This window comes from Lonchura striata, chromosome 14 (assembly GCF_046129695.1).
Source record: "Lonchura striata isolate bLonStr1 chromosome 14, bLonStr1.mat, whole genome shotgun sequence".
Lineage (NCBI taxonomy): Eukaryota > Metazoa > Chordata > Aves > Passeriformes > Estrildidae > Lonchura > Lonchura striata.
The window spans coordinates 16071699-16285101 of NC_134616.1; the positions used below are offsets into that span (position 1 = coordinate 16071699).

Consider the following 213403-nt stretch of genomic DNA (forward strand, 5'->3'; position numbering starts at 1 on the left):
TGCCTTAAGTTTTAGTTTTCATGTTTTCCAGACTCTGTACTGCATTAGGATATAACTCTGAACTTCATATAAAGTGTTAGCACGTTCTCCTCACAGTTCAGTCAGACAAAACAGTCCTTTTCCAGCCCCAAAACTGAGGACACCGCTGCAGCTTCAGGCCCAGAAAGTGCAAAAACAGGGAATGGAGGAGAGCAATCTGGGAGGATGGGACTGCATCACCTGGAGCTCTAATTGGACAGTTAACCCCAAAATGGAAATGGACCAAAACTTATAAAAGTGTGAAAACTCCTGACTTGGGTCCATCTTGGGTGGAGCCTCAGCCGGGCTCTTGCACTGCCCAAGGTGAATCCTGTGAAGGCCTTTTAATAAATCCCTGCTTTATTCCTTTAACCTTGTCCAGCCTCTGTTCCAGGAGCCTCTCAGGGCATCAGTTTCAGTGTGTGCAGTCCTGCAGGTGTGACTGGGGGGGAATTCAAACACCAACAAGGTGGTTTTGGAGATGAGGAGAGGTTCAGGTGAGGCTGTGGTGGAAGGGGAGATGGAGAGGAGGAGCCAAACGCTGGTTACAGAATGGGTCTCTTCTCTGCTTAAGAGTGCTTGGGTCTGGCTTCATGGTGGCAGCTCTAATTTACATCTGCTTTAAAGCTGTTTAAAAAAAATAATACAACCACCCCTCATTTAATTTTAAAGCCACCCATGTGCCCTGTGATTCTGGATTCTGTTGCTTCTCTGGGGAGGGCTGTGCAGGCTCTGTCCCTTGTTATGGGCTCTCTTTTGCCTGCCACATGAGGAACAGCCTGTCTCTTCTGTGCTAGCATCCCTCCAAAGACTTCACAGGCAAGCCTCTTCCCTTTGAATCTTCTTTCCTCATGCAGGATCCACCCAGCCAAAAACAATAAAACATAAAACTGGAAAGAGAAAACAAACAAAAAACAAGGACTGTTTGTGATTTCTGTCTTTTGCTGCCAGTTGGCTGCATGACTTGAAAAGACTAAAGTACTCTTTTTTTCCAATCCACTCCTTCCAACCCATTCCAATGTGTGAGTCTTTAAGTTGCAGCAGAAATGTCTGGGAATAACTCGCATCCCAAAGTGACAGCCTGAGAAATGAGGAGCTGGTCTCCTCTTCAGGCACCAGATGGAGGAACTGTCCTGCTCAACCTTTGGTTTTTTGGGAACAAAAGCTTCTGTGGTCTCTGCAGGGACCCATGACAGCACAGCTCCCACATGAATTTCTTCTACAGGGTTTAAATGGAGGCAGGTGGTGCTGAGGCCCCAAAAGTGCCTGGGAAAGGAGGTTCTTTCTGAAAACCTCCATGGTGGTGGGAACAAGAGGCTGAGTAAAGAGACAGCTAGAGCAGAGCGGGGCAGTGTGTGGAGCATCAGCACTGTGCTTGGGCTGGGTAACTGGGGTGTAATTGGAGGTACCCACTGAGCTCTGTGACTGCATGGGTGTGGGGAAGTGGTGGTTGGGCTGGGGAACTGTGGGGTGTATTTGGCAGTGGGCATTTAGGATGTGTAATTGTAGGGCCTGTTTGGCTGTATCCAGTGATGCTGTGCAGCTCTGGGGGTGTTTTTGGCAGAGCACATTTAGGATGTGTAATTGTGGGGTGTATTTGGCTGTATTCATTCAGGATGTGTAATTGTGGGGTGTATTTGGCTGTATTCATTCAGGATGTGTAATTGTGGGGTGTATTTGGCTGTATTCATTCAGGATGTGTAATTGTGGGGTGTATTTGGCTGTATTCATTCAGGATGTGTAATTGTGGGGTGTATTTGGCTGTATTCATTCAGGATGCATAGCTGATGGGGTATATTTGGTAGGGTACATTTAGGTTGTGTAACTGTGGGCTGTATTTGGCAATGTACATTTAGGGTGTGAAGTTGTAGGGCATGTTTGGCTGTATCCAGTGGTGCTGTGCAGCTGTGGGGTGTATTTGACAGTGCACATTTAGGCTGTGTCACTCTGAGGTGTATTTGGCAGTATTCCATCAGGATATGTAACTGTGGGGTATATTTGGCTGTATCCAGTGATGTGTTGCTCTGGGATGTATTTGGCAGTGTACATTTAGGCTGTGTGAGTGTGGGGTGTATTTGACTCTATAGTATCAGCTTGTTTAATTTTGGGGTGTACTTGGCTGTATTTCATCAGGAAGTGTCATCATGGAGTGTATTTGGCAGTTCCCATTTAGGCTGTGTCATTCTGGGGTGTGTTTGGCAGTGCCCATTTAGGCTGTGTCACTCTGGGGTGTATTTGGCTGTATCCAGTGGTGCTGTGTCACTCTGGGGTGTATTTGGCAGTGCCCATTTAAGCTGTGTCACTCTGGGGTGTATTTGGCTGTATCCAGTAGTGCTGTGCCACCATGGGGTGTATTTGGCAGTGTCCATTTAGGCTGTGTCACTCTGGGGTGTATTTGGCTGTATCCAGTAGTGCTGTGTCACTCTGGGGTGTATTTGGCAGTGTCCATTTAGGCTGTGCCACTCTGGGGTGTATTTGGCAGTGCCCATTTAGGCTGTGCCACTCTGGGGTGTATTTGGCAGTGTCCATTTAGGCTGTGCCACCGTGGGGTGTATTTGGCAGTGTCCATTTAGGCTGTGCCACTGTGGGGTGTATTTGGCAGTGCCCATTTAGGCTGTGCCACCGTGGGGTGTATTTGGCAGTGCCCATTTAGGCTGTGCCACCGTGGGGTGTATTTGGCAGTGCCCATTTAGGCTGTGTCACTCTGGGGTGTATTTGGCAGTGTCCATTTAGGCTGTGCCACCGTGGGGTGTATTTGGCAGTGCCCATTTAGGCTGTGCCACCGCGGGGTGTATTTGGCAGTGCCCATTTAGGCTGTGTCACTCTGGGGTGTATTTGGCAGTGCCCATTTAGGCTGTCACCATGGGGTGTATTTGGCAGTGCCCATTTAGGCTGTCACCATGGGGTGTTGGGCACAGGCAGTGCCACCAGCGTCTCCACCACAGCCAGGGCAGAGCCAGCAGCAGCACTGGCAGCACCTCACACGATTAATGAAGGGCAAAATGGCCAGGATGCATGAAAGGGAGATAAGAAAGGGTGAGAAGCCGCTCTGTGAGCACTGGGGCCGGTGAAGATGGTGAGGATGAGGTGCTGAGCAGGGGGTGATCCCTGGCAGGGGCTGTGGCCTGTGCAGGCCCCAGCAGGTTCTCCTGACAGGAGTGGGACCTGTGATGGCTCCACAGCGCAGGAATGGGACCTCTGGAGGCTCCACACAGGAGCAGGGAGATTTTCCTGGTAGGAATCGCACCCTGTGGAGCTGATTCCTGGCAAAAACTGTAACCAGTGGAGGCCCCAGACTGGAGCAGGTTCTCCTGACAGGAACCGGGGCCTGTGAAGGCCCCACGGGAGCCTGGGATGAGTGTGGGAAGGAAGGACAACCATCATGTCCCAGCCATACCTCTCCCAGTTCCCAATCCTTCTGCACCCCTTGGCGTGAGGTAGATCCCTCAGAAGATGGGGAAGTTGAGCCATGGTGGGTGGGGGTAAGACATTGTGTTAGTTTTATCTTTGTTTCTCATTATCCAGATCAGTTGGCAGTAAATCAAATGGACAGGGATTGGAAAGGGATAGCTGTATTTTTATAGCAGCCCATCAGATCTTCCCTCTTATTTCCCCCTTGCCTTGGTGGGGCAGCACAGTGAGTGGACATCTGGCAGCCCAAACACTCATTTCTGCTTCCCTAAGCACAGCTGGTGCCAAAAGTGCTTGGCACAACCCCTGTGGCAGGGCTCTTGGAAAGCCAGATGACTGCTGTCCGTGAAAAAGGGGGATGCTGTTTGTTTCTGCTGGCTGTGCTCTGCTTCTGTGGTGCCTCTGCCATCTGGGGGGGTCTCACGGGTTATCCCTTATTGAGGCAGACATGGTGGCAAGGTAGAAACAGACTTAACTGACTGAATGCAAGGGTCATGAGATGCCCAGGGCAGTAGCTGCTGCATGAATAACCGCAGTTTTAAAAGAAATAGCAAATTTAAATGTTTTTAGTAGATACGGGGCCTATTCACATCGCTAGTGTGGCTCTCCTGCTGCTTGAGAGAAAGTGGAGAGTTTCTCTATGGTCAAATCCATGTCTTGGGGCCTCACTATTTCTCTCTTCTTCCTCCTGAGAAGTAGGATTGGAAATTGAGGGAATTTAACCCTGTTGAGTGCCTGGCTTGTAGTTCAGCTTTCTAGACAGCAAACCCAGGACCAGCAGATCCATCCCCAGGAAGCTGTAATACTGAGACAGGGCAGATGTATTCCAGTGAAAGGGAAGCTTTAGGAGCTGAGCAGTTCAGCTGTATTCCCACAGCTGCTTCAGAGTGGTTTCCATTGCTGCTCCGGATGAGGGAACTGTATTTTTAATCCTGTCCACTGGAACTCACTTGAGGGGAACGTGTTTTTTGTAGTGTTGAGTGGTGGCCAAGCAGCTTTCATTGAACAGACCAGTGCCAGGAGGGATTCCTGTGCTGGTGCCATCACTACTGTATGAAAAACCTGGCTTGGATAGTCCATGAGTTTTCTGATGTTGTAGTATTTTAGAGTTGTATTGCTTCCAGGAAAAGGCTCATCCTGACTTTTCTTTGAATGGCTGCCTGGAGAGACTGAGCATGGTGCCAGTTCCTGGCAGATGGGGATGGAGGAGATGACAGTGACATGTGCAGGGGCACTCATTGGAATTTCCTCTCTCCTCTCTGCCATGAACTCTGATGAATTTCAAGTCTCTGCAACATGCTAAACGAAGATGTAATTCATGGGATTCTGAGCATGCTTTGTGGTAGCTTTAGTAGTGCAGGAAGTTTATTTGTGGTCATTAAACGTTCAGTCATTTAAAGCAGATTTAAGTAGCTTTAAAATTTATATAGCTTGGAAGCAAAATTTCAGCATCCCTGGAACCAGTGGGGAAAACCACCACCGCCACTGGGATAAGGTTTGACTTGTGATGCTGTAAGAAATGTGTCTTCTAAAAGTTTTCTGCTCTAATTGCATTCCTTTGTTCTTTTCCCTTAAAGTCTTGTGAAGAAAGCAATCTGAGGACCATGCATCCGTGACTCCTGGAACCAGCCTGTGAGCCAGGGCGATGGAAGTGCTAGAGGGCCTCCAGCGTACTGCTTCCATGAGCATTCCCAATGGATGTGCCAACAGGATTTTCCAAGGAAACATGGAGGGAGGGAGCACTGATGCCTTGGAGGCCTGTGGTGCTGAGCACTGCGCCTCTGGCGACGCAGTCTCCAGCGAGCAGGAGGAAACACACAGGTATAAAAAGACAACCAAGGGCAGCCGGATCTGGAATTTTGTCAGACGAAGGAAAGGACTCTCTACAAATAAAGACAGGCCCCAGTCCATGATTCTGCTGGGAGTTACCTCTGAGGTCTCAGAATTAAAAAAGCCATCCTTCATGGACAGGGTACGCTCATCAAAAAAGGGAAGATCCTCCAGGACACCCAAGAACGTGGATTTGAGAGGTTCCAGAGTGCAGGACGTGTGTGACCCTGAGGAGGACCTTCATGGCAGCGGGCAGAGAGCTGTCTACAGGGTTAGGAAGCTGGGCGATGGCCGGAGGCCCTCCCGCCACTCCTACGCGGGGTACATAGAGGATTTGGACTCTTCTTTTGAGGATATAGAGCTGAACATCAGCATTCCTGAACTTGATGCCACTGAAAGTAAATGTCTCAGGGATATCAGTGGCAGATTACACAGTGAGGATAATGATGGTAACTGCCACAGAATACCGGCCAGGAAGAGCGAGTCTTTGAATTTTGAACACATTAAGAGTCCTGCAATTACAGAAGGGGACAATCAAAAGAGGTGTGCTGTGCTCCCACAGGACAGCAGGAGAGGAAGGAGCTCTGATGTCTGGAGCTATCTGAAAGGAATTTCATTAGCTAGCAAAGATAATTCAAAGCTCCCAGATCAAAGGGCTGAAACCAATTGCCAGAACTTAGAAAATACAACTGATCATTCCGCTTCTTACTTTGACTTTGATACGAGATGTGAGGAAAATCTCAGCCAGCGAAAAAGATCAAATGGTGCTGCCAAAACCACTCACTTTGGGGGCGTAGTGAGGTTCTTAACCAGCGTGGCCGAGGCGGCTCGGCGGCTGCGAGGCTCCTCGAGGGCGTTCTCCCCCGATGAGAAGAGGCCTCAGCGCAGTTTCCGGGGCCGCAGGCAGGATGTTGCCTCCCCCAAAGAGGACTTGGTTATCGAGAATGAGAATGCAAAGGCTTTCTGCACGGTGGGAGCTTGTCTGCAGTCCCCGGATTCAGGCACGTGGGAGAACCTGAGCTTTGAGAGTTTGGCGGGGAAGGAGCCCGCGCAGCACTGCAAAACCGCAGACGGGCTGAAAGGCGTTGGTTCCTCTGGCCTGGACAGTGGCAATGACAGGTTTAATGAAACCTCACCTTCTCCCTTTGGGCCAGAACCATCCATGTCCCAGCTGGCAGAGCTTGCAGATGGCTCTTTCACTGAGCTGAACAGCAAAGACCCTTCTGAGGATCTGGCTGAACTTCCACAGACAACTTTGGCTGAACCAATTGAGGTCTTGGGCACTACTCCAGAGAAGACCCAGGTCATGGCCAGGGACCTGCCACTCTCTCATGATCTTCCTGTGAATAGTCTGGATACTGTGGACCTGGGCTGTTCTCCAGCTGACAGCAGGGACTTTTCTGCAGAAACTGAATTGCAGACTCACGTTCCACAGGCGTCACCAACTAAATTTGATTCTGGGGATGTGGCTTGTGCCCCAGTTGTTGCTAAAGACATGGATCCCTCTCCAGCAGTTGCTCAGGAGCTTTCAGAGACAGAACTGGATAATAGGGACTTGAGAAATCCTGAGCTGCCTTTGCAAAACTTGTCTGCAAGTGAGCTGGAGTTTCAAGACACTGGCAGTACCGTGGAGAGGGTCGTGGGCAGGGACCTGGCACCTTCTCCTGATCTTCCTGTCAGTAATCTGGATGCTGCAGGCCTGGGCTGCTCTCCAGCTGCTGATGGTGCCTTTCCTGCAGTGACTGAGGCTCGGGCCCATCTTCCACAGACATCACTGACTAAACTTGATACTGAGGACATGGCTTGTGCCCCAGTGATTGCTAAAGACATGGATCCATCTCCAGCTGCGGCTTGGGAAATTTCAAGGACAGAACTGGATAATCAGGACTTGAGAAACCCTGAGCTGCCTTTGCAGGACTTGTCAGGAGGCGAGCTGGGGATTCAGGACTTGGGCAGTACTCCAGAGATATCACAGGTTGTGGACAGGGATGTGCCACCTTCTCCTGATCTTCCTGTGCATAAGCTGGGTTCTGTGGACTTGGACCATTCCCCAGCTGCCAGTGGTGACTTCTCTGCAGCACCTGAGGCTCTGATCCACCTTCCCCAGGCAGCTCTGACTGGAGAGATCCAAGATACTGTCAGTACTCTGGAGAAGAGTCAGGTCACGGGCAGGGACCTGCCACCTTCTCATGACATTCCTGGGAACCTTCTGGATGCTGCAGACATGGGCTGTTCCGCAGTTGCCGACGTGGACTTTTCTGTAGTGACTTTTTTGAAGTGTTCCACAGTGAAAAGACAGGGTTTGGAACAGCCTGGTGGCCGCGTTAAAAAGCGGGGAAGCACTTCATTTGTAGAAGAAAACTCTGTGGAGGTCATGGACAGAGTGGAAGAGTTTGACTGCAGTACGGAGTGCAGGCCCTTCCAGGTGCACGTCTCGAGGATTGTCTCTTCCGGACGCCTCAAAAATGGAAAGGTAGGAGCAGCTTTGTAAGGTTTTCAATAAGACCACACTGTTGTACATCTCAAAAAGCTGGTTTGCACTTGAAAGCATTTTTTAACATCCCTCATTGTGATTTGCAGCTAAGAAAGTCGTTCTGTTAATAGTGGCAGCAGACACAGCTCTTAGATGAGTTCGAGTCTGAGCTCTTAAACCTCCAGAGATGCTTCTCCTAAGATCCTACATGTGTATCAGTGTCTCTTGAAGAGGGTGTAGCAGTTTATGTATTCCTTGACACTAGCTTAAGTTTTGTTTTCTTCTCTGCATTTAGGTTCATTTGAAGTAGAAGCTCCTAAGAAGAGGGATTTTAGCAAACTGAGAGTTAAGTGTGCTGTGGACAAACAGAATTCATCAATTGCACGTTGACCTCTGTGTTTTCTTACCTTAAAGAGTTGGAGTGATGGGGTTGGGTGATGAATGATGCTAGTGGCTCCAGTAGTCATGGCAGGATGTTCCTGTCCGGTACAAGCAAGTCCTTCAAAGCCCTTAAAATCCTCAAAACATGTAAGTGGACATTGCATTTTTGGCTAGGTTCTGGGTGTCAGAAATCTGTCTTGTCCAGCTTATTGCTACAAAACCTCAGAAGTCCTGTGGAGCCAGTGTGAAGCCCAACTTTAGGGTTCTTTTGGGTATCTGCTGGTTAGCTGAGGATGGAATGAGGATTTTTTACTTTTTTTCAAGGTACCAGGTAGAAAAATTACGTTGATTTGTGAAGAAAATTTGTATTTTCCTTTTGGGTTTGGAGAGAAAAGAGATACTCCAGAGGTGGTGACACTATTGCCTGTTGGAAAAGGGGTTGCAGTAACTTCTGAGGCAAGAGGGGAAGTGTTTGAAAATTGGCAGCAGATTAGAAATGCTGGAGGAAAAAATCTGAACTTCTGACTCGCAGCTAAAAAAGGCAGTAGTATTGTTAGATATTCCTGGTTTTGTTTTTCTGCTCCATTTCTGTGTAATACAAAGAGTTACAGAAGCTCTCTGTGTAATCGCAGGCGCTCCAGGGCAGTGAGCAGTGGTTGGTCACTTCTTGGGGTTTCTGGAAGAAACATTTTTAGGAGGAGCTTGAGAGGGCTGTGGTTTCATATCCCTTCACATGGACTGAGCTGAAAATATTCTGGGCAGGAGCAAGATGAGAGAGACACGGAAGGATGGAGTGGAGCAGAGGGAAATACCAGCCAGGGACATCCCAGAGCAGCCACATCCCTGCTGGGAGGGCAGGGGCTGCCTGTCTGATCCCAGTGCTCTCGGGCACAATCCTAGTGCTCTCCCAGCTCAGCTGTGTGAACAGGAGATGCCCTAAGTCCCAGCTCAGCTGTTGCAGCTTACTAACATGACCAAGAAACTTAAATATGGTGCTTGAGATAACCGGACAGGAAACCTCCCCCGAGTTCCCGTGGAGCGTGGCGATAGCACACGACCTCCGGGCTGCCGTGGCTTCCTCTGGCTGGGAGGGCTGGCTGGCTCCTCCTGGGCAGGAGCTGAGCAGGGGCCAGGGAAAGCACACAGCCCACCTGGGCTCTGGACACCTCCTGCACCCCAGGAACTGCTGCTGCAGGTCTGGCAGTGCACAGAGATCTGGTGGTGGCACCAAACCCAGAGCAAGGGCAGGCTGAAGGAGGGATCTCCTGGACAGGAACAGCCCTGGTGGGTGATGAATGAGAGGTGGGGGTGCTCTCTGCCCTGGAGAGTCTGCCAGCAGCTCCAGTAACAAATGACCTGAGATACCCCAGGGATTTGCTCGCCTATCTCCCATCAGGGAGCGGCACTCGGAAACACTTTACTAAAAATAAACATGGAAGAGGAGTAACTTCAGCCTGAGCGTGACAGTAGCAGCAAACTCCAGCCTCTTATTGTTTTAGGGCTCAGTCCATGTCTTTGCTGGCACCTGTTTCTCAGGACAGTTGCTGGCCCTGCTGCCTCCACTCCAGGCTGCTCTGATTAACTGTATGATTTGTATTTCAAGGGAAGTGCTCAACCACAGGCAGGAGAAGGTGATGCCAGGACAAGGTGGCTTGGCCAGGCCAGCTGCTCTGAGCAAGTTCCCAACAGTTTTACAGTGTGTGAGCAGAGTAGGGCAGAAAACATTTCCCAAACAACTTAAACATTGTCCCAAGAAAAGCATAAAAGTGCCTGTGGGGAGATGGTGTGAGAAACTGAGGCTGGTGTAGCACAAGGGGTGCTGGAGTGGGATTTAGGAGATCATCTGTACATTGTACACAGTAAGTAAATCTGTTTAGTTGTATCTGCAATTAATGCCCCTGGTTTTTTGCTTTCCTGGTCTTGTCTTTTAAAATTCTAATAATGTTTTGGGCAGGAGCTGAGTGATGGTATGGGCAAATAGTTTGTTAGGATTTGATCCTGGTGCTTTAAAGGAAATGGCATTGAAGCAGTATTTAATAAAAGCAGATGCAGAAAAGTAGAAAAGCACATCCCTGATAGTCGCTTTCAGACCCCATCCCAAATTCTCATGTGTTCTGGGAACTTGTGAAACAGTGGGGATAAAATGTTCTGAAGAATTGGAAGAACGGTAAAGGTCAAAACAGTCACTGGGAAATGCATTGCTCCATTCACACTGCTCAGCTCTGGAACCACAGTGCCATCCTTATTCTGAGACATGAGAAGTGGAGTAAAAGATGACATGAAGGTTTCACTAGTTTTTGGACAGAGTTTCCATATTCCATGACTCCACTGTAATGAATTATCTCCTCCAACCTCTAAAAACACCACTGCATCCCAACAGGGAAACTGCTGCTGCAGGAAGTCAGGCATAGCCCCAGGAGTTATCCTTGAGCCTTTCCAGTAGCTTGAGATAGTGTTTAGATGGAAAACAGCTTGATACTATGTATTTTGCAATTCCAGCCTTCCATCAGGGTTTCAAACTGGCTGGTGTGTCCACGGACAGGGTTTATGGATGATTTGATACCTGCTTTGCAGTGACATCAGGAAACGTTGCAAAACAGGCATCTGAATTCACATTTCAGGTATCAGTTTGGAGTTTTTAGGACCCAGAAACAAGTGCCAGGTTTATTTCTGGCAGAGAGATCTGCCATGGGGTGAGGTCCCTGCTTGTCCCAGGGCTCTGACCAGGAGCATCGCGGAGCCTCTGGGCTAGTGTCACCCTCGCAGTGGCAGAGCAGAGTGCTTTCACCGCAGTCTTCCTGTGCCCTCTGCTGGCTTGCTTGGGAAATAAGAGGTTGTTTTGATGGACCAGAAAGCCTTATCTATTCCTCGGGGTTCAGAATTTTATCTCCAAAGGGTTTGCAGGCTGCAGCTTGCTTCTGGCTGTTCTGCCCATAGACCCCAGTTGGGTTTGTGAGGCCGTTCTCTGGGGGAATTAGGATTGCCAGAAGTGTGCAAATGAGATTTTTACAGGCTTGTCAGCCTTGGCAAAAGCTGTGTGTCCCACAGGATGAGGTGCCAGGCTGATGGGATGCTGTGTTTAGTTTCAGGGCTCTGTAAGAGGCCGTGTGCTCCAACTCCAGCATCACTCCAGATGTTTTTACCCGGAGCAGGTGTTGAGGTTGTTCCTCCGAGTCCTGGACTCTGATCCAAACTGTCCCAGTGGCACAAAGTGGCAGGCGTGCTGCTGTTTGGAGTGGCCCACATGGATAGGGTGCTCTCAGGGTTTTTGGGGTTCCTGTGCCATAGGTGCTCCGTGTGGGAAGGCAGGAGCCTCTCCCTGCGGTGGGTCCGACTGGAAGCGCAGGATTGCTGATTTGCCTGGGTGTGCGCATGCCAGGGGATGGGTTTGCAGATCTGCTGCCTGATAGCTGGGGCAGAGCTCAGATCCTCCCACAGCTTTGGGGTTTGGCTTTAGTGCCGCTCCAAGTGCCTTTGCACAAGAGGAAGATCCAGCAAAGTTCCCTTTTTTATCTGTGTCTGTGGAGAAATTGCAGGTGATGCCCGTAGTGACTTTTAGCTTGAGATTGGTTTATTGTGGGAGCAGCTGCAGAGATGGGATTGCTGAGTGGATTTATCCCTTCTCTCCCAGTGCTCAATGACACTGACCAGGAAATAATATCTGGGAGAGTTGATCTTCAGAGCTTTCTTCATCTTCTGGTTATTCAGCTCTTGGGTTGTGTCTCAGCCTGCTGTAACAAAAGACTTTATAGCCCTTCCAAATTAAGAAATAGTACTTCACTTTCTAAATCCTACTGTTGCCAAAAGAATGCTGTATTCCTTTCTGCAGCGAGGTGCCATTTACTTGCAGAATGAAGATTTTGGATATTTTTGGCTTTTAATATGGTTGTGTCTGACAATCATTTTATTTTTAGAGGAGACAAAACCTCTAAAGTCTATCTGCAAGCTGTTCAGATTCTTGTATTCATAATAACCAGGAGGTGCTTGCAAAATCTTGAATTAAAGCCTATATTTAGTGCTATCTATAGTGGGCTAAGGCTTTTTGGGAAATGTATTTTTAATGTCATCGGGGAAAGGCAGGTTGAGTTTGCAAAGCTGATAGGCTTTGCATGTATATAGAACCAGCCATGGAACACATGGATATTTCAGAATTCCATGTTTTTTTAAACTCATGGTATGGCTTTCCTTTATCCCAATTCCCAGCTTCAAAATTTTAAACAGGGGATGGGAAGAGGTGCATCTGGGCACTGCTGGCCTTATGCTGAAGGGACTCTCTGTTGCAAATTCCCTGGATGGCAGGTTTTCTTTGGCTTTTACCTCCTCCTAGCTGTTTTCCAGCCAAGAGAAATGTGCTGGCTCACTGGATATGATGCTGGTGCTGGGAGATAGAGCCTTAATTCATCCACAGCTTTCTTTTGTGGTAATTACAGCCTGTCTGCTTTGTTCAGCATCTGTAAATGAAAATAACAGCCCATCAGTGGAAATGAGCTGCTGGAGTCCTGAGGATGGATCCACCAAACCATCCCAGGCACCCAGTTATTAGCAGGCTCCTGGAAGTGTGAGAGATGTGTCTCTGATTGAGCCTAGAAACCTCTTAGAGAGGAACACCTCCTGCTTGCTTCCTTTGACCTTTGTCAAATGATTCTTCTTCTGATTTCTTGACTCTAAGATTATGCTCAAGACTTACATGGTGTCACATGTCACAAAGAATAAAATGAAAAGTAGGAGTTTGAATTGTGATGCTTTTAAAAAGAACATTCCATTCTGCAAAATGTCACTCTACAATTGTCATTTTTCAGGAACTTTTACTCCTGGAATATTGTAATAAAAGTTGGAGTGAGGAAAACACCAACATTTTTCTCCACTTAGCTGCAAATGCCAATTCTTTGGATTAGTGTTACCAAGAATTAAGGTATAACTGAGGTATTTGACCATTTTGTGGGTGCTTCAATCAATTGCAACTGTTTTATTCAAGTAGGTATTTTGTAGTCTATAGATGCAAGGACATGGTTAGCTGCTGTTGTCATCAGTGAGCTGCCAACCCGTTGGGCTGCTCTTTGCTGTCCCTTGGAAGCAGCCAGCCCTTGCTGGTATGGGCTCCTCAGCACCAGCTAATTCTGGGTTTGGGAATGGGAGAGTAGCCTCACCCCCTGTCTTGGTTTGAAAAGACAGGAATCTGTGAAGGAAGGCAAGAGCGTCCTGTGAAATGGAAAAGGTAAACACCCTCCCTCCAAATTATCACAATTTCAAAATTAAAAGGCACTCAGGCAAAGATATGGGAACGGGAACAACAGTTCTTTACTTGGAAAAAAACCTAAATTAAAAAAAATGTAACTGGTACAAACAAAACTAGTGATAGAGTCAGAAACCTGACACCCTGAGGAGTCAGGGTGTTGGGAATAGTCCAGTTAAATGGTGGCTGCTCCTCCTGGAGTGGCAGATGAAATGCTGCTGAAGCAGTGATCTGTAGCAGGGTGGAGTTTTCTCTAAAGGTCTGGTGATGGAGTAGATGGACCTGGTCTTCCTCTGGGGATCCAGCAGAGAAGAAGCTGCTTCTCTGGGAATCCAGTGAAGTGGCTGCCAGTGTCCCAAAGAATGCTGGTTTTATGCAGGTAGGGCTGCTTGGCTCCTCCCTCTTGGTGGAGCATCTCACCATGGGCTGATGGAACTCTACCGGTCATGCAGGGAGTCATTAATGGCCCATTAACAGAAGGTATCTCCCCGAGGGAGACATTGTTCATGGAAGAGATAAGAAAACTGCCCAACCTCCAACAGATGGCAATAGAACACATGCTTATCTTACAAGCCAGGACACCCCCAAAATGCAAAGCAGCAAGCAGGTCTCTGTCAGGGTCACTCCCAGAAGTTCCTGGGACACTCAGTGCCACTGGAAGCGTTGGGCTCAAAGCTGTACAAGGTCTGAGCCCCCTGCAATGGGGGCACTGGGGGCTGCACACCAGGGCCACCAGGTCCTGGCCTCGCAGTCAGAAACGCGCGGGGTGCCGATTGCAGCGAGCTGTGCTGCCACAATTCTGTGTGGTATTGCTGAGATTTGAGCGCTGTTGGTAAAACTCTTCTGTGCCCCTTCTCTTGGCAGCCAACGTCTCGCCCTCCGCAGCCGTGCCCGCAGGCAGAGCCCTTCAAGGCGCTGGTGGAGCGCTGCCGCTCCGAGCCCCTCTCGCAGAGCACCCCCATGGGGCTGGACCAGCTGGGGGGGCGCATGCAGCACCTGCTCCGCAGACGTGGTGAGTGCCTCTTCTCTCTTGGCTATTTGGGTGTCACCATGCTGCAGAGCCATGGCGAGTGCCTCTCTTCTCTCTTGGCTATTTGGGTGTCACCATGCTGCAGAGCCATGGCGAGTGCCTCTTCTCTCTTTGCTGTTTGGGTGTCACCATGCTGCAGAGCCATGGCGAGTGCCTCTTCTCTCTTGGCTATTTGGGTGTCACCCATGCTGCAGAGCCATGGTGAGTGCCTCTCTTCTCTCTTTGCTTTTCTGGGTGTCACCCATGCTGCAGAGCCATGGTGAGTGCCTCTCTTCTCTCTTTGCTTTTTTGGGTGTCACTCATGCTGCAGAGCCATGGCGAGTGCCTCTTCTCTCTTGGCTATTTCGGTGTCACTCATGCTGCAGAGCCATGGTGAGTGACTCTTCTCTCTTGGCTATTTCGGTGTCACTCATGCTGCAGAGCCATGGCAAGTGCCTCTTCTCTCTTGGCTATTTGGGTGTCACCATGCTGCAGAGCCATGGTGAGTGCCTCTCTTCTCTCTTTGCTTTTTTGGGTGTCACTCATGCTGCAGAGCCATGGTGAGTGCCTCTCTTCTCTCTTGGCTATTTGGGTGTCACCATGCTGCAGAGCCATGGCGAGTGCCTCTTCTCTCTTTGCTTTTTTGGGTGTCACATGTTTGACTCAATTCAGAAGGCTGAATGATTTCTTTATTATAACTATGCTAAAATACATTAATATACTATATAAAAAGGAAGATAGTAAAACTACATACTACTTTCTCTGACTCTAACACAATTTGTGACCCTCTTGCGAGAATCCAGCCCCAGGTGGATTGGATTGGCCATCAGGCTCAAACAATCCTCACCAGATCCAATCAAGCACTCCAGGTAAACAATTCTCTGAACACATTCCACATAGGAAAAACAAGGAGCAGAAATAGAAATTGTTTTCTCTTTCATTTCTCTCTGTGCACCTCTATGAAAAATCCTGAGAGTGAGAGAATGTGCTTGCCACAATGGTGAGTGCCTCTTCTCTCCCAGCTTTGCTATTTAGGTGTCACCCATGCTGCAGAGCTGTGGTGAGTGCCTCTTCTCTCCCAGCTTTGCTTTTCTGCGTGTCACCCATGCTGCAGAGCTAGCCAAGGGCAGCAGGGTGGAAAAGTCAGGAATGTGTTTTGCATCCATGCTGGTTACATCCCTGACACCAGGTGAGGGAGCTCCTAGAGCCACATGCTGAGGAGTTTCTTGCTGGCTAATAGGATCTTCTTGTGTACAATGTGTTTATGAAATAAGGCTGTTTTCTCTCTCTAATGTCTCTGCACACAGTCCCCATAATCTGGGTATGAGAGGATGAACAGGGGTTGGCACGTGATGTGTAAAAGTTGTTCAGCAGCTGCTGTGTGAGTTTGTATTTGGTGGTTTTGTCTTGAATTCTTGTTCTCTAAGAATCCTGTGTGGTGAGTACTCACCGAGTACTCACCATTTGGAGGTGGTGAGTGATGATGGATACTGAGATCACAACTCAAGTCTGATGTTTGGAAACACAAGAAGTGAGGGTTTTTTTTCCTCTTGTGCTTGGGTACTTTTCATGATGAAGGAGGGAGTCTCATGAGCCAAAGACTGGGGTGACCTCTCTGCATTTGTTCTGCTCACAGTGACACCAGAGAGAGCACCGTGGAATGTATTTGCTGGCAGGGTCTCGTGCTGGCTGATGGCTGAATAGATGATATCATTTTCTGTACCTCCTAATTAAAAAGATTGATAATGAGAGAAAGGAAATGATTTCCTGAAGGGCCACTGCTGGCATGAAGGATCCTGTGATTTAGTGATGGGCGAGCACAGAAGCGCTGCCAGGTTGTGCTGGCATCGCTCGGGAGCGCTCCAGGGATCCGGGTGGCTGATGGATGGTGGCAGCACATCAGGGTTCAGAAGAGCTGGGGAGGACAAGGCCAATTAGCTGCCTGTGCTGTTAATTGATGGCTCTGCTGTGGGGGTGCAGTGGTTCCCAGCACAGGGGGGGTCACACAGCCCCTCAGAGTGAGCATTCTCTGTTTGCACGCCGCTCCCAGCGCTGCTCCATCCATCGCCTCCTCCTGCTGGAACCAGCACCGTGCTGCAGCCTGGCTCTCCAAGAGTCTCCAAAGTGAAACGTGGGCTGCTAAAAATAGCAGCAGGCTGCCTGCATCAGCATTGAGGAAATAGGTCTCAGTGCAATCTCTCTCCCAACAACACTGGAAGAAAACCAGGATGGCTGCCCAGCCAGCCTGCAGCAGCATCCCAGCCCTGCTTGGCTTGGGGGTCTCCACTCTCCCAAAGCCTGGAACCACATATTCTGGTCCCAAACCTCTCAGGACTGACACAGTCTGAAACCTCTGCCTGCTGAGAGGTATGTCAGGAGATAGAAATTGAGAGTTGTGCATTTTTTAGGGAAGAACTCCAGAACGTGGCTGTTTTCTGTAGGTCTTTGCTCCATGACTGGAATGAGGAGCCTCCAGGTGCTGGGATCACCTGTGGGGATACACGTACCACATATGTGCACTGCCTGGATTACATGTACCTGTGCTTGCAGCTGCTCTGGGGGCACCAGTGGTGCTCAGCTCTGTTTCATTTCCTCCAGCCCAGGGGAGGGGAAGAGCCTGATGGAAGAAGGGATTAAAATCCAAGCTTGCCAAATGTGGGAGGGAAAGCATTATGTATGGTCTCATACATAATGGCAGCTTCACCCCAAAAAGAGAGAAATAGGATGTGGAGCTGAAAATTTTGGTTGATTGGAAAAGTAGAACTCATTTGCCTCTTTTTCACAAGCTGCTTTGTGCCTGGGTAGTGCCATCTGTATGCCAGATTGGGGTCTGGTGTGAGTGGTAAAGCAAGAGCAGAACTGCATCCATGAGGGCTTGGTCTGAAATGCTGGGGGTGAGAACCGGCCCGGTTTCCTTACAAAAAACCAGCTTTTATGGCCTTACCCATTTCTGTTTTGTGTGTAGATTGGAGGGGCTGTTTCTTTTGCAAGGCCTGGCATCCTGTGGGCCATGGTGAGCGTTGCAGCTGGGATTGCTGCAGGTGCTGCTGCTGGAGCAGTTGGGACCCAGGGCGCTGCTGCCCTGTGCACACTGGTGCAGGTGGATGAGGGGCTCCTGCTCCTGGCAGAGCATCCTCACACCCAGTTGGGCTGACCCCACCTCAGGATGTGGCTCCCAGCTCTGCCTTTTTGTAGTATCCAAGCTGCACTATTTCTCATGTATCCCAAGAGCACTGAATAAAGCACCTAAATATACTCTGTGCTCTCTTTTTCTGAAGGAGAGGTTGAATGAGTCTCTTGCAAACAATTTTGTTTCTTTCATTTAAAAGAACAGCCTCCGCCCCCAGCCTGAGCTAAAGCACAGCATTTATCTTTTGTCATTCCTTTTTATTTTTTTGTTCCCGTGGATTTTCTCCTGGCAGCTGAGAACGAGCAGGCTTCAAAGACCCTGAAGGTGCGCGGGAACTGCAGGAACGGTGGCCGTCGATGGAACCTCTTCAAGCCTGGAGCTGAGAAGCTGCAGATCGGTCGGGTAAGGAGCTGTGTGCAACTGTGTGCCTCTGCCTGCTTCAGGGCTGGGATTTGCCTGCATTGGGCTTTGTGTTTATAACAATATGCTCGACTAGCAGCTTCCTCAATCCCTGGGTTCTTCAGCCACAGATGGGGATTTTTTTTGGTTTGGTATTATTTTGTTGCAATAAAAGCTCAGGTGCACTGTCTTTTCCCCAAATCAGTATCCCTTCAGTGTACAGCAGAGGCTGTTGGACTGTCCCTGGGCCTCCTGTGCCTGTGGCTCAGTGCTCCTTGCAGGTGGAGGGAACTGTGACGTTTCACATCGCCTTCAGATCTGCTCCGTGCTTTTGATGGGTTTATTTTTTCTCCTTCCTTTTTTAGCCCTGTGTCCTTTGGGTTTGGTGCTGCTCCCAGCACCATCTCGGTGGCAAATTCATGTCGATGCTTCTTTCCCAAAGTGTTTTGCAAATATAGGCACAATCCACTTGGTTCTTTTTTTGTGAATGATGCTTCTAGTGAGGGAAATAAAAAACAGTTGGGGGCCTGGGAAAAATTCAGAAAAGATGGCAAAAATGTTATAATTTGTCTGATCTGTTTCCTTACTTGGGTGAGGGGTTGGTTTTTTTGCTGTGCTCTGTGTTTCAAGTCTGGAAGCCTTGGTTATTTCATGGTCTCGTTTTAGATTTCTAGTGCTCATGGGTCTGGTTTCACTGTACCCAACAGATCCGGGTTGTCCCAAAGCCGACAGATTTCCCAGCCTGCACTGTGATGGTATGGCAGAAGAGGTTCAGCCCTTGTTGTTCCTCTAGGGCACAGGAACAAAGGATGGTCTGGGAGGCAGGAATTTCCCTGCTGGAGTGGAGAGGGGAACTGACCTTCCTCTTGTGTCTCTGTGGCTCTTTCCCACCCCACTGCTGTCCTTTCTTACCAGACCTTTATTGTATTCCCTTCCCCTTTGATATTTGATGAGCTGCCTTCCTGAAATGTGATTTCCAGGAGGTCCCTGGCCTCTGTGTGTGCTTTTCCATCACAGTAAGTTGGCAGTGAGTGATGCTGACTTCTCCACCCTCCTTGTGTTGGGTGTTGCTTTCAAGGGAACACGTGCAGGGATGGACTGCTGCATTTTTGGTCACTTGTGACATTCTGGAATTCCGTCTTGCATCACTTCTGTTTTCTTTGCTGAGTTTTTGTGGGCTGAGGTACAAAGGAGAGATAGATAAGGAGTTCAGCTCTTCTTTTTCTCTTCCTTCCCTTTGGGTCCTACCTCACTGCTGAGACATGAACTGCTCCTTTCAACTCAGGAGAGCTGTTCTGGCTTCAGACAAGCTGAACATCTAAAGCTTTGAACAAAGTTTTCCTGGAAGATGAAATGATCCATATCCAATAAAGCTGTTTGTCCTTGGGGCCAGGATAAAGGCAGGTGACTGCAGAGCAGTGAAATACCCTGTTGTGCAGTGTGCAAGCCCTGCCTTGGAATGTCTCAGGTGTGTTATCCATGAGCTGTGTCCATGTTCAGGGTCTGGTACTGACCAGTGCAGGGATGTATTTGGGCCCTAATTAGTCACTTTATTACACCTTAGTTAATAATTTTATTAATCCTTTAAGAGGAGCCTTTCATAGCTGTCTTGGTGGCCCTCCTGGAAGCCAAGGTGCTGTTTTGACACAAAATTGCTCCTGAATTATCTGTGCCATGAGCATCCTGATAAAGCCAGGCCTGTTTCAGATTGCAAACAGAGCCCAGATTGCATCAGAGCCCCTTAGAGAAGCTGTGGAAAACTGAAACCTCAGCAAACCAAGCACCCTGCTGAAGTTTGGGAAAGGTTAGCTAAGAAACTGCTTCTCCTGTGCTGATAGCTGGGAAGGATGTGGAGCTGGAAAGGGAAGCGAGCTGCTCAGAAATCTGTGGGTGCTGTTTGGCTCAGACATGGCCATGCCAAAGACCTGTGGCCACCCTGAGGCAGAAAATTTGTTTTGGGGAGGTCTGTTCAGCTTGTTTTTAAGTCATGGTAAGCAGGCAGCTCTGAAACCTTTGGTTTATAAATCAGAGGTGCTGTGCAAGTGCTGCAGGAGCAGGATTCAGAAATGTGGCTCACAACAGCAGTGCTGGAAAATTCAGCTGTCACCTCTGCCCCAAGCTCAGTGAAGATCTACAGGGCTGCACATCACCTCTTGGCCAGAAAGTTTCTGCTCTGGCAAGATGTGTACATTTGGGGTGACATTTGTGGGCCTGGGTGTCTCTGGCCAGGTGCTTTCATTGACAGCTGTCACCAGTGAGGTGGCAGAGCAGTGCAGAAAGCAGGGATTTGTCCTTCCAAGAAAGAGTGCCTGAAATCTGGGCTCAAGCTGGAGAAGGTTTTTATGGAGTAGATAAGGTTATTGTTCCACTTTGGAGGTGTGAATAAGAAACTGAAGCACTGAAGTGCATGTGGAGCCATACAATATTTTTTTAATTTCTCTCCTAATTTAAGAAGTAAGTAAAAATGAATAAGGTCAGACTTCTAAAAATTTTCAGACTTCTAAAAATTTTCAATCTTTAATTTTTTTTCCAGTGTACACTCTTCAGCCTGGAGAAAACTCTGTGTTACAGCAGTTTATGTGCAGATCATTTTGGTTTAGCACTGAGGTCACTTAAAGCCTTTGCTTTTATGGGAGCAGTTTGGCACAATCAGAACCAACTTGCAGGAGGCCTCAAGGTGCCCTGAGCTGCTTTGCTGTGCAGAGATCACAGAGTGCCCTGAAAGGCAGAGTGCCCTGACAGGACCCTCAGCATCTCTCCTGCCTCTGATTTCCCCTCAGGCAGGTCCTGCCAGCTGGGATGTGCCCGATCCTTGGAGCAAGGGGAGCAGTGAGTTCCCTTCTGCAGCCCCACAGCGGTGCTGGGAGGTGTTTGGTGGTCTGGATGTCAGAAGCAGAGGGTGACAGTCCCATCCTGACCCAAATCACTGGCCTCTGCTGCCCCTCGTGAGGAAACTTTAGCTTCTTGTGAGCTGCCCAGTCAAAATCATCTCAGCTTTTTCCAGAGAGATGCTCTGGGGATGTGCTCCAGGAGGAATCACAGAACCCCTAGATTGGAAGAGACTTTTAAGATCATTGAGTCCAACCCATGCCCTAACACCACCTCAACTAAACCATGGCACTGAGTGCCACATCCAATCTTATTTTAAAAGGAGGGAGATTCAGTCCTTCCTTCCTGAAGCCTCCTCTCAATGTGTGTTAATTCTCTTTATCTTACCTGAGAGTTTTCATTTCCAGCCTTTAAAGATGACTGCAGCCATTCCTGTCCTCTGCTCCTTCCTTCCCTTCCTGCCCTGTGTACAAGGCACTAAAGCCCAAATTTATATGCTGGAGGATGCCACTGTTAATTAGCCAGACTGGAAACTTTGCATGAGAGGAGCTCCTTTGACATCCCCTATACTAATAATAGGCAGGCCTGCTGTGCAGAGGTGTTGAATATTCACAGAACCCACCCCCCCAGCCTGTCCTTTCTCCTCTGGAAGTCAGGAGCTCTTTCCAGAGCCTGGTGGGGGGTTGCCAGAGCGATGATGGTGGATGTGCCAGTCTGCAGCTCCCCAGAGCTAAATCCCCACTGGCTGTGTTTATGAGGAATAGGAAATTCAGACAACGTGCAGCCTGCAGGAGAGCAGAGTGAAGGGGAAGTTGATTTGGGTGAGAATGCTGCTTGGTATTCAGGGCCAGCTCTCCTGCCTGCTATTTTTATCCTCTCACATAGTGCTGAGTGGGCAGTTTGGGCAGAGGGGGATTTTTTTCCCTTTGCCAAGTGTCCTGCCCTGTGTTCCTGTGTACTTGGGCAGGAAGGGGGTTGTGCAGGGGCTCCTGGGCTGCAGCATCCTGGGATGTGAGTGGGATGTGATCACAGCCAGGTTTTGGAGCCCCTGAGTCCCTGGGAACAGGCTGGGAGAAAAGCACAGTCCTGAGGTTTTTCTGGTGCTAATTAGTTTAAATATCAGTGTGGTGCTGCAAGAGGTTTATGTACACGTATGAAGGGCTGCCAGGAAAACAAATCCTAACTGAATCTCTCTTCCCTCATCTTAAACATGGAGTATTTATGCTGGCAGGGTATGTTGGAGCCATATATTTTGGGGAGGGCTGCTCTATATCTTGATAAACCTATTCTATTGCTCTACTTAGCAGTGCTGTGAAGTCTTTATGGAGTTTTTTTAAATTTTATTTTAATATATTTAGCAATTTATAAATGTTTTGTGCAAGTTCTGAAAAACCCTGTGTGCTGTTGTTCAAATAATTCAAAACTGGCTTGCTCATTTGAGGGGGAAGTAGGGATTGAGCTTCAGACTATGGCAGTGCTGTGATCCAGCCCCATCTGTCTGTGTGAGGAGTGCCCAGGCAGGGTCCCTGCACTCCTGGCTGCAGCACTGCAGCCTTTTCAGCACCTGATGTGGCTGTGGGAGCTGGCAGAGCAGGCAGAGCTGAGTGTGAACTGCAGGTCAGCCCTGAGCCCGTTTGCATCCCTCTCGCATGAGCGGCCCTGCTCTGGGCTCCCTCCCCAGGGACTGGCATGAGGAGCAGTGTAAAGCACACATTAGGAAGGCAGGAACTAGAAATGAGTGGTATTTCCAACCTTACCATGCTCTGGGTATTCAGAAAAACATTCAGCAGTGCCATGGTTTTGTGTAGAGCAGACTGGGGGGGCGTTGGTGGCTTGGGTGTTGCTCCATCAGTGCCATGAGCCAGGTGTTTCCCAGCACTCCTGGGGACAAACAGGGCTCCAGGGACTCTGAATCTTGCAGGAAGGAGAGGTTTGAAATGACAAATGGTCACCTTTGAGTTGTGGGTTTATGTGCTGGGGAGCACAGGAGAGATTTGGAGTTTCAGACTCCTCAGCCCTTCAGCAGTTATGTATAAGTCCATATTAAGAAGAATCTCAGCTTCCAGTTGGTGATGGTTTTTATAGTGCCATTGAACCTCGGGGTGTCTCTGTGCAGCTGCAGGTGGTAGGTACTGCATCCTACATGGCATTCAATGTGTGCAGGGGTGACTGTACATAATCACTTCTGTACTTCAAATGGAGCTCTCAGCCTAACTTTAAATAGCTCTTTGGAATGGCTCCTTTTTCCTATTGCTCAGTAGTTCCACCTTGATTGCTCTGCTTCAACTCATTACTCAGCTCTGTCACTGTGTTTCACTCTGGGATATGGTTTATACAAAAGAAGCTTTAATGTAAACTCAATTTGTGTTGCATTGCTAAAACCTTAATGACATTTTGCTTGGCAGCAGCATAGACTCTGTGGTTTGCCCTTCCCCAGTGCACTGTGTTCCCAGTAAACTAAAGGCCGTGGTAGGTGTAGCATGAAAAATCCCTGAGTAAATATTGGAACAAATGCTTTTGTAGTGCTTCCTAAGCCCTGGCTGTGCTCGTGATTCAGGGCCACTGTGGTGTCACCAGTGTTTAGCTGAAAAGGAGCTAAATTTGGGAAGTTCAGGCAAAAGCACAGGTCAGAGCTCCAAAATGTCTTCTGCAGCTGCTGAGATTCGATTCTGAGATGCATCAGGTTTGAGATGCATCCCAGAAGTGCTGCTGGAGCCACAAGGTGGGTGGATGCACCCAGAAGGTCACCAGAGGATGGTGGGGAGTGTTTGTGTGTGGTTCTCCAGACTCTGAGGTGGGCTCTGGGTGCTTCACTGCATCACCAGCCTGACATGGCCCAGGGCAATTCCCATGGGATCCTGGAGAGGCAGGAGCACTGTCCTGCTCCTGTAAGGAGCTCTGTGGTCCCACAGTGTCCAGAGCACTGGTTTGGTTCTGTTGATGACCTGGGAGGAACATCTGTGACGGTTCCCCTTTGCTGCTCAAATTAATGATCCTCCTGCAGTTTGCAGGGGGTGTGTTCATAAACCCCAAATTCAGAGCACCTGCCCACGCTGCTGAGGGTGGGGGCACCTGAAAATTTGGGCTCACAGGGAAACTGCAGCTGCTCGGACTTTAGCTCTGCCCTTGGCATTCAAGAAGCTGAAGTGGATTTGGTAACAAGCTGTCCCTAGTACTAGTAAAGGTAGGAATAAAGGGTCTAATTTTGTCCCTGGTTTTGTCCTGCAGAATTTTGGAGGTTTTCACATGTGAAGTGAACTGGGATATTGACCCAACACTGTGCTTGTACTTGGAGTTTGAGATGAGCAGGATAAGAGGCTGCAGAGGGGACTTGGGTATTCTGTCAGTGCAGTCACATGGCCTGCAGTGAGCTCCTCGATGGAGCAGGGGAAGCTTCATCTCAGAATGGACTGCACAGAATATAGAGAATAATTCCCCTAATAAATCTCTTTCAGTTTCTAATATCTAGAGAAATATATTATCTTGTTGTCCAAAAACCTTGAGAGATCAGTCTTTTCTGGACAAGAATAGATATTTCATGGTGGCTCTGCTGTGATAGGTTCAGGGATTGCACTGGCAAGGAGATGGAATAACAACTGGCTGCAGTGCTGGTGTTCCCAGTGTGAAATCCCATTTGCCACCCAGGACCAAGACAGGCTGTGCAGCAGCACATGCAGGGAGCATCCTCTGGGGAGTGGAAGGGTGCAGGGATTGCACCACTGTTAATCAGCAGCAGCAGAGACACAGCACAGAGGTTGTGGCCAGTGGGGACCACTTTTGGAGGGCCTTTGGCCACTGGCCTTGGAGCACTCTTGCTCTCAGCAGTGGGGTGAACCTCTGAGTGTGGAGAGCTGCTTGGGCACAGCTTCCATCCCAGGTGAAGCTGTTTTTCCTGCAAATCTCTGAGCTCAGCCAGTGCTCTCTTTGGCACTCCTTGTGCTGGTGTCCCCTGCGGGGCTGTCCCCAGGGATGCTGTGTGTCATCTGGGAAGCAGAACAATTGCTGCAAGCCAGCAAGGGGCTGCTGCAAGCTGCAGCTGGAGTGGGATGCCCAGGAAGCAGCTCCAAGAGGGTTGAGTCCCTGTGGGATGACTCCCTTTCCACTCCTCCTCGTGCTCCAGTGCTCTGTATGGTGGGTGCTCCTTAGCTCTGCCTCTTGACACGTTTCCAGATGTTGAGGTGGGTTTAACCTTGCCTGGAGAAACAAACATGTCCCACCTCAGTCAGAAAGGGATTTGGCTGTCTTTTAGAGGGGACTCGCTGTGCTGTGGGGTACTTGGTGTGCCTGAGGTGCTCAGGTGTGGCAGTGGCTGTGTCAGATCAGTGGCAGCCTGCTGCTGGGAGGGGACTGAGCTGAACAGGGAGCAGCACAGTGCAAGCAGGGCCAGGCCTGCCTTGCTGCAGGTGTCTTCCAGCCACCTGAGCAGGCTGCAGCCAGGAGAAATCCTGCAGCAAGCAGGAAAACAGAGACAAAGGCAAATGAAGTGTTTGGAGCCTTCTGGTGGCAGTGATGCCATGGGGTGCCCTGTGAGCTCTGGACTGGTGATGCCTTGTGAGGGCTGACTTGGAGCCTGGAGGGAGTTTATTAAAGTAGGGATTTATTCACAGGCTTCAATAGATCTATTTTGGGCAGCACAAGAGCCCAGCCAGGGCTACACCCCAGGTGAACACAAAATGGTCCCAAAATGCACAACCGCTCACGGGGTCTCTCACTTTTATAAGTTTTGGTCTATTAATATATGGAAGTTAATTGTCTGATTACAGCTCTAGCTCATGAAGATTTCACTTTCTTGTTTTGTGAAAAATATAAAAGCCAAAACTTGAAGCATCAGTGGCACTGGCAGTGCTGGCAGCAGCTGTGCTGGGGCATTGCCTTTGCCTTGGGAGCAGGGAGCTGTGTGTGCCACTGCTGGGTCCAGCACCTCTGGAGGTTCCCTAGGACAGGCACTGGGAGGCCTCCACCCCACAGTGACCCCATGGAACCATTGAGACACCAAAGCAGAGCTCTGTGAACATTTGTTTGGCATTTTGTTGCCATCAGAGCTGCTGCACTGTGTGCTGTCAGGTGTTTGCCTGGTGCTTGCTCTGTGATTCCCTGCTGGAACACAGCATGGCACAATGCTGTGCTTCCAGTGCAGGCTAAGAAAGATGTTTCTGGACTCTCCTCCCATCCCTGGCAGCCCAGGGATTTGTACAGTGAGAAATTCCTGCCTAGAAATGAGGAAGGAGAGCTCACAGCCTCTGTCCCTGCCCTTCACTGTGGCTGGGTGTGGAAACCCAGGGCACTGGGAATATTTCTCTGTCTTTTCTGGGGTGTCCTGACTCCCAGGAAAGCACTGACATTGACCCTCATTCATGGAGAAAACTTCCAAAACCTCAAGGTAAACTAGAAACCACAAAATTGTGAAATAGATTGCAGAGATTGTAGAAAGTAGTGGAGTATGTTACATGGGCGAGGAACTTAGATTTTAGGATTTTTAGTATGTTATAGATGGGTTCAAGATAGAGGATATAGGGTGTTGTTTCAAGTTCATTTTACTTGCTTCTACTTCCATCTTCTTCTTGGGTTTAGGTGGTATCTTGTAATTGGGTAGAAAAATCCACATTGCGGGTCTTTAGGGGTCAGTTATTGGGTTAGAAAGGAAAATAATTGAGGTGTCACTTCTTAATTGGGTAGCTTAGTTTCTGATTAGGCTTAAAAGGCCTTGTAACAAGAGATTGTTGGCCATTTTTGTGCTGTTTTCCTGCATGCAGAGTCTGGTGCAGACAGCGTGCTGAAGTTTTGATAAGATAACCATAAACAGAAATTGAAGACCAAAAAAGTCCAATGCATCTCTAGTTTCTGACACAGAACTGCTCCAGGAGGATCTCCCCTGCCAGGAGAGCCCCCACGGAGTTGCCCAACCTGGGTCTCCTGAACTCACAGCTGGGTTTTGTGGGGTTTGAGCTGCTTGTGTGGCCTCCCCTCATTAACCTTGAACTCCACCCAGCCATTGCTCTGTGACTGCCCTGGAGCCTGGGAGTGTGGGAAGTGATGTTGGATGAGGGATGAGGGGAGGACAGAGAAGGGAGATGTCCCAAGTGGACCTGAGCAATAATCCTGCCCAAATGTGGAGTTCCTGCTTGGGCAGCACCATCCTGGGAGTGAAGGAGGGACCTGGTACTTCCAAAACATCCTGTGCTAAAACAAAAATGGCCAATCCCCCTAGCTCAGTTGGCTGTGCAGACTAGGACAGTGTTCATCCCACCTTTACAGTGCTTTGCAGTGACAAAGTTCTTGCAGAAATGGATTTTGTCCCTCTTTGCCAGGAATTGAGACTTGGACAGGAAGAACCAGCAGAACCCTTCTGTACGCAGGATTTATTTCCATCCATTCTTTATTTAAGCCATCTCTTTATTTTCTAAGATATCTCACATTTTATTTTTAATACTGGACAAATACCAAATATTCCTCAAGAGAGATCTGTGATTGCAGCTCAGCTCTGACAGTTGAGAATAGTCCAACGACGTACTTGCCTCATCTGAAATGCTGCTATTTTGAGCTGTGCTTTTGTTTTTAGCCATCAGTGATAAGTTTGCATTTCCTGCAGATGATATTTTGGGTTGACGTGAATTGTTAAGGCCCCACTGTATAAAATGGTTTTCTTCCTGTGTGACTTTAAGCTTGTCTTTTCTGGTTTGATACCCTCATCCAAAGCAGAAGCAGAATTAAATCCCCACATCCCAGCTGGTCATCACTAAATAATTTGTATTACATCTTGCTGAAGCATTTTATAAGTGATGCTGCAGAAAGGCTTGTTTCCTGTTTTTTTTTTGTTTGTTTGTTTGTGGTTTTTTGTTTTGTTTTTTTTTGTGTTTTTTTTTTTGTTTTCTTTTCCTTTATTTTGGACTTAAGATAAAAGCAAACTGAACTTTGCAGGCACTTATTTGGAATCAGACATTTTCCAGCTATTATTTTGCAAACTATTAGAGCGGCAGATCATGAGGTGGGAACCCAGTTATGCAAACAAAGCCACGTCACTCTTGGCCAAAAATAGCTTCAGTACATGTGCAGTAAGGTGGAAACGAAGGCCTTTGGTGTACACAGAGCAAACAGGGAGGGAGGCAAGAGGGGAAGCTGCAGCTTTTTGTTTAGAGCCTCTCATGTTTAGAGCAGAGTGTATTTTCCAGAGACAGAGTGTTGCTGCTTGTAATTTCAGTGGGATAGGAGTTACTCCCTTCCTTACAGATGAAGGGGACTGAGGGTTTGAGGCATGGCACTCTGGTCCCAGGGGTGTTGGTCATTTTTACACCCAGGTCCCATGCAGAGCATGAAGAAATGCTGAAGGAAGGTTAAAAATGTTCCCTTTCCTTCCTCTGCACAGCATGGGGAAAACCTGGTCCTTGCTGTGTTCCCCTGGGGTTCTGGAGAGCTCTGGGGGCTGGCTTCACATCTCATGCAGAGATGCTGCCTGGGCTTAAGTCTTCATCTCCTTTCATTTCAGCCTCATCCAGCACTGCAGTGCCCTAAATAATTTCGAGATCACCCCAGTGGCTGTTTGCTGTGCACTCAGGGATTTGCTGCCTGGGAGTTTTCTGGGTGTTTGCAGCAGGGCTGGGGTCTGGCTTCCTTTACAGTGCTGCAAGTTCCTCTCCACCAGCCTTAAAATAATCTTGTGTCTTCCTTCTGTACCATCAGCATCCTGATGGTACAGAAGGAAGCTCCCTTTGCAGTGATGTGGTTAATTGCAGTTTGTTATCGAGCTGTTAGGAGATGGTTTTGGGCCAAGAGAGGAGATAAAACAGGAACTTGGCTATGGAAAATGCAGCTGTAGGTGTGCAGATGTAGTTTCCATTGGATTAAAGCCTCCTTTTTATGGAGACTTGCAATTTCTTATCTCCCAATACTTTTCTGGGATGAGGCAGAAGGGGGCTATAAAGTTGAGCAGAGGCTTGATGCCTCCTGTAATGGGCAGACTGATTCCCAGGCTCATTCCCTATTCTTCACAGACAGTTTTTGTCTCAGAAATGGTATTCAAATTATCTCTGTATTCATCCAGAACTGCAAGTGCCTATCAGAGCATCTCAATGGCTTCAGCTGGGATTCTCTATTCCTGCTCCTTCTCTTTCCAAAGGTGCATCCAAAGTTTTAGTCCTGCCAGAATTCCCAAACATGGGTTTTTATTGCTCAGGTCCTCCCTTCCAAGTTTTGTTACAGGTTTCAAGGTTTGCCTGGAGTGTTTTCCGTGCAGGACTCCCGTTCATGTTGCTGCTTAGGTTGTGCCAGTGGAATGTTGCTGAATTCCAAAATAGCTGCACATCAGCATGCACAGCTACACAGAGAGGGGAGATTAGTGCTGATTTATTGGCCTGTCAATTAAAGAGGAGCACGAGGATTCTCACTGCATGGCTGAGGTGAAGTGTTGTGGTGGCAGCAAAAGATCAGCGTTCTTAAACCTAACTGCTGGTTCCTACACATTTCTGTTTAATTAAAGTGTTCCTACATCCTGCACTCCTCAACATTAATTCAGGGATGTATTTTGAACCAGTGCCAGGGGAATACATTGTTATGGCATCCTCTTTCCACATCTATTAGCAGGAAGGGGATAATTGAGGAAATCTCACACAGATTTAATTGGGGACTGAGGGCAGGAGCGGGGAGGGGGAGAAGCACAAGGCAGAAGTAGGTCAGAAGTTGGGTAACTCTGCCTTGGCACGGAGCACTGAGCAGAGCTGCTGCTGATGGGGGTGACCAGGCAATGCTGGGGTGCCACAGGAGCTGCCCCCCATATGGCTTTGTAGTGTCCTGCAGCTGTGGGCACCTCTGCCAGGGTCCCAGGGACGCTGATCCCTCGGGGAGTGGGGTGGGATGGGGAAGGAATGGGGGCTGGGGCAGGATTTTGCAGTTTTAAACGCTGATCTGGAAGGGGAACATTCTGCTCCAGTTTGCAGCTGCCTGTGCTGACGTGGGGAGCAGGGTCCTGGCAGGGCTGAGCCCAGGGGAGCAGGGTCCTGTCAGGGATGAGCCCAGGGGAGCAGGGTCCTGTCAGGGTTGAGCCCAGGGGAGCAGGGTCCTGTCAGGGCTGAGCCCAGGGGAGCAGGGTCCTGTCAGGGATGAGCCCAGGGGAGCAGGGTCCTGTCAGGGCTGAGCCCAGGGGAGCAGGGTCCTGTCAGGGATGAGCCCAGGGAAGCAGGGTCCTGTCAGGGATGAGCCCAGGGAAGCAGGGTCCTGTCCGGGATGAGCTCTGGGGAGCAGGGTCCTGGCAGGACCTTGAGGGGATGTGGAAGTTTGGAGTGGGAAGTGGCAGGAAAGCAGCAGAGAGGGAAACAGCACAGCGTTGGTGACTGGCAGACTCTTTAGCAGCTCATTTTTGGTGTTTGCCAGCCCACCCTGCAGCATGCTGGGTGTGGGCAGGGCTGGGTTAGAGCCCCACAAACAGCAGAGAGTCACAGCAAATGGGGCTGTTTTGTAATCCAATTTTGCTGACTCAATGTGTGACACAGGAAAACTCCCAGCTTGTGCTGCACTTGGGCAATCCCATCCCTGGCAGGGGCAGCACAGCACGGCCTCCACTCATCCCAGTTTCTCACACAGAGTGGCTGGGTACAGGATGTTTCATCTGGTTTGTATCTTTGGGGCTGTGCTGCTCAAGGCTCTCCCATGTCCCTTGGGATTTTTGGGTGACTTGAGGGGAGCCCAGCACTGCTGGGAGGTGAACTCTGGCCCTGCTGGCTGGGATCACCGTGCCCAGGGATGCTCCAGGTGCTGCAGGATGCTCTGGGAGCAGAGGATGGCCAGGAGCAGAGCTGGCCTCGGGAAGAGGCAAGAGAAGGGGATTTTATTAGTCTGTCCCTGTGTGCAGGGAGGGCTCAGAGCACCCAGCAATGGCACCAGAGGAATGGGCAGGGAGTGATCCCAGCGAGTTCCACCTGGGCACGAGGAGGAAATTCTTCCCTGTGCAGGAGAGAGAACCCTGATTGCCCAGAGCATTTCCCTCCCTGGGGATATTCCAGAGCAATCCTGTGCTCTGGGGTGGGCCCAGAGCCCTCTGGGGTCTCTTCCAGCCTGATCCAGGCTGAGATCCCATGGACCCAGGGGCACTTTGCCATTGCCCCCATAACTGGAGCTGGGCTAATTCTATGCCTGGTGCCTTGTGCAGGCCTGGCCCTGTGGTTTTGCTCCAGGCTGGAAGTGGAGCAGCTCATGGAGAGGTGTCCATGCTGTGTGTTGGGCTGGCAAAGCTTGTGGCACCACTTGGGGCCGGGTCTTTTGTTTTAAGCTTGAGCAAACTGCAAGAAACAGCATTTGCCCTCAAGAGTCCACACTGCAAACACAAACACTTTCTAACAGACAAAACATGAGAGAAAAAAAAAAGTTTTGATTACAAATCTTGCTGTTGAATATTTTTACTGGCTTTCCTGAAAGCCTCTTCCATCAGCATTGCCAAGCTGAAGCATCAATAAATACAGTTCTGGCTTAGAAATTGGTATAATTTGGAAATGCAAACACACAGAAAAAGGTGGGGCTATTTACCTGTTTTTGAGCCTGGAAGGGAGGCTTTTCTCAAACTTTTATATCCAGTCACACAGAGCAGAAATATTTTCAGTTTATATTAAGGTTAATAAAATAAAGAAAAATTATTCTCATAATAGCAGCAGGTCAGAGGCTGTTTCTCAAAGGGGCAAAACCCTTGTGCCACTCAGGGCTGTGGCTGCCATGCTTCCCTGCCAAGGTTTTGGGTTTATTCCCCCATTCCTGCTTTCTAGGATTCTCCCCCACTGCAGGATGCTGCTGGGATGGGTAACCTGTGCATTTTCTCTGGCATGAGTTTTTCTCTCCAGCTACCAGTTGTAAAACCCACTGGGGCTGCAGATGCGCCAGCTTGTGCAGGAACAGAATGTACAAAATATCCACTCCTCAAGGACTTGGCTTTGTGTACTCCAGTGGCTGATGGCAGAGCGTGGAAAAGGTCTTGTTTTCTCCGGAAATCTTTATTCTTAATGTGCAGTCGAGACAGAGAAGCAGAAAAGTGTGTTCCTCTAAACCTAAGTTAAGAAGCTTGTTCAATTTTTAAACAGTTACATAAAGCCATCAAAGTCTGACAGGAGAGAGATGCAAGTTGGTGCAAAAGAAAATGGGAAAAAGAAGCTGAAATGGAGTGTTAAACTAATTCCCCCAGGCTTATACCTAAAACAGCCTTAACTCATCGATGAACCTGCTCCTGTGCTTTCATTTTTTTTTCCTTCCTTTCTCATTTTTTTCTTTGTCTTGCCAGCTGTGGTCTTCATGTTGCTGAACCGTGGCTAAGTGTGAATGTTTCTTGGGCCGACACTGCTGCTTTTACCAGCCAGCTCTGGGTCCAGATGAGCATTTCTGTGCTGCTCTTGGGGACACAAACCTGTGGACAGGAGTGGTGGGAATGGGGCCTGGCTGAAGCACAGGAAAGGATGCTGGGCTCCTGAGTGGTTTTGCTGCTTTAAGTGAAATTCCCTGGTTTTTCTGCTCAGCAGCCAGGTCTGGGTGAGATTCCCTGGTTTTGCTGCAGCCAGGTGTGGGTGAGATTCCCTGGTTTTGCTGCTGCTCAGTAAACATTTGGGATACTCAGCAGCACAGATTCTCAAACCATGGTGGGGAACAAGTGCTGCTTTGGCCCATGGTTTAAAGCCAGCTGAGCCTTCCCAAAAAGATCTGTCAGTTCCTGATGGAGGCTTTGTCTCAGTGAAAGGGGGATTTGCAGGGTTAGCATACTGAGCTTGATGCAGGGATCACTCTGAGCACTGCTGGGGAGGAGTTTGGGGCCCATTCATGGGGGTCACATTCCCCCTTCCCAAGGGAAGGAGGGATGGTCTGCAGGGACAACGCTGCAATCACACTGTGTGAGTCCCTCAATCAAATCTGCCTGGGAGAGAGCACAAGAAACAGCAAGCACACAAAGTTTGGGTGCTGTTCCTGCCCTCACTAGGTTGGAGGCAGCTGGAGCTGAATCTCTTCGGCTCTGTGCTGTCTGTGGACCTGCACTGGGCATTCCCAGGAGCTCTGGGCACAGCAGCCTCCCCTGGCACTGGGGGAGATGCTGGAGGAGCTCAGCTCATACCTTGGCTGGGCTGTCACAGGATGGGAAGAAGAATTTCTTTGGAGTTCAGAGTCAGGAATTCACCTGCTGCCTGTGAGGGTCCTGAAGCACAACCATGGGCATCAGACCCAGGTCTGACCTCACACTGTGTTTTCCATTGATTTGACTTGAGCAGTGAGGTTCCTCTCTGACTCAGAGGATGGAAGGGCTCTTTGGATGCCATTTCCTCATCTTTAGAGTTTACTGAGCTTCGGTTCTGTTGTTGGTTCTGATGGTGTTTGTCACTGCCTTTACCAGAGCAGGAGTGGACTCTGAGCACCTCCCCAGCACCCCTTGCCCATTTTCTCCCAGATACTTCCAGAGAATCCCAGTATGGTTTGGGCTGGAAGGGACCTTAAAGACTCCACTGTCCCAGGCTGCACCAAACTTTGTCCAGGCTGACCTTGTACACTTCAGGTATCCAGGGGCAGCCACAGCTGCTCTGGGAGCTCTGTCCCAGCCCCTCACCACCTTCACAGGGAACAATTTCTTCACTTGTCATTAGACAGCAGATATTCATGAAGGGCTCTAGGATCACACCTCTCTGGCTAATGCATCGAGACGTTGCAGGTCTTTGAGTAATATTAATCTATTTATATCTACTACCCTGATCCTAGAAATCCATTATAGCTGGACCTGTCTAGACATGATCAAGGACATACTTTCAAGTGCCATTATTTTTCGATAGCATTAATATTCAAGCAGGTTTTTGTCTTAAGCAGTGCATTCTGAAAGCTGCAGTCATTGAGGAAATTCATGGAGAATAAAAAGCAGTCCTGTGACAGAAAGAATGTCACCTCCCAGAAGTATCCACAGAGGGTAGCTGGCACGGCTGCTCTCACAGAGCTTTTCACCCCAGTGACTCTGAGCCATCATTCCTGTGAGGCTCAAGAGGCAAATGAAACTCAGAAAAGCCTGATGATTTCCTGCAGGTCATGGAGGAAATGAATTGGAGGAAATGAATTACCTGCTCTCCCCTCCTGGCCTCTCTGGAGGTTATGAACCTTTTTATTCAGGCTTTGGCATTTCTGAGGTCACATTCAATCTGGAGAACCTGGCTTTGGTTAACCCCAGCCCCTCACCTCCCTCACAGCTGCTGAGAAGGAGCTGCTCAGCTGGAAATAGCTCCCACAGTGTAATTGTGCCACTGAATCTTCAGGGAGTCCCACTTCAGGGGTGCTGGGGCTGGAGCTCTGCTCTGCTGCTCTTGGGAGAGGGGAGCACTGGTGGGAGCCCAGAATCTCTGAGGGAATCTTCTTTACATGAAGAAGCTTCTGTCAGGAGTGGATGCATCTCCTTTCTCATGCACAACAAAGCTGTGGTCTCTGAGATGGATTCCTAGAGAAAGCAGCTGGGAGAAAAAATGCTCAAAATTCAGGGTTTGCATAAGTCTGCCCTTTAAAGAATGAGCAGGCTTGGAGATTTCCAGGTGCTCTCTGTAAATTGCAGTGTTTCCTTCCTGTGTTTGAGCTGTGCCTGCACCTCCTCTGAGCTCTCCTCAAGCTGCAGGACATCAGTGTTTACTGTAGGGTCCCTGACTCTGTGGCTCCAGCCTCAAGGTCTGACTGGGAAAAAAAAAAAAATCTGTTTTCAGCACATTCAGAGCACGAAAACTTCTGTGTTTTCTGTGCTTGTGAAGAGCCACCCCTGTGCCTGCATGGCAGCATCCCAAAGGCACTGCTTGGGGTGGCAGGACTGTGCTGAAGGTCTCAGTGATGAAAACAAGCTGTAAACAATTTTTTTTTCTTTTGCCTTCTCCTCACAGGTTGGGAAAACTTTCTCTCATGCCCAGGTTGCTGTATTGTGTTAGAGCTGCCACCTTGCATTGCTGAGGTGGCTGTAGTTCAGGGGTAAATAAAGTGCTTTTCACAGTTCTGGGGGCTTCTTTGGCATGTCAGTATGGAAACACAAGGAATTGTCATTAGGAAAACTCAAAATATTTCTGCTCACACAGCTTCAGGTAAAGGACTAATAACGAAAATGGGTCACAAGGGAGGCAGTTTTGGTATAATTAAATCCACTGGTGTTTGCTAACATATAAATCAGAAATATCTTATTTTAGGTGGGTGCAGTCACTGCTCAGTCAAAAATCATGGAATCCTGCTGGGTCTGCCACACAGCCTCTCCTGCTTTTAAACACCACAGGTGTTCCTCATGCTGCTCCTGGAATCTCCATTTGTCTCCTTCTTTCTGTTTTCTTGCTGTTAAGAGGAAAAGGAGAAATGTGGGGGAAGAAATTTTGTGGCCCCAGTAATTGTTGAAGCATCAGCAATCATAAAGAAGAAGAGTATAAATGAAATATATTTCCTTCCTTTCCTACTGGGGCTCAGCTTATCCACTTTGTCACCTGAACTTCCAAGTATCCATCAGTTAAGAGGATGGAGATTTGCATAATTAGTGGTTTTGAGATACCTTCTGAGATGCAGGAGAAGAACTCTTAGGTGTCTCAGCTCTTACCTAATGAGGTGCTGACAAAGAGGTATCCATGGAGACATCCATTATGAGACACTGTTCTGAAATTGGTTCTTTCCAATGCCTGTTAAAATGCCAAAGGGTTTTCTTCAGCATAATTTATACCATTTCTTTGCTCTTTGTAAACAAAACCAGTTATGCCTGAATATGATGAGAACCATTAATTTTTAAAATGAGGTTGGCAAGCTGTAATTAAGAAACAGGGATAGGAGTGGATTTGGGAGGAAGGTGCTGAGTTTTTCAAGGTATCCTCCAATGTATTGATTATGGAGACCTGCAAAGGGCCAGGCCAGAAGTCTGTAGCCCTTTTGGTGAGGAGAGGTGCTGAGCATCCCCTGAAGCTCCGTGGAGGTGTGGGTGAGAAATTCCAGCCCTCCAAATGGGTCCATCCACAGTGGTCCTGGAGATGATTTCCTGTGAGGAGAGCACCAGCCATGCTCCAGGGCTCCATGGCCTCTTCCTGAAGGGCTGGAGTGCTGTGGCTTCAGCCCCTGGGGCCTCCAGCCTGGTGGGAGTGAGGGAATTGTTCAGTGGGGAAATAATCCCCTATTTCTGCAGCCTTGGCAAAGTGGGGAGCCAGGTTGTGGGAATCCAGGGCTTCCCTCTGGCTGCCCTGGGACCCTGGCAGGGGTCAGGAACCCCCCTGGACAGAGCCCCCAGAGACACTGGCTGTGATCTCTGTCCATGGAAAAGAGTTTTCAGTCTTACAAGATCAATTACAAGCTCTGAGTGTTTGATATCAGTAATAATTAAGTGTGGCACAGGTGAAAAAGTAAAATTTTAGGATTCTAGATGAGGGGTCCAAAGGGGACAAGATGGAGGAAATTGGGTGTGCCTTGTCCTTTTTCTCCTTCTTCATGCCCTCCATGTTTCACTGTGGTGTTGGCATTTTTCTGTTGGTTCAGGCTGGGGACACACTGTCCAACGTAGGTGACAGATATTGGCACGTTCTTGTAAATCCAGCCCAGGGAGTTTCTGGTATTTAATGTTTGTCACATCCCACTGAGGGCAGAGCCCCACACGCTGCCCTGCAGGACAGAGCTGGGCAGGGCAGCAGAACATGTGAGAGATAAACAGAATAAACAACCTGGAAACCAGCACAGACCAATGATGGCTTCTGCTTTGGCAGCGGGGCTGACAGACAGAGACTTTCTACAATCTCAGAATCATCAATACCTCAGATTCCAACACCAGGTGACCACAGCAGTGTTGCAGTGCTGGATTTTCTTGAATTTCTTCTCTTTACTCCCCTGTCTGTCATTCCTCCCCTCACAGCACTCTGCACTTCCACAGCTCCTTCCAGGCCTGGAAAAGATGCTTGAGGAAATCTGTGTGCTTGGCTTTCCTGCTGCAAGCCTGGAGTTCCAGTCTTCCTCTGTCAGACATCACTCCAGGCTTTGCCAGTGTGGGCTTTGGGATCCTGACTCTGTACAGGATTTCTGTAGATCTCTTATCTGTTGTTACAGCAATATGCTGTTTAAGCAAAAAAACCAACCAAACAAACAAACAAAAAAAAAAAATCAGTCTAACTCTACCTTTTCTCCTTGTCTTTCTTGTTTTCTTGAAGGGTGAAAATAGGAGTTTACCAAATCCTGCATGTCTGGCTTGGTTATTTATAGCTTGAAGCTGTTGGGATTTATTTTTGAGTCCAGCTAATGGGTTATTCTTTATTTGAGCTGTGGAAAGGATTGGAAAAATCTACAAAATATTAGAAAACAGACTGAAGTGCTGATTAAGGCATGTGCACACTCCTTCTATGATCCCTGATTCTGTGTCCACATGAATACCTGGAGTTGTGTGTTCATTAAAGGATAAATCTCACTTCCTAAAGGGAAATCTGGTCCATGGTTTAGGCAGCATTAAGTGCTGTGTGCAGCTCACACTGTGCTGCTTGCTTATGTAAGGAAACTCATTGTCAGCACACTCTGGGAAGGCTTGCAGTGGAATTTGGGGGCTGGAACTGTGCTCCTGGCAGCTCAGGCAGGGCAGGGCAGCCCCATCACCTCTGCACAGCTGCTGCAGATCCACCAAATGCAGCGTGATCAGTGGGTGAGATGGTCCTGCAGGAGTCTAGAGAAGGTGGGATGAGTTGTTCAGCGTGGAGTTGCAGCATCTCAGTATTTGCACAGCAGGAAAATGGGCTCCTCCTGGACACCTGGATAGGGGTGTTCTTCACCCAGGGGTTCAGGGCACTCCTAGATAGATAACTGAGCTGAGAATGAGGAGATAACAGATTGACAGATTGTTTCAAAGAGAGGTCACAGCCTAAAACTTTATCCTTCTCTGTCACCTCAGCCTTCCCTCTCTCCTGAAGTAGAGTTTTGCTGGGCAGCTCTCAAGCCCTGGAAATTTGCCAAGCTCCAAGAGCTGATGCCTCAGGTGAATAATTTCAGGCTGTGGTTGATGAACTGTGCTCCCTGTGCTGCCTTGGAGGGATCTCTAAACAATAACCAGAGAAGCGAGTCTAAATAATGGGCAGCTTAAATTCATCTTGGAGTGATTTGTTGCCCTGTGCTTCTCTCCGTGGAAATGTTTTAGGGGCTCTACAAGCTAATTTGGCTGGATAGCATGAGGTGAGGCACCTGGAATTGAGCTGCCTGCTCAGGCATGGCCATTGTGGACAGTCCAGGAGCTGGAAAGATCTGGAGAAAATTAAACAAACAGCTGCACGCCTCTGGCAACAGGAGCTTTGGGGAGAGTGGCACCAGGATCAGGGAAGAGACAACTCCAGCACCTTTTCTGCATAAAGGGACTGCAAGGGCTGTTCAGAGAGTGTCTGCCAGTGAAATTAGTACCCAAAGACCAAAATATTTATTTATTTTGGTGATCATATCAAAGGAGTGGGAAGCAGGGCCAGGGGCAAAAGACACTTGGCTGATGAGGAAAACCAGAAAAGATCTGAGCATCTTGGGGCATTTGAAAGAGCTGGGCTTCTATTTTCTGGCAGTCCCCTTTCAGCACAGACAGGAGGCATCTCTTCCTGTTATCTGAGCTATCGGAATATTCAAGTTGCTGTGCATAACACAGGCTTAAGTGGAAAAACAAAACTGCAAAACCAGCCACTTCTGCCAGTAGATTTCAGCCTGACATCGGTCTCAGGCTGACACTTTGGATACTGAGCTGCACGGAGAGGGAGGAGGGCTGCTGGAGCCAGTTTTGTGCTGAGCAGGAATTCTGGAAGCTTGGAGGAACTGCAGCATCCCAGATCTTTAAATGCAGTCTGACAAAATTCTCAGTGGGGAGCTCCCCCTACGCCAAAGCAGAGCCTCTGTCACCTCTGCTGTGCTCCTTCCCTCTCCGTCCCTGCGGATGCTGTGGCTGCGAGGGCTTTGATGTGCAGATCCAGTGATGCATGTTTCAGTCCCTAATCACAGCCAGGATGGGTTTGGAATAGGGGGAATATTCAGGGGGAATATTCAGGACTCCGGGTTGTACTGCTGCGGCAAAGACAGGAGTGGGGAGGGAGAGGGGGACACTGGAGTGGGTGGGAGAGTTTGGGTGAGGGGGAGCAGCAAAATGTCACTGGAGACCCCTCTGGGGTGGTCCCTTGCTGCTCCTGCAGCTCTGCAGTTCTCTGGTTGCAGGAATACTCTGCAGAGTTGAGAATAAGGACATTTCATGGTGGTTTCCCTATTCCCTGCATCACTGCCAGACTGAAGCATTCACGAGTCCTGAGTCAGCCCTCACCACCTACCTCCAAATTATAACACTGAGGGGGAAAATTGCATCTTTGTTTTGAGTGGGAATAAAAGGAATATGTTAGTTTGGGGTTGTTTCTCCACAGTGGCCTTTGGGCTGGAGTTCTTGTGTTGGGTTGGGCTCGTGTGTCTCAGTCCTGTGCTTCCCTGCCTCGGGTTTTGTTCACATCAAGTTCATGCAGACTGGTGGCACTTGAGAGAAAGGAATTAAAATTCAGCACTTGGTAAATACAGGAGTTTTATGGGATCCATGACTTGAGCCAGGCTTCAAAACCTGTCATACCCTGGGACCCCCAGGCAGAACTGGGTGCTGGCAGAACTCTGCTGGGAACACCCTGTGCTGGTAAGAGACTCAAATAACCAGACTGAGATTTTGATTGCGAGGCAGAGAATTGCTGAAGATCTGTGGGTTTGCTAGAGGCCCTTGATATCTTTCATGGATTAGTCAGACAAAAGTTTCAGGACTAGATGTACCATGAGGCAGGGTGCTGTGCTCATCACAGGAGTGATCCTCTGCCTGCCCTCAGCTCCAGTCTGCAGCCACTATAATTTTTTGACCCCAAGGAGTGTGGCAGAAGTGCTGGTTTGGCACTGGGCTGTGGAGCACCTTGGAGGGGTAAGAGAGCTCCCTGTTTTCTTGCAAATCAGTCCATAAAGACAGCAGAGATCAGAATTTTTGACCCTTAGTGCTGCTTGTTATCTGAGCTGACAGTTTCCCCAGGACTGGCAGGGCAGGGGCTGAGCAGACTCTTGTTGCCCACATCCCAGAGTTTGTGGCTTTGCTCCCCCAGCTCCAGTGGCACGGGAAAAGGGATTTTCCTTCACTGCTCAGTGCCCTTCTGCACCTCCAGCTGATGGCTCATCTGTCTCTCACCAGCTCGGCGGCACTGAGTGGGGTTTATGTCCCACTTGTGGCTAATGTTAATTTAGAACCTCTTTTCTCTCTCTGGCAGCTTCTGATTTGGAAATGAAGTTAATAGCATTTCAGGTAATTTAAAGACTCTGTATGTGAGTGTATGCCTGGTGGGAATGTGCAGCAGGTAGTTTCCCACATAAAGAAGGTGAAAGGCCTTTATGAAGGCTGGAAATTTCCTCTGCTTTCAAAACAAGCTTCTCATCCAAAAATAGCAGCGAGCTGATAGCTTGGCTTCTCCTTATTTATTAGCAGCAGATGCTGCTGATAGATGCAGAGAGTTGTCTGGAGGAGTGATGGGCACCAGGGCACTGAGGTACCTCGCTGATTGCTGATCCAAATCAGACACTCATCACAGGATCAGAGCCACGCATCTCTTGTGGGATTCCCAGGCCTGCTCCCATTGCAGGGAGAATGCAGCAGTGACAAGCTGTCATTGCTCTCAGCTGTCCAAATCAGCAAGGGAAAAATCCACCCAGAAAGCTCCTTTCTTGTGTAACAGTGATTAGCTCCTAGACCTGTGCTGGCAGATGTTCCCTATCTGCATGGGAGGGTTATGCAGAAATTGGGCCAGGGGGTGGATTTTGAGTTTTGGGGCCCATCTGGGAAAATCCACATCCTTCCACTGCAGGATTGTGCAGTTTGCAGGAATACAAAAATGAGTGAAACCAGGCTTGTGTTCCTGAACAAAGGTGCCTTTCCCCAAATGCCAGCACTGCCTGTGTAGCCTCTGCTCTTACTGAGGTCAGGGCATCATCCCAGTGCTGGTTTGCTGTTACTCTCCATAAATAAACACTGGAAGCTGCTGCTGTGCTTCCTGGGGTTTTTTTGGGGTGGTGATGTCCACATTCTGCTGTGGAGTGTTGCCTTCCTTGGCTGCTTTTGGGGGCATGAAGGACACAGCGCTGAGAAATTCAGAATGTGCTATGGAGTGAGTCCATCTTGCTCACAATGTAGAACTTCCTCTGCTGGCTCCCTGTACATGGATATAGGACAGAACAGGGCCATGGATATGGGATGTGGCCATGGGTATAGGATGGAGCAGGGCCATGAATATGGGATATGGCTGTGGGTATAGGATGGAGTGGGGCCATGGATATAAGATAGAGCTGGGCTCTGCAGACAAGGGGACAGATCCTGCCTGGACACCAAGCCAAGAATACTCCTCCCATCTAATGGGATCCCCAAATCTTCCTTGTACCCCTGTTGGATGCCCTTTGGTTATTGACTGGTTTTGTCATTGTTAACGTCATCCCTTTCCACAAACAGCAATTCCTCACACTCTTTCATGTGGTTCCTGGAAAACTTCTTTGTGTTTAGTGGTGCTTCATTTTCCATTTCCTCTAGCTCCCTGTTTTTCAGCTGATAAAACAAAGCACCCTCCTAAATTCCTGTAATTACAGTCATCCAAGCAGGCACATTCAAGGTGGGCTTAATAAGGCCACAATGGGTCTAGCCTTTCATGGAATCATTCAGGTTAGAAAAACCCTCCAGGTTCATTGAGTCCAACTTTTGTTTCTGTGAAAGAGGGAAATAAAGTCCTTTAGTTGTTCAGTACACTGTATGACTATTTCTGTGCAATTTGCAAAGCATTAAAGCCAGGCCTGGTGGTGGCCCAAAAAGGCAGAATGCAGTCATGAAAATTGAACCAAATTATGCAATTATGCAGTTGCCTACTGTTATCCAGCTCCTTGAAAATGAAACATTCAGGAGGAAATTTAACTGGTGGTTTTTGATGCTCTAACCTAGTTGTAGCAGGGCTTTTTGCAAGGCAGGAGTTAACTCACTTCATTTCCATTTGTTGTGGAGTTGGGTTTTTCCCTGTCCTGGCCAAGGTGCACCGAGAGTGACCACTGAACCATCAGGTGATTTGTAGAATAAAAATTAAAGAAATGGGTGTACAGAAAGGGTAGCAGTCATTTCATCCCAGGGATCCCATGTTCAGGATGGTGTGGTGGGACCAGAAATGAGGAAAATGGGATGGCAGGAACCAAACACACCTGGTAGCCCAGAGATGACACTGGAGCTCAGGGTCCCATTGCAGCTGTGTGGGCTGCTGGGCTTTGGGTCAAACCCACCTTTGTCTCTTTGGGTAGCAGAAAATCTGCAAATGCACCTTCAGTTCCCTGACCCCTCTGGGGATTTACAGTGAGGGGAACACATAGTTTCACCCCATTGCTCCCCACCTGGGCCTGCAGTATGGTCAGGAGCACGATGAGGTGAGTTAGGGAGAACCACTTGAGCTGGTCAGAGGTTCTTCCTTCCTTATCTGATTTGGAGAAGGCCCAAACCCAGCAGTGGATCAGCCTTGGCTGGTGTGCACCACTGCTGTCCCCTCCGCCAGTGCGTGTCACAGGTTGAAGCCAACACCAGACAGGCTGGAGGAATAAAACCTGCAGCTGCACAGACAGGCTGTTTCATCACCTTTGTTCTCTTTTTAGCCACCTAACTATTCCTGGAAGAGCTAATATTAGCTCCCCCATCTATTTCTTAGAGGCTGGGAAAACAAGAATCCGATTGCATGTCCTGGTTTCCAGGTGAACTGCTGGCTGCTCAGTGCAGTGGGCTCTGAAAACCCTCACAAGCTCTTGCATCACCAGCTCTTGGTGTGGGGAGCCATTGAAATCTGTGTTGTGGAAGTGGCAGCATGAGAAGGATTAAAATTGTTGAGCAATGCATTTAATCCTAGCAACTTACTGTTAGGGAGGCCAACAGTACCCAGCTGGGTACAGAGTCATGGAACACTCTTGCTTCATTCTGCTGCACTCAAGCAGGTCCTGAGATGCTTTTAGTCAAGGCTTGGTGCTAAAAGTCAGAGTTTTGGCAGGGTATTTATGCAGGATTTGCCAGCTTTTCTTGTTGTGTGACTCCTGTGCCGTTGTGTTGTGATGCTAAAGGGCAGAACAGAGACAGGGAAGCGAGAGTGGCAGTGGGTTGCAGGGGTTGGGGTTTGTTCTCTGGGTGACATCCATGCTCTGATTCCAGGGAAGGGATGATCCTGCTCACTGTCCCTCCAGGCTCTGAGTGGGACCTGGCAGGTGTGTGAGCTCCTGCTGCATGTGCACGTCACAGTTAAAAAAAGCATTTTGTCAGCCAGACCCAGGTCAGGATGAGCTCTGCTGTTCTCCCAGAGCTGTTGTGTCACTGGGCAGAGAGGGGAGCGAGCAGTACTTTGCCTCTGCATCCCTCTGGCCCTTGGGGAGGTGGGAGCAATGCTGTGTGGAAGGGGGATGTGTTGTCCCGGGGTTGAGGGAAGGAAAGCTAATGTGAGATTTCCCTTCCCCGCAGCGATGGGCTGCGACTGGGGCTGCCCTGGCTGTAGAGGGACTGCTGGCACTGGAGCAGCAGCACAGCCTGGCCGTGTCTCTGCACCTGGGCTGGCCATGGGCTCCATCAGGATGTGCCTGTGCTGGCAGCAGTGCTGGGATGCTCAGGGAATACCAGGGAACCCCCACATGCATGCAGAGAGCACCAAACCCAAGGCAGGTGTGGGCTAGAGCCGTCCTTGCTGCCTGAAGAGAGGCTGGGCTTCTCCCATGTCGGAATCTGAGCTATTGATGATTCTGAGATTGTAGAAAGTCTCTGTCTGTCAGCCCCGCTGCCAAAGCAGAAGCCATAATTGGTCTGTGCTGGTTTCCAGGTTGTTTATTCTGTTTATCTCTCACATGTTCTGCTGCCCTGCCCAGCTCTGTCCTGCAGGGCAGCGTGTGGGGCTCTGCCCTCAGTGGGATGTGACAAACATTAAATACCAGAAACTCCCTGGGCTGCATTTACAAGAACGTGCCAATATCTGTCACCTACGTTGGACAGTGTGTCCCCAACCTGAACCAACAGAAAAATGCCAACACCACAGTGAGACATGGAGGGCATGGAGAAGGAGAAAAAGGACAAGGCACACCCCATTTCCTCCATCTTGTCCCCTTTGGACCCCTCATCTAGAATCCTAAAATTTTACTTTTGCACATGTGTCACACTTAATTATTACTGATATCAAACACTCAGAGCTTGTAATTGATCCTGTAAGATTGAAAACTCTTTTCCATGGACAGAGATCACAGACAGTGTCTCTGGGGGCTCTGTCCAGGGGGTTCCTGACCCCTGCCAGGGTCCCAGACCTTCCAGCCAGAAGGAAGCTCTGGATTCCCACACTCCCAGGGGTGTGTGTGCTCAGGGGAAGATGCTTCTCCTCAGGAGTGAATCATGAGTGGCAGTCAGGAGCAGAGCTTTTAATTAAACAGCTCCCTGATAGCTGGCACCTTGAAAAACACCGTGTGTGGCACCCCTTGGTGACCAGTTGGCATCAGAGCCACCTGAGGCACTGGGATCCATTCTCAAGGACTGTGTAAAACCAGCTAAATAATTAAAACTAATAATAATAATGAAAAAAAACCTCTGACAATTCCAATGTTTAAAAATTCAACATTTTGATGAAATATTAAATGCTAATTATTTCCTTGCACTTGTGCTGGCACCGCTTCTCTTGATGTTGGCAATTTAGCATCACATAGCAGTAATTGAAGTGTATTGTCAGCTTTTGTGTTACATTTACCACCCAGGCCCCAAACCCAACACTCCTAAAGCCTCTGTTTGATTTTAAGTGTTGAATACTTTGAAGTCTGCTTTAGTGGATTGGTCATACTGCTGTGAATACCAAAGCCAGCTGGCTAAATGGCTGGTGAAAAATGCCCCATGAGGAGCTGCCAGTCTGATTACACCAGTGAGCACAGAGAGATGGGCTCAATCAATACACCAGACACTAAATGAAATGCAAAATGAGAGGGCAAAAGGATATTCGGAAAGCATTTTATGGCTTTCATGTTTTATGTGTCATTTTAATTTCTACTCAGTGTGGTTGGATTAATTATTTGATATTAAAAAAAAAAGGTGTTGAACTTGGCTCAGGGTGGGCAGATGAAAGACGTGACTGGCAGGAGAAAATGCTGCATAAATTCCTTTGTTTACTTGCTTTCCTTTCTGTGTGAGCATATGTCAGTGCCTTGTTTTTTTGGAATGTGGAGGGGCACAGGGTGTGGATAGAATCAGTAGAATCATAAAATTACACAACTGCTGAGTTTGAAAAGACCTTTAAGGTCATCCAGTCCAACCTGTTGTTTGAAGGCTCCAGTGATTTGAAACTGGAGAAACGCTTGCATGTGGAGATATTTGTCCTGCTGTTTCACTGTCTCAAAGACATTCAGGCAGCCTTCATGGACAAAGAGCTTTTTTTCCCTCCCACTATATCAGTTTATGAATCTTCACACTGTTCTGGCGTGCAGTTCCAGCTGGGATTTCCAAAGCAGGCAGGAGATGCACATGAATGCACATCTGGGAATAAGAGCAAGAGCCTTGATGAAGGAGAAGGATTTGTTGCCTTGTTCAAGGCATCTCTCAGCTCTGAAAGAGCAGCTCCAGAAGACATCAGAGTGGGAGAGGCAGTGAGAGCCCAGGGATGCTTTGGGATTCCCAAAGCTCAGCTCACAGTTTGGATTGTGGGACATGTTTTCAGCCTGGAAGTGGAACATTGAAGGCTGGCAGTAAATGCTGAGCTCTTGGGGAGAGAGAGCAGAGGGTCTGGGTAAGGATTCCCAGGCAGCTCTTCCCACTGTGCCCAACACAACAGGAGCAGCAGCTCCCAGCTGGCGTCAGGGGGCTGGGCAGGGGGAATGGGGTGTGCTGCTCACCACATTGCTGAGGAAAAACGCTTCTAAAAGGGTAAAGAAGCAGTGGTTTGTCCTGGGAAACCTCCGTGGGGTGGCACAGGTGGGACAGATGGCAGCCTGGCCGTGATGGGGAGTGCCAGTGCCTCCTGTGCAGCTGCCCCAGTGCCAGTGTGTGTGCCCAGATGGGACTGGGAGTGCTCTGAGGGCACATCTGCGTGTCCAGGAGCACTGGATTCAGCTCCCTGAGGAGGGGTTTGCCCTCAGGAGGGGAGGGTGGGCTCCTGCCAGCGCTGGGGTTATGGTGGCAGTGCCAGGGTGAGGAGTGGCCTGGCTGGACTTTGCTGTTCATGGGGGTTGGGCTCTCAGCTTCTGCTGGGGCTGCTTATCCAGTACCTGCTTTGGAGTCTGGGGGGTGATTAAATTAGCATCTCCAGCCAACTCTAAATTCACTGGTAACTTTTAAAAGCACAGACAATTAGCAGACTCAGTGGGAGAAGCAATTTAATGTGCTGCCAGCCTGTGTTTCAGTGGACTGTATGAATATAGCAGAAGTGCTTTCCCAGCAAGCTTCACATACCCTGAGTTTGCAGGGTTCAGTAATCCTCCTGAACTGCAGAAAGCACTAACCTCCTTCAGGGAACAAATAATAAAAAAAAAAGGTAATTTTATCAAGGATACATGGCCCTGTTTTTCCTGCCAGTGTGCTCAGAGCAGCTCCAGTCACAGAGCTGATCCTCAGGGAGCTTTGCAGGTTCCTTGGTGGTCAGAGCCACGAGCCTCTGGGACTGGCACTGCCAGGCATTTGGGAGTCCTGCTGGAGGTATTCCCTAGGGAATGTCCCTGCTGGCACCATTGCCCATCCTGGACTGCTAAACCAAGAGCCACTGGGTGAGCAATGCAACATCTTAGGGGGTTTGTAGTAAATCCAAATGTAAAACTCCTGCTGGAGGCAGTGCCACCATGGTGTCCAACAAGACATCCGCCCATTTTCTCCTCTTTATTCATCATTAGCACTGCAAGGACAGGCCTTTTGCTGGATGGTTTCCTTAAAGGCTGTTTGGACATTTTCCATTGTGGGTTTTGGTCAGAAAGCCAGATTTGCAACAAATTTTTGTTTTTGTTCTGCTATCTGGAAGTTTCTCCCTACTTTTTGAGGGTGAAAGCTGAAATAGAAAAATCAGAAAGTTTTAAGGCACTGAACTGTAATCAAGTCTCCGCACTTTGCTTTCAGATGAAAAATTTTCTTCAGAAAGCTCATTAAAAAAAATAAACAAAATAAACCCTCCACAACCAAAGGCAGCTTTAATATACGTGAGTTTTTTGTGCAAAAGCCATAATTTAGTGATCAGCTCTGTGCTGGCTGGGGCACAATGGATGTTTGAGTGCTCTTTACTTTGGGGTTTAACCTATTGTAGGGTTTTCTGTAGGCTGCCATTCATGGCAGCCCTCAACAGCCAGTTCTGTTTCAGTGAAAGAGAAAGGAGATATTGTAATTCCTGCGAATTAGTGGAAAATTACTGGAGTGCAAAATCTCTTACAGGATCGAACATTAAAATTATTACAAAGAAGTGAATGCTTGAAGAGCACTAAAGCTCAGCCCCTCTGCCTGGGCAGGTTTGTGTGGGCTCAGAGTTAATGGGGGCAGAGAACTCCTGGGGTGTCCCAGGGCTTGGCCCCATCAGGGGTGGGGGAGCAGAGCTGTTCATGGTGTTAAAAATAACACTGAAATACAGGAAAAGTGAAGGGAGGGGGAGAACAGAAAAGGGAAAAACTCATTTTGGGGGTAGAGCTCATAATGAGCCATTTTACCTCTCCATGCTTTTTTTTTTTTTTTTTTTTTTTTTTTTTTTTTTTTGGTGGCCATCAAGTCCAAAATATTCTGGGAAGTTTGTGTATCACCAGGAAACAGAGGCTGAGCATCAAGGAAGGAATGAAAGAATGTGGCTGTGATTGGAACAACAACTGTCAGGCCACAAGGGTTGAGCCTAAATATCAAATCCAAGCTTGCTGTGCTGAATGTGAGGTGCACAGGGCCAGCTGGAAGTTCTGTTTGAGTTTTCTGTGCCTTTATGACAAAAATGCCTGTGTATTAGTGAGGGATTAGAGTCATTTAGAGGTGCAGAGGAAGCCACTCCCTCCTTCCTCTCCATGAATTGCATGGGATTGATGCCTTGTGAAGGCTGACCTGGAACAGAGGCTTGACAGAGTTAAAGAATAAAGCAGGGATTTATTCAAAGGATCTCCTCAATGGATCCACCTTGGGCAGCACCAGAACCCAGCCAAGGCTACACCCAAGATGAACCAAAATCCCTGACAGCTCACAGGGGCCCTCACTGGGATCAGTTCTGCTCCATTTGCCCATTGGAGTTCATTGTCCAGTTACAGCTTTAGGTTATGAAGTCACATCCTTGTTTTTCTCTGTTCATTCCATGTTCTTTGTGCTCTTGGGCCTGAGGAGCATTTGTCCTTGGTGCTCAGCTGGAGAAGGAATTGTTTTGTCTCCCTGCTCTGTGAAGAGAGCTCACCATCCCGTAATACAAAGCCCACACACTACAGCAGCTCAGAATCTGAAAAATAGAAAAGCCAAAACTTGAGGCATCAGGGTCAGTGTGTTCTTAATGCAGGAGACTCCATCAAATTCCCCTTCTGGCAGAGCTGACACCTGGGCATTCCTATCAATTGGAGGGAGCAGCATCAAGGATTCCTGAACCCAAAGTTGTGCTCAGCCAGACACCGAGTGGGATATTAATATAAATAACTGAGGTTATTAATAGAACCCAGCAGCCAACATATGGCTGTGTAGTGGAAGCAGAGTAAAGCATAAGCCACACATTCCTTTTTAAGAACATGCATTCACACCTTTCCCTTCACACAGGATATTTTTGGGATGACTCCACAGTTAGTCTGCTCTCCCCAACAGGCTATTTTTATCTCCTCACAACACGGCTTAGTTAAGAAAAATGGTGTTTTAGCAACAATTCTGTACATTTCAAACCCACTCCCTTCCAAAATAAACCCACCCCAGCAGATGCAGGTGGGAAATGGCAGTGGAGTGCTTGGATCAGCACCAGGCAGGGGAATTTTCTGGCTGCATTTCCAGCCTCGGGCACAGCTCGAGCCGTGTTGTGCTTTTCATGGATTTCAAATGCCATTCTAGGGCCCGTCTGGCAGAGTGCAAGCAGGCAGGGGCCACGCTCCCATCATTTATCTCAGCACCTCTTTGATTCTGGCTTGGTTTTTTCACAGCTGAGACTTGGAGGAATCTCAGGGATTGTCTTTAGCCACGTGAGCTGCTTGTGTTTCCAGCAGCTTTAGCTTTGGGGGAAAATCTCAACACCTGATCTTGCAGCCTTACCTGGCTTACGGAAAAAATGTTGATTTCTTTGTTGAGGGACTGTATGTCCATCTGTATTCTGTGCAAATGGAGGGTAAACCACAAAATCTATTCCTGTAGGTGGGAGGCAGGGAAATTTCCAATGGCTGCCTGTATCACTTATTTCTCATGCCATATTCTTAACGTGGTTTAAATTGGCAGTTTAGAGGAATTGCAGGCTCGGAGGCGTTAGGACACTCATCCTGCCTGCCAGCATCCCTTTCTAAGAACCTGGGAAGATTAGTGCAGCGTAGATTTTTCCCATGTTGAAGTTTCTAAGGATGAAAAGCTCCATGTGGAATATATCTGTGCAACTTCAGTGGCAAATATTGCTAAGCACATTATATATAGATAGAAAAGTGCCTTCTTTAGGGACTGCCACAGACTGCTCCTGAGATAGTTAAGCAGACAAGTAAATAGTAAAATATGGGTATATTTAGCACTCCAGAAGGAGATGGATGGCATTCAGACTTCACATCACACGAGCTCTTAAAGTCTTTACCTCTGTGTAATCCCTTGTAGTCAGCACTGATGTGGTGGCACATTTGGGACCTAATTACAAGCTCCACTGCCAATCCAAGTACCAAATGGTGAGGGACAGTTTTGGAAGGCAAAAACCAGAGGCATCCTGACTCATGGATCATGAGTAGCAGGGAAGGAGAGGCAGGAAAAGGCCGACACAGTTTAATGGGATTTGGATTAAATGTGGTTTAATGGGATTTAGGTGTAATTGTGGGTTTGAATGCCTGCCTGCCTCTCTGGTTTGTGCAGGCACTGCTTGGGTGGATGTATCCTGGTTTCCATCCACTTCAAAAATCACACTGGAGTGCCTGTGGTCAAACTGGGGATCTGACTTCACAGAGGCCCCTGCCAGGCTTGTCACAGCACATCCCCCTGGGGTGGTGGGAGGGCAGTGCCTGAAATGGTGGCCAGAGAGCCAGAGGGGTTGTGGAAAGCTCTGGTAACCTTTCCCACGTGAGTTCAGAACAGATTTTCCCTCTGGATGTTTTTTTCCCTTCTTGATGTATTTTCCTTCTGGATTTTTTTTCCTGTTTGTGTCAAGCTTGAGGCCTTCCCACTTCAAACTCCCCCTCTTTTCCCCAGGCTCTTGAAAAGACTCAGGTGTAGTTCTGTCTGCCATGCCAGCCCGGAAAAACTGCAGAGAATATTTGCAAGGGTTATCTTGGAATCAAACCCACCACCTCACTTGGATAGCATCCATCTCCTCTTTCTTCCCTTCTTCCTGGCCTTTCATAAGAACGTTTCTGCTCTTGTTGAGGATATTCATTCACATTCATACCCACACACAAATTCTGCGGTGATGTAATGGTTCATTATTGACAGAGAGCCTTGGGATTTTTAGCTAAAATACATGAAATGGTAGAGCTGTATTGCAGTTAGTGGAAAGGAGCTGAGTTGAGCTGGTTTTCATCTTGTTGTCTTCCTTCCAAGGATGTGTCCCACTAAAAACAGCACTCATCATTGCAAATGAAGGTCATGGACCCTGCTAGCTGTCCTTGGAGGAAGGCTTATGTGGAAACAAGTTCCAGCTCTCCCATAACTGGAGTAGCCGCATCACCAAATTTGGGAACCTCAGGTGTGGTACACAACTTGGTGTTTCTTTAAAATCCTTCAGAAGCAGTTTGTTGGGAAGCTTTTCCTCCCGTGTCAAACTGAGTTACTCCTTGCTTTGTCTCACTGATACTTTTATGCCTCGTGCTTTCCTACAAGCTCGGAGGTGTTGTAAGGAATGAGCAGAGCTGGCAGCCTGGCTGCTGTGGGGTGACACGGTGACAGCAACTCCGAGCAGCTCTTGTGCGTTCCTGGCAGCGGGGTGTGAACAAGGAGCAGTGTCCTGAAGTGGGGACATTGCAGGGAATCCAAACAGGCAGGGGAGTGACCCTGGCCAAGGCTGTGATCCCTTTTCTGGGCTGGCTCCCTGGGCTCTGGGGGACAGCTCCATTTGTTCTCACAAATTGCAGGGTCATGTTCCATCCCTTTCGTTTCCAAGCCTCCAGCCACTAGAGGGAGAGAATGCCACATATTTATGGCTTCGTTTGCGAGTGGGGATGTGTTTAATGAAGGAATTCAGCAAGGCTTGCCAGGCAGTCCCAAAGCTGGTTTAACCCTTTCATTCATGACAAGGACACCAGCGAGGAGTTGTGGGCTGAGGGGAGGGAGCAGGGCTGGGAGCTGGAAAAAGGCAATGTCAGAAATTGAGTTTTATACGCTTCTGAAAGGGAGACAGGATTGAAACTTGCCTTTGCAGATTGAGCCCTGGAAGGCTGAGGAGGGGACTGTGGGATTTGGAGGGGTCTGGAAAAGAAAATAAGCTAGGAGTGAGCAGCACATCCAGTGGTTTGGAGAGCCACAGCCCTCGGCCTGCAGTGTTATTTATCAGGGGAATTCACATCCCTCTGCACGTGGGGAGAGGGGAAGAGAAAATCTCTTTGCTTTGCTTTTGATTCCAGAGGTTGACTCAAGGCAAGGCTCTTTCAGAAGGGAAGCCTCACAATGTTTTAGGAGCCTGAAGAGATCATTTCATTGTGAAATGTTCCTGGCTCTAAAAGTGAATAGTTCCAGTTAATAGAGAGGCTCAGCAAAGAGGTTTCCTTAGGCTGATGGAGCATCCATGCAGATGATGCCCCAGCTCTGGAAGTTCTCCTGGTGAGGCTGGGTCTGGTCGCAGCTGCTCCTCTCCCCTCCCGTTTGTCTTGCCCAGATGTGCCCTGGCTGGCACAGCTGAGGGCAGACACAGGGAAGCAGGGAGGGAAATGTGCAGGAGAAACCTTGAGACTGACCTGACCCAGGCACACTGGAAAAATGGGCATGTATGGACTAAATGTACATCATCCTGGTCAAAACACTCCTCATTGTCCTGGGTGTCCATCACTGCGCAGCCCACACTTGGAGAGCTGAGGTTGGGCTGCTCCAGGAGCCTTGCCTGCTCTGCTGAGTGCTCCTCCTTGCACCTCTGGGGCTCCCAACATGTCCTGGAAACTCAGACTGACTGAGGCCATGAGAACAGGGCTGGGAGCTGAGCTGCTTCAGCTCAGCATCCAGGGCCAGGGGTCACAGCTTGCATTAAATAACAGAGCAAGAGGAGCGCTGAGTGAATGTGAAAGGCTCCTCCATGGCTCCATGCATTCCAATGAACTGTGGCCATAAATACCAGCTGCTCGTTAAGCCCTCACCTGCCTGGTGGAGATGAGAGGTCCTGGGGGACCAAGCTCCTTGCCTTGTGCTTTGCTGGTGGAGAGCCAAGCTGTAAAGTTGGTTTTGAGGCAGGAATCCCATGGGCTCGAGTGGAAGCCATGCTGTGCCTGGATCAGGCTGTGCCTGTTCACTGCTGTGCTTTCCATGGCAGGAAAACCAGTTCTGTCCAGGGCTTTGTGTGTGTCTGTGGGTGTAGGACCAGGCTGGGCTGCTCCTCCAAAGGCACTCAGCTCCAGTGAGATCCCCACGGGCTTTGGGAGGGGGAGAGGGGACAGGCAGGAGCTCAGGTGTGAGTCTGCTGTTGGTTTGGGACAGGCAGGACCTCAGATGTGAGTCTGGCTGTTGGTTTGGGACAGGCAGGAGTTTGGATTGTGAGTCTGGCTGTTGGTTTTGGAAGAGGGCTGGGCTCTGAGAACCCCCAGGCCATGCTGAGGGCCCTGGAGGCTCCATCCTGGGCTCCTGCATGGAATGTGCCTCCAGGCACCAGGGAGGAGCACAGCCTCAGGGTTTATGGACTTGCCAGTCCCTTGTGACCACAAAATGCATGACCCAGGGCAGCATTTATTGTTTCCCTGTCAATCTTCTCATGAACAGCAATGCTAAGCTCTAGTTTTCTTTTTTTTTAAAAAAGTCTTTTTTGGCTGCAGATCTCTTAGTAGACAAATGAAATGAATTTATATATGAGCATTGTGCTGCTCGTAAAGCCCTTTCAGTTTCCAATTTAGTTTTTATTCCTTTTTTTAATCTCCATAGGATTTTCCCTAAATAAGCAGAACTAGGGCAGTACTAGTGACAGATGGATGTAAAGAAGACTTGGATGCTGGAGAGACTTTACTGGGCTTGGGAATCTGAACTGGGGTGCTTTCTTCATCACCCAAAGAGTTTAATTTGTCTGCAGATTATTAATTTTCACCTCTAAAGCAGAGGGCATGGCAACAGAGAGTGTTCCTTGGCAACAGACTCCTTAGGTTCATTAAAGCAGAGGTGGGAGGTTTGCAGAAGGAAAAAGTTGAGAGTTATTAGCAAATCAAATGGGTTGAGGCATGAGGAGTCTTGTCAGTCAGGCGGGGGTGACAGGAGAAGGAATAGTAAACAACATGCAAACCATCTTGAAGGAGATGTTTTGGAAGGAGGCCGATCCAGGATTTGCCTGTTTTCCTGCCTTCCCAAGGCTGAGGAGGGCTGGGAGGAACCTCTGTGTGTCTGGCAGACTGTGGGCAGTGAACTGAAGAGGTTACTTAATAAAAAAAATTGCTTTTTACAAACAGGATTCCAAACTGTGGTTTCCCACTAGGGCTTTCGTAGAAGTTCCAGTTTATTTTGATCCTCTCCAAAACTGAAGCTGGCATTTTGTTGGTAAAATCCCACAAAAAGCCATTTGAGGGGAGTCTGTGGGAGAGTGGCCATGCCCAATCCATGCCCAGTCCATGCCCTCCCTCCTTCCCCATGGAGCAGGCTGTGTGCCACACACCTCTGCCTGGAGCCAGATGGGGGCTGTTTGCACTGTGTCTGCTAAATATAAATACTGCAATTAATTAATAATGCCCAATGCACATAATTAAATTAGCAATAACTCGAGTTTGTACCAACATACAGAGTGTGCATACAACTGCTCCAGACTGGAGAAGGGATTTGGAGCAGGGGGAGACAGGTTTGGGCTGCCCTGTCTGTCCCTGCCAGTGGCCACTGGGTCCCCTTGGGAGGTCAGGGGAAGCCTCTGGTTCTCAGGTAATGATCTCTCTCCCTTGCTGTGGTGAACAGCCAGATCCCAATCACATCCATCAGAGCAAAGCATTGCAGGCACTTGTTCCAGTCCTATGGTTCTATGATTCTATAATTTATGACTGAAACTATCTTTGTGTCAGAGTTAGTTCAGGAGGACACTCGTATCTGGGCTTCTGAATATGTCATCTCCTATTAAAGAACAAACAAACTCCCTTGTAATGTACCATAAATAATAATAATACTTTGCAAGAGCCCGAAGCGCTGTGTTATTGCTGTGCTAATCAGGGAGGCACTGGGCCATTAGGAGAATATTCCATGGGGTTTGGGCTTTTTTTCCTGCAGGAAGGTACGTGTTTCATAGCTGTATAGCGTGGCTGATTGGTTTATAAAGCCAGGCTGAATAATTCCTAGTAGAGGTTAGACAAATTCCCCTCCTTTCTCATTAATTAACCTGTAGGATTTGGTGCCTGTTCTTTGCAGTTCAATAGAGACAATGACTGCAGGAAAATATATTTGTGCTCTCTGATATGGAATAAAGAACATCTGCCTTCTGCAGCAGTGAAATACCAGCGTGTGGCAGGGCTCTCCAAAGGGCACTGCCAACCTCTCCTGCCTCAGTGAGGAAATTCCAGGCTGAAATTTCAGTGGGGAGGTGCTGCCTGGGGGATGTTGTCCAATGCAGCATCGTAGCTTGGGAGGGAAGGCAGTGGGTGAAAAGCAAAAGAAAGGAAATCCCCTCATGGAAACAGCAGCAGGGTGGAGGAAAAAGCATTTTGGCAAAAGTTCCCACATCCAGAGAGTGGTTTAAAGCAAAACTCTTCCAGTGGGATTAAGGAAGGGAGGCCTTGAAGAGCTAAAGGAGATTTCAGTGGTGATGTGGTAACACAGTAGCAGGAAGAAAAGAGGAGAGGCAGGTGAAATCCTGCAGTGCTGCTCTCATAGGCTGCAGGAAAAGGAACCTTCATGTTTGGGATCCCAGGGCTGTGTTCTGGGTGTCTCAAACCAGGGCTCTGCTCCCAAAAGCTGCCCTGCAGTGCTGTAACTAATGGTGGCAGAGCAGGGTGGCTTGTGGGAGGACTGCACTGGAGATTGGATTGCAGTGGGAATGTTGGTAAAGTCTCCTGTGTGTCATTTCCATGCCTCCAGATGTGTTGGATGAGGCACAAGGATGGAGGTTATTTTTGCTGTTTCACTGTGGTGTGATACTGAGTGTGCTCCTGCTCATACTCAGTTGCTTGGCTTTTGAGTGGCTCTCCAGCTGCAGAGAATTAGGAGAAAATAAGTTCCACGTGGAAAAGTGGCAATTATCTGATAATTCAGGCAGTTGCTGCTACTGCAGAGGTATTCACTGCCCCTTCCTTCCCTGCCTTCACTTCTCTGCTCCCCTGGGAGGTTCTTGCCCATTATTTGTGTCATTGGCAGTCACAGGGAGACTCCAGACTGGGCTGGGCTGTCTGGGGGTGGAGCACCCCAGCTGATTTTGGTTCTTATTCTGGAGAGATAGAGAGACATTTCTGGAGGCTGTGACAGGTCAGATATGACCAAACCACAGCTCTGATGAGACTGACTGGGACATTGTGTTATTGATGAGCAACCCTGCAGTTCTTCCTGGGGATTTCCTCTGGAGTGATCCCCCAGACAAACCACCTGAGCAAAGCCTCATCTCTCCCTCCCACACACGTGGTAGAAATCCCATTTTCTTGCAGGCTAAATCCCAGGGCAGGAGCCTGCAGGGCAAACTCTGTGCCCAAGCAGCACACACTGAAAGCTGCCTCTGTTTCCCTGTGGGCAGTGTGGGTTTTCCTACCAGAGCGGTGCCCTGGGGCACAATCCCACAGAGCTCTGTGACTCACGCCCAGCTCGGGGGTGTGCCTGGCAATATTTCATGTCTGGGGTGTGCTGCCTGGGCACAGAGCCCACTGTGCCCTCAGCTGTGCTGGGCTGCAGCATCCCCTGGCACACCTGGCACAGGAGCCAGCACGTGGTGCCCCTCCCTGGAAGATGCTTTGTTCCAGTGGGGGGAAGTGGAGAATCAGAGAGTCACTGAATATCCTGAGCTGGAAGGAGCCCACAGGGATCACCCCAGCCCAGCTCCTGGCCCTGCACAGGACCCAGAAGAAGCTCACAGGTGGCTTTTCCCGGCTCCCCCTGCTCTGGCAGGGACACTGGGCTTGGTCCCCTGCCCGCTGGCTGCCTGCAGAGCACTTTGCATTGACAATGAGGCAGCAGAGGTGCATTTTCTTGGCAGGGGAATGAGGCTGGGTTCTCTCTGAGGTTCCCTGTGCCAGAGAGAACGGCTGCCCCAGTGCTCTGGGCAGGATGGGATTTGTGTGCAGCCTGCTGCCCTTTCAGAGGTTTGGCTGATCTTGGGGCATTCTTGCCTTTCAGCACCTTCGCAGGGAGCAAGAGCTAACCTGGCAACTCTTGGTTTGCTTCTCAGATCAGCTTAGTGTAAACAAGGCGTAGGGAGTGAAACAGTGGAATATGAGCCTTATTGACAGGCCTGGTCAACAGCTGGCAGGAGGAGAGAAACTGGGATCATTCTGCTCGTGTGCAGCAGTCCTGCACTGGAATTGTCCTCCTCCTCCACATCCACATTCCCGGTTAGAGCAACAGGGTGGGACGTGCCAGACAAACCCCTTTCCCTTTGCACTGCCAGGGTGTAACTTTGACCAAAGTGAGTGCAGTTACTGGGATGATGCAGTGCATGGTTTAAAGCTGATTTTGTGCTTCAGAGGATCATTGTTGTATGTGGTGACGACAGGGCAGATCTCATTTAGTGTTTCCTGGTGGAAAGAATATTTACCCTTCAGTCAGAGATCATTGCTCTGTCTTCAGTCCAAGTTTCTGAGGGAAGCAATGTCCATTCAGGATGTCTGTCTGTCTGTCAGTTCTGCTATCCCAGCTCTCCCAGCCCCTGCAGCTTTTGAGTCACTTGGTGAGGCTGTGCTGGTTCTGTCTGACATCCTGAGCAGGTGAGGTACCTGTGAGATCCGAGTTCCAGGGCGGCACAAAGCCGTGGCCATCACCTGCTGCAGGAGATGGGGCTCTCCCCAGAGAGCCCCTGACTGACAGCACATGCCAGAGTGGCTGTCAGAGGTGGGATTTTCCAACCAGAGCCCTCCTGTGGATGGAAATAACTTACCTGGTGTTTCTGTCACTGGAAACTTAGGCAGAATTCCAAAGTTTGGACAGCTATAAGCATTTGCCTCCTGACTCCTTCTCTTGTCAGCCATCTCTGGGAATAATGATGGCTGTCAGTGCCTGTGCAAAAGGTGATGGGATGTGGCTTGATGGAACTGGAGCAGGCTGTGTGGGGCCCCAGCAGTGCAGAGATGCTGGGCATCATCCCTTCAGTCCTGCCTGCACTTCTGGTCTGTCCCATTCCAATAATAAGTGAAGACACCTAAGCTCTGATCCTGCTGAGTGGCACAGGACCAGCAGAAAGTGGCAGTCACGAGGAGCTGCGTGTTGTTCCCTGACTCAAAATCTCCAGCTGCAGGAAAATGTTGACTCTTCCAGAGGCCAGGAGCAGGAGATCCAAATGCCCTTCTGCCCTTGAGGCGTGGAGAAGAAACCTATGCAAACACAACCCTAAATCCTCTGCAGCTGTAACTGAGGAGATTGGAGATCCTCCGCAGCATATCCTGTGCGTGGATCCAGCATGTCCAGTGTCCCCAGTGTCCTGCCTGTGCCCAGAGCACGCTGCCAGCTGTTCCCCACGCTGTCTCCACCATTCCTACCTGCCCTCTCATTGTCCCTGAAACCAACTGCAGACTCAGCTGCCAAAGAGGGGATTTTGGGAATATTGCTGGGGCATTTTCCTGTACTCAGGGGTGTGTCAGTCCTTCTCCGGGCTGCCCCTTCCTGTGGGCACCGAGCCCCGGGATGGCGGCAGGGGCTGCGCCGCCGGCGCCGTGAGCGGCCTTGGCCAGGTCCTGGCTGCCAGCGCCGTGTCCGTGCCCACCATGGGGAGATCCATGTCGACGTGCGTGTCCCGGCTGGAGGATCCGCGAGGATGCGGCCCCGTTCCCAGTTGGCTCTACACATCCCATATGCTGCCGCCGCCTCTTCTAACCAGCGCCAGACACCGCGAGCTCCTCTCCCTCGACGTGGTGGGTGGCCGGATCGATGAGCAACGCTTAGCGAGCGCGTTTGCTTTCCTAACCGTGCAGCTGTGGCCAGAAAGTGGGGAAAATCCGGGGCAGCAGGCAGGGGATGAAGAGCCGGAGTGGGGAGCAGGGCACGGACGCTGGGCGAGGATCACCCCGGGCAGGTGCAGCGCTGGGCCGGGCCGGGAGCTTTGCTTTCAGTGGGAAGGGGACTCATCCTTCACGTGGAGAGCAGAATGAGAACCTGCTGCCCTTTGAACGTCAGCAAAATCCCCAGCCCTTGCTGAGCGTGGAGCATGTGCTGGCTCTGCAGAGCCGGCGTCCTGCAGCGCTGGGGGCGAGGGTGACCGGCCACCGGCAGGAGGGCACGGGCGGGGACCCTCCCCAAGTTCGCATCGCTCCCCCCTCCCTCCCCTCGCTTCCACTCCCCTCCCCTCCTGCAGAGTTTCAAAGCACGGAAGGGGAAAAAAAAAAAAAAAAAGAAAGAAAAAGGACATCCCCCTCCCCTCAAATCCCTCGGTCCGTGACTGAAATAAATAAGCACAATCCCAGGTAGCGAGGAGGCTGCTAATAACGTGCTCCTGACAGGCACGGGATTGCCGGGCTGAGGGATGGCTGACTGAAAGCTCCAGGCTAGGGTGGGGGTGGGGGGGCTTCTTTTTTTTTCCTGCCAGCTCTCGCCAGGCAGTAGGGATTTTTTTTTTTCTTCCCCTCTCTGATAATAAGGACATCATCAGAAGCAAGATGCAGTGGCTAAGGGATGGAACAGGAATGGTGAGTTCAGGTAGCTATGTCTTTCTCTTTTCCTCTTATTGCAGTACTTTGACAGGGAAATGAACCTCCGTCCTATCTCCTGACTCCTCCTTTACTCCCTGTCCTTGAAACCATTGATCACTCTGTAGCCATTTTATAGACTCTGCGTTCCCCAACTGCTGAGCAAAAGAAGAAATTAAAAGAGAGGCAGGAGGGTGGGCATGCCTCGGGGCGTGGGAGGGGGTTCCGTAGGGCGAGCCGGTGGGTTCGGCGGGGAGAAGCGGAGGATTTGCCCGCTTCCCCGGCGTGTGGGGTGTGCGGTGGGAGAGCACCGGAGGAGAGGAGTGCCGGCACAGGGCCGGCTCTGCCCGGGGCAGCCGGGACTGTCAGCCGTGCCCCTCCGCCGGATGCTGAGCGGCGGTGCGGGGGGAGCCCGGTGTGCCGAGCCCGGGCGCGGCCGCGGCGGCCGGGCACACGCCGGCTGCTCCGGCTCGGCCAGGGCAGCTGCCGCCGCCCTGCTCCTGCCTCGGAGGGCTGCGGCTGCCGGGGGAAGCGGGGCAGTTCCCCCAGCCCAGCAGGGCCCCTCCGCTTCATTCAGGAACTTGCCCGGGAAGCGATGCGGTTGTCGGGAGACCCTCCTCCCGCCCCGTGCTTCGCTCTGGCGTTCCCCGCACGGCTGGTGTTGGCTTTGCCCTTCGCTGCCTTCCCCGTGCTGCGGGAGGCTCGGGCATCGCTGCGGGCTGGTCCCGGCTCCGGAACCGCTCGGGCTCAGGCCGAGCTGGCGTCACCCGGCTCAGCCCCCGCGTTCCGGCGCCGGCGGCACCGGCAGATGCCGCCGGCAGCGGGGAGCCTTCGGGAGGGATGGCTGCCCGTTCTCCCTCCTGCTGCCCTGCATCCCCTCTGCTCCCCGCTCCGCACGCAGGCGGGCCCGGGGGCTTTGTGGCTTTGTGGCTTTGTGCTCCCGAACGGCTCGGGCGCCGCTGGCAGCGCCGTGCGGGGCGCCGGCAGCAGCCTGCAGTGAACACGATTGTTCAGGGTCCTGTTCAAGGCTTCTCTGCCGCCCAGCAGCACCTCGGGGCTCTGCTGCCGCGGAGGGATGGCATTCCTTCCTCCTTCCTCCATCCTCCTTGCCCCGCACTTTGCCCCTATCCTTGTCGGGGATAAAAAGTGGTGCCGGCTGAGGCTCCTGCCTCCCTTTCCCTCCTCTCCCAGGTGGCTGCTGAGCCCCGCTGGGGAGGGGCTGGGCATGCTGCAGGACCAAGTGCTTTTCTAATTGACACAGCACAGGACTTGACACTTCCTTGTCCTCTCATCTTCACAGATTCCTTCCTTGCTGCCGGCTGTGTTATTCTGTTCTCATTAGTCCAATCTTTGCTTTGTTTTTGAGAGAAATTACAGTGGTTACTGTAGGCTGCAAGAGAAGATATTTTTTTTTTTTTTGGGAAAGTAAAACTCCATTAGTTGATTTTGAAGCGAGAATTTCCCAATATTGCTCCTTCTAACAAGGGAAAAGTAAAAGACAGAGCTGTAGTTCCTGTATTTCATACAGCACTTCAACAGCCTCAGCAGTGTTTGGAGATACTCTGCGTATCTCCAGATAGCTGAAAAGAAAAAATTATTTCAAAGCAGCAAAGTGAAACTGAACCAAATAAGATAAATCCAGCAGAGATGTTTGGTGGTGAGGAGTCTGTTTCCCTGGGGATGGGTGGCCCGAGGGTTCAGGGGCTCCTGCCCGTGGAGCACAGGGATACTGGGAGCACCTAAAGCCAAGGTCCTGCCAGCACTTCGTCCCTACAAGTTCTGCTCCTTTAGCAAGACAAGATGTGTTGGTCCAGATGTCCTGGCCCAGTGCCAGTGTGGATAGCAATATTCCCTCCACTGCAGATTTTCCTCGCTGTCCTCACTCGTAAGTTATTTGAAATTTTAGTACTTCAGATATTGATCATTTGGTGGACTGTGCTAAACAAGTGAGTTATTCCACACCAGGAGTAGCTGCATTTCAGTAATTCAGTGGGAATATCATCAGCTCAGTCTGCTGGCTAAAATGTACTGTGGAACTATCAAGCATCTCTGCTCCTTAGTGAAAGTTGGCTGCTCTGTTCACCCAGCCTCCCATGCCATGCACAACCTCAGCCTTTCATCCTGAGCATCACTGGACCCATTTCCATGGGCACTGCGTCTCTGTTACGATTTTTCAGCTGTCTTTTTTTTTGCTCCAGTATTATTTTCTCCCTGCTGCTAAAGACCAGCAATACACATTTATTCTGGCAGCATCCCTGGACTTTGTTCTGCTGAGGCACATTGGTCAAAACCTGGATTTTAGCCTGGTTTCTCCTGAATTCTGCACAGCACTGATTTATTCAAAATGCTGTTTTCTGTTGTTCTCAGCTTGGGTTCAAGACTCAGATCTGCTCCCTTTCAGAGTTACTCATCTTTAAGAAGCATGTCACTATTGCTTAACAAGTGCTAGTACCTTTTGTTCTTGTGGCAGGTGGCTTTTTTTTTTCAAATCAGCCCCTAAACCCAAGCTATTATTCCATAATATTAAGCTGTCGGAGCTTCTTTTTTCCCTCCTTTGCATGTGCTGCTTCCCATTTTTTAAACAATTAATCTTTTGCCGATTATGCTGGCATCCCACAGGGGTGTTTTCCATGCTTCACTGGTACCACGTTGCTCAACTCTCTAGTATCTGTTCCTAACCTAGAAAAATTAAACTAATTGTCATTGGTAGTGATGAGAATCAATCTGCACATCTGAGCAGTGTGTGAGTGCAATGATTATTTGGTTTGGCATTCTTCAGAGGGTATTGATCCAGCATGGTAATCAAATGAGTTGGATTAAATCAGGACAAAATACAGCCTCTTCTTGAATAGTTTTTATCTGACAAGGACAGTGTTTCTTCCCAAATCTTTGTATTGCAAGTAACACAAGTGTGAATCTTCCGTGGTATTTCCTCACAAAGGCTCTCCTTTTGGGTTTAATGTTGTGCCTGTGACAGTCCAGGTGAGTGCAGCCATCACCTCTAATAAGTGCAGTCCCAGCTTTTTTCTTTTACAGCCACAAATAGTGATATTTTTACACTGCCTGTTGTTGAAGTACTTAAAATCAGACTTCGTCAATATTTTCCATTTTCTTGTAAGCAAAAAGTAAACTCTTGTAAATCATCACAACCTAAAGTATGGTGAAAATGAATTCAGTGAATCAAAGGACCAAGTGCTGCAAGTGGTGGAGATGCCTCTGAGTGGGGCAGGTCAGCAGCAGCATTTTTCCTCACTTATTCTTTTCCACTTGTCAGTCTGAAAATCACAGGGTATTTGGAAATACAAAGTACTCTTGGCACTCCATAATCCTAAAAGTCTCAATGTGAAGATTGGAAAAGAGAAGTAGAAAAAAATGCAGTTTGGGTTTGACTTTTGGTTTTGAAAGTTTGGATAGGCACAAGCAGCTGGTGGAGAGCAGCCAGGCCAGGGCAGGATGGAAAGAGAAGCTTGTGGTATTTAAGGAAAAATGGGACTGAAGAGGCCCCGAGGAGTTTTCCTGCAGAGATCAAAGGGAGCAGGGAGGGCTGGCTGCTGCTGGAGCAGTCCCAGACAGGCTCCTGAGTGCTGTGGGTGTCCTGCAGAGGATGCTGCCCGCTCTCCATGCCCTGTGGCCTCAGCAGGGAGGGATTTCCACAGCAGAGTGGGAAGTTTGGGAGTTTGTTCCCCCCTGTCACTGGAGGTCGGTGCTTGGCTTGCCTGAGCTCTGCGTGCAGTGGAGAATTCCGTGGGTGCTGCAGGGCTGTGGAGCCCCCAAAGCCCCAAGTCCATCCCACCAAATTCATTTCTTTGTGGGATCTTTCTTACGTAGTTGCTGTTCAATTTTCCATTTCTCTCCCATTTTGGGGCTGCTTTAACCTTTCAGTTACAGCCTCCTGCTGGTGCTGCTATGCCAAATGTCCAGGTTAAGAAGGAGCTGATGCTGTGGGAAATAAAAATGTTTGATAAATCCATGCTCCGTGCTGATGATTGTCCTTGTGTCAGTGCCAGGAGGGGCTGGGAGGAATCCTGGCTCCATTTCCATGGAGTTCCCACCTGCTGGATAAGGGACACACCGATAACTCCTCTGTCTCTGACATCCATCAGGGGTGTCTGGAAAGCCCTGGGAGGGTGCCATAGGCATAGGAAGCAGGATTTCGTGGAGCTCTGAGCAGGCTGTGCTTGCTGGGAAGCCGCACACCCCATGTGGTCACCATGTCCATCTGTCCCTCCTGCTCAGCAGCTCTGCAGCCTTTGCAAACCACAAGGTTTTTTTAACTGCTGAGAGCCTGATTTCCTTGTAGCTCATCAAAGGGCTTTTCTTTTTTTAAACACTTCTTGAAAAATCTCTGAAATGCTTCAAGCTGACATCTTAATGTATTTATGACATTAGCTGCTTCTGCTCTGGAATGGTTGCTCTGAATCTCTTTGAGCCTGGCTGTTATTTTGAACATGACTAATTCCCTGAGTGACTAAGCTCTTAGATAATAGGAAAAATTCATCAAGTTATCTCGGGCTCCAATAGTTTCTATTGTTATGAAAAGACAACTTAAGAAAAAAAAAAAATAAAGATGTTTATTATGTAATATGGGCGGGGAGAGGAAAGGTGAGTGTTGGTAGGGACTGGCCAGAGTGCTGTGTCTGGGAAAGGCAGGAGTGCAGCCTGAAGCCTGAAGTCTGGATGAGAAGTAAAGAATTCCTTGACTGGAGCTCTGGTGACTCCCACTGAAGCCAAGGAGTTGTGCTGTTGTAGAGAAGTGTGTTCAGAGGGAATCCCAGCCCCTTCCTCCCCATTCTGCCACAGTGCAGAATTCCTGGGATGTGACCCAGGATAACGCTGGGCACACGGTGAACTGCACCACACCTTCCCTGCCTGCTTGTTTCAGGCAGCACCTGAAGCACTCAGCACTCCTGCAGGGCTGGGTTCCAGGCAGCACAGCAAACCTCAGCTCCACCCCACTGCATTTTCCCCTTGGAGCTGCTGATCACCAGCACAGAACTGCCAATGTGCTGCTTGCAGCAGCCAGCACAGCACCAGGTGCCTTCCTGTGCCTGTGTGTGCAGCTGTGTCCCACACAGGGGGATTGTCCCTGTCATCCCTCACAGCCAGGGACCCTTTGGCACGGCTGGGGTCCCTCTGGCATGGCCAGTGTCCCCTTGGCTGTCCCACACATTGTCACGAGGTGCAGGAGGGCAGTGCTGGTTGTTCCTGGAAGGCAGCAGCCTGTGCTCACTCTCACTGCAAGAAATCCCACTGAGCTGGGAGAGGGAATGGAGCTTACTGGCATTCACCTGAAAGGAAAAAGAAAAAAAAAGTAGAGAAAGGCTCTAAACTTCTTTTTTAATGCTGATATTGCTGATAAAAATGAGCGCGCTATGTTCTATTCATACACCTACTGCTATCCATCTGGAGTTCCTACTTCATTAGGTTGGCTTGCACTGTTTTCTTCATTAAAAGAGTGCCAGATTCAATAGGCTGTTCCCTCTCCTTTTTTTGGGAGGCAGAGAGAGGGGGAGAAAATGATTTCTATGAAACACATCCAATTCTCTGGGTTAATTTGTGTGAAGAACATGAGACCCGTGGGTCAGCTTCTTAATGAGATGGTTTTTCCTTTTCTCAGTGTCTTGACAAGGAGAAGCCCAGGGAAGCCAGAGCCAAGTGTCGCAGGAGGGGGGTGAGGAGGCTGCAGGGAGCTCTGGCCGATTGCTTTTTGTCCTCATTCCCCTGCAGGTGCTGAAATGCACCCTTTGATTTCATGCCAGAGAGTTTCCCTGTGCCTGTGCAGCTGAATTTCTCTGGGTGACACCGACCCTGAATTCAGAATTCAGAATTCAGTTTCTAGCATGTATTTTTTTTTTTTTTTCACACACACCACTTTACCCAGACATGTGCTGATGTGAAGATTCTGCAATTTACTGTCAGATTGCCTGGAGGGAGCACTTGCCTTCCCCCAAGGAGTGGATGTGGCTTTTATTTTTTTGCAGTTTGTGCTTTGTTTTCTTTACTTTTTTCCAGGCTCAACAGTGAGCCTAAAAGCTGAGTAATGAAATTAAGGAGTAAAGGTCTCTGTGTTCCTTTAGGCCAGGAGCTGGGTTTTTTTTCAGACAAGGAGAACTTACATAAGGTTGAAACGAGCATCTGAATTGGATGGGTCCTTTTAAACAGAACTTGCTCAGCCCCTGAAGTCTTTCTCTCTGACCAGGGTAATTGGTGTTACCACATCTGATTTCTGCAGGATTTGAGGCGGGTTTATCTTCTTTTTTCACCATTGGGAGTCTGAAGATGTTTCTGGAGTGCAGGCTGGAGTGTGCAGTAGATGCAGAGAGAGCAGAAAGCACTCTCAACACCATTGCCAGGGGCAGGAGATTTTAGTCTGTCTTAATGCTTTAAGTTCAAGTTAACTTAAAAACAGGAGATTTTTTTGTTCTCACTGCAATCCAGAGGAGCACAATGGACTCAGCCCCCCAGACAGGCTCTCTGTGCCATTTCAGCAGGGTCTGTGTAGTGTCCCAGGAGCTGTGGCACTGATTTCATGGGGACATTGCTGCTGTGGCTCAGCTGCTGCCCATCTTCTGCTGGAATTCTTGTGGGTTTTTTCATGGAATCTTGGAGGAGCGACCCAGAGATGCTCGGGTCCTTCCCCGTGGCCTCTTTGTGCAGCTCTTGGCCAGGTGGTCATGCAGGTGCAGCTGAATTCAACCTCCAGCAGCACCCTCTGTGCTCTAAACATTGCAAAGTGGCCTTAGGAGCTTAATTTCTTCTCTTTCCAGCACTCCTGGCCTTGCCACAAGGGCATCTTGTGGCATGTGGTCCTTCCCTGCTCTCTCCCACATCCACCTTCTCTCCCCCTCCACTGCTTTGCTGGCTCTCAACTTATGCAGTCCTTTAGAAAGAGGAAAAAATTCCTAAGTTCATGTGGACAGTGAGGAAGCTTTTCATTTGCGGGATGGAGTGGACAGGCAAGGAACTCTGGGTGACTAGAAATCTGATTTTTCACAGCCAAAATTAGGCCCAAGTCCAAGTCTCTACAGGTATTCCTCCATTTTGCAGTTTGGGTAAGAAATTTTAGGTGTTTGGGGATTTTTAAAGCTTCCCACAAAGCCATTCCATAAACATGAAAGATTATGGAGGTTTTTGAGGAGAAAATCTGCCCTTAGCAGTAGCTCTGCAGCTCGCAGGCTGGTGCCTCCCATCTGGCCCAGGATGGAAAAGAGGGCTCTGTCAGGCATTCATGAAGAGAAAGGAAAAAGAGGCAACTCCCAGCTTAAGGAAATCCTCCTTTTTGGAAACATAATCATAATCTCACTGGCCTTTAATCTCTGAAACCCTGAGTTTAATTCCTGCCTAGATTTAGGAAAAAAAATATAATTTAATGGTTTTCTTATAATCTCTGCTGGAGTCTGTGAGTCACCCCCCATGGTGTCCAGTGTCACAGCAAGGTTTGTGAGCACAGGACACTGGGAATGGAGGAGCAGAATGGTGCTCACACACCCCTGGCTACCACGGCTGCCTGTTCCTTCTTGGGGGCAGGATTAATTCAGCTGGGAAGTTAAAACTTCCCTCAGTGTGCCACAAAGCTCTGGGGTGGAACTTGTGCTCCAGGCAGGAGTACAGAGGAGCTGAAGCAGTTTGGGGCTGGCAGTCACCAGCAATGTTTTCCCTTTGGCCATGCATTTAATTTTATTTATTTCTTTAGCAATTTTATTCCTGCTCAGATTCACAAGCCACACTGTTTGGTGTGAAATTTCCCCCCGTTCACTGAGACTTACCTCCTTTGGCCAAGGGGCAGCAGATTTGGGCTCCTCCTGTCCCATCCCAGAGCCCTGCCACACCACTTCCTACAGCGGCATGGCTGGAATTCTGTCGGAACTCAAAATGTCCCTCAGACATTTTTGGAGGTTCCAGGCCCAGGTCAGAAGCATTTGAGACCCTGGCAGGCAGCTGGAAACAGCTGTGATTTTGGGTTTGAGCCATGGAATGATTTACCAACCTTGCAGGAAGAACAAGAAGTCACAAAAGTTTAGATATTAGAGTAGAAGTAGTCACAAAGTAAAGGGAAGAATTTTTGAGTTCTGTACAGGGGAGTTTTGGTTTTGTACATGGGGGTCAGAGGTTTTAAGATGGAGGGGTCTGGGCCTGCCCTGTCCTCCCTCTTTCTTCTTCCTCACCTCCATGTTCTTGGTGATGTTGGCACTCACAGATTGGTTTAGAGTAGAAAGGCACCATTTAATATAGGTAATAGGCATTGGGGAAAAACCGTAACCATGTAACACGTAATGTGCCATATAAAAGATAGAAAATCACCATTTAATATAGGTAATAGGCATTGGGAAAAACTGTAAACATGTAACACATAATGTACCATATAAAAGACAGCAACAGCCTTGGGCGGGGAGAGAAGAAGCAGTCGGGGTCAGAGAGGATGTCAGGGTGTGTGTGTGCCTCTGCCTGAGCTGTGAGCAAACCACAACAGCCCCAGAAGAAAATCTTTTAGATAACTTGCAATAAACTACCTTGAGACTGAACAACAGAGTCTGCTGAGCTTTTTTTTGAAGGCACAGGTTGGAGGAGAGATTTTTCCACCACATGGACCCGGACCTAGGGTGAGCTCTGGCAGAATTCTCTGGTTAATTAAGGATAAGAGTTTAGTGGCTCATTTTCCCAGGTAATAGAAGGTGGAGCTGGTGTGTTGGGACAGGACTCTGCACCTCACAGTCAATTGGAATTGTTTGTGATGAGGTAGAGCCCTGACCAGTCTAAATGAAACCCAGCAGGGTACAAGTCCTTGCCACAGGAGCATCTAACTCTCCAGACTGCCTCTCAGGAGTCTGTCTGATTTATTTTGTGTGTGTGGTTTGACATTTCTTCATGTCAGGCTTCAGTTAGTCTTAACAGTAGGAAATGCAACATAATGAAAACATGATCTTCCTTTGTAATTATGACACAGTCTTTAGTCTGAGTTTCCTCTTCCAAGGTTAGGCATCTAAATTAAGTCATTTCACTCTGCCTGTCCCAGAGTGGAGATCGTTACTCTGCACAGGGATCCACAGCAGGACAGGGAACTGGAGCTGACACCGTGCACAGCCCCATGCCCCTGGACTGTCCTGTGGGCTGGGACCTGTCCTTGCATGGGGAATCGAGGAGCTGTAAACATTCCAGCCCCAAATCCCGGCTGCCTGTTGCCTTCAGGGGAAGGCAAGGCCACCTGCTTGCAAGGAACAGCACGGCAGCCTGGTCTCACCCAGGCTACTCGGGCCACAGAAATGCACAGACACCAACGTGGTGGATGGTCAAATGGCATTTATTATCTTCTCTCATGGGGTTAAATAGTCTAGGGGGACTTTGCTACGTCAAAGGAAGAAGGGTAGGGTCTTCTGGGATTAGTAAGGAGTGGAAAACGATTGAGTTAGGTGGGGTTGCATGTCTTGGGGTTAATGGATAACATATTGCAGGGTGAGGGGGAAGGGTCTTGCTTTCCGTCACATCCCGAGATCTTCCGTTCGCCTGTCCCTATCTACTACACTGCGTTTGCCGAGCTGCAGGAGCGGGATGTGCTAATTACTGGAGCCATCCATTGGAGGGAGACGTGGGCACAAGGCTGAGCTGGAGTGTTCCGCACGGGAGGATTTGGCATCATGCGTCTCCTTGGCTTGCTCCAGAGTTCCTGCCTGGTAATTCGTGGCAGTGTAGGGCCCTTGTGGTTGCTGTGCGGGTGTCCAGGATTCCCGTGTCCATGGGATGGGTGCGATGGGAGCTGGAGCCCCGCTGCCTCCCTGGCTTGCTGTCCCTCCGCACACGTGCTGAAATTCCAACCTCATTTCTGGTCCCGCACAAGCCCTGGCTGATCCTGCAGCGCAAACCGCAATCCCCGAGGCTCCTGGAGCCCTGCACCTTCTGTGCACGGAGTGGTGTTTTATGTAACTGGTACAAATCTTCCCGTTCCTCCTTTCGCTCTGTACAGAACCTTACACCAAACTTCCCAGGAAGAATTCCATGAAGTTCAACTTCACCGTGGTTTTATGTAAACCCCTGCTGTGTAGGTGTGCTTTATCAAAAAGGCTTCTAAGAGAAGGTACCATCCATTTTCGTAGTAAAATTAACATTTTGCGCACGCAGAAAGCATGGGAAATTATATAAAGCAGCGAGTACTGTTGGGAATGGTGTGAATATAATTTAAATAGACGCTTCTCTGCAGTAAATCTGTTTGTGATGCTGTTACAGACACAGAGCCTCCTCTGGAGCCCCAAACCTGTCCCTGGGTGAGGTGAGGCACCCGAGCCTTTCCAGCCTGATCTTTTAGGGGGTGTTTCAGCTGGGGAGGGGTATGCTGCGGCTGAGCCTCTCCGAGGTGCAGCATCCCTCGGGGTGCAGCATCCCCCGGGGTGCAACATCCCCCGGGGTGCAGCATCCCCCCGGGGTGCAGCATCCCTCAGGGTGCAGCATCCCTCAGGGTGCAGCATCCCCTGGCATGCAGCATCCCCCGGGGTGCAGCATCCCCTGGCATGCAGCATCCCCCGGGGTGCAGCATCCCTCGGGGTGCAGCATCCCTCGAGGTGCAGCATCCCCCGGGGTGCAGCATCCCTCGGGGTGCAGCATCCCCCGGGGTGCAGCATCCCCCGGGGTGCAGCATCCCTCGGGGTGCAGCATCTCTCGGGGTGCAGCATCCCCTGGCATGCAGCATCCCCCCGGGATGCAGCATCCCCCGGGTGCAGCATCCCTCGGGGTGCAGCATCCCTCGGGGTGCAGCATCCCCCGGGTGCAGCATCCCCCGGGATGCAGCATCCCCCGGGGTGCAGCATCCCCCGGGGTGCAGCATCCCCCGGGTGCAGCATCCCCCGGGCTCCCCAGGGCAGGAGCACAGCAGTGGGGTCCCCAGAGCCCCCCGTGGCTCCCGTGGCTCGGGTTTTGGGGCCGGCGGCCCAGGAGGGGCCGGCTCCGTGGCTCTGTTTGTAATCCGTGCCCTCCCCCGCGCTCTGAGTGGCTCAGCTCCTGCAGAATGGCAGCCCCAGCCCTGGCAGGCTCGGTGCTGGCAGCAAAGCCTCCCGTTGGGCTCCGGAAGTGGTTAGTGAGCATGTGTGAGGTGTGCACCTTTGTTCTGGAGGTTTCCCAGCCTCTGCTGCTCCCCCTGCCCTGCTCTGCCTCCCCTGCAAACCCTCAGGGCTTCTGCCTCGAAACCTCGCTGGCGCTTCCAGGAGACAGAGCCAGGGATGGGCTGTGCCTGCTGAGGGTCTCCAGGCCCTGGGGGGATGTGGACCAGCAGAACATCTCCACCGGGCTTCTTCTAACATTTCCTCTGGGCTCCACACACAGGCTCCCTCTGTGCTCGCTGCAGTTCAGAGGAAAAGATAAACTGGCCATAAAATCCCTCTGAATTCAGGCTGGTTGTGTGTTTTGGGGAAGTCGTTGCTGCTTCTGAGACTGAAGCTGGAATTTCCTGGCTGTCGTTGTAAGTTCAGGTTTATGTTTTGGAAAATTGCCTGTGTTGTTTTGGGAAAGGATGGTAGCAATAATAATAAATATTCCACATCTATTACATGTTGGAACTAAATGATCTCCAAGGTCCCTTCCAACCTGAATCATTCTGTGTTTGCTATTCTGATTAGTCTAAAATGACATCAGACAGAGTGGCTATCCTAAAAATGGATCTTTGATTGAAAATGCAGGTTTGGAAGTGGGGATGAAGCAGATCCATCACCTGCATCCAGCCTGGCTTGTGTGCTAACGGGGCAGCCTGGGGCAGCTTTAAGCAGGTTCCTGTGATTTACAGGTGAAGAAAAGCTTTGCACTGTCCTCCTGAATGAGAAGCTCCCTGCCTGGATGGAGAGGGGCCTCAGATGCCTCTGGCTGGCACTTACCACCCAAAATACCCCACCTAAGGAACCCAAACTGTTCTAGTTTATAACGCTGCTCACCAGAACCCACCCTCTGCATCTTCAAATGCATCACAGCCTGCACGTGCTCCAGAGCTGCTCAGAAATGAGCAGGATGGTGCTGGCTGAGTGTTGGTGTGGCACAAACCAGGAGGCCATCGAGGGAGACCCTGTGATGACTCAGTAATGACATGGTCTCTTCCTTGATGGTGTTTGGGGTGGACACAGGACCCTCCTGTTTTTGAGGGAGCCCTCTGGCACAGAAAGAAAATGAAACCAAGCCTTGCATGAAGCAGCTGGGTTTGGTGTTGGTGTGAGTGGTGAGCTGGGGCAGGAGCATCACCCCCTGCCCTTCCCCAAACGCTGGTGCCCTGGAAGGACACTGCAGGACAGGCTGCCCTTGGTGCTGGGGCTGAGGGTAAAACTTGAAGCTGGCCAGGCTTAGACATGGAAGTCCTCCCCAGATTTTGCTGCAGGAGCACACACGAGGTGCTGTGTGGTGCCTGTTGGCCTCGTGTCTGTGTGGGAACGTTCGGAGGCGCAGCTTTCCTGGAAGGTGCCGTGCTCAGCCCCCGGATGCACATTTTAGTGCATTATGCATATGCATTGGCAGCATTTCTATATTTGTCTTTGTCTGGAAAATCATTTGCTTTTTCCAGCTGAGTGTATCTGCTCTGTGTGCGTTGTGATGCCTCTCTGAGGTACCTGCTGGTTCTGGGAGCTAAGATGGGGTTTGAGATAGCACCTGGCACCTGGACCATAAACCCTGAGCGTGTGTGTGTGTGATTTTAATGTAGGAATGAGCATTTCTGGCTGCTGCAGAAGGAATAAAGGTTCTCCATCTGTCCTCCCCCCCGCTTTTATAGATCTCTGTCTGTAGAGTCAGAATTCAGTTTAACTCTTAGGTGGAGACAGCCAGCGCAGTACTGAGGGGAGAGGTTATAGGATTCGTGATGGGAGAACGATTGCACAGAGCTAAAACGTGATCCCCCCTGCCCATGTCCCACATTTCAGTCTCACAGCGAATCCCCAGGTTACCACGAGTTGCCTTTTTGTTATTTTGGCCGCTTTGCTCCCGCTCCCCTCCCATCTCCGAGCGGGCTCCCAGCAGCAGCGGCTCTCGGGGCTTTTAGGGCAGCCGCATCCCGGGGCGGTGCGGAGCGGGATGTGCGCGGCTCGGAGCGCTGGGAGCCGCCAGGGAACCGCCAGGGAACCGCCTGGGAACCCCTGGGAACCGCCTGGGAACCGCTCGGAGCCGCTCGGAGCCGCCCGGCCGGAGCATCCGCGCCGCCCCGGGAGCGCGGGGCAGAGCCGCGGCTGCGTGGCGCTCGCTGTCACGGCGGGCGGAAGCCTCGCGTATTTATGGAGCCAGCGCTTCCTTCTGCGTTTGAGTGACAGCCAGGATGCCGTCGCTGCCTGGTCACTGGAGCTGATTAGTATGCGCCAGGGTCCGCCTCGCTCCGAGGGATGCAGCCGCAGCAGCTTGCAGAGCTGTCACACTCACACGGGCTCCGTATCTGCACTGGCCTGACGAATTAAAAAGCGAGGCAGCCAGCGAGGGAGAGAGCCGGAGAGAGAGGGGGGACGAGACAGAGAGAGAAGCTTGCAGACAGCGCTCGCTCTTTTCCTAAAGGAAGGATTTTGCATCCCGAGTGCTCACTGGTTGTGATGATGCTTCACTTAGCGGGCTCAGAATGAGCTAGAGACAGCAGATAGGGGAGAAACTAAAGGCAGAGCACAAAGCATTACGAACCAACCCAAAACCAGGAACAGTTTTCTCCTCTATTCTAGCATGGTGGATGTATGGACAGTCTTACAGAGCAGAGGTTGACTTCTCCAAATCTGCCAGCCCCACACCTCGAACACTACAGTGTTCTGCATTGCACCATGACCTTGGATGTTCAAACGGTGGTCGTTTTTGCAGTGATTGTGGTGCTATTGCTTGTGAATGTCATACTCATGTTCTTCCTGGGCACTCGTTAAATGGATTTTTTCTCCTGAGCTGTTGGGGGCTACTACTACCACTAGCAATTCAACAAGAGAGCACGAGCGGGAGAGAGAGAGAGAGAAAGGCGAGAGAGAGAGAGAAAGAGAGAGAGAGATTTCTTACTGAGGGGGGAAACGCGTTGAGCTTCAACATGGCCTCGCTGTGATATGTATGACGTTGGTATTATTATCTCTCCCTAAATCTTTTGTCATGTCTTGTCTTTTAAGTATGCCTGTAAGTGTAGCTGCTTTTGCCGGGGTTTTAAATGGGATAAATAATAATAATGGCAATCCAATCCTCCGTGGTTCTGTGCTAGCGAGACAGAGCTGTGCTTCTTTAGGCAGCAGCAGAGTGAAAATGATCTGTCTGTGGTGAGCGCTGGCTGTGTTGTTTTGCTTTCCTTTGAAATAGAGGCTCAAGTTAATAATAAGTCATTTTGTGTGTGATTTCTAGCAAGCAGTTAATGTGCAATGTCTGTGAGAGTAACCATGTAGGTGCCAGGTGAGAGGTGCTGCTGTGTGCAATGGAATCGAGCTATGGGCATTTTTTAGGGGGGAGGGTGGTGGTTGAGAAATCCTATTAAAGGATTAAATCTTTGCTAAAATAACTATTCAGCCACAAAAAAAAAAAAGAAAAAAAAAAAAAAGGAGAAATAGAGAAATTCTACTTACTGTATTTATTTATGCTGCCTTGATGATCTGATTTGATTTCTGAAGATTCAGCCCCAAAACCTCCAAATTCTATGTCCACAATGATGTAACCCAGCTCCTTTTTTAGAGATGTGAGAGGCACCAAAACATAACCTGCTGGGTTTTTATTCTGGTTGTACGTGGTTTCTGTCTCTGCAAATTGGGAAGGAAAGATCAAAGGGAGAAAGGGCAATGCAAGCTTTGTTTTTCTTTGCTAAAGCAACAGATACGGAGGGGTTGGGTTTTGCTTTGATTTTCGAGAGAGACGTGATTTTGTCTTGCTTTTGTTTTTTTCATGTATGTGTGTATATATCAAATTTTGGGGAATGTATCTAAGAAAAATCTTTGCCCACCTCAAGGATAACGAGCTTTTGAGATGGGTTGCTTTGCGTGACTTTATTTACATTGATTTTCTGGAAAATGAAGTGCTAAGTTGTGTATTATGGGCTTGCTGGAAAGGTGTCCAGCAGTTAGAGGTGCTTCTAGCCCGAAATTGCAATGTTTACAGCTTGCAAGCAGGGCTGGCGGGGGATCCAGTGGCAGCACGAGAAGTTTGGAGAGGATACAAAGGGAATATCTGAAAAGAGTAATGCCTTTTCCTCTGGAAAATATGTATCTGTTCTGTGCTTCTGTTAAAGATCGTCGGGATTTTTAAAATATATTATTTCACCCTTTAGAAAAATCAGAATTGCTTAAAACAAATGAAAATATCAGTTTGAAAATGTTTTTATCTTTGCTGATAGTCACTGGAATTTTATTGCCTTGATAATTTAATTTGTCCATGCTTATTCCAGCTGTCTATTGTTTATTTGATGTCCTCTGAAAAAAAAAAAAATCATGTAACTGATAGATAAAGACAAAGCTGGAGGTTACAGATGGAGACATGGAGTTATTTCCCAGTGGGGATTTGTGTGCTGGGAGTTAAATGCCGAGCAGGGCTCGGGAGCCGATGGCTTTTCCATGGTGGCATGATTAGAAACGGAGTTAAATCCCGTAAATTTGGCACTTGCAAAGTGCTTTTAGCTCTAAATAAAAGAAAAAAAATTCTCTGAGTTCCAGGGTGGGAACAATCATCCCCAAAAGTGTTATGGGGCAGTTTTAGTGGGGAGGAAGGGCAGGAGCAGGGATCCAAGCCCAGGAAGATGCTCCGGTGCCTGCTGGCTCCGTTTGCCCTCTTCACTTGTAGCTATCTGCAAGAGGTGCCTGCTTCACTTCACAGGGGACTGAGTCAATCTTCTTCCCAAAAAGAACCCAGGGAATAAAATTGATGCTGATGATGGTTTGGGTTGTTAAACAGCTGAAATTTGCTCTATTTGCCTGTTGGCCATCCTATGTCATTAGTTTTATAGGTTGCAGAATCTCCTGGAAAGGTAATAAATGAGCTGAGATCACCATGGAGAGGGAATTGATCGAACAGCGGCCAAAATCATCCTCTCAGGGGAACAGCCTTGAGCGACAAAGGGATTTGGAGGAGAAAGGGTGGAAAAATGAGCAAAAACCCAACCCCAAAACTGACCAGCGAGTTACAATGGGCCGTGGCTGTGCCTGAATGTTTATTTTCTCAGGGCTCTCTGGCACTAAGGTTTACCTTTCAATATGATTTCTACGAGGAATGCCCAGCACCTGCTGCGGTTTCCTGGGTGCATTCCTTGATCCAGAGCTCGTACTCCTGGGGAGATATTTGGGAATTTTGTGTGTTTGGTGGTGGATGTTCCTGCCATGCCCCACGGCTCCTTTTGCAGGGTCCCTCTGGTTCCATCCCTGGGGCTGCATGGGGAGCACGAGGGGCTGTGCACACTCAGCTGCTGGGAGGGAGCGCCGGGAGCTGAGCTCTTCCCATCACGGAACGTGCTGGGGAGAATTCCTGTGATTTTAGTACAGCTTTTTGCCTTTTATCCTCCTGAAGGCTGGTAGAGTTAAAGTAGGAAAGTTAATGCAGAGCAATAGGAAAAGTTGGCAGCAGAAAACTTTGTTATTGTGGCAGCACCGTTCTCGTTATCTTGGGTTTCCAGTTGGAATTTTGGTGGAAAAGAGAGGAAGAGAGAGGTGAAAGAGTGAGCGAGGGCTGCTTGTTCAGCTTGCTCTCTGTTTCCCACCCCAGGCCTCAGTGACCACCTCTCCAGCCCTTCCCCAGCCCCAGTTTTGTATTTTGGCCGCTGCCCTTTGGTGTTTCCAGGCGTGCGGGAGCCCCTCGGTCCTGCCGAGCTGCCTCGGCCCATGCTGAGCTCTGGCAGCTTCCAGTCCCCACTAGAGCCCTGTGCCACTAAGGGACTGTGCCTGCAGCATTCCGGGTGGCATTTGCAGCTGTGAAATTCCCTGGGATTGGAGCTTTCCGTGTCCCGGAGCTCCGTGGGACCATCGGGGTCACACTCGGGTCCCTGGGGGTGCTTCTGACCCGTGACTCCCCTGGGTTTCTTCACCTGTGTGGGGATGCTCAGACCCAGGAATGAGGCAGAGGGATTATTCCTTTAAAGGAATCAAAGTGCTGACCCTCTGGAAAATAAGGCCCCAAAGAAAAAGAATACGAATTTGTCTGCAAAAAGCATATTTGTGATGCATATATAATCTCTTTCGCTGCTTCTGCTGCGTGTTTGCCGAGGCTGGGTGATGGGAGACCTGCCTTGCTGTTGTCTGCTTAAGCAGGCTTCAATGTTATTTGCCACAGGATTCATGAAAATGCCTCTGCCTGTATCATAGCAACCCCGTTTCTCACAGTCCATAAAAAGTCCATTCCTCCCGAGCAGCAATCCGCTGTCTTGAAGATTCAGGCACCCTCCTCGGCATGGGGAGAGGGAGCTGTGCCCCTCTCCGGGTGCTGCCCCGAAAGCTGAAGTGTCGGGATGAGCCCGGCTTGTCCAGCCCGCAGGGCGCTTTTAATGCTCTGTCTTTAAGGCATATAAAGTGCTTTCCTTTCGTGTTTCTCAAGGCTTCCTCCCCAACCCTGGCTATTTCCCACCTCTGTTTAAAACCTCACATGACAAGTTGGAGGGGATGGGACAGCTCCGAGGTCTGTGACGCGGTGGCTCTGCCCTGTCCTGCCATTTGGCTTTTCCCCCGGGATGGCAGCAGCACAGCCCTGGCTTTTGCCGTGTAGGGAGTGAAGATCTGCCCCGATGCCAGCCCTTCTGTGGGGATGCAGAGGTGCTTTCTCAGCCCGTAGATGACTGTTATTAAGAGCTGCATGTTCACCTGACTCCTGCCCCCATCTGTTTGCATAATGTGGTTATATTTCTTTTTGGATCAGGTATTCAGTACACAGCCCAGCTGCTGTGTATAATGTCTGAAGGAAAATTGCCAAAAATCCATGTAAGTTTTTTGTTTTGGTTTGTTTTTAAGTTGTTTTGCTTCTTCGGGTTTTTTTTTTTTTTTTTTTGGTTGCTTTGATTTCAGTTTGTGACTAGAACCCCTGTCTGTGTTGTCATTTCATTTGGTGTGGTGCTCGGTTTGTGTGTTCAGCTGGAGTGCTCCGTGTGCCGTGCCTGCCTGCATGTGTGTCCTGTGCTGCCGTGCCGTGTGCTCCTGTCGGGATGATGTTCTCTCCCAGGGAGGCTCCCGTGTTTTACATTTCCTATCTGGATTTTCTCAGCTGGCCGTGAGAATCGTGCTCAGCGTGTCTCCCCCAGTGAAACACTGAGAGAGATGTTTTGCTAAACACAAGAATTTGTCTGGGAGCTGCAGAGTCTCCAATAAGGAGAAGTTGAGAAGCTTGAGGAAAACTCCCAAATGTTAATAATTGTGTAAGAATTGTCCTGTTTAAAGAGGGTGCTTGTGCAGGGGCTGGCAGAGGAGAGTTCTGCCAGCTCCTGGCTTTGCCACTGATGTGCTGTATGGCCTTGGGCGCGTTCCTTTGTTCCTTTGTTGCATTGTGGCATCTCTTCTCCATCTGGGATAGGGAAATATCACGCAGTACTGAGGTGTACCATGCCTGGTGTTCTCCTGTGTGTCCCCTTGCTGGTTGTGCAGGTGGGGAACGTGTGTGTGCCCACGTTGGCCCAGCTCTGCCTACCTGGGTTTTGCCTGTTGGAGCTGTTGTAGACAGCAGGAGCTGTGGTGATTGATGCTTCCCACTAAAAATAGATGCTCCTGGAGGAAGAGCTGCTGGAGGAACCGTGATTTATTGTCTTTATTTTATTAGTTGTGGTTGAATTTTTTTCCTGAGTGGAAATGAGTCAATCTGCAAGCACCGACAGACGGCTGGGTTGGCTGTAACCAGCAAAGGGCCAGTGTGGCCTCTGCTCCTTATTCCTGGTTTTCCTGGGAATTACTCTGGCATTGTCAGAAACACCAGTCCTTGATGGGTGTTCACAAGGGCAGCAAGCCCCCAGAGCTGTGCTGGTGGGGACTGTGTTGGGCAGCCTGAAAGCTTCACCACCTGCATTAAAGAGAATTTTGGGGGATGAAGGGAGTGCGTGCGTGCAAGGATTTAAAGAATTAGGTCTGGATCTCAACTGACTCTGCTTTATCCACAGGGATATAATTTCACAGGAATGTGCTGCTCTGGGGAGCTACCCCTCATGCTATTGCAGAGCTGGGGAAACTGAGGCATGGGGTGGTTGCAGAGTGGCACATTTTGGGATGGGGGCTAGTGGGGCTAGGATCTGGAGCAAGATGCAGGGCCTGCCAGTGGGGGAATGTGTTTGGCACCGTGTTTGGGGTCTGGCTTGTTCATTTTTCTGCAAACCTTGCCATGGGGCAGTGTCAGGGGCCAGGCTGGTGCCGGGCTGGTGGGCTCAGGATGCTTTTGGGGGATTTCGGAGCCAGGAGCAGCCGAGTGTGGCCGTGCCCGTGTGAAGGGCCATGCGGCTCAGCGCCTGCCCCTTCCTTTGCATCAGCTGAGACATATATAACACAACGTATGGGCTGCTGGCAGCCGGCGTGGGGCTATTTTTGGCTGCATCTGTGCCTGGGCTCAGTCTCCAGGGATGAGCCGATCCCCAGCCCCTTCCCCTCCTGCGGGACCTGTCCGGGATGGGCAGGGCAGGCACTGACCCTTGCGGGTGCCGGGCACAGCCCGGTGCCAGCAAGGCAGAGCAGTCTCACCCCGCTTCAAGCAGCCCGGCTCTTTGTTTTCCCTTTTTGTCCCTGCATAAAGCCCCAAGTGGATTTTTTGGCTGCTCACTGTGGTGAGCTGAGCCCTGTGTGTGTTCCAGTGTCCTCCTGTCCTTCTGGAGCGAGGCTGTCACTGCCCGGCGTGCCCGGGGCTCTGTGCTTTGCCGGGGGGACTGAGGCTGGAATGTCCTTCCCGCTGCTCCTGCTTGGGAAGGCAGCGAGCCTGGCTGTCCTATGCCTGCCAGGGCCTCTGTCCCCTCCCTGCTCCCCTCCTGTCCCACCTGGAGTGGCGAGGGCAGTGGCTGGTTTGCAGGGATGCCCTGCCCTGTGCCGCAGAGCCCACAGCCTCCCCAGGCACCCGGCAACCAAACATCCAAAATCCCTGGATGTTGCTGGCTGGGTTTGCTCACTCCCGGTCCTCGGGATGTTTCCCCAAAGTATCCAAAGGGTTAAGCTGCTGCTGCTGCCGGTTTTGGGGGTTCTGAGCCCCCGCACGGGAGCTCAGAGCTGTGAGAGCAGCTGCAGCTCACGCCGAGAGATGCCAGGAAAGGAATGAGCCCAACTTGGAGGGCTTGGAAAGCAGAAGGGATGGGATTGGAATTGTGCATGGAGCTGCTCCCTTGTCCTCGGGCAAATGCGGTCTGGCCTCAGCCACACAAACGGCAAACCCCCAAAGATCCATCTTCTACCCCAATAAGAGTGGGTTAATTTGCTGGGCATATCTGGGGAAAAGTTTTGTCAAATAAAATTGTTCAATTTGGCAAAAGAATCAGCTCTCTCTGGCATTACCAGAAAACAGGATTTTTTCAAAGCATTTCTGTGGACCTCAATCCCCTGCTATTTCTGCTGCTCCACTCCCCTGTATTGTGTTCAGTAAATCTGACAAGGTTCTCTCAGTACGTCGTGCACTGAAGTTTCTGTTCTGATACCAAATTTAGGGAAGGCTTGTTATCTACAGTTCTTTCTTCCTGGGCTTGATAAGGTGCTGATTAATTTAATGCAACTCTCTTTCCTTATCTAGTTGAGCTTCAGTCAGTTTTAGTATAATCTTGAGAAAGCGTGATCAATCTTTAATGTTTGTTTTTAAGGTTTATTCCAAAGCCTTTTAGGCACGCAGAATGTTCGCTCTTTTGTGAAGTTCTAGGAGAATTAAGTTAAAAAGTAACAATTATAAAACTGGTTTTGAATGCAGATGAAACATTTTAGAGTTGTTCTGAAACAAGAAAGAGCAGTTGGCTCTGATGGAGTTTTAGGTGTTAAAATAGAATTGTCTTAACTCTGGTGCTGGCTGCGTAAGACAGGGAATATCACCAGAGCCCTTGTATGGGCATGAGGATGATGCAGGGCTGAAGGAGAGGGCCTGTTCCTTCTCCAGAGGTGTATTTCAGGTGAGAAGGGACAGGGACACTGTCACCTGGCCCTGTGTGGGGATTTGTCCCCTGCTTTTTGCCCGAGCACACAGGCATGAGGAGCAGGCAGTGCATGAAGCCGGGCTGTCATCGGTGCGGAGCTTCTGCCGTGATTTGGTGATCAGGGGCTGACATCTGGATAGATTTTCAGTCTCCTCTGGTCCAGGGGAGATGGATTTCTGTTCCAATGCCCAGCAGCAGATCGATCCAATCTCCTGGATACTGAGAGTTTTGCAGAATTGTCAAAAAGTCTTTCCAAAGGAATTAAAAGTGTACCCAGGCATGGAGCAGAGGAGCTAAACCTCCCAAACCTGCAGGCTGGGAACAAATTTGCTTAAAACTAACGGGCTGCCTTAGAATTAGAAATATTCAGGCAGGAGAATCTGGCTTCTTCAGTGCACACACAGAGCCTGGGAAGTGTGTTCCCAGGCATTAACAGGAGCCAGACTGTAGATTTATGGAATTCAGGGAGCACTGGCCCTGCTGGCCCCAGCACCCCTCTGCAGGGGTGGGTGCTGCTGAACCACGTGCTGAGGCCACCCCTGATGTCCCTCTCAGCCCACTGCCATTTGCAGATTGTCACGGGGTCCCCAGCTGCCACAAACCCCAATTTCCCAGCTGGATTTGAAGCTCAGTACAAGTCTGTGTCTGGTCCCCAGAGCCCGGGTTTGGCTGGAGGTTATCAGCAGCGTGTGCTCGGTGTTGCTCCCTTTGCTGTCTCCCTTCCTGGCTTCCCTGGTCCCTCCTGCACTGTGTTAGAGTTGCGTGCTTTGCCCCAGAAAGCAGTGCTGCTTTAATCTCTGTTTTCCAGCAGCTGCCAGGCTGTCCCTGTCCCTCCTCCCCACACGTGTCAGGGCACACACATGTACACTCGTGTGCAGGCAGCGCTGCACCTCCCTGTGGGTCACTCTGGACATGGGCAGGGAAACCTATGGATTAAAACACATGTGCATATGTTTTCCTTCCCAGATATATTTTGGAAAATATGAGTCAGCAGCAGCAGCAGCAGCAGCAGGCAAGAACATATTACATAATCTCTGGGAACCAAGAAAACCTCACAGTTTATTAGGAGGGAGGCTTTCTGCAAGCATTTTACCATAATTTTGGGGCCAGGCATTGGCCTGAGCCCCTTGGTCAGTAGTCTCATTTCCATCATATCCTCTCGTGTGCAATGCAGGGAAGCAGTCCCAGCAGCCTTGGGTTTTGTTATATTTTTAAACCCCCCAGTGCTGGTACAATCTCAGGGCTGTGCTGTTGGTAACGACTTCTCTCTTGTTCCTTAACATGTTCTCCTGCACAGAGTCTGTGATTTTCCTTTTTGGTTCCCCCCACTCCCCACCTCCTGCTGTTTTCTCTCAGATCTCGGCACTGAGAGAAATGGCACATGAGTGCAGCTGGAAATAGCTGCTGCCCCCTCCGCCTCCCCTCTGCTCACGGCCACCCACCTCCTCCACCTACTCCCAAATGGGAGAGTGAAGTCAACAGCCACTTTTAGCCCCGGGCTGCTGCTCCTCGGCTCTCCCCCTCTCCCTCACCGTGGGTGCCCTGCCCACACAGGATTCAGAAAGGCTCCATCGCCCTTTTAAGGCTCCTGCAGCTGGATGAGCGCTTGCCTGCCCCTGTTGTCACAGAGGGGATCTGGCTGGAGCATCAGGGATGAGAGGGATGTGCAGCTTGCTCCGTGCTGGCCGGGCAGGGAGAGGGAGCAGCAGGAATTACGGACGCGCAGAGGAGCACAAAGCAAAATCCAAGGGAGTCAGACAGCAGGAATGTCAGGGGTTTGTTGGCACGGGCAGGGATGGAGCAGGAGGCACGGAGCCCCGCAGGGCGGGTGGGTGCTCTCAGCTCGCCATGGTGCTGCATCTCCGCTCCTCCATCTCTAACGCCAGCCTGAATTCCGGGCTGCTCCTCGAGCCCCTGTATCCCTGCAGGATGCCCGGGAAGCCTAGGAGGGGAATGGGCGTTAGCAGAGTGCAAGGAAAGGAAGGAAAGGCCTCGCTTGTTTTTAATTCGCCTGATAAAAGCGAAAGGTTTTGAGCCACTTTGATCTCTCAGGGCAGTGCAAACGCTTTCGCAGTGCCTGAGCCCGTGGGTGCCTTTCAAGCAAAGAGAAAGCTCAGTTGTGGTTTTCCAATATCAAAGCCTTCCCAAGGAGGCCGTAAATTGCCACGCTCCATGCCCTGGCTGGGACAGTGTCTGAGCCCCTGGCTGCAGAGCACATTGAGAGAGACACAATTGGTGGTGACAGAATAACCTGTTTATCCAGAGCACTCTGTCTTCACCCCCGTTAGCTCTTGAGTTTCTGGTGTTCGGAGATGAGAGAATTTAAATCTTTTAAAACCACAAAAGTCTCTCTTACAACCAGAAATTCTAATGAGCTTAGCAGAGGGGGTGGGCTTTTCTGTCCACCATCCATCAGGGCTGTCCATATTCTATTGAAAAGCCTGTTTTGAGCTGTGTCTGCCCGGTGTTTGGGGTAACTGGGGAATGATGGGGCTCTCCAAGGGCTGGGGTCTGGGAGAACTGCCCCCCATTCCCCACTTCTAGCTGCCAGGGTGATGCTGCAAGGGCTGTTTCATCTTTCCACGTCTTTGTTTCACTTTCTGTAAAATGCACAGAAGGAAATTGCCCTTTCCTGTTCAAGGGTTTGGCAAGTGAGGATGAAAAGTGCTGTGTTGGAGGCAGGTGGGATTGGAGCAGATGGATGAAAAATGCCTCTCACCCTCTGGGGCTTTGCGGGGGCCCCTGGCAGAGCAGAGCTCCCACCCAGGAGCTCCCTGCTTTAATTTAAAGCAGCATCTTGAATTCCACCCGAGATCCCAACAGTGATGTCAGCAGGGCTCCACCAAAGATTCATTTGGCCTCAGATATTTTGCATATGCAGCGTCAGAGCTCAGCCTTCTGTTTTTGCAGCTAGAGAAGAGCTCTGCACCTCGTTAGAGCCTGCAATAATAATACACTTGCTCTCTGTTATTAATTCATCTAAATGAGGCTTTTTTGTTTCTCTAAGCCTTTTGTGGTATTTCTGTGCTGTCGAGAAATTAATCTGCATTAAGTAGAAATACCTCAGTAAAACGAGGAGCTTTGGAGTAGCTGTTCAGCCCCTTGTGGTGTAAGTTCTGGGGCAGAACCACTCAGGGTATCCACAATTCCCACCCCAAGCCAGCAAAAAGAGCCAGGAGAGGCTCATGGTGCACAAAGGAATGGCACAAAAGCCACCCAAGGCAGCCCAGCCATGCTCTGGATGCTGGCATGGCCTGGAAGTGCTGTCTCTGAGTGAGTGACATGAGTTCACATCTTAATTCTCAAATCTTTCCTTTTTGAGCTTCTGTGTTTGGCCATCCTCTCCCCAAAAGGAAGATTGTTCCCTGGGGCACGTTCCCTCCTGTTCTGTCAGGACAGGCAGGATGTGTCTGTAGTGGTTTTCTCAGCTGGTTATGGAAGATTTCTGTTCCTCCTTTGAAGAGGTCTCCCACAGCTGGAGACATCTCCCCATCACTGCAGTGGGTTTTGCTGCCCTTTTCGCCTTTCTGTTTCTCCTGCAGACAGTTTTACCTTTGCAGGGTTTTTCCAACTCAGGTTGAAATTCAAACGATAATAATACTTGACATTCTTCATCCCGGCATCTTAAAAATCTTTTCTGAAGTTTTAAAGCCTTTAAAGCCTTTGTGCTGTATAAATACTTGAGTACTTCTTCTATTTTTAAATGAAAATGGTGCCTGAAAACCCTCAAAAGTCAAATGAAGATCAAAGGCTTGGGAATACCAGCAGTTCTCTGTATTATTCACAGCAGCTCAAGACTGAGGCTGTATTGGCTAACTGCAAAGGGACTACTGTGCTCATAATGATGCAATTGTGGAATTATGGAATGGTTTGGGTTGGAAGAGACCTTAAAGCTCATCCCATTCCACCCCTGCCATGGGCAGGGACACCTCCTACTATTCCAGGTTGCTCCAAGCCCCATCCAGGGGGCATTTCCATGGATCCAGGGGCAACCACAGCTTCTCTGGGCACCCTGTTCCAGGGCCTGCCCACCCTCACAGGGGAGGATTTAGGATTTCTTCCCAAAACCTGCTCTCTCTCATTGGTCTCTAGCTAGCCTGTCCCAGCTGCTCTGTAGAACTCAAAGTTTTAGAGCTCAGGAGAGCTGGGCTTGGTGTCTGACATTGCTGCTGCTGCCTGGATGGAAATCCCATGTTTTATCATCTTGTTTTCATGTCCATCCCAGTGCAGGAATGGCCAGCAAAGGGCTGGAGCAGGGATAGTGGCAGCACTGCCCTTTTAAGGGGGAGCTGGCCTGGCTTTACAAGGTTTTCAGCAAAGTAAATCTCTTTTCCTGTAGCCCAGCCTTCCTCACTGTTTTCTTCCCTCCCTGTGGCTTCTGAGCAGGAGTCAGGACAATAGATGGAAATTAATGTCCTGGAGGCATGTGACAAGGGGATCCTGAGGGCTCAGAGCAGCTCACAAAAGAATTGCCTCTGATAAATGCTCAGGGGTTTCTGTGGGTTTGCTCAGCAGCTGCAGTCAGGACTCACAGTGGGGATTTTTACCACTGCTCAGGGAATTGTTCCAGGGCTGTGTGAGCCACCACCAGCAGCATCCTTGCTGGCATAAAAGGTAAAAATGGATGCAGAGCAATTTGGCCAGAAGAAGAGTGGAAAAAAAAAAAAAAAAAGTTAAGATCCAAGGAGTGGCTGTTGAAACGCAAAAGGATCTAGAAAGCAAAGCTGCAAAAAATAAAAACTGAAGCGGAAATGAGTGATGTTTTTCCAGCATTGTGTAACTCATTTTAATTGCAATCCATCTAGAAATCTATTTGAGGCAAAAAATCAATGTAGAATTGTAGAGCAAAGCATTGGCCTTCCAGATGTTTGCAGCTTTCTGGATTGTTATTTTCAGCTTCCTCCCACAGTTTATTTGAGTCCCTCCTTCCTGGCAGTGGCCAGGGAGAGATGTCCCCCTGAAGTGTGGCAGGCAGGCAGTGAGGGCTGTCCTGGGGCTTTCTGCTCTGAATTTATCTCTTGTTGTGTCTTGAGGAGCAGCCTGGAGTGTTTTTGCTGCTGGGAACGGGGTGTTGGGATGTGGAAGCCCCAGGGTTTCTGTAGGGTCACCCCACATCTCCCAGGTGTGGCTGAGGGGTCAGGGCGGGCTGTTGTCCCCTCACAGGAGTTCTCCTGGGCAGGAATTCTGTCTGAGTGGTGGAGCTGGGGCCCTGCTGTGCTCTTCTCTCTGATCAGCTCCTTTAAATCCATGGGATGGGATCGTGTAGCACAGGCATGGGAGCTGCCTCATCATCTGGAAGTTCCTTTCATTCACCAAATGGATTTTCCCAGCCTAAGAGACTGGTGAAAGTCCATCAGTGCTCAAGTCTTCTGGTAATTCAGCAGAATTAAGTCCTTACTTTCAAAGATGTCATTCCCAGCAGTCTCCTGAAAGGCCAGCATGACATTTCTCTTGGATTTGGTGGCATTTGTGAGGGAGGTTTTTCCTTGTTTCTGGTCCATCCTCAGCGTTGGGCTCTGCTGAGGGTGCTTTGCTTTGAATCCAGTTTTGGAAAGGGCCTTGTGGAGACTGCCCAGGGATGTGTCTGGGCAGAGCTGGGGCTGCAGGAGGATGCCTGTGCTCCTGGAGGGAGGGAGGCTGTGCTGCCATGGCCTTTGGAGTGTCCCTTTGCTCTGCCTGGAGATGGAGTCAGGCAGTGAGGCAAGGACAGAGTTCCCCAGGAGGCAGCCAGGCTCCTCAAAGATCACAGAGCAGCTTCAGAGGCTCTGAGACAGCATCCAGGGGGCAGCTGAGCTTCCTGACAGCCAGACACTGCATTCCCAACAGAATGGCCCAAAAGCAGTGGAGTCCAGGTATGGAATATCTCCCCTGACCTCCCTGCTGGCTTCCAAGCGTGTCCTCCTCACCGTGTCACTCTCAGGCTGTCACTGCAGGGTGTTAAGTATGTTTGTGTTTAGAATACTGGCTTGGAGCAGCAGAGAGAAATGGGAACACGGTTAGGATGAGTTGGGATGAATCTGGTGGGATTGCATGCAAAGGAACCATCCTCAGTCTGGGAAGGAGAGAGGGAAAGGGAAGATTCAGGCTTCTCCAAATAGAGAGAGTGCAGCTGGAAGAGGGGGAAGGATACAATGCAGGAGGTAAAACTAAGAATAGAGGAGTGTGTTATAAAGGGAAATCTGGGGCTGGAGGTCAGGACAAATTAGAACATGCAGAAAATGTACTCCACTAGGCCATGGATTTGTATTTCTGGAAAATAACTGAAGTATCTTCACGTGGGGTAGTTCTCATGAGATTATAGAAAATATCAGAACAGGTTCTCAAAGAGACAGTCTTCCTTTGGTCTGTGAGCAGAGCAGAGGATTCAAATCTGGCTTTTGGAGCACAGAGCCCTGTGAATTCCGAGAGGCATGGCTTTTCCTGCAGGCACCTCTGGGCAGTACAGCTTCATGGAGGGGCAGCACCACAAGGCTGTGCCCAAAATACAGTTTATTCTGATAATGATTGCAGAGAGGGGCAGCAAATCTCCCCAGGACAGAGGGAGTCAGGAGTAGAAGGGCTCTGGAAATGGGCTGTGGGTGAAGTTCGAGCAGGGGAAGGCAGAGTTTTATTGTTATTACCAGGAGTGAATTCAAGCCTTTAACAGATGGGAGGATTTGCCAGTTCGGCTGTGCTGGAAAGCTGGGCAGTGGGGACATCCATCCATCATCCATCCCTCCATCCATCCATCCATCCATCCATCATCCATCCATCATCCATCCATCCATCCATCCATCCATCCATCCATCCATCCATCCATCCATCATCCATCCATCCATCATCCATCCATCCATCCATCCATCATCCATCCATCCATCCCTCCCTCCATCCATCCTGGCTGCAGTGTCCTGTGGCCAGCAGTGCTTTGGGAAGCTGCTGGGCTGAAGGTCAGGCTTTTCTTTGGTGGTGCTTTGGTGCAGGCTGTGGTTGGAGGTGCCAGGAGCTGCCCATAAACCTTGGGTTTGGCACTGGTCCTAGAGAAGCAGAATCAAGTGAGTGAGATCCTGCAAATGAGTGTTTTGATTATTGCTTTTGAGAAGATGGATGGAGGTGGATTGGCTGCAGGAGCAGGATTTATCTTGGCAGTTCAGCAGCCTGCCCCAAGCCTTCCTGGTGTGTGGTGTGGCCAGAAGTGCTCTGGATTTATGGATGACCTTCGGAAGCACAGCCAGTGCTGGAGGAGCTGGGGTGCTGCAGAGACAAGGCCACAGAGCCTTATCTGTGTCCAGCAGCTTCAAGGTCTCATTTTTAAAAAGGCTCCTGTATTCATTACCAAGAGCATCGGGTTCTTCTTCTAACATAAAATAGGCCTTAATTCTTAGATAATTCTGTTACATCCTGTGCTACATATTCAGAGTCTCTCCTCACCTGATGTTGGTGCATAAATACAGAACTTTTCCCCCATTTTCTCTCCCTGCAGTAGCTCCAGCCATTTTAAATCTGTGAGCTGGAACTCCAGGGATCTTGCTCATCCTGATGGACCTAAAAGTGGAGCACACAGGGGACATTCTGGGAGTTTGGCCATGAGCCCAAGACCTTTAAAATCATGAACCAGATTCTTGGTTAGCTAAGACTTTGGAGCCTTCCAGTGTGTTAGGAAGTCACAAGATTTTTTCAGCTATCAGGTTTTAATTTTTTTGTCCTACACTGCCCTGCATTGACATAAGATACCAATAATTTTAACCACTCCACTTCCTGTAGAATCATTTTGAAATTAAATTAAATATATTATCAGTTTGTGGAGACAAACATAATTTTCTTTGGAGTCTGTATTAATGAATATGGCCAGGCATTTGTAAGCTGCTTTCTACACATGCTCATTACCCATCCACCCCAAGAAAGGCTGGTTTTTACTACCTGATGTATTTATAAGCTAAGAATATAAATATAGGCTGTGACATGTTGCAGACGCACACAGTGTGAGCAAGATATTGATTTGCAGTCCCACACAGGAGAAATGACTTGCCCAGGTGCAGGGGGGTCCCAGGGCAGTGTAAAGGTGACCCTGTGTGCATGCAGGGACTGTTGAGCTGTGGCAGCTCCAGAGACCCACATCAGTGGGTTTGGGCACCTGGGTCTCAGGTGGCTCCTCTGGGCAGGGCTGTTGCACATCCAGACGGAGCTGGCTGCTCCCAGATTCCCACGGAGATGCTCACCATCCACTCTGACTCACATCCATGGCATTTTATTGTTGGGTTGAAGACTGTCTAAAAATTCCCTGGCATTTCTCCAGAGAGAGTGCCAGCAGCCCTTAAACTCAACTCATTTCCTTCCCATCAAACCACGGAGCTCATCAATAGCAATCTCAGGCTCCAGCAGGGAACTCGGAGGTGGGTGGGATTTGCCACCCTCCACAGCCTGGTGGTAAATAGGTCATTACCAACACAACAGCAGGAATAAAGCACAGAGGGGGAATTTGGAGATGGAGAAATGATAGTCCTTTCCCTTTGGTAGCAGGTATTTTTGCTGGTGCCAGCAGAATGATTTAGGGAATTTTTGCTGGTTACTTTATGGAATCAATGAACAGCATCTTATCGTAGGTTTGCATCTGGGGATTGACAAATGCTCAGTTGCTTTTGCACCTCTGTGGTTGCTTTATTAACTAATGGGATCTTAAAAGACAAGGTGAAGCCCAGGAGCTCCCTGCAGACTGGAGCTCTTACCAGTTCATTGGAGCCTTTTCCTAGCAAGTTGCTCTCAGAGCCCTTTTTTTCCAGCAGGAATGTCACATGTGATAGAGGGACTCAAAGGGGCCAGTTTTACCTTTAAAGTCTAGGTTTAATTTTTTTTCTGTTAAAAAAAATGTGTTTCGACAGTTTGTCACATCGGCTCAGCCTGCCACGTCGTGGGCAGTGAAGTGTTAGGAAGGAAGAGCACAAAGTATTTTGATGAAGGATCAAGTCAACTCTCTAATGTTTTTTGAACATCTCCTGTGTTGACCTTGGTCCACACAGACACCCGCCTGCTCCTGCAGCTCTCCTGGCTCCAGGAGAGCTTCTGGAGGTGCTGAGGGAATTGCCAGGCAGGGTTTGGGGAGATGGCAGGAGAAGTTCTTGCGGGAGGTCTGTGCTTTGCAGCAGAGGCATTTGCCAGCTTCTCCCGAAGCCTCCATCCTGTGTTTATTTTGGAGCTGAGGAGGAGGGAAGGAGGGAGGGAGGCATCATCATCCTTTTGGTAGCTATGGAGAGTGGGGAGGGCAAAGTCTGTGGAGCACAAGAGCCCCCAGATCTCCACGCTCAGCTTCCAGAAAAGCTCAGCCCAGTCCCTCCTGTTGGGCTTGTTTTTATCACCAGACAAACATTTAATTATTTTACCTTCACGCTGCCGCTGAATCAACTGAGAGAACTACAAAAGATAATGCACTTCTATTTTTATATCTTATACTAATGAAGCTCAGGCTGGAATTTTCCCCTGCACGATTGGCTGGAACAGGGGTGGAAAAATTCCGAGGGAGAGGAGGAGGGAGCGAGACGCTCAACATTTAGCAGCGAGCATGGCTGTGCTTGGAGCAAACCTGCAGCACTCCAAACACTGCTGGAAAGTGAGGAGAGCAGCATTTTCTCCCTCTGCAAGGATCACAGAGGATGTTTCTCCGTGGTGAGCGATGGATGGTGGCAGTGACACTCCAGGACTGCTGCTGGCTCTGTTTCTTGGCAGGGTTGAGCACCAGGGCTGGGTTTCTCCCCTGCCCCCTGCCCCCAGCGTGGGCTCACTTGCTCCCTGGAAAACATCCCCTGGGACTTGGCAGGAGCCGAGTGCTCCATCAAAAGTTCATTAATCTGTTGAGTTGGAGCCACACGGCTGCGTGCAGCCTGCTGGGAACTCCAGCACTGGGACAGGGTGCACCAGGCTACATCAGAGAGAGTGACAAATGTGTAGGGGCTGTAACATGGCTGGGGAGGCTCAGGGCTGGCCTGCGGTGACACGTTAATCTGAGGTGGCGCGGCGGCGGTGACCGATGGCCCCTGAGCTGGATGGGTGTCTCTGGAGAGCTCGGCTTACCCAGAGCTGCTGTTTGCAGCTCAGCACTGAGATGAAAATCCGCCCTAAAGTCTCCATATCTGATAAGAATTTCAGTGCCTGGCAGCAGAGATTTGGCCTCACTGCTGGGAGTCAGCCTGGCAGGATTTGGATTACAGCTCTGCTGGGATCAGCAGTGGGGTCTGGGGCTGTGTGTGGAGCAGCCTCTGTGAGCCCCTTTCTGAGGTGAGAAACTGCTCCTGAACTGCTCAAAGGCTCCCGAAAGAGTCAAATGAAAGGATTTGACATTTTCTTTCATTAAAAAAAAAAGAGAAGGAGTAATCAAGGCACAGTCGTGCATGGGTTTGTTAATTTGCTGAACCGCAGCGCTGTCAGTCAGTGGGAAATGAGACACTGGGTTTTATTTGGGAAACATGAAGGGGGAAAGTCAAGTAGAAATCCCAAAGAAATAGCATTTGCATAGGTTTTCCAGCAGCTGACTTGAGCTGACCCAAAGGATCTGAAGGCCACGAGTCCTGAGCATCCTTGTGGGCATTTTGGGGGTGGTAATGTTAAATATCTGCACCCTAGAGAAAGCAGCTGCAGTATTTTAGTACCTGAATGCGTGTTTCACAGGTCAGACATCCTTTGAAGGGGACAAAGAGGATGTGGTCCAGTGAGGAAAACTAGGAATGAGCTTGAAGAGTCACCCTCAGATCCCAGAAGGTCCCTGTAGAAATTTGTCCTCTTGAGCAGTGCCCAAATGTGGAATGGTGCTTTATAGTGCCCATAAAAATAGCTGTTAATAAAATTAATCTGGGAGGGAAGGGCAGCACAGAAAAGAAAGATGAAATTTTACAGCCCCAGCACTGAGTAGATGAAAAGTGTAAATCCAGTGGTAGTGGCTGGAAAGGCACTGTTTGACCCCAAGGAGTGTCACAGCTTCAGTCCAGCTGGACAAGTGCCACCAGCACCATCACTGCCATAACTCCTGTCCCTGTGTGCAGACCTTGGTCAAGGCCAGGGATGGAGCTGCCTTGAGCCCAGGGGTTGCCCGTGGTGTCCATCAGCAAATTGCTGTGGCACCACCCTGGGCAGGGCTTCAGGCTGCCAGGGAAAAACAGCATGGCCATGAGGGCAGGAGGAGGGAGAAAAAGAGAAACCACTTTAGTCTATTCATGGGAAATAGGGACCTACATGGAGGAGATTTAGGGAAACTGTACAGCCCAGGAAGATGGGCACCATGATTCCCTGGGATCCTGAGGTTCATCTGCAATGCTGTTCAGCTTGAAGGGTCCCATGACAGGTGATTCCAGATTTTTAGGAGAAGTTTTATCTCAGAAATGCAGAAAGAGCTTTGAACATTGGAACATAGTTTCCCAGAGAAGCTGTGGCTGCCCCATCCCTGGAGGTGTCCAAGGCCAGGTTGGAGCACCCTGGGATTGTGGAATGTGTTTCTCTCTACAGCCTGAGCAAGATGAGCATTAAGGTCCCTTCCAAACCAAACCATTCTTTGCACTCCTCCTTCCTTTGATGACACAGCTGGGTGCTGCCACACCTTTCCATGGTTCTGTGATGAGGAAAGCTGGGAAGAGAAAATGGCAGCAGGTTAGCATGGGAACCAGCTCCTGTGCACTGGGAGGACAAACCCTGGGAGCTGGGAGGGACAGCTGGGTCTGTGATGGATGCTGATGGCTGAGGCTTCCCTGGCTCACAGGAACAGTTTGTGCCTCTGGCCTTTTAAAAATTGAACCTTGAAAATCTGGAGGAAATAGACTTTTTATCTGGTTAGTGTTTTGGACCTATAAAAGTGGAAGTCATAATAGCCTGTAAAACATTTGAGGCAATTTGGGAATATGGCATTCCTTATTAAACTCCGTGGGTTTTAGAGACTTCTTAGGTTTTCACAGTGGTGCAGGCTGTGACCTCTATAATGTTCAACAGGATCCTTGAAAAATTGAGACCAATTTAACAAGAATAGCTGCTGCTTTGGTGCTCCAGCTTTTCCATTTCTTTCCTGCCTGGAGTTAAGTTCATAATGGTTTAGCAGAACCTTTTTAGTTGCGAAAAAGATTATTGTGGTCTGGGCATAAGGGACTACTTTGTGACAGATATTTTAGCAGAACCATTTGTCCATGGCTGGAATAACAAAGTGAAATGTCACAAGTACAATATTTTGAAGGTCAGAAATCATAACTCTTTGCATATTTTCAAGGTTATTTTTGCCCAGTGTAACAAAATATACTGTTATTCGGGAGTTTGAGGGATTATAAACCTCCGTGGATAAAGAGGAGACCTGGCAGTTGTTTACAGCTGATGTTTCCTGATGTCTGGGGGGTGGCAGAGTGTTTGTACTAGAACTAGAGATCCCAAAATGCAGCAGCAGGGATGTTTTTCTGTAGCTGGAATTTTACTCTGTGTCTGAAAATCCAAAGCCTCTAATGGTTTAAACTGAGACCTGGTGCACATCAGAATTCTGTGGCACTGGGATGTTTCCTCCTCTGGGATGCCAGGCTTGTCTTTTATCTCATTTTCTCTTTATTCCTGAATGAACTTCGCCCAGTTTGCTGCACCAGGCAGAAGATGTTGGTGCTGTGCTCTCCGCAGGTGGGATGCTCTGTGCTCTGCAGTCTTCCCTGGAATTCTGCTCCCAAATCTCTGTGTGTTTACAGGGTGAGCAGCATCCCTTCCATGTATGTGTCTGTGGCTCTTGGGAAGACCAGGCAGAACAAATATTCCTGTATTTCCTTCACACACCAAAGTCCCTGAGGTGGCATAAGCATGGGGCTGCATTTCTCCTGCAGGAAGCTCACATGAGCTCTCCGAGGCTGCAGGACACTGTGCCACAGGAGCTTTTGCTCTTTAACCTTCCTCTGATGAATAATCTGTTGGTGTTCCATGCAGATGTGAAGTTTTTTAGGGATCCCATAGCACCTCCCTTTTGCCAGTATTGCCTAATGAGGAGTCTGAGCTGAGAATTCATTGCTCCAAGACTTTCTTCCTCCTGATCCCTTGTGAAGGTTGACTTAGAACAGAGACTAGATGGAGCTAAAGAATAAAGTAGGGGTTTATTAAGAGGCTTCAATAGATCCACCTTGGGCAGCACAACCCCAAAATGGTCACAAAATGCACGATGGCTCACAGGGTCTCTCACTTTGATCAGTTCTGCTCCATTTTCATATTGGAGTAAATTGTCCAATTTCAGCTCCAGCTCATGAAGTCTCATCCTGATTGTTTTTATCTCTTCAGTCCACGTTGTTTGTGCATTTGTGCTCTTGGGCCTGAGATTTGGATCATTTGTCCTTGGTGCCCAGCTAGAGAAGGAATTGTTTTTTCTCCCTATTCTGTGAAGAGAGTTCACCATCCCATAATAGGAAGCCCAGACCCACACACTAAAGCAGCTCAGAATCTGAAAAATATAAAAGCTGAAACCTGAGGCATCACTCCAAACCCTCCATCCCTGAGGCTGATCCCTTGCAAAGCCAGAGAATGAGCAGCCTTCACCCTCTAGCAGTGACTGCTCAGGGCTGGTGTGTGTTTAGAACACAGAAATCAGTAGGAATATGTAAGAAGGGAGAGTGATTTCACTCAGGTCTGGCTGTGGTCATCCCAAAGCTATTCCCAGGAATGCCACAGGGCTGTCCACAGAAGGACATGGGTAGGAAATGATTTGTTAAAAAAATATGGATATTGATCTAGTACCGATATCCAACTGTGATGGACAAAAACTCCCTAACAGTTTAAAGTTAGAAAGTGTGTGTTTATTGTTTGTGGGGTCACTCCCAGATACATACCGCACCTTCCAGGTGATTACAGAGCCTTTTTATCTATACAAGTATTAAATACCCAAAATACAAATACATATTCATCATTTTGGTACATCCCATTCCCCGCTTGGTATGCCAATCACTCCCAAAGCCATTCAGCATGCGTGCTTTGTCCCTTGAAATGGGTCGGTGTCCCTTTCATGGGGAGGGATCCCAAAATGAGGAAGTCAATGAAGTCTTCCTCGTTCTGACCTTTCTACCTTTTAAATGCAAAAATGACAAATTAACTCTTGGTAGAACTCCCATTCCTTGTCTTCAGTTGGTTTCAGAACAGAGGAGGCCCACAATTGTCTTATGTTCCTAAAAGCTATTTGTCAGTTTGTGTATTCTTCATTATAAACCCAGCTAAATAAACATTGTGCTGACAAGCAATCAGTTATTAGTTAACTACTAACTCCTAACTTCATCAAGGCCTACTCATTTATTATTATTATTTTAATTAACTCTAGTAAGGCTTATTTCTAACTAAAATCTTAGATAAAAATCTCTAAAATCTCTAAATTCCTTAAAGTTTATGTTTCAGAAATGCACTGGAAAATGAAATGGAAATGCAGAAATTGCTCACCTTATCTCTCAGTTAAGATCCCATCCTCTCCTGACATCCATGATCCTGGGTGTCAAGGTTTGGAAGACAGCATTGAAGGAATGCCTTGGGCTGAAGCCTGCTCGGGCAGAGAGGCTTTCCTGGGAGGAGAGGATCTGCCAGGCTGGGAGGGGATGGATGCTGGTGCTGCTGCAAACCCCAGTGTCTGCCTGTTCTATTGCTTGACTCCTCTGCATGGTCTGTGGGAATTATCCACGTGCCCTGGAGTCAGTGGGACAGTCCCAGCTTGGCCCAGGGAGCTGAGCTCTGGTTGGGAAGCAGGGATTGAATGGTGTCCATTAAAACTTGACCAGCCAAGGAAAACCTGCTGGCCAGGTTGTTTGGAGGAGAGGGGAGTGAGCATGGTGAGGTGCTCTGAGGTGAATTGCTCTTCCACAGTGTGGAATGCTGCAGACTGTGAGATCCTGTGGTGATGGAAAATGGGGAAGATCAATCCAAGATTGCAGGGAGCCCTGGCCAGGCTGCTGTTCCTCCCTGGTGGAGGATGTGCCCTCTCAGCCTGGCCTGGTGCTCACCACAACCACCACAACTCCAACATTCTTGGCTGGTTTGCCATCCACCTCAACATCTCCTTGGCCTTCTGCCTCCCAGCTGGATCTGAGCATGGTTTCCTCTGAGTTTAATAATTTGTGAGGCTGCTCTGCTGCCCTCACCAGGCTTGTGGCTGATGTCTGTGGCTGCTTCAGGGAGAGGTGATGTCCTTCCTGTGTCTGCAGCACAGCTCTGAGAGGATAGATCTGGGTGGCACAGAGGTTTTGGAGGTGTGAACTGCTCCAAAAACTTTCTTTGGGCCCTCAGTATATTCTGTGCCAAACTCTTCAGCAGTCAATGGAAGCTGAGTGAGGAATTGCTGTTGTAGGACCTTCATCCCACTCGTGGTCCTTCAGGCACACACAGACAAAAAATCTTCTATCGGTGTTTGCAAATTACTGCAGACAGGAGCTTACAAGCTCAGAGCAAATCTCTGTTGCTAATTTTTCAGAGGCACCACTGAAAGAAGGAGAACTTCATGCAAGACACTAAAAAAACAAAAGCCAAAATAAAGGAAAGTCCTTCCAGCTTTGAGTTCCAGAATTACCCTGATGTATCAGCTGCCCATGGTTTTCTCTGCAGAATGTCCCTTGGGTCCCTCTGAGTCTGGAATTCTTTCCAGCACTGAGGATGGGGAGTGGAGGAAAGCAAGGAAAGCTCCTTTTCATCCAGAGCTGTGCCACAGGAGGCTGAGCATCCCCAGGGCTCCAAGCCTGGCTCCGGTGCCTTCCCACGGGCACCGTCCCAGCTGCCAGCTGCTCTGCAAAGGTTGGCATCTGTAAGGCCTCCAGTTTAAAAATAACAGAGAGAAATCTCCCTTCTGCAAGACCCAAATAAAAAGAGGATGGTTGAGGTAACAGTGATTTAAAAACTCCCAGTGCTGCCTGAGGCACTGCAGGGAGGGAATTGCAGGACCATGACAGCTTTTCCCATGGACACCAGGTGCTTTCCTTGTCATCCAGCTGGGGGAACCCAGTTTGCAGTTTCATTTTCATTTTTCTTTAGGTTTTCTTCAGTTTCTGTATTTTTCTTTAGAATTCTTAGGCTCACTCTGTGCTTGTCAGCCCCGCTGCACTGGGTTTGCAGCAGGGATAAAACAAGTTTAGGAGGGTATGGGAGAAAGTTGTGTTGTGTTGAGCTTAATTTCTGTTAAGAATCCACGATGCTGGAGAAAAGGACTTTCTATGCTGGTTGAAGCAAGGAATTTGGGATGAGATGCTGTAGAGTGCTCAGAAGCTGAAAATGCAGTGTTGGTAGCAGCTCATATATCTGTGACCTGCTGAGCTGTGAACCTGCAGCACCTTCAAGGAGAAACAAGCTGGGTTTTGGGGTTGGAGGTATAGATAAGTAATGCCAAGTGATGCTTTGCAACCCTGAGGGAGGCCAGATACAGGCATGGTGCTGCTGCCTTGTTGCTGGGATTTCTCTGTGAGCCTGGAAAATATGAGGGAGGGATGGAGGGATGGATGGATGGATGGATGGATGGATGGATGGATGGATGGATGGATGATGGATGGATGGATGGATGGATGGATGGATGGATGGATGGATGGACTGAGGGATGGATGGATGACTCTGTGAGTGTTTTCACCCAGGTGGAGGAAGCATTGCACACACCTTGATGGCCTTGGGAATGAGGAGGTGGTGGAGGCCCCTTCGGATCCTGCACAGTGACATTTCCAGAGCAGCCTCGCACTGCAAACTCCCGGCTCTGTCCGAAGCAAGTTCCTGCACGCTGGCATCATTTGCATGCATCAGGATACATCTGCCTTGCCCAGGAAAGCTCTGGCAACAAGAGCACTGCAGCTCCCAGTGCAGGGCAATGCTCAGATGGAAGCTGCTGGAGAGGAAATGTAGGAAGAGCAGTGAGGGGACAGGAGAGATAAGGGGAGAGCCTGAGCTGGCAGAAAAACTGGAGCTTCAGTCCCAGCTTGGAGGGGCTCACAGCTGTGCCTGCCCAACATGGGGGGCTTGGAGGGAGGCAGTGACTGGCAGAGCATCCAATCTGGCCAAATAAAAGGCATTAACTCCTGGAGGGAAGGATCAGGCGAGTGTTCCATCTCTTATCCAGGAGGTTTGCAGTGGAGGTTGACAGACATGTTTGGTAGCTCTGAGGCACTGAAGCAGCAGTAATGGTTGAGGCAGAGCTGAGGAGCTGCAGGGAAGGGTTGTAGGCATGTGGCTGGTTTTGCTGTGCTGCTTCTCGGTGCTCCCTCCCCAAGCATGTCTCTTGTCTCCTTGAGCTGCTTAGTTTTGGTTGGCATTCAGTGTTCCCAGGTTGGACACCGGAGCAAGAATCACTCCTGGAGACTGGCAGGACTAGAGCTTCCAACATTTCCACGTGTTCCAGAGCTGCAGGAGCCTGGACAAGCAGCACTCCTCTGCTGCTCAGTGGCTTACAGGAGGGGAGAGCTTGCTCTGGGGAGGCAGATCCTCGGATCTGTGCTGAGGACCCAGAGCAGCTGTGCTGTGTCAGGTCACTTGATCTGAGCGCTGCTGAGTCGCCAGTGACGGCGCCTCCAGCTCCTCGAGCCGTGTTCCTCTGCTTTAACCTTTGCCTGCCTGTCCCCAGCCCTTCCTTGGGGCAGGTCCTGGCCTCAGTCACAGCAGTCCCAAGGGTGGCAGGGACTGTGTCCAGAGCAGGGCCTTATTGGCCCCTGACAGGCAGAACTGCATACTCACACCCACTGAGCAGTTCACAGGAGTTTTTGGGTTCTCTCTGTAACAAAGACATTGAAAGTCCATAAGCCCCACTTTGTATAAGGGATTATGGCCTGAAGCAGCTGGAATCAGATCATGGCATTATTGTGTGTGGGCTGTACCTGCACCTCTGCATGTACAGGGCTGGGAGTGCATGGCTGTGGCCCCTGGGGCTGTGTGCATGTTGATTATTTTTTCCTGGATTTTTTTTTTTTTTGCTTGGATACTCACTAAATGCCTGGGAATTAACCAAGTATAGTTATATCTTGTTGCAAATTTGGATAACCTGTCTACTTTCTTCATTCCCCTTAATTCTTGATCTCCCTTGTTATTCTTCCCTTTACCAGGAATCCTGCAGGAGTAGGTAACCCAATCCTACCTTGGCACAAGAAGACCCAGTCCTGATCTCATTCACTCTCCTAAAATCCACAAATTAAATCTACTGGATTTAGCATATTGACATTGATTTCCCAGCTCCGCTGGTGCTTTCTGGATTCCCATCTGCTTGAAACTGGACGGAGAACTATTAATTCAGGAAACAGCAATTTGGGCTTGATGGGGATGTACTGACCTTAAGCCTTCATTAATATAATTAGTGCCCTTGGTTTGAGGAGGGCTCTCTCCACTTGGACTGTGTGACATGAAAGCTCTGAGTCCCTCTGACCTGAGGTAGAGCAGCGGGCGTGGGGGCATGGGAGATGCTCTGCGCTGTCAAAAAGTTGTTTTTCCAGAAGCTGAGTCTCTCTTGTTATAGGTTTCCCATTCAGCTGGGCTTTGGAGACCAGCCTTGGTTTAGCATTTCTGTTCCTCACTGTTTATGTCTTTTTTGGGGCCTTGATTTATGTAAGAGGAAAGCGAGTCACTGCACAAACATCAGCCTGTGAAGGAAAGTTTCTGGAGCTTTTAGCACAAGGCACAAATGTTTTTCCCCAGAGTTTGGAGAGTATTTTGAGGAGGGATTTGAGCTTGAAGGAGATGCCAGAGAAGGTTTGAAAGTATAGAAAATGTTTTCTTCTTCCCTTAGGTGCAAAAACGACCATTTATTCAAGATGAGAAAAACTCCTGCGGGTGGATTGCTAGAAAATGATGTCAAAGGCTGGAAAAACTTGGCAATGGGGATCTTTTTCAGCTTGATTTCTTTAATGGCTTGATGAAATTAAATTTTCTTAATGTGGATACTCCTGGAGAAGCTGAGCTTGCCCTCATAACTTGCTCTGGTGAACCTGAACGTCCCTTTCTTTCCCTTAAAATCCAGAGGTGTGTGGGTTGGTTCTCATTACACAGCTGTGCTGAGCTGTGGCATGGCTGGTGCTGCAGTGTGAGAGAGGAGGATCTGCTGAGTGGGAAGCAGTCCCGGAGTAGGAGGAGGTGTTTGGAGGTGGCATTATGTGGGAAGCCACCACACCTTCTGCAGGGACATGTTCCTGTTCCTTCTTCAGGATTTAACACAAGCCATGTATATCCTTCTGCAGAGAAAGAAAGGGAAAAGGGTTAAAAATGTCATATCTGGCTTCTCCTTCCTAGTGAAGCGTTTCTAGGTGCAGGGGGAAGGTAGTTGCCCTCAGCAGGGTGGGCTCTTCCTGGGGTCTCTGCTATTTCACATGATGGAGAAGCCAAAATTCTTTCTCTTCCAGTAAGTGGAGGAGAGGGGGCTCTGCCTTGACCTGCTGGTGAGAACCTGGCCTTGCCTTCCTCAGGAGCTGGCTCAGCCAAGTGCAGGCAGATCCCTGCTTGCTTTCAGGTTTTGTTGGCTGGGGGAAGCTGGCATTTTGTTCTGCTTCTGAAATACCTTCCTTATCACAGTGCTGAGATTTGGGTCTAATTTTACCCAGATAGTGCAAGTGGACTATTTAGAAGCCATAAATGTTCCTGCAGAGGAGGATGTGGAATATTCCCAGGGTTCCAGCAGGGCTGAGGTCCCTGACAGCACAGGGCAGCAGTGTGAGGCTCCCAGGGACAGCAGAGCCTGCTGCAGCTTCCAGGACAAAGCCTGGCTCCACCAGGGGATCAGAGGCTGGCAGGGAGCTGACAGTGTGACATGGGCAGGAAAAAAGGTATGATTGAAGGATGGATTAGAAAAAGGATTTCCAGGAGAGATTAATGCCCTATAGCAGACAGTGGTGCAGCCTCACTTGGACAGGGGCAGACTGATGGGCAGCATTGCACAGGAGTGGGACTGCCCAGGGACGGGCAGGGGGATGAAGGATGTGTCTGCAGGTGGGCACAGAGAGCCTTGGCTGGCCTGCAGGTGCTGCTGGAGCAGGAGCTGCTCTGGGAGTGCTCTGAGGACAGAGCTGCTGAGTAGAGCTGCTTCAGAGCAAGGAACCAGCAGGTGTGGGATGATCCCAGCAAAATCCAGGATCCTAGGAGGAGTGTCTGATCACCAGGCAGGAATGTGATGATGGAGAAACCTCCCTTGGGGTGTCACAGGGCTGCAAATCCAGAGGAACAGAGGCTTGGGAGTGGAGATCCCTCCAGGCAGGGGGTGTTTGGGACCCCTTCAGAGCAGCCTGGTCACTGCCATGGCTCACCCTGCTGCTGACAGCAGTTTGTGCCACAGGCTTTAAGCTGGAGAAAGGTTTATTAATAATTATTGATAATTATTTGCAGTGAGTGCCTGGGGCTGGGCCCATGCCTGAGCTTTTTTGATACACTCTCAGTTTAACCTGTTCTGCTTCACTTTGATTCTTGCCAGGGTCCTAAATTGTATTTGTTAAAACATCAGGAAAATGGAGCTTGTGCTCAGACTGACCTTCCCAGTAACTGGTCCTGATGTCACAGAATCCCAGCAGGATTTGTATTGGAAGGGACCTCAAAACCCATCCAGTGCCACCCCTGCCATGGGCAGGGACACCTTCCACTGTCCCAGGCTGCTCCAAGCCCCAGTGTCCAGCCTGTTGGGCACTCCCAGGGATCCAGGGGCAGCCCCAGCTGCTCTGGACACCCTGTGCCCCCCACCCTCACAGGGAAGAATTTCTTCTCAATATTCCCTTTCAATCCACTCTCCTTCAGCTTAAAGCCATTCCCCATCACCACAGATCCTTGCAATACCCAGGTTTTTAGAAGTTTTTCCAACTTGCACTGAGCAGAGACGTCAGAGCCTCCATCAGAGAAACAATCTGGCTGCAGCACGTCCCAGCTCTGGCACTGTTGGAGCTGGTGCAGGGCTCTTGCCCACGTTCACTTCCAACATGGTGAATTCTGTGGTGCTAACGAGTGTTGCTGGGTTCCCATGGCAACCCTTGCGCTAATTAACGCACAGTAGCCAGGGGAAAAAAAAAAAATCTGTCCTTACTGATGAATTAATTGGACAGGATTGATATGGGAGGAAGAGTTGGGAATGGCCACTCCAAAGGTGTGTGCAGGGATGGGACTCTCACTGCTTTGGTAACACAAACCTGTGTTACCCTGACCTTGCAGCTTTCAAACTGAAGCCTTGCTCACCATTTGGAAGGAGTTTGTGTTTTGGAAGGAATAAAATTATCCTGACAAATGTCTAAGAGCATAACTCAAGCAGTTACGCTTTTTTGTTCCTTTTTTTTTTTCTTATTATTATGACATTTTAACTCGGGTTTTTTTTGGTGTTTAAAAGATTAAATAAAGCCCAAGTCAGTTTTAGAAGTTAGATGCTTGAAAGAATTGGAAAATGCACATTTAAAGACTACATTATTTTATGTCAGGAAAAAACCTCCAGTTCCTGAGGACTCCTCCCAAATTCCAGCCCCCTCTGCTGGCTCTCGCTCCAGTTGCCCTGGTAGCTGCAGCTGTTAGAGATGGGCCCAAATGGAAACCATGGATCCAGCCTGGTGTTCTGAAATGCAGAGGACATTTTCCCTTCCCAGCGTGGTCCTGGTGGTGGAGTGGTGGCTTTGGAAGTAAATCAGGAGTAGGGAAAGCAGCTCCTGTGAGCTGGGCATGAGTCACGGAGCGGGTTCCCATCAGCGGTGACAATTAAACTCCTTCAGCACTTTGTGCACAAAGCACTGGGCTAAGTCACAGTGTCCTGGCAAAATTCTTCTTTGGATAATTGTCCTCGGACTTACTGAATGCTCCCCTCCTGCAGTTTTAATTAGCTGGAGCTGTGGCTCACCAGCTCCTGCGTGGTGACAGCCACGACTAACAAACCTTGGTGGAGACTTGTGATCCCACGACTGCCTGCCTCGGTCCTGTTGTGCCTGCAACAATTACCTGCAGCCAAAAGGAGCCTTAGGAAATAATGACTCTACTTTAGGGCTCTTTAATGAGATTTCCAAACTCTCTGCTGCCTTCAGCACTGAGAGGTCCCGGAGTCTCAGCTGTTGGCACTTGGGGGGTCAGACATTTGCAGGTGGGGAACTGAGGGGTTTTCCCTGGACAGAGTGGTTGATACACTGGGGCTGCTGCAGGAGAATTCGGGGTGTCATCAGCAGGAAGAGCTTTGGTTTTGGCTGATTGGTTATGTGTTTGGCTGCTCTGGAGAGCAGGGACTGAGTGGGGACGGTGCTGCCATCCCGAGCAGCCCCGAGGAATCCCCACGTGTGCAGCAGGACTAACAGGATAAGGACTGAAGAAGATTCTCCCACGAGATTTCAGCCTCACCCAGTCTCTGAGCACTGCAAGGTTGTGCCTTTCCTTGTGACAGATCTGTGCTCCCCTGGGAAGTCTGTCCTTAGGTACCTGTGCCAGGTGACAGCGTGCACAGGTCCCCTTTGCTAGCCACAGCTGCCCCAGGCTCTGCATACCTGAGACAGCAGCTTTGGGTAGACACACGAGTTCCTGAAAAATGCATTCCCAGTGTCCAGAGCTCACAGAAAAGTAGGAGCATTGATTATCTCTTTCCATGGTTGCCCCTGTGAAACAGGAGTGCTGCATCCAGGAAAACTTTCCTTTCCCCTGGATAGCTGCTGCTCCCTGAGCACACCTATGCCAAAGCCTGATACCAGCACCTAATCTGGATTTTAATTCCTCCAGCTCTACATGCAAAAAAATATTCCTAGTTCTTCTTCTGAGTGACCCCAGGGGCTTTGTCCAGTGCAACAGTGCTCTAAACTGGCACTAGTGATAGTGCAGACACCTTTGTTGCAATATTCTGTGGTATTTATCTATCCTTACTTAATTAAGGCTATTTTGGGCACTAAAGTGCTTCGAAACATTGACAAATGTCCTCTGGATTTACTGGCTGGTGATTTGAGTTGTTAAAAGTTGCTTGAGGAGCTGCATTTCTAAGGAGTGTAATAAATAACAGAGATGGGATTATTTTTGCCTTTTTAAGGTGAGAAAGAGGATGTGTCCAAGTACTTAGGTACCTTTTGGGACAAGTGAGTTCCCAGAAGGGTGGAGAAGGTGAGGCTGAACATCCAAACAGCCACAGGCTGCTGGTACAAAAGTGTGGAAGGATTAGAAGGAATTGCCTCAAGTTTTTGGCATCACTGTGTTCCTTCCAGGAGGGAGACTGGGGCTGCTGGGGGTAGGTGGATCCAAAGCTCTCATGGTCTAGAGAGTTCTGGTTCCTGGTGCAGAGAGGGACTCTCCCCTGGCTCTGCTCCCTCCAGCCTTCCTGGACTGCCTTGGGAAAATTCCTTAATTGATTTTCTATTTCTCACCTTGTTGATCCTCTGTTTAAAATCCTTTGTTGGTGTTTTCCTTTCAGATGGTTAAAATGGAGCCTTTCTCCATTTCAGACTCCCAGCTCTCCCCATTATACATAACTAATACCTCTCTGGAACTATTGAAGCTGTGTTAGCAGGCTCTGAAATGGGAGTTTAGCTGAGCTTTTAACGGGTTTAATCTTTTCCTGGGTATTAATCCTTCCAGAACCTCTGATAAAATTTGTTGCTTTTTCTCTGAATGCCTCCCACGCTGTTGATATCTGTCTGGAATGAGTTGCTTGGTGCAGAACAAGCCATGGAGGGGGGAACGTTACAGCCTCCCATGGATCTTGCTCCCATTTCAGTGCATTCCCAGCTCCTCTCTGACTCCTTGCCACTCTGCTCCTGTGGTTCCTTGCCCTGGCAGCATCTCTCCCATTTAATATGGGTTGGAATGAGTTTGCTCCCTGTTTATCAGATGTTTTTTGGTTCTCAGATGCATTCCCAAGGTTTGCCTGTTTGATATCAGCAGAAAGTATCAGGGAAGAGCATCACCTCTTCCACACTGCTGTGGAGATGGAAAGCTATCAAAGACCACAACAAATGTTGGCTTTGGTTTTTGTTGCTTTGTGCTGCATCATAGGATCCTAAACCTGTGTGACAGCAGACTCGGGCTGTGATCCAGGTTATCAAAGACTGCAGCTGAACTGGAGGGGAAATGATCCTTTTTTCCATCATGTTGGTGTGGAAACGATGCCATCTCCTGTGGGTAACAGCAGATATGGTACAGCCTCTCCCACCTGTGTCAGCTCTGGGAAACACAGGATCTGAGCCAGGAAACCAACCCAACATAAACCCAAGGAAAAATCTCTCCAGGCTTTTGAGATGTCCAGGTTCTCCCTGACTCCAGCTGTTACAGATGAAATAGGAAGGAGAAGGGGTTTGCCCATCATGCCTGACCACGGAGGCACTGGCCCAGCTGCTCATCCCACGCCTTGGCCACGTCTGTGGCCACGTATCTCCAGTGGCAGCTCCTTTCCATAGCTCTTCCTCTTGGATGCACACCGTGGCTGCCCCAGCGCTGCAGTTCCAGGAAGGCAGCTCCTTTCTTGAGCAGTGCTGACCGTAAAAATGATTGTGCAAATTTGTGAGAGTAGGATAATTTATCGTTTCCATGGCAGTGCTGGGGGAGAGAAGAGCACCGAGGAGTGAGCTATGGAATAGCAACAGAAGGCTGGGAGACACAGATCACATTCCATCTTCCCTGTTTCTTTTCTTTTGAATGGGTCATAAAACAAAAGCAAATGAGGCAATTGGAACTCCCTGTCCACTTTCCTAGGGCTTGTTTAAATGAGGATTTACTTCAACTAAAAGCTCCTTAGAGCCACTTAATTCTTCCAGGTGAAGTAAATATCTAGGCCAGTAGTAAAAATTCCTTACAGATGTCTTCAGGAGGGTACTTAGCAAGCACTTTCCTGAAGAGAACATCTTGAACACCTTCAAAGAGCAGAAACAGTTCTTAATGATGGCACATTTGATAGTGAGGCAGGACTTGGCATAGCCTTGGGGAATATTTGGAAGTTTCTCCAGTGTTAGAGAGAGGAATGGAATGGGCTGCAGAGCAGTGACTGTACATGCTCTGATTTTCAGCAATTAGTCAAAATAACTCTAGCTAAAGTTTTATTTCAGAGATCTGGGCATATTTCACTATCAATTAGGTAATCTCCTGTGGTACTGCATTGCAAAATCCCTGTGAATTCCCTGGGTGGATCCCTTTGCCATGCTTGTCCCTTCCATAGCGTGGTTAGTATGACCTGCCCACCACATGGAACATCTGAGGGAAGCTCACATGCTCAACTTCTGCTTTTAGATGAGAAAGGAAAACCACACTGAGAAGAGCTGGAGATTGTCCATTAGGTCAGAATCTCCCACCTTTGTTATTTGATCTCTTTTCTGAATATTCCTGTCCTAGAAGTGCCAATCCTTTAAGGCATCCTATCCATGTTCTGCGTTGGGAAAACCTGGGTCTGAAAGGAATAATAATTATATACTGGATATAACTGAGTGTAAACTGCTTGCCAGGCAAATAATATATGGAATAGCTGAGGCTGAGCCTGAGTGGATCCTTGGATGGGAATTCCTTGGACTCAGCCTTGACAGCTCCATTTGGGCATGTTTCAATCCAGACCCAAGCTCTGTGTGCTCTCAAATCTCTCTGTACCTGTGTGTGCCAACCTCCTGGACTGCCATTTATGCTTTACTCCAGTTTTGCTCTAAAAATGGAAAGCAGCACTGGAATTGTCCATCAGCCACAAGAGCTGTGTGCTCCTTGAAGGAAGAGCCCGAGGTGTTTGATCAATGTGGGCTGCCAGGTGTTCCCATGGAATTTGGTGTCACTCCTCAGCGAGGACAAAGCCTCACACGAGGCTGGCTGTGCTCAGTTGGGTGCAGGAGGATTGCAGGAAAATCCCAGCCTCTCCCAGTCCTGTCCAAGAAGGGAACAGCAAGAACCTCTTGCAATTTGGACAGTGTGGGGGATGGAGCAGATGCCCACTGCTCCAGACCAGGAATGCATCACCTCCATCCAAGAGCTGCCACTGCCCATCCAGTGCTGCTCCTGGAGACACCTTTCCACCAGAGGCAAAGTGGAGATGCTCTGGAGGTCTGACTGAGAGGGAAGTTGGTTGTTTTTCTTCAGAGCAGGAGCCCAGCAGTCCAGGAGGCTCCTGGATAATTTCTGAACTGAAGCCAGAACAGGACTTGCATTTACCCTGCTCATCCCAGGCACTCCATGGTGTGGTGGCATCTGTCAGAGGCTGGGTTTGATGACCTCAGAGCTCTTTTCCAGCCTTAATGATTTGGTAGCTCTGTGACTGTGAGTGCTCCTGGCTCGAGGGCTGTCCAGCTGCTATGAGTGACCAATTTACTGCCAGTGGTTACCCCAGACATGCAGGGGGAGGGAGCCCAGGCCAGGCAGGAGCTGTGCACAGGGAGCCAGGGAGGATGAGCAGAGCCCTGCTGTTCTCACGGGAACAACTGCAGGGTTCTGTAGATCAGGCAGTGGGACAAGCCAGGGAAAGGACAGAGGGAAAGGACAGATCTTCCATATCAGCACAGCCATGGGTTAGATTCACATGGGCTCTGCTGCTGCCAGTTCCTCTGGGGTGAATCACATCCCAGAGGAGCTGCTTTCCACCCAGAGGCTGCCAGGGATTTTATACACACTCCATTTGCCTTTCCCCTCAGCTTGGACAGTTGTTTTTTTCAGGTTTAGGGTTTTTTTTTAAGCTTAAGTGTTTTGAAGGTAACATTTTGGTTCACCTTTGGAGTTGCCATTTGACTTCTCTGTAGCACGTTGTGATTAGTGATTAATTGCACAGGACATGTTGTGACTCCAGCCCGTGTCCTGGGGTGCTTGTCGCAGCAATGATGCACTGGGTGATTACTCACTCCCCTTAACCTGACAGCTGTATTTCTTCCCCTGACTGCTTAATGACCTTGGCCAGGTACGTGCCTTGTGTTTTGTTGGAGGGCGTTGGGGATGTGCAAATTTTTCTTCCCCTTGCGTGACCTTCATCCTGCCTTGGGATGAAGAGAAGGGAACTGTTCCATGAACAGATGGAGCGTTATTTCTAGAGGAAGGTGGATAACACAGGAAATTATTCATTCAAAACCCCTTCAGACAACTCAGATGTTTGCCCTGAGAGAGTGTTGCAAATCTTAGAGCAAATACCTGCTCACACAAACTATCCAACTATCTTGAAAATTTCGTGTGAATGTGGAAGTCATCCAGTCCTAAAGCAGAACAGTGCCAGGAGACTTAACTGAGCCATTAAGGAAATTAGGAATAAGCAGGATTTTAAGCAGTAGCTACAGAAGAGATACTTTGTAAACCATGTGTAGGCAAGTTAGACTAAAAAAGGTTGTCAAGTCATAGCAGGTAAAAAAAAATAATGTGCAAACCAGTCTGGGGATGGATAACTCACTGCTAAAAGCAGCAAGGTTTGCTGCAAGTGGTGCTTGGCTCTTGTTATTCCTTAATGAATCGAATCTATTAGCCAGGGAAAACATCACGTTGTCTTGGAAAACAAATCATATTTGGATGCCTCTTCCCCTGCATTTGTACCCATTTTAACACGAGCACACTAATTATGCTGTGGAGATGATTTTGTTATGGCAGAAATGGAGCTGAGTTTGCAGCTGTAACTGTGGAGCTCTGGAGTGCTGGAATAGGTACATGGGGAGAGATGCCTTTTAATTCCATTGCCTTTCTCTTTAGTATTTGTATCCCCGTGCTTCACAGAGTGCTTCTGCTCCCTTGGGTGCAGAGGCAAAGGCCCAATTTGGGGGCCTCAGCAGCCTCCAGGCTCCCATGGATGCCAGAGGAATGATTTGAGGCATCATGTCCACGGCCCAGTTTCTACACAGATGGCAATGGGCTCACAAATTCCCAGGCTTCCTGACATGTTTCCCAATGCACAGGGAGCTGCATGAGTCATCTTGCTCCAGCTCTGGTCCTTTTGGATGGAAATTATACTTTTAAATACATTCTGTGATTACATGCAGGGCAATGGGCTCGTTTGGAGGAGCTGGAATTCCAGCCATTAAGTTGAGTGGCTGCCATTACGTCCCGTGTTTGCCAACAGATAATGCACAGACATACTTCATCTGTGACAGCTTTGCCCTCTAGACTTTGAATAGAATTATCTTGGTACAGAGCTGATCTCTCCAGCTCCATCCAGGTGCTCATCTCCTTGCACCAGGCAGCAAATGTGACCTCCTGACGAGGTGAAGTGGGGCAGGGAAGGGACTTGCTCGTGTCCTGTGCAGCAGACCTGGAGAGAGGGGAAAGGGCAAATTACACAATGGATGAGGTGACACTGATGTGTCCTGCTGGAGTCCCTGCCCATCCCACCCCTCTGTCAGGGCTTTCAGGGCTCCTGCCAGAGCTCTGAGCTCGCAGGGTGTGGGGCCATGCAGGCAGCTGTGGGGTTGGGAGATGGGAGCAGGAAGATGTGGATGCTCATGGCTGTTCCCACTGTGCCTGGATTGCTGCTGGCTCCATGAGCAGCCCAGGGGGCCAGGGGGGAACTCCTGGGTCAGAATGTTGTGATGGCTTGGAAAAACACCTGCTATTACCTCTCCATCCTGTGGAAGTGTCATCCAAGCCACGGCAGCTGAGGTAGCAGGCTGTAGCCAGTGGCTGCCTTGAGTTACTCCCATTGAAGGTGACATTTTGGCTGTGGCACTTGTCCATGAAAAGTGAGAATCCATCAGCCATGGCTTCCTGACGAGACAGCCTGCCCAGCCAGCACTGCCCCTTCAGCTTCTTGGAGGCAAAAGGGATGGGAATAAGAGCATGATGTCAGATCCCAGCTGGATTGTCACTGCTGGAACCCAGGGACAAAGGTGCCTGTTTGCTCTCTCAGGAGCTGGGGATGGAAGGTGAGACGTGGGGGTGAGATGTGGCTGCTGTGAGGACCTGAGCTGTGCCTGCCTGGGTTTGCTGTGCCCTTGCTGCCAGCATGGGGGTGCTGGATGGCAGGGGCTGCTCATCCCTGTGTCCCTCAGGATGCCCATGGCTGCTTTTTGCTCCTGGAAATCACGAGGAAGACTTGTGGTTTTGCTGGAATAATTCTCACGAATATCATAATTTTGGTGGCAAAAAGCTTTGTCTGGCCGTTTCTTATTCTGGGTGCTCATCTTGGTTTTTGCTACTGGAAGTGGAATCAGTGGGGTTTTTCACTGGGTGGCTCTGGGTTTGCACAAGAGCAGCTGGATGGGCTCTGCTTCCCCCTGGCTTGGGAGGAAAGGCTTTCAGTGCCCCTGCAGTCACCCAAAGCCCAGGCTGGTTCCTGGGGCCGGGCTTTGCTTCTCCAGCCATTGCTCCTTTTGTGCTTCCTTTAATTCAATTTTCTGTGAGCTCAGGGTCTGTGAAACAGTTTGTAGATGTCATTCCCCTCCTCTGCCAACAAGCCCCTCTTGGACTTTGTTAGATGGGAGCTGCAGGGACTTACCCTGAGAAACCAGGAGATGAGAAGAGCAAATAAGGAGCCCAGGTGGTGAATTTAATCAGTGTAATACATTCATCTGGATTTTAATCCAGCCTGGGCATTGATTTGCACTAATAACAGCCACCACTTTTTAGGTTCCAAGTTCTCAGTACTAAAAATATCCTTTTTTTAATATTATCATGTTAGCCTCTTACAACAATACCAATATATGCATTATTGAGGATTCCTGGGGATGTGTTTAATACATTGTGGTCCGACATGACACAGTCCAGGCCTCTGCTTCATTATTAAATGGGGTTTTAGAACACATGGCAGTGACTCAGTCACGAAGGGGCTCTTGCTGCTGCTTCCCTGTTCCTGGCCATCCAGGAGTGATGTTCAAAGCCAGCTGTGTCAGCTTTTAGAGGACAAGGTATCCACACAGAATTTTGTGAGCTCTGCTCCTGTCACTTTCTTGGATCTGGGAGAGGGAAGTGGCTGCACAGGGTGCTCCTGGTGTGTGTCTGTGCCATCGCTCCTGCTGGGGACAGCTGCATGGCTGAGCTGTGTGTCACCAGCTTTGGGCTGGCTGGTGGCACTTGTGCAGCTGCAGGGATACAGATCCCATGTCTGGGATGAGCACATCCTTGTGTTGTGTTGTTCCCTTTTTAAGGAGTTGTGTTAAATAATTCAAACTAATGGGAGTCATTTGTGTGATTTTCTCCTTAATTCTTTTCTGCTTTGGAAACTTCCATGTCCAGAGTAACAGGTGACATACATTTTAACATAAATATCCTTTAAAAGGAGGGTTACTCTTGCTTTCCTCAGAGCAATGACAATTTTATCTCCTCTCCTTGCAAAAACCATTTGGTCACTCAGATGAACTCAGTTTTCCCACAGTCTGGTCCATGGCAGGGAAGTTGCTTGCTTTCCAGTTCGAATAAGGACAGGCTTTAGGGGTAAAATGAGCATGGATTTTACATTCCTGACATTTCCAGTCAAGTCTTGGTCCTCCATGGAGGGGTTTTGAGGCTGTGGATTGGCTGCACCATGGGCATAGGGATGCTCAGGATGGTGTTGGTGCTGTTTGTCCTCACTGTGTCCCTTAGCCCTGGGCTTGGCATTCCCCAGCAGCACCTTGTCCTTCTCTGTACATTCCCAGAGCTGAATTTATAGCTATTTAGTAATATTTACATTTATTTAGTAATATTCTCTTTGCTGATCTGCCTTACTCTGTCCCTTGGCTGACTGTGAGAGAGCCAGGTCCCTCCTGGTGCTGCCGTGGGCTCTTCACAGTGCCTTGATGTTCCTGGGCCCAGTGCTGGCTGGGCTGGGACTTTGTGGAACTGGGAGCACCCCTTGGGAATCCTGGCTGCTCCCCACTCAGCCAGGGAGGCTGGACTGGGTGTAAATCAGAGCTCCAGCCCCCTGCTCAGGAGGGATTTCAGTACAGCTCCAGGTCTTTGAGGCTGTTGTGGCCTTGGCTTGGGAATGTCAGGAGTCCCTTCTGGGGGAGGAGGCTGGGATTTGTGTGAGTATCTTAGGTTTGGATCTTGGAGGGTGTTTATGGTTTGTTGCTGAGTGCTGCAGTGAGGGATCAGTGCTGACAGCCCCTGCCAGCCCCGAGCCCACAGCCCTGGCAGCTGCCCTGGCTCTGCTTGCTGAAGGTGCTGCTTGCCCCGCAGCAGGGCAAACTTGGACTTCCAGCCCCAGTCTCATCATTTATCTGAGTTAAAAGATGATGGCAAGTGGTTATTTGTGATTTGTGATGAGGCAAGGGGAGATTTGCTGTGCCCCACGCACAGGAGGGGCTGGGGGGAGATTAGGGTGACGTGTGCTCCATCCAAAGAGCTCACACCTGCGTGGGCTGTGCTTCAGTGGGGTCCCTCTGCCTCATTACCACCTTCCATTCTCCTCCTCACTGCTGCCAGGGTTTTACTCAGCTCTCCATCCATGGCCCTGCCTCGTGGCTGCTGTTATTAATAGGAATGACATGGGCAATACTCAAAATAAGGTGGAAAATGAGACTAATGCCATCCCCTGGGCTCTGCTGCTGCAGCCTGGCTGAGGCCAGGTAATTTCCTATCTGCCAGGTGAAATCTTCCCAAGAAAGTGGAAGTCAATGAAAAACAGAACAAGGTTCCTAAGGAACCTTTCTGTCTGTACTGACTCTCCCCATAACATATAGATAAAGAAAAGATAGATAAAGTTTCCAACCAAGTGTGGCAGCCTTCCCAGAATATGGGATATGGGAGACTCTCACTCCAATCAGCCTCTTTCAGCTGAAATCCAGTCATTAGTTAAATTCATCAAGGAGCTTGAAAGCAGAAAGGGAAATTCTTTGACTTGTGCTTAACCTTTGGGTGATTGCACCTCTTGAGAGAATGAGCAAATCAAGTGGAGCTGCCCTCCCCTGTGTTTGGTGAATGAGCCATGGGGCCATTCACTGAGATTGGGCATTATTCACTTTGTAGAATTCCTGAGGAGAGGTTTAAAAATAAACACACCATCAGAGGGACTCTGGGGAGATTATGCAAGAGCAGAATGCAGCGGGATGAGCTGGGTGATGCTCTCCTGTGCTCTGCTCCATCAGCTGAGTGGCCCTGTCCTGGCTGGGAGGAGCAGCAGGGTGTGGGGCTGAAACATGGGATGCACCGCTGCCCTCCTCACCCCGTGGGCACGGCTGTGCTGGGAATTCATGGGAGTGGGTCCCAGCAGAGCAGTGGGGGGGTCTGGGGGGTCCCAGCAGGCTGTGCTGTGCTCTGCCATGGAGCAGGGTGAGGTGTCTCCCCTCCGGCATCACCGGGAGCAGAGCTGTGCTCTCCCTTGGCTGGGGCTCCCTGGAGCTCTGCTGGGTCCTGTCCTTCCCCTGAGCAGTGGTTGCTTTGAACAACAGCTCTGTGTATCCTTCTTTGAATCTGTTTTGGCTGCCTCCATCGTGGAAGGGCCGGTGAACGCAGTGTGGGAAATGCTATTGTGATTTTACAGGGCTTTTATGTTGTCTGAACAAAGGGCAGCTCTGTACAAGGAAAATTTGAGCAAATGGCATCCACTCACCACATTTCTCCCTCCTCCCCTCACAGCCTGCTCCTATTCCTGCATCCTGCTCCTGTGGAGGAGGACACAGTTTATGTAACACGGATTTCAAAGGGAACTACTCAGAGCTCTCATTTTTTACTGTTACAACTCTACTGATGCAGTTATAAATGATCTAATAGAGAAACACCTTCCTGCCTTAAAGATTATTCATATTCCCAGAGACCATGGTGCTGGAAACTTTGAAGTCCTTGAAGTTTTCTAAGGACACAATGAATGATGATAGATTTATTTGGGGTTTTTTGGGAATGTGGTTCTTCATAAAGTGCATTTTAGATTAGTAGGAAGCTCTGTGCTAAAAAGGGTCTTGGAATCTTGTGGGTTTGCAGTGATTATTTATCCCTGAAAGAGGAATGGACAGGTGAGAGTGGTTTGAATGGCCCTTTTGTGAATATTTCAGTCTCCATGGACCACTGAGCCCCTGATTTCTTCTTCAAGTTGGCCCATAAGAAGCCAGTAAGTGTTGATGACTTGGGAATATTTAGCAAAACGTTGCAGTAGCAGCTGATTTCACTCAAAGATGTTTAATCCTTGACTGCCTCACTGCAGGCAGGGGCTGAGGTGGAGCAGATGTTCTTGTCCAATTGTGCATCTTGGCTTGGGAAGTGAGCAGAGCCAGGGAAAATGCACCAGACTGGAGGCATTGGCTCACCCATTCCCCGGAATAATTTTCCAGTTGATTCTGTTGTGTGGGGCTGGAGCAAAGTCCCTCTGCAGGGGCACAGCTGGGTCATGGCTCAGGGATTTAAACCCTGCAGTGGCCTGGGAGGAGTTGGAACCCCTGGCTCTGAGGCCACTCTGTAAATGTGCTTTGGGGAGCCATCCTAGGTGGTGTTCCTGGGCTTTTTCCATCAGGATGTGCTGTGATTACAGGCTATGAGAGGCATTTCCCTTCCCTTCCTCTCTGGCTCCTGTGGATTTGCTCCAGACCTGCTCCAGTAACAGGGTCAGACAGATCCCACCAGCTCCTGTAACAGGGAACTGTTCCTGTTACTCCTTTTATTCTTTCTTTTCCTGGTTACTTTGATGGGGACATTTATTTGACCTTGATAAAGGTGCCACAAAGGCATGGCCAGAAAAGAAAGTTGTAAAATCTGGAGTCAAACTCCCACTTTTGAGCACGTACTTTTTATTCCTTGGAATCTCCCATGGGGCATTAATGACACCTTTAAGCCCTTTGGCTTTGGGAAGTGCAAGGGGAGAGGGAGACAGTGGGGATCTTTGGCCAGATGGACCTTTCTGAGCTTTCCCAGCACAGATGGGGACAGAGTTCAGCATCCCTGGTATGTGCTGTCAGAGGTGGGGCCTTGCAGTTTTTACTGTTTGTTGTCATTTTATTTTGGCAGCACCTCGAAAGTAATTCTGTATTTCCAGTGGCCACGTTCTATCCTGGAAATGCCACCAGGCGGGAAGAGAAAGCAAAATCCTTCCAGCCCTTCAGCAGGAATGGTTTCATTCCTTTCCTCTGGCTTTGCTTGCTGGTGTAAAGCACTCACCTGCTGGGCTGGGATGCTGGGAGTGCCTTGAAGGAGCATCTCTAGAAGGAGGGTTTGTGACTGAGTTCTTGGAGGTTTGCTTGGAAACCTGTGGGGAAAATCCCTGGGAAGGCTGAGGGTGTGGTCCTGGTGGTTCAGGGATCATACACCCTGTTCTTAGTGTGCTTAAGCTGTGCATGGAGTTAGAGAGAGCCTTGTCTTTCTGCCCTTTTTCTTCTCCTCATCCAATTCATTTCTTTGTGGTGCTGGGATGTGGAATGGCCTCTCCTCTCTGTGCCCTGGAATTTCCCTTTGCCCGTGGTGTTTGTTGGACCAGTGCCTGGTGCCCAGCCCTCACAACATCCCAAGAGTTACTCTTCTCTTCTGCCCACTGAGAAAGTTTTTCCTCCACCCCAGAAAGTGCTCTGCAGGCTCCTGTAAAGCAGGAATCATTATTCTCAGGTCTGTAGTTCCCAAATGCTCCTGGGCATTTCTGCACTGATGTTACGAGGTGAAAGCATTGAGGAATTTTCTCTTTGGGCTCTTGACTTTGAACAAGCAACTGACAAGAATAATTGGTTTTAGTAGGAAGTAGGACTTGCACCTGGCAGACAGGCAGTGTTCAGGGGATGTCACACTGAATGTCCTTGTCACCTGCTGCATTTCTTCTCCCTGCTTCTCTTTTCCTATGGGTAGGACACTTCCCCAAATATCTAAGTTCTAATTTTTGTGAAATTACAAGGCTTAAGATTTTGTGAATTCCTCTGGTGGGCACAGAGAACATAACTTTATTTCCACCAACCTTCGCCCTACAGAAAACTGCTATATCTGGGAGAGTGTGCTTTAATATTTCACTATTCCTGTAGGGATTATTATTCTGTCCTTTGCTTTTGGTAATGGCCAAATTGTAGATGGGATGAACATTAAGATGTGGAAATGTAAACTTCTGCCTCAGCCAGTTAAACACAGAGTCAATTTGAGGGCATGATTCACCTGGCTGGAAGGTAGATGGCTGAAATAGCTGGGATGAATCACACTCCAGATGTGTCTCTTTCTCTTCACTGGCTATCAGGGAGTCCAGATGACTCCCTCAGCTGCAGTGTGGGAGAATCTGACTTCATGGCAGAGAAGTTCTTTCCAAGGTCTTTGGCTGAATATCTCTGACCACAGAGCCCAGCTGTGAAGCTGAGACGTGAACTTTCTGGAGTGAAGAGCTCCTGTGTTGAATTCTCTGAGAAATAATATTTCATGCTGACCTTTCTCCAGTTTGCCATCTCCTGCTGCTGCAGATGTCAGGTTCTGTCTCCATAACCCTGCCCTGAGAGAGCTGGACAGCTCCACGGATGCAGCAAGATGTTCTGCAAGATAAATTAAAGTGGATCTTTTCATTTCAGGCCCTGACATTCTCTCAATGGGCTCAGCACGTGGGATGGCTGGAGCTCCAGTTCTTGCCATCCTTTTGCTGCAGGCTGAGTTGGATTTATGTTCCAAAAGGGCAAGGTTTGCTTGCAGGATTCCTGGGATGTGGATCCCTTCCTTGAGCTGAGAGCAAGGGCCAGGGGCTGGGCAGGACCAGCCCCTGCTGGCACTGATCAGTGAGAACCAAGGACTTGGAGCTTTTCTCCTTGAGCTCAAGGAGCACCTTGCAAAGCCACCCCAGCTCCTGACGTGCCCTGAAAGCACCTTGCAGATTTGTGTGCTAACAGCACAAAAAGGCTGAGGTGTGACCCCCTGTCCCTCTGTGTCCCTTGCTGTCCCTGTCAGCTCCTCAGAGCTGGGATTTGTGCCTCGGGCTCGGGAATGGATTTTTGCAAAGTAGGCTGGGAGGATTTGAAGCACAGTCCCTCTGAAGTTTGGGCTCAGTGACGTTTCTGTGGCAGTTTGTGCCCAGAACTGGCTGTGTGTGAAGTGACAGCAGAGGCTCTGTCAGCTGAAGCAGAAGCAGCAGGAACACGGCTCCTGCGTAATAGCTCTGTTCCTGGTTCCTCATCAGTGCAAAAGGGACTAAAATACCCAATGGCATTAACCAAAGGAACAAGTGTCAGGCCAACCCGATTCATTTTTTGACAAGAAAACTGATTTTCGAGCCAAAGAGAACGTACTCTACTGCATTTACTGATAGAAGCTGAGTGCAGGATCCCTGTGAGCCACGGGTGGGGGGTGGCCATGGGGAATGGGGGACATGTGAGGTGTTACTGGGAGATCTCTGTGACACTGGAATAAATATTTCATGCTGTTCCACAAATCTCTGCTAAGGTCCCTTTGGGAATAGTATTTGCAATTCTGGTCATCTGTGTTCCAGAAAAATGCAGGCAGGGTACGTGGAAGCCTGAGAGGGCTGGTGAAATGCCTGGGGGAAGGAAAAGCTGGGGGCTGGAAGGGCAGAACTTCCTTACCTGGGAAACCACACCTGGACAGCATCTATAAATATGGCAGAGGGAAGCACTGGTGAAGGAGAAGAGCTCAGTCCTGGCAGAAGAACAGATAAATGGTACCTGGTCTCAAATGTATCGTGGGGTTTCTTCAGCTCTGAAGTCTCATCCCTTCCAGATCTGTCCTGGGGTCTCTGTGCTTTAAACTGATCCTTATTTATGAAAGCATCCAGGAACCCCAGCTGGGAGCAGAGCAAGGGGTTGTGAGGAGTCACTGAAACACCTCTGAGCATCCAGCTGTTGCCCTGGGATCAGAAATCAGTCTCTTACTTCTCCAGATGTGGCTCCCCTGCTTGCTGAGCCCAGCTCTGGGGCGAGCTGGGGGTCCATCACCATCTGACTGCATCTGCTGCTGGTTCAGGTGGGACCCTCTGGTGCCCAGCTCCCTCCAGCTGTGTCTCAAAATTCCAGCTGTGGGATGACCCCTCACTGAAGCAGGAGGTGCCCACAAGTTCAGCCATCACCTGAGGGCTTGGTCCATGCCTTGGTTTTCTGCCTGGTGTCCCAGGACCTTGTGAGGCTCGTGTGGACAAGCCCCTGTATGACACACAAAGGGGACAGGTTTCTTCTACAGCTGATTTTGAATTAGAAGGGACAATTTGTTGAAGTGGGGGGAGCACAGCTTTACTTTGCTGCCCACTGACTGGATCTGCCTGGGTTTTGAGGATGAAAGGCACTGCCAGGTTAAGCCTTGTAGGTCTTGCTGCTTTGTGTGACTGATTCTACAACTGGCTGGAACTGCAGCTCTAGCTTCCACCCCAAGGAGATCAGATTTGTAAAGGAGAGCCAGTCCAAGGCAAATGGTAAATCAGGCCTTTTAATCTGTTGTCTGGATTGTCTGGATGACTTCAGTGTTCTCTGTTGATGCTGAGAACCTGAAGCTGTGCTGGAAGGTCTCCTTCAAGTTCTCACTGTGCAGGCAGTGATTAACAGGGGTTTGGGGATGCCAGACTTGCATTAAGGGCTTCTCCACTTGCATACCCCCAGCGAGGGGTTATTGTCTGTGTGCTTTGTGTTCCTCCCCCAGCTGAGGGGACTCTGTGGCTCTCAGAGCCTCGCCACAACAAGGTCTGGAATGGTTACAGGGTTGAGCTCTGTCCCTCTGAGCTCAAACTGGGACTTGGAGGCAGCCCAAGTCCATGGTCAGGGTGTCTCAGTGGCAGAACTAATGAACCCAGGATAGCTCTGACAGGCTGATTAGCACATGGGGAAAATCTGTGTTTGCTGAGGCAGCCTCAGTGCTCAGCACAGAATGCCTGCAGTGGGCAACACATAAACACAATTTATTACTCTGTTAAAAACACACAGCTGTCAGTCAGAGGGACAGGGGGTGTCCTGGGCATGGATGGATGGCTGGTGGTGTGGAAGCCACCAGTGTTGGGGTGCTCCATCCTGCCAGCAGGGAGCAGGAGTTTCGTGGCTGTCACAGAGGAGACCGGGGCTGTGCTGGTGCCCTTCTGAGGCTCCAGGAGCTCCACAGGCAGAGATGTTCCCGAGGTCCTGTCAGACACCAGACTGGCCTCATTGGGTGTCCAGGGTCCACAATCTGCTCCTTGCAGACTGTCACCACAGTGCTGGGCTGTGCTCCAGGCCAGGGGCAGGTCAGCAGCGTGCCACAAGTGAGGGGTGTCAGTACATCACCAGCACTAAAACAGGCAGCCTCCAGTTTCAAAAAGAGCCTTTTAAACACGTGCACTAACTTTGCTTGGGTCTGCATGGAAAGCTTCCCCAATTCTCTGACATTTCAACTGAAGTGAAAATTCCTTTGAGGGACACCATCTCTTGTTTTTGGGACTTGCACGTTGTGTCAGGGGATTTCTCCCTGACACGTGTGCCCGTATGGAGGTGGCAGGGGTGGTGCCAGGCCTTGGGGGACACGGGGCACGGCGCCTGGAGCTTGCCTGGCACGGCTGGGAGCAGGATGAGGGCAGTGGGAGCGGCAGGGTGGAATGGAAACGGGGTTGGGCTGCGAGCTGCGCTGCGGGTGCTGCTGTGCATGTGTGGGGCTGGGGCCGCGGGCGCTCCTGACTGTGCTTTTCTCTCCCCAAGCTGATCAGTGGTGGTTCCATTGTCAGTGCTGAGGCAGTATGGGATCACGTCACCATGGCCAACCGGGAGTTGGCGTTTAAAGCAGGAGACGTCATCAAGGTCCTGGATGCTTCCAACAAGGACTGGTGGTGGGGTCAGATCGACGATGAGGAAGGATGGTTTCCCGCCAGCTTCGTGAGGGTGAGTGACTTTTGCTTTTTGCTGCTCTAAAGAATCACTGCCGCTGCTCAGGACATCAAGAACTGAGCTCTTGCTCTGTTTTTACTGTTTATTCTCACCGATGCTGATCCCCACTTCTTTGCCTGTTTTCTATCCAAAAACTGGGGAGCAAAGAATGTTTCTACTTGCTGCTGCCTCCCCAGCACACAATTTTTTCCCCTCTGGTGCAGCTCTTGTGTTTCCCCCAGCTCTGGCCAGTGCCAGGAGTGAGAGATCCATGACTGGAACTGGAGCTGGGCTGCCCAAAAAAGTTCATGCTGTTACTCTGACCTGGACTAACAAATTGTGTTTGGTATTTTGGGTATACAAATTGTGTTTGGTGTTTTGGGATTTTGGTATTTTGGGTATACAAATTGTGTTTGGTATTTTGGGATTTTGGTATTTTGGGTATACAAATTGTGTTTGGTATTTTAGGATAACAAATTGTGTTTGGTATTTTGAGTCTGACCCTGCAGCTGGTGGTGGCAACAAGTCTGGATAATGGATTTGTTTCAGGTGTGATTGAGGTGAAAACCTTCTTGCAGAAACACTCTCACCTCTTGTCACTAGCACATCTCCTCTGTGCTGCAGCTGGAAAGGCTGAACGAGAACAATCTCATTTTATTTGCTTAATTTAAACACTGAAATATTCTGGGCCAGTTTAACCTCTCAAGTGCACTGACCAGTGTTGATTTCTTTGTGGTTCTGGGGAAACGATTTAACAGCCCTTTGGTGTTGTGTCGCAAACAAACTGTCTACAGAAGGTTTAAGAATAGTCTGGAAAACACTGTCCTTTTTTTTTTAAAACACACCAAAAAACCAATCGGACCAGTGTCTTTAGGGCCCCAACCCATGGATCATTTGTCTTGGTTGAACTCCCCATCTCTCCCTACACTTTTCAAAGGTTGGGGGGATGGTTTTAGAAACTGTGGGGAACAAAGGAGAGGGGATTCAGTGAATCTCAGACAAATGTCTGGAACAAATCCTAGATCCTCAGCCTTGGTGCTGGGGGTCAGAAGAGCCTGACCAGGCAGGTTTCTTGCTTGTTCTGCCCACTATCCCAATGAGAGCAATCCTTCCATCAGCTCTGCAAGGGCTGGCTTGGCTGTTCCACCTGGGAATCACTTGTTGGGGGCAGGCAGGGATCAGACACCTGCCCTTTCCCCTCCCAGAGGGGAGCAGCGCCTGGCTGTGCTGCCTTAGTGAGAATTGATATTTAAAAACAAGAGTTCTGGCTCATTTTATCTGCAGGTCTTGAAGGGAGGCTGGAGGGGACGATTTGCCCCTCAGGTTTCCAAAGCAGCTGAATAAGGAATGAAAGAACTGCGAGAAGAGCAGATGATCACTCACATCATGAGCAGGCTGCGTTTTTCTCTGTTGTACTTTGAGCCCTGCTTTTTTAAGATGATGCCAGAAAACTGCCTGATTTAGCCTGGGTGGTTCTAGTTTTACTTGCAAAATAATTGCTTTTCTTTATATCTGTATTTCTCTTGTGCAAGCACAGAAGGAAAAAGGAACAATATGCTGCATAGCATATGAATAGTATTCAAGTGAGGGATGTCAGACAGACCAGACAGGTATAAAGCCAAGTAGGATTAATTTCAGGATATTTCAGACTTCAGGCCTCTTGTAAGTACTAACAGGAGTGCAGGAGAAGATCACTGCACAGTTGGGCTTCTCTCAAAGTCCTTTGAATCACTTCTGAGGACAAAACTGGGCTGGGAACCCAGTTTGCAATGAGATGTCTGACGCTTCTTGCTCTCCAGCCAGATCATCTGAAAACCTTTGGCAAAGCATTTGGCACTCACGAAATCTCATAGCAGGGAACTTCACATTTGCAAGTGGAGAGGAAAACAGGAGCCTGCTGATTCCCTTGGCCTCCTTTACATGACAGCCAGGGGTGGCAAACAAAAACGCTCCTGAATTCCCTGCACACACAGCAATTGTTGTTTCCCTGCTCACACCTGCACTAATCCTCTTAGTAGCTTGGGATGTGGATAGAAGGAAGGTGGGGAGAGGGAACCACGGAGCTTTGGGAGCTCAGGAACTTTCAAGGAGAAACTGGATGGATAAAGCAATGTTTTTCTAGGGGAAGAGAAAGTGCAGCATAGGAGAAGTAAAATTTGGAGCCAGCAGGGGAAGGTGAATGATTTCTGCAGGGAGCTGCTGCACGCAGGGAGAAGGTTATGAGCACCCCTAAGTCAGAAGGGTGGATAAGAACTCCAAAACTCAATTTAAGACCCAGCAACGAGCTGGGTTTAGACAGGTGAAGGTGTCTGTGATGTATTTTAGCCTGTTCTGAGCACACTGGACACCCAGAGGGTGCAGCTGTGGTGGCTGCACAGTGTCTTTGAACATCCTGTCAGCTTCCAGTGGTCTGACAGGTTGGGAGGTACAACTGAGAAAAGCCAGCAGGACTTTCAAACGAGATTTCACATTCTTGTGGTGGTAATGCCACTTCTTTCTCCTCTGTGGATGGCAGAGCCTTGGGCTGTCTGTACATTGTGGGTTAGAGATGAGTTTTTGCATAACCAGCACATTGACACTGGCTCAGAAAAACAGGAGCAGTGTAGGGAGGGATTTACAGCAGAGAATAACAGTCCAGGGCTGCCCGTGGATCCTTTGTTGTACCTTGGGGTCTCCTTTAGAAAGCACAGTAAGCCTCAAAACAAAGTTTTGATTGCAGAACCCCTCATGAAGGCTCCAAAACAGCCCAGGTGAGACACTCCAAACACAGGAAATCAAATGGCTTAATCTTTGGGCTCTGACATATTTCCACTGCAAGAGAAATAAAAAGAGTAAAGCTTATGGATGCTGTGCAGTGGAATCTCTCCTCAGAGACGTGGCAGAGTGCCCCTGTCCTGGGCAGAGAGGGGGATTTATTCCTGTGCAAAGCTCTCCTTAGTCTCTTTGGATACCAGACTGAGCTTGCAGAATATATTTCTCACCTCAGCAATGCTGAGTCTCCCTTCCTTATGTTACTAAGCCAAGGTAAAGAGCAAAACTGGGGCTGAGGAGCTTTTACTGCAGCTTCTTGTTGTGCCTGGTGACTGAAGAAGGGAAGAAATGGTCCTGCCAAGGAGCAGGGAGGGGCTATGAAATCTTCATGATCTTCTCTTCCAGGAGAAGGTGCAGGGGTGGAGAAGTGCAGGGGTGGCAGTGCTCCATGTTCTCTCTCACCACTGCCTTGGTTCCCCCAAGTGTTGTAATTTTAGATTGATTTTCCTGCTGAAAAGCTGCCTTTGACCCACTTTATTTTCTGCTGCTAAAGGAGAAGTGCTGGATAAATTGGAGTGAGCTTTTAAGGCACTGTGGAGAAGGAGACTCAACCCAGAGCGTGGTCCCAGTGCCTGGCAGGTTGTGCCTTTACTGGGCAGGTGGGTTTAGCTTTTAGCTGTGCCTGCTCTGTGTTGCAGGTGTAATTCCCCATCTTGCTGCCCCATCTGCTTGTTTTTGCCTGTAAAATCTGATTATATCTCATTGAGTTCATCACTCACCTGGTTTTTCCCCACTGCAGCCCCTGCATTAGCATTCTCTCAGAGCCAGGGGCACCAGATTTCCCAAAGAAAGAAGGGGGAGCTGCCTTTTTCAGAGCCTTCTAAAGGAGATTTGATTTTCCTGTGGCAAATGCAGCTTACAAATAGCTGTGCTGGAGGGAGGACCCAGCACGGGCAGCACTGCTGGGGACAGGCTGAGCTGCAGAATTTGGGGTTTTCTAAAGGCAAGGAGCATTTCAGCACCCCAGGGCTCCCTGTGCCACCTGCAGCCCAGACAGGTCCCCCAAAGGGTCACACCGTGCCCTTCCCTGGACAAGCTGGTTTGGAGGTGCAAAACCAGAGCTTTGAGGCCTTTCTTGGAGTCAGGCAAACCAGGCAGGAATCTCCAGAGCCCCTTCCAGGCACAAACCTGCAGAGCCCTTCCCTGGCCCTGCCCTTGCTCAGCCTGGCAGGGCTCTGCAGTGAGCCAGAGCCTCTGCTCTCCCACTGTGTGTCAGCAGGGATTGCCTTGTGGGAAATGGGAGGGCTGAGCCCTAATTCCCAATGTTCTCATGGATGTAGCAGAGCACATCCAGTTTGCTGCAGTGTCCAAGCAGCTTTTGGTCCCTGCTGGAGCTGCAGCCCCTGGGAATCTGGTTTGGGCTGCAGGGGTCAGGGAGAGAGCACAGGGGCTGTTCTCTGGAGCTGTTCTTGTTCACCTTTGGGGACACAGAGCCTGAAGCTGTCCCTACAGAATCCCCCATTTTCTCTTTCTCCAGAAATGAGTGAAGGGTCTTTCTGACCTTGGGTAAAGGGAATTTCTGAGGCTGGGAATGGAGAAGGGGAATTTCTGAGACTGGGATTGGAGAAGGGGAATTTATGAGGTTGAGAATGGAGAGTTTTAGAGAGGAGAGGAAGAGCTAGAGAGGCTTTGCTAAAGTCATGGGGAGTTGGAGGGAGGAAGGAGAAGGTATCAAAGAGCCTGTGGGCTGGAAGGTGACAAGGACGTTGAGGCTGGAACCAGATTTGTGAGGGAGAAATTCAGGCTGTGTAAGAAAAGAGTGGCAGGACTACAAGAGAGGAAAGCATATTGCTTCAGCTGCCTTTCCTTCTGCTGCTAGATGTCTTATTCCTGGTCCTGGAAGAGGATCCAGGAGATGCTCTGTGCTTCCCAGCAAACTGCATCCCAGCCCCATTCCCAGCAGACTGCATCCCAGCCCCATTGCCAACAAACTGCATCCCAGCCCCATTGCCAGCAAACTCCATCCCAGCCCCATTGCCAGCAAACTGCATCCCAGCCCCATTCCCAGCAAACTGCATCCCAGCCCCATTGCCAGCAAACTCCATCCCAGCCCCATTGCCAGCAAACTGCATCCCAGCCCCATTCCCAGCAAACTGCATCCCAGCCCCATTGCCAGCAAACTCCATCCCAGCCCCATTGCCAGCCCTCCCAGGCTGGGCAGGGCCGGGGCTGGCTGGGACACCCTGGGGACACCCCGGGGACACTCCGGGGACACCCAGCATCTCCTGGCAGTCCTGGCTCCTCGTGGGGCTGGGCAGGGGAGCACCTGGCAGAGCCCAGCAGGGGCTGAGCCTGGAGCTGCTGCTGCTTTACTCGTGCAGAGCTCTGCACCACCGGCCCTCCTGGGCTGCAGATCCTGGGATTTGGAAATCCTGGGAACTACCGAGCTCCTTAATCCAGTGGGGAGTCCAGCAGGGGAATGGACGTCGCTAAGGGATGGGACAGTGCTTGGGGATGTGACACTGCTCAGGGATGGGATGTGACACTGCTCAGGTGTGTGACACTGCTCAGGGAGGGGATGGGACACTGCACAGGTGTGTGACACTGCTCAGGGATGTGACACTGCTCAGGGAGGGGATGGGACACTGCTCAGGGATGTGACACTGCACAGGGCTACAAACAAGGCCCCAGCCCTGGAAGCAGCTCCAAGGCAGCAACAGGAGCAGATCCTGTGGGAATGGAGCTGCTCCACAGAGCAGGGCAGGGTGCTGGGTGGGAGGGAGTCCTGAGGCTCTGTGCTCCCATGGATTCCTGCAGGTTGTTGGAGCCTCTGGCACTGTAACCCGTGGCACTGCCCACTTGTCCTGTACAATCCAGATTTCCTGGGATAGCAGCAGCTCTCTGAAGGATGTGTGCATCATTAATCTGCCACATTGGTTAACTGGGAGTGAGAATCCAAAATGGCACATCAGCTGCTGGTTTTGTCCTTGGGAATATCCAGTGGAAGCAGGTTAATCATTGAGCTGGCTGGTAAAATGTTTGCTTTATTGTGGTTTCTGATCATTACGAGGTGATCAGGCCTCAGTGCCTGTTGAAGGAAAAAGTCCTCTCCATCCAGTGCCTGCACTGAGCAGGGTAAACCTGCAATAATTGCAGGTCAGTGGTGCTGGCCCAGTGCCACTGGGTGATTTTGGGCACCATTTGGGTAAAGCTGCATGCTGATTAATTGTATTTATTGAAATTTTACATCATAGAATCCCAGACTGGTTTGGGTTGGGAGGGACATTAAAGCCCCTCCAGTGCCACCCCTGCCATGGCAGGGACACCTCCCACTGTCCCAGGCTGCTCCAGCCCCAGTGTCCAGCCTGGCCTTGGGCACTGCCAGGGATCCAGGGGCAGCCACAGCTGTGCCAGGCCTGCCCACCCTCCCAGGGGACAATTCCCAATTCCCAAATCCCATCCATCCCTGCCCTGTGGCAGTGGGAGCCATTCCCTGTGTCCTGTCCCTCCATCCCCTGTCCCCAGCCCCTCTCCAGCTCTCCTGGAGCCCCTCAGGCCCTGGCAGGGCTCTGAGCTCTGTCAGCACCTTGTCCCAGGTCCCTGCCTGTGTCAGGCATGCTCTGCCCCCAGGGAAGCTGTGCTGCCTCTCCCCAGTCACCTCCTTGTCTTCCACTGCCTGAACATATTTTCCAGGAATCTGCTCTGTGCTCCTGCTGGGCACTGAGGTGAGCCTGCCTGGCCTGTGGTTCCCTGGGTCTTCCTTTTTTCCCTTTCTAAAGGGGTATCAGTCATGGAGAACATGAATTAGCACAATGCAACCATCAGCTCTCCGTGGCTCCCAGAAGTGGTCCTTAGGGAAAAGGGCCTTTTATGTGATTATTTTACTTTTATCTGCCTCTGCAAGTTCTTGCATTACGCAAGAGCTGGTCATGACTTCCCAATTAGGGTTGAATTTTGGAATAGGACTCGGAGCCTCACTATAAGGCTGTTCCTCTCCACATGGAGGGGCCTTTCAATGGGAAACATCATGTAGGACCAGCATTATGCAACTTGATTTTTTTTCCTGTCATTTTCACTGATTTCTTTTAATTAATTCTTGACAGAGTGCTCAGAATGGCTCTCAGGGCTTGGTGGTTTGGCTGCTGGGTGTTTTTCATGGCCTGGGGGAAGCCCTCCCCGTGCTGTTTTACTTTACAGTCCCTGATGTTTTTCATTGCAGAGATGTTTAAAGAGAACCTGGATTTATTATTGTAGGGTTCCCTGGAAATCCCCACATGGATGGCAGCCACCCATACTGAGCTGGGAGTGCTGGAGAGATGGGATGAAACTGGGAGAAAACAAGAGTTCTGCAGTTTCTTTTCTAAAAATGGAGATGCTTGCCCTGAGAAGGACAAGCAGCTGTGCCTTCGTGTCCCTTTGGAGAGATGGGGAGCAGACAGACCTTTTTCCTGGAGTGTGATCTCAGCTGTTCCCCACAGGAAGGAGAGAAATTCAGGCATTTTGGGGAGCCCCATGTGTGTGAAACAGAGGGCTCACCCTGTGAGAGGTGTGTGGGAGTCCAGGGCATCCCTCTGGCTGCCCTGGCAGGTCTGGGACCCTGGCAGGGGTCAGGAACCCCCCTGGACAGAGCCCCCAGAGACACTGGCTGTGATCTCTGTCCATGGAAAAGAGTTTCCAATCTTACAGGATCAATTACCAGCTCTGAGTGTTTGATATCAGCAATCATTAAGTGTGGCACAGGTGCAAAAGTAAAATTTTAGGATTCTAGATGAGGGGTCCAAAGGGGACAAGATGGAGGAAATTGGGTGTGCCTTGTCCTTTTTCTCCTTCTTCATGCCCTCCATGTCTCACTGTGGTGTTGGCATTTTTCTGTTGGTTCAGGCTGGGGACACACTGTCCAATGTAGGTGACAGATATTGGCACATTATTGTAAATCCAGCCCAGGGAGTTTCTGGTATTTAATGTTTGTCACATCCCACTGAGGGCAGAGCCCCACACGCTGCCCTGCAGGACAGAGCTGGGCAGGGCAGCAGAACATGTGAGAGATAAACAGAATAAACAACCTGGAAACCAGCACAGACCAATTCTGGCTTCTGCTTTGGCAGCGGGGCTGACAGACAGAGACTTTCTACAATCTCAGAATCATCAATAGCTCAGATTCCAGCAGAGGTGCTGGGCTGAAACAGGAGCACCTGAAACAGCAGCTCTGTCCAAATTGCTCAATCTGACATTTCAGAAGTTTTTGGGCAAGGGCAGCATCTCCCCAGTGTGGCTGTGCCACCTGCAGCTCCGTCAGTGTCAGGGGTGCAGAGGATCCAGCCTGGGCTGGTGGCACTGGGACAGAGGCCACAGTTAACCCTTGAAGTGCCACCTTGCCTTGGCCCAGCCTGGCCCAGCTCCTCCCCAGGGCTGAGAGCTGGAGGTGCAAACCCAGCCCCAGGTGTGTCTCACCAGAGTGCTGCTCACGGCTGAGAACAAGTCTGGGATGCTTTTCAGCCCATATTTCAACAGCTCCATCAGTTTTCCCATGATTATCCCTGGATTTGGGTGGGAAAACTTCCTCCAGATGCAGGGACTGGCCCAAGGTCAGTGCCAGAGCTGCCACTCCACCTTAAATTTTATTAGTCATGGTCCTAACTTAAATGATGCCCTGGAAGAAGGATCCTTGCTGGAATTTCAGAGAACTTCAGAGGTTTAGATGGAAACAGGAGTGTTTGAACAACACAGTGGGATTCATCCTTCCATCAGCAGAGTACAGGATGGAAACACCTTCAGCTTCCTCTGGAGCTGATAAAATTGTTTTTAATCTAAGGCAGAAGTCATCTAGACTAGAACTGTATTTTTTTTCCCTTTGGGAGCATGGATCCTAGCAGGAAGGAGCAAAAATTTCATTAAGCAGGAAAGCAGGACCCCTGAGATTTGCAGATGAGGAAGGAGGGAGTGTTCCTGCTGTGCACAAAAGGCAGCCTGAATTCGAGGAATCATGAAAGTTTGTAAGTTTGCTGTCTGCCTTGGAGTCTCAAAGCCTTTAGGATTCATGACTCAGGCTTATACACACATGCCTTGTAATGATTAGATCTTTTTGGCTTTTTTTTTAAGTGAAAATCAAATTTTTTCTCATGATCACCTGACTCCAGGAGGTAGAGCTTTAAAAATATGCTCTGCTGCCAGACTGGCAGGAGTGTCATCAAACTTGGTAACAAGCTGTTCCAGTTGGGTTTGGGAAGGCTGCAAAATCCTTTTCTGTAGGAGAAGAAAAGCAGGGGGGGAAGTTATTTTAAACTTCATCCAACAGGGTTTAATCCCCATGCAGGTCCTGCTGGATTTTCCACAATTGTTTGCTGGAGGACTCCCTGTGCCATTCTGTCCTTCCCAGGACACATTTTCCCTTCTCAGGGTGCCCCTAGGTTTTCCCAGCACTGAAATTGGTGGCATTGATGTCAGTAGCTGGCCCCTGAGGTCACGTACCCCAAAAAGGTCATTGCTCAGCAGCAGCACTTCTTCTAATTATTTTTTTTTTTATTTTAAATTTGTTTTTCAGCATAAACCACTGTTCGTGTTCATGGGGTGTTGTTGTGCCTCAGTGGACCCCAAACATCTTCCAGAGGAGGGTGGGTTTGCTGAGAGAGACACTTTTCTATCCAGCTTTTGGGTGTTTTTTCTGAACAAGAGACATTTGTTTCAGTGTGCCAGGAGAGGTTTTCCATGCTGGGTTCCACTGTGTTTGGTGGGATTGGATCACCAGCTCCCTCACAGTGACCCAGGGCTCAGCCAGGCCTCCCAGTGCTGATGGAAATCCTACAGAACCCCTTTAAGATCCCCCAGATTTGCAGCATCATTAACATCCTGCTAAAGAAAAGATGGGTTCGGGCTTTTTGATGGTGTTTTGGGTTTTTTTGGGTTTTTTTTTTTGGCTTTTACAACTCCCTGTGGGAGGGCAGAACGTGGGAGCTGCAAGAGGTGGTTTAGCAGAACAGCTGCTGGTTGGGAATGCAGGGAAGGAGCAGGGGCAGGTTTGGAGATTTTACTTTCCTAATTTACAGGAACACTGCCCTTTACAATCTGTGCAAAGCCCAGTTTAAACTGAATAATGGGAAAGCAGGAAACACTATTAACATTGAAAGGAAACCTGAAGATCAGGTTAATGATGCTGCCTGGTTTCCTTGTACTCTGTGTGTGGACAGTTCCACTGCTCATAGGAAAATGTATTTTTAGGTTTGAAAGTCCCCAGGGTTTGGGGGACTTCAAACACTGAGGAGGAGAAGTTGCTTCATTTCCATCACTGAGGTGAGGTGGTCTGTGAAAGACAGGGGTATTTCTGTCAGCTCTAAGCTTTATTTAATGTTTGTTTACAAACTACCCTGAGCCCAATTTGAGTCAATCAGAGTTATTTTAAGCAGGTTTTGTGGGAAAAGGTAACAGAAGGAGCCCTTGATCCGTATGGTGTGTGCAGAGCACAGGCTGGTTCAGACACACAGGGGAGAGCTGGAATTTGCAATTTCTATGGATGGTTTTTATTTGATATTGGAAGGAAGCTTCAGTGTGCTGAGAACACACAAATCCTTTTTCACTGCTTTTTGTAATTTTCAGTGCCCAGTGCACCTGTCCCAAGCTGCCCTCAGCCCCCAGGTTTGGGAGACTTCCTCAGGAGTGTCCATTCCATGGGCTTTGGGGATGCCATGGTTTGGGGATCCCAATGCTGGGGTGCCAAAATGTGGGATTTGCCCGAGCCAGAAAGGCTGTCCTGATGAGGAAAGCTGCTGAGAAATGGGATCAAAGCTCCTTCACAGCCCCTGGCCTGGGAGGTTACAGAGCTCCAGAAACACAACCCAGAGCTGATGGGCACTTCAGATCTCTGAACCAGCCACATCTCCACCTGGAATCGGTCCCTGGGAAGGGCTTCCCCCTGCTCCCAGGGGATGTTGTGTTCAGAGAGACCCCAGCTGGAGGTGGCAGGAGCTGGGACAGCAGTGCTTGCCACCAGCACTGCAGTTCTCCTCGGGCTGCTCTGTCTCCCTCGTGTCTGTCTCGGTCAGGAGCTCTTGGCAGCATTCATTCATTCATTCATTCATTCATCCTGTCACAGGGTGGTTTTATATTTGGGGTCAGAGCAGCCAGCACTGCCAATCCCCAAGAGATGGGGAGTGTGTGGGGAGTGTTTGGGGCTGGTTGCACCAGTGTGGAGCAGGGCAGTGTGGGCTGGGAGCTCTGTGCACACCCGGTGGGGTGAGCGGAGGTGGATCTCCTCTGGTCCACAGCCGGTTGGATATGAGCCAGCAGTGTGCCTCGGTGGCCAAGAAAGCCAATGGCATTGTGGCCTGCATTAGGAATTGTGTGACCAGCAGGAGCAGGGAGGTCATTCTTCCCCTGTACTCGGTGCTGGTGAGGCCACACCTTGAGTGCTGTGTCCAGTTCTGGCCCCTCAGTTCAGGAAGGACATTGAGATGCTTGAGCACATCCAGAGGAGGCAACGAGGCTGGTGAGGGGCTGGGAACACAAACCCTGTGAGGAACACTTGAAGGAGTTTGGGTTGTTTAGCCTGGAGAAGAGGAGGCTCAGAGGTGACCTTATTGTTCTCTACAGCTTCCTGAAGGGAGGTTGCAGACAGGTGGGGGTCAGTCTCTTCCAACTGGCAACTGGCAGAACAAGAGGACACAGTCTCAAGCTATGTCAGGGAAGGTTTAGTGAAAAAAAGGTTCAGTGAAAAAAATTTTCACTGAAAGAATAATAAAATACTGGAATTGTCTTCCTAGGGAGGTGGTGGAATCACCATCTCTGGATATGTTTAAAAAAAGACTGGACTTGGCACTTGGTGCTATAGTCTGGTTGTGGTGTTAGGGCATAGGTTGGACTTGCTGATCTTAGAGGTCTCTTCCAACCTCATGATTCTGTGATTCTGTGATTCTGTGATCCAACACCTCTCAGAGCCGTGCAGCCTGAGCCAGCTGCTGGGAATAATCCCTGTGCTGTCCCTCTGTCCTGCAGCTATGGGTGAACCAGGAGGATGGGGTGGAGGAGGGAACCAGCGAGGTGCAGAATGGCCACCTGGACCCCAGCGCCGACTGCCTGTGCCTGGGCAGGACCGTGCAGAACCGCGACCAGATGAGAGCCAACGTCATCAACGAGATCATGAGCACCGAGCGCCACTACATCAAACACCTCAAGGACATCTGTGAGGTACCTGGGGCTGGGGACAGCACATGGGGGCTGGGAACAGGACATGGGAGCTGGGGACAGTACATGGGGGCTGGGGACAGCACATGGGGCCTGGCCTGGGTTTGTCCCCACTACACCAAATACCTCGAGGACATCTGTGAGGTACCTGGGGCTGGGGACAGCACATGGGGGCCGGGGACAGCACATGGGGCCTGGCCTGGGTTTGTCCCCACTACACCAAACACCTCAAGGACATCTGTGAGGTACCTGGGGCTGGCACACCTGCCCATGGTGAGGGCGTGGCAAAGGTTGAGCCTGGGTTTGTGCCTGGGTGATTTGGGAACAAGCTGGAGTGTCTGAGGACTGTGTCTAATGGAGGAGCAGCATCTGTCAATATGTATTGACAGTTCTGAGAATTTCCTGCTGGATCTGATAATTCCTTTAGTTTGTATTAACCAAAAGTGCAATTTCCTGACCTTTATTCCATAGCTCTTTGACTAAAACATGATGAGGTTGAGATCCTTCAAGCACTCCTCTAAATTAAAACCCAATGCCATCTACTTTTGAACTTGTGATTGAGGAAATTAGGTTGTAATTAAACCAATCAGTTAGCCATGTCATCTGTGCCTTTCATGTCGGGTTCACAATTTCCCCTGGCTCAGGATGGGCCCCATTTGCCTTTTTTATGGCAAGACTGAGGGCAAAATGTTTCCACCATGTGAAATGAAGAAGGGAACCAGCAAGCAATGGACTTTAGTGACTGACCCCACAATTCCCCAACTTGGTTCTTGTTCACTAGGTTACAGTTAACCTCTACAACCCCTCAAGTTCAGGATTAGTGCCCTGAGCTGACCCAGAGGGCAGAGCTTGTGGTGCTGGATGTTTGGGAAGGGGAACACGTGGCTGTGCCAGAGAGGTTGGACACTGTGTGTAGAGACATCCTTATCACTGAGAGGCAGAAGTTCCTGAGCACTGAAATCAAAGTCTGGGGATGGCTTTCAGCTCATCCCTCGCAATGTTTAGGATTTAGTGAGCCTGTGCCCAGTCAATGTGGTGAATCCCCTTGGGAATTGTGCTTAGAGGAATGTCTTCCTCCCTTCATCCTTGCTGCTTTTCTCCCAGCAAGGCAGAGCAGCCATCCAAAAAGCATCTATGACACTTTTCAAAAATGGAAGAGCCTTGGGATTTCAATTTGGAAACAAATGAGCTTAATTTCAATGTGCTATTTCAGTCAGAGAGCTTTGCATTGGAGAAGGGAAGACTGCAGACACTTCTCCACATATTGTTTCTTTTCCTGCATTTGCACTTTTCTGTTGGAAACGAAAATAAAAAAAGCAAAAATAAACCTTAACTTGCATCTCTAGCCATAGCACCATGTTTCTGCCAACTGGGATTCTCAGGAGGTGCAGGCAGGTTCAGCTGCAGTGAGGAAACACTGATTTACTGCCCCTAATGATGTATCCCAGACAGCAGAAATCCAGAAAGCTCTCTCTTTTCTCTGTGTGATGCAGACTGGGATTGAGGGGATAAATCTTACCTGCAGGTAGAACACCAGGAAATGATTCAGCTAAGCAGGGAGGAGGACTGAAGTGGGCATTCTCATCTGTGGAACGATGGGCTGTGCCTTTCTGGAGAGAGGCTCATTATGCTCAGTTTAATCCAGCAATCCCTTTACTGAGGAAAGCTCCCAGAGCTCTGTCAGCCAGGGCTGGCACAGCGGGGTGTGAGCAGGGCTGGACTGGGAGAGCAGGGCTGGACTGGGAGAGCTGGGCTGGACTGGGAGAGCTGGGCTGGACTGGGAATGCTGGGCTGGACTGGGAAGGCTGGGCTGGACTTGTAGAGCTGGGCTGGACTGGGAAGGCTGGGCTGGACTGGGAGAGCTGGGCTGGACTGGGAGAGCTTGCCTGGACTAGGAGAGCTGGGCTGGACTGCCTGGGGGAGTCAGGCTGGACTAGGCTCCCCATGCCCCTGGTGGGGTGGGCAGGGCTGTTGATTGTGCCATAGCAGGAGCAGACAGCAGACAGAGCTGCTCTGATAGTGGCACATTCCCCTCTTCCCGGGGTTTTCTGTTTTAGGGTGTTTTAGGTGTAGGATGAAGGATGTGAGGTGTGAGAGGGGATGGCAGAGCAGCTCTGGCTGGGCTGAGCCTGGTTTAGTGCTGAGTTTAGCAGTGTGTGGTTCTTCTCTTGTATCTGGGCTGCAGTGAATAACAAGTCCTGATAGCAGTGAGGCACCTGAGGATGGGAGGTGGTTCCTGGAGGGTGGTGGTGAAGAGCTCTCCCATTGCTCCCCTCTGCTTCAGGATGCGTTTCCACTCCCTGCTCCTGTGTCACTGCATGCCCTGTTATTATTCCCAACACCCATGGCACGAGTCTGGCCAGGCAGGGAGCTCAGGAGCTGGCCAGCACCGGGATGAAAATTCCCTGTGCCAGCCAGGGCTTGTGGGAAGCAGCTGGATTGGAGGGAATTCCTCACCACAGCAAACCCCACTGCTCCCATGGCTTGCTGTGGACCAGTATCCAAGTCTGGCTGCCTGGGAGCAGCTCTGGCTCTGGTTTGCCTTTCCAGTTCAGGCAGTCTGAGCTTTGCTCCTGTGCTGGTTCTGGTTGTGTGCACTTCAGCACCACCCTCACCAGAGAGCACTGGGTTACAGCCCAAGGGGTGCTGGGCCTGCCTTGGGGGTGGTTCCAGGGCAGTGTAAGCAGCCCCAAACTGGCTCAGAGAGGAAAAAATGTGGAATATTCTCACAACTGCCCTTGAAGTTACAGCCTGCAGCCTCTTTCTTCTGTCCTTCACCCTGCTCTCAGCCAGACAAGAAGGATGGATGGATGGATGGGTGATGGATCAATGATGGGTGATGGATGGACAGTTGGATCCATGGATAGATGGATGGATGGATGGATGGATGGATGGAGGGATGGATGATGGAGGGATGGATGGATGGATGGATGGATGGATGGATGGATGGATGGATGGATGATGGAGGGATGGATGGATGGATGGATGGATGGATGATGGAGGGATGGATGATGGAGGGATGGATGGATGGATAGATGGATGGGTGGATGGACAGATGGACAGATGGAATCACCAACTCTCCTGGCTGTCTCTAAGCCCACTGTGGGGTGAAGAAAACTTAGCACTTAACCTCCTGCAAATCCTGCCCAACTTTGCCTATACTTCAGGGACTACATGGAAAAGTACTTTAAAGTCAGACAGTTTGGCAGCTATTTTTAGGTATTCATTGAGCAAAACACTCTCCAACATCTGCTCATCAGTCAGCTATCCCTTCTCAGAGCAAACCTGACGGGTTGATCAGAAGGAAGATGACATTGTTTTATGTAACAGAAGTAAATTTACTGGAAAAACTCCGCAGCAGCCTCCTCTGCTGCGTGTTATGGATGAATCTTCAGTCTCCTTTTCCTGTCCTGTGCTGGAAACCACCTTCAAAAGCACAGAGAGGATGAGGCTTGGGAACTCCTCACATTCCTTTATTCTGCCTGTGATTTCAGAGGTGCCTGCACAGAAATGTGCTGCTTCAGCTCCTCCAGACACGTGATTCCAGAGAAATGATGAAGCAGCACAGGGAGGGTGAGAATAGTGAGGATGGGAATTGCAGCCAATGGCAACCCTGGGGCTGGGAGATGTTCCTGTGTTCGGGAAGGGAGGGATGTCACGGAGCACAGTGAGGGGACACTGCCCCGTGGGCACAGGAGGGATTTCTCCTAGCTTTCTCCTTGGGTTTTTTCCAGGCTGTTCTGAGATTGGATGGTAAACAGGAAAATCTGCATGGAGAGGTGCTCTGTGCCATTTCTCCCCAGTTTGGATTTTCATTTGGATGCCCTGTGACCATCCCACAGAGTGGGAAGCAGCCTGCTCCCATTCCTCGTGGCCTTGGAAAATCAGAGAGGGAAACCCAGGGAAATGAGTCATCAAGGAGCTCCTGGGGGAAGAGGGACCTAGATTAGGAAGTATGGAAGCTGTTCCATAACCCAAACTTCTCAGCTGAAAAAGCCAGGAAATTCAGGGTGACGGCATCCTCCGAGCTGAGCTGCACGTGGCAGAGGTTGGGTCCAGGCCAGGTCGGCCAGAGTTGAATTTCTCATTCATGCTTGAAGTTCTCCCTGCCAGGAACCACATGGTGAGGCTGAAGGACAGTTCATTGCAGGGTTCCAATGTTCATTGTGGCCCAGCAGCTGCATGTTACCAGCTGGCAGTGTGACTAAGCATCCCGAGTTCCCAAATTTAGCCATTCCACTGGAGCTGCTGGCATTTTCTTCACTTCATTTTTCCCCTTCCTATAGAAAAAAGGCAAGCAAAGTAAGCAAAGTCATCTCCTGATAACCCCTGTGTTGTTTCTTTCCACTCAGGATGCTGCAAAATGGACCAGGCCAGTTGCAACATCTGAGATTTGGCCTTGCAAAGTTTCTAGTCTAAATAATTCTGGTTAGATTTGATGATCCTAAAGGTCTTTTCCAGTGTTAACAATTTTGTGATTCAGTGATGATCATCCTGGCAGGTGAAGTGTGGGAGCATGAGGGGATTTGTTCAGAACCTTCCCACCCTGCAGCACATCAGCTGCAAACTTGTTGGGGGTGCACTCTCCGTCCCCTCATCCAGGTTGTGGATAAAGATATTAAACAGAATTTGAAGATGCTATTAAACAGCTTCCTTGCCCTGATCACTGAAAAGAGCTGAAAAGAGAAGTCAGAGCAGGCTCAAACAGCCCCTCGCAGCTTTCTGTGGAAGCTGTGCCACTGGAAGGATGGGGAAGCAGCAGTGCTTGTAGGAGACCTGGGCAGGAGGTGTTGGAGGCAGTGGGGTTTGCAGGAGCAGGCACCCAGCACTGAACACCCCTCCTTGCTGCCCTCTGCAAATCCTTCTTCCTCATCTCACAGGGTTACCTAAAGCAGTGCCGGAAGAGGAGGGACATGTTCAGTGACGAGCAGCTGAAAATCATCTTTGGGAACATTGAGGACATCTACAGATTTCAGATGGGATTTGTGCGGGACCTGGAGAAGCAGTACAACAACGAGGACCCCCATCTCAGCGAGATCGGACCGTGCTTCCTGGAACACGTGAGTCCACTGGGCATTTGTCCTCACATGGCATTCCCAGAGGAGCAATAATTACCCTTGACTCCATGCTCCTCAGAAGGCTGATCAGTCATTATTAGTATATTTATTATACTGTATTATTATACTGCACTAATTTAGAAACCCATTGCCCTTACAGTCATGATACAGGTGGACCCAATTGGTCCTTGAATCCAAACATCATCACCATTGGCCAGTTAAGAAATCATCCTTTGGTAAACAAATCTCCCTAACACATTCCACATGTGCACAACACCAGGTGCAGCAAGTGAAGATAAGGATTGTTTCTCATTCTTTTCTCTGATCTTCTTACAGCCTTCCCCAGGACACTGCCTGGGAAAGCTGTGCCTGTTCTCTGTGGCCAGAGGCCACAGGCATTGTCCCTCCAGAGCTTGGGCTGGGGAGGGAGAGAAAAACTCCAAAGGCAGGAACCTCTTCTAGTAACAGATCAGGGTCTGCCCTGTGGTTCTCCATGTACTTTGGGAGATACAGAGGTGGGAGAACTTGGATATGCAGCTGGATAACCCCCAGTACATCTGAATCACATGGATGAGAAGATACTGGAGGATTTTGCCTAGTCCATCCTACTGTTCCACAAACCACCTCCTGCAAAAGCTGATATATTGGCCAATGTTGTAAATATGGCAGAAAATGTCAAACAAATGCCAGCCCTGGAGCTGGAGGCTTTCCTGGAGGGAGAGGAGAGCAGGGTATCAGAGCTCACAGGTGCTGCAGCTCCTGTGCTGTGTCAGGGCAGCAGTTCAACTGCTTATCAAGGAGACTCCTGATAAACATTCCTGAAACTTCAGCAGGACATCCCTAAAGAGTTTCAGAGCATCTTTTAAACATCCCTGGGCCTCTCATTGGGCTTTCCTCTGAGAAGGTGCATGAGGTGTTATCATGGCTGGTTTTTATCAGAGCCTGAAAAAAGCAGCATCACATTGCACCTATGTGCTGGGAAGATGTAGGAAATCTTGCTGAGAATCAGTAACTCAAATGTCATGACTCGAGGCTGTGCTGTCAATTCATTGATAGTGACAATAGCAAGAATTGCTGCTGCGATTTGGAGGAAGATCTGACACTTGCCTGTCACCAGACAGGGGCTGAGAGCTGGCTGATAAACTCCTGATAAATTGCCCCTGCTTAACCATTTGGGAAACCAAGGGGTGAGGATGTTTAGATCCTGTTTGGGGATCTCCAAGGCATTTTGTTCCTCATTTTATTCAGGAAGAGAGAGCTGTCAGTGCATGGCTGGGTCAGCTATAGGGATGGGAAGGATACTGGATCCCTATTCCCAGAGAAGCAGCTTGTTTGGACCCTCAGGGATTGAGAAGTAATTGCTGGGCAGGCTGTCTTGGCTAAACAGAATCTGTCCTTTTTTTGGAAGGCATTGACCACAGTTCAGTGGAACTGGCTGGTTTGCAACACCTGCCTTTGACCTGGGCTGTCTCAGAGTTATTTTGTGGTGCTGGGCTGTGCCCATCTCCTTCCCAGTGAAATCCTTCTCTGGGATTGAAATCCTTTCATTGCCCTGTCTGCATGGGTCAGGTGAATCAAGCCCAAGTTAAAGGTGACAGTCTGTGGTCAGTGAAGGCAGAAAAAGGACATTCCAAGAAAACAGTCACCAAGAAACTTGTTAGAACAGTCGAAAATGTGGAGAGACATGTGTGAGTGGGTTTTTTGTTTGTTTTAGTGTTTTCTGGGGCTCTGTTCCTGGGGAAATCCACATAGTGCCATGGATTCCCCATTGGTAAAGGGAATTTCAAACATATCCAGCCCCCAGACACTTGCCAGGTGTTTCAGGATCTTTCAGGGAAAGAGCTGTAGAAATAACAAGGTTATCCTCTTGACTTACCAAAAGCTGGGTTGTGCCTTTAAACCCTCCCTGCATGATTTGAAGCTGAGAAGAAGCACAGCTCTGTGCAGGACTCACAGTAACACACCTGTACCTGCAGAGACCTCAGCCATGTGTCAGAGCACAGGTCCCTGTCTGCAGTCCCTCCTTTTCCACCACCTCTTCCAAACAGGAGGAGCACTGTAAGATCTGTCCTTGCTCCTGCTTGGGCTGTGCTTTCTTGGAAATGCAGACTGGTTTGGGTTGGAAGGGTTGAGTCAGGGAGATCATTTTGTTCCAGACCCTGCTGTGGGCAGGACACCTTTATAGACCAGGATGCTCCAAGCTCATCCATGAACACTTCCAGGGATGGGGCAACCACAGTTTCTCTGGGAATTCCACCCCAGGGCCTCCCCACTCTCCCAGGAGGAATCTCGCCCAGTATCCCTGTTGTGGCAGGAGTTGTTCAGAGTGCTGTGACCTTCCTGAAGAAGCGTGGTGCCAAAGACACCTTGGGGGCACAGGCACATCTGTGCTCGTGCCGGGTGATTTCAGCTCTTTCGGGATCCGGGCGACGCAAAAGGAGAAATCGTGTGGAGATCCAAGGAGAACTTTATTGTGCTCCTTCCTTGAAGGGTTCAGTGACTAAGGAGCCACTGAGGCAGGGAAAGCAGGGGTTTATACAGGAGGGGCAGGGCAGAGTGCTGGGGCCAATGGCATAGATTGAATTTGCATGTCACAGCAAGGCATGCTGGGAGAAGCCTTTTTCTCACCGTGACAAAGGAGGCTGCCTCCTGAAGGGTTCTCCCTCCAGGGGACGGTTGTGGATTCTCTCCCTGTCGGCCCACCAGCCTCCACACACCCCATGGAGCCCTGCCCTTCCCAGCCCTGCCTGACCCGTCCTCATTCTGCCTTCACAGCAAGACGGCTTCTGGATCTACTCCGAGTACTGTAACAACCACCTGGACGCGTGCATGGAGCTCTCCAAGCTGATGAAGGACAGCAGGTACCAGCACTTCTTCGAGGCGTGCCGCCTGCTGCAGCAGATGATCGACATCGCCATCGACGGCTTCCTGCTGACGCCCGTGCAGAAGATCTGCAAGTACCCCCTGCAGCTGGCAGAGCTGCTCAAGTACACGGCCCAGGAGCACAGGTACCTCAGCAGGCACCCCCGGGCTCCTGGGCTGCTTCCCAGCAGGGCTTGGGGATTGCTGTCCAGGGCTCCTTCCCACCCAAGGGTTGGGGTTTTCTCTCCAGGGCTCCTTCCCACCCAAGGGTTGGGAGTTTGTGTCCAGAGCTCCTTCCCACCCAAGGGTTAGGGTTTTCTGTCCAGAGCTCCTTCCCACCCAAGGGTTGGGGTTTTCTGTCCAGAGCTCCTTCCCACCCAAGGGTTGGGAGTTTGTGTCCAGAGCTCCTTCCCACCCAAGGGTTGGGAGTTTGTGTCCAGAGCTCCTTCCCACCCAAGGGTTAGGGTTTTCTGTCCAGAGCTCCTTCCCACCCAAGGGTTGGGGTTTTCTGTCCAGAGCTCCTTCCCACCCAAGGGTTGGGAGTTTGTGTCCAGAGCTCCTTCCCACCCAAGGGTTGGGAGTTTGTGTCCAGAGCTCCTTCCCACCCAAGGGTTAGGGTTTTCTGTCCAGAGCTCCTTCCCACCCAAGGGTTGGGAGTTTGTGTCCAGAGCTCCTTCCCACCCAAGGGTTGGGAGTTTCTGCCCAGTGCTCTGTCCCACCCAGGGCTTGGGGTTTCTGCCCAGTAATCCTTCCCAACAGAGCTTGAGGTTTTCTGTCCAGTGCTCCTTCCTAACAGAGCTTGGAGTTTTCTGTCCGGTGTTCCTTCCCTACACAGGGCTTGGGGCTTTCTGTCCAGTGCTGCTTCCCTACAGAGCTCCAGGTTTTCTGTCCAGTGCTCCATCCCACCCAAGGGTTGGGGTTTTCTCCCCAGTGCTCCTTCCCAACAGGACTTGGGGTGTTCTGTCCACTGCTCTGCCCCCCTCCCAGGGCTTGGGATTCTCTGTCCAGCTCTTGTCTCTGTGACATCCTGGATCAACAAGAGCAGGACAAAGGGTTAGCAGACAGTTCAGTCTTCTCAAAGCAGCAATTCTCGATGGAGACACACTCAGCTCTGTTCTAATCAGACATGTGAACTCATTACCCTTGGATGTACTTTCTGATGCTACCAGTTACACTGGAAAAATTACCTAATTAGCATTCAGTGGTCTGAGAGGCTCCTTCCCTGCTCCTGGGGAGAACCTGGGCACAGCGAGTACAGGGCCAGGGTCTGCAGCTGGAGCCTGATGTGGGCAGAGCTCCAAACCTGCTCAGCTTTTCAGCCCAGTCCCATCTCTGGTTTTGCCATGGAGTTTGGGTTCAGAGGAGCACCCGCAGTTTGATTGCTTCCCAAAATTTCCAGGATCTCTTTTGCTGCTGCTGAGGACAATCAGCCTGGCTGCCTGACACTGTGAATCAGGAGCAGTGTCTGTGATACCACTTGGGATTTACTGCTGTGAAAATAAGGTGAAAGAAAAATCAGGCCCTGTAAGAGCAGATTTGTTCCTACCCTGCCAATTTTCTTACTTTTTCCAAAACCCATTTAAAAACAAGTGAGAACAGAAAAGACCAGAGATGTTTCAGAAACTTCTGCAAATGTTTGATGGCTTGTTTTTCCCAAGCCCAGAGCAGAAGTGTGCTGTGAGCAGATATGAATTGATTTGCTTTGAACTCACCCACAAGTCTGAGTGATTCAGGGTAGCCATATGCCCAAAATCACCAATTTGGTCAAGTTTTGGCTTCAGATCCAATTCCTGCTTTTTCAAAGACCAAATCAAACTTGGAATGGACTCGTGGGAATCTTGGGGTATCAGAAAGCAGCTCTGGGATCCCACAGGTTGTGGGTTTTCCCTTCAGCAGCCATGGGAGGACTAGCTGGGAGCTCAGATGTGGCTTCCCAACAGGAGGGTGTTTAAAATGACCATCTGTGAGTTATGGGAACCACAGCAAAGGGGGGGATGTGGGCAGTGTGATAACAGCAGGGTTGGGTTATTTTGGGAGCATGTTTCTGTTCCCTTTGGGATGTTTGAAGCTCACCATGTTGTTAAGGAACCACACAGAGTCGTGTTCTGAGGAGCCTTGGGAGCTCTCCCGTGGTCAGCAGCAGCTGGGTGACTCAGCCTGGGGGCTCTGTGGCACTGGATTGCCATGGACACCCTGTTTCTTCTGTTCTCCGTGCTCTGGGAAGGGAAGGCAGGGTTTGCAAGGTGAGGTTTGCTCACCTTGCATTAGGAGGTGTAACCCCTGAAGCTCTGGCAGCACGGGGAGGAAACCTGTGGCTGCACAGGGGTGCCATATCCAGCCCTGGAGTGAGGCAGAACATGGGAAAACACAGGATTCCCAGGGAAAGCAGGGATGTGAGCTTCATCTAACAGAGGAACATGATCCCCTTTTTGCTTTTTTCCTTCCTTTTCACTACCACCACACCTGCAGAGCTGTGGATTTTCCCTGGACCAGGTCAGGGCAATGCTGAAACCAGAATCCAGACCACACTCCCCAGAGATAGCACGTGATGCTTGGCAAGGATCTAGACTTGGATTCTGATGGAGCACTTGGAAGTGACCACTGCAGCCCCAGCAGAATTGACAAACCATTTATTTACCTTCATCTCATGGTTAATGGGATCCTATTATTGCTTCATGGCCAAATGCTCTGCTCCTGTTGTTTTTTTCTTCTAAGTTTTTGCCAGCTCTGCCACAGACGTGGGCTGGGAGCCCAAAAAGTTCAGTCCTGAGCCTTTTCTTCATTACAGCATGACAGGAAAACATTGCTGGGGTTTTCTCAGTGGAATTAGGGAATTAGCATTCCCAAGATAAACGGCTGGCACCGTCCCACTCTGCATGGAGGCAGGATGGGGGTGAGCTCAGAGCCTGCCTCCCTCCTTCCCTGCCTGTCTGCAGCCTAGTTCGTTTGAATTTTTCACAAAGCCACATCTGTTCACCTCTTAAAGATCTACTCCAGTTTAAAATTAATTAAATATAGGACAGTCCTAAGTGCAGCTTGCTGGAATCTTTAGCATTCACAGAACAGAAGGGAGCTGGAGTTGGGAATGTAGGAGCATGTGAGGAGATTCTGCCCGGGAGTCCCTCCCTTCTGAGCATGAGGATCACTGCTGGGAGATCACTGGTGACTGTCTGCAAACCCTGCACCTCTCACTGCCTCTCCAGAGCCTTCCTGGCTGTAGGCACTTCCCTGTTTCCCCGTAGAACTCATGGATGTTCTCCAGGCCACCCTGATGCCCTCTGGCACAGCTCCTTTCCTGCCTTACACAACCAATGCTCCCTTCACACAAAGGGAAGCACAAGAAGTTCTTCATTGTGTAGCACAATCCCTTCCATCCCTGGAAGTGTCCAAGGCTGGGTTGGATGGGACTTGGAGCACCCTGGGACAGTGGAAGATGTCCCTGCCCATGGCAGGGGGTGGAGCTGGATGGGCTTTAAGGTCCCTCGCCACGCAGACCTCTCTGTGATGGATATATCAGGCAGCCCATTCTCTATTTTCCTGTATTTTGCTGAAGGCTCAGACCTGCTGTCCTGGAATTTGTGGGATTATTTTTAACCACACCTCGATTTTTGACATAAGAATTTAAGAACCAAATGAAAACTCAGCTCAAGATTTCATCTGAGCAAGGATGCCAAAAGAGCAAATAATGTTTTTTGTATATCATGGTGTGTTTGTTTCTTAGTATTTATCCTGTTGGGAGCACATGGAGAGGGGATCTAATTCCCAGTATTCACCCCTCTTTTAGCTGTCACCAGCACAATCCTTAGCAATAATCAATAAAGCCATTCCCCCTGCAGCTGCCCAAGATGGCAGTTTTTCTCATTAGTCAGCAATCAATAGCAGCCCTTAAGTTAATAATACATCGTGGTGGTGCTGTGGCAGCTGGCCTTGCCTGTCTTCCCAATGGAAATGAACGTTGCAGCTCCTTGGAATGGAAAAGCAGGCACAGGGCAGGAATCAATAGCATTGATTTCAGCATCACTTTTTGAAAAGACTGATCATCATCCTCAGTGGCCCTGGCAGGAGCCTGTTCTCACTCTGTTACTGCACTCACAGGGCCATGCAGGGAATAAAAAACGAGTTGTTTGATTTGCTCACCTGAAATCTGCAGTGAGAGTGAATTCCACGGGGTGACTGCTCTGGGAGTGGCTTGGAAAGTGCTCTGGTCTTTGTCTAAATGAGCCCTTTACTAAATGTTCATTTTAAAACCAGAAAAATCCAGGTCGAAAGACAGAGGCAGTAGAAGTGTTCAGCCTGTCCTTAGAATGCTCTTCAGCTGGGCTCCTTGAGGCTGTAAAGGGCTCCCCAGTGCTCAGCTGGTAGAGGCCAGACTGGGCTCCCAACTCCGGTATCCATCGAGCTGCTCCGTTGTGACAATCCAGATGGAAAAATCCCATCGTAGCACTGAGGGGTCACCCCTGCCCGTGTCCCTTTGGGCTGTGAGGTTGTGACAGGCTCCTGGGCATGTCCTGCTGCCTTTGATGGCCTTTCCCTCTGTGTCCAGTGACTACAGGTACGTGGCCGCTGCCCTCGCCGTCATGAGGAACGTCACGCTCCAGATCAACGAGCGCAAGCGGAGGCTGGAGAACATCGACAAGATAGCTCAGTGGCAGGCCTCTGTCCTGGACTGGGAGGTACAGTAAACCTGGCCTGGCAACCTGGAAAATTCCTTGGATTATCTAATAACACCCTGTAGTTCATTTCCCACAGTTTGGGATGAAGCCTGGGGTGGAGACGGCACAGTCGTGATTTTGGGGTGGTGCTCAAACGTTAATGGTACCCTAAAGAAAATCCAGTTCCAGTTTCATCATTAGCAACCTGGAGTGGCTTTTGGGGTTGCAGTGCTGGTAGTAGGTGAGACTTGGAGCAAACACCATGTGCATTCTGCCTCTGTGCTGTGTCACTGGGGAGGAGGGAAGGAAAGATGTAGCAAAAAGCCCTGGAAATTGCAAGAGGTTAAGAAAATGAAGAAAATCCTTCTGGTGGTTGCTTTATGACTGGAAGCCAAACTGTTAAACTGGAGTTAAAGATGCTATTTGCATTTTATAAATGACATCCCACTTAAAGATATTTCTGAACCAGCCCTATGTGTAGTGATGGTGTAATTAAGGAGCTGAGAGGCACAGGGAAGGCAGAGTCAGCAGAAGGATTCCTCACCAGCAGGCCTTCAGTCTCTACATTTGTGCCATGTGTTTGGAAGAAAAGCCATACTAAAATTATGTTCTTCCTTTCTTTTCATCCCTGATTTTTAAAAATCATTGTATGGAAGTAATCCATAAATAGGGTTTTGCAGCAGATTGAGGACAAACGTTTTTGTAAATCCTCTCGCTGTTGTCATCAGCCCATGTGTTCAGCAAGGAGATAATCAGAGTGATGGAGCAGCCTTTCGGCTTCCTCACTTGTGAAGTCTGAAATAACTCCACATTCCAGTCGTGGGGATCATACTGTGGAAATGAGTGTATGGGAAAGAGGCGTTCATCCTTTAATTCTTTTATTTCTGGCAGAGATCTGGGAAGGCGGGGAGGAGAGGGAGCAAAATACAGGTGCATCACCTGTGTCCTCCTTGGCTGAACTAGCTTCATTGCTGTGATGGAGGATGGAGGTTTATCACCCTGGATCTGGTGATAAAACACACAATAAAACACATAAATGCAGCAATCAGAGCTGGGATTGTAGCTGGCTGGGAGAGCAGAGAGCACAGACAATGTGTCTGATTGTTTTACTGCTCAGGAACATCTCTCACTGCCACGCAGACTCATTTCCAGAATGAGGAAACAGCTCTGCAGGAGGCACAGGAACATCAGCTCCACGCTCAGCCCTGGAGTGTGCCATGGGATGAGCTAATGGGGGTCATTTGTGAGGAGCTCTGAGACCCTCACTGTAAATAAATCTCAATTAAGACCAGATCCATTCCAAGCCAGTGAATATTCATGTGTGAGAGGGAAGCCAAGGTGACCTCCACACAGGATCTATGGAATAGCAGTTGCTTTTTCTCTTCCATTAGCTCAGTTGATAATTCATTTTTATTTAGCCCTGTCCTTGATAATTCAGTCCTGCTTAGCAGTACCCATTCTTTATCTCCATCCCATCCTCAGGCACTTGCCAAATTATTCTTCCAGGCTTTTTTCAGCTATTCCAGATTTTGAGCACATTATTGCAGCAATATCCTTCAGCTTCTCATAAAATAGCACAGCCTGCTGCTGGTGTGCTCAGAAATGCCATGGGAACACAGCTCCTGGTCAAAGCAAAACACCCTCCTTGCCCTTTTTATTCTGGATTTTGGATCAAGAAGAGGCACAGAGTTTTGATGAGAAAGTAGAGGCTGAGAGCTGAACCCAGCAGAGGATTTCACTGCTGATTCCTTCCTCTAAAGCAGTTCTGAATCACCAGATCCAGCCCCCACTGCACAGCTGTCCATGAAACAGCCAGAAGGATGCACAGAGACCCAAAATACCCAGGAGTGAGCCACAGTGTAATGCAGGAAGAGAGTGGGAGAAATGAAAAGATTGGATCTTATGGGAAGTGCTTAGATTTGCTGAGAAGTGTGCAGGTGTTCCTTAGGCACTGCAGACCCCAAATCCCACTCGGTGGCTGCAGGGATGTCCCCAGGACAGGGTTGGCTCCTCACCCACCCCCTGAGGGCTCAGAGCTTTGTCTCCTGTGCAGTTTTGGGGTACAGAAGGGACCTCCTGGTGTGTGTCCCCAGCCTCTCCAGGCTGTGGGGAAGGGACAGTTCTGGTTTGGGGAGAGGAGCACAGCTCCCAGTTGGTGCTTGCTGTCAGTGCTGTGCTGCCACAAGGCCTGTCCAGTCTGTGTGGAGTTCCCTGAGCAGAGGGAGGAACCCCCAGCTGGAATTCCCAGCTTTCCTGGCCCTGCTCCTGCTCTAATCTGACTTTTCTGTACCTGTTCTGTCCATCCCAGTGACTCCAGAGCACAGGCACAGCACAGCCTTCCTGAGACCCCCTGGAAACAGCAAGAAAACAGGAACCAGGTGTAAAAAATCACCAGTTCAGTCTTTTTTCCACAAGAAATGCAGGCAGGGTGCAAGATAGAGCTAATCCCAAATTCCCACCACGTTGGCACTTCACGAATTATTTCAGTGGCTGAATGTTGCAGCACGTGGAAATATTTCATTTGGAGGAATGTCTGTTTTTCCTCAGCATCTTGAGACTAATGATGCTGATTCTCTGCTCTGAAGTTGCGTTTTTGCTTCTAAATTTACCCATGTTTTTTCAGGAGATGGTGGAAAAAGATATTTTAAAGAAGAAGGGAAAATTCCCAACCAAACAAAAAACACTTAGTGAAGGAGTATCTGAAATGTTCTCATGTATAAAATGTGTGCTCATTTTCTTGCAAGTGGAGGTGTTGTTGGGAATGCTGATTCTAAAACAAATAGGAAAGGTAAGGGTGTGTCCAAGCTGCTTTAAGCAGAGGGATTTTATTGAATCCTATATTTTAGTCATCATTTTTATCCCCTCTATAGGATAAAAATTTATCACATGCATGGCCCCATGGTGGTGAATATCAGGGTGAGTATTTGAAAACTGCAAATATCCTTGAGTTGACCAAAGCCAGAGGTTTTCCCAGGAAATCCTGTAAGCAGGATCTGATTGTTTATATTGCCAGTGGGACCAGGAAAGGGTGGCCTGGCACAAGGGACAGCCAGGCCTGAAGTCTTATGGAATTATTGGCAGCTTTGGCATCTTTAGCCAAGTAATGACTGAGCAGAATTGTAAGGGAAGATCCTGATCTCACCGGCTGCTGTAAATCAGGAATAATCCCAGTCACTCTGAGATGAGTTCCTGTGTAATTTGTGGCAATGTGGGCTTGACTGAGAAGCCTGGCTTGGTCTGCTGCCACGTGTGAGTCACTTATTTATTTTATAACCTGAATTCCCAGCGTATAAACAGACCCAGAGAGGTGCTGCCCACAGCAGTCCTCCAGTGCCTTTTGTCCTTTGAGCTGGTAATGGCTCAGAATTTGGGGCTTCCACCACCTCCCACCGAGCCCTTTCAGTGCCTTTCAGTTCTGAAGTGTTCCCTGATGTTCCAGCTCCATTTCCCCCGGCTCAGCATCGTCCCCCTGCTCGCAGTGACACACCCTCAGATCAGACCAGTGACATTTAAAGGCAGCAAGGCAAACCAGCACACAGAGCTGGCTTCAAAGGGGCAGCCAGAGCATCCTGGGCAGCCTTCGCTGCTCTCTCCCTCCCCTGTTCCTGCCCTCTGAGGGAGCTCCAGCCCTCCAAGCGTGGTGGGAATAGCTCCACACACACACAGAGCGGGATGAAAAGAGATTTCCACAAAGCCCATCATCATTTCCAAGTCTTTGCCAGCCCCAGGGCTGTATTTACACCCCTCGGGTACATCCCTGCCTTCCCCTCTGCTCCTGGTCCTTTCTCCTGCCCTCCAGATGGGTACTGTGAGCCCGAGGAGCCCTGTGTCACCTGTGCCACCCGTGTCACCTGTGTCACCTGTGCCACCGTGCCCAGCTCGCTGGGCTCTGCTCCTAGGCAGATCTGGGCTCTTTTGCAGGGCAGGGCTCAGCTCAGCCTCCCCGAGTGCCCTGTATGGATGATGTGGAGATGGAGAACAGGTCTGTGCCTCAGCACACCTGGAATTGCTCAATTTTATGCTTTTTCACACAGCTCTTGAACTACATCAAAACAAAATGAAGCAGCAATCACTGCAGCAGTTCAGGCTCCCTCTCCAGCTCTCCAGCAACACTTGCTTCCCTTTTAGCCCAGTTTTCTCACAGGAGGGAGGTGATGTGGCTCCCCTTCCCTGGGAGGAGATCTGTGGAGGTCCCTGATCTCACAGGGGACAGTTAACCAGGTTTGGCAGAGGACAGAGCCTTGCTCATCAGCCTGGATGGGTTTGGACTTGCTATTTAAACAGATTACTTTGGTTTGTGTATATATTTAGATATTTCTGCCAAAGATTCCCATGGGTTGCCACTGTGGCAGCTTTCAAGAGTATTAAATTTCCATGAAGGGAGAAATATATAGATATTTGAGAAATTTAATGAGCGTTGTCCTTTTAAATGTCTTCTCATTCCTGTTATTTACGGGTCCTTTAAATCAAGACTTGCTGCCCTTAATTATGTAATCTATAATCACTGGCCTCAGCCTGATACTGCATTAGTGAATCCAAGAGTGCCACGAAAGGAAGCTGCCTGTAGCCAGCAAAGTGAGGACAGCCTGATGAGAAATCCTCCTGGGAAAAAAAACCACGGCAGGGACTGAAATGGAGCCTTCTTTTTTCTCCTTCTTTTATTTTTTCCCCCCCAGCAACAGAAGGTATCAGAACTGAGCTTGTTGAAAAGGACAACATTTCACTGGCGTTCCTTTTTGTGATCTCAGTGTAGCCCCGGGTGCTAATCAGCCTGTCAGTCTCTAATTGCAGAACAGCAGTGTCAGGCACTAGAGAGCCCTGCTGGCTCCCTGGGAGCTGAAAGGGCACAAATCCCCTCCTGGTGCCCAGCAGGGACAGCACGGGGCCGTGCCAGGGTGGGCTGGGGGCAGCTCCGGTGGGCTCCGAGCATCCCCAAGCCCAGGGATGTGTCTGGAGGGGGAGCAGCTCTCAGTGCCAGCCTTTCCTTGGTGTCCTGCTGTTCCCACTTATTTATGACACTCCTGAACCTCGGTGGTTCCTGCCAGCTGCCCATCACAGAGCATGGTGCTCACTGGGGAGCTGGGGGTGCACATCCTTCCAGGCAGGAGCAGCGCAGCTGACCCCAAGCTGTCACACAGGGGTGGCCTGGGGACTCCGTGTGCCACGGCAGGGCTGGGGGGAGTTCACATCCAGCCCAGAGCTGGCTCCTTCTGCTCCCAGAGCTGCACACCAGGGACCGTGGCTCTGGTGTGGGGAAGACAGGAGGCAGCTTGCCGTGGCTGCACTCTGGATGCTGCAGGATGTGCATGAAAAGCCTGGATGCTGGGAAGGGCTGAGGGGGTTTTTGGAGGCTTCTGGGTCAAAACTCAGGTTGGAAAAGGTGTCAGGAGTCAGGGTTCCTCTTGGCTATTCTGCTGCTTTGCTCTCTGCTGAACGTCTGCCAGTTCAGAGCAACTAAAAGTTCAGCCTCTTCCTTTTTCAGCAGGGTTTATCTTAACTGACAGAAGGATACAGATGATCCGTCCTCTGTGGGAGTTGGAAAAAAATGGAGAGAAAAAGGAGATTTTTTTTTTTCCCTGGTTCTGTACAGATTTGGAGGCGTGGGACTGGGGCAGACATTTGGGGAAGTCTGCCTGGAGCAGGGATCCAGGCGTGCTGGGGGAGCCACGGTGGCAGTGGAGCTGAAAAGCCAATGTCCCTCTTTGCCCCCCACCCTGCAACTGCCCCCTGAACCCCTCAGTGGGGACCAGGAGAAGACAATTTGTGCTCTTCAGGGAGGTACAAGTGTGTCAGGACAAGAAAAGCCTTTGGAGTTTGGGAGTTTGTGCCCTGCGGCTCCGCTGTGGGAATTGGCACAGCAGGGCAGGACCACGGACACGCTGCTTCTGACAGCCACGTGCCAGTCCCAAACTCTTTGCAATCTGTATTTCCCAATTTGCTCACCCCAAGTGGGAAATCAGCTATTTCTGGCCTATAGACTGGATGTAGAAATTGTTTTCCCACATAAGAAATGCAATACAAATCCCATCATTTCGGATCTGGATGGTTTTGGCTTATGTTGCTTGCAGGGACTACACAGTTTGGATTCAGCTAATCAAGTAGAAGTGTTTACAGAGCCCTCTGTGTGTCCTCAGGCTTCGGATGCTACCACAGGAGTAAGAGACAAAGCTGGCTTGCTATTTTTAGCAGCCAGCCTCTCCTAAGCTCGCCCCCTCTCCTAAAGCTCCCATCCATAGGCTTGTGGGAATCTTCTTCATGTAAGCTCGTGTGTAGCCAGGAAATCTCACAGTTTCTGGGGCTGGTGTGTTTTCTTCAGGGGCTTCTTGTCCTGGGGCTCATGTCCCCCTGAGCTGTGGCAGCAGCACTCGGTCCTGGGCTCTGGCCAGGCTGAAGTGGGACCCTGCTGAGGCACTGGGTGGGCACAGCCCATCCCTGTGGGCAGTGACGCTCTGTGTCCCTGGGAAGCCACCCCTCGTTAGCCCCTGGGGCAGCACAGGCACCGGAGTGAGGCAGGGAGGTGGATAAAGCCCTGGCTGAAGCCATTTGGAAGTCTGTGCTGCAGCTTGGTGATGCAGTGACTTAATGAAGCTGCTGCTGTCACAGGGCCTGGGGACACAGGCGGTCGCTCCCAATCAATGCTGAGAGGTTAATTACACATTTACCTGAGCAGCAGTTTGAAATGCTCACCACGCAACCAGGACTGGGGGGGACTCCTGGCTGCCTTGGCACCTGCAAGTGCGAGCAGCACCAGAAGTGTGTGTCTAGCTAGATGCCCCCCATAGCTGGCTGAACCTCGACAAGCTGTTTGCTGGGATTTTTGGGATGCTCTCGTCCCAGAAATCAGTTCCAGCTTGGCATCAAAGCCAGAACTGCAGTAGTTCACAGCCAAAAAGGAAAAAGGAAAAAAAGCTCTTGTCTGTCTTGCTGCTCCGAGTGCTCTCCTGAGTGCTGCTCCTGAGTGCTGCTCCTTACCTTTCAGCTGGAGCCATCCTGCCTCCTCCCTCCGCGCTGCTCCGCTGAGATGCCCACGGGGCAGGTGGTGGTGAATTCACCCATTTTTAATAAATAGGTTTTAATTAACTTTTTAAAAAGTCCAGCTCATTCCAATTAGTGGAGGGTGAGTGCATTTGTTCTCTCAGAGAGTGGGAGAGAGAGCACTGTGTTTTCAAGACCATCTGCTCATGAATCCTTAAAAAAAACTCGGAGAGGAAAACAAGCGTTTGCCGGAGGCAGGGAAGGGTGAGGGCACTCTGGCAGCCAGCAGGGAGGCCTGGGCAGCCGGGGGTGCCTGGGGCTGCCACAGGAGCCAGGGTGGTCCTGACAGGATTTTGGAGGTGGGGAGCTCTAATGAGCTCTGGGAGAAGGGACTGGCAGTGCCTGGATGAGTGAGAAGAGAGGCAGCAATCCAAAGGGCTGAGTTCTGGCAGCCTCACAGATGGGGAACTGCTGCCCCAGTGTGTCCCAGGCTTTTGGAGCTGGCTGGAGATTTCAGGAGGAGAAGTGCTTTGGGTTGCTCTTCTAAAGGGAGGGCGTGCAGGGAGTTTGGTGCCCTGAATTCAAAGTGCCTCCAGGGTGGGCAGGAGGAAGGCGCTTCGTTTTCCTGCTGCCACCAGCACCTGCAGCAAGATCCAAGGGTCTGGGGGTACCTGGAGAGGGCAGTGGGGCAAGTGTCTGGGGCAGCTCTTTCCCCATTGCAGTGTGAGCTGCAGTGACCATGTTTCAAGCATCCACACCTCCTTCATTTATTCCCCTTCCTTCAGAATTATCCCCCAATCCCAGTCTCTGGTCCAAAATCAGATGGGGTGGCTTTGACAGCTGCAGAAGGGCCAAAATCTTAATAAATTGCTGCTTCTGCCCATCATGCAAAGACAAACATGTCAGTGCAGTTGACCCAGCCTCGTTCCCTGTGCCCTCCAGGGAGACGATATCTTGGACCGCAGCTCGGAGCTGATCTACACGGGAGAGATGTCCTGGATTTACCAGCCTTATGGACGGAACCAGCAGCGAGTTTTCTTTCTCTTTGATCACCAGATGGTTCTCTGCAAGAAGGTAAGGACACAGCTAAGGGCATGCTGTGGGCAGGCTTGCCAGTCCAAAGTGGTTTTCAGGGCACGGTGGCTGTTGGCTGCACGTGCAGGAGAGGGTGTGGAGAGCCCTGAGGAAGGACAATCCGCATGCTCGGGGTGGGGAGCACTCTGTGATAGAGGGATTTTTGTGCTCATAGCAAACCCAGCCTCCACTTGCTCTTTTCATGCCTCTATCTCATGTGCCCCTGGTTTGGCTCGTTGCCTCCCTTCTCGTTTTAGGTTTTGGCTGCAGTGTATGATCTGGGATTAGATAGCCCTGCAATTCCTGTATGAACTACAAAACCTGGCACTGGGGCTGACAGCCCAATTGCTGCATTGAGATGGTGATGAGCAGCAGCCAGGCTGTGCTGGGTGTCTGTGCTGGTGCTTGGGGAGAGGCTTTTCAAGCCTCATCCTCTTGTCTCAGCTGTGCTGGGTTTTACAGGGCAAAAACTGGAGGAAGCCATGGAGAAGGAGGGAGGGCAATGCAGGATGCTGGTGCTGGTGTGCTGTGATGTTAGTAGCAGCAGGTGAGCTGTGATCCACAGAAACTGTGTCCAGCAGCAGCTCTGGTACCCATGTGTCCCACTGAGGTGACCCCAGCTCGCTGCCACCACGCCTGTGTGACACAAAGGGACAGAGCTCCTCAGTGCTGGCCGTGACAAATCAGGATTTGCTGTCACTCCCTGCAGCCACACAGAACTGTGCAGGGGGTTGTCCGGGACAGCACTGTGTTCCTGTCACAACTCCTGGGCTCAGGACAGGCTGAGCCTGGCACCCTCTGAGGAGCCCTGGCACTGTGGGAAGGGCATGGGTGGGGATGTGGGTGGCTCCTGACTCAGTGTGGCATCACTGCCCTCTCCATGGCCCGGGCACTGCAGTGGGTGGCACTTTCTTCTCCTGAGTCATGGCTGACTGAAGTTCTGCCTTCTGGAATGCCTGTGCTTGTTTTCCCCCCTTGTTGCTTTCCCCCCTTGGCCAGCCCTGTACAGGAACATCCACAGAGCAGCAGTGGGAGCTGCAGGGAGCCTGGAGGGGCACAGCTGCTTTCCCTCTTAATGCTGACCTCCTGCTCTTTGACTGTGACCCCGAATTTCCCATTCAAAAGGCAGCATCCAGTCTGGCTTGTACTGGGTCTGGTGCAGAGAGGTACTGAGCATTCCCTTAACTCTGGGAAAATCAGGGCTGGGATTCCCATGGTCATCAGCACGAGTGGACAGTGGTCAGCAGGTCACAGCGGGCTGCTGGGGGCCTGCAGGGTCCATCAGAGTTCAGCCAGTGTTAGTGTCTCACTGTCCTCCTCCCTTCTGCAGGAAAAGGCATTTTGGGAGGTGTGGAGGTGCTGCATGGAAACCCCTGTGGGTTGTGCAGGGGGTCTGGGCCTTCCTGGCAGCACCACTGGCTCCGTGTCAGGACCTGCCAAGGCCTCGTGGCAGTGTGTGCCCACCCAGCCCTGGGGTGAAGGGCACAGGGTGGCAGTCCCTGGCACAGGGTCAGACCCCACTGCAGTGTGTGTGTCTGTTTCCAGCATCAAACTGCAGCTGCTGCTTTTCACCCTTGGGCTAGGAGGGGAGATGAGGTTCCAGCTGGACTCTCCCATCCTGATCACACTTTCCTTTATTCAGAATGAGTGTCCAAGTCTGGAGTTCAGAGGAGTTTTAGCTCCATTTTGGGACCACACATCCCATATATAAAATAAATGTGGGTGGTTTGTAGTCTGTGCTGTCTTGACCCCCCCAGACAGATCCCAAGAGGCAGGATCAGCTCTGCCTCAGGGCTGGGGCCACTCAGGGAGGCACCACTTACCTCGAGGTTTGGGAAGCTGGGGCCTGCCCTTCCTTATCCCCTGCTCTAAAACTCAGGGGTGGAATATGATCCACACACCCCTGACAACAGCTTTGTAACCACTTAGGATGGCACATCTCAGTGAATCTTCAGAAAATCTGCATTTATGGGTTTTCTTCAGGTATAATAAATTAACAGGTATGATACATCTCTCATCATGACACAGTCTATATGAAAAGGCATTTTAAAAAGTTATTACGGTGATTTTTATTTTTGTTGGCCCAAAGAGATTTTTAATAGAAATAAGGAGGTAGTTCCTTATTTAAATATGCCACAGATGTTTCAGTTTGATGAAGGCATGGGAGGTATCCTGAATGGTTTAGAAGGCAAACACATATTTCAGACTCACTCCTCCAGATCTTACTTCATTTACCTGCACATCCTCCTCTCCTCGCTGACCTGTGAGGGTGTTTGCATCCCCTGGTAATTCAGATGGATCCTGTGGGTGGGGAGATGATACAGGAGTTCTGGTGAGACAGAGTTTTTTTTTTTTGTTGGACACCTGGCCAGGGCATTTCTGTGAGGGGCAATAACTCTCAGGGTGATCGTTCCTGACATTATCACCTGGTTGTTGTCTGTTTTTTACATCTGCTGCAAGACTGGGAATTCCTGAATGCATTTCCATGAGCACCAGGCCTTCAGGCAGATACCTGGGTTGGGAAGTGAGTGATTACCCAGGGCTGCACTCAGATGTGCTTGGCAGATGTGATTTCCATCACTGTGGGTGTACTGAAGTCTTTTTTTTCCAAGCAGAAAAGCTGCACTAAGGTTTCCAAGGGCTGCAGCAAGTGGAGAGCTGACACTGTGGCAGGCACCTCTCCCTGCTGGCAAACACCTTGCAGAGCAACTTGTGTGGGCTAATTTTCACAAAAATAGTTTCCAAGCTTTACAGATAAGTCTCTTTGGCTTAGGTTTTGCCACCAGAGACAGTACTGGTCACTTCTAGCATCACCACTGAAAGCTTTGCTGGTGCCAGGCCGTGAGGAGTTTGATCAGATGAAATGGCCTTGTAGCTATTCCAGGGTTCAACAAACTGAGTGCTGAAACACCAGTTTGGGTGCAGCAGGTCCTGATCCAGAGCCACTGGCAGAGCTCAGGATCCAGGTTGTCCTTGCAAAGCCAGGTAACTTCCAGCTGTTGGATCAGTGTGAAACTCTCCCAGTGAATGTTTCCTGAACCACAGGCTGGGACACTGCCGTGGGCATGAGGACAAAGTGGTGCCTTTTCCAAAGAGCTGGTTGGATACCCTAATTCAGAACTGCCTTTTGGGAAGGCAGAAGGGAATAGGCTGGGCAGGAACAAGCAGTGCCTCAGTGTGCCTTGCCATATGTGTATAATCGGGACAAAAATGCCCGTTCTGGGATGCTGGCTGTAATTACCAAGAAATGAAGGCAATCCTGGATGATGGTAACACTAAAAGATGTTGCCTTAAAGGCACAGGGTCCACTTTCCTTACCACCCTGAAGTTGAGAGAGTTTGACACAGAGATGCTTTAGATTTGCAAATCATGGTGTTTAACATCCAGGCCCGTGACACACAGCATTAATTGTGATCACTCTGGGGATGCTCGAGGTTCTTAGCAGATGAGGATCTTTTTTCTGTTCTGGGTAATAATTTGAATTCCCCCAATGGGCTCCAGGGCACTGTGGCATGAGGCTGGGAATGACAGTGTGAAGTAGGAAGGGTTAACAGAATTACTACTCTAAATTCCACTTTTCTTCCACCAATAGCTGAGCAGACCTTGATGGGACCCTGTGTTTAGTGTTTTCTGACAGCGAAGAAAGATCAGTGACTGCATGAAACACATTTAGTTTTCATTTGTGCTTTTTATGTGTCTCTTGTAATCAGGAGGCAGTGCAAGCTCCCACTTGTGGTTTATTGCTGTTGCTGTCTCCCCTTGAGCTGCCTGAGCAAAGCAGGTTGGATGGGAAGCAAAATGAGACCAGTTTAATAGCAGTAGCCAGCCAGCCAGCCAGAAATAGAGGTGCTACAGGAGATGGAGTAAATAAAATACTCCTGTCAGACTCCATTGCAGTCCAGGTTTCCAAATGGGAAGATAAAAGAGACATTTCTGAGTCCTTTCAGTGGAAGAAGGTTTAGCTCCCATGTAGCTTCTGTTGGAAACACCGAGGTGATCTTTGCACCAAAACAACAGCCCTGCTTTTGTTACAAGCTAAAGAGGGCTTGTGGGAGCAGCCCAAAATCTTGTTTGCAAACACACAGCAGCCCTGGGACAGTTCTTATTCTTTGAAGTGGGTTTTCAACTTCATCAGCACCTCCCAGCTCTTCTGTTTTTCTCCCAGTAACACAGATCTCCACATTTTGCCACATTTTGGGTCACCCCAGCCTGCAGCAGGTGGGGAAATGAGTCAGGCTGGGTTTCAGCAGCTCAGGAGAGACTCAGTGCTGCCCTGACAGGCAGAACCTGCTGCTGGAGCTGGGGTGATTCCTGGGGTGTCCTGGGTCAAGATTTGGTCTCTGAGGATCATGGTGGGTCCCTTCCAACTCTGGACATTCCATGATTCTATGAGGTGGGCATGGAGACACCCAAAGAGAGCACAGTGGCGTGGTCACAAAGTGTGACATGAAGTTTTTAGAGAGCAGGGTTTCCCCAGCCCTGCTGACAAACCCCTGTGCTCTTGTCCAGCTGCTGCTGGCTGCAGGCAAGAGGTTTCTGTGGGACACAGGGCATGGAAGGGAATTTGGGTGTTTCACAGGTCCCTTGGCCAGCAGATAGCCAAGGAAGGCAAGTCCAGCAATTAAAACCAATTATGAAACAGCACTCCAGCTTTTAGGCAGGGGTACTCCAGGGAAGAAAACATCCCTGTGAATGGTCCCACAGCCTGGAATGCTGGGTGAGCCTTTGCATGGCTGTGCAGGTGATGGGCCCTGAGCAGTGTCACAGGGGCCCATGACACAATGTCCTAGGGCCTCATGGCACAGTGTCACAGGGGGCTCATGCTGACCTGGAACCTGGGGGAGCAGAGAGGGAAGAGCAGGGTCCAGAGGGACTGGGGGAGCTAAAATCCAGAAAGGGCTGAATTTGGAGTCCTCCACCTCTGTGTGGGTGTGTGGGCAGGGATCAGGTTTAGCCTCCTGTGACCATACAGATTTGCAGGATGCTCTGCAAAACCCTCTGTGCCACACTTACTCCTCCTGGAATTGCAGTGGGTGTAAATTTGGCCCACAGGCAAACCTCCAGAGCTGAAAACTTAACCCTGCTGCTGTGGCCTTTCATCAGCACCATGTGAAGCCCCTGGGAGCAGCTGGGCAGGCCAGCAGAGCACTGATGTGGCTGCACAAGGGTTTCCCATCTCCTCCTGCCACCAGTCCCTTGGAGGGGCGCTCGCCCTTGCCTGGCTGCTCTACATCCCCAGGGATTGGGCTCGGGGTGGGAGAAGGCACCAGAGCTGTTGCACAGAACCACGCAGTGAAAACAGCACTGGCACACAAACACTCCCAGCCCTCCCCTCTCACATCCACACCGCAGCTCCACGGATGCCGGGGATGACTCCAGCGCCTCCTCCCCGCTCAGGAGACAGACAGCGCTGAATTATTTGGCAGGGATGTGCCGACCTCCCGGCACAGCTGTCCTTGTGCTGGAGGAGTTACGTAAACCCAGTGTGAGAACCCCAGCCTTGCTCTGGGGTCTCATGTGGTGGTGAAATTCCTCCTCCAACCTGTGATTCCAAAGAAAAACTGTGCAGGCTCTTGCAGTTCGGTCTCAAGGCAGTTTATTGTGAGTTATCTAAAAGATTGTCTTCTCGGGCTGCGGCTGCTTGGTCAGCAGCTCAGGCAGAGAGACACACACACCCTGACATCCTCTCTGTCTGCTGTCTTCTTCTTCTCTCCCCCCACCCAGGGCTGCTGCTATCTTTTATATGATATATTACGTGTTACATGTTTATAGTTTTCCCCCAATACCTACTACCTATATTACAAAGTGCTTTTCTACTCTAAACCAATCTGTGAGTGCCAACATCACCAAGAACATGGAGGTAAGGAAGAAGAAAGAGGAAGGACAGGATCAGCCCACTTTCCTCCGTCTTAGAACTTCTGACCCCCATGTACAAAGTAAAAACCCCCCTGTACAGGTGCTAAAACCCCACTGTAAAATACTAAAAAAATTTCCCCTCTACTTTGTGATTACTTTTACTATACTATCTAACCTTTTGTGACTGCTTGTTCCACCTCCAAAGTTGGTAATTCATTCCATGGTTCAAACTCAAAATCACAGCTGTTTTTCAGCTGCCTGCCGGGGTCTAGAATGCCTCTGACCAAGGCCTGGAACCTCTAAAAATGTCTGAGAGACATTTTGAGTTCCCACAACCCAGAGCAGCTCGGCTCCCGGGGCCACTCCTGCCAGCTTTGGCGTGGGAAGCGAGTGGCTGAGAGGGTTTTGGGAGGTGGTGGTGACATCCCTCTGTCCCTGATAGGATCCATCCTTCAGCTCATTCCTGCCTGGGCTGAGCAGACCCCATTTCCCTCAGCCCAGCTGCTGTGTCCGAGGGTTCAGAGCAAAGCTCGCAGGCTCTGGCATCCAAACTCTTTAGCAGGGCTTGGATTTATTTTCTGATATCAAGAATATTTAGGACAAAAACACTCCAAAGGGTTCATTGAGCTTTAGGGTCTCATTTGGACTGAGGAGAGGCCCAGTGTGGTGCTGCACTGGGCTTCACCATGTATCACTGTTACTGTCCCATCTGAACACTCAGCCATTCTAGGGTTAAATTAAATGGACAAATGCTACAGAAAACTGTCCCCTTGGTGTTCATGAAAAGCAGGCTGGGCTGCTTTCATCAAAGAGTCTCTGTAAGGTAAATTAGACTTTAAAAATGCAGGCTTGGAATCTTTTTTTAAAAAGTCAAAGAACGTTGAAAGCCTTCATGACTAAAGATACCCAAAGACATGGCAAAGTGGCAGTGTGCCATGCTCTCATTGCTCACGGCAGGCTGGGCAGCAGGAAGAGCAGGCAAGCAGGAAAATCAGGACAAATTCCAGGAGTACATTGGAAAACTCAGCTCCTCTGCTTTGCAGTCAGTGCCCAGGCCAGTGGGAAATCACAGAGAGGGGGCTGAGACCCAGCCACAACTCAGTGCAAAAGGCAACTCAGCCTCTTCCCAACCTCTGCTTTTCCCAGACCATGAGCTGGTGTTGGGGTGCAGTTGCTGTGAGCCCTGGCTCAGTCTTTGCCTAATTCCAGCACCGGCTGTTCCCTGGGCATCACCCGTCCCCAAGGGCAGGGCTGGCCAGGCTGGGTCTGTGTCCAGCCTCATCCCTGGCTGGCTGCTGTCCCCTGGGCACTGGGGCACTCATCTCTGCCGAGGTGTCTGCAGGGATTGCTGCTTTTCATCCCTGCCCAGACCCCCCCAACAATCCCACCCACCATCCCTGGCAGCGCTGCAAAGGCTCCTGCAGCTCTGGCAGCTTCAGGGCCTCCCCATTCATTCCTTGGGGAACCTGGGCAGTGCCAGCACCCTCTGGGGCAGAACCTTTCCTGTTACCCAACCTAACCCTGCCCTAGCACAGCTCCAGCCCTTCCCTGGGGGCTGTCCCTGGTCACAAGAGATCAGAGCTGCCCCTCTGCTGCCCCTTGGGAGGGTGTCAAAGACCTCACTGAGGTCTCCCCTCAGTCTCCTCCAGCTGAACAAACCAGGTGCCCTCAGCTGCTCCTCCAGGCCCTCCAGAGCCTTCCCCATCCTCGTGGCCTCCTTTGGATGCTCTCCAATGGCTAAATGTCCTTTTTATATTGTGCCCAAAACTGCCCCAGCACTGGAGGTGAGGCCACCCCAGCCCAGAGCAGAGCAGGACGATGCCCTCACTGCCCCAGGACAGGCATGTCCCTCATGGCTCCAGGACACTGCTAATGTTCTGTAAAGCTGGTGGGGACGGAGTGCTGATCCCTGTTGGAAGAGCCTGTTCCTCTCCTCCCTGTGCCCCTCAGGCTGGGCTGTGCTGCCCACGGCCTCCTCTGCTTCCCTGGGCCCTGTCAGCTCTGATCCCAAGGCATGGGAAGTGCTGAGCTGTTCCCACACAGCTTTGAGCTGTTAGGGATCCACCATCAGAGCCCCTCACCGACTACTTAGAGCTCCCCATTGATCTGTACAATAAATAAATGTCATTATCCCACGGTAGAGATGGGGAAGGGCTGAGGGAGAAATGTCATTTCACCTGGAGCCCCAGGAGCTGCCCTCACAGGGCCTGGCTGCATCCATGCCCTCAGAGCACATCATTCCTCCCCGAGTCATTCTGAAACTCCTTTGCCACTGGAATCTGCAGGGTTTGATAAACGGGAGCACCAATAACCTACATATGCAGTGAGGAACTTGTAATGGATTATTCTGTGGCTGGCATCTCCTGTCCTGTCAGCTCCTGAGAGGGATCTAATGACTCACGGCTGGAAATGGCTCTTTCCCCATTTGTGTTTCACGGATGATTTGCATGAGAAGTCGAGTGTGACCTAGTACAGAGTAAACCCTCAGCTTTTCTCTGCTGAGAAAAGGCATCATCCTAAATCCAAACCCTTGCTTGAGGCCTCCTCCCCCACCCTGTACATCATCACACACTCAGGAGTTAACAGGAAGAATATGAAGCTCCTGGAATGCTGCACACCTGGGGTGAAGCTCTGGGACCAGGCCAGGTCTCGTTTCCTCCTTGGGTGCCCTGTGCTGCTGAAAGCCCTGAATGGCTTTTGGTGATGCCATTTTGCACTGGTGACTGCAGATTGTCCTCTCTGTCATTATTGTTCTTTTTCCCCTTGAGTGTCCCAGGGGCTTTTGACCTTTCCTCTCCCACAGGCAGTGCCAGGCACAAGGACCTCTGCTCTGGACTAGTGGGACAGAAAAAAAGTTAGAGATGAAAGCTTGAGAGCAGGAGAAGCAGTACAGAAGACAAGCAGGACTCAAGGAACTACTGAACAGTGATTTACAGGTGCAATCCTTCCTGCAGGTGTCTAAATCCACTCCAGCAGGAGCATAATTCATTGTGGGAGCCCATCCCAGTGTCCAGCTTTGCAATAGAGCTCAGCCTTGCTTTCCTCATGATGGCCACAAAGGAGATTTCTTTCCTTCCAAGCACAGTTAGATGAAGTCACCTTCCCCCTTCCAGGAGGGGACAGTGAAGGGGGTGGGAGCAGAGGGGATGGCCCAGGCAGGTCCCAAGGCAGGGGAGCCCTGAGCATGGCCGGAAAGCCCAGCCCAGCACCTGGAGAGCAGAGCTGGGGGGGGCTTATGTAACCTGTCAGAACTTTGCTTTGTGCTCCTGTCAAACCACTTTTTTTTGCTTCATCTTTTCCTTGTGAATCCTTAGTACAGATTACGTGAACAGACTGCAGAGCATTATTCAGAAGAGCTTAATTAACCTCAGCGAGGGGAAGAAAAGGAAATCGTAGAAGCTGTAGGGTAAAAAAAGATCATATTTAGACAAATAAGTGCAAATGACCCAGATGCATCCATTTCCTTTAGAGGCAGGCAGGCAGGCTGGATGCTCTGCAGAGGCTGCAGGTCTGTGCCACTCTGCTCCTGCTGCTGGCCCCACACTGCCCCAGGTCCTGCTCATCCTACCTGCTCCCAGCCCTGCTCCATCTGGCAATGCTCTCACACACCATGCAGCTGCAGAGCTGGGCAGGACCCCGGAGAGCAGCTATTCCCTTTGCAGGATTAAGCACGCTCAGATCATCTCTGATGGATGTTTGTCTAACCTTCTTTTGAAAATCCCCCAGGAATGCCATCCCAAGACTTTCCTATTTTGTCTGTTCCAGGGTTTCATCACTCTTCCAGATAGAAACTTTTATCCCCAAGTTTCTAATCTTGTTCTCCCCGGGGTAAATTAAGCCAAGCCACAATCAAAATGGAGAATGACTGATCACCAGCCTCCTTAAAAGAGGATCAGCTTTCACATAGTGGAATACCAACAGCACATTCCTTTTTAATTATGGCCTTTCTAGATTAAACAGCTCCATTTCTTTAGCCTTTGCCCACTGATAAGGTTTTGAGAGTCTTTTGGGGGGTTTCTGAATTTTTTTGGTCTTGCCTGATTTAACTACAAGAAATAATCTTGTGTGACATTCAGAGCTGGCCAGTGCAGAGCAGCCCATGGCCATCCTGGCTGAGCCACAGGCAGGATAATAAACAGGACCAAACAGACAGAGCCAGCCTGTGAACAAAGCTATATCCTAGACATTAAGAATTTCTTCATTTCTCTCATTCTAATTATCTCATTTATTCCTGGATAACTGCTGGAACCCTGGATGCTGAGAATTTTAGACTTTCTGTGCTGAAGGGCATATTATGAGAGAATACTACATTTGACCTGAGGCACTGGAGAAGGCTTCCAAAATAGAATGATAGAACTGGGATTATGGGTGTGGAGTCTGAATAGAAGTGTGTGACATCACAGGGTGGAAAACTCAGAGTTTAAGGGTTTAGAATATAGAAATATATATAAGGCAAGATGGAGGTCTTAGGGCAATGGCTAATTGTTCTTTTTCACCTTCTTCTCCATGGGTTTGGGTGGTTTTGTGTAATTGGACAAAAAGTCTACGTGAGTGATTAGTTATTGTGTTAAAAGTGAAAATAATTTAGGTGTCATTTCTTAATTGGATAGTTTAGCCTTAAAAGACCTTGTAGAGAAAGATGATTAGCCATTTTGTAGCTTGTTAGTAGAATGCTGCAGAACTCATGACATGTAGGACAGAAATACACAAAAACTTTTGAGCCCGAACACGAAATTCCATCTCTAGTGCTTCAATGCTGACCTTGACAGAGGCAGAAGTTAAAGAATCAACATTTGGTGGTGTCCCATGTGAGGATGGAACTCACAACCTTCAGACATAACCAGGAACAGGGACAGCATTCCTGTCCTCACAGAGCCAGGGCTCATCTCAGCTTCTGCAGCAGATAAATCTCCATTTTTGTGCACAGATCTGCTTTGTCCTCCTGCCACGCAGTACTTACACCAGGCTGGTGGAACAATCCATTTCCCTCCTCAGCCTCACAGTGCTTTCCTTAATCTCATGTTTTGTTTGGCTCCATGGATATGCTGGGAAAAGGACAGAACTGTGCTGGACAAGGTGGTGTGAGGAGCAACAGGTTCCTGTTGGAGCACTGCTGCTGCACCTGGCAGAGAGCACATCAACACCTTCATGACCTCTGTGCTCCCTCAATTTCTATCCTCTTGTCCACGTGCATAAAAAGCTCCTTAAAACAAGGTTTGGCCTTGTTTGCTGTCTGCTGTAGGCCTGATGAGTACATACATTTTTTTGAGCTCAATTACACTGCAAGGTGTTTGAAGAGGGCCATGCTTCACTAAGAAGCTGAGTGGTGTCTTTTATTGTTTAAAAGCTGTGATAAAATAGCCATGGATCAAATAATTATTGTGCTTCCCATATTATGGGTGTTAGAATTTAGTCAGTTGGGAAATAATATACATTCACTGAGTGTTGGCAAGAAGAAGAAAGCATGATAATAGGAAATGCTGAGCCCATTAAAATGGAATTATCCAGTTTCAGTTGTTCATCTCTGGACTGAACTTTCTGGAGCCAGCTGTGGACGAAGTCCTCCATGTCCAGGCACGTGCTGCTCATGAGTGTGGGGAATAAAATGTCTCATAAATTCAGGGTACCAGTGCAGAATTCATGGCCAACAAGTGAGGAATGCACCTTCTTTTGAAGGAAAGCATTGGGAGAAAAGTTGATTCTTCTGGAGTCATTATTGAATTCCTTCTCCCGTTGACAGTGGAATGGCAGACAGGAGCTTTGTGCTGTTGCCTTTCCCTTGCTCAGCTCGAGGCCAAACGTGGCATTTCCCCCTCTGCAGCTGAGCTGCTGCTCCCCCCTCCTGCATTTCCCCAGCAATAAAAAACCTGTGGGGCCATTTGATCTCCTGAGGCACTTGTAGGATTCCATTATCTCCTCGCTGCTCCTTCAGGAACTCCTGGGCAGCACCTTTACCTTCACATCCAGTACTCAGCAGCTCAGGAGCCTCACTGGAGACAGGGACAGTTCCTGCTGCATCCCAGGAGGAGAAATGTGTGGACCAGCTCAGTCAGACATGTCCAAACCCATGGACTGTCCTCTGGAAGCACAAAGCTGGTAAAGCATTCACTTGGCAGTAGCTGTTTAATGTTTTCTGAGTCAAAATTGGGAAGATAAGAAGGGGGAAATGTGTTTAGTGTGTGTAAGGAAAGAGCCTGTGAGTTTCAGAGCTTGTGATTGTTGATTCTTGAATACCTTATGAACAAATCTCTCCACAATCATGAAGATTTCCTGGAAAGGTCCACAGGATCCATCCTCACAGGAGCATGGTGTGTTGGGTTGGTTCTGGAAGTTCTCAGCAGCAGTGGGAAGGGGGATGGCTGCAGTGCAGCTGATGTAAGGAGCTCATCCCTGCTGCTGATTTGGTATCGGGTGGTTTTGGGAACGTGGTGCAGATAAATGTTCTCTGTGAGAACAAGCCCCAGCCTCCCATTAGGCACCTGTGTGGTACTGACTGATTGATCAGGCTCTGCGTGGCTCTTGCAGCCTTTCCTCAGGGGGAAACAAACAATTTCCTAAGTTAGGACTACACTGAAAAGATTTTCTTTTGCCTATTCAGCCTGAAATACCTTTTTCTTATGTTTTGGACTATCACTATTTCAGGCCTACACCAGAGGAAGGTTTTTGTACAAGTTACTAGTTAATGGAAATGTCCCCCCCTGCCCAGAGCATTCCAGAGGAAAGAGTCAGGATTTAAAGCCTGTGAGCTTCTGGCCAGTCTTGTGATAGTTAATACTGTCTGGCAGATTCATGAGCAATTTTGCTAAATCATTATGATGTAAAGTTTATTTTCTAAGATTAATTTATTTAAAATAATACCTACTGCTTATCATGAAAAAGCCTCACTGCTAAATATTATTTGAATAAATAAATGTTGTATATTGCCTTCGTTTTTCCTCTCAAATGAATCCTTTGACATAGCATTTATCTTTAGGTCATTTTGAAAAATCCAAAGGTATTTTGGTTAAATTTATTTAATATACCTAAATATTAAGAGACTTTTGAGAGTGGTTAGAGGAAGGAAATCTTAATTGTGTTGCTGAATTTGGTTTTAAATAAATTTAATGACCTTGTGTGGCCATGACTAGAGAAATAACATTCTGTTTTCTGATGATCATCTTTTGTTATCTGAGATAACAGGCACAGAGATGTGGGGCCAGTGGGGAATTTACTTTTTCCTTCCCCGACCAGAGAAATGAGCTGTTGCTGAAAACTGAGACAGGAGATGAACGTGAGCAGGTTTGGTTGAAAAGGTTATAATTATCAAGGAGAGAAAAAGCCAAAAAACTAAGCTGGATCAAGAGGTTAAATCCAGGGTGGGATGAGACCAGAGGTAGGTTAGGAGAACTTCAGCTGAGCCTCAGGGTGGTTTCTCACCTGGGCTGTGTAGGAGTGGGAGTGGGCCCCCAGGAGAAGGGGCAGAGACCAGCCCCACCCAGGGAGTGGGAATGTGTGTGGAAAACAGGTCTGGGCTGTGCTGCCAGAGCAGGGATGGCACAGCCTGGTGGGCCCCTGCTGGGCCTCACATTTCTCACCCCGTGGAGCAGAACCTCCCACATGGAAATGCTGGAACATGCCACCTACTCAGAGGCATTTCTTCGTGCCTACAAACTGAATTTTGCAGCTCAGGCATGTATTTTGTTCCTCTCTGCCTATGGTCTGCCTTGTTTGTCCAACAAGAGATGTGTTCAGAGGTGAGGCTGGAAGGATCTGACCAGGTTTCACCATCACTTCTTTTATTCAGCTCTCTCAGGAACTGAAGGATCTGACCAGGTTTCACCATCACTTCTTTTGTTCAGCTCTCCCAGGAACTGAAGGATCTGACCAGGTTTCACCATCACTTCTTTCTCTCCCTCAGCTCCCCCAGGAACTGAAGGATCTGACCAAGTTTCACCATCATTTCTTTCTCTCCCTCAGCTTTCCCAGGAATTGAAGGATCTGACCAGGTTTCACCATCATTTCTTTCTCTCCCTCAGCTCCCCCAGGAATTCCCTGCTGAGCTCAGGCTCTCCATGAGATCTCCTCATGATCCCTGTCTCCTTTTCCCTCTGCAGGATCTGATCCGAAGGGATATCCTGTATTACAAAGGGCGCATAGACATGGATAAATATGAAGTGGTGGATATAGAAGATGGGAGAGATGATGACTTCAATGTCAGCATGAAGAATGCCTTCAAACTACATAACAAGGAGACTGAGGAAATGCACTTATTCTTTGCCAAGAAACTGGAGGAGAAGTTACGATGGCTTAGAGCTTTCAGAGAAGAAAGGAAGATGGTAAAAGAAGATGAAAAGATAGGTGAGGAGTGTGGAAATGAATCTGAAAAGGAGGCTGTTGGTAGTGTTTAATTTAGGCCCAATGTGTGGAGGAGCCCTTATTTTCTTTGTGGTAGAGTTACAGTTTAACCTTGTTGTAATGTCACTGGTTGCTCTCCTAGTCATAAATAGGTCTCTTTCCAGCTCAGTTACTGTTCTTTTTGGCCCTCAATAAAAAAATTCTGCCCATAGCTCAAGCCTGGAGCTCTGTGGGTGTGTGGGAGAGGGAAGTCTTTGGCCATCCACCTTCAGGGTCTCCTGGCTGCATCCTCCTGCTCTGGTTAGGGATGTTTCATGCAGAGGGGAGGCAGCAAAGTCAGTGACAGCCCTTCCCTTGCACCAGCCCCTAAACTGACTGTGACCAGTGTCAGTCCAGGCTCAGTTTGTTGCTCAGCTCTAAAGCACCGGGCATATTTATGACACTGTATAAATAAAAATGGCTCTAATCTTAGTTTTCATCCAGCCCCTGCACAAGTGAGATTAGAAGGAGGCCAAGGAAGAGTTGATTTTCTGTAGAACACCCAGAGCATTCTGAGTTTGCAAACAGTGCAGAGCATCCCCCTCCCCAAAAGGAAATGAGGCTTTGTGAGCAACCTTCTGAATTGTGTTTGCCGTGTTCCCTTTTCCAGGCTTTGAAATTTCTGAGAATCAAAAGCGGCAAGCGGCAATGACAGTAAAGAAAGTCAGTAAGCAAAAAGGTAACCGGCAACACGCTCTGTGCCTGGTGATGTGAGGGTGGAGCGGGCTGGGCTGAATCCTGCTGGGTTAGGATCCAGCATCCCCTCAACTTCCCCCTCCCTTCTCTTTTTATATCAAATACCGTTTGTGCTTTGTATCCTTCCTTAATGTATCTGTGGGCCAAATTAATCTCTGGTCGAAGGTGGTTGAAAGCCAGTGGAACTGCACCAGAGATGAATTTGATCTCGTGTCTCCAGTCTGATGTCCAGAAGCTGTCCCTGGGGGCAGAAATCTATCTCAGTTGTTTATCTCAGGCTGAAATGGGAGTGAGTGTGGAGGTGTGTAGAGGTTCTGCTAATTCCCAAAGTCTCCCATTAGCAAAAAAAAAAAAAAAGAAAAAAAAAAGAAAAAAAATTTGCTAAAATGCTGGAACTGGGGAGGGAGTACCCCTTTCCTGCTGCTGGAAAGGAAAGGGACACTCTTGTTTCCCTGGGGCTGCCTGTAACTTTTTAAAGACAGCACAGTAGCATCAACTCTAGGAAATAAAGTATTTTAGTAAAGACACTGTACCTCTGGAATGTCAGATTCATTTCCCCAGCCAGGCAGGCTGCAGCCAGCTGAGCAATGCCCTGCCTGGTGTTAGGCAGAGCCTCAACTGGCCAAAGCCAGCGTTAATTCTCTCTCGCAATAACTCTTGCAGCTACAGGTTTTGAAATACTCAACACAGAGGGAAGGTCAGAGAGCTCGTTCCTCAAGTTCTCCAAAGCTTCACACAGTTGTGGATGTATTGATTTGTTACCAAAGTACCATAGCACAAGTAGGCCTACAAGTGGGTTTTGAGAGAGCTCCTCAAGGCTTGGCTCAGGTCAGGTGCAGGCAGGTCGGTCCCCGCTCTGTGCAGATGTTTTGGGGGGTTTTGCAGAAGCTGAAGGACCTCTTTGCTTTCTGCCTCACCTGTGTGTTGTCTACTGGCTTTGCTGGTCCAGGAGTGGTTTGCCAGGCCAGCTGTGAACTCCTTGGTTTGCTGTGTCTCTCCATTGTCATCAGTCTTCTCCTCTCTACTAACTTCTTCTGTTGTCTCCTGAGATGTTCTCTAAAAACTCTCCTGGCCAGATGTTCTGAGCTCAGAGTGTGCACACCCAGAGCAGGCCCAGGTGCCTCACACTGTCCCCGTGCCCTGTCACAGCCCCTCAGCACCTGCATGTCTGTCCCTCAGCACGGGAGCATCCACAGGGCTCGTGGAGCTGCACTGGGAGAGAGCCTGACTTGCATGACTGCCGTGACAAAGCGAGGTTCAATTATTGCTAGCTGTTCAGTTCATTATATTATTAATTAATAGAGGTATTAATTAATAATTGTACTGTTCAGCCAGTAAGTGACACAGTTGGGAGGTGCCTGAGCATGCCTGCCAGTATTCCCACGTAAATTACTGGACTTGCATCCTGACAAATACAATCTGCCTGACAAGACTTGTGTCTTACACAGCAATTGCTCTCTGTCTGCTCTTTGTCTTTCTCTCTCTTTCTCTCTGAGATGAAAAAGGAGGGGTTGTTATCTTGGGCTTCTCGGACTATGAAATTCATTAGCTCCTAAAACAGCAGTCAGCATTTCTGGAGTGAAGAACAAGCTTAGGCTGTGGCACTGGCAGTTCTTTTTATGGGATTAAGTCCTCGAGCCAGACAGAAGTTCAGTCATACCCCAGCACTGAGTTAAGCGCAGCCTGGTTGGTTTTAGGGTGTGAAATCTGAAAAACAACAAATAGAGTCTTTAAAACAGTAGCTTTATATTCTTTGCCCTACCCTGAGGTGATCATAGCCCAGTCTCAGGTTGATTAAATTAAATATTGACACTGAGAACTCTTAGTTTTGTTACTCTGTGGTTTGTCCTGTGCCCAAGACCCAACGAGAGGCACGAGGCTGCCAGAGCAGGGAGCTGCTGGCACTGCTCAGAAGAGGGAGGTAGGAGGAAACTCCTGAGAGCTGGCTTTTGGTGACTGATTTTTAAAATCTTGCCCTATGCATTTCACAGATGTTGACAACGTTCTATTTTGCCAAGAGCTTGGCAGCACTTGGGGCTGCAGGTGTGCCTGTGCCAGGGGCTGTGCTGCTGCCTCTGTCCCCCCACAGCACCACTGGAGCCTTGGAAAAGGGCTTGGAGCTGCTTTTGGAGCATCACTCGTACCTAAAAAGCAGGGAAGGCCTTCAGAAGGAGGAATAGGTTACTGTATTCAATAGATTAATTAATTTAAATGCAGGATGGTCTCAGTGGCTGCAGCAGGGCTTGACAGCCCAGCAGCTCGAGGTGCTGCCAGCCCGGCTCCTGTGTCACAGGATGCCTATTACAGACTTGTTCCTAGATAATCTCACTTGTTCCCTGCACCTCTTAAATGGGAAACCATGGTAATTCCCCTGTCAGAGAACACTTAAGGAAGAGAGAAAAGCCATGAAGGAGGTGAAATGGAAAATGCAATCAACTTTGTTAGAGGTGAAGCAGAAAAACATTTTTCAAATAGTATAAACTGCTGCTTATTTCATGCACTGTTGTACCACACCTCCCAGAAGTATTGCTCTGGAGATGGCTGGCATGTGTTTGAGAAAGAGGCATTTAGACCTCTGCTGGCTGCAGCAGGAGAGGGGGAGAGCAGCTGAGAGCAGCAGAAGAAACCTTTAAACTCTTCTTTTTAAAGGAACAGGACCTTTATCCAGGTGATTAAGTGGGAGCGCTCTCCGAGTGTTCTGAGAAGTGTTTGATGCCCGGCTGAGGGTGCTGTGTGGGGCAGCAGCCCCCTCGTGGCTCTCAGGTGTGCCCAGCAACGTGTGCAGGGCCAGGCTCCCTGCCAGACCCACCTAATGCTGGGCAGCAGCCCAGGATCTGCACTCCTTCTTGGATTGGGCAGAACATCATATTAGACCAGGTGCCTTAACACAGCATTCAACCAATTTTTGGTCTTCTTGAAGTCCATTAGACATGCAGTGGGTGGGTGCTGCTGGCTCTGCACCTCAGTGACAGAGAAAAGGGCTGGTTGCTGCTGTTTGCCTTTTGCATTGATTGTTCAAGGTTTTGCCTCTTGGTTCTGCCCTTCAGTGGCACTGTGGGAACTGGGAATAGAATTCAGTGTGGTGTCTCCTAGAAATAGTGAAGTAATGGGAGAAATTTATTTGCTTTATCTTAGAAAAACAAGCAAAGCCCCTCCCTGCAGCCCCTAGCAGGCTGCAGCCAGGCAGGAGGGCAGGTTCTGTGCAGAGCCTGGGTCCCACTGGGCACCACGAGGGTGGCACTGGCCTCTTCTGCCAGCACTGTGCTTGTCTCTGACTGAAAGAGTGGAAACTGCCTGGAAAATGGATCCCTTGTGGCTCTCCAGTCCATTCTTAATGTAGACAAAGGTTAATCGAGGGTAATTTTCCCATTTCTAAGCATTTGAAAATGGAAGCTCATGGAGTGCCTCCCTCCATGAGGGGCCTCTGTTCCCTGGCCACTTGTGATCCCCCCCTCCAGGGGTTGGTGTTTGCAGCCTGCAGAAACACTCTGATCCCCAGCTCTGTCCACATCTGGCCCCTTTCAGGACAGCCTATCCACAGAAGGGGTATTTGTTCATATTCCTAGCAGCTGCCAGCCAGTGGTGTCAGGGAATTAAAGGTCCTCCCAGGAAGGAGACTCCATTCTTAAAGCACCATTGCCCACTTCTGGAAAAGGAAATGTCTGTTGAGATTTAAATAAGTGACCTTAATGTGAGCTGGGGGTGTGTCCCACCTCAGGAGAGCTCTTGAGCCCCACACTACACCCAGCGCCTCTCCCTGCCCTGTGCACCCTTTCCCCAGGAGATGCCTTCAGCCCTGACAGGTCTTTGGGATGAGGTAAGCAGAGATTCAGTCAGCATCACCTGAGATGCTGCCACTAAACCTGCCCTTGAGCACAGCCATGCAAACCCAGGAGGGGTTAACTCATCAGCCAGCATGAACTGCCTTGGCCTGTCACCAAACACCCTCTGAATCACTGGATTTTCCTGTTAATTTATTCCTTTCTGATCACTTGAGCTCACAGCCAACTATGTCATAAAAGCCCTGACCCAGACATGCAACAGCTTCTCTGACTTCCCCCACTTCTGCTCCCCCAGCAGCCCTGCACAGCACAGCTGGGCAGGACAGGGCTGACCAGTGGTGACCAGGGTCCCTCCCCTGGTTCTCCTGGCTCTTTATTCCCATTTTATTGCATCTTCCTCGCCGAGGAGATTGACGTGGCCCTGCTGTGCTTCCCCATCGGTTCACACGTGTAGGCACAGCCTCGGGGGATTGCAGGAGCCTGAGCATCCCAGCCCAATGCTCGGAAACAAAGAGGGGTATTTGCATTTTTGGATAATCAGGGTCACTTCCCTATTTTCGCAGCACAGGAGGTGAAGGAATGGAGCTGATTGTGTTGTCAGTGGTATTTCCCCACAGATTCAGGGTGATCTCAGAGTTTAGCCCATTTCTTGTAAAATCCAGACCCTACCAGTGCTCGGTGCTGTGGGTCCAGAGGCACCATCCCACTGATGGCATCTGGAATGCAGCTGGGGTGCTCAGCCTCCTCCAGAAACCAGTCAGATCTACCAGCTAAGGCAAATGAGGAATAAATCCTTGGCTGGGGGGCCTCTGAGGATGGTACTGGTGGCACTTGGTGAGCAAGTCCCCCCCAGGCAGTTTTTTGGTGAGATGTTAATGGCCCTTGTGGAAAGAGCCAAGGTGTTGACATCAATGACATGTTGAAATTCCCACTGAAGTAAGTCTGTGAGCCCCCTGCACCTTGAGTTTGGTGAGGGGTTTTAAGAAGGAGTTGCTCCCCAGAAGGTGAAAGCCATGGAGTGAGCTGTGTGATCAGGGTGCTGGGGGAGAGGGAGGCTCTACAAACACAGGATTGCAGGAATTCGTTTTCACCCAGCTCTGATGGATAAAGCCCCAGTATCATTTATTCCATCTTGCCTCGATTAGCTTTTCTTATCACACGAGGAATCATTATCTTAATGTGTGCTATAATGACATCAGGCTGCAGTAGCAGACTTGATAAATAGACTCCAGAAGGTCGGGTTAGCTCAGTGTGTGTAGGTAGATGTTGTGGTTGTCTGGGGAACATCAGGACATGAGATGACTGTTTCCTCCTGCGTTTCTCAAACTGCAGCCAGCCCTCTCCCTCCTGAACAGAGAAGGGAGGTTTGTGGCTAGAAAAGGGTGCTAAGGCATGTTCACCATCCCTGGGAATAGCAGGGTCTGGAGTGAAATCCTGGCTGTGTGAAGAGCCGTGGCTGAGGCACCACTGAAATTCCTCTGGAGCTGGGCAAGCGTAGCAAAGTGAGAGTTGGGTGATTCAACAAGGAGGTGAAAAGGGAGGAAATCCAGCTGGTCAGGACTGCCTGGGCAGGCAGAGGGTTCCTATTCCCAGCTCCATCCTCACCTCAGGGACAGCCAGCTCCAGACACATCCTTTGCCAGCTCTGCACATGGCCCAGGGAGTGGTGGGGCAGTGCTTTGAGATCCTCTGTTGAAATGTGCTGAAGAGGGCAAAGGGCTGGACCCACCCAGCCAGTTGTGCTCTTTTCTTTAACTTAAACTCGTTGCTGTGACAGGAATAATTAACCATAGAACAATTAGTGCTCTGGAGGCATGTCCATGGCTTCCCCACATGTGGGGTCATGGTATTCAGGAGGAAACTGAATCGGTGGGGTTTTTGAGCACCCCCTGAGAGATGCAAGTTGGCTGAGCTGCTGTTGAGCTCTGAGGGAGCTGGAAGTCTCCTGGCCAGGGCAGAAATGCCAGCAGGGGTGGCGATGTCATTGTCCCCTCCCCAGCTCTGGCTAATGAGCAGCATGAGACCTGGACAGCAGGGTGGGGGCAAAGCCTGGGAAATATCTGATCTAAGGATAAGCTAAAATCTCCTAGGTGGAGGACGGAGTAAACAGCTTGTAAGGCAAGTTTCCATGGTTGTGTGGAGGAGATGTGCGTGTTCTCCGTGTCTGTGTCGTGTGAGCCCGGGCAGGGGCATTGTCCTGCTGGATGATCCGTCTGCACGAGTCCCTGTGGGTTGCCTGTGGGTTACCAGCATGCTTCACGTGCTGCTGAAATCGTGTTGTAGCCTCAAAGAGAAGAGACACTTTGGGGGAAAAAAAAAAAAAAAACCAAAAAAAAAAACCCAACCTAGAAGGGCAAAATGAGACAGTTTTAAATCTTTTTAATCGTTTCATTCTGAGCTGAGAAATCCAAAAGGCTCCAAGTGACGTTGCCTGGTGCTATAAAAAGACATGATTTCAAGTGACAGCGCAGCATCTCTCACCAGTTTTGTCTAGCCAAATGATGAATCTGGGAATTTTCTTGTTCTCCTCGTGAGCAGCTCTCGCCAGCCCCGCCCTGTGAGCGATCCCTCCGTGCAGCTGCAGCCGCGCTGCACAATGAGGCACAAACCAGCAGAAGGAGCTCCAGCTCTGCCCGTGGGGTGGACTTGGCTGCTGGGCCTGAAATCGTTCCTTATCCATTGATTCTTCCCTTTGTGCTTTGAATTCCGCTCTCCACGCTGCCCAAAATTGCCTTGGAAAAGAGCTTTGCTCATTTCTTTCTGGTGAATTGCAGCGGAGTTATGGCTTTGCATATTAAAAAAATATCCATCAAGAGACAATTTTGCACGATGGCCCCGAGTTGTGATGAGGGAACAAACCACTTCAGAGCAGAACAGAAAAATACCTGCCTGCCAGACCTTTCCCAGAATTGCTCCTTCTTAGGATTGGAAGATGTGCAGATTAAGGTGAATCTTGCCCTCCCAGTTTCTGTTTTCCAGAACATGGGTGTGTCCAAAAAAAAAATGGAGAAGTCATTCTTGGGGCACCTCAGGCTATGGCAGAGTGCTGTCTCACACTTCCACAAGGAAATGTGTTCTGGGATGAGCAGAGCACAGTGGTTTTATTTGCATGTCCCACACACGGCGATGGTGCATGTCCTTGAGATCCACAGGTTTGATCCTTCAGGCCATTGGATAAACAAGAGAAATGTGAAACCTTCAGCTCCTTATACCAGTAGAACCAGCGAGGCGCTTTTGGCATTCATCCAGCCCAGATGTTGATGCCAGTAGCCCAGATGTTGATGCCAGTAGCCCAGATCCACAGGGCACACCTGTGGGAAGAGCTGCTTTATGGAGGGAGGGGGAAGGCTGTGCATGGGTGTGTTTCAAGCAAGGACAGACATCTTTCAGGAGTTTTGGAAAGAACTGAATGGGGTTTGGTGGGGATCTGGCCAGGGGAGTCTGCCCTTTTCCCTTTTGGAGAAGACAGACTGTGGATTCCATTCCTTGCAGTAACTCCATCACTGTCAGTGGACATCAGCCAGACTGTCCTTTCTCTACTTCTTCAGCTTTCCAAGTGCACAGCATTTTGCTGATCCAGGAGATTTCCTAGCATTTTGTATCGTCATTAAAATACATTAGTTCACTCTCCTCAAATTAGTTTAGAGGCAGTAAAGAACCCAGCCACAGGATGCCAAAGCCATGGGGCCATGTCACTAAAGCAAGGTGGCTTTAAGGACTTCCAAAGCTAAAAACAATTTCTGTGTTCCCCCCCACAGTAGCAGCTTTAGATTCACAGCTCTGCTGTTGTAGAACATGAGTAATTTTAGTGGCACGAGAACTGTGTGAGGTAATTTGTGATCAGCCTGAGAGCCAAAGCAGATTTATTTCCCAACTCTAGACATGTAAGGGACCTGTAACAGATCCTAACATTCCCACAGATCCTAAAATCCCTCTCCAGTCTCTGCCGGGAAAATTGGCCAAGGACTGGTGGTCTCCAGGAGAAGGTTGACACTCCTGGATGGGCTCAGGGCTGGAGTTTGTCCTCTGCAGTTGGTCTCATATTGGCCAGCCTGGAGATGGGCAGCTCGGAGCAGGACAGTGCCAGGAGAAGGGATGGGAGAGGTGGGCAGAGAGGAACTCAGTGCCGTGCCCTTGTGGGTTTCAGTCACACAGTGATTGAAATTCAAACTGTTCCTTGGAGTTCTGTAAAAGGAGGGTGGTGCAGAATTTGTGTCAGGTTTCCTGCAGCTGCCCCTGCCCAGGTGTGACCCCAGCACAGCTCTGGGGCTGCCCTCAGCTCTGCAGGTGGGAGACAGGGCTTGGGAAGACAGGGTAGAGAAGTCCTTGATGAGTGACTATTCCAGCATGCAGGTACAGCTGCAGAACATCTCCAGGTCGATCTCTCCAAGTAAGTTTGAACTGCTAATTGTGATGAATTTGTTAAAGGTTAATGAGTGTGAATCGCAGAGCAGTTTTTGCCCACTGTGAGGAATGATCTTGCTTATTCTCTACAGTGGACAAAGAGCTGTAGAAAATACAGTAAAGAAGGAGAAAACAGTTAGATGTACTCAAGACATTTCCATTTGGTCTGAACCTTTTGAGCATTGGTAAATTCCCTAGCAGGGAGAAGCGAATCAATTCTCTTCCCTAAAGACTCTTAGCCCTTACCCCAAAGAGGCCCTGCCTGCCAAGCAGCCCCTGGCCCAGCAGTGTGGTGAGCTCTGTGGGTGCCCTCGTGAGGCTTTCCCTGTGTGTCAGTGCCCGTCGTGTGCCGCCGTCCGTGCCCGGCCAGCGCTGGCGTGTCTGTGTGTGGTAGGAGCCGCATTGCTGTGCACACCTTGCTCTGGTACCTGGGTGCTAATCACCATATTTTGCCTTCTCCAGCACCTTCCCAGCCGAGGATCTCAAAGTGTTTTACAAACATTAATTAATTTAGCTTCACAACCCTCCTGTGAGGTAGGTGGGGGATGCCATCCCGCTGTCCAGATGAGGACACTGAGCTGCTTGGGGACAGTGGCCTCGCTGCTGTGGTTAAAGCCTGGGGAGGCAACGGCCCCCTCCTGCAGAAGGAAGAGCAGTTCTGCATGATCCAGAGATGGCCAGAGCTTACAGCAAGCTGCTCCACAGCCCTGCTCCTCTCTCCTTCCTGGAGTCATGGTTTCCAGCTGGCCCCACTGCCCCGAGGCTGAAGGAGGGGTTGTCTTTGTGGGGAAGGACATCCAGACTGTGTCACTGTGCCCCGTAGGCTGCACTTTGGTGGTGACACACATCCCTTCTGTTCCACTTCAGTCACCCAGAGCCACCCTTTACACACCATCCTTTACAACAGGATGCTGAAGCCCCCTCATTCCGTGGGAAAGCTGTAAGGGCAGCATCCCCTCTCCCCGTTCCTGCACAGGAGCCATGGCTCACCTGTGTGGGAATTGAACACCTCAACCCTAAAAGTGTAGCCTTGCCAGTCCATCCATTGCTCCCAGTTTGGATTGAGCAGAATCAGCCTTTTCTGCGTTTTGTGCAGCCGTTTTTGGGCTGAAACCAGACTGGTCAATTGAGAACAAACCCTATGGAAAAGTCCTGAACTGTTCTAAAGAACGAGTCGCCCTCTGTGTGGGCGCACCCCCGCAGGGTAGGGCTTCTTCCAGAGCAGCCCTGCTCCGTTCCGTGCGGGAACCGGAGCGGGGTGCTGCTCGGGGTCGTGCTCGGGGCTGGCCAGAGGGGCATGCTGGGGCAAGGCCGTTCTCCAGGGAGAGCTGGGAGGGAGGGTGAGCAGGAGCTTGGAACAGGAGTCCTTAAATCGGAGCGGGATGAGCTGGCCTCGGCGGGGCAGGGCCTGTCCCAGTTCTCCTGCTCACACGGGACTTTTCCATGAGGGCGGGCAGAGCTCTGCCCAACAAAAGTAAAGGATCCTGTCCCAGCCTTGGATCTTTGGCTTAGGGAGGCAGCTCGGAGCTGAGAGGTCAGGCAGGCGCTGAGATTGGAGATTGGCCAGCCCTGGCACGTCCTGGCGCGTGGGACCGGTTAAGGAGCGATAAGGAGCGATGAGAAGCAGTAGCATGACGAAGAACGACTATTGACCCAATTGCTCTTTGACTGATCTGTTTCTTTTTCCCCCCAATCATCGATGCAGGTGTGAGCTACTCCAAGTCGGTTCCTCCAGCCTACCCACCACCCCAGGATCCATTAAATCAGGGACAATACATGGTGACAGATGGCATATCCCAGTCCCAGGTCTTCGAGTTCACCGAACCCAGACGCAGCCAGGCACCATTCTGGCAAAACTTCAGCAGGTTAACACCATTCAAAAAATAATACCTAGAGAGATGGAGAATTTTAACTTAAAAGAACTAAAATTTAAAAAATAAAAATAAATAAAATTATATTTATAGATGGACCTTTTTTCGGAGAAGCACTGTTGCAACTAAATATATATACATATATATATGTATACACACATTTTAAAAATAATAATATATATACATATATGTATATATATAGAAGGACCAAAAACTTTTTTTGTTGTTTTTGGGAAGTAATCTGCTACTAGATACTAGGAAGCACCAATGATTTCTAACCATGTGACCTGTTTTATTTTATTTTATTCCATTGGTTGGACATCTCTTTTTGTTGTTTTTTTCTTTTTTTACCCTGTTTTCCTTCATTTTCATCCGAGTCGTCACTGGCATCCCAGAATGCTTTCTCGCTTGTGTGACTCCGTCATGGAACTTCCTCATGGACTTCATTGGTGTATATTTTCTTTGATTTTATTTATGGGGGGGGTGTTGTTTGTTTTTTGGAGTGCTGGGAGGTCTCTGCTCCCTGTCCCTCCCCCGGCTGTCCCCAGTCCCCAGCCGGGGCGGGCCCGGCTGTCCCTGTCCTGCATCCCCGGTCTGACTCGTGCCTGTCTGGATGTGCTCCCTGTGCTCCCGCTCCGCTGCGCAGTATTTCTCTGGCTTTAACTGTTCTCTCGTGGGCAGGTGAAACCCAGCAGAAGGGCAAGCAGCTATTTAGGAAGTGAGGGATGGGTTTTCCTCAGTCCATCTTTTGCGTTTTTTTAAGCACTTGTCTTTTTCTCAGTTTGGTGTGATTTGTTCACACTCGGAGTAAGACGGAGAAAAGAGAATCAGGGGCTTTTCTTCTTTTTTTGCTTTGTTTCTGTGGGCTTATCTTTGATTTATTTTCTTTTCAAGCTGAGACATTTGAAAAGCCCACTCCTATCTTTGTTTTCCATGCAAAGATAAAAGCTTAAAAACCGATGGCTTCATGCCTCCATTGCAGAGAGGAAAATTGGCTCCGAGGCTCCGAGAAGCGGCCAGTTTTCTGTCTTCAGGAACTAAGGTCCCATCCTTTGGCCACACTCAGCCTGCACAGCAGCACCTAACGAAGCACTAATTGCCATTTGCAGGAGCAGTGACCCCAAAAGTGGGCTGCTCTCAGTGCCTGCCCCACGCCGAGTCCCCCCAGCTCTGCCCCGTTAGCAGAAGGATCCTTGCCCCAGCCCTGGGAGTGCCCACCTGAGGTTAAGCCCGAGCTGCAGAGGAGCTGAGAGCTCCTTGCAGCAGCTGTGGGTGAGGCTGGGCAGCGTGGCCGTGGCTCTGTGCCCAGTCCCAGCTGCTGCTGGTCCAGTCCAGGCCCCCCCGTGTCTCCTGGAGGGGTCAGGGCAGTGGGCCTGGGGTGATGGACCAGCCCAACCCTCCAGGTCTCTTTCTCTCTCTTTTTCTCCCTCTGGAGATTCCCAGCTCTATTTTTAAAGACCCTTCCTACAATTTCAGCTTTAAGTACATTTGTTTGCAAGTGCAGGAGCTTATGGTTAAGCTTGTAAAACAGACCATTGTCAGGAGGAGGATTTTTCTTTTTCCTAGGGCAAATGAGACTGTTTAACTAGATTTAGAAGATGAACTTGAAATCTTTTCAGAGCTATTCTGCAAGCTCCTTTGAAAATGTGGGATGAAGTGATTGATCAGGGTATTTGTCATTTTCTTTGGAATCTGATCCACCACATAAGCACCCCAGGACAAAGAGTGTGGAGATATATTTTTTGGCTTTTTTTTTTTTGTTTTTTTTTTTTCCCTGAGAAATCCAAGTGAATGGGAAGAACAGGGAGTGTGATTTCATTGTTTCCATGGAGCCTGGTTTTATTTCAGGGCATGTCACAAGGGTGGCATTATTTTTATCTAAATCCAAAAAGAATCTCTCTTATACTTTTGAATAATCTAGAAACTATCAATAACCAGCAAAGCCAGATTAGTGTTTTGGAGAGGAGGAGTGGCCCTCTGTGACAGGCAGCAGGCAAACACCAGGAATCCCAAACAGGAAGCAACCCAGTTTTATATCCGATATTATTTTTATGCTCTTTTGTATCTTTGCATTTTTATGGCTAGATTTTAATGTGGGATATATAGCAAATATTGTTTTGTTTCTTTAACAGAGTGGGTATTTAAAGCAGTGCATGAGATGGGTTCTCATCAGTTAACTGAAATGTTTTACTCTTTGTGTATGGCTGGAGAGAGGCAGAGAGAGAGAGAGAGAAAGAGAGAGAGATTCCAAAATGTTGTCAACATGATGAAAATTTCACTTAGTCCTTTTGCCTTTTTAATTGCTTAGGGAAAAAAAAAAAAAAACAACCAAGTAACAAGCACATTAGTTAAGCCTGTTCATTTACTGTTTTGTGCCTCAGAGAGTGAGAATGAGACATCCATAATTTTTATGAGAAGATGCTTCCTAAATATTCAGCACTAGGAAAAAAGAAACACCACCGCCACACCATTATTTGCATCATAAATCAAGATCTGACAAGGCCACTTGTTGGACTCGCAGCTTCTTTGTTAAGTGGGAAGCCCGCCCGGGCAGCGCCGCTCGCGCTGGCGCTGGCACAGCGGCCGCAGGGACGAGGGGCTTGGCTCTCGGGCCTTCAAGAAAGCTCCTCCCCTCCATAAATTGCCAAGGTGCTGCAGGAGATGGAGCATTGGCACAAAGAAGAACCAGCACTGGGTCCCACTTGACCTGCTGTGGCTGTCCCAGCAGGGAGCAGGGCTGGAGCGTGTGTGACAGCGCTGGGAGCAGCGCCCATGCAGACGGGGGTGACTTGACTGAGCATCTGGTACAGACTTTGCATTCCAATGCCAGACAGGAGGAACCCACTTCCCATTCCATATGCAGAAAAAAGAGAGTTGTAACAAACTTACATGTTTACGGTATTTCTCTGGCTGAATCTATATATATATATATATAAATATATATATAAAAATAAAAAGAAACCCTCTTCCCTAGGCAAATGACATGCATTGCCCTTAACCTAGACACTAGAACAGAGGATCTAAATTCAAGACTTTCGCCTCCCCACCCTCTCCAAAAAGTCAAACAAGAACCAACCTAGGTGCATCTAACAGTTGTAAATAGAAAATACTACATAGAGAAATATATTTGAAATTTGTTTCAGTTTCTGGATGGGCACCAGCCGTCCATTGCAATGTTATTGATAGTACACTGTGGTGCTTTGGGTTTCTGGTTTTGTTCTCTTTATGCTCTGTCATCTTTTCATTGCAGCTACATTTCAGGGAACATGTATATTTAGTAGCTATTGTAAGTTCTGCATGGCATCACCAAGCTTATTTTTCCTTAAGAAGAAAAGAAGAGTCTGTAGGAGCTTAAAGGCACTATGACGACAGGGACTTGTAGCAGAGAATTAAAAAAAAAAAAAAAAAAGGTTTTTAAAATTCTAGTTTGAAGCCAAATACTGATATTTTAGTGCTTTTGGGGTTTTAACAGTAAGAGCAAAAAAAGAAAAAAAAAAAGAAAAAAAGGATTTTGGTAACCCAGCTGATCCGCACTTGCCAGTTTTATTATTTTGTTTATATTGGACTGTTTGACCCTGTCAAACAAGTGTCAAAGTTGTGTGTATAAAACAAAAAAAAGTGTTTTAAAAGTGTTGTAAAGACACTGAGCCTTATGAAAATATTTATGGAATTAAATAAAAAGAAGTGAAAAGGCATCTGAAGGCATTTTAAATCATTTTCCTCAGAGCGGGGTCACCCTTCTCCCAAGGCTGAGCATCGGGTGGGGCTCCAGTGACCACCGAGACAGCCGTGTGCCACCAAAAAGTAGGATTGTCCCGGAAAAATGTCCCTGCCCTTGCTTTGTGCCCTCCCCCTGAACCGAGAGAACTGATGAGGACAGAATCCCTGGCAGGGGCTGCTCGAGTGCAGCTCGGATCAAACGCGCCTTTCAATCCTTTCTGTCCCCGCCGTGCCCGGCTCCCAGCCCGCGGGGACAGCCGGGCTCTGCGGACACACACCCCAGATGTGAGCAGCTGTGAGCAGCCCAGATGTGCTGTGAGCATCCCAGATGTGCTCTGAGCACCCCAGATGTGCTCTGAGCAGCCCTGATATGCTGTGAGCACCCCAGATGTGCTGTGAGCACCCCAGATGTGCTGTGAGCATCACAGATGTGCTGTCAGCACCCCAGATGTGCTGTCAGCACCCCAGATGTGCAGTGAGCAGCCGCAGGCACAGCTCGGAGCCTGTGGAATAGAGCAGGGTGGGATTCCAGGGGAGGGAGCCGGGCCACACCCGGCTCTGCTGCAGAGTCCTGGCCCTGGACAAGGAACGGGGGATTATCCCAGACAAGCCAGGTGCTCTCTCCAGCCCCAGTGGCATTTCCCAGGTAAGGCAGGTGAGCTGTGTATTTCTAGATAGCCTAAAAATGCCATTAGGACCAGGAAAAGGGGTTGGGAGCAGTGCCTGTTGTCCCACAGTGCTGCTGGAAATGGTCCCAGCCGGATTGCTCCGTTTTCAGGGAGGGCTTTCCTCTCGTCCTCTCTGCCCTGGGCTCTCTGTTGGGGTGAGCAGTGAGCAGGGTTCCACCACACATCCCGCACGGGTGAGGGAACCAGTCAGGGCAGTAAAACCCCACAAACCCCAAGGAACTCTGCTCTGAGAGGATGAGGGAGAGGAGAGAGGCAAAGCGGGGCCGCACTTTGAGCAGCTTCAGGAGCAGACTCGCGCAGACCTCAAACATCACAGCTTCACATCTGCCTCCCGCTTCAGCAACGCTCCCAGCCGAGCTTTTATCTCTTGCTTGCCTTGCTTGCGGTGGAGAGCACGCTGGGGCTGTGCTGGGGTCCCCTCTCCAAGCGATGCTGTTTCCCTCAGGGTGTCCCTGGAGTCCCCGGGCAGGAGGGAACAGCGGGGCAGCGCAGCCAAACTGGAGCTCCGTGTGGAACCTGCTCTTGGAGAGCTCCTCTGGCAGCCCGGCGGAGTTCTTGGCAGCGTTTTGCACTCCCCAGGTTTGCGGCAGGGCTGTGGGGAAGGATCCGCTGGGGATGCGCAGGAGCCCTGGCAGCAGCTCTGGTGCGCTCTGGGGGCAGGAGCCCCTCCGAGGCTTCCTGAGCTCCCGAGGAGCCCCGGCCCTGCCCGTCCCTCTCCCAGCCCCGCTCGCTGCTCCCGCCCTGGAACAGCCTCCGTGGCCGGGAATGCTGCTGCCGCCTGTAGCCGCTGGCCAAACCCTGCCTTTGGTGCGATCTGTTTGGTTTCAGCTTTTCCAGCCAGCCAGCATCCAGCTGCTCCGAACTTTGCTTGCATAAAACAAAAGCCAAAACCAAAGAAACCCATTCCAAAGCCCCTTCTCTTGTGGGGAGGGCGGGGGTGTGCCAGGGTGGCAGGCCGGGGTGTGCCTGTGCCTCACCTGGAGCACAGGAACGCTGGAAGCATCCAGGGGCAGGGCGGGGCTGGCTCCTCTGCGAGTGAGCGATGTGTGTGTGACATGGCAGGAGTGTTTGGGAAGGGCTCTGTGGCAAAGCCAGCTCTGGCTGGTGTTACAGACCAGCTTTCGCTTTTTAAGGAATGAAACTTTCAGTCTGAGTGATGGTGCAGGGATTACACATCCCAATCACCCCAAACAATCCCATTTTCTTGTTATTCTGGAGCTGAGAAGCAGCACCAGGTTCTGCACTAAGTGCACCAGCAGGGCAGCATCCCAAAGCATGTAATGCACCATCTGTGCTGGTTTATAAGGAGTGACTGAAATTGCATGTGCTGGGGAGATTAAATCGGAATAAGTGGCATTTTCAGAGTGTTTCCAAGCCCTGTCCGCCAAGGGTTTTACAGTCAGCTGCTAAGGAAAGACAGGAGCTGTTAAACTACAAATATAGCCCCCAAAGCTGCAGGTACAAATTGTAAAACTGTCTTTATTTGTCTGCACCTCCCACCTTTGCTACAGAAAAGAGACAGAAGGTATTTCTGAAATGCTTTTAATGTTCACATCCTTTTTTCTTCCAGCTCTCTCCAGGCAAAATTCATCCTGGTGAAGATTTGCACCTTCTCCTGTCAGAGCCACAGGAGTTTGTCACCTCTTGGAGGTTTGACAGATCTCTGTGCTCAGCCCTTTCCCCAGGCTGAAAATGGCTCAGAAGTTTTCCCTGTTTCAAGAGCCCCTCAGGGCACATCCCCAAATTTCCTTCCAGCCCCTCCCTGTCCAAAACCAGGGTGGCCTGTGTGTTGTCTGAGGGACATGGAGCACTTTTCTGATACCAGCAAAATGAGACAGTGAACACTGGGGAGGATTTGTTTTCCACTATGAGAGCGTGTTAAAGGTGCAAGCCTTGCAGGAACACTTCTCATAAAGAAATCATCAGTGCTGCAATCAGTGCCTGGTCTGGGCATCCAGGTGTGACACCGCTGGCTGCCACAGCTCCCAGCTGGGGGAGAGCTGGGAATGGCACTTTTGGGGGAGAGGAGGGGTGAACACAGAGCTGGGGACACACGGGGCTGGACACAGAGCTGGGGACACACACAGAGCTGGGGACACAGAGCTGGGGACACACACAGAGCTGGGGACACACTCAGAGCTGGTGACACACAGAGCTGGGGACACAGAGCTGGGGACACACACAGAGCTGGGGACACACTCAGAGCTGGTGACACACAGAGCTGGGGACACTCAGGGCTGGGGACACTCAGGGCCGGGGACAGGTCCTGCACAAACAGAGCTCTGGACACACAAAACTCTGCACACACAGAGCTCTGGAAACAAGCAGGTCCTGTTCACCCACACAGAGCTCTGCACACACACAGGCCCATAACATACACCTAGAGCCTCTCTGGCCTTAGTCCTGTTTCACTGCTGCATGGGAACAGAAACACATTTTTTGCCAGGATCTGGTTTTTCCACAACAAATCCTGGCACTAAATTCACTTCAAAATAACCTCTGAGAATCAGCTCCAAGACACTCCGGGCTGCCTTCATGGCCAGCCCTGGGAGCCAGTGGAGTTAACTTCAGAAGAGAAGTTCCATTCTCAGTTTTTCATCTAGAGAAGCAATTACAGGATCTATTGGTGTATTTGCTTCTCTTCTTAGCTCACCTTTACAAAAGCCCTACAGCTTTTATTCAGTAAATCCTCAGAGGGTGTGGATGTGCATTCAAACCTCTGCAAGGTCATAGGAAATCAAAAAGCAGCTGGCCCTTGCCCACAGTGTGGTCTGCCCTGGGTGGAAATGGTTTAGGACTTAAGAGGTGCCTCATCCTAAAGACAGCAGTCTTTAAGTCTGGTTTTACAGAGGCTGGGTTGATACCCTGAGCACTGCAGAAATGCAAGGGGAGCAGCAGGTTTGAACAAAGAAGTCATTTACAGGAGTCAGTCACTGCTGCTGTGTCACAGAGTCCTTTGTCATTGCTGTTCCTCCAGCCTGGCCTCCCCAGATGAATGGTCTGGGCAGAGCTCTGCTGAGCTGCACTGCCCAGGCTGCTTTAATGCCAATCTGATGCTGCTGACCTGGACATTTGATAGCTTTTCCTTCATCAGTCACTCCTGTGCAGGGAGATTTGAGTCTGAGGAAGGGTCTGAGCACGTCTTGAAGTGGAATTGCTTTCCACACATTTGAGCCATCACACAAGTCCTCTGCCCTCTGTGTGGAAGCTGGATAAAGCAAAGTGCCATTTGTCTTGGTTTAAACCCTCAGCAGCCAAACTGTGCTTTTCTGTGCCAAAAAAAAAGAGCAGCCTGACAGCACCAAAGTTCAGGTGACAGGAAAGTGAGTGCTTTTTACAGAGCCTGGTTTTTACACAGCCCTAAATCAGCAAAGGACAAGACAAGCAAATTGCACTGATAGTGCAATTGTCAAAATCTCTGTCACTTGCTGCCTTATCTGTCCTAAACCAGACTGTTTGTGTTTTGTGATTTATTTTAGTTGATCTGTGATTTATTTTTTGGCCTGGCTGGAGCCCAGCTCTGCTGTGTCGGTGTCCATGGCCAGTCAAAGGGGGCTCTGGCGTTCCCAGGGGACACCCAGGTGACACAAACACCTGGGACAGTCCCCAGGAGCCCTCCCACTCCCCCAGGTGCTTCATTCCCGGGTGGGGCTGTGTGCACAGGGAACAGGGAGGGATTTTCCCTGATCCCACCAAGGGGAGCTATCCCCGCCTGCCTTAACAAAGCCTTATCCCGCAGGCTTTCTCAGGGAATATGTGACCAACACTCTGCTTTCCTCAAAGTCTCACTCCCCCACAGATCCAGGGCAGCACGAGAGGAGTCCCTGGCCAGCCCTGCTGCTGCGGTGGTTTCACGCAATTCAGAGGAAATCCCGAATCTTTGGACCAGGAAAGGAGAATAGGAGCACATACAATAAATACCTGTAACTGCTGGGAGCCCAGAGGAGGCCGTGGCCTCTGGCCCTGCCCCAGCAGGGATTGTTCCCCTTCCCCAAGGACTGAGCAGGCTCCCCCAGCCCCGCTGCTCCTGCTGCATCTCCTGCTGGAGGCACCTGCTGCTGCTGGGACAGGGACTGGGACACTCCAGGTTTGTACCCCAGCCCTCCCTGGCTGCCACGCCATGGCTGGGGAATTCCCAGCCTGCTGGGCAGGTGGGGGCAGAAGGAAAAGGATGGAGAGAAGGAAGAAACTTTGGCTGGCCCAGGCCTGGCACGTCCTGCTGGTGCTCCCGTGCTGCCAGGGGGCCTGGCCCTGTTTCTCCTGTCTGGATGCACCATTAAAAGTTTGATTTTGCTGCCTGCTTACAGCTGAGTGGTTTCAGCCTCCACAGGGCTCCATTAAAGACATCCCTGGCTGCGTGGGGGTCCCAGGTGGGTTTGTGGAGCAGGGGGGTAACAGCACTTCCATGGCAAAGGGAGATGGGTGCTTGGATTCTGCCGTCCTTGCACCTGGGACGTGCTGACTGCTGGTTTCCAGCACAGGGAAACCTGCCTGAGGTGGCAGGGGCTGAGTTCTGTCCTCTCCTGCAGGCTGCAGAAGGAATCAGAGCCCTCTGCTCCCAGAGGCTGCTGCAGCAAAGCCCAGAGCTCATCCCACTCCCACACAGAGCTCCTGGGAGCGAGGGGTGCAAGCAGGGTTAGTGGGGGTGGCTGGCACTTAGGGATGACCAGTGCCCAAAAATCCAGAGATAAGAGCTGTGAGAGGGAGAGAAACCTGCTCAGCACTGGGCTTTGTCCTGACTCTGTGATTCTTCTGGCTTTTCATAAAAAAGCACATTGGTGGCAGGTAAAAGGGGATAAAGGCCACACTCCCCCTGCAGCAAATACAAGCAAAGGCTGATCCAAACTGCTGTAGAAATGCCAGTCTGAATGTTTGAATTCCCTCCCATGCCAGCTATAATCCCTCTGCCATTCCCAGGAGAGATTTCAGTGTGCAGCAGAAAAAGGGCACTGCCTTCAGTGCCAGGATTATCCATCCCTGCACCAAAGCACATCACCCTGCTGTTAACACCAGGGGCTGTTCCCTGGGATCTGCCAGGTGTGCAAAGAGTCTGGAAGACAACAGAAATGTTGTGCTGGGCTCCCCGTGTGCCAGTGCAAACAGATGGTTCCAATGAACAGCCGTGGCTGGGAGGGTTTCTATCCAAACCTTGTGGGGGGGATCCTTCAGGTGGAACTGAGCATGGAGAACCTGCCAGCAAAGCCAACAGCAGCTCTGTCCAGCTGTGCTTGGAGCAAGGAGGCTCCAGGCTGGAAGAAGCCTTAGCAGCCAGGGCAGAATTAATGACAGGGGAATGCTTGTCTAGGTAAAATATATGGAATTTAAAAAAAATTTGTTCCTTTTGACTTGTGGCTCGTAATGAATTAAAGCTGCTCTGGAAAAAAACTCTTTTTTGTTTGGCTCCAGTGCTGGAGCTGGGGAGGACTGGGCTGGGCTGGGCTGGGGTGAGGTGGCCTCAGGGGCATCACTCCAGGCTGCTGCGGCCAGCCACAGAGGGCTGGGGGCTCCCAAAACCCACACTGTGATCCCAGTACTGCTACAGGGACATCTGGGGACACAGCACAGGCGAAAGCCCCTGGGTACCTCATTCCCACCGGGCTGGGTGTCCCCAGGGGCCACCCCAAGCTGGGCTTTGTGACAGCACAGCCCCTCTGGGGCATTTCTAGCCACCTGGTCCTGCAGGGATGGACACAGAGCTGGCTCCACAGGCTCTCTGCAGGCTCTGGGGAGGCACCCTGGGCGTGCAGGGGCTGGGTCAGCTCTCACCTCTGGGTTCAGGCTTCACCCACAGCTGAACAGTGGGGCAGGAGCAGGGGGATGCTTTGGTTGGCCTTCTGAGTGCTGAGGAGCTGGGTCAGGGTTTGCTCTTGCTGGGCACCCACAGATTCCCAATTTTAATCATGGCTATGCTGACTACTCCCCCTTTATCCTCACTCCTCCAGATCAGTCAGGGTTTTACTCTGGGCTTCCAGGATTTCAGCCTTTCTCAGGAAATAAAGCTCCAGTCTAAGCACCACAAGGGTTTCAGTGCAGCTTTGCCCCTTCAAATCCCACCCTCCCCTAAATGTCCAGGAAGAACAAGGCTGCTCAGGCAGCAGCCAGGGAGGGAGGGGATCTCAAGTGCACTTTATTGAGCTAAAAATAACTTTATTCAAGGAAAACAAAGTCCACATGCAACAAAGCTGCGAGGGGATGATGGCAAAGAGATGATGGCACAACAAACCAGGAGAAAGTTCCTTTTCCCAGACTTTGTGCTGGAACCACAGGAGGGGTGAGGTTCTGCTGCTGAGAAAGAAAAGGTCGTTGGGAAGCAAGTGTGTTATAAATGATGTCCTCAGGAAAGCTGGAGTGCAGCAGAGCTCACATTAACAAGGCAGAATTAAAGAGGGGCTCCATCATATGAGCCTTACCCATGGTTCTGCTGGCTTCTTACACAATTAAACTCTGAGCTTGGGGCTGCTCCTGTGGCCTGTTCCTAACCAAAGCTGTCCCACTCTGGCCCTGCGAGGCACAGCTAAAATTAGCTGGGCAAGAATTGCACAACCCAGCCACAAATTAGCAGATCCAGAGCGTGATGCTTGACATTGTCCCAAAGTCCTCAGTTCCCACTGAAAAATAAAGCTGGTCTGGAGACTTGGACTTGGCAGGAGAAGGGAAAGCTCAGAATAGATGTCGCTGCCTGCTCTGGGTACGGAGAGTGCTGCCTGAATGGTTTAATTAGCTCGTGTTAATGAAAAGTAAATTTTGAACACTCTCTCCTCCAGATTCTCATCCTGCCAAATGTTCAGATGATGCACTTTCAGATGGTTGAGCTTCTCCAAAACCCCAAACAGTTGGAAGCTCCACGGCAGCAACAATCCCAAGGTTCAGTGCTTGACATTGCTTCCATGCCCATCAGGGCAGGTTGTTCTCAGGCTGGAGACCCATGGGAACAAGCTCTCCTTGGTCCAAGGGCCAGGATTGCCTTTTCCTCTGAGCTCAGCTACAGAGACCCTTAATGCAGCCCCACGTCAGCCTCACACTACTTCCCAAAATCAAAGCTGACATGGAGATAACCCAGACTGGTTGGAGAGTTGAGAAATGTCCAGCAAAAAATACCTGAGAAGAGCCATGACAGGCAAATTTAGGTTTATTTCAGTGAGGGCAACACCCATTGCCTGGCAGTGCCTGCCCAGCCACCTTTGCTTCCATCAGAAATAAGGGAGGACAAATCCCTTCCCAAGTATTTTTTACTAAAGCCCATCTTCACTTAAAATGGCAGAAAAATTAAAATGTTTTCTTTCCAAATGAGCAATCTGTACTTTTATTTTCCTCTTTCTAAGGGCATAATTTTTACCCTCTGGCTGTGGGTCAGAGGGGGAGCAGGGGAAAAAGGGCTTTTCTCCCCAGGAGCAGCAGAGCCTTTGGCTTTAAGAAATCCAGGCAAAGCTGCTGAGAAAGTGGTGCCAAACCTCACCCATTCCAGGGGAACCTCTGAAACCATCCCCTTTGCCTGCTGCATTGCTGGTTTGATTTCTCTTCTGTCCATCTGTGCTCAAAAAAACACCTGGAAAAAGTTCCCCAGGGAAGCATCCAGAAGAGGACCTGTGCTTGAAATCAATACAAAAATTCAACACCACTGCAAGTGCTTTTGAGAGGAGACACCAACTCCATTTCATTTCTTTGTCCCCATTCTCTCTCTAGCTGTGATCTCTGACGAAACAGTGATGAGGGGGTTTCTGACAATAAAATGAATCCAGGGAGTTGGGCTGCTCCCTGTTCCTGGGCTCTGACTGCTCCCTAAGTGTTTGTTCTTAATGGGGGGAAGAAAGATTGGCCCTTTTCTTCTCCAGAGTGCTGGAAATGCAGAAAATTTGTATTTTTGATGCATGCCAAATTCGGCAGAACAAGGAAGAATTTGATTTTTGCTTTCAGGCAACATTTGCTGTATCACTATTTCCATTTATTTGTGCAAGTGTCTTCCCTACTTCTGCTTCTGCTTTCTACTGGCAGTTCATAAAAAGCAGATAAGAGAAACTGCTTTTAGTGCCTGCAAACTAATTTTGTGAAATCAATTAACACATTAATGAATTTAAGAGTGTTACCATTTCCACATTTCTTCTCCTTGATAATGCCAAACAGTGGAATTGGAGGGTAAAGATTTGCACAGTTTGTTATTGCTGGGAGCTTTGCTAATTATTTTTTCTTGCATTTCTGTCCCAGGAATGCCATCAAACCATGGTGAGGAAGGAAAAGTACCAAACAGGGTTTAGTCCCCATGTGAAAAACACTTGAGAAAATTCAGGGAAAAGACATCCTAGAGGGAAATCAATCAACCACAGCCCTCCAGGGCCTTGTTACTCCCAAAGTGTGAGAGCAGAGATGGTGCTGGAGAAAGCAGCGGAGGAGCAGGAGGGGAGGAAAGGAAAATATCCCCCAATACATCATTGCCATGCTGGTGAAGTCAGAGTTCAGCACAGCGAGGGCTGAGGAATTCCTGACCCAAACCCAGCTCTCCCCCTGCTCAGTTTCCTCATGACAAAGCTGCAAGTGAATTGTATTTCCCTTCACTTCCCACCTGGCTCCACAGCCTCTCTGCAGGTATTTCCCTGTCTGGGGGGAGCAGGAAGCCAGATTCACACATATAATTATTTCTTTGTGCTTCCTACAGACCTGGGGGCTTGAGGTTGCTGAGGGAGAAGGGGGATTTGCCTTCCCATGTTTTTTATTTTAAATAATTCAATAAAAACTCTTCCAGCACTTAGAAGGGAGTTGTTTCCATCCTGATACCCCGATGAAACACAGCCAGCAGAGCATCCACAAATGTCACTCAGCTGGAAGGAAGATGCAAAGAATGCAGAGGGAATTCACAGGGCAGCGGTATTTTCCTTTCAGTGGACACACACATCACATCCATCACACAGGGAGAGAATTCATCCTCTCCTGGCTTTGAGGGAGACAATTCCCAGCACCAGGGGTCCAGGACAAACACCTGTACAGCAACAGCAGCACCCCTGTGTCCCTCCCAGGGGGGAGGATCAGAGCAGGCACAGGCAGAGAAGTGCCTGAATCCCCTCCTCCATCCAGGATTCCCCTTTTGCCAAGTGCCAGGCTCAGAGGGAGCCAGGAGCTGATGTGGGAGAGGTGGAGCAGAAAAATGTGTGGGGTGAGTGGAGCTCAGTGGTGTCTCATCCCTTCAGCTCTGATTGGGACTCTCCCAGTTTCGGTTGCGCTTCTTTGAAATGCTCTGGGAGCTGGGAATGGGGGAGCTGAGACTTCCAGGAGCTGCTTCCTAAAAGATTGTGGCTCGGGAGAGCTGCCACGGGGGAATTTGGCTTGAAAAATCTGCATGACATCATAGCTTGCACCCAAAATAACAGGAAGAAAACCAAATTTCCAGCAGGCTCAAAGCAGACCATTGATGCTGCAGCCTCTGAGTCAAGGCCAGATCCTGCCCCTCACTCCCAGGAGGAAAATGGGGCAGGAATTGCTGCACAGTGGGAGCAGCAATGCAAACCCCAGCAGGGTTTGGGGCCCCCAGCCCTGGCAGGCAGCAGGAGCAGCTGGGAATGTTCCCTTTGCCTGAGCAGCAGCACACAGGCAGCCCCAGCTTTGCCAGGACGCCCCCAAAAAGGAAATCTCATATTGGAGCTCAGAATAATTCAATTAAATATTTAACAAATATCCATGAGAGGATGGCTCTGCTGGGAAGACCCCAAAGGCTCCAGGTGCACCAGGCACCACCCTCTGAGAGATAAAAAGGTGCAGGGGATTCTCTGGGAGGAGGTTGCAGGGTCAGCTCTGCGGGTTTTTCTTTTTTTTTCTCTTTTTTTTGGCCTTGCATTTTTTGCCTTTGTCTCTCCTGTGTTGGGTGTCAGCCAAAATTACTCCCCAGAGAAGAAATGTAAGCTCCAATCCAGAGTCCTCCAAACAAGATGAGCACTTTGATCTCACCTTTGGAGAGGTTTAATTTCTCCTTCCAACCCCAAACCAACAACCTGGTTTTACAGCTTTCACTACAGACACCTCAAATCTTGCTTTTTAGCAGGTGAAATCTGCCTTTGGGGGAGGAGGGCTCTGCCTCCACAGCCCAGATTCCACAGGCTCCTGTTCCAGAATTTCCTCCCAGTTGCCTGTAGGATGCCCCAGGTCTCGTCCAGGCTCTCAGTCCTAAACCAGCACTGCTCCAGGGCTGCTCCTTCCCAGCTTTTGGTATCTCCCAGCCCCTCAGGGCTCTTTAAGGCTGAATTAGACTGTCCATGGCCCTAATTAATCCTTCAGCTCTCTGGGAAGCAGCCAGGGCTTTTTTAACCCGTAATCCTTCCCCGTGGCGTCCACTCCCTGCTGTGATGTGCAATCTTCAAGAAATCTTCTTGGGAAGAAAGCAGGACAGGCACCTCCCCCCTGCTGCTCTTAATTGCTGTTAATTGCAATGGCCAGAGGTGAGGGGACACTGCAGGACACGGAGATGCAGCCTGGGCTTGGCTTGGGGGGCTCTTTTCCCAAAGAACACGGGGAGGGTTGAGGTACAACCACCACCTGTGGGGATTTCTGAAGGGCAGGAAAGCTCCACACATGGGCAGAGCCATGGGTAAGACCTGGAAGAGTGAGATCAGGAACATCCCATGCTGAGACCTCTCGGGGATGCATGCTGTGGGATTTTTGGGTCTGCAGTGCTGGATTAAGCACTTTTTGACACAGAGATTGGGGCAACTGAGAGGAGGTTTAAAAACTTTTATTCCCTTTTCAGCCTCACGTGAAGGGTGTGAAAATACAGATGTTATAAATCATGCATTCACAATCAGAAGTTACTATTTGTTAATTACAATACACTGTAAGTGTTTCTTGGCCTATCAGTTTTTACCACACCATGCTGTAAATTCCTTAAACCTAAAAATCTAAAATTAACCCTCGTAGTTCCTACTTTCATAGTTCTATTTCTCTAAAGCATGTAGTCTGATTTGTAGAGCTGTCCTTTGTGCCCTGGATTGTAAAATAATGTGTGTGTTCAATTCCCATCTGTCAGAGCTGGGGCAGTTTCTGCTGTTCTTTGGGCAGGTTTCCTCATCTCTCCACAGCCAATCCTCCCTCCAGGAGATCTCTCCTGTTCATGGGTCATTAATTATTAATTATCTCCTGTTCATGGCCACTGAGTGTCCCTGCATGGCTGAGAAAATTCCATCATCCATGGGGAGATGCTCTGCCCAGGGGAGGAGCCAAACATTCCTACTTGGATACAATCTGATCTGGGAACAGCACAGCAGCCTTTGCCCCCTGCATTCCCAGAGGAGCAGCTTTATCCCCCTGCATTCCCAGAGGAGCAGCTTTCTTCCCCCTGCATTCCCAGAGGAGCCCAGGCCCATCTCCCCCAGCCCTGGAGCTCCAAGGAAAACTCCCCCCTTGTGCAGATCCTGCTCCAGCAGAAGCACAGCTGGCACTGCAGGAGGGCTGAGCCCCCCTGGGATGGGGCTGAGCCACCTCCCTGACCCACAGGGGGACAGGGCATGTTCTGACTCTGGCAGTGCTGTTTGTACTATTGCATTTCTTTTTCCTAATAAAGAACTGTTATTCCTGCTCCCATATCTTTGCCTGAGAGCCCCTTACTTTCAAAATTATAATAATGCAGAGGAAAAGGGTTTACATTTTTCATTTCAAAGGAGGATCCTGCCTTCTTTAGCACAACCTGTCTGTTCAAACCAAGATGCTAAAACTTGGTTTCTACTTCCATTTCTCTCTCCACAGTGTCTCTCCTATTCCATGGCATTTCTAAGTCAACATTTCTTATCTCAAGGTTTCCACACAGTTGTCTGCTATGTGAGCATAGGTTGTCAGGCTTTCAGAATTCCCTACAAATTCATTTCCCACACTGCAGGGGTGGGAGTTGGACTGGGTGATCCTGATGGGTCCTTTCCAACAGAGCACATTCTGTGATTCCATGACTCCAGCAAACCACAGAACATCCCTGCCCCTGTGGGAAAATGAGGGCAACACCTCCACTGGGATGCAGTTTGGGATCCCAAACTGCTGATCCTGGCAGCTGCTCACTGGCCTTCAGAGGGTGTGGGATGGCTGGGGCCGGAGAAATCCTACAAACCAGATGTGTCCATGCTGTCAGAGCATGGCAGGAGGCAGGGGCTGCTCAGCAGCTGAGGGTGGGAGCTGCAGGATCCCCTGGGGTCACTTTGGGTGGCTGCCACCCCTCGCTGTGACGCCGCCTGTCCCAGCAGGGCTGTGGGGACGCAGCCAGGCCTGGCTGCTCTGAGTGCATTGATTAATTTGGCCACAATTAATTAGCTCCAGCACTGCTGTGGGCTGTGACCTCCCAGCACTCTGCCAAGCCCAGAGCTCAGCTCGTGACACAGGACAATTCCAGGGAAAGGGTGAATCCCAGGGGAAGGTGGGCTCAGGAGCTCCAGGAGCCACCCTGTGTCCCCAGCCCTCAACAGCCCCATGGGAACAAACAGCTCTGCTGCTAAAGAGCTTTAAACTATTCTTAGGAATAGTTTTCCCATTCCTCTGGAGTGACAAAATCAGGAAGTGATCCCATTATCCCATTCCACAGCTGTGGGCTCTTATTGCTGCAGGGGGAAACCTGGGCCTTGCTGAGCACTGGGCCTGCACTGCTAGACAGCTCAGAAACCAAACAAATATTCCATGTTTGCACCGTCAAATTAAGAAAAGCCCTGCTGCACGTAACTGTTTCAGGGAGAAGTTGAACTGTCAGAAGTGTGGTGCAACTTTGGCACTGCTTACCCACCCAAGAGGCTGTTCAGACCTTCAGACCCTGATGGTTCAGCAGGAAGCCCCAGGAGATTTTGTTAATACCAGAAAGAAGTCATGAACAGAGACCTGCAAGTGCAGCCCCAGTTTCTAAAGCAGCATTGAGAAAAGTTAGGAACTGATCCCAGACCAGAACTTGGCTTCCCTTGGCTCTATCAGCACGGTGAAGAAAGCCAAAAAACCAGAGGTGCAGACCTTGGACTGCCAGTGCTGACACTCCTGCTGGCAGGTGCATAACAGGGTCCCACCAGATCTGTCTTCAAAAGAAAATACTTACTTTTATTTCTGAAAATAGCCTTGGAGTGAAAGCTTTGTGCCCTGCAGAGGACACATCTAAGGGTACCTGGGCTTTCCAAGCAGAACAGGAGATCCCTTTTCTTTGGACATTATGGCACCTGTCCCATCTGCCCAGCAATCCTTCTTGGTTTTTGACCCACTCGCAGTGCACAGCTGCAGGTGGGCACTGCTAAGTAATACAAATTATCTGTGTCTCTGTTAACCCCACCTTTGGCTCACAAACTCTGTGTCTGTTGCAGCAACTCTCCAAGACAAGAAGAGATTTTTGGTGGATTTTTTGAGGAGATTTGGTGGATTTTTTGAGGAGGTCGGGCCCCACCTGTGTCCCCAGGTGTGAGGCATTCTTGGGGCCAGGGTAGATTTGGGATTCAGCTCACGGGGTCGGCAGCCAGGGCTCTCATTATGCAAACAGCTCTGATTAGCACCACGGCCAAGGCCTTCTGCAATCAGGCCAGCTTATGGCTTTAGGCTTCCCACTTGAAGTTAAAAATAGTTGGCCTTTGTTTTACTGCCAGCTTGGGCAGTGGTGACCTTTTGTGTCTGCGGAGCCTCTCCGGTAACATTTAGAGCCCCTTAACATTTAGAGGATGTACCCAGCCCCACTGAGCTGCTCCTCTGCTCTCTCCACTCTGCCTCTTCCAGCTCCTGCTGCTTTCCTCAGGAGCAGCCCTGCTGGGGAGCACCAGGGAGTTCAGACAGATTTGGAGCTGTCAAACCACGCAGCCACTGGGAAATGCTCCTCTGGCACTTCCAGCAGGTCTGGGCACGGCGCCTGTGCTGTCCCTGTGCTGCTCTGCACACCTCAAGCTGAACCTGGCTCCCACTTTCTTCTTAGAAACTTCATTTTGCATCCTCTGAAATGCAGAATTTCCACACATCCTTGTAGCTCCCTGAGGGATACGCTGAGGAAGGATCTCTGTGTCAGAAGAACCCACACCCAGTACTCATCCAATGCCCATCCCTCAACCTCCCCACTGGGAATTTTCAGGCCTTTAAGGGGTGAGCTGCCATGCAGAGGATGTTTCTTTATGCAGGCTGGGAATATTTAAGGTTTGGCCAAAAAGGAGCATTGAAGAACATCAGTTTTCATAGGCAAACCCCAAACTTTTGCTGGCAGCACCAAAAACAGGTGAGTTGTCCCTCAGGCAGGAAAAACCTCACACTTTGCAGGGAGCCACTGAGGAGTCTGATAAGGAACATGGACAGGAAGAAGTTGAACCAAAATCTAATAATCTGGTATTTTTACTGACCACAGGAAATGAAATTAAAAATACAAAGGCATAACACACAGTGCAGACAGTGGCAGATGCCTTTATTTTGTCACTTTAAAATGTGTCCATTGGAAGAATTTTCTCAAAGAACCCAAGTGAGAGAAGCATTTATGAGAGCAGAAAATGCAAGTCACCTTCAACTCATCCACCTACAATTTCCCACCAGGCTGGATCTTCTCCAAGCAGCTGGGAGCAGTGGGGACCATGACACGTGGTGGCTTCATGCCCCAGTCCATGGCTGAAGTTGGTGCTGCTTTGAGCAGGTGAAGCTTCAGAGGCCCCTTCCAACCTGAGAGGCCTCAGTTACCTGGAGAGGCTCTTAGAAACTCTAATTTCAGAATGTGGGAAATGGATTTGTAGGAATTCTCAAAGCCTGACAGAAGGCTCTCATAGTGTGAATGTGTATGCAAAGTTTGAGATGAGAATAGGACAGACATTGTCACGAGAGAAATGGAACTAGAAACAAGTTTCAAAGGATGGCTCTACAAATCAGACTACATACTTTGGAGGAAAAGAACTATGAAAATGCATTGTAGTAGGACCCACGAGGGGTAATTTTAGATTTTTGGTTTTAAGGAATTTACAGCATGGTGTGGCAAAAGCTGATAAGCCAAGGAACACTTACAGTGTATTGTAATTAGGAAATAGCAACTTCTGATTGTGATGGTGTGATTTATAACATCTGTATTTTCTCACCCTTCGCGTGAGACTGAGAATAGGATAAAAGTTTTTTAAATGCCTCTCAGTTGCCCCATCTCTGGGTCAGAAAAGGGCTTAATGCAACATCAGAATGCTGCACTTGCCCCACATTCTTCTGATTTTTGTGCTCTGCCCTAACGGTCACACCAAGAATTCTGGAATGCTGTTTCCAAGAAGTTTTTCTGCTCCTCCTGCCCTCTGTGGGATGAGCTGTTCCCACCATCAGAGGGAGATGGAAGGGCTGCATCCCTGTCCTTTGGAGCTGTCACAACTGCATGTTTGGGAAATGAGGGGTGCAGGCTCCAGGGCTGCATCCCTGCCCTTTGGAGAGGCTGTAACAAAATACCTGGAAAATGAGGGATGCAGCCCCAGAGCCAGGCTTGGAGCACTGCATCCCTGTCCTTTGGAGATGTTGTAACCAAAGTCCTGGAAAATGAGGGATGCAGCTCCACAGCCAGGCTTGCAAAGGCTGCATCCCTGCCTTTTGGAGATGTTGTAACCAAGTGCCTGGGAGATGAGGGATGCAGCCCCAGAGCCAGGGCTCCTGACAGAGCAGCTGAACCCCCCTGTCCCACCAGCCCCAGCAGCACCTCCAGTGTCCCCGGGTGCTCCAGGCAGCTCTCAGCTCTGGGGTACAAATAAAGACTTCAGGGAAGGATCCCCCCGAGCTGGGCTGGAGACTGAGCCCACACAACATCCTGAGCCACAGGACCTGTGAGTCAAAGGAAATGGGAATGACTGGGAGAAGGATTAGGAGTGGCTGCAAATGAACTGAATTTGCTGAATTTGTTGAGTTTTCCTGAGCCATCTTGCTTGGGATCAAGCATGCAGCAGAGCAGTTCACACAATTCTTATTGCAGGTCAAAGCCAAACAATTCTGTGTAATTAAATTATTTTTTAAAATCCCCATATCCTTCAAAGCCAAACAATTCTGTGTTATTAAATTATTTTTTTAAATCCCCATATCCTGTCCTTGAATGTGATTCTGACAACAGCAGTGGTGGAAATATATCAGCCATTTAATGTAATTCCTTTCAAAGAAACAAGAGTCACTTCAGTTTCTGAAACAAGCCCAGGAATAATTTTCTGTGGGAGGAAACAGACACTGATTATTTGCTGTCATTGACGCAGAAAAACTTCCTCAATAACTCCTGATGCATGTCAGGCATCAGCCAGAACAGGATGGATCTCAAGAGCATCTCTAGCAGAACTTCTCTGAAGAAAGATCTTCAGTTTTTTCCACTCCTAACTACTGAGAAAATATAAAACCAAGCAATGTTTCCACTAGAGAAAAGAAGCAGAACATGATACAAGGAAAAGACACTCGATGATGAAAACAGAAGATGCTGAATTAATTCTGTAATGTACCAGTGCTGCTTTCCAGGAATCAGGGACAGCTCAAGAGATTCCCATTATTAGGACAAAGGTTAATGCATTGCAGAGTTTGCTCATTTTTCCTTCAGCACAATGAACAGTTACAGATGTGGATGAAAGGATTTGTGGCCACTGATGCCCTGAACCGATGAAGTGGCCAAGTAGTTCCCAAAAGTGTCTGGCACTGCTGGGAGAGGAGCAGTGTGTGATGCCATGGGAGCATGGGAACTGCAGGGCTGGGATTACCCAGGACATCCTCAGCCTTGGTTTGGGGACTGCCAGGTGGCACCTGACAGCCCCTCTGTGCCCCTCTTTGGGCAAAACCCTCCCAGGAGGTTCCCACCCACCTGGGTGACTGTCCAGATGCAGTCAGGATGCTCCATTCCTCCCTAATCATCCCAAAAAGCTTCCAAACCTTGAAAGGAGAACTGTGCCACACAGTTTACACCAAAGTGGAGAAAACACAGGGATTGCAAGAGGAGCCACACACAAGGAAGCAACAGGTGACAAGATTTTAATCACTTGTGTAAAGCACTGAAAAGTCCACGTGGCAAAGGAGCAAAATGATCAGGGGCTCAGTTTGGTTGGTTCTCCACCACCTGCCATAACCAGAGTCAATCACTTCCACAGGGAGGAAAAGGGAAAAAATAAATTTAAAAGAAAAGGAAAAAAAAAATGAAATCAAGACAGAGGGAAAAGGGGGGAAAGGGTTCTGAATTAGACTGAAATGCTGAGCCTTGCCTGAAGACTGGCCCAGAGAGTTTCTGAGGGAAGCTGAACTAATTTCTAGAAAACACAATGGCTGAGCAGCCACAATCCACCTGGCAGGATCTACCTGGGCAAGCTGCACCTGGGCACAACCTCATCTGAGGGCCAAAGCCTGAATTTTTATAAAGCCAGCTGGCAGTGCCTGCAAAGAGCCAGCCCTGGTGGGTCCCTTCACGTGCAGCACACTCAGGCTGGCAGCAGAGTGCTGGGCTCAGGTGCCCCCGTCTCCTGTCCCTGCAGGGATGTGTTCTTGTAGGAACAAGGCTGTCGAGCCAGGTTTTGGGCAGCCCTTCACTCACTGCCCTGTTAGTGAGGAGCTCTGGGGTTTTTTAATCCATTTTTAAATCCATTGTTTTGGAGAGGAGCAAGCAGTGAACAGCTGGGCTGGGAAAGCTCTGGGTGGACAATACTGCATTAAAACCCAAAATCCTCGGGCTCTGCTGCACACCACCAGACTCCACTCTCCATTAAAATGAGCACTTTTAACTATTTCCTTCATCCTTGGCTGCCTTCCTGAACAGCTGATTCTACAAATCAGCCCTGGAAACAATGAACCTCCTGCAGCAAACACAAATGTAGGGCTCAAAAGCAGTGAGAGGGGAAAAAAGAAAAATCAAAGCTCTTTAAATACCATCCTCTGCAAAGTTCTAAGGTCAGTTTGCCCTACAATTCCTAAAGGGAACAGCCCAAAAGAGAAATAGATAATTGTGCTCCGAACAAACCTCTTCTTTCCACCTAAACATTTTTGTTCTATCCACATCCCCTCTCAGTTTACAAAGGTTTACTCAGCTTATTCCAATTCCTTCCTTTCCATAGGCATGTATTGCCTGTTGCCTTGGGAATTCTTGAGTTCTCAGCACACTTTATTTCCCAGAACAGGGCACGAGGACTTGGTGAAACTCACTCATAGGCTGGTAAACAGAATAACTTTTATTCTATTTCCAAAGTGACTGATAAACACACAGATTGCTGGAAGAATTTCTGAACTCTGATCTGAAAATCTTAAACCACTGCTGGCTGAAAGCAACTCTTGGAATTCTGTCTGCTATGGTGATTTTGCAGGATAAAAACCTGTGCTCCCTCCTGTCTCTCCATGAAATTCTGTGCTGAGCTGAGGAAGCAAAGAGCACCCACTGTGCTGCAAGGTGATTTCTGATATGCAGCATTTTAATTATGAGCAGAAACGGGTGGATTTAAAATGGTAATGCTGCATTCTTCTAGGAACATCTGGGTGAGGAAATCTCCTCTTTAATTAATAATATTGTTGAGTCACATGCTGCTTATGTACATTTATCCAAGGCCCACTCTGCACTTTATTTAGAGCAACAGATTGAATTTTTTTTCACCATTGTCCACATTAAAAAAAAAAAAAAATATTTCCCTCTTATGTGGATTAGCTTAACATATAATGCAGAATCATTGCAGGGCTTTCCATTTTCATTACAGACTCACCTTCCCTCTCAATTTTCCCTGTGAAACAGGAACTCAGCTGTCCTAAGAGCTGTGATGTGGGAGTCCAGAGCTTCCCTCTGGCTGCTCTGGCAGGTCTGGGACCCTGGCAGGGTCAGGAACCCCCCTGGACAGAGCCCCCAGAGACATTGTCTGTGATCTCTGTCCATGGAAAAGAGTTTTCAATCTTACAGGATCAATTACAAGCTCTGGGTGTTTGATATAAGCAATAATTGTGTGGCACGGGTGCAAAAGTAAAATTTTAGGATTCTAGATGAGGGGTCCAAAGGGGACAAGATGGAGGAAATTGGGTGTGCCTTGTCCTTTTTCTCCTTCTTCATGCCCTCCATGTCTCACTGTGGTGTTGGCATTTTTCTGTTGGTTCAGGCTGGGGACACACTGTCCAACGTAGGTGACAGATATTGGCACGTTCTTGTAAATCCAGCCCAGGGAGTTTCTGGTATTTAATGTTTGTCACATCCCACTGAGGGCAGAGCCCCACACGCTGCCCTGCAGGACAGAGCTGGGCAGGGCAGCAGAACATGTGAGAGATAAACAGAATAAACAACCTGGAAACCAGCACAGACCAATTATGGCTTCTGCTTTGGCAGAGACTTTCTACAATCTCAGAATCATCAATAGCTCAGATTCCAACACTGTGGGAGAGGCTGGGTTTGCTCAGAGTGGGGTGACAGTCCCTGCATTGGCACCAGCAGAGGTGGCAGCCCTGGTGAGAGCTGCATGGCAGTGGGCATTGCTGGGCAGGGCTGCAATCCCTCCCTCCAAACCACCACAGCTCTCCCACCTGCCTTGACTCTGCTGTTTAAGGATAGACAGGGCAGAGGAAAGAAAGGATTTGGGGTTTTGTCTCCTTGCCCTCTGCTCTGACCCAGCCCTGAGAAGCAGCACCATGCCCCATGCTGCTGTATTTCTCACCATTGACTGTTCTTTCTCCAAAAAGCTTGGGAAGCAAGGATGGGCCAGGCTGTGGGTTTGCCCCTGGGCTGTGCAGAAGGGTGGGAGCAGCAGCAGCCAGGTTCAGCTGTAGCTCCCTGTGGGATCCTGACCTGTCTGCACTGGGCAGAGGGCACGGCTGGGCACCAACCCCCTTCCGCTTGCACATCTTGACTTTGGAAGTTCTCTGTAAGCAGAGCTGGCCAGTGAGTCACAGCCACTAATTCTCCTTCTCACCCTCTAAACAAATCCATTAATCCAAGAGCTGCTGGCTCTGTGCTGAACTCACCTCACCCCATCTTTAGTAAATGAGATTTCTTGAAAAAATTTTCCAGCATTCACCGTGGTTTGGTCTGCAATTTCCACCATAAAAGCACAATAAAAATAGATGGTTGAGAGCATTTCAACCTACAAAGCACTACACTCTGATATTTGTTAACAATTCCATGTCTTTTTCTAGCAGGGATTCCAGAAACTTCCTTGAACACAGTAAACAACTTAAAGCCCAAACTGAGCAGCCAGGCAGCTCCTCCGTTTTGCAGGGATACCTGCACAGGTTTTTTTACACAGACACAGCTGAGCCATTTCTAAACAGTTTTTGCATAAATCTGATTTTGTCTACTGGAGGAAACCACAGAGAAAAAAGAGGAAAGACAGACAAACAGGAGGACAGTAAGTGCAAACTTGAGCAAACTGCCCCAGCACAGAGGTGACCACGAGTCTCAAATCTTCTAAATTTTTAGTAAAATGTGGCAGAGCCCAGACAAAAACACCTCCTGCAGGTTAGTAAAACCCTGAGTAAAGGATGCCTGTAGGTGCCTGTGCTGCCAGTGAGGAGGGGGCTCAGCAAGCAGAGCTGTGGTTCCTCCATCCCTCCAGGAATTGCAGGATGATGTGCAGGATTTGCAGGTGCCTCGGTGCTTTATCTGAACAGGTGGGAGGATGTGTAAAACAACCAGAACCACGTGTCTGCTCACAGCCAGTGCACAAAAACAGCCAAAAGTTCTGGGAGTTGTTCCTGCAGGAATTGCAGCATTCCTGCACCAGCGTGGCCTGTGGCAGCACACAGATAACCACCAGCACTATAGTTACTTGGATTTCCAGCCTGGATTTCTGCCCGCTCCACTGTCACACACATTCCCCAGTGAATCAGCCCCCAAGGGGCTGCCTGGAGCTGTTCTGGAGGTGAGGCTTGGAAGGAGAACCCTGGGGTCCTCCACGATGGCCGTGGTTCCTCCTATGGGCCTCCCAACCCATGTCCTCTTGATGCCTTCAGTCTCAGTTTTCATGTTTTCCAGACTCTGTATTGCATTAGTATCGAACTCTGAACTTCATATAAAGTGTCCTTTATATGAGCAAGTTCTCACAGTTTAGTTAGATAAAACAATTTGTCTAACTAAACAGATTTCCAGCCCCAGAACCAAGGACACCGTTGCAGCTTCAGAACAGGGAATGGAGGAGAGCAATCTGGGAGGATGGGACTGCATCACCTGGAGCTCTAATTGGACAATTAACCCCAAAATGGAAATGGACCAAAACTTTAAAAAGTGTGAAAACTCCTGACTTGGGTCCATCTTGGGTGTAGCCTCAGCCAGGCTCTTGCACTGCCCAAGGTGAATCCTGTGAAGGCCTTTTAATAAATCCCTGCTTTATTCCTTTAACCCTCTCCAGCCTCTGTTCCAGGAGCCTCTCAGGGCATCACTGTGACCCACAGATCCCCTCCATGGTTCTGCTCTGACCCTCAGGGCAGGTCCCAGCCCCTGGTGCTGCTCCAGCAGCCCCAGCCCAGCTCCTTCCCAAACCTCCTCTCCGGTGTGGAATTCAAACTAAAATTATCCAACACCTTGCTTTTCACAGCCCAAGGGAGAATTTCTCTCCTAAAGCAGTGTAGAGCAGCACCTTAAGTGCTGGTTATTTGCTGACTTTTGAGTCTGCAATGTTCAGCATCTAAACTGGGGAGCAGGGAGCAAGGATTTGGAGAGCCCCTGTGGAGACACACGGCCCCTGACATTTCCAGGCAGTGGGAATGGAGCTGGCATTCTGCAGGGAGCCCTGAATAAAAGCAGGAAACCTCCTGAGCTGCAATGTCTCCATTTCAAGTGGAGTTTATCCCCTAAAGTCTGGCTGATCCAGCATGGAGATCCAGCAGTGGGGCTCTTCAGGAGCCACAGAGGGTCTGGGATCTGGGATCATTTGGATATAAATGGATTTTTTGTGCCTGGCAGTGTGATCCGTGCTGAAAGAGAAGGAATGTGAGCGAATCTAAGCAAAATCATAGAGCTGAGCCCAGACAAAATATAGAGGGTTAGGATGTATTTGCAGCAATGCAAAAATAGATTCCAGAGGCTGAAATGTGTCTGCTAAAATTATATTTTTTTTCTTACAGAAAACTTCCTTCAATAAAATTCTGTCTGAGATTTTTGGTTTGGTTTTTTTTTTTCCTTCAAACAAGACTCATTTCACGCAGATATGGATGTCTAAAAAAAAAATATTTTCAATCTAAACTAGACATCTAAGCTTGCTTTCTAAAGGCAAAGCAAAGTTCTAAGTTGAGAGGCAGTTTCCAACCGCCCCCTCTAAATGTCACTTCAGCTTTTTGTATCCTCTGTTTTTAAAATTAGCACTGGGAGTGTAGTACATCAAATATCTGCCCCAGCATTCCAGAATGGTGCTGAGGTCAATTAATATCTGTACACTTCCCTTTTCAATTAATTTCTGCCCAGTGCTGAAGAGGACAAGGAGATGAGCAGGAATTAGAGGGCATTTGAAGTGAAGTCTGAGCTCAGAATTGTGTATTTGCACTCAGGCAGAGAATGGAAATAGTAATGGGTGACCTAAGCCTCCCCTCAAGATTAGCCACTGCAGCAGAAACTCTAAATATAGAAGTGAGCAAGGAAAACTGAGAATTACTCATAAAACTTATCTGATGCATACCTGGTACCTCCCAGGAAAGAATGGGGGTGCTGCACACCATTGGAAGCTGTTTAGAAGCTGCTCAGGAAACTTTTGTGAGCTGAAATGAAGAGGTAAAGTTGCTAAGCAAATTATTCCTTTGACTGAGACTTCATTGTTTGAATCCCTGCAACATTGGAGCCAGGTTTTAAGGAAATGTTAATTGTGGCCAATTTTGTAGCTTCGCTCTGCAGCTTGCTAAGAATTTAAATGTCACCGTGTGCCTGAATGTGCTTTCTGAGAAATGAAGCTCTCTTGAAGTCATTTAAATTCCTAATCTTACTGAGCTTAAATGTTGTTCCTTGAAGTGCAGGGATAATTTAATGAAGTACAGAGTATTTCTGCATGGCACATCCAAAATGTCCATCTCACCAATCTTTTATCACATCCATTTTCTGTTCCCACTCCGGTTTGAAATGCAGTGACCCCGAAATGTTGGAGCTGAGGTCCTCAGGGCAGTGAGCTGTTTATCCTGGATTTTAGAGAGCAGATTTGGCCCCTCTGGGGATCTGCTGGGAGAGTCCCATGGGACAAAGCCCTGGGGGAAGAGGGGCTGGGATGATATCCAAGGATCAGCATTTCCAGGCTCAGGAGTGGCACATCCCAGCAGAGGAACAGAGCCCCAGGCACACCCTGAAGGCAATCAGGGATTGGGGAAAGGAAGGAGAATCTGACACTGGAACATCCAAGGAAGCTGGAGGTCACAAACCCATGGGTGAGAGGCACCTGTGGCTCCTGAGGGAGCTGGAGCAGCCGAGCCACTTCCCATCGTATCCAGGAATTTGTGGCAATCCAGTGAAGTCCCACTGCCTGGAAAAGGGGAACATGAGCCCACTTTTAAAGAGGGGAGAAAAGGAGGAATTGGGAATTCCGGGCCAGTCAGGCTCACCTGTGCCTGGCAAGAGCACAGAGCAGATCCTCCTGGAAACTCTGCCAAGATCAGGGCACCTTCCACTGGACTGAGCTGCTCAGAGTCCCACCCAGCCTGCTCTGCAACACATCCAGGGATGGGGAAAATATTAAATATTAAAATATATTAAATATATTAAATACAATTGTTTGTATAATCTATATGTTATCTATTTATATATAATATTAAATATATTAATATATAATGCTAAATATTAAGTATCATATTAAATAATATGAATAATTAAATATTTAAACAATAATTTTAATAATATAACATAATTGTGTTCATTTAAATAATTAAATATTAAATGCTGTGCATATTAGACATATATTAATATACATACATATATTAAATATTTGTATTAATAGATAGGAAAATATTTAAAATATGAATACGTATATTATATATTGAAATCCCTATGTCATTTAAAACCTTCACTGTAAACTGCCCACCTGGTTGCTGGGGATATTTCTGTGTCATTCATTCAGTGTCACAAGGCTCATGATGAAGCTTGATTTGATTAATCATGTAAAAAACCTAAAGATTTTGCCTATTTATCTCATTTTTTACCTGTTTGTTTAAGTTGGAAAAATGAACCAAAGAAGAACGCTGGGGACTTGCCTGCAGCAGCTCATTTTTAAAGTGCAATTTTCCCTCCCCCTGTCCCCCCTGCTCCTCGGGAGGGATCATTTTCCTGCAATGCCAGGGGCACAGGCCAGCACAGCCGCATTTCTCCCCCTGAGAGAGAATTCCCCAGCCTGCTGTGCTCCTCTCAGCTCTGCAGCTGGGACCAGGAGCTCTGGGGACCCACAGGGCACAGGGAGGTTCTGGATTTATTCAGCTGCTCCAGGTGCTCAGCAAACCTCAGCTTCCCTGCAGCATTCCCAGCGAAATTCCAGGGGCTCTGCCCTGAATCCTGAGGCACAGATGGGTCTCACAGCTGGCTGAGGATAGCTCTGATGGACCTTCTCCTGCTGGCTGGGGCACTTCTGAGCATCGTGATGGACTCTCAATCTCAGCATCATTCAGGAGAGTTACAGAATTTCTGAGACAGAGGGCATGATTTATGTCTGGAGTGAGAATTGAGCTACCCCTCAGACCAGGCCTGATAAACCTTGGTGGGGCCTGGGAGCCTTTGATGCAGTGAAAATCCAGTTGTGGTGCAGCTAGAAATTATGTTAACTACAAAGTAATCAGCTATCCGAGTGTGAATTAGAGTAGAACTACAGTGTAAAAAGTCTGACCACCTTAAGGCAAAGACAAACAATGTTAGCTGCCAATGAGAGTGCCTTTGTAAACTGTAAACTATATAGAGGTGTATAAAAACTGCCATCTTCTCTGGAATAAAGGGAGAACGTGGCATTGATCATTTTGGTTGGATGTGGGTTCTGTCCTGTCCAGCTTTGCTGTTTTGTGAGGTCCCTGGCTTTGCAGGAGAAAGCAGGGAAGGTGCTGAGGGGTAAAAGATGAGCTCAGAGCAGTTTGCTGAGGATGTGTGTCCTCCCAGCAGAAATTTCTGTGTCAGGTACAGGGAAGTGATCAGTCCCTGGCACTGTCACTGATGCCCTCAGGATTTTAGCTTTTATATCTTTCATATATTTGTAGCCCTGCAATTCTTTAGTGTATAACTCTAAACTCCATATACAACGTGAGCTGCTGCTTCTCCATTTGGGGCAGACACAGCAATTCCTCTCCAGTCCTGGCAATCAAGGACTCCTCACTGCCTCGGGCCCCAGAGATGGAAACAAAAGTGAGTTGGGGGGAGCAAACTTGGGGTAAATGACTTCATTAGCTGAAGCTGTAATTGGAAGATTAACCCCAATATCCAAATGGACAAAAAAAAAAAAAAAAAAAAAAAAAAAAAAAGTGTGAAAACCCATGGTTTATTTTGGGTGCAGCCCCTGGGGGGCTTTGTCTGCCCTAAATGTACCTGAAGGCCCTTCAATAAATATAATAAATATAATCACTTTTTTAATCCTCAGTTTGGTCTGGCCTCTGTTTTTAGGTAGTTCCAACAAGGCATCACAGGAACAGGGAATGCCCTGGAAGCTTCCTGGGCTGGAAGCCAGCCTGGCTGGAGAGCTGGGGTGAACAATCAGCCTGAGAATTACCCACTGCAGCTGTCTGGCTCCCAGTTCCACACTGTTGTCACCGTCGTCTAGGTGGGAATGCAGGGCACACTTCACACTGGAGAAAATCATTAATAAATGTCACGAAAAAAAAAAAAATATTACAAAGCTGCACTGAGGCCTCTGGTGCTGTCTGAGCGTGCTGCCAGTGGGAATTTGAGTGTGGTGTCAGCCCTCAGCCCTCGGGATCTCCACTGCTGGTGGCTCTGGCCGAGGGAGGAGATGCTGGGGAGGGTGGTGGTGGTGCCAGGGCAGTGGGCACAGCCAGCAGGGCATCAAGGAGCAGTGCCACCTCAGGAGGAGGGCAGTGATGACCTTGCTGTTCTTATTTAAGAGCTCAGGAAACTCCTTTACAGCTGAGCTCTGTCCTCCCAGCCCTGCCCAGTTACCCCAGCAGTGCCTCACTTCCCACCCTGCTTCCCCGTGGCTTCTCCTCAGCTCATCTCTAAAATATTCCATGGATTTTTTGGGCCAGTCCCCACCCCGTCCCCGCTTCCTTCCAGCCCCGCTGGAGCCGTGCTGGCAGCCCTGGAAGGAAACTGGCAGCGTCACAATGGAACTTTATCAGCCCAAACCTGGAAATATTTCCTTTCAACGTGACCCCAGGTCAGTTCCCACACCAGGCTGCTCGGGGCCGCCCTCTCCTCCTCCTCCAAGTCAGTCCCGAGGTGTTTTGGGACTGTCAGCGACCAAAAAGGGGCATTTTCCCTACCAAGGCAAAGCTGAGTTTAAAACACAAGGCTAACAAAAAATCCCTGCCCAGGGACTTATCCAGCCAGGAAGGAACAGGGGGAATTTTGGGTGCTGAAACAAAGGTGAGCTAGACCTTCAATTCATCCCTGGATCCTAAATTCATCCCTAGATCTTCAATTGACCCCTAGATCTTCAGTTGATCCCCAGATCGTAAATTCATCCCTAGATCCTAAATTAATTCCTAGATTCTAAATTCATCCATAGATCTTCAGTTCATTCCTAGATCTGTGATTCATCCTTAGATCTTCAATTCATCCCTATATCTTCAATTCATCCCTACATCCTAAATTCATCCCTGGATCCCAAATTCATCCCTGGATCCCAAATTCATCCCTACATTCTAAATTAATTCCTAGATCCTAAATTAATTCCTAGATCTTAAATTCATCCCTGGATCCTAAATTCATCCCTAGATCATCAATTCATCCCTACACCCTAAATTCATCCCTAGATCCTAAGTTAATTTCTAGATCCTAATTTCATCCATAGATCTTCAATTCATTCCTGGATCTTTGATTCGTCCTTAGATCCTAAATTCATCCCTAGATCCCAAATCCATCCCTACATTCTAAATTAGTTCCTAGATCCTAAATTCATCCCTAGATCTTCAATTCATTCCTGGATCCTGAATTCATCCCTGGATCTTTGATTCATCCTTGGATCCTGAGTTCATCCCTGGATCCCAGATTCATCCCCGGATCCTGAGTTCATCCCTGGATCCCAGATTCATCCCCGGATCCTGAGTTCATCCCTGGATCCCAGATTCATCCCCGGATCCTGCCCAGATCCTGTGCACAGTGGGGAGGGCAGTGCCTCCTGGCAGCTCCATCCCCATCCTGCCAGGGACAGGAGCACCAAGGCTGCACGAAGCCACCCCAGCTCCTGCTCCTGCCCTCAGCCCTCCTCTCACAGCTGCAGCCAAATCCCAGCTCCGATGCAGTTTCCCCTCTGAAGGCAGCAATTTATCCCCAGCTCATTCTCAGATCATTTTCTCCCCTGTAGATGAATCCAGCCCGGGCTCCTTGAGCACCCAATTCCCTCAGTCAAGGCAGGGATGCTCTGCTAATAGAGGCACAGGGATGGAAATTGCCACACAAGTGGGAACAGTTCTCATCCTTTTAATAATCTACCAGCAGCACAGGTAGAGATATTCCTAAACTCTGATTTTATCACGATGGCATCAGTATCAGAGATGTGTTTTTCCTGAGGCTAGACAGGAGAGAAGGGAAGATATTGTGTTTCCTTGACTACCTTTCATCTGCCCTTAAAAACATAATTTCCCTTTATTAGCTGGTTTCTTTGGTTATTGCAAGTAAAATAACACATCCTGAGCCCTGGTAATAACTTGTATGTTGGTGCCCTTCCCCTTTCTCTCCCTGCTCTGCACAGATTTCCTGGTTCCTCTGGTTTCCTCCTCCTCCTCTCCATGCTCCTCTCCCCACCTCTCCCTCCACATTTTGAACCAGGAAATTTTGTTTTGTTTGTTCACAAATAGGAGGGAGAAAATATTTAATGAACAGGTGATGTGCAGGGACAGATTTTGACTAATTGCCAAATTTCTGTAATAGCAATGATTTTTCAGCTGGAGCTGGGCTGGTCCTCAGGGGAGGTTGAACCCTCCAGACCTAAATTGCTGCTCATTGATCATCCCACCCCAAAAATCCTCTCTGTCTCCTCTTGTCCCTGGGAACAGGAAAAGCATGGAAGAAGCAATGAGCTCTGTCGTGTTGACACATATTGAGCTAATTCAAATTCAATAATTTTGTCCAGATTGGAATTTAAAGATATCATCTCTTTTCTTTTTGGCTGTTCTTTGAAATGCAGTAGTTTTGAATAATCACTGTTACTGCTCTTAAATGATCATTATCTAGCACAAGGCAAAGCTCCAGGGGGCATTTAGGGAGTGCAGACTGGGAAATGAATCCACCTGATCCTGTCCTGGCCCAGCCCAGATGTGCTGGCAGCACAGCAAGGACAGCAGGTAAACTGTCACAGGGGAAAGAATCCTTATTTTTTTTTTTTTAATTTTTGTTCTTCAGCCCACAGAAAACCATCTGCAGGTTCACTGAAAATTACTTTTCAGGCAGTCAGGTCCTTCAGCATTGAAATTCTCGATGTTTTGTCCACTTGGAGAGAGAGAAGCAAATCCTGGGTTTTGTCTGTGCTCTGTTAATCCCAGGCACTCTTCTCCTCTGGCAATCCTGGGAAAATCAATTTCTGTCTGGAAAGATCATTGCTGCTATCAGCTCCTGCCATATTCCAGGTGAATCAGAGGGGCCTCTCCATGTTTTCCCCTGGCCATGCTGGCTCTTCCAGCTCTGTGCACATCATGGCCCTGCTCAAACAGGAATTGCTCTAAAAAACTCCCTCACCCCTCATGCCTTGGGCTCCAGGGGCACCCACACCCTCTGGATTTCTGGAGAGAACTGAAAAAAGGTGCTGGTTTTTGCACAATGCCTCCAGACTGACCAGGATCACACCAGTGAGATATTTAAAAATACAATTATTTATAAGCAACATGCAAATGGAGACCTTTGTTACATATATGCTCCACAATAGTCCCAGATGAATTTGCCACCATTCCCCTTCTAGTGTCTAGATAAGAACATGCTGCTGTTCCTGCTGGATGGAATGTCCTTCCTTGGACATTCTCCATTTTAGAGTGAGAAATCCCACTTTTGGGATTGGGCATTCTCAATTTTAGGGTGAGAAATCCCACTTTTGGGATTGGACATTCGCAGTTTTGGGATGAGAAATCTCGCTTTTGGGATTGAACATTCTCAGTTTTAAAGTGAGAAATCCCACTTTTGGGATTGGACATTCTCAGTTTTATGGTGAGAAATCTTGCTTTTTGGGATTGGACATTCTCAGTTTTGGGATGAGAAATATCGCTTTTCGGATTGAACATTCTCAATTTTAGGGTGAGAAATCCCACTTTAGGGATTGGGCATTCTCAGTTTGCCACTATTCCCCTTCCAGTGTCTAGATAAGAACATGCTGCTGTTCCTGCTGGATGGAACATCCTTCCTTGGACATTCTCAATTTTGGGATGAGAAATCTCACTTTTGGGGTTGAACATTTTCCATTTAAGGATGAGAAATCTCACTTTTGCCTCTGGGAGCCTGGCTGGGAAAGGTGGGTTTTTCCAAAGAAAACCTGCTGTGTCTTTGGAGACCTCATCTTCTTCCTTGTTCTGCAAGGACCCACCCAGAGGGCAGGAAAATTGTTAGGATAACAAAACTGGGGTTTTCCTCACCTGAGTGTTACTCTTTAAATTTCAGATAAGAGCCTCGAGGTGGTTCTGCTGAGGTTTTTGTGCCCTGCTAGAGAGCACAGACAATCAGCTGGTGGATGTTCCCACCAGAAGGAGCAGTGGCTGCACTTGGAGCAGCACAGGGGCACACAGTCCAGCTGGGCTGTGTCAGATTATGCCCTTTTCTGACCCAGACATGGGCATCTGAGAGGTGTTTGAAAAACTTTTATTTCATTGTCAGTCTCATATGAAAGGTGAGACAAAACAGATGTTATCATTTACCTCATTACAATTAGAAGTTAACTATTTCTTAATTACAATACACTATGAGAGTTTCTTGGCCTATCAGCTTTTGCTATACTATACTGCAAATGCCTTAAAGCTAATCATCTATAAAAATTCAATATTAAAAACAACACCTTAATACCTTATAGTTAACTAATCCCTATACAAATACTAACAAATTTACTTAAAAACGATAATATAATAAAAGTTTTAAAAACTTAAAAAACTTTATAAACTTTTTCTACAAACACATTTCCCACAGGGCTGCACAGGGATGTGGGGATGCAGTCACAGCAGGGACAGCCCCTCACTGGAGGTCCCACCTGGGCAAGTTTTGGGGTCCCCAGGACCAGCAGTGGTGTCTAAATCCCTTGATCCTGCTCATCCCTCCTTTACACCACTCAGCTGCCCAGCCTGTATCGTCCCACTGCTTATATATGAAAGATGAAAAACTGCAGGAACAAACCCAAACCAAAATGTGGGCTGTGGATTTGCCCATCCTCAGCCTGAGGGTGCTTTTCTGCCAGAGGACTCTCCTCCAAGGCATGCTTTGTGTTCTGTCAGAAGCATCCCTGCTGATTGGAGTGGCTCTGAGATGATCCCACAGGAACCACTGCATTGGGGAATTTCCCTTCATAATTCCAGACCTGATCATTGAGAGCAGACGTGATGCAGACACAACTGGAAGTAAAGAGAAGCAGAAGTCAGGCCCAAGGTGAAGGCCAAATACAGGCAGATTTCAAGACAAAGGAGCTGTCATGGGGTTCTTTTTAATAAGTTACTTTTCCACTCAGGAAATCCTCAGGTATTCTGTGACTGATCACTGGGGTTGTGAAGGGCATCCCAGTTTGCATCAGCCTTGAACAGGAAGTATATAAATGAAGATTATTCTTTTTTTTTTCTAATTCTAAGATCTTGTAGCAAAATCACACATTTGTTTTTCTCTGTTTTAAGCTTCCTGAGCGAATTTGTTGAGGCTTTATTGAAATGCTGTTCAGTTACATCTGACCTGCTGTCACTGTACTGCCACAGCAACTGGGGGTGAATCTGACACACAGGGCTCAGAGCAGCTCCTGCTTCCTCAGCCTGTGACTCCTTTGTGAGGGAAAACCAACACGTGGAATTTGTGAGATCTCACCTGGGCTTTCCCCCTCAGCTGTAACAGCTACAAACATCCCTGTCCCATGAAAACTGAGCCTCTGGCACACCCTCCTCTCTGCAGGACACCAGGCAAACACGAGTGCTCGTGAGACCCTGCACTAGGAGATGCTCAAAGCAACGTTCTTCCCAGTGAGGAAGTGCCACACTCAGGGTGTGATGAGCCATGGTCTTGGTCTGAACAGACAGGTGTCTGCTAAGGAAGGCAGGAGCCACTCCTGAAATGGAAAATGTAAAATGCCTATGAATTATTGCAAATTTGAAATTAAGGAGCTCGTGGGTAAAGCTATGGGAATAGGGATAACAGTTCTTTATTAGGAAAAATAAAAAATACAAATGCAATAGTACAAACAGCACTGCCAGAGTCAGAGCAGCCCTGTCCCCTGTGGGTCAGGGAGGTGGCTCAGCCCCATCCCAGGGGGGCTCAGCCCTCCTGCAGTGCCAGCTGTGCTTCTGCTGGAGCAGGATCTGCACAAGGGGGGAGTTTTCCTTGGAGCTCCAGGGCTGGGGGAGATGGGCCTGGGCTCCTCTGGGAATGCAGGGGGAAGGAAGCTGCTCCTCTGGGAATGCAGGGGGAAGAAAGCTGCTCCTCTGGGAATGCAGGGGGAAGAAAGCTGCTCCTCTGGGAATGCAGTGGGGAGAAAGCTGCTCCTCTGGGAATGCAGGGGGAAGAAAGCTGCTCCTCTGGGAATGCAGGGGGAAGAAAGCTGCTCCTCTGGGAATGCAGGGGGAAGAAAGCTGCTCCTCTGGGAATGCAGGGGGAAGGAAGCTGCTCCTCTGGGAATGCAGGGGGAAGAAAGCTGCTCCTCTGGGAATGCAGTGGGGAGAAAGCTGCTCCTCTGGGAATGCAGGGGGAAGAAAGCTGCTCCTCTGGGAATGCAGGGGGCAAAGGCTGCTGTGCTGTTCCCAGGTCAGATTGGATCCAGGTAGGAATGTTTGGCTCCTCCCCTGGGTGCAGCATCTCCCCATGGGATGATGGAATTTTCTCAGCCATGCAGGGGCACTCACTGGCCATGGACAGGAGATAATTAATAATTAATGGCCCATGAACAGGAGAGATCTCCTGGAGGGAGGATTGGCTGTGGGAGAGATGAAGAAACCTGCCCAAAGAACAGCAGAGAACTGCCCCAGCTCTGACAGATGGGAAATAGAATTCACAACCCCAAACCATATCTTACAACCCAGGACTGCCATGAAAAAAAGCAGAAATGGAGAGAAGAGACCCCTGTAAGGTGTGGTGGCCAGCCAGGTTTATCACTGGCTCTGCAGTTCCCTACAAGCATTTGTGGGGATGGGGTGAATCCTCTCCAGTTTGGTGTCTTGCTGCAGCTCTGCCCTGGGCTGGGCTGCTGGCAGCAGGGCCAAGGCTGCTTTGGAGGCCCTGACACCTTGTGCAGTTGCCTCAGTGAACCCATTCTCTTCTAAAAGAAGCTCCATTCAGCCCCATTCTCTTCCATAAGCTCCCATAAATCATCCTTCCAATGTGTTGTAGAGATAGACTCAGCTTTGCAATGTTGATCTTCTTTGGGATCCCTTTAATTGCAATTTTCTGGCTGGCAGTCTCCCTGCCAATAATCACAGGGGAAAGAATGGTCACAGAAGGAGGAAATTCATTCCTGTGGTGAGTACAGAGGAAGAGTAACAGAGGCAAAAGTTTTTAAGCCCTCCTCCAAACTGTGCTACACATACATTTCTTTTTTGCAGGGCAAACCACTTAACCTCTTTACCTGTTTGTCCTCATCTCCAAAATGAAGAAGGCAGAACTGACCCAGTTCTTATTATAAAGTCAAATGGTTTCAAAGCATTTTGAAGTCATTAAATAAAAGGCCTTGCAGAAGGACGATGCGTTGCTCCTGCTGCAACACATAACAAGAGGTAAAATAGGAAATCAAGGGAAAGCTGAAATCCCTCCTGAAGCTTTTAAAGGTTCAAGCTCTGCCTTCAGATTGCAGTGTGAGAAGTGTCCTGAACATGCTACGCATATTTGGGATGAAGAAGTAACTGAGTTGACAAAAAAGCAGCTGCCTGTCTCTGCTTGGAGAGGCATTCACACCTCGACAGCAGCTCTTGCCTTGGTGACAAACAGACACAGGTCTGGGGGAGGTTTGGCTCCTCTCATGAAGGCTGACTCAGGTGAGGATCTGATTCAAGGTTTTGTTTTGCATTTTCTTTTTCCTTCTCCTTGTGCAGCTGAAGTTATTACACTACAAAGCTGTTCAGGACAGAAGAGTGGTACTGAAAAAGCAGTCTAGAGGTACAGGGGGT

The 213403-nt window shown here is 49.5% G+C and overlaps 2 protein-coding genes and 1 long non-coding RNA gene across 15 annotated transcripts; all 3 read left to right on the top strand.

Annotated features, from left to right (window-relative positions):
• The first annotated feature begins 17777 nt into the window (after positions 1-17777).
• Positions 17778-179410, top strand: ARHGEF9 (Cdc42 guanine nucleotide exchange factor 9). Of its 13 annotated transcripts, none has more exons than XM_021525292.3 (11): positions 17778-17887; positions 118025-118204; positions 129926-130117; positions 134995-135174; positions 137947-138179; positions 142577-142706; positions 150603-150734; positions 164684-164927; positions 165574-165642; positions 175550-175709; positions 178097-179410. In XM_021525292.3, the coding sequence occupies exons 2-11, from the start codon at positions 118079-118081 to the stop codon at positions 178101-178103; spliced, it is 1473 nt and encodes a 490-aa protein (XP_021380967.1). In that variant the 5' UTR covers positions 17778-17887; positions 118025-118078; the 3' UTR covers positions 178104-179410. The 13 variants fall into 13 exon arrangements, with proteins under 13 accessions (XP_021380967.1, XP_021380968.1, XP_021380966.1 ...); XM_021525294.3 differs by lacking the exons at positions 17778-17887; positions 178097-179410 and adding exons at positions 58503-58757; positions 96308-96432 and having other exon boundaries at positions 175550-175814; XM_021525295.3 differs by lacking the exons at positions 17778-17887; positions 178097-179410 and adding exons at positions 58503-58747; positions 96308-96432 and having other exon boundaries at positions 175550-175814.
• LOC144247115 (uncharacterized) lies at positions 71968-72690 on the top strand. The gene has a single exon (XM_077786580.1). It carries the CDS (start codon positions 72418-72420, stop codon positions 72595-72597), a length of 180 nt encoding a protein of 59 aa, XP_077642706.1. The 5' UTR covers positions 71968-72417; the 3' UTR covers positions 72598-72690.
• LOC116183652 (uncharacterized) lies at positions 96440-98889 on the top strand. The gene is made up of 2 exons (XR_004148319.2): positions 96440-98081; positions 98437-98889. It is a non-coding gene; the product is annotated as an uncharacterized LOC116183652 (long non-coding RNA).
• Positions 179411-213403: the final 33993 nt, after the last annotated feature.

What these genes read in the sequence shown, in the direction of transcription:
- ARHGEF9 (XM_021525294.3), top strand. Translation starts at nt 58,718, where the DNA reads ATGCAGTGGCTAAGGGATGGAACAGGAATGGTGAGTTCAG. An exon ending in TACACGGCCCAGGAGCACAG is followed by an intron (nt 138,180 to 142,576) that starts GTACCTCAGCAG and finishes CTCTGTGTCCAG; the next exon opens with TGACTACAGGTACGTGGCCG. An exon ending in AGATGGTTCTCTGCAAGAAG is followed by an intron (nt 150,735 to 164,683) that starts GTAAGGACACAG and finishes TTCCCTCTGCAG; the next exon opens with GATCTGATCCGAAGGGATAT.
- LOC144247115 (XM_077786580.1), top strand. Translation starts at nt 72,418, where the DNA reads ATGGACAGTCTTACAGAGCAGAGGTTGACTTCTCCAAATCTGCCAGCC.